A 231,162-nucleotide genomic window follows, 5' to 3' on the forward strand; every position below is an offset into this window, starting at 1 on the left:
ATATGAAAATTCTGAACCGTTACTACTATTGAAGAATAAAATTGCTGTTGTGGTTTTTGCTGTCAATAGTTTATCTTTACCACTATTACATATATTTCCCCTTCCTTCTTAATTGTTAGGTTAATGTGGATGTACATGTTTTTGTTCTGGAAAAAAAAAAACAATTCAACTTGGGATGGTCTGATATGAAAATTCTGAACCGTTACTACTATTGAAGAATAAAATTGCTGTTGTGGTTTTTGCTGTCAATAGTTTATGTTTACTACTATTACATATATTTCCCCTTCCTTTCAAAACCATAAAAAACGATCAGATTGCTGAAATTGCTTCTCTGCTTCAGTTGAAGACCCCACAATCCTGCACCACATTACTATCACTGTCACATGTCCAAACAGATATCACATGGTCAACCCCTAATGTCCCAAAAAGCAAATACAAATGAGGACAGGACAAAGCAACAGTTATCATTAACAGCCCACTTTTACTTACGGGACTGATGCCAATATGTTAAAAAATGACTAACATTAGCCACTAATGATGTTAAACAGAACTTTCACAACAGACTCCGGGTATTTTATTTATTTATTGCAATTTGTCCCAAACATATTAATTCGAAAGAATGTACCTTGTCGTTGTCCATCAGATTAAATGTCTTGGTATTTCAATGTATGTGTTTTTATGATTTATTAAGAAATGTGGTTAAAATGCTCAAATCTCACATTCAATTTTATTGTACTATATTTATTGATGGTTTTACATTACAATCTATTTCATTTTATCGGGGTTTGCCCTTAATGTCTTCTGATATGAGACCAAAACAACTACCAGCAAGCTTCTGTTGGCTCATAATAATTTTGGAGGTTACATAACCACATTTCCTTTACTTGTACTGATTTGGGCTGAAGAATTAACTGTGACACAGTGCTGTCTTTTGTAGACAAACATTCCCCATTATTCCCTGGCATTGAAAAAGAAAAGAAAACCAATCTTACTATGTGCTGCCAAGTCCAAGCCCTCTGACACAGGAGAACATTACAAAAGGGCAGGAGTGGCCAGATGAACACACAGTCATGTGTTTTGACATAATCTGACAATAACAGTAAACAGAAACACAAATACAATATGTGTTGCTCATTTCAAGTTCTAAGCAAAAATACGACAAGACAAAACTAAAGTTAATGTAATTCCTTGTTGCCAATAAGCTATTATAGTGATTTATAATAAAAGTTTTCCTACAAATATAACCAAATGTTTATGCCACTGGGTGGAAACAAATAATATGAAATGTGCTTAGAACGTTATTGAACTGACCATGCACCACTGTTATAGGAGAATATTGCAAATAGGAAAAGGTTGATTTACAAATTAATAAAGAAATAACACAGGAGAAAATAAAAGCAGGGTTCTGAATTAATAGTGAAAGTCTGTGGATTTTTAGATTATGTACTGTTGAATCTGTAAAATATGCAGGTGACACATTATATTTTGTGCAATTAGAACATAATATTAATATAAGCCCATTAAATCTGAGGATTTCCCCCATCCAGTGAAATATAGTTATTTTTCTATAGTAAATAACTTTAGTTATAAATGTACACTCACAGATGTACATTTACAATTACCTTTACTCTACCAAGATTTTTGATTCTGATAAGAAATTTATTTAAATAAATGACAAAATAGAAAAAGTATTAAAACTATTAAAGTATTAAAATAAAATTGATACTCCCTTTGTAATGTTTTATTTAACATTTTTATAAAAATATATGAAATGTTGAAAATTATTTTCTGTCTGTATATTGTTCTATACTGTTGCCCGTTACATGTTAGACAATGGGCCCAAGAGGACACCTTGTCCTCATGACAGGTAAAGAGTCAAAGTTATTCTCAACAATCATGGAAAACTTTGTTGGCAGAAGAAAATTGATGTAAAAGCAAAGAAATTCTTTATGCCATCATTTCAGCTTGCAGCTCAAAAATTAAGTCAATGACATATTCAAGATGATAAAAGTTCACTTTACACTAGAGTATTGAGATTAAAGATTACATTTTAATTTGACCTCAGCTAAAACACTAAAGTCCCACCAGACCTTGGTTCTTAAAACAAGGTGAACAAATATATAATGAATTTTGTTTGATTACCGACATAAAACTGAATGCCCTGAAAAGTATTGATTTGATGCCATTTTCTTGCTTATGAATCAATCAATCAATCAATCAAATTTTATTTGTATAGCACATTTCAGCAGCAAGGCATTTCAAAGTGCTATACATCATATCAAACACAGAAACACAATGTAAGATAGAATCAACAAGTGACTTGGAGAGTCGAACATGCCCATATATTAGCTACGTTATTAGCTTGATTATCAGTGTTATTAGTCTACACTAGGCTGTTTATTTAACAACAGACATGCTAACTCTCTTAAAACTTTGTCTTGAAAACAGTGGTCTGGTTGAATAAAATTTGTTTACAGTTAACTTCATGAGAAGACCAGGTAAAGAAATTTCCCCCCTCAGTCTGCAATTATAAAAAGTTGACCGACATCTCACAGAAACAGGTAGAGGGAGGGGAGTATCTCTCTGAAAAAAAACAAACTCTCCACTTCCTTATTGCTATCATTTGATAAAAGAGGTTTTAAGCCATCAAAATAACATGGTACAGAATTTTACTGGGTCTTTTCAAATAAAACTTATTTGAAACCCTCTAAGTTTCAAATAAAACTTAAAGGGTAGAAATGTCAATTTTGTTTTTAACTATAAAAAAGTAGCTAATGTCTCCAAGTTTAGCATTTCATAAACCAACTGATTATACATTAAATTTGGACAAGCTTAAAATTGACCTGTATGGTTTGGATGAAATCTACACTAAACTTCATCTGTTAAAGAACTGCAAAATTATTAAAAGTACAAAACCTTACTTTGGTTGTTTTGTTCTTCAGTACTGTTTTCTCCTGGCCTATATTTTACTGTACCAGAATGAATCAAGTCCAAACAAACAATTTAAAAAAAAAAAAAGTGTTTTAAATAAATAAATCAAATCAAAACTGTGATTGAAACAATTCATATGTGAAAGCAGAAATGCGTGCAAACAGCTAATTGCTTCAGGCCTCAGGTCCAGAGTCTGACAGTTCGTGGGAGGATCAAAGTTCAGATTTTGAATACACTGCAAAGCAATAGGACAGAATAGAGAGAGGAGACAGGGAAGAACAGATAGACAGACAAAGCAAGGATAATAGTAATGCCCATTAGGGTTTATACAAGCTGAAAAAGTGAGGGTGGGGGATAATTAGAGGAGTTTACCAGTGGAGAGGTGAGAGATGAAAATAGATTATCTTTGTGTAATGAAAGATAAAAGATTTATTCGCCATTAAACCACACTCAAACACACACGCACACACACCCCCATGCACAACTTCTCCACCCGACTCCCGGTTCTCCTTAACAAGGGAAGCAGGATGTCTTTTATCCCATTCGGCTGAAGGATCAAAGCTGAAAGGGCCACTCAGCTGAAACTGACCTCAATTTGCACTGAAGGCACCTTTCTGCACGATCCTATAGCTGCAACACGCCTCTTGCTGAACTTCACATATGCTGTTCCCCTTCCTGTATGCACCACCACCTCATCCACTTAAGATACAGGAAATTTCTCAGTGCCTTTAGGCCATCAATATCACAATTTATGGCCTTCACACATTATCTTCACTATTAATAAAGTATTATGGCAGATATATCAATGTATGGCTGGTTTGGGTGGAATCGTTCATTCTCCACTTCAAAGAGCAGTCTGTTTTTAGTTTCCTCTTTGTGTCTTCTTTCTCACTGTTTTCACTACAAACAGCCTCCCAGCTTCAACTCACCACCCACACATACAGTGTGATGCAAACAGATAATGTATTTATGTATACACACACACACTCTCTCAACCAGGATCTTGTATGCAAAAAGTTACTCAGAAATGTATTTGTTTCAGGTAGGTTGTTGTTTTTGTTTTGCCTTGCCTCTGTTGTTCCTGGGCAGATAATCCTCTCTGTACACTACCTTGCACTTTTTTATATTTTTTTCACACATCAATGTGTTTTCAACTGAATTTGTTATAACTGATTGGCACAAAGTAGTGCACAATTGTAAAACTTATGATTTTTTAAAACGTTTTAATTGTAATAATGCACCCCGAGTAAGTATTTTATATAACCACTTATACCTTTTTCTGTAATTTAATCTTTCTGTTTTTGTCTCTGTCTGCACATCTAGAGACTGAAGTGTTTCCTTTATTTTTTCAAGGAAAATAGCTGAAGTTCAGCCATGTTGGACGGTGAGTCACTATGAACATCAAGCTTAAAATTTTGCCACAAATTCTGAAATTGATTTACTGCTTCTAACACATGATCAGGCTTTGATTTAAATATTGCATCCTAGAATTGCTATACATTTGTGGTCATAGTACTGATGAAAGATGAATCTTCACCCCAGTCTCAGGCCTGTTTCGGCTTACAAGCTGACATGTCAAATGAAAAATTTGCAACTAATTTATAGTTTCTCATTATGATCAACTCCAAACAGTCTATCCAAAAAGCTAGGAATAACAGTGAAGTCAATTTGGATTTATATTTTTTGAGTGATTGTTTATAGCTTCTTATATTTTGTTATACATTTCTTCTTGCAATTATTTGTAAGAATGTCCCCCGACTCTTTTAACATTGTTTTTTTCAGTCACTTTGGTTCAACATTTCAAAGACAATAAGAATGTTGTCATCCTAAACCTCCTTAAATTTCTGACTGTTGGCCCACAAACTGTCATCTATATCACAAGGAATATCTTCTCTTACACTGCAGTGTGTGGAATAATCTTATAAAGTGTCTTATCCAGCCTCTGCTGTGACATCATCACACAATGCACCCATGGTAGCCAGAAGTGTCATGTGTGCATGCAGTTGGTGGTCATACTCTTTACTAAGTGCCAATATGACTTTACACATAAGTTGTACACTTATGACTAATGTACACTAACGCCATTAAATCTTTAACAACAAATATTTAATGGGGTTAAGTATTTTTTAACCCCATTAAAAAGTATTTAATGGGGCTAAGGAAAATAGGGTGAGAGAAACTCCATCAGCATCTTGTTGTGGATTGCAAACCATTGCCTGATGATGTTGGAGTAATGGAAATTGGTATATATCTTCATCCTCTTCAGTCGCTTCCTCTGTTTTGCCTCTTAATGCCTCCTCTACACAGCCTCACTTCTCGTCCTCTTCCTCTCTGTCCCCATCAATATCCTTGTTCTTCCACTGTTAGAAATGTAACATTGTGTTGTGCTTTAGCTATGTAATCTATACTTGTGTTAAAGTTTCAAAAACTTCCGATTTCTGATTAAGGAGATGCTCCAGACATAGGAACATCAGAGCAGGCAGTACAGGATCAAGCTGGAAAATGTAATGTTCTACCTTTCAGATCTTAGTTGCAAACCTACAACTCAGGTGTATGCAACACCTGAGTTGCATACCTCAGGTGTCAAACTCCAGTTTGACACTTGTGTGGCTTAATCACCTCCAAGCAGTGTTTTGTACCTGTGGCACATCTAAAAACTGCAGGAGTGCAGCCCTTGAGGACTGTAGTTTGACACCCCTGCCTTAGAATGTGGTAAAATAAATTAAACATAGTGTATTAGTTCCATAGTAATGTCATGCTTACAGGCAGCATGTTGGGTGTCCTAAATAGAAACTCAATTGATGTATTTTATTATCAACATATATTGCCTGAGCATTGCTCTGAACAATATGAACTTGGGGAGTCATGTTCTCTATGCTGGAGTGTGCTTGTTGTTGTCTGGGGGAGAGGCAGATAAGCTGGTCAGTTATCTGCTGCAGTTCTGTAGGTCGGTCCCAGTTGGTTGTATCTATCTAAACTGCTGAATCACAGCTGACTTTCCTCATTTTTCTGTTCTCTTACAGTACTTGGATAAATACTCATACCCCTCCACAGGCATCTGGGCCCTCCTGTTAAATTATTATTTCTATACCTTAAAACTTGCCAGTTAATGATTTATGTGATTTGCTTTCAAGTTTTTTCATAAAACTGGTTGATCATTGGTTGATTAATACTTAGAACATCTACATACATAAAAAAAAAAAAATCAGAATTCACCTGAGAGAAATTTTCCAATTCAGGACATATTTCGAAAAAACAAGTGGAAATGTATAGAAATATATTATGAGAACTTGTTCAAGCTTTCTGCTGAGGTTGTGGAGTTTCAGGCTGTTCAACAGAGACTCATATAATACAGGTTGATCAACATGAAAATTAAAAATGTTAACACTTCCATGGATGTACGAAAGCATTCGCAACTTGTTGAGAAACAGATTTTTTTATGTGCAAAAGTGACAGAATGATTTGAAGACTGAACACGTAGTTTTGAGCGTTTCAATTCTGTTCTGAGAAATGCACCAAAGCGATTGGTGCTTTGGTGGGAATCGCTTTGGGACCAAAAAAAAACTAAGATTGAGAAAAACTAGGATTGACTATGAAATGTTTTGGTGACAAACAAACATTTGCTTGTCACCAAACAAATGTTTCGTGACAAACTGAGCTGTTTGCAGATTTTTGAGATTCAGGATTTTGTTAGAGGAACAACAGCTCTTGAGGAGCCTAGAATTCAACATGTGTTCCATGTGATTAGGGTGTAAATCAAATAGATAAAATAGGTATTACTTTATTCAATACGCTTATTATTATTATTATTATTATTATTATTATTATTATTATTATTAAAGAATCTATTAATTAATTAATTAATTAATTAATTAATTAACAGCTTCAGGTTAATCTATCTTATATTCAGCTCCACAGCAAAAAACTTTGATCAATATTGTTGTTAATTTGTATTTAGGAGATCTTCAGTCACAAATTCTCCCCATCACAGAGTCCAATATTATGTTTGTCCCAACATCTGCATAAAGATCTTAAATGACATTCTTGGGCGCCCCCTCCTGGCCTTTAATGAGGTTCATTTTTATTTTTATTTTTTAATGGAGAAAATATTCATGCTGCAAAAATATTCAGGACTCAGTCCAGTAAGGACCTGGATCATCGCTGTCACCAATTCACCAACGGAAATGAGAACATTTTATTAAATCATAGGTTTGAGAGCCAATGTGCTTCACAGTAAGTCCAGTTAATGTTCATTGAGTTTCTCCTCAGTGTGTTGAATGTGCTCATGAAAATCCACGGGATAGAAAACTGATGTGTGGCTTTAGAAGGCTCAGGGAAGTTAAGACCTTCTCTTCCTTTCACATGATTTTATTTTATTTTCACTTAATGTCATGCGGTCATTTTAAACTACGAGTTTTATATTAATTCCGCAATGTCCGTTAGTGGGTTCAGCACAATCCAAAATTATAGTTTTCACGTTTTTCAGAAAACACAGCATTTAATGGAACTATAAAGTGTTTGTTTCACTTTGACAGCCTCTTTTATTTAAATCTTAAGAAATGTTTTTTTTATGCAGGAACACTATAAATGTATTTAGAATGAATTATTGAAAGTCGCTTAGGCATTTAAATTACACAATTTATGTCTATTTGCAATCAAAAATATAGTAGGAATAATATAATATCCTAAATAAGAGTGGATTAAATGATACACCAGCAATGCAGATGTGCCCTAAAGGATGTGAAAGAATGGCATCATGATGTTAGTAAACCCAATAAGAAAAGGAAGCAGAGTGCATGACATCACCCTGTCAGTGGCTGTTTTCTTTCCTGCTCTCCTGCTAATTATGACTAGCCTGAACCAAATCCAAAACATAAATAACCTTCCAGTCTAACCACCTCCACCTGTTTATAAACAAAAATAAAGGTCTGAATATTCTCCAGCCTGCCACATCAAATTACGCTTCAGCTTGCCGAGATGCAGGAAATCTGTTTCTTTTCCATTCTAAGGGGGATGAGCAACAAACTCCATCTACATACCATTAAGGAAAAAAAGATACCTAAGAAGCACTAATTCAGAGTCATCTTTATCATGTTTTGTTTGCTTCCTATTTTGCTTGTAAAGCTCCCCCTTTTTTTCCCAGAGAGTGTTTCTCCAAAGCCTCCAGAACTGATCCGGACTGCGCCTCCGGAGACACAGTAGCCTGTTGTCTGGCCTGGGGGGGCTGAGGGAGAGCTGTTATGAGAAGGCAGGGAACATGTTATGGTAACCTGGGTGGTAAAAGCCTGAACATATTTGGGAAAATGCCCCTTTATACCCTTTCTGACCCTCCCATTTTCTTTCTCAAAATCTCTCACATCCCTGCTAAAATTCTCCCAGATCCTTTCAGTCTTTGCTGAACGGCCTGAGACTCCAGTCTGACTTTATTCTGATGTGATTTCTAAAGTTTGGGGTGTAGGTTTGGCAGACAATAATATTTAGATGTGTGTTGTTATTATTAGAAGTCTTTAGCTTTTTGATTATATCTGACATAAAACTGCTTTTAAATGTAACATCTGCATAAACCAACACAGGCAAAATAGCTGTCGGTAATTTTAAGTGTTGCAGCTGCAAAAGGATTATTTTAAAAAGAATATTTGGTAAAATAAAATAAATACCTTGGATATTTTATAGAAATAGTAATAACACCAAATTATTGCTTTTTCTCAATCCATTTCTACATCAGCCAGTGTTATAATTTAAGCACAGCATTATAATAAAAAGCTCAGGTTTTCACTGTGACAACATATTGCCAGCGTTTTATTAAGTCATATTTAAAATTGTATCCAAATTTAATATTGAAAACACAGAACATTGAAATACTGTTCAATACAAACTGAACAACCAAAAGCAAACAACATTTACCTCTGTAGCCATTGTCTGCCAGAGGTGGAGTTTGAAAATTTGGGGCTGATGAGAAATCATGTAAAAAGGGGCACCACTTACATTTTATGTCCATTTTTATTATTATTTTATTAAATTTTTCTATAATTAAAAATTATTTTTGATCAAGTTGTTTATCTCTTTCCAAAATATTTTCTGAATGATTCATTTGATCTTGTTTCAGTTAATTATGGTTGTCGATGTTGTAGGAATAGCATAAAATATGCTCTACTATTTATGATCTAAAAGGTATAGCAATCATAGCAATCAAACTGCACTCATACTTGTAATTAACTCTAACTCTAATTATTATGCAATGAATTGGACATTCACATACTGTATAGTATATACTCAAATTTGACCTTTCACTTAAATTCTGAGGAATATACAGAAAAACTCCCAGTGGTTTTTGGAGGGATAGATCCCCATAGGAAGGTCATCAATTTATCCACCAGATTTATTGGTTATTAAGCCTTTTTATCTAGATCAGTCCCACTTCAGCATTTCTTTTTTTTTTTTTTTGCAATTTTTATTAGGGTGTATATTCACAGTGGTTGTGCTACAAAAAGCTTTTATTTTTACAAGAAATAGCAACATCCTTTTACTTGTCTCCTCTTTCCTGCTCTTCTACATAATGCAGTTTTTCACTTTGCTTAAGTACATAATACTGTTAGCAATCCTGACAGCACATTTGCCTCTGTGGTATTGTATGTTATTCTTGAGGTGTTTTTGGAGGAACCCATTTTGACACTATATATAAGTTCAACATAAACAAGTAACGAATTGAGGCTGTGAAATGATAAGTGACAATGCTGACATAATTCTCCAGGATTTTTCTGATTAGAAGTTGGTGGCTCCCTCACTTACAAATGATCCAGGTCCTGAATGAGTATAGCCGCCTCAGAACATCACATTACCACCACCGTGTTATACTGTTGATAAAATGTTCCTTTTCTCAACGTGCTCTGTTGGTTTTATGTCTGATGTAAAGGGATGCACAGCCACTGTTCAATTTTGGATACTTATCTTTTTACATGAGTCCAAGTAGACTTTGACAAGTTTTTTCCCTTAGTAAATGAAATCACAATTTGAAAGCTACATTTTCTATATTTAGTCAGGTTATCAATGGCTGATTTTACTTTTCATTACCTTAACATGAAACTTGTGCAAAAAAGCAAAACAGAAGACCTCTGTGTCAGGCCACATTGTTTTTCATGGCAATGTGGAAAACAATGTGGGATTTTCAACTCTGAACCAGAATTAGTTTGACTCTTTGTGGTATGGTATTATGAAATATTTTCAGGTTGCTTTTGCTTTTATATAGAAAAAAAAGTACTAGCACTTGGAAAAGCTACTAACCTTCTGAAAAAGTTACACTGTGTTGCAACCAGACTACTTGTCTTAAATTATGATATCTACTAAATATTATTTTAAGGCCATACATGTTCATTGCATTATTCTTCCATTGAGGCAAGCAATGTGCTCACATTCAGTCTGAAAGACTCTGTTCTCCTTAAATCCTGCATTTTGTTCATCTGGGTGATTTTCCAAACTAAGCCTGGCGCAGGCCTGGATTTCCTGAGTCCAGATTCTCCAGGAAAAGAGAGCTACTGCAGATAAAACAGCACTCAGAAACAAAACAAACCTAAATATCAGAGGTTTATTTAAAATCCTCTCGTCTTATATTAACAGCAGCGCTAAGGGGCAAGAGATTAGCCATGCTTGGGTCAGCGTTCCTCAGCTACAGTAAGTCTCCTAGGAATACATTTTTAAAATTTTTGTGGTACACATAAAACAGACAGTGACTGGCTTCATACTGGGCAATTGAAAGAAATAATACATAATTAACGACCAACATGATAGAAAATCTGTACATAATATGACACTGTAATTTTCTTTACCAAGGTTGGGACCCCCCAGGTTAATACAATGTAAACACAGAGCATGTGATCTCCCAGCAGCCATCTTTGACGCTGAAGGACTCCTGCTTGTTTGATGTATTACAGTTGCTATGCCCTGTGCAGGAAGGAAGTGCTCACCCACTGCTCGTCTGTTCCATCTTCAGGACCGGCATGAGGTGGGAGGAGGGATTTCAGTGCAATATTTACAGTGACCTTTTCCTCTCACTGGCCAGGGGCCCATGGGAAAAACTAGAGGAGACAAACAATGAACAATAGGGCTGAGGGATGAGCAACGGTGCCAGCCCAGCATGTGCCATTACGGGACATGGATTAGACAGGGGTGAGGGAGGTCATGGTAACAACTTAAATTGCCATCATTGCCCAATATAGCACCACCTGGACACCTGTCCAGAAAACCTAAGCTGTCTGAAAAACACTAGAACATTAATTCAAATGTTTTCTCTTAAATGGCTGTTTAAAATAAGCAGAAACTGTAAAAGTTGTGTTTATATAAACCATTGAATTGAAGCTTTGGCTATATGTTTAGGGTTGTTGCTTCTAAGATTGCCCTGTGTTGACCTCTACTCACCTTTTTATCAATGTTGATCAGCTTCTCTGTTACTGATGAAAAAAGTCTGCCTCCACCTTGTTTCATTGTGGAGGTGGTATGTTCAAGATGTAAGACAGGGCATTGTTGCTTGTAAGCCAGGAAATTATATTTTTCTCTCATCTGACCAAAGCACAGTTTTCCACAATTTTGATGTCTCCCCTTTTTTGACTTCTAATGACTTTCTTCCAGCAACAGCTGTATTTTTGCCACTCTACCTCCAATCCAAGCTGAAGAATACAAGTCTAATAGTTGTTCTATGAAAACATTCTAACACCTGAGCAGTAAATCTCTGCAGCTCCTGCAAAGTTGTGGAACTTGTGGCTGTTTCACTGATTTACGCTCTTAAGTGAACAGCTTAAGTGAACAATCTAATAGGCTTGGAATTGTTAAATACTATTTCCATTTTTAGACAATGCATTGAACAGTGTGAGGTGTTTGTAACTATGTGTTCTTTGGTCTTCATGATTCTGTTTGTTCAGTAATGATCTCTATTTTAAAAAAAAAACAACCTAGGACGCCTGTTCTGTTCTGACAGAACAGGCGTTTATAAATAAAATGCCAATAAGACCTATCGCAGCCTTTGATTGTAGCAAAATTAGAAGTGGACAAGTTCAATGGGTATAAGTATACAGTAATATAGGCCAACATTAGATTGTTGCCTCACCACAAGATATATGTGATGTACCACTGATGCTCTCATTCACTGGCAATGGCTATACCACTGAGAATAAGATCAAAATCTTCCATCGTCATTGCTGTTAAGTAGATGTTTTTGTAGACAAACAGCCTCTGTGTGACATCAGCATCTGTGCAAGCTCCCAAGTCACAGTTTGATCCCTCAATTATCAGATTACCCCGTGTAATTGGACAATATGGTGTCCTTGGAGACTGGGCCTTGCCTTATCACAGAAAGTCTTTCTGCCCTGCACAATTTGGTGAGATAAATGTAATGGTATCGGTGCTCCAGCGTGAGCCTGGGTGGTCTCTGTTGCATTTCTAATGATGCTGCGACTTTCCCAGAACAAGTGGAAATACCTCAGTGATGCACCGTGAAAAGAGAGACAAGGAAAGAGCAGAGCTCCCACTGCGCTCCAGTGTTCTTGCACGAAGGACGTCAGATTCTCCTGAGAAAAATGCAGGTTGTCTTTATTTGTTGTTGTTGCAAAGAATCTATTCTGACAAGATGCATTACATTTGTCATAAGATTACCTAAAATGGTTTAGTTTAACCATTTGAATGTGTATTTGAGGCAAACAACAAATTTAAAAAATGCTTTCAAATTAATGTGACATTTCACAGAATCTGCAGTCTTTTAAATCTGATGTAAAAAAAAAAAAAATCTTAGTCAACGTATGGCAATAAAACACATCAGCTTCATACCGATGGTAGACCGCAAATTGTGTAATAAAAATGTATTATCTGATCACTTACTTAATCACAGATAAAGGGAATAATAAAGTGAATAAATAGAGATGATTTTAGTCAATTTTGCTGTATATTTGTTTCATTGATTCGTCCAAATGTGTATTACAAAAATAATTCATAATGGTCAAAATATTCCACGTGTTTTATTTTGAAGGCTTTGCCCGGAAGTTGTTACAGAAAACAGGAAGCAGTCTCTGCAGACAACCCTCTTTGAGCTGTGAGTTCCTATTTCTCTGCAATATTTTGTCCTTCTTTTCTTATAATGTGGTGATAATAATTATATCACGCAATTTAGAGTACTGTAAACTTTAGTAGGATTTCAGCCAAGGCGAATAACAGTACTTGACTCTCTTCTTTGACATGGATTTGACCCACTGGCTTCGTTTAGCGGATGTTAGCTTAGGCTAAAGTTAGCTCTCAAATTAATCAACAAAGAGGCTGTTTTTGATGTTTTTAATTTAAAATCGCCCATGAATTATCTTGATATCCTAAACTGAGGTGACTATAACATATCAGTGTTTGTAAGTAATGAAGTTGAAGTAGTTTAACTGTCCTATCGCTAAAAGTTTATGACAGGAGCGTTAGCTATGCCAAACTCTGTTCAAATTCTATCAAATTTTAATGTCCTGGGGCCGTTTCTTTTTTACAGAATATATCGATTGATTCTCACGTTCTGTGGACGATCCATGGTAAATTCGGCGGGGTGCTTGCTAAGTCATTGATAAAAGATTTGTCTTAAAGAAACCGTTTGCTTACAAATATTTAGGCATTTCTAGATTACTGCAACATGGCTGGGCAGATTACAACTCAGCTGACAATCCATAGCACACATAAGCGTCTCACTGGAGTTATCTCATCTGGACGTACTAACACTAGTTTTAGGTGAAACGGTATCCTAACAGTTTCATTATCTATAATTAAACTTTTTGTATTTTACTGTTTATCATAAATGATAAATCTATAGTTTTTGTTAACCTTTAATAGATAAAATAACCTAACATCCATATTTTTGGATATGGATATGGTTTGTCCAGGTACTCTGTCTAGGTACTCTGGAACCTGGACAAACCAATTTATTAAGTCTCTTTATTGTCAATTGTGCATGATAAGATAAAACCATTAAACGTAAATTTAATTTCAGGTCAATTTTATGCGGTACAGCGATTGTTAAAGATTCCTTCATGCTGAATTTTAAAAGTTCTCCCGGCGACTGATTATTTTGGTCATTAATAAATCTGTTTAGTAAATGTCCTACTAAACAGGACTCTTCATATGTGTATACATACTGTATCATAATTTAATCTTTTGTAATTATATAAGCAATTTTTACATTGCGTGGCTTAATCATGCTTATTAAAGTGGAACTTGTGAAAATGTTTACTTTTTGCTACAGAAAAAACTGAATTTAAAGTTTATTGACCATTTTAGAAGCTGCGTAGCAATGCCCTCTTTGGAAAACAGCTATGTTTCTTCTGTGATTTTGCTTCTATGAACTTTTTCGATTAAGTGTCTCTGTTATTGTATATAGTCTTGTCTCTTTTTTCAGGCTCATTAAGTGAAGTGTTTTCAGTCTCAACACGTTTTGCGCTTCTTTAATCCCTTTTTGTGTTGCTTAGTAAAATATTGCTGTAGCATAGGCTCTTAAGTAGGTTTGTCCAGGGAAAACAGTACTTCAGCATGTGTGTTTGCTCAACAGATTGATTGGACTTGAGAGTGAAAGAGAGCAGATGATTGACAAGTTCACAGCAAGCTGGGGTTGTGTCCTACAAATGTCTGTGATTTGTGTTTATATCCATGCTAGTAGGGCCACACTTAGAGCACTTTGTCTCACCTTCTCCTCCACTTCTCCTAAGTCAGAGGGGAGAAGGAGTGAAGGGGGGAAACACAGGGGCAAGGCTACACTGATCCATTTCCTGTCCCCTCCTGGGGCTCTAATTGAAAAATTTGGGTGGCCCTGCTTGTTTGTTTTGGTGGAATGTGGTGGGCTGTATTTTCTGAGGCTTTCCTCAGTGATGCTGCTCCACTGAGGCTGGGGTGAATTGAGTGACGGGGGTCAGGCTAAGCCCTATTTACTAACCAAGCTCACCCTAACCCTTTATCCCCCTGCACTCTTTGCGGTGTGACCCACCTGGTAGCCTCGACCCAGCTAAAAGCCTTACCAGGCCACTGGTCTTCACTCTGTGGTTCCTGTAATACAGTGAACCTTGAATTTACAGACAGAGAAACAGAAGACTGAAACTTAGAAACTTATTCACAACTTAAAAATAAGTTTATATAGTTACTGAAGCATCACAATTTCACCCAACGAAATTTAGTACCCTGTATTTATTTGTGCTTTAAATTGCCAATGCTGTGATTATTGACATCCCTGGTTTAAGCTGCCTCCCTTAGAATCCCACAGAATTTCTGTAGGATTTCTTTCAAGATTCTGCCATATGGTTTGGGTCATTAATCTTAAGACATCCAATAAAAATCCCATCTGATTTTCATTTACAATGTGTGTTGTTTCAAAGAGCTCCTAATGCCATGTGCTCGAACAATATTTCTAGAATGCTTGTGAGAGAAACAGACTCTGAGCATCACAGACCCTCTACTGTATTTCACAATGTCCATCAGGTGTTTTTTCACATTCATCCTGCTTTACACAACTCTCATCTAAAATTGCTGAGCTGCTTAAATTTGTTTAATCTCTTCAAGTATCGCATTCAGTAAAAGTCCAAGTAGAGTTTATAAAACTACACGTTTAAGTCTGTAGCAGTAGGGAAATTAAAACTTCTTCTGGCAAACAACCAGCTGGCATGTTGCTTTAATTTAACAGTTACTATGGAGACTTGGTGACTCTAAGATGCCTCTCTTTGCTGCACTTTTGTTACATCTCTAAAAGTTATGCTACATTCTTTACCTGCTCACTGCACATGATGGGAAGATAAACTGGTCCTATATGGTCCAGGATTTTTCCTGGACCATATAGTTTTTTTTAAATAGGAGATTAATTCACATTTTCTTCTCTAATTTGCTTAGTAGTAAAATAATTTTTGAGACAGTTGCACAAGCAAAGTAAGAAACAAATGTATTTTTGGTACTTTTATTCAATATAAACTTAATTCAGTTTATCTGTAACACCAGTTTGTGACTAAATTTATTCCAGAAAAACAGGAAATTTTATTAAGAATAAATTATTTGAATAATATTCAAGCATTCTTTGAAAAAAAATACTTCTAAATGAGTTAGAGCCCTATCAATAAGAGAAAGTAATAAACCCGTCAATTTAAATATTCATTCTTTTGTTATAATTTATATGTAGTTATGAAGTACAGATTTTTGCTGTAACATATTGCATTTCTGCTCCATTATTAATTACATCGCTTCTGTTTTGACTCTGGATGTTTCTCACGCTTGTATTTTTTTTACATAAACCAACCGGGATAGCAACGTTCCAGCCCGGCTCACCAAGGTTCAGATTGCTCCACTGAGCCTCATCACCAGGCAGAGCCGCCTGTCTCCAGCCTCCTAATCCTCTGAAAACATTTTCTTACAGTTGCAGGCCTATTCTTCATATTTCTGTTTATTGTTTCAAGATTTTTTTTATCTGGGAAATTGGCGACTTCTCTTCATTAAGCCTAACTCAGTGAAGCGCTGGAGACCGACAAACAAACAAACAGATGGCCCCAAACATAACAGAGCCTGTGGGTAAATATGATGCTGGTAGGACGGGGAGCCAGAGACAAACATCTGATCAGTTTGTCTTCCTGAAGAGTCTCCATGAACTTTCAGGCTGGCTGCTCTGCAGAGGAGATGCTGACTCATTGTAGAAACGGTCAGCAGTCACTGGACAAGTTTCCAAACAGACTCTGCACAGTCCGTTTTAATGGAGCCCATTTATATGGAATCTGATACAATTCACACATATTATGGTCAATTTCTGGCTATCTGCTACATTAGGCCGTCCACATCTTAGAGCAGCGTGGTTGTGAGCGAACAGTAAAGAAGATTGTTTAGGGTCGGCCCAGTCATCCTAGACTGGGAGATGTTTGGTTGCCTCTGTGCATTCAGAGGAGTCGAAGGGATCTTTGATGGATTCTAGTGTTTATGTAATGATGGGGAGAGAGCGCAGAGCAAAATGGTGTGTGTGTGTGTGTTTGGTGCTTAGAGGGGGATGGATTGAGGGTGATGAGCTGTTTTAAATGGGTCCCTTTGTGCCCGCTGAACCCATCACACACTCGCTTACACTCACACTCCAGCACAAATTTATGCCAATCATTGCCATATGTGAGTCACCTTTTAGCTCCGAGGGCTAAATGATCCAAAATTTGAACGCCTTATTCATGACATCGTCATGGGGCACTGGGTCATGTGTCTTGCGATTATAGGGGGTCAGCTAGTTTAGATATAGTTGTTTATTTGTGTTGTTACAGTTTTTCATGTTTGGTGTTAGAATAATTCAAATCATTGTCATTTAAGTAAATCCTGAATTTAGCATCAAGAATATTGATGCTTCACTTGCAACAATATTAGTATTCTTTTAGTTGTTGCTAAGAGTTAGTATAACCAGAGGAAAATATGATGCGGTTAGAATTGCATTGAGAGTCTAAAAGAAGAAAAATCCTTATTGTTGGCAGGTTTTACTAAATCTATAATCTAATCCATGCAAGACTTTTATTTGTGCATAATGATTGTTTATGCACATGTTTCTCAATCTAAAAATAATTGAAATGGCAGGGAAAATGCTAAACCCAACTAAAAATATCATCTTATTTCTTTAGTAGCATTTGTATTTTTAATGCAGTGAACGTAGCACATCCTTCACGTTCAAGAACTAAAAGGAGATACACTAATTTTGTCTAATTTTATCTAATTTTATCATGCATCTCGTGGGAAGCAACAGTTTCAGATAATCAAGACAATCTGAGATAATCAAGATAGTTTATTATTCAGAACTTAAATGTGCGCGTGAGAGTAAAAGAAGCAAACAGATGTCAAAACTGGATTCTTGATTTTCCGTTTGCTCTTTTTATCGAATACTCTTCTGATCCTCCCTGCAAATCATTAGGCTTCGTAGCGCTTCTATGAAGAAAAGGTTCTATGGGCCAAAACTACACGATTCAGGCACTTGGTGGCCTTATTTTGTTTGTTTTTTGCAGAGTGACCTGCTGATTCTGATTGTCATTCTAAGGTCTGTAACACAAATAAACTTAATCATTTTAACATTGGAACTAACTAAACATTTAGTTCCAATGTTTAGTTCAAGAAACACTAACCTTAACAGAAATCACTAGCACTTTGGTAGAAATTGTCATTTTGAATTTAATACAAAATAGAGAATGCAATATTTTTTCTTGATTTTGAAGGAAATGCATATTCCTGGCTTTTGTTTGCTTTTTACTTACGGTGAAACAGAATACAAAGAAATATGTGGATTGTTTAGGCATTTCCAAACTGAAAGAAGTGCCAGTTTTTCATTTTGATCTATTTAATGGAAACAAAAAAGTTGGAGCTTTCTAGTTTTTGATCATTAGTTAAAAGCCAATCAACAAAAATCTATTTCTATCTTTGGCTGAATGGTCTGGGCATCGTTGCATCATAAAATACAACAATTAAAAAAAAGATCCAGCAAAAATCTAGTAATTGGCTAATAAGTTGATCTATCTTTTAGATATGGATGCGGATGCACTCTTACAGGTCTGGATTGGTTATGATAAGTCATTTAAATAAAAACTTAGTAAACCTTTCTTTCCTTTCTTTTTTTTGTAATTATGAATTGTTTCAGTCACATTCTTTAAAGCACACTGTGATTCAACAACCTGAGCTGTTACTGATATTTTTTTAAGATTATGTAAAAAAACAAAAGCTCTAAATCCTTTTGTAAAGGGAATCATCAAAAGAATAGTTTTCTTTACAAATGATACGTAGATGAACTTATCTTCAATATTTCAACTCATAGCTTAATTTGGCATTGAATTAATGTACCAATAAAAGAATCAGTTGAGTAAATTTGTAATTTCTTGCCATTATAATTCAGTCGAATCTTTTATCTTATTTTTTATCTAGATGTTCAAAACTTTTATGTTGACCTAACCTCAACAAAAATGATCTGCTTTTTCCATCCTAGATGTAAGTTAAAAAGACGTTACTTCTTTACTCAACAATATGAACAATTTCTATTTAAAAAATATTTTGCATAGTTTTCTCTAACAGCTGCTGTATAATTAGAGGCAACTCTGGTGTTGGTGACCTTCAAAGAAAAGTAAAGAGTGATACATGGGAAAGTGGCAGCATCATGATTCTGAGGGATTCCGGCTGTAGAAAGGAAGCTAAAAACAATCTATGATTAAATTTAGCCAACAAAAAAAGTTGGAGCTTGACACATGTTGGAACAAAGTGGTTTATCATCTTCTAATGCCCCCTAGAGGCTCGCCATTTTATCCCTTTGTAGGAAGATGCTGCCTCCTTAAACGGTTCCATTTGGGGATTCTTTTCCTTTTCATGTTGCTCTATGGCAAGAAAAAAAAAAGAGTTTGCAGTTAAGCGTCCGTTTGAATAAAGTTACAATTTCTCTGACCTTGTTAGCAGGGTATTTGTGGTGATGCATGACATGAGGAGTCCCGTTACTTGCGACTCGGTTCCTTGTGCGAGCGTGCATGATGTTCCACACGTGTGTGTGGGCGTGTGCGTGCTGGATGTTACAGAGAAGGGTCTGGGCAGTGTTCCCGTGTCCATGAGCAGCCCCCAGAGTAAAGTAAACACAGCGGCTCTTTTCTCATCCCAGCCGTCAGCAGGCTCTCCCCAGGCCCGCGCCGGAGACCACACACCCAGACCACACACACATCTACAGATATTCATGCACACACATGCACTGCCCAGAACTCTCTTCAGATTCTTCCTCACGCTCGCATACACACAGACCACACAACACCAGCCCTGGCCCCTCGCACGCAAACCTCGCTGAGCTGTCATTTTGCCCAGTGTATGTCTATGTGTGTGTGTGGGCGTGGGGGTGTGTGTGTTCATGTGTACTATATAGGACAGAAATACTCCTGGAAGTAGAATCTGAATCTCAACCCCCCACCCCCTCTCCTCGCCACTCCCGCTCCAAACATGTGGGATTGATGAAGGATATACCAGGCTCTTGTTTTAGGCCTGTTGACCTCTTATCTTCATCATGTCAGATTCAGAGCCCCTCCATTTCCTCTTAACAAGCAGAGGGCAGCAGCAACAGCGCGAGGTAAATTTCTCTGGAGGTTTGTCTTTAGCTTTGGGATGTTGGTGCGGTCCGAGAGGGAAGGAGCTGTTCCAGAACATTCCTCGGACAGGTTCCTATTCTGCTCAATTTTTGGGTCACTACAGTTTTGCGGACTTTGATGCATATGTGTTTCTGATTGGCTTCTTTTTTTTCAATATTGTTCTTTTAAATGAAAGTGCCATAGAAGCTGCAGTTTGCTCTATTTTTTAATCCTCTCAGTGACCTATGCATAATTTGATACCTTTTTAATAAACTGTGTGCTTGTTTTTTTTTTTTTTGTTTTTGTTTTTTTCTAGTTGAAGTAAATATAAAATTTCTTAATTTTTGTTTAATATCTTAAGTGTATTCAAATATATTTTAATTTCAACATCTTACAAAACATTGTGGTACATCTTCTGTACAGGTTATAAGTCATTTAGGGGAATTTCTTGACACAGATGTCTAGATATGGTCTATATAAACATAAGCTGGTTCTGGGAGATAAAACAGATTCTCACTTTATAAACAGTTGCGATGAATGACAGCTTGAAGTATGTTGTGTTATACTTCTTAAGGATTCATCTAAGTATTATGATTCTGTGTTGTTTTTTTTCAATACTAATCAAATCAATTTTATTTAGATGCACCAATTTAGATATTGAGAAGTATTTAATTTTTTCTTTTTAAGAAATTTCATAATGTAATATTAAACAGAAGTTTGTCTAGCTATCCTTCTATGAATGTAAAGATAAATAATTCTGTGATATGTAATTCAGTATCATTCATAGAAGTTGAAAGCACAAAAGGATAAAACACTGATTTGTTGATACTCATTCCTCTTGATGATGTATCTGCAGAGGTATCTTGTAGTTTCATTTTAAATATCTTTTTCCAACTTTTGAGTTCCATTTGACCTCCTTTTAAATACCCTACTAACACTGAAAAAATAGTGTGTTGCAAGATATTGAGTTATAGATAAAATCATTGCAAAAATCAATAATGGAGTACAAATTCTTGTAAAATTGCGCAGTCAAGATAGAGTCCTTGTTGTTTGCTAATCACCTTCAAACTGAACATTATGTACAGCGTCACTTCTTGGTGCTTAAGTTTGGCACTTCCACCAGATGCTGGTCAAGCATAATAGCTGCCACTTTCAGCCAAATATGTTTTGAAATTAGATAATAGGAAAAATCTGTCTTATTTGCCTACATTTTTCTATCTTTTAAAAGTGGGTGTTTAGGATATGATGATGAATTTAAAACCTATTTTCTCTCAACCGCCTTCCAAGGAGAAACTATGTGCTTTTGAGTCCATTTGTTTTCAACCTTTATGATTGTTTTTCTGCTTCTGCTTCTAACTTTCTTAGTTTTTTTTCTTTTCTCTCATCTTTCTCTGATTTTACAGTAATCTTGATTTATCTTAGAAGCAGCCGTTATCATTGTATTGTCCCTTGTTTTTAATGGAATAATTTAATGGCTTCAATATCTGGATACTGCTGCAGGTCCTGACTCTAAAGCTTGGAAGTTGCCAACACAAGAATCAGTTTTCTGTGTGTATCGGAGTGGAAGTTTTGCTTCTCTTTTCTCTGGTTATTGATGGGCACAGAACAAAAATTGGGAATATGGATATCCTTCTTTTTTCTGAAAATTTCGCTCCTTTAAATTTAGACAAATTTTGTAGAAAATTTCAAATCTGCATTTCTGTGAGCTGTTTGGAACTTCTTATGGATCACTTCAAGCCTCTCACATACAGCCACATTAGTTTTGGACTGTCAGATTTCATATTTCTTGCGTATTCTTAATTTTTGAGTCTGTGCAGAGAGTTACCACCATGGACAAGCTAAGGGTCAGCTCCGTGTGAGCTCCTGCATTGTTTGAGGTGAACGTGTTCTGGCTGCAGAGCGAAAGGGCGGAAGCCCAGCTCGAGTTACTTAACGAAGCTGAGCTTGGTCAGAGACCTGGCAGTAATTTATTAGCAAACATATGCTCAGCTGAAATGCTTCCTTTCATATTTTTGTTTTATTTGAAACCCTTCTCTCTCCCCAACATGAACTGATTTGCATGGTTGCTCCTTCTTTGGTACCAGAATGTGTACAGTATTGTGTGGGCTTATGAGGAATGATTGGGCAGACCAGGTTTATTTATCCTGCGCTGTGAGGTTTACATTCTTCCAATCCTCTCTGCTCTCTGTCTGTTTCATTCTTGGCCGCTTTCTCTGTGTTTGCTAATATCTGAGAGATAACCTTTGCAATGCATACATTGTTTGGAGATGGAAATGAACTTTGAGCCAAATTCTGATCATATTTTGGTAAAAAGGTCTAAATATCTGGCATGAGTACTAGGTAAAAATTCTTGTTGAATTTATAAAATGGTTTGTGTTATTACTGATATCATACATTGTATTGTAATAGTATTAACCTCCTATGATTCCTTATTCGAGTTTTTACAGAACATGGAAAAAATTAAAAAGAAATGAGAATAGTATAAGTTATAAAAGCCTTATTAATTATTCTATTTTCAGAAAAGATAAAACCCATGTGTCTTAATAATATTAAGTATTTTTCCATTGGTTTAATGTTTAAATTATGTTCTTTATCTTATATTATAACATTAAATTTTGGGTTGATTCCATTTTTCATTTACTTTTTTTTGTTGCTGACAGATAACCACAAATAAACCCATTCTTGTTCAAACATTTTAAAAAGGCCTCCAAACTTATTTAGATTAGAGTTTGAAACTGAATCTGTTTTCAAAGTCTGTCCAGATTAGAGATGCCAAGTAAAGAATATACAATTTCAGATTGTTCCTTGTTCCCAATTACTAACAAACTAAAAGATGTGACATTGTAAGAAATAAGACTTTAGTGCAGGGTAGTCCAGTGTAAATTTGAACACACACATTAAAGGTAATGCAACTTTTCAATGGACGTTTGGGAATATATTTGTTAATCTAATGTTTGTATAGAAGCAAAGCATGCAACAAATTCAATTAGTTTTGTTGTTGAGTTCTTTTCTCTAACTTAAATGGACCAACAGGACATTCTGTAATGTTATGTGAGAAGGTTGCATTTCAGATGCCACCCAATTCTTACCATTGTATGTTGTGCTTGTCCAGTTGCTGATTGGTCCAGAGCTGCACTGCGACTCACGTCAAAATGTCACGAGCACGGCCGCCACCACTAGTCACGGGCATCTCACCTAAGGAGGGACCAGCATGGACCAAGGTGACCATTCGTGGAGAGAACCTGGGCACAGGCCCAGCTGATCTCATTGGTAAGACCTTTAAAACTAACTGAACATCTCAGTGCCAGTAGAGTCATAGTTTGTATTTTTGTAAAAAAAAAATCTATATATATTTAATTTTCATTGGAGTTGACTTTTGGAATGTGGAAATGAATGGCCGTTCAGGTATTTTGTCTTATTGTCTCTTGCTGAAATTGACATACATGTTATTTAAATTAAGTAAATATTTGTTCTTAATGGTCTTTAAATTCGGGTATGTGGAGCAGACAAGTTAAAGATATTCAGTCTTGCAACAAATGCAGTGTTCATTCATAGAAGTTGAAAGCACAAAAGGATAAAACACTGATTTGCTGATATTCATTCCTCTTGATGATGTATCTGCAGAGGTATCTTGTAGTTTCCTTTTAAACAGCGTTTTCCAACTTTTGAGTTCCACTTGGCCTCCTTTTAAATACCCTACTAACACCGTCATGTCCAGTCAAGAACATGTAGAGAAAAGTTAGCGCATATTAATAAAAAGTTACTAATAATTTGTGAAACCTGCAAAAATCCACATTTTCAGAAATAACCCAGGAACCACCAGGTCTTAAGCTTCTCATGAACTGGAAACTGCTGGAACACCATTAGAAGCCAGTCCTGAAACCAAACTGTTAAATAGTGGTGGCAGTGTGTGCTTGTTTTAGAGGTTCTGGTCCACTGCACAAAGTGGATGAAGAAGTGAAATATGGTTACCGTCTGATGTTGTATCTTCACCTCACAACATCAACCGGAATGGTGAAACATGGACTCAATGTTTCAGCTGATCTCAAACCTGGAATGACCTTCTGTAAGCCCTCAACTCAATCTTATTGAAACTTGAAAATCGAACCAACCAGTTTAAATGGACTTTGCGAATTCTGCCATTAAGTCAATATCCAGTTAGAATTACACCTTAAGCTTAGTGATGGTTACAAATAGTGCATTGTCAAGGTGTGACTTGCTTGGAGACATTTAGGTAAATATTATTAAGTGTATATGTATAATTTAACCCCTGTGTGGATTAGAGAAAATCCACAATAAAATCAAAACTAAATTTGCTTGTTTAAAAACCACTTTTTTTTATTTCACCCACTAAAAATACCCAAAAAACAATTCAAATAATTATGATCCACCTGCTCACAGGTACTGGATGTATACTCTTTATGTTTAAAGAAAACAATCTTGTAAACACTCAAGACCAGAGTTCACATTTTAACATATTGTAAGACTTTTTCCTATTTATGAACAAAGAAAAACAGAGTTGTCATTTTGCTTAAAAGAAAAAAGTCAAATGACTTTTTTTATAAGCCAAACTTGAGCTTGAAACATCTTGCTCTCATTAGATGATTTTAACATCACACTTTGTCTCTGCCAATATTTTCCGTCATATTTGCCAGTTCCTGTAAAAACTCTGATGGCAGTTCAGAGGACTCACAAACCGCTCTTCATCAGACTGCCAGCTCCCTAGCCAGCAATACAAGTCTATTCCTCACCATCCATGTCCCTGGGGCCTTGACTAGGACAATTAGATATGCACAAATGTGTGTGAGTGCTTATGTATCCAAACAAAGTGGCCTATGGAGAACAGAGGCAGGAAATGGGGCTCTAATGGGCAAATTATTTACGGTTTTATGGGCTATTTGTTGATCGCCTCTTGCTGGATGACACACATGCCAAGCGCTACCAGATCTCCTCTGCTGAAAATGCACAAGTTCTCCCTTCCTCACGAAGGCTTTGCGAGGTACTAAGAAGAGGCTGACAGATGTCGGGGCAGAGGGCACATTGTGCCAGTAATGAGCCACTTAGCACTGAGGAGTCACTCACATTAAGTTTAAGCAATTGAGTGAGTTGGAGGAAGATCAAGGCCACCCACGCCAGCTGTGACCCCAACTTGAGCTTTGACCTCTGGTGACAGTTTGACTAAACTTGCTGATAGACGACAGCGCTGTCTGAGCAAGCTCTTCTACACTGCTCCATATTTGTATTCCTGTGCGTGTGTGCTTGCATTGCAAATGTTTATTTGTTCCCCCTGTGTGTGTGTGTGTTTGTATCTTTCACCCATTTCACCTTTTTCTCTCCGACTCCATCTCAGGTCTGTCCATCTGCGGCCATAACTGCATGCTGACAGCAGAGTGGATGTCGGCCAGCAAAATAGTGTGCCGTGTGGGGCCTGCCAAAGATGACAAGGGAGAAATCATCGTCACCACAAAGTCCGGAGGTCTCGGCACCTCGACCGTCTCATTTAAACTGCTCAGGCCAGAGAGGATTGGTAAGACTCAGAAGGGAAAAGGTCAACGAACCAATGACGTGCCCATGAGCGCTGCAGCTATTGATGATGTATGTATGGCTTGAAGTAATCTTTAAATTTAGTTTCTTCTGGCTATCTTTCAACAATGGCTTGAGCCCAGATTGGTGAATTGCAAGACTAATAGATGACAGATTCTCCCTCCTGAGCTGCCAAACTGTGCAGCTCCTCCTCTCTTAAAACCCTCTGAGACCTTCACAGTTAAACAACATTCAGATTCAAATTAACAAATGATTTTACTTTTAAAGGCAGTTTCTTGGTCTGAGTTTTATTTATTTGTCAGGAGACTGAAAATAAGTAGGTGCAACATTTATAGAGTTTTTGTTAAAAATAAAAAAAAATTATCCTATTTTGTTTTTTTTCCCCTCCAGTTTACAATGATGCACTACTTTGTATTGGTCAGTTGCATAAAAATATAAAATATAATATATAGTAAAATATACTCATGTGACACAATGTGAAATGATTTTAGGCGATAGAAAACCTTTGCAAGGCAGTATCTACTGGTGACATTTTTCATAAAATGTTATTTTTAATATAACCACAATCTAATAAAAATACCACATGTGGTGTTTATTTATTATTTATAATATTAATTAGTATGCTGCCAGATTAGAGTAATTCTATTAAACTGAATTTATTTTATTTGAATTTGACAATGCTTGAATTTAGCAAAATGTTAATGAGTACAAATTGCAGTATAGTTAATAAGATTTTAACAACTTCAAGAAATTAGTTTTTCCTTAAGATTTCAGGGATTTTCTTGCTTTGCCACTCATCGCTTCATATTATTGTTGCAAAGTCCTTTTTATGCTAATTTTTTAAGCTATGTTTAATTAATATAATTCTTGTATTTGGTCTTTTATTGTGCAGTTTCAGTTGCACAAACCGTATAAAAATGCTGCATTTTATTAGGTATCAAAATATAAAAAAAACATAATGAATACATGAACCCACGGTTGATTTATTTACTGTTTGCATGCTTGTAAAATAAATGAGAGCAAGTGTGTTTATGTGTGAGCCCATCTGGGACGTGTTGTGACTGCGTCCCGCCTGTCCTGCAGGTATCCTGGAACAGTCCGCCGTGTGGGTGGACGAGGTGAACTACGACATGAGGACGAATCGCAACAAAGGAATATCCCCCTTCTCTCTGCGTCCCAGCAATCCACTGGGCATCGAGATGGACAAGTACGGATCGAAAACATACAAAAATGCACACATGCCATCTCACTGCCATAAACACAAGGGCTCTCAAGTCACTGAGTCATGGGTTACATCTCTAAACAGACCCAAACTCTCCCCATATGCTGGCATTTGAAGTATTATACCAGCATGGGAGAGGCTGAACTGCTCTGCGCAGGGAGTGGAAACAAAATAATTGTGTATAAAGTAGAGAGGAGGACGATAAAGAGACATTTGGAAAGGACTCTGGGAGAAAACGTCACAGCGCCTCGCAGAGCAGGCAGTGCGCTGATGGCTCCCACGCGTCGGCCAGGGTGGGCAGAGCTTGTAACTTATAGTTTGTCTTGTCAAGTTCTGACATTTCTGGCTCAGTATTTGTTTGACTTAGAGGGTCTGGGGGCAAGTGACCGCTCGTGGCCAGAGACAAGACCCCCATAAACAGGCTGCTCCATTGACTGGCTCCCAGAGATGCATTAAACATTCACCGCAGCTCCTCTCCGTGTTTGACTTTTAGTCAAATTAAAGCTATCTCTGGTTGAGATGTAACATGAAGGCATTCGAAAAGAGTCCGATAGGTTGTTTACATTTTTCTGCAGTGATCTCACTTTTAAAGTTTGCTGCTGTAAGTATTTAGCAGCTTTAAAAAAGACAGGTCACTTGTAACTTCCACTTCTGAGGTGTTGCTTACAAATGCTGTGATCTCTGATAGAAACACTTAATGCACAAAATTTAAACCTGCTTCTGAATTAAGGGTTGAAGCCAAAATATTTATTTAAGATTTAATCACACCTTAAGCTACATTTATATTTTAAATGTTTTTTACCTTATTGCTTTTGTTAAAAATCTTTTATTTGTATCAGAAGCATAATTACAGATCATCTCTTCTTTACATGAAAACGTTGTGTATACTCCACATAACAATGGTAAAAAGAAAGATTAGGGATATTAACAAAAATAAAGCAGAAATAAATTAAAATCTATTTTGACCTTTTAAGAACAGGTGTAAAATTTTTGCTAATCACAGAAATAAAAGTGAATAAACCAAATCACCATAATAAATACAAATATTTAAAATTAAGATGAAGCCAAACTAAACAATAAGACTAAAGATAAATTTACTGTAAGGTAAGAATAGGAATGCATTTGAATTATGCATCTTAATCACTTAAATTAGTAAAATACCAAATGAAAAACACATGGTTTAAGCCTTCTTTTCTCTAATTTTCTTAAGAAAGCTGTCTAACAGGCAAGGACTGTCAATTTTTGCTTAATAATCTTAAATTTTAAATACATCATATTACTTAAAAATACATCAAATCTAAAAGCTCCCACACTTTTCATTTTGTTAAAGTGAATCAACTAACAACATATTCTTCTATATGCTCAGTTTTTTAAGAATATCATAGAGGCCAGGGAGAAATGCTTTGATGTGTGCATTTTCTGTTGGATTCAAAACAACCCCAATTGAAAAAAATCTGCGCTGAGGTTTACTTTTATGCTCAGTGTTTGTTATATTTTAACTGTTGAGTCAAAACAGTTTACACAAATATGTTTCTGTGTGGTATAGTTTCCTAGAGAAAGAATCAAAATCAGCAGGTCAGACTTCAGAGAAAATCCGAAATCTGATGAGTGCATTGCTAAAATCTTCATTATGTCAAACCAAACTTTCCAGAAAGCTAATCTCATTTCAGAAATGTAAAATCTTCTTGCTACATCAGAATTCTAAAGATAGAAACACCATTACATTTGTCCAATTGAAATGTATTATGGATGCTGTTTGCCTGTGTGGCTGTGTATGAAGTCCAGCTGTGAGATTTAAAAACACCATAAAATGTTGATTGATGAGGAACATTGTATGAGGAAAAGCCAGCTCATCTGTTCTGCTTTCTTTTATTCCTTAAAATAGCTTCAATCTGAGTTTGCTTGATGCAAGACATTTTTGTCATAAACATGTACAATTAAACAAATATTCTCTTGGTATCAGTTCCACTGTTTAGGAGTAAAAGAATAAAGAATAAATGCGGCAACATTTCTGATCATTTAAAATTTTACAGACATTTATTATTTTTTGTGAGACTAAGTGCTTCAGAAAGATAAAAATCCAATCTAGAGTAAATATTTTCACTTAGAAGTGTAAATGAGCTGAAAATCAACTGGAAAAATGAAATATATGTTGAGGTGGGAGAAGAGCAGGAACCCTGGCACTCCCATTAACGGGAGGAACCTCTGGTTTTGTATGTATTTGTGCGCAAACATCACCATGGTGATAGATGGTTTTCTTTTTCTTCACATAATTACATAACTCTAATATGAGACGTTTCCTTCTTTATATGCGTGTGTGTTGGCGCGTGCGTGTGTGTGTGTAACTGCAGGGTGGGTGGTGATGCTGGGGATGTTGGTTTGTGTAGCCCACAGGTCATTAGTAGAGATCAAGCTTCCCTAATGAGTACTGGGTCCTCCAGGGGCATCCAGGCGTCACACACTGCACTTCCCACGCCAGGCTCTCCAGGGCCTGTGCTTCCTGGCTACACGTTGCCCCCTGCTGGAAAATAAAGTCACATTAAAAAGATACAGCTTTACAACTAGCATACTTGTAATTCAGTTCTCCTCAACAATACTCAGCTGTTCATACAGTTTTATCTTGCATTTATATGCCTTAATGTTTTTTCTTGTAGGGGCAAAGTCCCACAGAAAGACCTGGAGCAGATATTTCCTGGAATGAGTGGAGACTTCACCAGTGAGAACTTCTCTGCCTCCTGGTACCTTATAGAGAACCACGCAGGCTCCGGGTAGGTCTATTGTTGTGTCTGTTTAAGCATCCATCTCATATAGCGGAAAGACGGTCTCCTCTTACTGGTCATGCACTTGAGGTGTGAGTTTTTCACTGAGACAGAAGTCAAATCTGGATTTTTGCATCCACTGGTTACAACTGTGACGTCTTTTTTTTAATGCTTTTTTTCACCACATAGTGCAAGTAGTCAAAAAATGCATTTTCTCAATTGTTTTTAGATTCAAGTGACAAATGCCACAAGTAACAAAAATACAGAGTATTTAGAGGAGGAAGCGTAATAATTTCTCAGAATCTGGCAGTGTTGCATTTTAACTCTGGGATTTTGCTAATATGTTTTTCGATACACGAGTTTGGATGTCATTACAGAAAAAGCATTAAATTACTGCAATATGCACCTGTGTTATTTATATTAAATAATAAATTATAATTTTACTAAGATCTCACCAAACTCGTGATTCCACAGATGTTCAAAAGAAAGATCATTCTGAAACTATTGTGTTGATTTAGCTACATAAGACACAAATGCGTCTCACAGTTTCCTTCCTCATTTCATATATTTGCAGTTTTAGTTGTTTAATGGATGACTTTTTCCGCTTTCAATGGAAACCATTTCTAATTACAGATTTTGCACAGACTTTCCAAAACTAGTTAAATTAAATGATCTACTCATAGTTATGTGACTCCAGTTTCTACTTTCTACTCAGTTATTTAGTTTTTTATGGTTCCTAATCTGTCATATTTCATAATGGTCAACACGTCCAAATGGAAATCAGAAACCCAATTAATGGAAACTAGATGTTGTATAAAATTGTCAGAGAATGATGTACAGTTAAAAGAGATGGTGCTTGGGAGAAAAGCATTTTCATTATTGCTTATCTTGATAATCCATTAACTATATGGCTTTAAATTTTATTAAGTCTCTCTCTATATATTTTTTATTACAATGTATCATCCACTTTTTTTTTTTACAAGTTTCTGACATTTTGCAGTTAAAATAATAATAAAGAATTATTTAAAAAGGAAGAAACAATTCAATATACTATTGGAAATTATTTCTACATTCACGTACTGACTGGTAAAGAAAATATGCCAGGAATTCCAGCTGAAGAAAACAAAAACATAGTTACATTGTTTTTTTGTGTGTTTTTTTTTTTTTACCAATTCCCTTTGAGTTTCTCCCCACATTGTCATCTGGTTCTTCAGAGATCAGAGCGGCGTGTAGACGAGGTAGCCTGTTGACCCTAAAGGCTGTTAGGGCAGAGGAGAGTTATTTTGGACACTCCTGGCTTCCTCTCCCCTGCTTAGCCTTCCAGTAACCCAGACCCCGAGGATCCAGCATGACCAGGGGCCTCTGTTTGGACCTCACTGGGTGACTGTTTCTTCCTGCAGAGGAAACCTCACTCAGGACACTGACACACAGACACACGTACTCGCACACGTAAAATCTCAAACTATGCGTCCCGAAATAGTGTGTAAGAAATGCAAACAGGCATGAATAAGAAACAAATTCAAGTCATTGTTTGGCTTTTTTGTTTATATCTCGCAATAAACTGATAATTATTAGTTGTTTTTGTGGATTTTTTTGTTGCAGATTTGAGCAGCTGAAGATTGCAGCCAATAACCTGAAGAAGCAAGCAACTAAGAAAAACGAGGGAAGCCTGGCCTACGTGAAAGGAGGCCTCAGCACATTCTTTGAGGCTCAGGACGCTCTGGCAGGTAAAAAAAAGAAATGATCCCCAACATGCACAAACCTTTACTCCCTCACTTCATATTTGGCCTCAGAAATAAGGTCCTAATTTGGGGGTAAATGTACAAGTTGGGCCATTTTAATCCCTCCCCCTCCCCACCACCACATGTTTTTTAGCAGCGGTTGATTAAAGAGGCTCATTTGGACGGTGTGTGAAAACCCTCCTCTCTGTGTTAGAGTTCCAGCAGCCAACCACAACACAGTTAAATCACCTCCATCAAAATGAGATCAGCTCTCACCTGTCAGCCTCACTCGGCTCTGAGAAGTAGTTAGAAAAGCACAAACACGCCTTTCACACTCGCTGACCCTCAGATGCCAAAAAGATTTCAAGGTGGCAGTCGGACCGCTGTCGCTCTGCCAGGTACCTCGAATCAATTGTTCACTTCATCATTCATGCTTTTGTCTGTTTACGCTCTGCTCCCGCCGCAGCCACTCAGTTACTTCCCCTTACTATTTATATGTACACTTTTCTGCCTCCATCTTTATTATTATTGCTTTCCGTATGTTTGTGCTCCGGTTGGAGGAGAGGCAATGTTTTCATTGTTAGTGACTGAATCTAAATAAACGGAGCAGCCCTACACAATGCGAGCCAGAGTATTAGGACTGATAGAGCTGATAACGGAGCCAATATGACCAATGGGAACAATGCAGAGTCATTCTCACGTTCAGACTGAGCGTGGCTACTGTGTGCCCACTGCCCCAATGGGAAGTGTACAGTCTGGAGGGGTTGCAGGAAGCAGCGCACCATGTGTGCACTACATTGACCTGTGGGCCAAATGGACTTACACTCATGGTTAGTAGAATGTATACCCTCTTTCAGCTCTAAGGTTTTATGTATGAGGACATAATAAAAATGATCTGATGTTTGCCAGGTTCTAAAATGATTTAAAGTGAGGTGTAGAAAAGCACAGAACAGATTCCATATTGTCATTTGTTAGTCATTTAATATAAGGCTGAAATGGAAAAGCTGTAGATGGAAAAACAAAATACATCCAACAGCTCAGCTTGTAGAATCACCTTCAGCACCTGTAGCTGTCGGTAGTCATTTCCTGTATGACTTTATCATTTTCCCACATCATTGTGGGGTAATTCCACCGACCTCTTCTTTACAACCTTGTCTCCCTGCTTCCATGGCCCAATTTGGATCAAGCTTCAGTTGTCCAAACCGGACAGGTTGACCTGCCTCACATTTGACTTTGAAATAATTTAATTTCCAGACAACTTCATAGATGACTGCAAAATGAGCTGAAATCATCAGCATTTGCTGATGACATGCTGGTGTTTGGCTTGGTTTTAATTTTATACAGTATGACCAACCGTCAGTTTATTACATTTATAGTTGCACAGATGTTTTCCTTCGGCCCTTCTAAACAAACTGTCTTTGTTCTATCTTTTTCTATTTATGCTTTTATTAACTGTAAAATTTACATTGCTAACTGATATTTTTAAAGATTGGCATGGAGCTTATGGATTTTTTACATTTTTTGCAGACTATTGCATGGTCTGACATTGGGGAGAAGTTGCTGAAACATTCAATCATGAAGGCTGGTGGCCCTCTTAGATGTTTTTCATTATGAATAATCTCAATCTCACTCAGTTTATATAATGGTTTATAACCCTTCTCACGCTGATGGGCAGCAACAGTACCATTCAGACCAAATATCACCAGTAGCAACCACAAATCACTTATTCAAGTCCTCTAACTAGAAAATCAGGGCTGCTGCTTTCACTTTTCAATCTTCTCTAAACTCTAAGAGTGCATTTTGTTTTTCCCACTGCTGTAAGGATTTTAAAATGTATTTACTTAAAAGATGTGTACAAAAATGTAACAATATAGAACATAATAGTCAATCCGTGTGATAGGTGAATGTAGCATAATATAGTTTAACCTCATTTAGGAGTTCCTCAAATTTGAGGAACTTTTTGTCATTTTTACCTATAAGGTAAGAATGAGATGGTTGATGGATAATTTTAGGGTTTAGTGAATTTTTTTTTCTAATTTCCAATAAAACTTAGAAACTAAAAACAGAATCTATTTTTGAGTTAAACATTCTTTTATTTTAAATTCAGCCCTCTTACCTTTTTCAGGTGTGTTAATATAAACACTATATAAGCTGCATTAGGAGAAAGTGTATGACTACTTATAAATGTGTTAATTATTCTGAACAACTCTGAGGGAATTATCTTTAGATTCTCAGCGCTTGTATGCTTTGTCACTATTGAAACTTATTTTGTATTTGTGTTGCCAGTTGCAAGAAACATGCCTTGAAACTGATCATTTTGGAATGTCCACTTGTGTGAATACGTAAAACATTTAAAGCATGTTTTTCTCTCTCTCTAAGCATTTTGCATCAATCAGGTCATAAAAAGGTTTTCACATTATTCTGTTTTTGAACTTTTTCTGCATCCTAACTAAACTTGCTCTCACTTTTTATGTGTTTATTTATTCATCAGCAGCTCCCAACTACAGCAGGACAGAGTAAAGAAGCATTATCTTGACAGCGGTACAGCATCAAACACTGTAGCTCTAAAATCCCTTTCCTAAACTGCTATATTACATCCATGTGTCAAAGGGTTTTATTCTTTTCCCCTCATAAAGATAAACATTGTCTCATATTTGAACCAGCAGCGTGACTTGAAGGTTAATTTTCAAACCTCTAGACCCCATGTCTTCTTGCTGTGACTCATTACTGCCCCGCGGCATCCTTTTCAGGCCAGGGTTCGGTTCTGTGTCTTGAAAAATGAGGCAGCCACACAGAATGGGTAGTTGGGTCAGGGATATATTCTTTACACGGAGTATGGTTGGCCAAACCAACTCACAGAGCACGCAGCCTGTGAGCTAGCCAGTTGGACTCGGCCCCTGCAGTGAACTGCTGCAGGGCTACTAAGAACAGCTGTCTGAGCGACTGTGAATCCCTTCTTTGTGTCTCTGAGGAGCTTGGCACGTCCTTGTTGTTCTGAGCCAGACCAGATGAAGCTTACCTGAGAGGCAGCTTTTGGGATTTTTAGAAATTCTTGCACTTCAGAATGTGCTGCGTTTTAAGTTGCTGCTGTGTCTGCAGACGCTCTCAGTCACCATGTGACATTCTCGTCTCCCCTCTTGTTTACTTTCAGCTCGCACGCTTAGATGTTCATCAAGTTTTATTGATGACTTTAATTGAAGTCTGGGGTTATTTTTAATGCAGCATGCAAGGTGGAAAGAAGGACGAGAAGCCAAACCTGTGTAAAGAAATGAGACGGATGGAAAGAGTTCAGAGCAACAGCGACACTCTGAGGTTTTCTTCTTCTGAACTTTTTTTTTTTAGTTCTCATTTAAGGGCTTTTAGCTGTTTTTCTCTTCAGTTCACTATAGATATTTCTAAAAATTAAAATAGTAATTTATTATAAAATCTGACTTTTGTATTTCAGAAACAAAAAGATCTGCAAAATGCCTTGCTGTTTTGGGATAGTTTGCAAGTACTTTGTTCTATCTAGTTTGTATTTATGTGTATGGAGGATATAAGACATGGAAAACTTTGCATATTTTGAAACCAACATCACGTTTTCATAATGTGTTAAAAATATAAACTGAAATGTCTCATTAAATTAATATATAATGCTGTTTACTAGTACTTGGATAAACTATGTTTTGCTGACATGTTAGAGAAGATATCCTTGATGAACGCTCCTTCACTTTTATATAATTTATGTGGCAGCATTTTGGTGATCTAGCCAGTATGACCTTAGCATTTTTACATAGTACATTGATAAATAGCACTTAATAGCAGCATGTTTTCCAAGATATTAATATTTATTGATGCTCTCATAGACCTACTAGTGGAAAAAGGTAGTCTAAATACCAATCCAAACAAGGCTGCTAGTTTCGGGGTCTGCAGACCTCATTAGGTTTTTTGCTATCACAATAAATAACAATTTGTATCCTGTTAGAGAAGCATCACAATAATGATAAACAATACAATAATAATCTATCCCAAGTTATGAGTTGAAAAAAGGAATGGTGACCAGATACAAACTATTTGTAAAAACTTTTAGAAACCATTACTGCTGCCTGGTAGCAATTTAATGCTATATAACTTTTATTTTATAGAGTCAGGACTGCATTTGATCATCTCTAGTTTAAAATCTAAAGTTTGTTCAAACCTCAACTGGATAGTTCTATACTGAATTCTCTCTAACAGAATTGTATTATGTGAAAACAGAATAAATGGTGATACACCAGTCAGCTGACCTGTGATCGAAGTCTGGCAATTTCCTTTGATTAGCTTTGACTGGTGATCATCCAGTCAGATAGTGAAGAATCGGTTTTGTTTTTTGCAATTCAATAATTAAATAAAAACTAAGAATAATTTTCTAATCTTGTAATTCCTTTTTTTTTTTTGATTGACTCTAAAATACTATGTTTATCAAGAAATCAGCAGTATTATTTTCTTTAAAAAATAAATTAATTGGAAACAGCAGGTAATTCTCTCACTTCTTTAGGAGGTTTCATCTCAAACAAAATGGGAAATCAATATCAGACAGCAAAAGCTCGATTATTGCATCGCTAATTCTATAAAACTATGTTGATTTTTTGCAAAATCTTTCCTCTATTTATGAAAACCAAAATCTGGGTAATGGAGTGTGTTTTAGATTTTTTTACAAAAAAATTTTTAAAAAGAGTTTAAGGGCTATGGAGGAGATAATTTAGGCCTAAATGTGTCTCAGATGATGCACATATAATTTTCAATCAATTTCATCTTTTACTCTGTTAATGTTCTTATATTTTAATGTGATTAATATTTTCACTTAAAGGGAAATGTCTCAGGGTTTTGTGGAGCATTTTATCCCTGCACACTGTTTGATCGCGGAGCCTGAGAGACGAGCTGTGCCGACTCTTCTGAGACATTCTCTCTCTGGCTGATTGAATGAGTGACAGGCTGCGAGGGAGGGGCAGGTTATTTCTGCTAAAATGTTGAAATTTGAGGTTTTTCATTGTTGTGTGAAAAGGAAGTCTCCCAGTGATGCAGGAAACGGAACAGCTACCGTGGTCCAAAAATGAAAGATTCCCAGGGCCTGTTCGCCGCGTCCCCAGCCCCAGCAGGAGTCAAAACATCTCCAGCTTTAGAAACCAGGGACACTGTATTTTTATTTTTATTCTCTTTTTTTCTTTTTTTTCCCCTCCCTGAACGGTTCCAGGAAGCGGAGTAGGAGCTGCGGCTCTTCCTCAGGACCTGCCTTCGTGTGTTCTCCGGATCTTGACCTGATGTTTAGCTTAACTGTAACGTCATCAGGCCTCTCGGTGGGAGAGGACAGGCAGCTGGCACTGGGGCAAAGGGCAGTCTGGAGACATGAAGCAGACCTGCAGTGTGTGTGTCATCCTTTGTTTTTGGCCCTATCAATCCTGCATACACACACCATCTCTGCTTATTTCCGTCCTAACCTGCGTTCAGTCACATTTACTGCTGGCTTGTAGTGACGTCCTTACTGATTATGCACAGTGTGTTTGAACATTGTGTCTCAGTAATGCTTCTGTCTGTCTGATTCGAGCTTATTTATTTATGGGAATCTTCCCTTTCTCCTTCTTTTTTAAAATCAGCTAAAAGCTATTTGGTGTAAATGTTTATTTGTCGTCTTCATTTTTTAGATAGAGTTCTTCTTCACGATGGTGTCGCTGCACAAGTATGCAAGAGATTGTCTTTTAAAGCCTCCCCACCTCTTCGCCACTCTGTCAATAAACTCACCCTCAGCTCTCAGCACCCAGCTGCCCACTACTGAACACCATTTATTTATTCACTGGGGTAGCCCCACCACTCTCTCCCTCCTTTTTCCCCCTTTTTAGTTTTTTTTTCTCTTTCATTCCGCCTTTTTCAAACTCTCTTTCTGGTATGAAGCTCTTCATGCTAAGTGATGGCTACAAGCCATCAGAGGGTTCCTGCCCCCCTTTCACTCTCCTCTGTGCCGCAGTCACTTTTGGCATAAAAGCGTGTTATTTTTTCAAACAAATGAGACGTTTTACATTCATATTTACCCTCTCTTAGTCAAAGGGCTTTAATGTCCCAAAACCACCAAACTGTGCTGTTAATGGCTGTAGTTGGGCGACTTGATCCAGGCCAGTGCGAGGTCACGTCCTGGCAGTGTGGGAACAGTCACTGGTGGGTTCAATAGCAGCATCTGTGAGTGGAGAACCAGTGAGGTTATCTCACATCTACCACTGAGGCAGAGCCTGTTTGTTGTTTTACCTTCAGTTCCTGAAGCTAAAAAGGTCCATATCTTTGGTGATGTGTCCCACTGCAGTTAAGAAAACAGAAATAATTTTCATATGTCTGTTGTAATTATGTTTATAATTTTCAGTCATTAAAATTATTAATACTCTTCCAGCGATCCACCAGAGACTGGAATCAGATGGAACAGAGAAAGTTGAGGGATCGATGACCCAGCGACTGGAAAACATCCTAAATCGTAAGTTTGATTTTAAATTTTGTGGAACGAAACTGATGATGATTGTTTAAAAATTTACACCAGGTACATGGTCTAGATGGTCCAAAGACCATTATTTATTTTTTTAAGTTTTTCTCCAGGTACACATACACATTTTGTTCATTTTTAACCTACTCAGTTGCACATATTTTTTATAGTTACACTTTATTTATGTAGAAATTTTGCCCTTATTGTTCAGTAAATTTATTCTTTTCTGTTTTCAAATTGATGTTTTAAATTTTGCTTATTAATTTTATACATATTCTTAGCCATTTGTATCTATATTCATCTATTTTCATTTAAATGTAAGTATTAGAGCACCACTTAAAAAGGAATTTCTGTTATAGGTAAAGTGACTGGGCAGATTTGTTTTGCCGACAAGAGAGATCAGCAATAATTTAAAAATATAAATATAAAAAATATAAAATCAGTACATACACGCACAAAAGAGATCTTTTAAAGTTACCTTTTGGAACTGACAATGCTTACGTTCTGAATAGAATAGATATGTTAATCTATTCTATTCAGAATCCTTATACAAAATAAAAGTATTTAATAGGAGAATATAACATTATTTTAGTCTATAGTAGAATAGATTTATTCATCTATTTGACTATAGAACAGATTAGATCAGACAAAGGGAACAAAAACGGACTGACTGTGCCAGAAAATTGGAGTGATAAGTGAAAACTGTAACCTGGACATGTGTGTGTTCTTTCAGTGCCCTGTTGGTCTTCCCCACTTTAATAAGCTGATCCCTCATCAAACCCTGTGTCCCACCCTTGTAGGTCATACATGATAATGAGGCCACTCTAATGTGAGGTCAATAAGCTGGCCCTTTTCTCTAAGTGAAGAGTAAATAAATCTCTTAGCCGGACATATCTTTCATCCCTCCGAACCCGGACGTAAAGGCCCATGGCACGGCAGAAATAGAGCTTCGTTCATCCCCCCTCCAAAACCTTGAGCATCAAACACACAGCACCAGTCAGCCAATCACAAATCAGCCTAGTTAAATATCAGTTCCTTAATAAGTGAGACTGGTGAGTGAAAAATGTTAGATATTAGTCTTTACTCAGCCTTTTGCTGTTTTTCCTTCAGGGATTTTGTTGTGGGTGGGGATTTTGTTTTGAATAGAAGAACTTTGTTTTTTTTCTATCTGACGGCCCAGCTGAGGCCACCCACGAAGCCCCTTAGTTCTGCTCAAGTCCCACCAAGTACGCTAAGAGATAGTTGTCACTTTCTTTTGAGCAGTGTAGTTCTTGCTCCTATTCCTCTTTTTTTCTGTCTAAAAACATCCCGAGCAAGAGGAAAACCAGAGACCGGGAATATGAGGGAAATGTGGTGTTTAACATTTATTTATACAGTATCCCAGTTTCTCATTTTCTCCCACCTCCTTCACTCTCGCTCATAGCTTTTTCTCACCCCGTCTTTTTTCGCAGGAGCGAGCGATACTGCAGATACTCTCTTCCAGGAGGTCCTCGGACGGAAAGACAAGGCTGACTCCACACGCAATGCACTCAACGTGCTGCAACGGTTCAAGTTTCTCTTCAACCTGCCGCTCAACATAGAACGTAACATTCAGAAGGTACTTTACACGAGAAATCCCAGCATGTAAACAGAAAGTACCAAATGCAAAATTAAACCCATCTGATCATTGCTTAAACACCAGCGTGTTGATGCTGTCTCCCCTCAGCAAACCTGTTATAGAATATATGAAAACTTTATTCTATTTTCTCTCTTGAGAACAGAGATTAGAGGTTATTAAAATGAATGCTTAAAAAAAAAAAGAAATCGTTAAAATATATTTCATTGCTTTCCAGGATATTGCCTTGTGCATCCTTAGAAAAAAGCCTCCAATATTGGTGCTCATTTCATCTAACATTTTGTTCTAAGTGTCTTCACTGGGAGTGGTGATCCCATTTCTTAAAGGTCTTTCATTCAGATGAGAAACCTGCTTGTTGTTACATCTGCAATTACTAAACAAGGCATAAAAGCCATAAAAGATATGCAAAAACAACTCTTAGCAAAGCCGTCAAGGATGTTTTAAAAAACACTGGGTTCCTGGTAGATCACAGAGGTTCCCAGGAAGGTCTGAACATGTAAAATACTTCCGTAGCATAACTGTGGTGGATTAATGGAAAGATTGCAGAGGATCGGAGTCTGGTGTGGAGCATGAGTGAGTAACACCATTGAGGCCCTGTGCACACCGACATGGCCTGGTTGCCAAGAATTTGAACCAGGGATTAACTACAGTGATTTCATTCAAGATTCTGGAATATTTATCAGCCCAGCGAAATACAAGTTTGCACTGTAAAAATGATTTCTATGTGCCAAATCCATGTTTGTGTTGATAAACAATGTAAAGTTTCATTGAGTCTTTTTTTGTCCATCGGTAGTAAAGTTGACAGGTAAACGGAAACACATCATACTAAACATAGACAATTATTTTTAGATAATAATGATAAAATAAAAACTGAATCACAGGTACTCACTTGAAGGAGATTACCATGTATAGTAACTGTTATTGTGACGACTGTTTTGCCAAACAAGGAAGTGACACTTTTAAATGTTATATTTTCCTCAACAAAGGTTGAATTGTCCCCTACTTATTAGTCTTGCCCTGTTAAGGAAGTTAAAATGTGGTCATATATTTTTTGGCAGATGTTTTGCTCTTGACTCGAAAGAACACAAGGCCTTCAAAAATATTGTGCATTTTCTTTAACATTGGGATTGAAATTTAACATTTTTGCATTGTGATAACTCACATTTAGCATGACACTAGATCATCTTTTTAGTAGATTCTGTAATTTTGCAGAACCTTTTATGAGAACAAAATCTACATAAAGCAGTCAAGGGGGAAGGTGAGATAGCCTGCTAACTACTAAATGCCTTGGGAGCTGGCTTGTCCGTCTGCAATAATTTTAACTCCTAACAGATAACATGCCAAAATGTATGCATTTATTTTTGTGCTGCATTTAAGTTTTTTGTATTTAGTGTTTCCAAAGTCTGTCATAGAGAAATAGAAGCTTCCTCACCCGTTCATTTTTATTTACCACTTTTGTTTGAAGATTGATCCTAAAAGTTTAAAGATTTCCTGGCTTTATTTTAATCCACATTTAGCATAAAACACTCGCCAATAAGACACAGGTTTCAACTCTTTTTCATACAGTTTCGACTCCGTATGTCCTCAGTTTGTCTTGTGTATTTGTTTTGAGGTCCAGCCTGGGTGACTTCAACCAAAGGGTGGAGCTATAGATAGTTTAGCACAGTGGGTGTTGTGATTGATGAGTTATTTGGATCAAAATGCTGCATTATTAACAGATTTTTTTTCTCTCCCAGGGAGATTACGATGTGGTGATCAATGACTACGAGAAAGCCAAATCTCTTTTTGGGAATACTGAAGTTGCAGTTTTCAAAAAAGGTTTTTTCTACATTTTTTCTGCACTTTCTGAGGGGTTTTGCCCCAACAAATAAATGCCACAAAGTAATTTGATGATGTTAAAAAGCTGTTTCCATTTTGTGCTGCAGTTTATGCTGAGGTTGAGACCAGAGTCGAAGCACTGAGAAATCTTCTGTTGGAAAAACTGCTGGAAACGCCGTCAACTCTTCACGACCAAAAGAGATACATCAGGTCTCCTTTCAGTTGTCTAATCCTCGCTGACTGTTCTTCATCATCTGTCTCTCTCTGTGTGTCTGAAACCTTTGATTTCTTTTACACAAAGGCTTTGCCCTTGTGCTTTGAACAGTCATTATTTTGCGTTCAACCTCAAAATATCCAATACAAAGTCATGATAAATCTTTTATATTTTGTTCTTGCTCACATTTTGGTTACTTTTATGTCTGTTTATCTTTGTTTACTAAAACTTCAACCTCTATCCACGTCCAGTTTTTATTTTTTTTGCCTCTCACTTTCCTCTGTTCATGAATCTTGTCATCTTTCTTTTACGTGGTCCTCTTGTTTTTCCTTCTATTTTTCCTTAACTTTTCTGCCTTTCTTTCCCTCCTTTTTTCCCCTCCATCTAACCGTCCGCTCATACTTGCGGTCGGTGCCGATTTATTATTGTTAGTACCAACCTGTCAGGATCACAGAGACCAGCTCCCGACCACATGGTAACATCTTTCATCCTGGTGCATTAGGCACAGCTCCTAACGCCCACTCAGCTCCTGTTTACCCTTCGTGTGCAGAGTGGGAGCTGGGTGCATTTCTTCGTGTGGGTCTCACTCAAACTTTTAAAAAGATGCCACTTAATGAGAAACAAACGAGCAGCTGGTTTTGCCGGATGACGGCACAAGAAATGAGGCCAAATCTCAGAGGTGGAATCAACTGACATCCCAGAGGACGCTTTAGGGACGTCCGGGAAATCAAATCTCCTTGGAGATAAATTAGGATTACCAGGATGGACTGGAGTTCAGATGATCAAAGGAGAGTCTAAATGCCTAATTCATGCATGGCTTTACAAAAACGTCATTTTATTTTAGTCACGGAAAAAATGTTCCTCTTGAATTATTTTTGCTAAATACAAATAGGTCTTTGATTTTTGTTATTTATTTATCTATTTGTAAAAATAGTATCTACTGTGTGATTCTTTGCTTGCTAAGAGTTTTTCATTTTATTATTACAAAGAACTGTTAAACAGATTTGTAGTTATTAAACTTACTTTTTTTCTGTGGTAAGATACATAATTTACCTCATAAGGAAGAAAGATATTTTTACTTTTGCTTAAAATAAAAATTTTGCTTTCAATTTAAGGGGGAGAAAGCAGAAATAATTTTTCTGGCCCTGATCATTTCTATTGCACATCTGTACTGGACATTTCTTTTCCAAAAGCAAGTCTTTTACTCAGTGTTATAATTTTGTGGGCAGACTGCTTGGAGCTAAAATTACTTGTTATGTTTGATGCAACATTGCAAAATTTACTCTGCATATGTAGGAAATCTACAGAAACATCAGGAAATAAAATCATCTCCAGTGAAATCTTTACATATACTTCTAATTGTTTTTCTCTATTTAATATAAAAAATGTCAACTATAATTATATCATATTTTTTCTTATTTTACTTATGGATTAATGTTTACATTTTAGTCATACTTATTTTTTTGCTTGTATTTATACACACTTATTTTACTTTATTTTTTTTCTCATATAAAACTTATATATGCAAGTGTTTTAGTATTTCCTTAAGTTTGTGTTATTACTTTATTTATGTCACTATGTTGAAAACAGAAACTAGTTTAGTTATTTTAATTCTTTGTTTTTTTTCCTTCCCTACTGCGTGACGCAACTAGTTGTTTCGGCATCTGTCATTTTATCGCAGAATTATAAGGGTTTTTACTGGATTTTTATTTGTCTGTATTGTTTAATATGTCTTCACCATAATGCTTATTACAAAACAATGTATTGCTAATTCTCAAGCATAAAAAATAAAGACAACTTTTCCAAATGCTTTTTCTAAAACAAAAAAAAGTTTTTATTTCACACCAAATTCATATATTTATATTTATTATGTGTGTACATTAAGACCAAAGTGGAAACAAAGACACATTCCGTGTTTGTGTGCACAAGCTTGGCAAATAAAACTGATGTGAAGTTATTCTTGCCTTGGTCTAGTTGTAAAATATTTCATTTACATGTAATCAACTTAAATCTCTTATTCTTTTTTTCCATCTACCACTAGGGGTGCTAAGCTTTCAATTTCTTTCCTCTGCAAAGAAATTGAAAGCTTTTTTCTGATTGAATATGTGTTCATGGCAATTTCAGGCCCAACAAAATCAAATTTTGTTTGTATCGCTTAATGTTGTCTATCCCCACTTTAAAGGTTTTAACTCTCTGTAGACTATTTATAAAATCTACATAAAGGCATAAAGACACTTCAAAGGATTGGGTAATCAAACTAGAAAGCCAATAGTGCACCAGCTCTGTTTATCAATTTAATCTGACTTTACCTTATTTTACCATCATTAAAATACATTTCTTTGCTCTTATGTTGAGTACGTGCTGGTAGAACTTTTTAGATTTGGGAGATCTAGGTGGCGATCTATTGAGAGATTAGCACAACAATTCAGCCATAATTCCTTCAGTCAGTTTTATTTTCTATTACTCATTTCCCTGTCTGTTTCTACCCTGTAGGTACCTTTCAGACCTGCATGCCCCAGGGGACCCAGCCTGGCAGTGTATCTATGCTCAACACAAGTGGATCCTGCAGCTGATGCAAAACTGCAGAGATGAGTTCATCAGCGGTGGAAGAGGTGACTAACGGCACATAATATTAGTCTTAGCCTCCTATTTTGCATTTCCAATCATGTCTTTTGAGCCTAGAAGGAGCAGAAGGAAGGGAAATCCAGCTGCGCCTCCGTCACTCCAGCCCTCTGCCCACATTCCCGCTTCATCACTACCCTCCCCACCCCATTCTGTTCATTGCTCGCGTGTTTATTTTTTCACCAGCATATGAATAAGATGAAAGCAAGGCAGCGCTGGCTTCGGATTTGGGTTTCAGGGCCTGATATGTTGCCACACACACACAAACTCTCTCCTTCTGCCTCACACACAGCTTCACAGATGGATTGGAACAATTAACCCCAATTAAGCTGTTCCTCTGTTAAAATCAGCCAGCAGAAAAATGTGGATGTGAAACTGTCCGCTCAGGAAGACCAGCGATTCTCCGACCACACTTCAGACACATACATGCAGAAAAACACTGCTAGAGAGGGGGCTGCTTCACATTGTACAGCTGGAACGTAAACATGTCTAATGCTAAGAGTAACAGAGATTTCCGGGGCTCTGGCTTGATTGATTTGGGGTTTGGTTTATTTTTTTGCCTATTCACCTTAAATGTCATGGCAGACAAAAACGAACATGCAAACTAGAAATTGTGGAGTTTTTCAAAAAATGATTTGAAAAACCTATATCTGACTTTCCCATTTCTACACATTGTGGAATCTTCTTTTTGCTAGCATCTAGCTTATAAATGAGGTTTAACTGAAAGACATTGAAAAAATCTGTAGGTCAATGCACAGTAAGTTCAACTCTGGTTATAACAAACTTTGTTTAGATTTAAAGTCCTTCATCTCTCGACTCTAGAGTAACTGGTTGCTCTTTCTGCAACCAGTTACTAGTGCTAGTGCACTTCATGTTTTTCTTAGGTGCACCAGTACAAAAGTTAGATGCATCCAGATTTTTGATTGCATCGCATTTGCAGTTTCACAGGATCACTCACTTTGTAGACTTTGTCTGATGATCTGATTATTGCCTCCATGTCAGAGCACTGGTGATGATTTTAGGATGGCTGTAATAATGCTTCAGTTCTTAATAATGCTTCTTCATTGCAATATAGATGTGATTTTCAATGTCTTGGTGTTGTCTTTGTCTCGGCTATGTTTTACTCAGTCCTGTCTTGTTCTCTGAAGAACAAGACAGTGAAAAAGATGCAGGATTTTTTAACAGTGCTCTGAACATATTTATTTTTATTCAATCTTTTCACATTTGAAATTCTAGATAAAGGTTTTTATGTTTAATGAAATATTTCAAGATTTTAGTCTTGATTTAGATATTTTTTGTTTTAAGTTGATGAGAATTTGTATTATAACGCTTGAGGTAGTAAGTCCTGTTTCTCTCCTGCTTAACACTACATCTCTTCCCCTCTCTTTCTGTCTCTCACACACATGCGCACCAACACACACCTGGTTATTGTTTACCATCTCCTCTTTTCACTCTTCAACTGTGAGAAACCTCTTGAAACGTCTCTCCACCCAGCCACTGCCTGAGCGGCCATCATCTCAAAACCACATCCCCTGACCCCAGTCTTCCTCCACGCCTCGCTCACCTTGCCACATTCACCCCCCCACCCCCCAAACACACACACACACACACACCGTCCTCAACCCTCTTCTGAGCGGTGCCTCCACCATCCCTTCTGCTGGCTGCTTCCTCTTCCGCCTTGAATGACATTCAATCACACGTGGCGGGGATCATTATTTGTCTTTGATGGGTCAGTTGTAAAGACAGTAGCTGAAATCATTTTCTCCATCTCCTTTGCTTCTTAGTCAAGTTTAGAGACCAAAGGCCGTTCTGGTGTTCATATCGCCCCATTAATCGCTTGCTGAATTGTTCTAAATGCGAGATCCAGCCATCCATCTTTATCAAACCATAAACGGGAACGTTTTCTGACTCGTGAAGAAGCAGAGCAGCACAAGTTGCTTTCATATGACTAAACACTTCCAGCAAACCCCATTGCTGCCATCTGATTCGAGTCGGCCCAAGTCATTTATAAACTGAGCTACTTAAACAACACTTCTGTTCCCAACATCAATACAGCTGATCAGGAATCTTGGCCTGTAGTTTAGTGATGTGTGAGTTTGCTCTGCCAAGATGACAGTTCCCAATCCTTAACGCCTTTTATTGAGATTTTAAGTGACAGACCAGCACCAAGAAGCCATGAAAAGCATCAGTTTCACATGTACTAATTAAAACCTGAAAAGAACTGTGTGTTAATACTCAGACTCTGATAGAGAGTGAAGGGTTGTCAGTCTATCACATTAAAATGCGTCTGATGTTTTTATTAGTTTAATGCCTCCACCCCAGTCTTACATCTTTTTCAGCTTCTAGCAGCTTTTTCTTTCAGGAATATTCTGCATATACCTCCACGAATCTTCCCATCAACCCCAACTAATTCCTTGTCCCTTAGACGAAAAGCATTCACTCTTCCTAGTGTGTTTAGGGTATGCATACTCCAGCCAGCCTTTATAAAAGCCAAGCTTGTGAAGTGCAAAACTATTATTTGTCCTGGCAAAGGTTTCTCTGAAACTCCTCTAGAGTTGCGATCGTGGCCTCTTGGTCTGTCAGTTCCGTCACACAGTCATGTCAGTTCTTTTGTCAGTTTTTAGGGGTATCAAAGTAGATACATATACAAGTCACACTCTGATTTTCATAAAAAAAAACAAAAAACATACAATTTCCTGCTGATTTATAATTGTGCACCTCTTTATGGTGGTCAATAACATATATCGAAGCATTCAACTATGACATTTTAAAATGTAGAAAGGTCTAAGTGATAAAAATATTTTGACACACTTTGAGACGAGTGAGTTCATCATCTGCGATCTCACGCTTCAAACATAAATGGGAAGTATACAAGGCATGCATGCATTATATTTAGCACACACAATTTCTAACCTCTGCATTTTGAGAAGTGACTACACAATATTGTCGTGCAAACACAAATTGAATCCTGCAGACTTCCATGTTTCCTTGTGATCCACAGCCGACACCTGGAACAACAGCAGCTCTCATGCCTGTCAGAAGACAGGGAAAACATGAAAGACAGACTCTGTGCTGCTCCATGTGGGTCGAGTGTGGATTTGCGTGTATGTGTTAGAGATATGTTTACAGATAGTCTGACTCAAATGAGAATTTCCTTACATTTTCTAGGCTGCTGTGTTGTGTGCACAGCCATCTAAACCACAGTTGCTGCTCAGTTTGGGGGATTTCTCAATACTTGCTAACACACTGCAGTCAGTCTCTGAGTCACCGGCGCACTTTTCTCTCTCTATGTGTGTGTCAGACACATGTTTTGGAAATGTGGTCATCCGTCTCCCATCGTTTAGACAAACTCCATGTAGGCGTTCTGCAGCGTTTGCACGAACCTCTCCTGAGTTTCATTTTCACTGCAGCAGCTTTGCTCCCTTCTTGGGTCTGCTGCTCTTTCACTTTCATTCCTGTCCCATAACTTCCACCCCTCCTGCTGTTACTTTTAAGCTTTCTTCCAGATTAATTTCACCAAAGTTATGTCACCTCTGAGGTAGGACCATTTGTCTGCCCTGCAAAGCTGCATCCGTTGTTGCAGTTCCATGGCTCTCTGTTGCCATCTAGTGGATGTCTTCTGCTGGATGTAACTGAGGATATTGTGGACACTTTAAACCCACTTCACCCCTGCACTTGCAGACCCCCATACTCTGGACAGAACTTGGACGCCTCTAAGCTGCGGGTCTGGATCGGAACATAAATAAAGACAAGACAAGGAAGGATTGTTTGGTGTGAAAACCTGCTCAGCTTATCGAGGAATGTGGAATTAGGAATATGGCTCATTTGATTATTTGCTATTTAAAGCATGTGTTGTTTTTTTCTCCTCTCTGCATGGGTCAGTGGGTGCCGGCGCTCTGGATCTGGAGGGGGAAACCCGTCTGGCAGCGCTCGGCAGGCTCGGCCACTCCGCGTCTCTGAAGAGAGGGGGCAGTCTGCGGTCGGTGCGGCCCAGCAGTGAGTGTAAAATCACCCACACACAAAGTGCCGCAGAGGGGCTTCCCTGCCGCTACACTGATGTTTATGTGTGTAACACTTTCTGTCACATACAGTTCTTAGGGGAATCTCCTCTTATCAGCCAGTACAGTAAGGCCACAAACAAAAAATGTTTGTCTTCCAGGAAGGCTTTTGTTGTGTAGTTACCCACATCATGACACAACTTTGAGTTTAGTGAATAATAAGCTTTTCTTTCCTCCAGCGTGGCGCTTTGAAACCCCACAACAGGTGCAGTTTGTGGAGAAACTCTCAGACGTGGTGATCGGTCAGTTGCCAAACTTCTGGAAGCTGTGGATCTCCTATGTCAATGGAAGTCTTTTTAGTGAGGTAAACACTTCAGAGTGAGAAGAGAAAGGATAGTTTAAAAAAAATCAGTTTTGCTTCACTGATGGAGCAAGGCCATTTTCACCTTGGCTCTGGTCCATGATCTGCAGGTCAGATTTAAAAACAAAATAGCACTATTAAGTGCATCAAAATTTCAGTCTTTAAACATCAGTCAACAGTTTCTAAAAAATTTTAACAAATGTTAGCTTAGTGTGTGTCATTTATTTTTTGCTGAATTCAAAACTACTAGTCCTCCAGTTTTCTCTTCTGCATATTTGAATCATCCATCCATTTTCTTACACCCTTATCCCATTGGGGCTGGGAGGGGTGCTGGTGCCTATCTCCAGGGTACACTCTGATCAGGTTGCCAGTCCATCGCAGGACAACGCAGAGACAAACAGAACCATTCACACACATACTCACACCTACAGAGAAAAATATCCTATTCGGAAAAAAAGTAATATGCAGCTTTGCTGGTTAATTTAGAGAAGAAAAATATGCAAGATGTGCCTGGATGTATATGTGCATTAAAAATATCAGACTATTTACAAGAAATTAAAAAAAACTTCAAACAAGTGGGATGTGAAAATAACAGCAGAGTTAAAACTTAAGTCTAGATTTAATAAACTTCTGCTTCTCTTTTGCAAATTTTTCATCCATCTGACCAATTTTCTAGCCCCTGCTAAAGACTTGCTTTCCCACAGGATGGTTCTGCCACCACCATGTTTCATGGTGTGTTCAGGTTGCTGTGTGGTGTTAATCTTCACCCACACAGTGTTAAACCTGTAGATTCTGAGTTTTATGAAGTAAATTTATGACCCCTCTGATGTGAGAATGCTTTGTGTTTCTCCATTGACAGCTGAAGGATGTTGCTAGGGATACATGTCTAGTGATGGGCTTGCCATTTTTTGCAGGGTTTCCAGGAACAATAACATTACCAAGTTTTTCCCCAACCTGAGCCTCAAAGGATGTTTACAAAACTAGACCAGTATAGGCTTTGTGATATCCTTGACAACTCTGTAAGCTGTTCCAGATGCAAAATGATGTAAAACTCTATATTTTCCCATACTGATGAAGCAAACTGAAAATTTGTGTTCCTGTTAGTGGTTATCTTTGTTTTAAAAAAGAAAATGTTTCACCATCTTACAAGTCTCCTCACCTACCTTAGAAAATTATGTTAACTGCTTTTCAAGCTGGACAACTCTTTTTTTTTTTTTTTTTTTTCTTTTCTTTCAGACTGGAGAGAAATCTGGCCAGGTGGAAAAGTCCAAGAAGAACGCCAGACAGAGACAGAATGACTTCAAAGTATGAAGCTTATTTCACTTTGACTTAAGCTTCTTTTGTAAGGTTTGTTATCTGGTTTCTACATGTTTTATTGGTTTGTTTTGTTTTTCATTTTTGTAGAAAATGATTGAGGAGCTGACAAACAGGCTTGTGAAGCTTATTCGCGGCGCTCTGCTCCCCACCACTCTACCGCAAGGAGAGCTTCAGGTTTATGGAGGCTGGGAGGACAAGACAGAGCTGACCGGAGCCTGGTTCACGCAGATCATCCACACTGTCAGGTTCTCACTCCAAGTTTTTTAACATCTGCCTCCTCTCCGCCACTTTGTTAATGACTGGCTTTGGTCATCTGATCTGATGATCTTGGTGCGTCTTGCCCAGGGGTTGTCACGAGGCGCTGTCCACTCTGGAGATCCCGAATGATTTGCTGCAGGTGATCCAGGATCTGCTGCTGGACCTGAGGGTCCACTGCCTGATGGTGACTCTGCTCCACACGTCAGAAGGTGAGACATTGTTTGCTGAGTGGAAGCTGTGGGAAGTGAATGGGGAAGTATTCCCCATTAAACCATCTGCATCTGATCATGTCGACTTCATCTCTGAAAGAGGACAAAGTTTATTTTTATTACACTTTGCAGATTTTTCTGAATTATGGGTTGGCAATTTGCTCTAGTGTTACTTCAGCTGCTGTCCACATGTGCACTTTACTTTAACCACTAAAATAAAACTTTAGAACAGTATTTTTTTTCTTTTTTAGAAAAAACACACACAATTATCACATCATGAAATGTATTATAGCAATAATAATATAATTCTAGATAAATACCTCCAAAAAAAGATGAGAATTGTCTTAATTATTATGCTAATGCTTTTAAGACCAAAATAAAGAAAAGTATTCATGAGTATTCATTTAGGTTTCTACGCGAGTCTAAATTCACAAAGAAGAATATAAAAATAACAATTATTTAAAAAACTACTGCAGGAAACATTGCATGTACAAGACACCTGCCAATTAAGACAAGTCAGATATTTTTGGAGTCCTTCAGCACAGACTTGCAAATCATTTGCAAACAAAACATTAAGATTATAATGGGATTCTTGCATGTTGACTAAGGAATATGCTGAAGTGGTTTAAATACATATATTTAAAAGAGGAATGAAACAAAAACAAGCATGAAAATCAAATTGGCTGACTCAGAGTATGTGATTGAATACTTAGAAATCAAATGTGCAAAACAGCTAATCTGTTAAAAGCAACAGCCATGGATAATGGGTCAGTGATGATCCAGAGTCCTGAAAGAAGAAAATGCTGGAACTTCAACTTGGTTTCATCTCAGTGAACGTTTAGGATGAGAGTGTGGAGAACAAACATCACAGCAAATTTCCTCAGCGATTAATGATTTTTGGGGACACTTATAAGAAAAATGAGCTAGGCATTCTTATCAGTCAATGGAGATGGGATTTCATGAGGATGAAGAGATTTGTCAGAATAATTAATTTAATGTTTTCTTGTGTCTAATGTGTATATGGTGGAAAGTGGGTATCTCATGCTCGATTGGGATTCATCAGTTTGGATGTGATGGTGATGCTCAAACTGCAGAGGGACTGCAGGGCAACAGAGGAAATCAAGTTGTGTTGGTTGATCTAGCATAAAGCTACAGGATGAACACATGTAAAGCACTTTCTGCCCACAGTTCAGTATGGCAGGGGATCTGTGATGCTGCGGGCCTGTTTGTCTTTCAAAGGGAACCTTGTGAGAGAGCCAAACACAAAATGAACCCTACAGGCTATGAATAAAAATCCGGTGGCCTCTGTCTGTAAACTAGTTTGTCAATATTGACTTAGTTTATAACACTGGATGATTTTTCTCCACTAAATGTATTTCAATTATAGTAAAATAAAATAAAGGTTGCACATCTGGGGAAATCACTGTATAAATGCAAACTTTATTGCAAGAAAGTCTTGAAGAAAAACCGATAATTTATTCTCATTTTCATATAACACTTGTGCACAGTAGACCCAAAATACAAGGCAGAATTTAAGGAAGTTACTTAGAAGTGAAGAAAATTACTGTTGATTGATGTAAAGCAGTAAGAGAAATCTCCAAAAACTCTTCAGCATTTATTTTCTAATAAACCATCTGAATTTAACTGCATTGATTTTCTTGCTGGTCAGGATCTTTTTACCTCCTGCAACCTCCAGGGTTATAATGGAGAAAGTGTTATGAGACCAAAACCAGACATGTTCAGTTTCACTTGTGGTTAAGTATGGTCATTTTGAGAAGAGTGACTGGTTTTCGCTGAACTCCTTACACCCGTGTCACATAACACCAAACAATCTGAGGTCTCTACAGAAAGGTAGATTTTCTTTGACATTGCCTGGTTTTGTTTTTTTCAGAAATACACAACATTGTCTCTGTTTATTATCGTTCTTTGTAAATAAGGGATTCTTGTACGGTAAATTGTTCAATGGTTTGAAGTCATTTCTGCATTGCTTCTTCCCCGTTTAGATGTGAAGAGGCTTGCCGAAAAGGAAGATTGGGTTGTAGATAACGAGGGAATCACCAGTCTGGTAAGAATGAGTTACCACACCAAGCAGTGCTCGATCTTACAGAACTAAACGTGATAGATATATTCCTTCCCGCAAACACTTAGATAGAACTAACCCTAATTCAGTACAGTCTTCTTTACTTTATAAACATTACCCTGTTTTTTTGTTTGTTTGTTCTTTAATATTGCTATGTTTTATTTATTCATTATATCTAACAGAATCTAATCTTATCTAAATCAGATCTCATTTCCTTTTAGGATTAGTTCAGGGGCTTTGAATTGAATTGAGTCATTTTGTTACTTGCAAAATCAAAAACAGATTTTATGCAATCATCTTCCAATAAGAATAATACTGTATATCATCCTGTATGTGATTGTCTGAGGGTTAGGGTTAGGGTTAGGGTAGAAGGAATAGGGATAGGGTTAAGGCTTCAGAAATACCTAATTTTATCTCCTATTTTTATAGACTTTATTAAGGTTGATGTCCTAAAGTTTCTACTCTGCTCAAGACAAAATGGCTATCTCTCATTTTTAAGACATGGAAAAAATGTATATAAGTGTTCCAAGTCCATAGTATTTACAGAAATGCAAAAGAAAAAGGAAAAAAATACATAAATCCTTGCCACAGCCATAGGACTTAACAGCATAAGTATCTGCCAGGTGCTTTTTTTCAGCCACAGTACATTGGCACCTTACAGGCCAACGTATCCTAGCGTCAAATCTGACTCTGTAGCATCGTAACTGTCTGAGCATCTACATCACATAGTGTAGAGGAGACAAAATGGTCATGGTTTATCTGTTGTTATGTTGTGAAGCACTTTCAGTGGAAATCACAGATCAAGCTGAAGAAAAGAGAACTGACACCCCCTTACATAATAATGTACTGACTCTTTCATTTTAAAGTGACATGCACCTGCTGCCTGGAAATTAATCTGACTTGCATTTATTCTTCAGCCCACGATTCTAAGTCCTTCTCGCATGTTTTGTCTCATATATTTTTTGCAGCCTTCAAAATTTGAACAGTGCCTGGTCCACATGCTGCAGTCACTGAAAGAGCCGCTGGAAATCAAAGCAGGAGAAATCAATGTAGGTTTTGAAATGAGTGAAAGCGAAGTTTGAAATCCTTCAAAGCAAAAGGTTAAAAATCCCACCTGACAGATTTTTGTCTGTGCTTGACAAATTATAACCACTGATTTAGTTACTTTAAGCTTTATTTCCTGTATCTGTCAGGTTCTGCAGTTAGACCAGGTCCAGGACAAGGCAGCACAGCTCAGCGTGAGCATCATGAAGGTAAAGTGTGATAGAAAACATCTGCAGACCTCAATAATACATGCTTACTTTTATTAGACTCTTTTATTCTATGATTTGAGGAAGTTTCCCAAATAGGAGCCTCAGATCACTGTTTGTACTTTAGCTTAAACCCACTCTAGTTTTCATTATTCTGAATATTCTGGAACAAAATCCACTCATGCCAAAAGCATTTTTGTGTTTTTATTACGTCATGCATGTCCACAGTTGTGCATACATGTATAGATTTACATACATCTGCATGAATCCTTGACATTGTTTCCTTTCTCAAAATATTTATACTGAAGATGTTTTTGTTTTCTTTTTTTCTTTTTTATAAAAAATTTACAAGAAGGAAATTCCCAGTAGACCCAACCTGCAGGTTGCACCCATAAAAAAACCTAGCATGGTTATAAAGTGATAAAAATGGAAAATCTCAACTAAAGTATAAGCTGCTACATGACACCATATTATATTTGCCTTTTCTGCTCGCTTCTGCCAATCACTGCTGAGATGGATGTTTCTCAATCCTTAGCTGTTGACACAGATCAACTTTAGTTGACGGTATTGACCAGTTCCACCTTATGGAATTAATTTGAAATCACAATTGACACAATGGAGACAAAACACATACAATGAAAACAGAACTTTCCTCTGTTTGTTTGTTTTTTCTTCAATGTTTCAGATCTTTTTTTCCACCACTTTTTGGTTTCAAGACAAAGTGGTCGTTTTCATTCATAGTAGCTAATAAGACTGAATTTCACAGCTTTGATGTTTGTGGAAGTGATGTGGATCTCCATGTATTCACCTTAGGTTTTTATAAACTGTTTGGAGCAGCTGAGTATGAAGGCGGATGCAGACTTTGATGTATCTCAGTGAGTATTTTGAAGATTCCTTTTTTCAGTTTTTTAGTTTGTATTGTGGTTTCCTCTGAAAAAGAAATGTCTCCTCTCTGTTCAGCAACGTTTCAGTGGACCTATCCTCTCCTGATCGGTTTTCCAGCATCCAGGAGGGATTCATTCCGACATCTGTAAGCAAATTATTATAGTTTTTACCGAGCATTCTTGATTTAATAACTTCAAGTCCTACAGCCAGCCTGCGCCTGGTAGCGTCACCCAAGCGTGGGCTCGCTATGTAACCCAACTAGACAAACACACGTCTCAGTCACTGGAACCACAAAATGTTATCAGGCTGTTTCCTGGTTGTGGACAAGCAGCAGATACGTCCTTGTTTCCTGTAACTTGGTTGAGTTGTTGGTGGAGGGGTAAAATGCAGGGGAGGCGGCTGGGAGGAAGAGCAGGGTACGGGGTGCTTCTGGTAAAGGGAAATGGAGCAAGGTGCAGAAGGGGTTTCCCCAGCCCGATGTGAGCAGCGGGAGTTTGGCAGCGGAGCTCTGGTGATTGACCAGAGTCGAGACGGATTTCACTCATACAATATTTTGGTGTTTTTGTTTTGAGAACGACTTGCTAAAAAGCATGTGAGGATGTAAACCAGACAGCCATTAATAGATATCAGGTTTCTGTAGCCCACTGTAGGCTCTTATCACTGGAGCATGAAAAACAAACGTGCTGCGAGTGACGCCACATTTCGTGGTTGACACACTACAAGCTTATCACTCAGTCATCTCTCTGTTTCTAAGAACTAGTTTTGGTTATTTAATAAATTTGTATATCCATTTTTACTGTTTTGGAAGGTGAGTTTGTGGAAATTAAAATTAAAAACAAAGTGAGGGAGGGAGATTTTATTGAGTTGATAATCTTGCTTGTTGTATGCAAGATTATTTTGTATAATCTTGCATACAACAAATCTTGTATTATTAAAAAATAAGTACCGATTCATTTCGTCCAGATAGATACATATAGATTGATAGATAGATGAATGAAAAGTGAGTAAAATGTTCCAATTTTAGTGTAAAGTAAATGTTTTTGGCTTCTTTGTAGAACATGGAAGTTAAAATTTGGGATTGTTTTGTGCATAGGAGCAGCGCCTGTTGATCATCCTGAGTAACTGCCAATACCTGGAACGGCACACCTTCCTGAACCTGGCCGACCACTTCGAGAAGCACGGCTTGACAGGGACAGAGAAGATCAATCGGGTCAGTAACCAAAACCGTGGCTCCTTTTTAGGATAGGCATCAACTGCCTCATACATACATTCATGCTGTTATTCTTTTAAGTGGTTTGCTGAGGTGTCTGTAGCAACAAAGCTCTGATCAATGAGGTTCTGTTTCTCAGCAGAGTGATGACTCTTAATCAAAAAAGGTCAATGTCATTGTCTTTAAAGCTCATTTTCACATTTTCACCACTTTTTCTTCACTCACTCAGACACAGTCACACAGTGGCACACAATGACTAATGGCTGAATCACAAAGAAAATAAAAGTTCGGTTGGTTTTCCAGTAAAAACAGTTGATCATTATTTTCTTTGAAAGCTTGAGTTAGAACCTCATTAAGATGTTAAAATGATATGGGTGTTAGACTGCTCTTAAAGGTTAAAATAGCTCTGAAAGTGTTGGTGAAAAAAAAAAAATCCCAACTTGCATCTGGAATAAGATTGTTGCTCTGTGTAGAATTTTATCATCATTAGCATATCTCTGATCAAAAATAACTTAATAAAATGCACAGATCACATATGTAAATTTTGATAGTTTAGCATTAGTCATTAGAAAGCATTTGCAGATAAAATGTTATTTTACTTGTTTCAGAAGTAAAAATTAGGAAGTAACATTAATATAAGTTTCAATTTACAAAACACAACACATTTCACACTGATTAGTTATCAAACAATAAGGCTGAAAAGCAATGGCTGTTTGAAAAACTAAGTACACTTTTATGGCTTCAATGGGATTTAAAATGAAACGGTAGCAGCAAAGTTTTCATCACTTTATCATCATCATTCTGACTTCCACTAACGGGCAGCTTTGGCAGGATGGAAACTTAGGGTGGATAGATATCAGCAATGATGATATCTATCCACCCTAGGTGGGAGTGTAAGGTAAGACACTGTTGTTATGTTGCCACTTCCTACTATTTGAAGTCAAACAGTAAACACTGAGAAGATGGAAAACATTTTAGACATGTGCAAATTGTTTGATTCCAGTAAATCCACCCCAAAGTTAGGCCATGCAGTGCAGACACAAATGACCAAAATATCTCAGACTCTGCAGGACTTGGTTAAATCTTAAATCTCATGATAAAAAAACTAACAAAGAAATTGGAATATTTGAAGGAGAAAATCCATGTTTTCTAAAAAAGAATGTAGTAGGACGACTTTAGTTTGCAAAGATGCATTGAATGAACTGCAGTGTAATGTTTGGAGAAAACCAAACGGCAAACACCTCGTACCACCTGTCAAGCATAGTGGTGAAAAAGAGATGATGTGGGTTTGATTTGCAGTTCTGGGTAAATTGCAGTCATTCAGTCTGTATACCGCAGCATTCCAGCAGTAGTTTGTCCAACAGCTGAAGCTTGGTCCAAACTGGTTAATTATCAGGACAGTGATCTCAATTATAGCAACAAATCTACAACACAATCACTAAAAAGGATCCAGGTGTTGTTTTGGCCCAGTCAAAGTACAGAGCTCAAATCGGCAGGAATGCTGTGTGAGATTTGTTTAGACGCAGACTCCCATTTAAGCTTGGTTTCAGTTTAATGTGTGGTTTTTTTTACACCCGTTTTACAATCTGAAAAACACATATTTTATGTGTACCTACATAAAATAAAGTATAATACTTTATACGTGAAACTTCAGAACAGTGGTTGCCAACCATGATCCTCAGGGACCATTGTCCTGCATGGTTTAGATGTCTTCCTGCTGCTTCAAACTTGATTTAAGTGGGGGATTAACAGGCTTCTGTAGCTCTTGATGGCATTCAGACGAGGTCATGCAATCGTTTGTACCAGGTGTGCTGGAACAGAGACGCATCTGAAACATGCAGGACATCAGTTCCTGAGGAACCACTGCTCTAGAGCAAAAGGAGGGGATGGCTACATTCACAAAGTAGGCAAATGTGACCCATCTGACTTCTTCTCTGAAAGTTCCAATTCTGATCTCTCAATATGAATCAATCACTTCAGTATGTGGTACTAAATCTGATCTATATCTGATTATTTTCAAAGCATCTGCAGTCTGAACTGTCATGTCTCATCATATCATAATTCTGCACCAAAAGAAGCCAACATGATAAATCATAACATACACAATGGCTAAAAATGATCAAATATGAAAATATAAAATAAGTCTTTGTAAAGCGCATCACATCACAGTCACCCAACTTCTGACTCCATCTACACATCCAAATAGACTTCTCTACAGAGATTGCAGTCAATGTTCCATGACAGATCATTGCTATTTGCTGAGCTTTCTTTTGTCTTATGATCTTGTGATAGTACTGTCTACTCCATTGCTGAACTTCAACTTTAAAATTGATCCATAGTCAGTGTGCAGCATGTATTATTACTTCTAGAAACAATGCACAAAGACATCAATGTTCTTCTTCTGCTCATGCAGGTCGCTTTAGGTTTGTAAACCATTCACACAGGAGTCTAATTGCAGTTGCGTCATTCAGTGTTATGAATGACCACACAAAAAAAAATCTGATTTCCACAAAAATATCTGAATTGAGCATCTAGACCTGCTCTGTGAACATAGCCTTGGTTTTTGTTCATTTCCATCTGTCTGTAACCTTGCAGGTGAGTGTAGATGCCGTTCGGGAGTTGGACGGCAAACTTTTTGAAGCTTACATTGAGAGACGAGCCGATCCAATCGCCGGTTCCTTGGAGCCCGGCATGTATGCTGGATACTTCGACTGGAGAGACTGCCAGACACCTTCAGGTATTAGATAAGCTTCTTTGGCTTGATAAACGTCAGGATTAAAAGAGTTGGGAATTCACCCAGAGCAACCACCAACTGACCCAGCATCATTCATGAGCCGCCAAGAGTCATGTAGCATGAGAACTTGTTGTCTGTGCTCTGATCTGTAGATTTGTGGTTCACATGTGTCATGTGTGGAGTACAAGTCTTTGATGGCTTACTGTAAACATCATTCTGCTGCTCTGCCTGAAGCTCTGATGGCCTTTATGTTGGATCTGTGGGTGTTTGCAAAGGTTTACTTTGACATTTCTGTTACCAGATGAGCTCCAAACTCAGGTGGAATGAGAATGTAAAATACGTGGTTTACCTTAAACACAGGATATGACAGCATGAGTCTATTGAATTTTTTAGGTGGGATGCAGGCAGATTATCACACAAAATTTCCTAATGACAAGTTGGGCCCTGCACTGGTTTTTTGCAGCCTCTAAGAGTTTGTATGCCTGGGCCACATGTGAAAGCGGAACATTTTGGACACTAAACCACCGTTCTAGGATATGAGACTTTCACTTGTTGCTCTTTGTGTGGGACTCCTGTAAGCGTGTGGGGTGCTGCAAGGCATTAAAAATCCGGTTTCAGTACTTTCTTTCTGTTGCTGCATTTGGCTGTTTCGCTGTCAGAGTTCACTGGATGTTATATTTTCAACCTACCATATTTGCACATTAACCCCCGGCCCCAAACCGCATTGAATCTTCCTCAAAAAAAAAAAAAAAAATTGGCAATAACACCATTGCAGTTGCAGCTTCTTATGCATTGCTTCTACATATTTGGCTGCTTGTTTTTGCTCCTTTTGGAGAAAAATGAATGCATTCAAAGCTAAATTATCTCAGTTGGTCACGTGTGGACTGGTAATTCAAACGTAAGATTATTTGGATCCACATGTAAACTAAGGTCTTTTTTTATTAACTGTGTGTCAGTACAAACTAATGTACGGTAAGTCAACTGAATACCTGATATTTACAAATCTTCTTTTAAGTACTTTATTAAATGTTTCCAAAACAATTCTGCATGCCTAACCAGAGCAAAACAGTCTAATGTAGGAATGTAGTTAAAACTAGGTAACATACAGGGTATAAACCCTTTTTTCCCCACTTACTGAGGATAAATGAGACTGATCTTTTTGTATTTTAGGTTAGTTTGATTACCAAAATTGTTAGTAATAAGAGAGTAATTTTCCTCAAAGTCAAGAGTCTGCATATACATAGATTACTATGCATTCAAATAGGTTGGGGAAGCCCACATGATGACATCATGGCTTTGTAAACGCATCACCATTTGTGTCCCAGATATGAACGTTTTAGTGTGAAACATATCAACCTCAGAACAAAACCATAAGGCCGTGTGAAGATACTAGCTGAAGTTAAACGGAAAGTCGTTTTCCAAAGTGAAACATGTCTTTCCTCAGCATTAGCTGGAAGGCCACTCGAAGAGGAAGAAACCATTACTGCAAAAGTAACATAAAAAGGTAGATTGACGGTTGCAAATGCTTTTTGGTTAAAGACAGTAATTTATGGAGATATGTCCTCTGCTCTGATCAGAGGAAAATTTAATTGCTTGGCCATTGCTACCTGTGAAGGAAAAAATGAAAGCTTGCAAGTTTCATGTCGTGGGGGGCTTTGCTGCAGAACAGACTGGTACGCCTCACAAAACTGCTGGTGAAAAGCAGCAGATGAGGAAGAAATTAAATAAAATAGGTGTATATCACAACTAAAATCATCATCTCAGTATTTACCAGCATTATCTCCATCGTAAGATTCTATATCGAGTAACTCTACTTTCATTGGCTCTTACTGAAACTGATAACTGTCCTTCTTCAGTAACTACAATCTTTAAAGTGCAATGTGTGTTTTTCTTCTAACTTTTATTCTATTTGTGAATAACAAAGTGGAACATTGCTGTGGGGTTTATATATTAGTATTTTAACCTCAGAGGAGGCCTAGCACAAAAGTTCCAAAACAACTGGTAAAAGCGGTATAAGGGTCTTAGATATTGAGATAGTGCTGATCCTTTCTTTGTTCTTCTTTACTGAGTTACTTTGCTAGAAGATAGTTGTGACAATACCGTCCCTGCAACTTCCTGCAGTGCATAGCTATAAAGAACATTTGCTTAAATAATTTTAAATGATAAAATTCAGTCTCAGTACTTGCTTGGGAAGAATCTGCCAAATACAGAACCTTGCAAAAATAAATCATATTTCTATATGCTTTACACATTTGGTCTCACTACAACGAGTAACTACATTAAAATAAGGATGTATTTTACAGATTTTTTTTAATATGACAATTCAATGCAAAGCAACTCATACATGTGAAGTGAAAGCAAAGGTGTAATACATGGTTTTGGACATAGTTTACAAAAACTATATGAATAACACTTGTAAATGAAATAAGGATGTATTCAACCTTGTTTTCTCTAAAACTACCAAATAAAATGAAATATAATGAAGCCTATAAAACAGATCAATGATGAAGTTGTATAGAAGTTTAAAGTAAGGTTTGGTTATCCTAACAATGACCTAAAGTGATCTGTTTGACTAAAACAAACTTTTGCAAACCTTTCTGTCCTGTGATATTCTGTGGACATTCATTTAAAAATATTCATATTTTTAGATGAATATCATCATCTAAAAACAGAGAATGAAACAACTGTTAACCCAAAAAACACAGGTGTCCATCTGATCTAACAGAATTTGAAAAGAGTGCATTACTCATAGAAGCAGCCAAGAGGCCCATGGAAACTCTGGAGGAGTTCAAGAGATCCACTGTTCAGATGGAATTTTTTGACAATTATTAGTCATGCACAGCATAGATCTGGTATTTAGGTTACAGTAAAACTAATGGTGAAAGGCAGCCAGCCACAAGCCATGTAAGAAACATGCCAAACAAGGATTTATGATTGTGCTTCTGTGTGAAATGCTGTGTTTGGTATAAAATAAAACGGCAAGTCACCCGTCCGACGGGGTGCAGTATTATGATGTGGGATTGCTTTCGTTAAGCAGGACCAAGGTCACTGGTCAAGGTTAATGTCAAGATGGTTGAAGCTAAAATGACGGCAGTCCTGGAAGAAAACCTGATCCTGACTGCTAGAGACTAGACTTTGGTAAAGCTTCACCTTCCAGCAGAATATTGACCCTAAGCATCTAGCTAGTGCTGCAATAAAATGGTTTATATCAGTTTATTTATGTGTTTTAATTCATGTATGTTATTTTCATTTTTGTATTCATTGTTTTTGCAATATTTTGCATAATGTATCCCATTTTCACTTTTCACTGCCTTCTCCCTCAGGTGTAAGGAACTACCTGAAGGAAGCTCTTGTAAACATCATAGCCGTCCACGCTGAGGTACAAACGCTCTTGCCCACACCCACTGGCCCTCCTTCCCCTATACACCACAAACTCTTTTTTTGTCTCCACTTCTTTATGAAACTCAACGTTTTCTGCAACAGGTCTTCACCGTCTCAAAGGACCTGGTTTCCCGGGTTTTGTCAAGAATTGTGGAATCTGTAGCGGACGAGATGTGTCGCCTTATGCAATGTGTGTCATCCTTCAGTAAGAACGGAGCCCTGCAGGTACACACTAAAATATACACACGTTCTCACAAACACAGGTTTAGCTGTTTGTCAGTCATATAGTAAGACCCTGACTCATAAGTCAACACCACATTTGTGGGGGGATCCACCAGTCGTTTCTGATAATGCCACATTTCAGTTCATCTGCTAACTGCTGTCAGTTGGCCATGATGGCTAGATTTCATGTTCGCTGGCTTTTATTGTTCTTTTTTTTTTTTCAAACCTAACCTCTCACCACCATCCTTCACCCCTCCCTGCTTCACATCCAGGCTCGACTCGAGCTCAGCGCCCTGAGAGACGCAGTGGCCGCATATCTAAACCCTGATAGCAAGTGAGTACAGCCCTCAAACATGTATAGCCAGTGATTTATAGCCTTGCATGTCACAGGCATAAATCCTAACAGTCGCACATCCCTCACCTACAATCCCTATTTATGTTAGTTGGTGGGTTCTGGAAAGGAAGTGAAAGTAATCTGGTTCTGTTGTGTGCTTGCTGTGTGGTGTGTCTTGTGTGTTCATGTAAGTAGGTCAGTGTGCATGTCAGGATACATGCATAGACTCGCCCTGAACTGTATTCTCTGGTAATAAAGTTTAAGTAAACTTAACTTTTTTTTATAAAATGTGTTGTTTTTTTTCAGCGCCAGCTTCAAGCAGGCGTTGGACTCGCTCCCTCAGTTGCACAGCGGGGCTGATAAGAAGTGAGTTCAATTCAAACACCGTTTCTGTAAATGCGTAACAGTAACAGACTGATTTCACACATTGTGTGTCTGTTTTGGTCTCCAGGTTACTAGAGGAGCTGCTGAACAAGTTTAAGAGCAGCATGCAGCTCCAGCTCACCTGCTTCCAGCCTTCCAACATCCAGCCCATCAAGAGATAATCTCAGTCCACCTTCTTCTCCACTACCCTGCATCGTCTTGTAATAACCTGTGTGCAGTCATCTAATACTGCAGCTATTATCTGCTCTCTTATAGCTTTATCATTTACTCATATCTGTTTTCTTTTTCTCTGCATCACTTTCAATTTCTGCTTCACTATGATAAACACAAATGTCTGTAAATCTAATCTTGAAGACACTAAATGAGTGGATTTCATTGTTACTGTGCAGGACAGTCCCATCTGTGTTGGTTATGCTAATCATGCCTGACCATAAATGAGTTCATGTGGGGATCTTGAGTGTTTGAGAAAGCACTGGATCATTGTCTGGATGCAGAGTCTCCTCTCAGACCAAACTAGGGTCCAAATCAGGATTTATTTAAAGGATAAAAAGTTGCTGTACTTTATAATGTGCATTAATAAAAGAAACCCACACTCCATAATGGTTTGAAGTTGAACGGTCTGTCAGATAAAAATATTTGTTGAAGGTCGAGTTGCTAGGATTTGACATCTTTATCGCTTTGCCTTTAAACTTTCGCCAACATGAGTCTTTCATATTGTGCAGCTAGAAGTTTACGCATATCACAAGCATAAATAGCATATTAATTTAGATATTTTTAAAAAACTGTTCTAAAACCAAATGGAGGAAGCAAATTATTAAAAACAGCCTTTGAACTAAAGCAAGCTGTTCATCAGCTGTTATTTAAAACCAAAAGAAATAAGTTTTAAAAATGTACTCTGTCGATGATTACATATACATTTGTTTGGTTGATGCGAGTGTCCAGTTGGCTAGAGAGAACACTGCTCCTCCACCGTGTTAGAGGTGGCTTCACAAAGGACATCTATGGTCTACAACTGGTCTCGATCCCCAAAAGTTTCCAGTGGCGATCAGCAGGACATCCAGGATGAAGAATCGGAAGGACAGTATCGTCCTGAAAAACGTCCTTATATGGTAGGTGGTTTAAAAACCGCAGTCATCAATGCACAAACACCTCAAGTCAAAGCAAGTTTATTTGGAAACCACATTTCAGTAACAAGATAATTCGAAGTGCTTTGTATGATGAAAACAAAAAAACATATTGCAGTAACATAAAGGAAAGAAAGTTGGAATACAGACTAAAATTAATGTTTGACTTAATATTAATGGAAAGAAACTCCAAACAAATTGGGTTTTAGTCTTTCTTTCTTTAAAAGAACTCAGGGTTTCAACATTCTTTCTGGAATCTGGCTTTGTTCCAGAATAGTGGAACATAAAAACTGAATGCTGCTTTTCCGTGTTTGGTTCAGATTCTTGGTATTCAGAGTAGATTTGAACCAGAAGAACTGAGTGGTCTGAGCAGCTGGACAAAGACAGATGCCCAGAAGAGAGAACCTCCAGATCATGACTGTGCCGTCTCCACTGTCCTTATAGAAAAGATCTCCAGTAGCATCTCTTTGTGATGCTAGCAATTTTGAAGCAATCGAGATGTCAAAAAAAGTTTTTTTAATTATTTGTAAATCTTTTTGCCACCTTTCAGTTTGAGGCAAGCTGAGCTCTGTGACATGATGTACTATTATGCTGAAATAGCCCTCAGAAGGTAGGTGTGGCGATGAAGGAATAGATTTGGTCACCAACAATATTCAGGTGATACAGTAACAGGCCCAAAGTGTGTAAAGTAAAACAAAAAGAAAAAAAGAAACATACCATCACACCAGTACCATCATTCACAATTGTTGCTACAAGGCAGGATGGACTTATGCTTTATTATGAATGTAACAGCTGAAATTAAGACTTCTTGAATTAGGAGACATGTTTTCAGTCTTTTTTTTCTGTCCCATTTTGGTGAGCTTTAGTGAATTGTAAACTGTTTCCATTTCTTGGTTAGTCTGGTTTTCTGTTATTGTAATTCATATAGTGTTTTAGAAAGTGTTTACAGTATACCTTTGTTAAATTGATTGGTTATTGGAGCTACTGCTGTTTTTATATCATCTCCAGCCTGTTTATTCTCTGTAAACCTGAGAGATGGCTGTGTGTGGGAAAATCCTAGCAGATCAACAGTTGATTAAATACTCAATCCTAGTTTGTCTGATGATGACAACCATGTTTTTTTTAAACTCAATTTCTCTCCCGTTATACTGCTCGGCTAAAGCCTCTGTAAGTCATGTTCACTAAATCGTGATGACTAAACGCATTTCCAGTTAGACTTTAAATTTAACTTCATGTCTAAATGTCACATTCGGTTGAACAACCAGCAGTGAATGCATGGTTGCAGACAGTTGGCTTGTGTGCAAATCTGTTCAAACGATCATCTTTCATTATTCATTTCTGAAGCTCCAGCTCATCACCTTGCACATGCCGTTTCTCATGTCAGCGTCTGGTTCTGAAGGAGGGCGGGAGAGAAGGGTAGGTTCAGGGCGTATGCAGGGTGGGGAAGGTGTGGGCCGTTACTGAGGAGGACCAAACACAGTTATTTAATCCCAGATAAAGATGGTTGTGGGTGTAGGGACTCACGAAGCAAGCATCTCTTTTGCTGAAGTCGTGTAGAGGAGAGAAGAACACGCCTACAGGTCACATGAGGCAGATTGGATGAGAGGGGTTATTTGAGGGCAGAGTGGATGTGCTGCAGAGGTTGACCCATTAAATTTCAACTTCTGAATGTGCAAACCACAAATTGCTCTTCTCAGTCATTTGCTTTCAGATTTCTGTTATCGTCTGCATTCACACACCCCAAACCTTTTTTTTTTTCTGACTTGGTTTCCCCATCTACATATAGGGGAAGGCCATGCAATGCAGACAAGAGTTGTTTTGATCGCCTGTGTTCTAAACTTAGCTCTCTTTCCTCCCACGGATTCATTCACAAAATAGGTTCAAAGCTTAAAACCTTATCCGCTCCTCACTCGGCTATGTTTACAGTAACAAAGGTGAAAAAGGGGAGTTTTTCTGTTTACAATATTTTTTTGTCCTCTGTTCCATTCAGGAGAAAAGATCACAACACCAGATGAAAGAAACAGTTACTTTGACGTGATGTTTTCTTCATAGTGAGTGGGTAAATGAGCAGATGGAGAAATTTATTGCATCAAAGAGGATTTGTTTTGGCTCAACTTGGTTGTGGAGCACATTTGTTACCTGTTTTTCTGGAGCAGATTTGTTTTTTAATGTACGTAAGAAAACTGTTCTCATTGCTGATAAGAAGAAAGAGCAAAGTTTAAATATGTGCTAAAACACAGTCGTTAGCAGAAAGACAACAATTTTCTGTTGTTTGAGTGAAGTTAACTGGTTAGCAAGGTGATTAGTCTTGCCATTTATTGGGTGAGGTTCTGTGGAATATTTATGAGCAATCATTATCTTAGCTATGGCTGCAAGAGCAATCCTACTTTGGAGAATCAGGGACCAATTCTTGTGTTGAAATCAAGCTAGCCTTTACTTAATACATTTCCTAAAATGTTTTCTGTTGCGTATCCGAAAAAAATGAACTGTTTGCACAACTGCGGATGGAAAATACTCCACATGCACAGTAACGCCTGCAGCTGTACGGCTTTACCCACAGTGCTTACCTTGAGATTTTCCTTTAAGTAAAAACCAAAAATGTATTTGATTTTGATAATATCTAAAACTCTTTAATATAAGAGAGAAAGAACATGTCTTTTATGTCAAAACATCTTGTGCATAGCCCACATCTGTGAGAATCTATGGGGCAGGGTCACATTTACGTCCTAAACCTCAGTGTTATTGGTGAGCTAACTTTTGTTTATTTGGCGTCTTGGTGCTCTTTCTGTAAGCTAAATGTGACAATGTAGTGAAGCTAGCTAAAAATGAATAAGCATAGTTTTGACCCTCCCATAGTTTTTAGAGAGGTCCAGTGAACCCCGCCTGGGCTTTTAACCATGTGTGATTCTGGCACGATCGCCTGTTTAACAGCGGGTGCGGTTTTACAAACTGGAGAGCTGACGGGTCACTCGGTTAGCCGAACGTGACATCTACCGTGCGGAAGATGTTAAATCTAGTTGAAACTTTGCCAAAAGAGTTGAAGTTAGGTAAACATAGTTTCTTCATCTCCTCCTCCTATGGAAATCTCAGACACACCACCTGAACCTGGGAATCGCCATCCTCCCCTGGATCACATGGGTAAACTTTGTTTGTCTGTCTTATTTATTACATCTGCTGTTTTTGTGTGCCATGTGTGTTACTCACATGTGGCCAGTATTTGTGTGGTTTTGTCTTGTACTGGTTTTGTGCAACATGCACATGATACATGTTAGAGATGTGGTTGTGCTCTTGTGGGTGAGGTGCAGTGATAGTATTGTGCCTACCCTCAGATAATGTCCTGCAGGCGCCCCTGCACCTGCAGATGACAACTCCAACAGCACTGGGGACGAGGTAGTGCACTTACCAAGCCTGTAGGAGGCAGGTAACCTTTTGTGAACTTTCTGATCCAGTCATGTTTTTCAGAAGTGCACATATGATCTGGCACATGTAATCTATGCCTCTTGAGATCATTTGGCATTAAGCCAAAAGGTGCAGCAGCACAGACAGAACACAGAGGTCCACCATTGCTGTTGTGCTGTGCAGAGGAGAAATCGGGCTTGAGTGCACAAGATGACATGGCCCACATCATTGTTTACAAATATTTTTGGTTTGCATTTACACAGACCTACTTTGTGTTGTGTTTAGGGAAAAAAAGCTGTTTTCTTGAGCCCCATTCAAACTTTTGTGTTTTTGTATGGCAAATGCTCTATTGAATATGCTACAGAACGTTTCCAGTCTACTGTCCTGGCATTGTCATGTAAACAGGGCCTTAGTTGTCACTTATACAAATATCCCAACAAAATGGTGAGTTGTGTCACTTTTGTATTGAATTATTTTCACTGTCTTGTAGTCCATTTGGGATTAGAGCAGATGAATACTTTGTCACAAGTTATGAGTGAAAGGATGCAGGTGGAAGCAGCGCAGATGTGGTTGACAAGAGAAAATAGTTTTATATGAATGCAACAAGGTAGCCTATGCAAAAAAAACTTAGTTTATTAAAATGACAAACAATTTGATTAAGATGGTGGAAATAGAAGTTTTAATGGGTTTTTTTCTTCTTTTTTTGCACGTGTTCACAAAATGTTTAGCTGCAAATGAACATTTTGTGCACATAAAGTGTGTGTACATTATATAACCTACCAAGAAAAAGGTTGAGACTTTTTTCTTGGTAGGTTATAAAATTTTGGTGAAAATAATTTAAGCCGTTTACCTCCTCATGCTTTAGTACAACCACTGGTTTCCAAAGTAACCTGCTCTGACTTGTTTTTGGAACCTAACCTCCTCAACTGATGACAACTTCTTCCCTACTCATCTTCTGAATTATTTTGCGGCTGACAGAAATGTTTTTGTGGTTTCTTTTCGATTGTTTTCCATAAAAGTGGAAACACTTCTGCTAGCAGAAGTCAGGAAGGCTTTCTCTCCACTGCTCTACGCGGAAAGCGCGGCCAACCTCTTCCTCTCTCTCTCCGCCCTTCTTGTTGTCATCATACTGTTTGCGATAACCCGGAGTTTGATTAACCAGCGTCATCCTGCATGTGAACCACACTTCCTGTGCAAACCACGCACAGATAGTACTGACGTTATCCGGAGAACACACACAATTATGAAGAGAGCATGGCCTTTCTCACAGTGTCTTGTTGTTTTTTATTATTGTTTCTTTTTTATATACAAACACAAATTATTCTTGAAGACAAAATACATTCAGATTAAAACAAGCTTTGTTCAGATGTGAAACATTTATGATACAAAATAAAAGTTAAGAAGCTTATCTCCCTTAGCTCCCTGAGTTTCTTATACAAACAGTAGTAATAGTGTCCACTAGCAAAAATATATATATATATGTAGCAAAAATTCCTATTTACAAGAGGTTTGTTAAATAAAATAAAAAACTTGCAGCTTCTTACCGCAGCTGATATTTACAAACAGAATGTATGTTTTTTTCTTATGTAAATAAAATACAAAAGTAAAGCCAGTAAGCTTACTCATAAAAATTGCAACACTGACCTTTTGTAACCAGTAAAAAAATACTTTCCAACTTGTTCAAGGCGTAAAAGTACACAATTAAAATCTTTTTGGGTTCTACGACAAAAAGCGATAATACTCAGTTTCACAATATAATTTCAAAGTGTGAGTTAGATGCAGTTACTAACTAACAGAAATAAAAGTTTGGCCCAACAAGAAAGCAATACTTTTTTTTTGTTCTAACTTAAGAATCAAACATTTGGTAGCTCTTTGGTGGATTTTGCTGGAGTTCTAAGCAGGCTAGACCTTTTTGCTTCCAATTTTACGCTAAGCTAGTCAAGTACTAGTCACGTCATGGATCTCAGGATGGATTTCATACCTTTGAAACCTTACAAAATAAAATGTATGTTTTGCACTATTCTTTTAAGGCACAAAAGTTTTTTTTGTTCGTTAGTACAATCACCTCCGCTGTCAGTTTCAATTTCCTAAAATGAATAATGTATGGTTAAAATAAAACAGCGCAGCAGTTTTTGGTTTTATCACACCAACACATATTCACTCACATGTTAATACACAGAATTGAAAACTAAGTAAACAAAGGCTAACTCAATATTCAGTTTATGTACACAGTTGACCATTTTTGTTTGTCCCTGAGATTTCACGGCCATGTTTTTTTTTTTTGTTTTTTTTTTTTTAAATGCTTCAGTTGCTTCATGAAGTTTTTCACAGTCACTCAAACCGCTCATGGTTCACTCCTGCAGGCTGCTGCTGTGGTGATGCGTGATCGCTCTCGGATAGTCCTCGGTGGCATTTATATGCTCCGTAACTGTGGGATGCTCGTAGCCACGGTAATAGTGCCCACCAGTCTGCTGGGCGTAGAACAGGAACTGCCTGGCGAATAGCGGCTCCACCTGAAACACAGAGGGGAGAAAAGCAGTTCAATATGGCTCCATTTTACACTTTGAGTTTTTATTCTTTTTTATTTGACTAGCACAGCATAAATGTACCATTTTAAACTGGTAAAAGTCTGAGATGAGTTTGTTAATTTGTCAAGGCTAACAAGGAAGTTGCACTTTGTTGCCATTTACGACAGACTTGGTAATTCAATGTCTTTCTTTCTTCTAAAAACACACACAGTCTCATTCCTATATACAACGATCACAGATACAACCTGGTTCCCTGTGCACTGTAACATATATTTCTGCATGTCTATGTTTCTGTCAGTTGCTCACATAAAAGCTGAATTTATGGTGAGAAATACTCAATTATTTAAATACTTGTCAAAGCAAGTTGCTTTTAAATCCTATTATTTTTCTTATTTCTCTGACTAATAAGATTTATCTTGACTGCGTTGCTGTTGAACTTGCTTATAGAAAAGGCGATTGTAGCAAGAAATGTTACAAATTACCAAAAAAGTTGATTAATAGAATAAGAATGGCTAGCCGTGCTAAAAATAGCCTTCCTTGTCATTTTGAGATCTCTGACACCTTATGCTGCTGTAGAAATCAAAGATGTGAGAGGTAATCCTAAAGTCTGGAACCAGATCGATGCTGATTCTTAGCAACTTTTTCTAAATCTAAATTTAGATTTGAAACATGTGCATCTTGACAATGGAGAAGTTCCTGCAGACTTTCAAGTCCTATTTTTGAGTTTTGAAAACAAACTTAAAAGTTCAGCATTACTTTTTTGAAACCTTTCAAAACATAACACTGAAAAATCAAACTAAGATTTTATTTTGATCACAGTGTCTTTCCACAAAGAGCCATTGTAAGATTTCTTAAACATGGAATCTAGCAGTCACCTGGACTGTGAGGGTTCGCCTTTGTCTCTGAGGATCTAGACATTCGTCTCCAAAGCTCAGCAGGACCTGGAAGCGACTTAGCGGCCGACCGTGGAGCCCGTAACTCTGGATCTCTGGGTGATGGGAAAGGGAAACAACGCAGGTTTACATTATTATTAATAGCTCTGTTATCTGGAGTAAGTCTGAGGACTCAAAATGATTTCACCAGAATTTCTCTTGAAGTGGTATGACATTTTGGGGTAAATCAAATGGAAAGTCCTGGTCACACTAAGCATGCAAATACAATTAGTTGTCAGTCACAGCTGGGGCTGTCAGTGCATGTGGGTGGGGAAGATGTGGCTCTGTAAAAAGTCATGTGACTGACAGCTTATCATGAAAAGCTACTTGAAGAAGGTCACCACAATTCTTCTGAGATGCTACTAATGGGCCTTTCCAGTAAATGAGCTGCAAGTTTGGTACTCATGTGATTTCATAATCAAAACTGTCCCTTTAATATGGCTTTTTCTAATTAAAAGCCACAATAGTTTCGGTAATATAGCCTCTTTTGTTCGATTTAAATAGGAAACGGTGTGAATTTCAATGCAGTTTTTTTTTTTTTAACCCCATGTGGGTAAAAACATAAAATAAACTGATACAAAAATGTAACATTTTAAAAGTAACCTCATTATATTCCAAATATTTTTCCCAAATCATTATTAAAAAAATAGAGCATTTGTAATTGAGTTTGATCACGCTTTCTGAAGTCTCACCTGTAAGGTAGTCCTGTGTATGTAGAAGTTTACAGACAATGTCTCTCTCCAACTTGTTGGGCTTGTTTCCGTACATTGAAGGGCCTCCCTGCCAGTACACTCTACTCTGACACATCCTGCGGGCGTAGAGTCCGTCAGCGCCCATCCACAGCAGGACCCCGCTCTCCAGGCCGGACGGCGGACTCGGCGGGCACTCGTCCACCCTCCTCTGGATGTCCACAGGCAGCGGCACCACATCGGGACCACCCGAGAGGTAGGGCTTCTCTGGTGGGCTCGGGGTGATGTGGCAGCCCTCTGGACTGGAGGTGGTCACCTCCCTTACCAGAGTGTCCCGTACATATACCGACACATGGAGGCGGAAGTCTGTTCGAGGAAAGAAAACCGACAGAGGGTCAACAAACCTGACCTGTTTTCAACCTGTTTATGCTTCTGTCACCTATACAGTCAGATTCAAAACTGTAGTTGGATCAAAACAGTTTGAAATATTTGTTGAAAACAATCAGGAACAGCATTTATTTAGGTAGAAGGTCACCTGAAATTGACAAAACTCTGCTTTTTAGGAAACAGGATCTGTGCTGCAAGATTTGTGTCATACTTTAGACCTTAGATTCCCTGTTCTCACATTAATGCCCTGCAAAATGGCATTAAGCCCTTAATTTCAATTTATTATAGTTTGGCCTGATGTGTTTGAGAATTTAACCATTATACCTTTAAATATAGTCAAATTTATGTAGGTGCATCTCTAGCAACTGATTACCGGGATCATATTTTCTTTTAGGGTGTATACTAAGAACATGTTACTTAATTGCTAAAGAAACTTTATTTTCACTTATTACACTGGGGCTGAAAAGATTGCTCACTTCTTGCTGAAATGTCATGTTTTTGGTTACATCTCTGAAAAGCTTTCCTTTGATTGGTGGGAATGATTACATAATGATTATCTGTTTTTATTTTTGGTGCACAAAACAGGCAGGTGACAGGATTTTTGTGCATATAAATCTTTAATACGGCTGGAACAAACTTCTTTTGGCATAATTTAATCTGCACGAAGCATTTTGCCTTATAGCTTCCTGTTTTACAATGACCCAACGATTTCATGGCGTGAGAGGGAAAAAGGTGAAGTGAAAGTGTATCATGTGCACCTGAGAGCGCCTCTGCTGATCTGATGCTGGCGTCCAGTGGGAAGGGCGAGGGTTGACTGTCTGTGGGGCCGTAGGAGTAAATGGAAGCTCTGAGCTGGTATCCTGCGCAGAAAGAGGAACGGAGTCAAGCTTGTCATGTCAAAAAGTGGATGTAAAACGGATAGGTCTCATGCAGCTGTTATAGATAGAAATGACGTACCGTTCTCCATGGATGGGGTCTGCCATGGCAGGCTGCGAGGGGGACAGGGGCACTGAGTAAAGGGCAGGTCGGGCAGGGACGGCTGCTCCGGGCAGTAATCCCTCCAACTGCATTCAGGGCTTGGCATGTACTGTGGTATCTACAAACACATACATCCAGCTTTGTTTATCAAGCATGACTTTACAAGGTTACATTATTAAAATGTTTTGGATTCAACGATCCATTTCGAACATGTTTTTCAAAGAACCAAGTGTTCAAAATTTGCTTTAGCTTATGCATTTTTTTCCTCACTGTTATTTAAAGTACCTTCCCTTTACAAATGTTTGTTCAGCATCATTCAACACATCATAAAGCTGTTGTTTCTCAGTTCATTCATGCACGAACAACATTCCATGGTTCATTCAGCAGACTGTCTGCCGTCTCTCTGAGGCCCCGCCTCGCTCATTTTGTATGCATATGTAAATTACCTGAGTGGGTACGGAAGGGTATGGATGGTGCATCTGATAGCTCACTGGGCTCAGAGGACTGTCCTCCGGTCTGGGCCCTGCGTGCGACACAGAAAAAGATTTAACTTCACCTTTCCCATTTAAACTCATGCAGCTGTTTGATGTATAGGTGGCGTTCGAGTCACTGACTTTTCTTTGCTCCCTCCGGGATGATTCGGTACACTTTGTAAGGGTCAGAGATGTCCAGCTGGCTTCTCTCCACCAGCTCCTCGAAGTCGTTGCTCTTGTTGAGGGCGCAGCGCAGGCGCGTCTTCCAGGTCGGAGGGTCCGGCTTGTCGATCCCCTCCCGAAACTTGCCCTTGAACAGAGCCCATGCCTGCAGACAATTCGCAGGGAGAAAATTGCAAAAAGCAATATATAAGCAGTGGGTCACATCTCACATGGTTGCAGCGCATGAATGTGAGAATGAGTGCGCAATTAGACTCGAAAACTTTATTTATTTAGATTTTCGTAAAATAATGTTTTTTCCTTACATTTACATTAAATTTTAAATAGTATTTTTAATTTTATCTGCTGTTAAAATTACAATGTATACAGTTGATGACTTTTTTTCTGAATTTATTTGATTTTATATTTCGATAGATGAATTAGACTTGTTTGAAATTATAACACTTATTTGTAGTGAATTAAATGTACCTGAACTGAATTGAATTTGGCTCATTTTTATAGTTTGCTGTTTGCATGTTTAGGTCTATACATTCTAAATGAAATAATACATAAAGACTCCGCAGAACAACCGGGCATCAATATTTACACAGGTGCCTAAAAGAGAACTTAAATCTAAATGAACGAACAATAAGTTTAAATTCAGTCTGTAGCTTAAATATTTAAATAAGTTGCCAGTTTTATTCTCATCCATGCCCACTGTCTCTTACCTTGAAAAGCGCGGCATCCTCATCCCGATTGTAGTCCTGCTTCCCGGCGTGTTTCCATGGTATCCTAAAGATGGTCTTCTCGTCGTTCTCCCACACCAGGCCGGGATACTTCCCGCAGTCCACCTGCTCGATGAGCCACTGGCGCAGCTTCCCGTTGCCGCTGCTCCCGGAGCCTCCGTAATCCGCTTCAGAGTTCATCTCTGAGCAAAACACAAAACCAAAACTCCGCTTGTAGGTCCTGTACCCTAATGTGATATAATGTGTAGGCTGTGAAAGCAGCGCAGAATCAAGAGTTGTAAAAGTGAGAAGATCGCTAAACGTGGACTCCCACGCAGACTACAGTTGTGCTCTTGTTTTACGCGCCCCGGGTGCGAATCGAAGCTGTCTTACCTGCGAAACCCGAAACCCGTCAAGTTTTGAAATCTGTCAGTCTCAGAAAGCCCTCACCATTCCGGCGGGCCCGCTTAAATCCTCGCAGCGTGAAACGAGCAGCAAGGAGGGCGGAGTCAAGAGGAGGATGCTGAACAGGAGGAGGAGGAGGAGGAGGAGGAGGACGCACCTGCCACGGCTGCGCCTCCTGCCGCTGCTACTCTGAGCTCCCCTCCTGCGAAGCTTATCAGCGCGCTCACAGCGGCCGATCTCCAGTAAGACACCAGGGGAAACCCTGCCGGCGTCAGCCAGAAGTGTCACACACCCGCACGGGTGGAAAGTCAGAGGACGGAGACGAAAACAATTCTTTGAAATGATAAAGCCTTACGAAAAAGCAGCTGCAGAGTAGTCCTGCAGGAGAAATGATGCGCAGAAAGAAAGAAATGTAGTGTGTTCCTCCTGGAAGATTAAATAAGAACAACCGATATAATTTAGATGAGCTTATTAAATACAGTTAGAGGAATTCGCCTGCTCTGGAGCAAGAGAATAAAAAAGGCCAATAGAAAAATGTAACTGTAGCCTGTTCGAGAATGAAGAAAATGCTTGTGAAACTTGAAAAGGTAAATACGGTTCAACTGAAAAAAAAAAACGATTAATATAATAATAATCACCCCAACCTATTCTTAGAGATATCAAACAATACATTCTAGTTTTTTTAAATGTCTTTTACGTCTTATATTTTAATTTCTACCTTTATCTCATTTTCTATTTGGGGTTTTTATACGAAAACTGTTATAGAAATTTAACTTCATTTTATACTTATTGTCTTACTTTTTCTTCTACAAAATGCATGTCAAGTAGCCACCATTTTACAGTTGGGCCATTTGGGAAAATTAGCATTTGAGTAAGTCAGAGCTAAATGTATATGTATTTGAATAAGCTAGTTTTAAACAACAAAAACAGACGGTGTGTATGTGTGTGTGTGGGTTCTTTGGGAATTTAAAGTTTCTCTAGTTTCCATTTGCAGCATCTCAACTCCTTTATAAATAATATTTTCAAGAATAGAGCGGATTTAAAAGCTCCTGCAGAGGCAATATACCCATCATTGAGCCCTTAAATAAAGAAGTAGAGGTACATGGCATTTGGCACAAAAATAAGTTTTCATAAACATTCAAACTCAGTCTACTGATTCATGACATTTTAAAACAGAAAGTATAACACAATTGTCTAATTACTGTCCTTATAGAACAAATATGTTCTCTAAACCTTCTTTCAACATCCAACAAATATTGGATTAGTCACACTCGCCTGCTGAGTTAATTAGTTTCAGAGGTGGTGATTTAAAATAAAACACAAGATTTACAAAAACAAAATGTTTACATGTTAAATGAGCAATATTTCATGATTTTTAATTCCTCATAAAATACACTACTGACAAAACGTAAGGGATATCTGCCTTTTGAGTAAAATTTATGGAAAACGTGAAAAGTTGGCAGGACACTAATACTTTTATGAAAGTAGGGCATTTAAGTGCAAACATGCAATAGTGGTTTTCTCATCTCAAACAATGAATTGAAACAAAAGCATAAATAGTGCTGTTTATGCCACACCAAAAAATGCTAAATGTTTCAATAACAAATCATGAGCTCTTCAGCATCTATTACAGCTTGACAAGAACGTCTCAAGCTTTTCACAAGTTGACTTATTGTTTGCTTCGGTAACGAATCCCACCCTTCTTCTTCTTCTTCTGTTCACAACAAAGTGAGCATCATGAGATGCAACCTGCTGATGATATTCTGTAACACTTTAAGCTCAGTGGTCACTTTTGTCTGAAAACATCATGCTTGAAGGCAAGGTCAGGTTGATCAGCTGCTTGGTGTTGTCTTGGTCTCATCTGTCAAAATGTGAACAGCAAGCTAAAGGGAATTGTTTAAATACCAATTTTGATTGAACCAGGAAATGTATTGATCCAGTCAGGGATCAAACAAGCTGTTATGAATTTTATCATTAAGCTTAGAGAACAGCAAGTTGTGCGAAAAGCATTGAAACACTGAAAAGTCAAAAATGTGCATTCAAAAGTTTGGAGGAAGTCACATTAGACTTTGGATATGTATTTTTTATAAAAAAAAGTATATTTTTTACTTAAAACTGACACTAGACACGTAATCTGTGAAAAAAATCAAACTCCCCTGTCTTCTCCACGTGCTAATTACAGATTTACACTGCTCAATCAGAAACAACCAATCACAGCCAGGAGGAGGGTCTTAGCACTGTCAATCATGCTTGTGTGCACTGCTCACAGACTCCCCCTTGCTCTCTGCAACACTACAGCTTCTCCCCATCAGTTGAGCCTGAAAAACGGTTTTCCTGGAACTGTGAGTTGTTTCTCCACCATTTACACATTAAGTAGTGTGTATACAGGGTTGATTGACAGCACCATAGCACTCCTCCTGGCTCTGATTGGTTGTTTTTGACCAGGAGTGGTGCATTTCTTCACGATTTAATCTCAGTATGTAAACATCTGTTCTGTGAAGGATTCAGAAGTTCGTTGGAGAATCTATAATGAACAAACATCATGAAGATCAAGAAATGCAGCAGTCAGGTCGGGAATAATATTATGGAGAGTTTAATGCAGAGTAAGATTACAAAACAATATCCCTGGCTTTGAACATCTCGTGGACAGGCTGGGCAAGGGATGGAAAAAATGGCTGGAGTTAATGGGAAGATGGAAAGTGCTAAATATGAGATTATTCTGAAAGAAAGTCTGTTGCAAAACACTTGAGACGGGAGACACGGCCCTATGCAGACAGTCACGGTTACAATGGAATGTTTTACATCAAAGATGAATGAATTGCTAAATGGGCTAGTCAAAGCCTAGAAAAAAAAAAACAAATTCAAAATGACTTGAAAATGTGATGTTCAAATTAGATTCTGATAGGCGATTTCTAAAGAACTATTGGCAATAGTCTCAGTTTAATGTGCAAAATCGTTGAGACATAAAAGATCAGCAAAATGTGGTTCTACAAAGATGAATCAGGAGGGATGGATAATATTTATGCAATTCTTATTTCTAAAAAAATACCTCAAATACGGTTTGATAACTGTGCATGATGTTTCCTTCAACTTCACAATTATGCATTACCATGTGTACGTCCATCACATAAAGTCCCAATAAAAACATTAAAATTATTGGGTGTAACTTAACAAAACATGAAAAGGTTTAGGACATGAATTCTTTAAAAACAAAACAAAAACACTTTTTGGATACATCTTAGATACGAATGTGTCAAAAGCAACATTAGTTAAATTTGTGGAAGTCAAAATAGTTAAAAATAAATGACTCTGTTTGAAATGAACTCATAACTCCCTCAGTGGGTGGGTGAAATTTGACATTAATAAAAATTTACTTCCACAATATACAATTGTTTGTCTTTTTTATGCAGAGGCTACTGTTAGCTGGACATAAGGCAACACAAATAAATTCAAATAATATTAATAATAATGTAAGTAATAAAAAAAAACACATGTTGTGGTATGTTTACTGGGAAACTGTTCTTTAGTTTCCACTCTCTGCATAGAAACTAATACTCATATTTCAAGTTCAAGACACAGCATAACATAACTCATAGAGGGGGAGTGTCCGCTACTAACTGTGTGTTCACACTCAGGACTTTGTGTACATACTTCCTTGGGGTCCCGCTTGGCTGCCCTTGCATGTTGTTTTGACAGTTAGAGGCCAAGACATGACATGACAACAGAGGTATAAAATCCCCCGGCCAATCTGCAAACACGAGATTCAACCAATCATTGATACCAAAGAACTCCTGGATGAACGTTCCTGCTGATGCAATTCCAACAGTCCTCAGATTTGTAGGCCCAGGGTGATGAGAGCAGAATATTTTTTTCATGTGTGACTTGGTCCCAGAACTGGGGGGACGTTGACAGAGCTGCTGCTGCCGACACTGTTATTAGACTTTTTATTGATAAGATTCTGAATTTCCTCATCGTCATTAAAGGAGCTCTTCCCGTACCGCTCCGTCCACCAGGCTCGATACTGAAAAGAGGGGAGAAAGAGTTTTATAGTTGTCTCTTATGAAAAAGTCACAATAATTTCTTCGTATTTTTTTATTCTAATCTTTTCAAGCAGACTTTTTGTGACTTTCTGAAGATCTTTCTTTTAGGTCTTGGAAAAAGATTTAGATCAAGTCACATTATCATTCAATTATAAAACTGTATAGCATGTTTTACAGCCGACTGAATCAAGTAGTTTTAGCTGCAGTAAAACAGCTGAATAACCCTAAATACAAATATTTAATCTGTCATTCTCTGCTTCCCAGCCCCTCTTCATTACATCACAACCATTTCTGAGATGTGGATAGATAGAAACACACAGGTTTGGCTCCTCGCTTAACAAACACACTCAGAAACCAAATAATTTCAGCATCGTCATTGAACAGTGTTATGATATTTAGAAAAAATGTAAATGTAGAATTTGATGCTAATAACAGCATATTTCAAGAAGTTGGCTGAGGCAAGATTTCTATCATGTTACAGCACAATTATCTTTATGCTTTTGTTGGGGAACGCATTGTGTTAAGTGTGGCAGATTCTGGATCTGTTGTCTCTTTCCAAAAATAAGATGTAATGAACAACGTCCAGACAACACTGATATTTCAGAAAATATTATATGCCTAACTTTTGCATTGTATAGTACAGTTTTATACCATTCTTTAAGTGGAGGATTGTGTGTGAAAATCTCCATAGGTTCCGTTTCTGTCTGCAGCAACATCCACGCTGTGTTTAAACACACTCAAATCCCCTTTTCTTCCAAATTCTACACTTTGTTTGAACTTTAGAGAGTCATCTTCACCACCTCTTCATCTCTAAATACATTGATCTTCAACAGATTGATCTTCAACAGGTGTACGTAAGAAAGTGAACTGTGAGTGTGTTGGAGTCTGTAAGTATTTGAGAAAATCCACAATTTTATTGAATTCAAACACCTCAATTTTCACAAGTTAATCTGCCAATCATAAAAATGTTCAGACCAGAGTTAGTTTTACTTTCCATCCTTGACTTTTCTATTATGCTGCCAACAGTTAGGCTGGCTCATGAAACTACTGGAAGCCATTTACTTTTTTCTTTTGTTTGTTAAATAACTGTTCAAACAAACCAATAAATTACAAATATAAAATTATCTGCATTTTTCTAACTTTTCCTGAATAAAAAGCTCTTAAACATACTGTATTTCAATAAAAAATTCATGACAGAAATTTTTGCTGTGGGTAGGCTTCAAATATGGAGCCTGCAAAAAACAAAGGACACGGGGAAGGACTAAAGTAAAGATGCATGGGAGGGAAGGAAAGAAAGAAGTAAGGGAAGGAGGGGAACATGAAAGAAGGAAAGAATGGAGCAAGAGAAATAGGGAGGGAGGAACGATGGATAATTGGATGGGGCATCAACTCATGAAATACACATTTTATTTCCGTTCACCTTATTCTTTTCCATATTTATTAAGACTTAAAAACTACTGAAACTTCTCCAGGCTGAATGGGAACCCTATGGATAATTTCTGATCTCTCAGAGGTTCATTTTAAAAATACACGTTCATATAGCGATATTTTCATACAAATGACTAACCTCTGCCAGTTCCATGTTTTCGAACTCCTCCAGCTGCCGCAGGAAGCCCAGGTTGGGGCCCGCACACGGCCGGGCAGCCCGGACCGCCGCCAGGGACTCCACCCAGCCTCGTCCCGTCACTGTCATGAGGTAAGCCACCACCAAGGTTACGCTGCGGGACACTCCTGCCACGCTGACAAGCACAGACCCTCACAGTTAGTAATCCTTCTCATATGCAGAATCTCAGCTTTAGAGTATAAAAGAAGTGAAACCCACTCCTGACGCTGTGGTTAAATGTCTGCTGTTGCCTGTTTGATATGAGACAAGATGAAAGGTGAGGACATTTTCTATGAAAGTTTTTAACCTACAAGCCTGATAGGTTTTTGGTGTGGCTGAAAATGAGACCTGGGCTAATAAAATTTGAAGATTTTTCAGTCATTCTGAGGTAAATTCTTATTATGACAGGGGAATACAAACTTTTTCTGCTTCTTTCTGATACAGTAACCAGTAAGCTCTGAATTTTCTTTGTCTTTTTCCTCCAAGCAGTCAATTGTTTTATAATCATTCAAAATTATCCAAGCTAACCACAAGTCTTTCAAAGGTTTTACACCTCAGCTTCCTTTTTACCTCAGATGTTATTCGAATTGTTGGGACATGAGAAAAACAGAATCTGAAAGTAAATTTTGTAAAAAATACAAAAAAAACCCAATAAAACACAGACCTGACACAAGACCTGCAGGTGCATCATGCTAAAGTTTCTATAATTTATATTTAATGGCTTTACCTGTTGGGTTCTTCCTCAGATTGGTACTGCACAACATTGTTTTTTAAGATTGAACCAAACATACAAAATAATAATAAATCTCCAATAAGTCATCACTTCATGTATCCATTCTCTTTTCACCTTCTCATCTTTTTTCTGTCTCATCACAGCCGCAAACATCAATGTACTGTATTTTATCAAGATTTTTATGTGACAAACACAAAGTTGTGTATATGTGGGTTTCAAAATTTTTACAAGCACAAATCTAAAAAGTGTGGCATGAATTTCTGTTTTCTTGGGTACGTTACTACAAGCTTTCCACATCTAAAGACAAAACTTGTGCTGCCGACTGTTGTTAAAAATGGATTAAGCACTGTAAGATTGGATGGAGAGGGTTTGTTGAAACAGTCTTTGCAAGTCCAGAAATGTGACTATCCCATTTTAACACATCTATGACTCCTATTTAAACCATTCCATTGTAGGTCTGGCTGTGTGGCTAATGTTGTCGAAATCCTTGAAGGCGAACCTCCACCTTAATCCTAAATCTTTCCCAACCTTTTTAAGGTTTTTTTTTTCTTTTTTAAAAGGACCTCAAAATGAAGGAGGTTGCAAAAATATACAAATGTATATACTACTACTTTCTTAAACTTCACAATTATACATTATGTTGTGTTGGTCTAATAAATTACTCAAAAATAAAAGATTTATGGCACCAAGCTACAAAAAACCAATAAGAGATCAAGTCTAAGAACTGGTCCTCACCAGTGAATGAGGCAGCCCTCTCCTTTCAGCCGGCTCTCATGGATAAACATGATGCTCTCTCTGAAGTACTGAATCCTGGAGGAAGCATCACATCAAGCAGCTTATCATTAAACATAACATTCTAAATATAGAGATGTAAGTATCTAAAGTGGAACGTGTTAGTTACAGATCAAATGTACATATTTCAGTTGAAAGAAAAATTAAGCAAATTGCATTGCACATAAAATGCCAAAATCTGATCTTTTTCAGCACTCACAAGTTTTGCTTTGAGTGGTCAGACGCAGATATACAGAGATAAGTCATGTCCTGCACAGAAGAGGAAACAGATTAAATTAGAGATGTTAAAAAAAAAATTAGGTGCAGTATTTTGTGAACAGAAGTTCCTTTACACTTGCAAAAACAATAATATTAAATATATTAATTGTTCTTTGTATTTCAAGGTCATTTAGATGCAAATGCAGTGGCTATTACACCCTTCCTGTTTTTTCATGATACGTGCCCTGAAACCTTGCAGCCCTTGCCCTGTGAGCGATGTAGATTGTGACATAGCGAAGTGAGGGTGTGAGTTGGGGTGTACGTGTGTGTGTGTGTTTACTCTTCGTTGCACCTGGCAGCTGATGGTACATTAACTGGACAGAAACCACCTCATCGTGCTATGACTGCACTTGTGCAAAAACCCCTGAGTCCTCAGGGACAGCGCAAACTCTGGAAGTGCTCCAGACACTTTTCGTAAGTATTAGTAAAAATATATCCACAATCTCTGCAACCTTTATTTAAATTCTGACCCTCTGGGTCTGGAAGAAGTTGCTGAAAGCACCTCATGTCTTTGCACAAGTTCATCACTATTATTTAATAAAATGAAAACGTGACTGTGAGACTTTATTCCTATGCATGCTCATAACAAAATTCCATTCTTGTACAGAAAAGTGTATTTGTAACAGATTTGATCAAATAGAAATTACTGCATCACTTTATTTTGCAATATGGTAATCACGACCGCATCTTTTCAATGTAAATGTCACATCTTACCACAGAGACTTAGTGGTTGCAAATTTTACCATCCTCTCTCAGGAACCATCACGTCGTCTTCCAAGAAATCAATCAGTCAGCAGTTTGACTGTTGAGTATGCAAATAAACTGTCCCATCTGGCCATTCTGTCTAAACTCGACCTGAGTCATCTTTAGTTACAGACTTTTTAAAAAAGCAGTGTCATGCATTTTTTTACAGAAAAATTCTCATAATTCTCAGATTATGTGTTCTATTAGAAATTAACAAAAGTGTGTGAAGTATGTGTGGGCCAGAACTTTTGAAAAGTTTTGGTGGTTGACCAGTTTAGGTAGTGATACTGTGTAATACAAGTTGCTGTTTCTCTTCAATGTTCAATGAAACATTCTGGCATGGATGGGAGAAAGTGTACAGAAAACTGAGCACTTTTCATGATCGCTTTCAGCAAGGAAAAGATGAAAGTTGTGAAAGCGGACACTGTCTATCAGACAGATTTTCAAAAATGACTCCAATGGATTATTTTCAAACACTTTTTTTGGTTTTGTTCACCTTGTTTCTCATGTTCAATCCAATATGATAAATAAATAAATAAAAACATTCCTCCACTTACCGGCACATCTAAGTGCTGCAGTGAAAACTCAAAAAAGTTGCTTTTTTTTGTCCAGTTTTTTGTTCAAAAGTTTTTGGACCTAAATGTGCAGAACTAAAAGCTTCTTGTGAAGAAAATATAGCATCAAACAGCAGCTGCATCAGCTGACAGATTTTCACACATGGACTGAAATTCCAAACAATACTGAAGTCTCAGTAAACGCTGTGTTTAATGAAACCTGGTGGATTCCATGTCTTATGACTGTCACACAATTGAAAATATGAACATCTGTCTATTTCAGCTGCCTTTGATAACGATTTCATTGAATGCTCTTATCTCACTAATGATCTAAGAAAATGAAAAAATGTTTCAGGAAGTGATTCTTCAATAGGTTGAACACATAAAATAGATAAACCTAAAGGATGATTAGATATATCCTATTGTTATAAACTGTTTTAAGTAAATTCCCTACATACCTTTGTCACACAAAAGTACTCACACACAGCTGTAGGGAGATATTTAACTCTGAAGAGACATAGCAGCTCCGCAGAGATTTAACACTTTCACAATGAGTACTGATCAGTTGGGACACTGGCGGGTAAGTGACTGAGTTAAAAGGACATTAAGTACTCTATAGTTGGATGAAGGTTTGGGTCGTTGGGTCACAAAAGCTCATGTAAAACGCGCAATTTGAAGTTTCCTCACCTCCAGGACAGGTGCAGCTGTGTCATGGATTGAGAGGATGTGGGTGATGTTGTGCTTTGCCAGCAGCTCCCGGTCCTGTGCATCTGTGAATCACAGAAAATCGAGAAATTTTAAATTATTTCTGCATCCAATGACAAATGTCAGCATGAAAGCTGCAACCTAAATAAAGCATTTTCTGCCCAACAACACCCCCCCTCCCTTAAAGTCTTCCAAGCAAATATGGCCGTATGGTTTAAAAGTTTTGCTCTTCTTTTGAACTGAAAGAAAAACCGGAAAACCAGTGTTTCTAAAACAGTCCAACAGCTTGGCCCAAAAGCAAGAAACAGTAATTGTTTTAATCAAATTTTGTTCTTTAAAAGGAAGCCAAATGTTTTCTACGATGGACAGATGTGCTTTAAGCATTTTTTTTCTCATGCTTTGCAAATGTGCAGGATGTTGCTAATGCCACCCCAAAAATGCCTAGAGAAGCCTTCACTAAGCCCCGCTACAATGCAAGTGACAATTAAGCAACCTTAAACTGCAGAGATTATGTTGCAAAAATATGTAATAAATGGTAAAACAATACAAATATGTTTAATTATCAAAGTATTTGTAAGAGAAGTACAATCCTGAGTCACTATCTGTATGTTCCCAGGATATACTTTATGCAACATAAATCATAAATTGAGGGAAGGCTAGTAACTCCCCTAAGGCTCAAAAAGCTAAAGTTAACTTTTATTTTTCATATTTTTTTGCCAAAATCTGACATTTAAGACCAAAATTTATTAAAACTATGCATAGTAATTAAAACTATGCATTTTAATTATCCAAAGATACAAGATGTGATTCATCAGTGTGAACACATGCAGTTTTTGTTGCTTTTACCAAGACTCATATTGGTAATGTAGGCCTCTGTATATCCTTTAGTTTGATAACTAGTAATGCATGTATGATTGGGACTGACTTTTTTTTTTAACCTGGCTAAACTGAAATTAAGACTAGCTGGCACTGTTGTGTATAAGACAGAAAGTCACATATTGGACATATCAATATATTTTAAGACACCCTAAGGGGGGCTCTTTAGCAAGAAATGAATCATTGGAAGTCAAAATTGGAAATAAAAGAAAGTGCCCATTTTCATTTAGAACAAGCACATGCTAGCAGCAGGCACGACGGAGAAATTTCTTCAAATTTATATCCCCCTCTTCATGGAAACAACACGACGAAAAAGATGCCGCTTTAAAGGTGAGGAGTATCGATCTGGCAGTACAGGAAAGTAGAGCCGCTGCACGTAAGCTCGGCGTGAACAAATCCATTGTTCGGCGTTTGAGACGCAGGGCTGCGTCCTTAATGTCAGATTTATTAAGGACGCAGCCCTCTGCTCTGCTGTGTCCTTGTGAAAAACCAAGAGCAACAGAGATACCAGCGGCTTATAGGCCGGTGCGGCTTATATATGTACGTTTCCAGTTTTTTCAAAAAAAAATTGTAGGTGCTGCTTATAGCAAGGTGCACTCTATAGTCCGGAAAATACGGTAACTTCACAGAGAAGCTGTAGTTGTTGACAGCAGGTGTAATCTGTACACTAATCCGTTCTCTGATTAATTTGAAGCTAAAAGGGACTGCAAGAAATATTGCATTGCCTTTAAAATTCAGCTAGACCCACCACATTCCTAATTAGCAAATGATAAAGGACTAAAAGGACTCAATGCAAAAGGCTATGATTGCTTGCTTTGCTCAGTAGAGCAAAGTATGAGCAGCCTTTCACATCTCTATTTTTATCTGCAACCCATGAAGGCATATATTTGTCCAATGGACAGTGTTCACAGACATGTAAAATCTGTTTGAAGGACAAAGATAGTTTAAAATTGTGAATTCAGGCAACAGGCCTTCACAAATAAAGGAAAATAGAAGTGTTTCTAATTATTCTTTCAGTTATTGAGCTGATATATTGAAAATAAAATCTTTTCTGCAATATTCTAATTTACTGAATATGACTGTATACTGTTGAGATTAGCTGCATACTTTGATAACTTTGTTACTTTGAAGAATGCCTGAACTTGACCCCCTATAAAATTCCAAATCATATTAAGCACTGACAATTTAAACATTATCTATATGTAGAAGTAGATTCAATATATGGTTTTATGGTAGTAAGATATTAGTTCTCAAATCCCAATTTCAGAATAGGCAAATTTTACAGAAATGCTGTGAAATATAGAAAGTTAGCAATGGATTTGATTTATTTGATGCAACTTTCATTTTTTCTATTTACTCAGACAAAATACATAAATGAGAGATCCAGTTTGGAAGTGACTACTGGCTTCTGGCCTCATGGTGGACTGCAACTTTCACAACATCCAAATTTATTGACAGTCTAATTTTGCAGTTTGTTTGTGTGGGATGTCCGAGTTTATTTAACATTGAACTGCTTTTTAGAGGTTGGCTTGCCCTTGGATTTGACAGCTTAACTAGATCTTGGTCTTAGAACTACTTGGTTAGATTTAGACTCTTGCTTAGGGTTCAGCTACTATGGAAATCCACCAATTACTGGCCCAGTGAATGTGGTTTTTGGGGGGAATTCCCAATTTCTGAGCCTTTAGTGCAGCATGTAGACATCTGGAAAAGTATAGCAGGTATCCAAATCAAGACTCCATTTTTCTACGAGGTTCATCAAGTGAATTTATTTAGATAAATACTATTGTTAAACCTGAATACATTATGTTTGTAGTTCAGTTTTAGCTGAATAAACTTGAATCTCATCTGAATGTGTTTAAAATAACTTAAATCACAAATGGAAACCTCAAAGGTTTAGTTGTAAAACTCATTGACCTTAAAAAGTATTTTTTTTGGCTAATTCAAACTAAGACAAAAATTGTGATATACACAGTTTGGTGTATATATAGCAGGAGAGGCAGCCTTATAACATTAGACCTTATTATTTCCTTTGTCGTGCACAAATGTCTTTAAATAGCAAGGCGACAAGCATAAAAGAACAAAACATAAAAGGTGTTGCTAAGATGAAAGGTATTATGTTTCCTATTTGACAGCATTTTTCAGAACAGGTCACGTTTAAAAAAAATTCTTCCACATATTTATGCTATTGCCTACGTGTTTATGGTTCACTGTGCGAATTACATATAAAAAGAGCAACCTCATGCTTTGGTTTGCTGTTTTGTGGAAACATTTGGAATGCATCTCATATCAGGGACACCCCCACAGCACGGGGCATCCCCTCCCACGCCAACGCTCATCATATTCACAACATAACATTTATGTTCCCCAGCAGCTGCACACCTCAAACACAAAGGAAAAACTTCAGTAGAGATAAAAACAGTACTGTAAAAGTTTTTTTTTGTCAAAATGTAGTACTCCAGTCGTTCAGCTTCACACTGTGACCTCTCTACTCTATAGAAACCAAGCTCAGTGTAGCAGTTCACCACATGCTCCTCCATATGAGGAACTGAAACGTGTTCTACTATGCTGTCCTGAAAATGATTAAAAAAAGGAATAATTTCTTCACTGACATGAAGGCTTACCTTTAATGTTACCAAGGTACAGATCTGGTAGGATCTAAAAAGAGCAAGGAAACGGAGCTGAATGGACAATGCAAAAAGAGATTTTGGAGATTTAAACCGATTCTTTGTGATACTTTACCTTACTTATTCCATTACCCATCTTTGACAGAATGTCTTAGTTCAAATCTAAGACAACTATATGGTCTTTATCTTCCAATTCAGACTTCGGGGACGAAATCCTGATGCTCTACAGCAGCATTGCTCTCAACGGACATGCTCCGTCTCACCGTCCTCCAACCATCCTTGATAACTTCTTTGGGGTCAACCAAAATATCACAAAATCTTTGACACGTCCACAGCTCATGTCCCGAGAGATCTTTCACTAAGAGCATGTTGATTAGAATTACGTAATGTCACCTTAGTAGTGAAGCACACTGCTTGGGTGTTTATATTTAGACCAAGCTGGTTCACGGGATCGTGCATAGACACATACCAGCCAGACAAAGATGGTCGAGTGCCAGGAGAAACAGGAGAACACATCTAGAGCGGGGTGACGTCTGGTTGTCACCATGTGTTGAGCTGTTCTGCCATACAAGGAGCACTTCTCAATCAGATTCAAATACTTGCAGTAAATCACATTTTTTACTGGTTTTCCTTGACTAAGCAAGCATAGTCCCCCATTTCCCAATAATTGTAACAGTATTTCATCTGATTATTTGTAAAAAAATACTTTCAAATCAATTATATTCTCTGTAAAGGTCCATACAATCAGAGATTGGAATAGTTCATTCAGTAGATGTGATGAACTAAGAGCCCTAACATATTCAATTTATTACAGAAAATTAAGTAAAATCGTCAAATCACAGGCTTGATTACGGGCCTGCTTTTTTCTTGACATTAAGAATTAACCCCGCTTAACTTTAATTTCTTGCTCTCTATTTCATTGAACACACTTCAAGTTTTGCATTTCCAGTAAATCTGGCGACACCTTCAACTCATCGCTCATAGCCAACCAGGGTATTTTTAGCCCGGTTTTTGTGTTGTGTTCCTGTATGTGGTTCAGTTCATGGCACTGCTCACACTCATTAACAAGCATAGGAGTGTGGAGGCGTTTACAAAAACCGGGGACGTCTCAAACAGCTCATCAGGGCTGACGAGTCAGACATAAACAAACCGGCCTTTGTTGAGGTTTATATTAAAAAAGTCTTTCATAAGTTCGTTACAGGAAATATATTTCTGCTTGATTATTTTCACTACCTACTTAAAAGTTCTTTGGCTGTACCTTTTTTATTAAGACATTTCTCCGTCTATGTCAAGGCCACTAGACTCCCGAAGTTTAAGGAGAACATTTTTTAAAGACATAAATATGTGTAATAATTAAACAAGAAAATTAGAAATGCAACCCTCTACATATCTTATGCTAGGTCTTTGTAAACTTTGGTACAAACATATATTCTAAAAAATATGTAATTAATTTATTGTAGCCTTTTACAGATATTTATGTGTGTTTCTTATTTTTAATTTTTTTCCAGAGGAGATTTCCTTGAAATTATAGCATTAACATTAACATCAAATATTGCTGGAAAAACATATTTTACAACCAGATCTTAAAGGTGAATTTTCATTTGCCACACATTATGGTTGGTACAGTCTGTCAAATATTGAATTAAATGTTCACATAATTAGAGTATTTAACTCACAATCAACATAGGCCTTTAAAGGCGACAGTGTGATTTTAGCAAACCAAGGACACTATCTCTGTAGATCAGTGTTACAAAAGATAAGAATATCAGTTTTTCCATTTAAGCTTTGGAGGTTTATCTCAAACCATGAGTTGTGTTTTGCAAAACTGTTGCAGAAGAAAGTATTGTTACTTTTCTTTTTCAAAGGGGTGAAATGGGAGAGTAATCCACAAATCAATGAAAAGCAATATTGCACTTATTAAAGATTAACCTCAGGAGTTTCAAACAAAACTAAAAAGGACTTAATAGGACTGCTGCTGTAGAATAACAGCTAGATGGACAGAAACAGACCTGCCTAATAGAAATGACTGGATATTTTAAGAAGCTAAGGCTTAATTTTCTGCACATATTTCAAGCAGTGAGAAGAGGATGGCATGGCAGCTTTGGCAAATGCGTCACAAAGGTATTAAAAAACCAACTTGTGCATGTGCCGTGGTGGCGTAGTGGTTAGGGCGACCTGTAGGCCTTGAGTCCTCGACGCGGCCGTCGTGGGTTCGACTCCCGGACCTGACGACATTTGCCGCATGTCTTTCCCCGTTTCCTGTCAGCCTACTATCATATAAGGGACACTAGAGCCCACAAAAAGACCCCCTGGTCAACTTGTAGTGTTCCATATCCAAGTAGTACAACATGCTTTGATTCAAATATTTAAGCAATGTTGTAGTTCAGCAACTGAATTATATATTTGTGCAGAGTTCAACATACAGCTGAATGCAACATCATTACCTGTTTAGATCAAATGTAGTCTCTCTACATTTGATCTTGGGTTGACCACTTTGCCCAACTCTGCCATCTTTATGATCTCTGCCCACCATTGATGTATTATTTGCAATTATGGCTGTCATTAACTTTGTGTACTCTGTTTTTCTTTGAAAGTAAACCTGGCCCATTGCTTTTCTGTGTGCCTTTGGTTGTTGTCCTGTCTTCTTAGCTTCTGCTCAATCATGGCAGATGGCTGCTCATGCTGAGCCTGGTTCTGTTGGGGTTTTCCCTATTAAAAGGAAGTAGTTCCTTCCAACTAAGAAATCTTTTTTTAAACAGTTCATTATCTATTTTTAATTTTTTTGTACCACTGCTAGGTTAACCTTTAGTTTCATTTAACACAAACGTTTTATTGTGGTTTGAAATAAAACAGAGGTTTCATTGTCTTGCTATTAATCTTCAACTCTCGCAGATTCTCAATCAGACTTACGTTTTGGCCCAATACCGGTGGGCCACTCAAAAACATTAAATTTACCAATAAAGTATGTATTGGTAAAGATAAATTACTTTAAACTTGAATCTCCTGGGGATATGAATAATTTTGGGTGCAACTGTATACCTGGAAAGTGCCATAAAATTATATGTTTTATAAATCATTATCCCATTTAATAAACTAAATTGAACTCACCTTTCTTTAATCCCCACACAAAAGAAAATACACATTTAAATATGTAATTTCTTAGAGTGATTACTGTACAAAGCCAAACGTAAGAAATGAAACTTTTGAAGTAATGCACTTAAATCAAAGCAAAACATATTTTTCTAGATTGAAAAAAGTAAATTGTACATTCTTGCTCCTTCCCGTACTTTCGCTTTAAATTTCACTAAAGTGAACACGCCCAAACCTCACTCACTCAGCGCTGCTACCCGGACTTCCTTTCAAAACACCCTCATGCAGCTCATGACTGAGACGACTTTGAACAGTCTTAAACCGCTTTAATCCAACCTGCAGTAGCCGACCGTGTGGCTGCAACGCTGATTGACTAAATGGCCTTGCTTTTGTTTGGAAGACGTTTGTTTAAATGCAGCAAAGACGTCGGGAAGATCATGGAGGCATCGCAGCTGTACTGGTAACTGTTAGCAATGCAATGCATTCAGTAGGAGAACGTATAATGTTCAAAGTTCTTCAAGCTGCCTCTAAAACAGATGGGAAGTTCATTCGGACAAGTGTAGTTTTATTGTTAGGTGCGACTGTTTTTACGTCAATATTTGTTTTGTTTTTTTTATATCCACCAGATGGCGCAATTTCCTTAGCTGCACAAAGAATGATGAAAGTCGCCAAAATCACCAGGAAAACACCCAAAACTCCTTTGGAGTTTAACTTGCAATTCACATGTATTTTTCTAATTAAATTATGGTTTTTATGTTATCTTTTTTTTTTTTTTTTTTTTTAGTTTAAGGCTTTAATTTCTGCTTAGGATTTACGTGGTAAATTTTACTCAGTTCTACTTTTAATTTATTTCACTCATATTGTGGACAGCACACTTTTTTAGTCCTTAAAACAGTCTGCTAGAGTTTATTCTAAAATCATTTAAAGATTGTCAGTTTTAGAAAACCTTCTGGCTTGTTTTGTTATTTTGTTGTAAAGCATTATTTAAATAAGATAAAATATTTCTTCCCAAATAGGTGCGTCCGCATGCACATCTCTGGTGACGTCACATGAAGCATATAGCAGTCATTGCAAATTAATTTAGATTTTTCTTGTTTATTTTTTGTCTCATTTAAAGGTGTATGAGACATATGTGAGAACGCTGTTAATTTTAGAAAAAACATAACAGTAACAGTAGGTTGTAAAGAGAATTAGAGCTGATTGGAATAGCTTGATTTCCTTATCAAAGATTTTAAACACTCGTGTGGAGCCAAGCTATTGCAAAAATAATATTGTCAGGTCAATGAATTTCATTATAATGAGTTTCTTTAAACTCCCAGTGTTTCCTGAAGAATTCTGTGGTAATGACTTAGCCAATAGTCTGGCTACAGTCTGGAAGACAGTTTTCAATAAAAAGAAGCAATGGCTGAAAATGTTTACATGGTATTGTATTGCATTAAAAAACAAATTTATGAAACTTGTAAAAATCTTACCCTGCAATGTGTTTTGACCCCATCCTGAGATCATGTTACACTTTTTTTCTCTGCTTCACAAAATAATTCACATTACCGAGTGCGATCATGTATCCTTCAGATCCAAACACGTTTTTAAGCATCTCTTCTAGTGTTTGCCTAGATGCGGTTTTGTTTCTCTGCAGCTCTTCAGCTTCCTCAGGCAAGCGGCGTGTTAACAGCGTTGATCTGTACTACGAGCAAACAGGACAAGGGAAACATGCTGTTCTTCTCCTTCCTGGTGCTCTGGGTAAATACAGACCCACCAATCTGAGGATAAGCTTTAGTATCTTGTGTACAACAGATCTGCCTTTTTTACCACAGGGAGCACAAAGACAGATTTTGGTCCACAGCTGAAGTCTCTTAACAAAGAGTGTTTCACTGTGGTCGGTTGGGATCCCCGTGGGTATGGGCAATCCCGTCCTCCAGATCGAGACTTTCCTTCTGACTTTTTTGAGAGGGATGCAAAGGATGGAGTAGATCTGATGAAGGTGACTTATGACCACACTTAACTGTACAGAACCATTTTCTGTGTTTCGATCCTCTTCCAATAAATACTGCAAAAAAACCCACACTCCATATACAACATAGTTCATGTTCTGATTACTTCTTTCCACAGAATTATGAAACACAGTCAAACACTTGTCTTAAAGGGAAGGAAAACAAGGCTAACAGTCTACATTAGTACTTTAGTGGCTAAAAATCCTAATAAAATCTTTGCTTTGAGTGCCTTCTTTTTGTCAGTACAAAATTTCTGTTGATGTCCAAGTATCACTTCTTTAGATTAGTTGTTCTTTCCAGACATTGTCTCTGTATTGTTTTATCCATGATATATTAGCTATAACAGTGACTCATTTTTCTTCAGTGAGCAAAATGAGGAAGAGTGGGTGACTTTAACTGTTTTAATTATTGAAACACCCCTCATCCTGTACACATGCAACATTAGGTCGAAATGACTTTCTAGGGCTTGTCAACATTGTAATTTTTGTTTTAAAGGTGAGATGTCTCATCTGTCTTAAACTGCTAACATTTGCATATATAAGACTATATAATCACTTATGTGTGTATCACAAAAATGTATACTATTTTTAAAGATTATTATGGAAATATTTGTAAAAGTATTCCTTCATTGGTATTTTGTTCATATTTTTTTTAACAGACTCTAGGTTTTAAGAAATTCTCTTTGCTGGGTTGGAGTGACGGGGGAATCACTGCTATGATTGCAGCTGCAAGGAACCCTGAGCTGATAAATAAGATGGTCGTCTGGGGATCTAATGTCTTCGTTACTGAAGATGACCGCAAGCTTTACAATAGTACTCCAGTTTTTATTGTCCATAATAGCTGCCGGTGCAATAGTAGACATTGTTTTTTATCTACTGATTGTATATTTCTTATTTCTGGGAATATCTAGTGGTCCGTGATGTCTCCAAGTGGAGTGCAAGAATGAGGCAGCCCATGGAGGAAGTGTATGGAGCGGAAGCATTTGCTAAAATATGGGAGAATTGGGTGGATGGCATTGCTCAATTTGCAAAGAGACCAGAAGGTGAGGAAAACCATGTTGTTACAGAAGCATAACAACTGAAATGAAACTAAAATGAGCCCTGTTTTTGCCTATTTTAAAAAACAATACATAAAAGAAATATTTTTGATGTCTTATTTTGTATTTTAGGCTGAAATTATTATTTTTGCATTTTATGTTTAGGAAATATCTGCATGGAACTTCTACCTCTTATCAGTTGTCCCACCCTGATCATACATGGAGAGAAAGACCCTATGGTCCCCAGCTTCCACCCTCATTACCTTCACAAAAACATAAAAGCATCACGGTGAGACCATGTTCCAACCAATAACTTCTAGTTCATTAGATTTATTGTAACAATGAGCAAAAATATTTTTCCCCCCTAAATCTAGGTTGCATTTAATGCCAGAGGGAAAGCATAACCTCCATCTGAAGTATGCGGAGGAATTCAACAAACTAGTCGAAGACTTCCTGAAAGACTGAGGCAGATCATTAGTTGTTTTGTAGCCTGCAAACACTAATCTTCATCTTGGATACGTTTGTTTAATTTTCTCAAATTGTCTTCTTTTTTTTTGACAAATAAAAAAAATTATTAAGTCTCAAGTCCACAGCTTGTAATTCTGTTGAGTGCTTGTTGTTGACTGCAAACTCAACAATGAGATTTTGTCAATCATACAGCAACAACATGGTGTAAAGAGAACAACATTTGCTTCAAAGAATAGTGACCCTCACCATATTAATAATGGTCGCACAAGCATCTGTTATGATTTGGGGGGCCCTTCCCACATTTGACCAGGCTGGACAGCTATGTTCGGTAAACAAAATCTAAAAACTTATTTTTGTTTTGATGATAAAACTAGTTTGACTATCAGAAACATTTAAATGTGACCAAAAATAATATACTTTTATATGTGGAAACATATGGATGGATGGCTGGATGTGGAAACAATTGTCATAGAACTATGAAATCAACTGAGTTGATCTCTTAGCACATGCTTTCCTATCTTGATCTGATATTTATGAAAACAATTATTTCATTGCTTTCAGAATATAACTTTTTTCAAACGAAATTTTTTTTGCCGAAATGTTGGCCTGTTGCTGTTTTTGAAATATAAAATATGTTTTACAATAACAAGACCTTTAGGATAAATTAAGGACCATAAGTTAAATAACTAATATTTTTTTTCTAATTGCCAAAATGTGTAATGTATGCACATTCAACATTTGGTAAACATTTCTTTGTAATATTTTCAAAAAGCAATTATTTTATTTGTTGCAGTTTGTGCCGGTGTTCTGACTATCCGTGCTACCTCGTCAGATTTTCCCAAGGTAGGGCGTTTTAATGGGTAGCGCAGATGGTTAGAACACCGGAGCTAGCCCGTTGCATCTAAGATCGATTGGTTTGGTCTGCCATTTCCCCACTGTAATCAGGAAGTAGCTCCTGTTGTTTCACACGGGTCGACATTTTCCAATGTTAGCGTGACAAAGTGCGTCAAAATGACTGAAATGCTGAACGGTTCGGACTTCGGGGGAATTTTGGTGCATAATTTCTCCGAGAAGATTCTGGAGCAGGTCGTCCACTTCCACGTGATGAAGTTGAACGAAGGCTTTTTCCTTTGGGTCGGTTCGGCTCCTGCTCTATCCAACCTAGCGGTTTCAATGAGCAGCAAATATGTGAGTAAATGGGTTAATTCAGCAGCTGTGTTTCCGCTTCTCATTGATGTTTTCTAAGTTCAGTACATGTTTTTTCTTATGGTTTTCAGGATTCGATGCCGTTATCTACATTGGTGTTGGGAGATCCGTCAAATACTGCAGCAAACTCTTTGGCACAGAGGCTAGGTAATGTATAATATTAATTTAATGTTTTATCACAAGGTTTCTGTACTCGGGTATAATAAGTCTAAGAGTTAAAGCTTGTATTAGGTTAAAGGAGATCTTCATCTACACTGATTTTGTATTTTTCAGCTAGTTTTGGCTGGATGCACAGATTTGGATAATGATACATTTTACTGTGCTTTTTGAATTGTAGAAATTAAACTTGCAGCATTTGATATTTCAAGTTCTTTCGAAACTGAAATGATATTGACATTGATGCTGAAGGAACCTGACGAATAAATACTAGTTTGCCTGTTGTACAACAGCAGTAATAGTACCAGCATTTTGATTTCCATCACACATTACATATAGATAGTGAATATCAAATTTAACACTAAGACATGCAAGTAAGAAAGGTAAATAGTATGAACTAAGTAAGGCATTTTAAACAAATGCATAAAGCATAACAAAAACACTGCAGGTTCTGGTGAGTGATGTAGTAAGGACCCACTATGTTTGCTCTCTTTATATTGCAAAAATTGCACACAGGCATCAAATTAGGTGCACATGTTGACAGCATCGTTACTCATCATTTTGAAGGAGGTATACCCTGTTTAAACCAACTAGTTTGGTGTTTTTCTGACTGTTGAAGTGAGGTCATAAGAGCTGTCTGAGGCCTTCAGAAAAAGGATTCTAACAGCCTATGAGGTTGGTAAAAAAATGTAAAAGAGGTTTCAAAATACTTTTAGATCATTTATTCAGTTGTATGTAAAATAGTCTTAAAGTGGAGGAAAATTCAAAATGACTGCCAGCATGCCCAGGTCTGGTTGTCTAATCAATTTCACCCTGAAAGCAGACCGCAAGACGCTGAGAGAAATTTCCAAACCCTTGCTTGTTAAATTAATAAATTCATATTTTTTGTTTCCTCAAACTTCAGTAACTTTAGCAATCTTTTTTGTGCATCTCACATACTAAGCTCTGCTGCTCAAACTACAAATGCATTTTGCAATAAGCAGGCATTCCAACTGTATAAGATTAATTGCAATAGAAGCAATGTTGCAACAAAGAAATACACAAAATCCCTTGTCTTTAGTAAGATCAACCCTTTGTATGTCATTAATTTTATAGAATATACCTTACTGGCTCAGATTTCTCAAGCTAAATTCCCACCATATTTTTAAGTCATGTTTTTAGTTAGCACAGCTCGAAGCATAAGTCGCTTAAATAAACCCTCTAACTTCCAAATGCTTTATTCCCTCACATACATAGTTCATGTATTATTTTTCAACATTAGCCAGTGAGTTTGTCTAATGAGCCAAGTGAACAAAGATCTTTCTGTTTTTCTTCACAGCAAAGAGGACCAAAAAGCAAGTTTTTGTGAGTTACAGTCTTCCGATGACAAACTCCAGCCTCAGTTTGTTGGTGGAAAACCGGATCAAAAAGGAACTGGAGCTTCACCCTGAGAACTTTTAGAAACATCTCACCCCTTTAAGACATTTACTTTCCTTACATCAGCATCTGCTTATTCTTTTCATTGTCCTGCAACCAAACTTCCAAAACAAAACAGACACACAAGCAATGACATCCACTGTTCTTTTATTGACATAATAAATTAAGTGGTTTATTATCAAAACATGTAGGCCTATGGCTTTTTGTACAAATGCATTTTATTAAAAAAATAACACTTAGAAAACAGCATTAGAGACTGAGTTTTTTTCTGTTTTTCATTGCTTTACCTGTTAAACATACAAACCAGTAAACCCATACAACACTAATATGGTTCGAATCATTGTTTGGATTAGTAGGCTGGTTCATCTAGTTGATGTGCTTCTAAACATGTGAAGATCAAGATCCATACATTATGAATGAATGGCACATGTACGAATCCTACTCAGTATTCACATAGTATAAATGTTCACAGTTACAACTAGGCCAGTTCTACACTGCTGTACTCTAATCTTCACACGTATTTATTTAAAAAAACAGTATTTTATTGTGCTTTCTGCCTAATGTTAAACATAGAAACAGCAGGATTATAACAATACTAAAATACATAGAACGAACAGTGACAATTGGAGCGGAAATATTTGCTAATGAAGGAGGTAATTCAAGCAACAAGTTTGCCCTTGGCATCATTAGAAAATAAATACTGGATTTCTTCAGTTACATCTCATCTCAAATCTGTAAAAAAAAACAACACAGAGCCAATGAGATAAAGCCATTGAAATGCTGAGATACATCATTTAGACATACAGCAGTACACCGCCCTAATATCCACTCAGCTCTCAGATTTGTTTCGTCATCAAGTCTCAAAAGGCTACACGTAAAAGTCTGCCGTGGTCTCCGGCTGTTTGTAACGTTCGACAACCATCATATGTGCCCCTGACAGTGTTAGTCTTTATTTAAAGATCGGTGTCTACGCCGACCGCATCTCAGGATAAAGTGCCACAAATGGACTTCAATTAGTGGACACAAATGAGAAGGGGAGAAAATATACATGTAAAACTATTAAAACCATTTGTCCCCTTTCATGCAAAAAGAAAAAAAATATTTATAGTGGATTAAGCCTGTATTTCCAACATATTGGCTAAAAATTCACGAACACTTGATTGTGTCTTTGACATTTAGTGCAAAATAATGTAAGAAACTCTTTGCCCCCTTTCAGATTTCTTCTGTTTTTGCTTTTGTTTGTCACACTTGTATACTAAAACCATAAAGCAAGTTTTATGTCAAAGATAACCTGAGTAAAACACACTTTTCAAATTATTTCATATATTTAGGGAGCCCCAGTCCCTTTCTTTTTTTAAATGATGACTTCGCTACAATCACTTACGTTTTCTGAAAGTTGAGTTCAATTTCACCAATCTTGATTAGCTTCAGACCAGTAGAATCAAGAAATTACTTTAGGGGAAGTTTAAAAGCATGAAGAATGTTGAATGATCTAAAGAACACACACACATTGAACTGATATAAAGAAATTGATGATCAGATTGACACCTATGGGTTTAGCATGGATGATGAAACCATTTCTAAGGCTTCAGGACACCAAATAACCATATTGTCCACAAATGGAGAAAACAATGAACATCAGTGAACCAGAATCACACAGAGCAGCTCAACCAGGTCACAAAAGAACCCAGAACAACATCTGAAACCACTGCAGACCTTAGTGTTCATCATGCAACATTTAAAAGGAGGCTGGGTAAAAGAGACACTAATGGAAGTGTTCCCACTGGTGAGCAAAAATACCACAAAAACCCATCCCATATTCCCAAAATTAAACATCTTGACTATCCCACAAGACTGAATTGATGGGACCATGAATACTGACATTTAATGTCAGCAGCAGATGTTCAGCCAACACAAATTAAGGTGTTCTACTGGCCTGTTCAAAGTCTAGATTGGGATCTGCCTGAGATTCATTGGTGTGACTTTAAACAGGCCTCTCAAGATTGAAAACTATCCAGTTTTGTTGAACCGAAGCTATTCTGCAGAGAAATGTGGACCAAAATTCCTCCACACCAACATATGTTACATACATGCATCCATCGATTTTCTTTACTCCCATGTCCCTACTGGGGTCAGGAGGGGTGCTGGTGCCTTTCTCTAGCGAATGTTTCGGGCGATAGGCGGGGTCACCCTGGACAGGTCGCCAGTCTGTCGCAAGGCAACACAGAGTTGGGTTTTTCAAGTTGGGTTGATTTACCTTTTTTTTCACTTGCTAAATTAAATTAGTACATGAAAACTACCTTTTTTTTGTATTTGCTTAGGTTATCTTTAAACGTTCACCAAAAACCAAAACCAGAAGTTGAACCATATAGTTTTCCATACGCAAGAACTATTTTGGCCCACTCAAATGATCCACAATTAGCCTGTTTCAACAGGGCAAATCTACAAACACAAAAGTCACAAAGTTAATCTGCCATTGGTTTACTTCCCTGCATTCATTTACTTTAAGCAGTGCAGAAAAATCGCCGTCACATTCTGACTTCAGATAAACCAGGTCCATACAATATTTTTTGGCAACTCCTGAATGAATCATTGTCACTAAACGTTACACAAGCTTGCTATCATTGTCATCATCTCAAACCTCACTACAGTTTAACAGCAGTTCATCTGGTTTGTCCGAACATTTTTGCTCCTTTTCTCCTAAAACATTTGATCACATCTTAGATCTGGTTATCGCTGCATCAGTTATTTGCACAGTAGAAGACTATTGCTGTGATGTTCATACCCCGTTGGCTATGGCACAGTTACCAATCACCTCACCACCGGTTGCAAGGGCATAGGAAGCAGGTACCGCTGCCAGAGCGGTGGCGACTGCCGCCGTAGCGCCCCCTGTGGCTGTGAGATGTAACGGCGTGTCGTGAACACGCGAGTAGTCCCTTTCGTACTTGACGAGGAGGAGATGCTGTTCTCCAGGATGGAGCAGGGTCTGACGGGTGAAAGTTTCTCCGTCGGCGAGGCTCTCTGGCAGCGGTTGTCCCCGCGGCTCTGGCAGCAGCAGCAGGCAGATGATGCACAGCAGCGTGCAGCAGGCGAAGATCACGTGATGCAGGAAGTAGCCCTTTTGGTTGTGCAGCTCCATGATTGGGGCGGTTAGCATCCCGAAGCCTGCACTAGCCAGGACAAGGCCCAGACCTCCACCCCTGTATAAAGCGAAAATCAAACTCACTTACAGTATGTTCTGACAGAACAGCAGACAAAAATGGTATTCACACAAACATAGCTGAAATATTTCTAGTAAAAGAAAATCAGTTATGATGGTCATAATGTGTAAAATAAAGCAGCATCCCAGGTGAGGTGGACTTGACATTTGCATTTACTTTACAAATAGTGCTCATAAAGGAGTATGTAGAAGTTAATATCCATACCTTTTTTTATAATAAATGTGTAAAAGCAATTAGATTATGTTCCAAAGTCTTATTTAAAAGGGTTAAATAAATAGCATGATACGATTGAACTGGTATTTTTATTAAATACTGTGAGCACTTCATTCCTACAAATTACTTTAACACCTTAATGGGCTCCTGTGATGACCATAAAATATGGCTCTGAGATGGGAACTGTTTTTTGAAATCAAAGAAAATTATTCAGATCCCAACCTGACTTACTTGATGAGCAAGAACTGAACATGTGTAATTTATTTTGTTTATGCAACACAATTATTTACTGGGGGAAAAACTCCCATTCATTTGAATATTCTTCTGAGATTATCTTGTCTTCTAAAGCATGTCAAATGTTTACACTTTTTCATATTTACTAATTTTACCTACAAAGTAAAACTGGATGCTGAGGTCAATATCCTTGCAAGGTGTTTTTAAGCCTCATAAATCAAATATCTTGAGGTCACCAAAGATTACTTGCTTCTTGTGACCACAAGAGAGAGCAGTTGCTCTTCATAAAATGTACTGTGATCAGGAGAATGCAATGTAATTTTACTGTTATACTACTTGCAATTAATTTATGTTGTTGGTTTAAACTATAACAGTAAAAACAGCTGCGTTAGGACTCACCTGATGACAGTGGGAGTGATTTCAGCACAAAAGAAAATACTGAGTGTGCTGACAGCATGAGAAGAAAACATGCCGATGATGGAGAAGGCCACTGAGAATTTTCTGTTCAGTGTATCTCGTAGAACTGTCCCAAAATCCCCCCCCAAAAAGCAAGATGAAGTCAGCAAAGTAAAAAGACCTGATGAGGAAAGCGTTTTAGGACAAAATTGAACTGAAGCAGCAGCTGTACCTGTGTCATGGCGGAGGCTGTACTTTCCAATTACTGGAGTCCATTAGTGAGCATTGAAGAATGGAAAAGAAAGGAGAGCAATTCATTAGTAAGCACAAATGGTAGAACAGTGCTGACTCAAAACAACCAAAAAAAAACAGCCCTTAGGAGGACTCTGAACAGGAACAATAAATAATGACTACTGCACAAGTAGGTCAGAAATGCAGAATGATGGTTAAACTGTAGTCTGTGCTGTTTTAATGACTCAGGAACTTCCTGCAAGGTGTGCTGAATAACCAACTTTCTGCCCAACATAAGATTCAATACTTAGATTTATGATTATTCATGCTCATTCAGTTAAGTTACCTTTAACTACAAATTTGCTATGCATCTCAAATTCAATGTGTTTAAGTGATCTAGAAATACAATATGTAATAAAAATTGCCTGTTCAAACAAACAAACAAAAAAGAATTTATGAAGGATCAGTTAAGAGATGTAAATGTCAGCACGTCTGGCTAACTATCTTAATTTAAATTTTGATTTTGCTTGCTCCACAGAATAATGAAATAAAATGGGTAACATACAAGATATTATTAAAAAAAGTTGTTATAGGTAACACCTGGAGGATTTATACTAGCTGCACTGATCATAAACATATTATTTGATAGGAATACACAATAGAGTCATTTGTATTCCACAATTATTTCCCAGAAACTGCAAGGTATTTTCCAAAACTTTCATTGTACTTTCAAAACTAGCCTGTATTACAAATCACGTTGTAACTATCATTATAAGATACATACAAGTTCACAGAAAGCAACTTGTAACTCATTTTCATTCTTGGAAACTAATGCGTGACATCCAGCAAAGTAACTTATATGTTGTGGCAGTGAAACTTGCACATTCCAGGATGGAACTTGCGTATGAAGTGAGCTGTAACTCCCTGCAAAGTAACTTGTAAGTACCAGCAGAATGTTGTACCTTGACTTGTAGGTTCTGTGAAGTAGCCTGTACTTCCACCAAGGTATCTTAGTCAATTCAAAAAGTAACTTGTAAGTTCTGCCAAATGACTGGCTGAGATTTTTTGTGACACCAAATGAGTTCTGGATAAAACTTTTAAAGGCAATAATATAGCTACAATTATTTTAAGCTCAATGGAAATTTCCCCATTAAATATAGCCAGTGCAACTTGAATCTGGTTGCAGATTTATGGCACTTCAAGTCCTCAGCTGTTGGGCAACAGAAGGTGAGTGTAGGAATAACAGGCACTTGGTGCTGCTCTTGTTAAACGTCCACACCAAGATTCATTTTCTATTGAGCATCAATCAGAATTTGACATTTAAATTGGTAAAAATAGAAGACATGCTGTGTAGCATAGCTTCATTTTCAGACAAAACATGCACTTGTTGATTGATGAAATCAGATTTCATCACATTACAGTTGGTTCTGCCTTTTATCTACAAAACAAGTCAATAACCTCAGCACAGTTTCCAAAGCAACTTCAAAGTGCCATGCCTGGGGGTAAGTGTGTACTCACAATTGAGCAGACCCAGCTGCAGTAGTGATGCCAAAGCTGTTATAATCATGAAGGTGAGCAGTCCTCCACGCCGACCCATCAGTCCCACTGCAGGGCAAACAGCCAGGCATGTGGCCACGGCGATGCCAGCCATGGTGTAGTAGTCTGTGTGGCACAAAGCCGTGGGCTGGGCCTCCGGGTCCATCATACTGCGGGCGAAGCAGTGGTGGATCCCATAACCTGTCAGACTGCACAAATACAAAGTGAGAACACAGACATATACAGGAGACATGCGTCCGCCACAGGGCCTGAGAGGATTTAGATTCACATTCTTTGAGTCTGCCTGTGGATGAAGTAATTCATGTTGTCAACGCAATGGATGTTGGCTATGATGAGCAAAAGAAGTATTTAAAGGCAACCACAACACACTTACGAGTTCACACATAGCACCACAATGTTTTTCCACAGGTTCCTGGTGCTCATCATCTTGACAATGCAGCTCCTCTGGGGTTTCTTGTGTAGCTCCTGTTCCAGCTCTGGTAGGAAACATGAAATGTACACCTTGAGATCTATTTTTACTTTCAGGTGATAATAAGAGATCTTTTGCTAAGGGTCCTTTTTAGCACAGAGAAGCTAACATGGGCAGAGAAGCCACGGTTTCTTGATCTATCTTCTTGGTCACTGAGAAAAAATGACAAACACTCATACTAGAGATGAATGTGTGTCTGTTCAAGATCGTTTTCATCATATTATTTGGATAAAATCAATACACTTCACCAGAAATTGTGAAATTAATTGTTACCAGCAGTATAAACTTACAAATCTTGACTATCTGGAAACAAATGTACATCTATTAGTGAGAGCAGCATCACAAGCTGTTGGTGATGGTGTAAAATAACTTGCATAAAGATCTGAGTGAGGCAACCAAAAGTATATTTGGCAGTTAAATGGATTTGAGAGCTTTCATCTGCTAAATTTGTTTTCACCTGCAAGAACTCCACTGGGCTCTGTTGTCATGTCAACCTGGTTTTTCCTGGCGATGCGCAGCATCATGGCTTTGGACCGTTTGTAGTGCTGGGTGGCCAGCAACCAGCGTAGCGATTCGGGGAAAATCCTGCAGATTTAGAAGATGCGGAGTAAAGTTAGAGTCTTTGAAAGGTGTTGATGCAGCTCCTGCCTGAATATCAAAAATGAATGTATCCTGTTATGTTCATTCTTTTGGAATTTATTTAATTCTGGGACTATGAAAGAAAGTACAACTAGCTGTATAATTAAAAAACCTTTTCTGTGGAGTGGGGTGAATAGACGCTCATAGCACAACTTCTTAAATCAGAACAAAGGAAACAACCACAACCAAAAAAAACTCTAAAAATTTGAGTTGGAATTGTTGCGTGTCCTGGAGTTTAACTGATGTTGCTACTTTTAAGTATAACTTATTCAGGCATAAAATTGGATGACATTTCTAAAGCTGTGGGAAGCTGAATCCCAGGGATGAAAAGCTCACTAGAAATTGCAACAGACATAAGGAATCCAACAGAAAATGGTTTTTAATGAGAAAAAAAATCAGGGATAAGAATTTTTAGAAAACTTTAGAAGAAAGTTTGATGCTACCTAACTTCCTACTTTTCAGGAATTAGGAAATGATTTGACCCAAAATAACAGAAGAAAGTAAAACCTGCTAAATAAAGTAAAATATTTGGTGATCTGGGCCTTCCATGGGGAACAATTTTTACATTAAAATGCAATTAATGAATGGAGCTCCAACAATGGCTATTGGCGCAAACGTGTTCTTTTGCCAGAATACAGTTGAGCTCTATGGAAATTATATTTTTGTTTTTTTGCAGATTTTGTAAACATTTGATACCAAAAATCATCACTCTATTTCTGACTAAGCCATGTGTTTTGTTGCTGTTTTTGGACCAGTGCTGAACAGGAATGAAAGAATGATTTATATATGCTCCAAACAGTTATAAATGTCCTCAAGTGCTTTTGCATTTGTACCCTAAGAAAGACAGAAGAGGAGAACAGACCGTGCCGTAAGAGCAAGACAGAAAGAATGAAGAAGAAAACAGCAGGAGAAAGAGAGCTTTGTTTGGGTGTTGACTGCTAAGCACTGTGTAGTGTGTGTACTGTACAAGCCGTTGCCTGGCTCAGTGTGAGAAACCCTGGATAGATGTCTTCAGAGGGTGGGACTCACCAGACGTATGGTAGCATCAGAATAAAAGGGCTGATGATCACGATCTGCAGCACCTGCCAGTCATCCCCATTCGGCCAATGGCGGCACAGAGTGGCCACCCCTGGCATCAGTAGCTGCCCGCCCACCTTCAGAAAACTGGCCACCATGGTCATGGAAAAGCGCCAGCCTGGCAAGCAAAGCTCGATTCCTAAATAAAGAGGCAGAGCAGAAAGAAAGGAAGATTTTATCTCTGAAGATTTAGACTCATTATGTTGTCGCAGCCTGAGAGGAGAGTTAATCAGGTATGAATGGGATGCGATTGAGGATATGTCACTAAAAGCAAAGGATTCAATGGTTTAAAAGAGGAAGATTAGTATTTGTCTAGCAGTGAGCTGGTATTAAGTGTATCTTGTAAATTATTTGACAATTTAATGCCAAAATGAAAGCTTTCTACAAATCTTAGCTCTTCAGTATTCCCATTTCCCCAGAAGAGGCTCAAGTTCCCATTCTTACTGCCTGTAACATCTTACACTCCAGATGGCTGGGTCCATATGGTGACGTCGTTTCTCAAGGTCACCCTTTTGGGTGTGTGAGGATAGAGGAAGGAGGGGCTCTGAGTAACATGTACTGTCTTTGATTATTATTGAAAATATGATTGAAAAATGGGAGGGAAACAAGGAGGGCGGAATGTAAATTAGTTTCCCCGTTATCTCACTTAAAGGTAGTAGTTTTGCAAATGTCTCCAACCTTTTTCAGATTGTCACTAAAATGAGAAGGGAGTGCACCAAAGAACAAGCTGCTTGCTGTCAGAAGAAATGTCAGAAATATAAGTTTTGATGCATTTGATGAACATCTTAGAAACATCAGATTTCTTTTCCAACATTGCTGATTAGGGGTAAAACTCCGATCAATAAATAGCCAGCTTCGATTGCTGGTTGATTGATTGGTGCATTATTTGTTTTGTTTTTTTTGTTGTTGTTTTTTTTATCCAATACTGAAAAACTAAAAGCTTAACATGGGTTAATAACATTTTAAAAAATCTTTAGAAGTGCATATACTGTATCTCTATCATATAAAGCTTAAAGGTCAGATCTCCATTTGGCTCAGAAGGTGGGACCTGAAAATTCAAATAATGTCAAATCCAGCTTTATGTCCAGTGGCAGACCTATACCTACAGAATCTATTCAGACAGAAGAACCAAGAAACAGATTTTAGGTGTGATGAGAAACCTCTATTTGGTAAGACATGTAGAAACAATGATTGTTAGCAAAGACGTAACATTATGGACATCTTGTTAGCTAAGGTCTGTGAAGTCACATTATTTGCAGTTCTAAGAAAAACTATGTATTTCAAATTTTCTAATTTTTTGTCACGTTTCAAAAAACATGTCAGACAAATATAAACTCAGGAAATTGCTTTGCAATCCTTTCAATGCTGATGGTTTCAATAACTTTGTGTCTCTTCTCTTCTTGAATTTAGATCAGTTCATGATGTGAATGCAAGTAATTTCTTGAGCCTTCAGGTCTGACAGTAATCACACCTCGGTTTTGCTGGTAAAACGGAACCGAAGGAATTTGGATAATCCCAGTTAATTCATGATTTATCTAGGGAGTCATTATCTTCTCGCATGGGCAGGATGGTTTAGATATCTTTTTCTCTCATTCTGTAAAATCATCCTTTGAAAGCTGCATTTTTTAGTCACTCAGGTTGTTTGATATTACAATATGTTTGATGATCTCATATAAAAAAAACAAAAGAACAAGATGACATTATTCTCCTTTACACATATCAAGTTTGTAAAACTACATCAGATTAACAATTCGAAAGTTTACCTAAACTTATGTCACGTATCAAATAACTCTAACCACATTAACATCTGAATAATAATACAGTGAGATGGACTTGATGTGTTTGCAATCTTACAAAGACATCAGCAGACCAATTAAGGCGTTGTTGAAAGCCAACATGGCTCCATGTCTATTTGCATATGAATCAGGTAACAAATCTGATAAATGAAGACAGAATTTCAATGGCAGCTGTAAGTGGTCATACTAAGATCTATTCATTTGTATCTAAATAAGCCAGGACACACAATAAAACCAAGTTTAAACAGAACCGTACTGGCAAAACAATGAGCACCATCACTTCTAATGGGTGGAAAAGCAGCAAAACAAAGGATGCTCCCCAGTTCTCTGAGGAGGTGTCGAATCCCGCTGATATGAACACACAAACACGCACAGGTCAGAATCTTTATTTTTGTTAAAGCCGACTGTGAGAACCGTTCTTCTTATGCTGATTATCTCACCACTCCCCCATGAGCCAATCCTCCTTCACTCCCCCTTCCTCCCTCTCCTCTGACGCTCTGAAGTGGCTCTCACTCGCTTAAAAAAAAAAATCTACCATCCCCCATCGCCATCCTCCTCCTTTCACGAAGCAGCTTCTCCTCTGACTTTACATCTGAAACTTGCAGAGGCTTTGCAGAACAACAAACCCAGAGTGAAAAAACATGAGACAAAGAGAAGACATCAAAAACCAAAGACCTATTGACCAGACTTGTCTTTCAAGGCAAACAGCTGAGAGCTTTAACACAGAGCCACATTATGTTGTGCAGCAGCCTCCCTAACCTCGCCCGAGGCTTGATAACAAAGTGAAGGGACCATTGGCTTTCCACTGTGTGGTTTAGTTTGTCTTATGTAGAACAGCTCAGTCACAGAGAAATGTGCACCTAGATTTGCTGCTGGGATGTTCAGTTTAATCAGGCAATAAGTCAAAAATGAAAAACAATAATCTCAAAATTATTTTTTTATTCTGAAGCTTTGGGAGCAACTCTAGGTGCAGAGTTACATAAAGTTTCATGTTCTGCATGCCCAGAATAGAACTACAGACAGGAAATGCTATATAATGGCGAGGGACGTATCCACCATTTCACCTGTATGTGATACAGTAGACAGGTGTTTGATGTAAAAATTAGTTGGATTTCATCTGGAGAAGGTAAAGGAAAAAACAAGCTCTTAAAAGTCCACAAATGAAAACAAGGCAGCCTAAAGTGAAGGTAACTTCATCCTTTGTTCAGATATAAATATAATAACCATGACAAAGTTATTTCTCAAGTCATTAAAATAAGAAAACAGCTTCATCTTTGCAATTAATTATAAAGATGTTCATCATTATTCACTTGCATATCTATTGTCCAAGATCACTCTGAGGTTTTAAGCAAAAGACCCACAATCATTTCTTCAAGAGTCACTGCCGAACAAAACCTCTGGTTTGAGAAATTTAATGTGAGAGAATTCACGCTGTATAGAAAGCTTAATAATAGTAACCTTTTATATAAGATAAACCAGTATAAGGAGAAACCTTCTTCTGAAGCCTCGACAGGGACTTTCGGGAGGAATGGATGGGAAACGTTTGACAATTCGACAAGGGCACAGCATGACAGAAGCATTAAACCCAGCTGAGTCAGCTGAAGTCACACGCCTCAGTTCAATGAAACACAACCTTAGTACATGCTCTACTTTCTTTGCCTTTGTCATAAGCTGCAACACTCCGAGAGGCAAGGACAGAGAGAGCAGATGGACAATTCTTGATTTCTGGACATAAACCTTCATTGTAGACATATGCTATAATTCAGTGTTGAAATTTGTCACCCTCAGAAGCATTTCCTATAATTTCTTTGAGTTAGAACTGTACTTTTGATTTACAGGATGTTGACCCATTTTATGTGTAAAAAGGTCTCTGGAGATGCCTCATGCGGATTAATTATTCCCTCTGTTGTGTGCGAACCAGAACTGCTCTGAATACTTAAAAGAATTATTCTTTATGGACAATTTTTAAGAAAAAGGTACAAGTCAGATCTATATTTGTTTGTAGCCTGAGTTTAGTTTGTTGTTTTGTTAGTTTTTAGTTTTTCCATCACCTGCTTTGTTGCCTTTCACCTGAATGTTATAATGCAGAATCAGTGAGGCAATAAAGCTCGGTCCTTCTGCAGAAAATACCAAAACTTTATTGAATAGATAAGTGGTTTTGCGGTATTCCTAATAATTTTGCTATTGAAAACCAATAATTTTCACCCAATAGCAGGTTCCTGAAAAAAAATGATACATCTTTCAGATTCAACCTCAGGTTTTTGGGATCATATTTTTACATTTTCTAAACATGTAACTTTTGGAAGCAACTCCATCTGCCTTGAATCTTAGAACTCTTTCTGAGAATATTAAAATGGCACAAACAAATTCAAGATACACCAAATTTTCAGCCAACAAAGTAAACAAATTGTAAACAAATTGTTTACTTTGTTACTTTCTAACATACTTTTAGTATGTTAGAACATACTAAAAGAGAGAAAGAACAAGGAGAAGTTTGCAGTAAAAATCCTGATGGAATGCTTGCAATGTCGCAACATTGCAAATATTACATCTGTGCAGAAATGGTTCAATAAGCAAATATACCACAAGCACATATTATTTATTAGAGTAAACTGAGGGTCGGTCTGACTGCTTTAGTGGAGTTCATTATGCAGTGTGTGCTGCAGCGAGATAACCAAACATTGAGATTTAATATGAGTGAGACGTGGGGTGGGGGTAATAAATTGGTACAGGATGAGGAAGAGGAAGGGGGTTAATGAAGAGCAGAGGAGATTTAGAAACAGAAGTTCTGCGCCGAATTTACAGTGGCAGCAGTGGGTGAAAAGAGCGCATGAGGCAAGCAGATATTTCTGCAACATAAATACTCCTCCTTCATCTATAATACAGTAAATCCATCCTACATGTTTATTTCTATATTTTTCTGTGTGACCTCTTTCCAAATTTGTTGCTCAGCAGTATAACAGGCTTTATGTGCCCCTGTTGTGCTTCAGCATCTGCCACAGTGCAGCTTCATGACAGTGAGGCGGTTTTCTTTTAAATCAGCAGCTCAGTGGGATTTAAATTAAACACTATTTTGGGGGATTAAATACAGAATTTAAGATTTAATGCGGGGAATTTTTTCATCTTAAGAGGCTTTATAGATTTGGTACTTTTTTTAATTTTATAGAGTCGTTCTGATGCGCACCATCATCATGACAACATCATGAATCTACAAACGGTTTGTTTGCTCAGGCAGGACAAACGTCATTTGTTGAAGATAAAAATCAAAGCAAAGAAAAACAACTGAAATGTTCAAAAACCAACTAATTGATTATTAGTGATGCTATTTTCAGTCATTAAATCAAGTGAATTTAATGGCCTTGAGGTAAAAAAAAAATCTTAATAGAAGCATAATATTCTCAAATTTATCCATTGCAAAACTAGATTTGATGTGCAGTTGGGATCATTATGGTACATTAAGCAGTGTCCACATCTGACCCAAAATGTCACAGAAAGAAAATACATGGCTGCAGAAAGACCAAATATACTGTATATATATATATATATCTTCAAACATTTGAAGATATATATATCTTCAAATATATATATTTGAAGATATATAGGGAAATATATATATATATTCTAAAGGAAAGTTTTGTACTAAAATGAGACAAAGATTGAGCTGTTGGGACAAATGTTTGAAGATGTCAAAGTGACTTTTTTTGCATGGTCGTGGCAGCATTATGATGTGAGATTGTGGTAATGAAGAAGAAATGTTTCACTACATTTGAAACTAATTACTTGACGGTTGAAACTTTGACAAAGCTGAATGTTCCAACAGGACCATCATCTCAAACTCACCTGGCAGCTTGGTTTTAAAGCGTATTTTAAAGCTCCTGAAGTGGCTAACTAAAAGTATGTTTCCTGTGCTAAAAGTCTGTGTTCAAGCCAAGATTGCAATAGATTCAAACTTGTGTAACAAACTTAAGACAAAAAAAATTACACAAGATGTTTGTGTGCCATTGTTCCATCATGTAGAGATCTGAACTATTAAATAACAATATTGAAGATATTTATAGCTATGATTATTGTAGATGTAGATTTTTAAGTACCGTAGTTCTAACATATTTTCAGGAAATGTACTCAGAAATAGCCACATATTGAATAATATTTTCATTCTGGTACTGATTTGTTTCACTGTGTTAAATTGACACACTAAAATTGGGTTTGACGGTTGGAGAAATATCTTATTTTTATATTATGAATAATGTGTAAACAGAGCTTGTTTTTGTTCCTGCTTCTGTATGCATGTACACCTCATACAGCCTCCAACATCTCATAAACACCTTTTTGTTGCGCTTTAAATTGCATTCACCACACAATCGCGTCTCGCATTCAAGCCGCAAACGTACAGCAAACTCAGATGCTTATCTAAATAGCTCTGAGAACATAGGTGACAAAAATTCAGTTTCTGCCCCACATTTTCATTGTTAATTATCACTGGAAATGTTTCTGTTTTATAATCCGTCTTATTTATCTCACTGATTCTTTCTAAGTCCCATAGCCTTTATCTGTGGACTCCCTCTAAATACCACACACCATTGTTATCAAAGCTTCATTCGCTGATGTTTACATCACAGATTAAATCCCAGTCCTCACAGGTTTCTCCGCAGATGGCTCATTTTGTTTGTTAGCCAGAAGAGGGTCATTTGAAATTTATCAGGGAACCCCGCTGAGGGAGGACAAAACAACACCCCACTGCCCGAGCTCGAGCCTGCCTGAGCTTCCCGCATCATGTGTGACTAATCTCACAGTGGCCTAAAAAGAGAGAAGAGGCCCACAGAGGGTGAGACGGGGGAGGCTGGGAATGCAGGGGACAATGTCTGGGAAAAAAAAACGTCATCCACCAGTTTGGTGTCAGCTTGACGCCCTGAGGAATGCCTTTCACAGAACATCTAAAAGAAAAGGGAAACACTTTAGATAAAAAAAGAGGAAATAACATTTGTCTTATCTTTGTTTTTTCTTGCATATGTTGGAAAACCTCATGAATTCAGTAAGCGATGGAAAAGGACATGGCCATAAAAGTGTAAAGATCCAAAACAAAAATGAAGGGACTGAAACTCCTGTTTTCAAATTAAGCAGCAAGACGGTTCAAGGTGCTTTACATAATAAAAACAGAAAATTACAAAGTTATAAAGAAAACGCTATACAGTCAACAACTGAACAGACATTATGTTTTGATAAGTGCCTTCAACAAAATCGTATATCGAATATGTTGGTCAATGTTTCATTTGTTATGGTTCAAAAGATTTTTTGTTCAACTACCCCAAATCTTTCAATTAAATATACCTTGATGCTGGACAAGATGGCTGAAAAATGTATCACAATGTAAGCATTTCATATCAGTCGATAATCCATCATTATTGGTCAGTTTTTTGTTTTAAATATCCACAATACTGCCACACTGGTGGCGTGACATTTCCTGTTTTATCCACAGTTTTCACTCCCCGCTATTGTTTATTTTTAAGCAGTTATGAGGGACGGTGGTGAAACCTTAAACTGCTGCTGCTGCACAAATTACCCAACAAGTTGTTGCTAGGTAACCACAGAGTAAGTGAATTAGTTGATGCCACTCACCTAGCTCCCAGAGTTAGAAAAAGACCGGCACTGTAAAAACCTAACAGGTGTTTCTTGGGTCTACTGTGTTCACACAGGGAGTCATTCATCACTGAAGTTCCACTGTTAAACTAGTTTGGATACAAACTATTAATGTAGGAAGAAGAGTTTTTAGTCTCTCCCCTTTGTCTCCTTCAGGGTTTCATAGCTGACCAAACCATAAACCGGGACAGAAAAACCGCAAGAGGACAAAAGGCAGACAACAATCACAAGGCGAAAGCTTGTACTTACTGAGCACGTAGAGGGAGAGAGCGAGGCCCGCCAAGCAGAAACCCTCAAAGAAGCGCAAAGTGCTGAACATGGTGACATTTACAGAGAAGGCGACAGACAGGCCGAACACCAGCATGAAAAGCGCCGAGAGAATCAACACCGGGTGTCGGCCAAACCTTGGGAACAGAGAGAGAGAAGCAGCAAAGAATTTAAAAAGTGAGAGACTGCAGAGAAATCAGGTGAAAGAGATAACTGTGTGCACTGGTTCAAAAGGGGCATGAGGTCATTAGGGCAGCAGGTCAGTGCTGCTGCATTGTTTTCATTGTTACTGATCCATTTCCTCCCACGGTCCAGATTAGGTTCTCCCTGAGGTTGCAGACCTGAACCAGCACAGCAACGTCAGTGTGAAACTCAGAGATCTGCTGGTAACTCAGAGAAAAAATGCTGGCTTAGCTTTTCTTCTGAGTTTGTCCTCACTTTAAATTGTTCCAAGTAAGTTATGTGAGGATTACGTGAAGCTTCTGGAAGTGGGCCTAAGAACAGTGAACTCAAACTTTTCTTCAAGGTTAGGTTCTATGGGTTCATTGTGAAATTAAAACTAACTCTGTGGCCTTTTCAGTCAAATAACTTTAATTTATCCAAAGCATTGAGTTAAAGCTAAAAAATAACTGTGCTTTGTTTCTGTGATGAGCTCATGATTACAGGCCTGCTTCCACCTGGACCAGTATCATGTGCATGTGGTCATATCCAGACGAAAACTGGTAAAAATCAGACATAAAGATGTGAAGGTGGTAATATAGAGCTCTGTTTCTGCTGACTAAAGGAAAACACATTTGTAATATCTTCTAGCTGAGTGAGCATTTTTTTTAAAAATCTTTAAATATACTCCAGTGTGCACAGTCAACGTTAAATTCAGGCAACTGACTTTAAAGCAGACATCTTGCAGGATCCGACATGCTCAGCTCTAATGAATCAGGAATATCTCTGAGATACAGGAAGCACCTGGTTTGTGCTTCACTGTTGCTGGAGATTTTTATGTTTTCCACAAACCAAATACATTATGATGTAAGCTGGTGGTTCAGTAGAGATACTCCACAAATGTTCTAACAGATTTACATCAGAATTTTGGCTAGGGCATTCTGAAGTTTGAAAATTTGTCTCCATTAGTCTTCTGTTGTTGATTTTGAGGGGTATTTGGACTGACTATGATTCCCTCTTTATCGTCCGCTTTTTAGCAGACACTTGAAGGTTTTGAGTAAAATTAACTGGCATTTAGAAATGTTTGGTACCTGGTTCCATCAAAACTGAGGTTGAATAAAGTGACAAAAATATATATCTCTTAATATTCTGCCATTTAGCAAACACAGATAATTTTGGTAATCCTAACACAAAATGTTCAGTTTCAGTTCATGTCAGATTGTGAAAAATGTTTTTTTTTTAAAAAAAAACAAAATTGGATGGTCTGCTGCTGTTCTGATTCTTGCTTTCATCTGACCTTTTGCAACATTAGCTGCATGTTTTCTTTTTACAGAGTTGTTCAAATTAATTAATGCAGAGATATAGTTCGAAACCAAGTGTAAATTGAATCACTGCCAACCTGTGAGCAGGAAAACACGTGTAAATCAGGTGTTGCAGCTTGTTTTAGAAAGCCAACTCCCCGAGTTTTATTATGCATTGCAACCTACATTTGTGCAGAAGCATCAGTGCTATAAAAACAAGCTCGTTTCAGGACTAGAAACAACTTGAGAAGTTTGGAGAAAATGAATCCAATTACCTGAAGAAAAAGATTTTTTAAGCTTACCTTTTTGTTTATGACTAAAAATAAAATAATTTGAAAAAAGGAAAGGGGTCCTGAAAATCAAGACATTGATCTTAAAAACTTCTTAATTAAACTGAGAAGGTGGAGCATACCAGTCAGCCATCACACCCATCACCAGGTAGCCAAATATTGAGCCCACCAGCAAGGAAAACTTGGCTATGTGAACCTTCCAGGCCGAGTCGCACACCAGGTGCCACTGAAATACAGACAGAAAACAGAGAGGAGCAGCTTTAGTCAGTTTGAAATCCTCCAGGAAAAGGGAAGTAAACATCAGGACATGCAACACTTCGAGTGTGAACCAAAACTGTCCCTCCCTTATTAAATTTCTCTGTGATTCTGAAATATTCACATTTAAGTCTATAAAATCATGAGAAAACACAAACACGCGTGCGAATGTTAAAAAAAAACAAACAAACACAAAACTAACAAACACATGGGAAAGTCTGAGCGTGTCCTCACTGACAGAAATCAATAGTTTTCCTCTCATGGGTCAGTGAACGCACCACTGCAGCTCTCCCGATCTGAAACACAGCCAAGGACTCAAATGAAGAGGCACAGCTTGTTCTTTATCTGCTTACAACTCTGAAATCAGCAACCCTGTAGTCAGATTGGGCTGTGTGTGGAAAGTGTTTAATAATAATTCAGAAAACTACTTGCTGAGCCGCCACCCTGCGCAAGGGGGGAGAAATGGGACAATTAGTAAGTTTGCATGATTATTTTAGCAATGAGAAAGCCTGTGGTGCAGATATGGAGAACACTTCCAACACGTGTTTTGCTACTTATAGGTTATTAGTTATAATAATATCGGAGGAAATTTATGTTGTTCAGACATGCAAGTCAGAAATCAGTTACATTCGTTATAAATTAAACAAGCATATGTCAGGAATCAAACAATTCCTTATTCTTTTCACTAACTGTAGGTTTTTCTAAACTATAGTTACACTGTAGTTAGCAAAACTGTATACAAATGAAAAGCAATATTTTATTTTTATAAAATAGCCTGTCGTTATAAAGTGGAAGGAACAGACTTGACGGTTTTCAACATCTTTTACATCTGAAAACCGTGGCGTACATTCACCTCCCCTTTACTCTCATGCCGCAAAACGAAATTCAACGCAGATAGTTGCCATCCCATTAACACGATCAACGTCAAATTCCCTGCTGAAAAAAGCAGAATCCTCTCAGCCACATGCTGAGGAGTTCATCCAGGTGATGCGCTGCGTTAGTTTTCCACTTTTCCGTTTAGGTTGAAAAGTTAATTTTTGGTCTCATCTGACCATAACACCTTCTTCCTGATTGTATCTACCATCATATTGTGTTTCTTATAAGTTTCATTCAAAATTAACTTGCTTATTCTTTACTATTCAGTAAAGGCATGTATGACTAATACTTGTCATGTCAACAGATACTCCACCTGAGCTATGGTTTCCTGCAGTTCCTCCAGAGTTACCATGGCCTCCTGTCTGTTCCTCTGAATAATCTACGTCTTGCCTGGCCTGCCAGTTTAGTTGGACCACCACATTTTAGTAGTTTGTCATTTGAGCTATGCTCTTTTTGTTTTCATATGATTCCTTGATCAGAGTTCTGTGAGATGTTGAAAGCTCTCATTGTTTTCTTTACAAATTCAACCTGGGCTTGTCTGGTGTGTCGCTTAACCAATGTTCACTAGAGCTTGGAGGATTTTACAGAACAGCATCACTGAAACAGCTGGATTTACAATAGGAGGAACTGGATTTTATTTAGCTTTATTAGAGTGAAGGGTGTTAAACATGCCTCAATTTTTCAATTTTATCTATAAAAAACTTTAAAAGCATTTATTGTTTCCATTCCACTTCATAACTGTGTGTTGCTTTGTTCTGATTTCTCACAGAAAAAAATAAAATGTGGTGAACTTTGTGGAACAAGATGGAAAGAAAAAAAGTGATGTTTAAATGTTCTGTACATTTCCATAACTACTGCTTGATATCATTCAAAGTAATGGCTCACTAGTTTTGATTTGGTCTTTTTTTTTTTTTTTTTTACCAATCTGCAATATTTATTTAATTAATCGTGCTGCTTGAGTGCTAAAGTCTAACACTCTTAACCTTCAGCTACTGAGTCTCATATTGAGGTCAGTGGGTAAGCTGCCAGTCAGCTGTTTGTTCCACACTCAGCACCGATGTTCGCTGATGGTGAGGGTAATGATGGGGAACAGAAGGTATCTGCTGTACCGTAGATCCATCTGTTACCTTGGTAACCACATTCTGAAGGAGTCCTGTTTGCAGTTCCAGCCTCCGCTCCTCGCAGGCGCACAGCAGCCCGGCGCTATCCCGGGGTTCCTCCGCGGTGCCGTTGGCCCGGAGCTGCAGCGCGGGCGCGCCGCTGGCAAGCAGAGGTGGACCGGTCCAGTTACTGTGGTTACCCGCGGGCAACACGCACGTCCCGTTAGGCTGTGCCAGCAAGAAGTGATCCGAGAACTGGCTGAAGCCGATGAAGAGCGCAGGTATCCATGTCAGGACCACAAGCTGCTTCTGGTGTCTCCCGAAGCCCCCCAGAGATGGCAACACACATCCGTCTATGTGCGGCAGCAGCCGGGGCGCCGGGCGCTCCAGCGGGGTGAAGCCGTTCTCGGGCGGGTGGTCCTGTGCCTCCGGCCGGCTACCCGCCATCACGGCCCGGCCACAAAAACACAGCAGCTGTGCGCAAACGAAGCCCCCCGCTCCGCCACTCCGCCGCCCTTTGCGCACCCTGTGCTAAACCCTTTGACACAAAGGAATCCCAGAGCGCAGGCAAATCCTGTGAGTTACGTACAAGAGCAAGAGCCCGATAAAAGCAGGGTCCACCGAATCACCGAGCAGAGACCCTCATGTCGAGAGGGACCAGGAGAGGCTGTGTCAGGAGGAGAGGGCTGCGGGGAGGCTTCCGGAGAGGGGCGGACTCAGCCAGGCTTTGTATTCCATGAGTACAGCTCCTACAGCAGGATCCATCCATGTGGGGCTCCACCGTGCCAGGCCTGGGGAGATGTGGGGGGGTCGTATGACAGCGTGGTTAAAACATCAGTGTGACCTTCATCTCTGAGCGCCACAGGTCTTACACCTGTCCGAACCTTGCCCTCCTGCAGCTGCGCATCATTCAGGTTCCCAGATATCCAACCGATCCACCGCGTGATCCTCGAAACCCGCCGCTCGGCTCCTCTCCGTGTAAATCAATGGAACTCTGTGCCAAAGCGGGGCTTCTAGCAAATACGGAGGGGGGGAGGCAAACCCCGCCCTCCGTCGGTGGCGCTATTCGCAGCGATTGGAGGGGCTTCAAAGAGCGACTGAACCACTGATGGGCATCTGCAGGCAACAATAGTGCCCTTTGTGCCGCCTATGAGTATTAAGCCTGTTAGGATCACTCAGTCATTCATGTTTCCCAACGAAGCGGGATGATTTAAAGTACTCAAAACCTCTGCTCCAGGTGGTTTTCTTTCTTGCTTGTATGTACTTTTGGATCGGTTCTCCTGCTGCATCCCACGGATTCAAAAATGCGTCACACGCTCCTTTCATAACCTTCATATAAATAGATTAGTAAGTGGTTTGGGGAGACAATAGAAGGATGGCTGTTTTCTGGATGCTGTACTGCCTTTGAGCCACCAGAGGGCGACAGATCATCACACTTAGAATTTTTGCACCAATTTGTCCTACAAAAAATTAGAATTAGTCCCTATTTTTACTTTAGATTATGAAATATGAAATAATTGCACAGAGAAACGCGATTCAAAGGATTTAAGAACAGATACATTTTGTGGTTAGCTGAAACTAAGCTTTAGATTGAGGTGAAAAATTTCCCCACTGTCTTACGGTGGGGTTTGAAGTGGTGAGGTAGACGTGGTTGGACCCAGGTTAAGATGCAAATGATGGTATTTAATGAACAAACGGTACACAAAAATCCAGGCAGCACAGAAGAGCAGCGGCAAAGCTCTGAATCTGGTAGCAACTTGTAAATAATATCAACAACTGACGTAAGACAAATGTCCGAGGATGGTAAACGGGACAATAGAGGAGGACCTGGCAGGGAGAAAGAGACACAGGTGGGTATAAATACACAAAGAAGGTAATCAGGGGAAACGAGGGACAGCTGGGGACAATCAAGGGAAGCCGGGACAACAAGGAGACTCAACTGAAAAACAAATTGGGTCATTCTACGTATATTAGTTGTTGAACTAGTACAAACTAAAAGTAGACCAGATTAATTTTTTCAGCAGTGGAACTGCCATTCAGTCAAGTTTTGAATCAGATACTAACTTCAGCACTGTCTGAAAGGTCACAGTTCAGAGGAATGTGAGAAACTTTGTGTTAGAGAGTGGATCTATTAGAAAACAGCCTAGTCCTCTATGAGCAGCACCAAGCTTATTTTCGGGGCACACCTCAAGGTTCAGCAGAGAGGTGACAGCCTGCTCATCTGACTTCTGTCTCCTGTTTTCTCCTCTTGCCTTGGTGGAGAGGTGGAGACTAATAAACTGTGAACACTGTTTGCTGTTGATGTTAAGCTGTGCCAACCACACCCATCGTAAAGAACATACCTAAATATCTTATGCAACCTCAGGTAACCACATCCAAACCTGCAGATGCAATGAAATGTGGCTCAATTAAAATAAAAAGGTGCAGAAAAATTCCAGAGCTGTAGGCTGCCATATATGGAGATGGGTACCAGCAAATAGCTTTGTTTCAAGGCTTCATGTACACAAGTGACAGTTGAGCTTCTGAAGCTGAATTTTCTTTTTAATATTTTAGATATATTTAAAATATATTTTAGATATGCACTGGGAAAAAAATCAAGAATAGGGAAATCTCCCAAGCATAATATGGAGTGCACAGAATGTTTTGCAATATATGATTAGTGAGTCGCAAAGAGGCAGGGGTCCACTGTACCAAGCAGCTACTAATCAATCACTTTCATATGAAGGCTGAAATGCAGCCATGAAATAAAACAGAACCTACTGTGGAGTCAGTCTGAAACTGGACGAGCAACAGCCAAACTCTAGTGGAGAGGCTGTGGAAGATAGGTTTGTGTCAAAGGTCAAAGACGATAGCACGAGTGAACACAGCAACAAGACACAAGGTACTTTATGCCATTAACAAGGTCACTCTTCAGATAATTATTTCAAGACAGACTGAAGTTTCAAGATGTGTTGTTTAAACTCTTTTGAAGAAGCACAAACACACAGTGGTGATAATCACAGAAATATTGATTGAACAAGAAAACTTAGTGTTTGAGATGAAAACATATCAAGCTAATTCTCCTTGGAAGTCAGAAGATGTCCAGCAGCTAACAACTAGCAGACACCAGGAGGAGCCAGCGACTCCCAGCAACTATTTGGAGGTATCTGACCACCAGTGGATGAACTGCAAACAAAAGTTCACCGGTCCAACAAGGAGACAAACAAACTGAAGCGACTCAACTTTTAACAAAAACAAAAAACTGAGGTTTAAACACCTCAGCTAAGCTCGTTATAGAACAAGCTAATTTGTATCTCATTAGATTAGGGTCTTTGGAGAACATTTATTGAACAGTCATAAATCTTTGTTAGATTTGCTGAAATTCATCAAAATAAAGATCTGTTCCTTTAAGACTTCTAGTCAAAATGATATTGATAGCTGTAGTGAAAGAGTTTCAGTGTTTCAGGAGCATCATCCTGTGACCAGCGACCCAGAAAGGGTCAGGTATCAGAGCTTTGCGCTAGCCACTCCTTTCCATTCACTTCCTGCTCTCTGGCTCTGCCTCTATACCCCTGGAGACGTATCAATGTCACCGACTGCACAAACACACCTCTGTCACAGGATCAGAGGGTGCAACAAGCTTGCAGCTTTTCTGTATGGAGTTTTATACTGTTTTGTAGTAGACCGACAGATAATGGAGTGCTTATGTCTGCATAATCCTTAAAACTGCATCACATTTCACTTTAAACTATAATAGGGTGATTCAAACTCCCTCTGACAACTAATGTATGAATTAAAAGGTTATTATTTTAAATCTCTCCAAAGTCTGTTTTTGTTCCAGCTTCAGTATCTTGTAAAAACTTTGGCAGTGTCTTTAAAATGAAACCGGTTTGCTCCCTGCATTGGCGTGTGTCTGTGAATTTTTTTGGTTTGTGGCTGCTGCTCCACCCAAACCTCCTCCATAGAATCTCTGTCAGGATATTCAAAGTGTGTGCAAACTTGACCTGTACATAAACAAATTACAAGATCATTATAAAGCACAAACACAATGATGATAATATTAACAGTAATGATTGTGAAAAAAAACAATAATTGTTGTAATAACAAGCCATATGAGTAGTCTCTTTTACGCTTTGGTTTTGGTATCCATTACTTTGTTTTTTGTGGTACATTTATTTGACTATTTCTAACACTAAATTACTCTCTAAATAAAGCTTCAAATGAAGAATATTCTCAGCTTTTTAACTTGTGTTCTCCAACATTTTCCAGAATTTGGAGAATCAGATCCTATCATATCCTCATAAGTAAAGCATGTGTAAAAGTTACCATGGTCTCTATTGTGCATTCAAATATCTCCTAGTTTAGAGTTAGCAAAGCTTCTCAGTTCTTTTACACAAAAAATGTTGTTTATATATAGCATATTAAGCTAACCTATGCTACAGTACCCAAAATAATAATAATAAAAAAACAAAATAAAAAAAGTCAAATTGAGTCATGAGGAACTAAATTAAGTTAAATTAAATCAAGATAAAACAAATTAACATTAACTTAGCTTCACCAACATAAGTCAGAAAGAAAAACAAACAAACTTAAAAAACAGTAAAAAAAAAAAAAAAAAGTAAATTGGAAATGAACAAAATAACCAACATTAAATAAGGCAACTAATGTTATGCTAAGCTAACTAGGCTAGCTTAACCAAAATAAAAAAAGACAAAAGCAATTAAAATAAATTAAGCTAAGCTAGAATAAATAATATTGCAAGACAAAAATCAAAAATAACATAAATGAGAATAAAGCAAAAAATATTATAAGTTTAATTAAATAAGTTTATTGAATTTAAATTAAATTAAGTTAGTTCTGATATGCACAGTTGGGCAAAAATAAAATAAAGGATTGGCTAAACTGAGGTAAGTGAATAAAAAAATTAACTAAATTACATAATATGAAATAAAAAGAAGGAATCTAAACAAGTTCAGATTCGTGTCTATGTAGTTTGCTCTCCAGTGGCTTCATTTCCAGGTTTGTTTTCCAGGGATTCAGGCTCCTCCCAGAGTTTTAGATTTCACTACTCCTTTCTCCTAAACTGTAGTCTGTCCCCTTTCTCCAGGCTTCAGATCCCTGCCAGCATTTATTTTGCTTGTTGTGTAACACCACATGTTTCTTCCATTATTTTTTAAAACCTTAAAGAAAAAAAATAATATATATATATATATATTTTTTTTAGATGGTGTTTTATTTTATTTTGTAGAGAATGATGTGTCTTTTAGGTAATTCTAATCAAAGAGGTAATTTTTGGTTGTCCAGTTCTTTTTCTTTTTTTTTTTCTTTTTCGTTTGGATGTAAGAACAACAAATTATCAAAGCTTTTTGGTCATTATGGCATCCATTGCTTGGACACACTTCCTGAAGCGGTTTGTACATTGCACGCAAATATCTCCTGGGCACACATGACATAACAACCTACTGTTCTCTGTTCCCTTCACTTTACTGTCACACTTACGTATCTCTGCCCTGCACCACCTGCTTTTGCAGGTGCAGACAGGGATGTTAGCTTGGCATGCCATGTGCCTTCAGGCTGGAGAGACACTGCAGGACCACACCTCAGTGTTCGTCCAAGAAAGAAGAGCACAGAGGAAGAAGCTTCTGTCATTTTATTAGGTGGCTCAGTTCTATTTGAGAGTGCTGAAGTGTGCATGTCTTTCAATTTCAGATTTCTGCTGCTTAGACACAGCTGAAAAACACTGCACGATAACCTAGGTTGCAGAAACCTAGGATATCTATCAGTTTAGATGTTCAGATAGCTATTATCAGCTAAGCAATGAAATTCATTCATAAATGTAGTTTTACTAAGATTTTTTTTCTCAGTAATAACTCTTGAGAACAATGTCAAGCAAGCAGACACACCCTATTTATCAGCATCTATCACTGTCACTCATCTGTGTTTTTAATTCTTTCTTTTTATGTATAAAAAGTTTCCCTTGGCACACACTCGTTCACTTTCAAGTGCACACAGATGAGGACATGCATAGCTGCAAACGCAGAAGATCTGACAAGATGAGACAGCCCCATCAAACAGTAAAAAAAAAATTAAAAATTCAAGAGAAAATTATTAAAAATGCCCCCCCTCTCACAGAATATGCTGCCTGAACATGCTGTGATGTGTCCTGAATCATTGCGGTGTGTGAAAATTAAGAGCTGATTCTGCATGTGTGTGAGTGGGTGTTGTCCCGGGTGTGGAGGATCAGTTCTTTTAGGAGCTTCCCACAGTTCACCTGTGGGACAATGCCAGGTTGAAAATAACCACAGAGTGTTTTGGTATTATTACAGTTGATCTAAATGATTACACCTCAAAGGGGCTGAGGACACGTTTACTAATTTAAAAACTTATTAGAAGCAAGTTTCAGGGGACTGACCTCAGCAGACCCCAACTTATTTGTTGCTCATAATGATATCAAGCTGAGACACAGTAGATCTGGAGAATTGTTCAAATCCAATTTGTTTTGTGAGGTAAAATAATACGACTATGATAAATAATTTCAAAACATTTGCCACATTCACATAAGAGCACAAACAGCTGTTGATTCAGTGCCAGCATGTAGATTTCAATCATAAGTAATCTAATAAAACTAATATTAAGTTCAAGTGTCTTAATAGTGTTTAGATATTTCCTTGACTGCATCCTGTAGCCAAAGACGTGATCGATAGAAAAGTCACAAAGGATCTAAATAATCTTATTGTACAAAGGTATCAGTCATGAGAAGGTTATAAAATGTCGCGGTTAATACAATCATCAATGAGTGAAGATTTAATTAGTTCATTAAATGGCTGTATTTCTGCCACATTCTCCAATTCTGTCTTTGAATTATTACAAACTTTGTTTATTATCAAAATTCAAAATATATATATTTGGTCTCATTAAGAATGTATCTTGTTTTCTCCTTTCTGAACACAAAGATTGCTCATCCAGCCACCATTATGTCTGAGTTGTTTGAGGGTTTTTTTATTCACTCTCTCTGCTGCCTTTGCTAAATTGATTATCATTTTAATTTTGCATCTATCTTTGCGAACATGCTTGCCCGAATAAATCTGGCGCAATGAGTTTGCAAGCTTTTAAAAACTGAAATATTCATTACGATCAAACACTTCTTATAATTGCTGAGAAGCGTTTTGACCTTTACAACTGATGTCTTGACAGTTTATTTAAGGCCTCCTTCCCTTTAGATCTTGAGATTCCTAAAACAGACAACATGTCTTGTCTGTTTTAGGAATCTCTGACTTCCAGTCATGTTGGTAAAATTAAGAAATTGCATTAAATCTAGATACACCAGGACAATAAATATATTTTTTAAAGAATGCACAACATTCTTTAAATGTTATGCACATTTAAAGAAACCAATATTAGTTATTCAAAATGTTATATACAAATGATTCAGTGGTAGAGAAAGTGCACCATATACAAAGGCTACGGTCCTCATAACTTTCCCAGATTGATTCTATGCATGTGATTTCTCTGTCCCCTTCTTATTAAATGGAAATAAATGAACAAATATAGTCAAACTGAATTCAGAATCAAAGCATAGAAAAGATCCTGAAACACGTGTGCAACTGCAAAGGATGATGATTCTGCTGCTCTGAAAAACTGGATCCAAGATAGAAAGAAATAAGAAATGCTCTTTACTTTAAAACAAATGCAGGTTGCTTTGAAATCCAACACAGAGGAAAAATCAAAACATAATCTTGTGAAGTATATTTTTTAAGCACAAACCTAGGTACATGAAAAGAAATCATGTGAAATATCTCTTTCATTGAATTTTGCATGACTTAAAGTTCCCAAAACATACCTAAACCCCATCAACCAGTTGTTTATTTAATTTCAATGCTCTAACGAATATCATGTCACAACTAAAATAGAATTTTAATGGCCCACAATACTCTGGAAATCTTTGAACCAAATCCTAGTTTACAAGCTGAGTCCTGTCTGCAGAACAAACGTTAATAAAGGAGGGAGGGAAGATTCAAAGCTTTTTCACCACGGAAATACTCCTTGAACTGATATAACTCTACATATGTGCAAAATTCTGTTCGTTTAAACACTTTATATCTCATTTTGTAAAAAAAAAAAAAAAACTGTTTTTTTTCAGAGGATATGTTGAAGATTAAAACTTAACTGATGCAGATTTGGATTTCAGGTGCAAATCTTATTAGTAAATGACATGCAGCTGAGCTTTCAGGGCAGAACATCGGTCCAATTTTAACAGAAAAGAAAATCCGTTGCTGGAATGCTGCCCTAACGAAAGTATGTGTCAGTCGATGTGCAGGCAAAGGCGTGCTCCTGAACGACATATGCCGGGGGGAATAACATGATGGTTATGTGAGACTTACTTTCTTCTTCTCACAGAGGAAAGTACTGGATCAGTTTATTACCTTTGTGAATCACCCACAGAAACTTGGACTCCTGCAAGCTCCAAAAGTTCAAACAGCCACTTTTGTTGCCATATCACAAAAAGGATTCTTCTGCAGTAAGTCATCTCCATAGTCTCTAATTAGACCTAAACACAGGAGAAAACAGAAGGTTGTAGTAAATTGAAATAATTAAAAAAGACTTTCAGTTATCTGTAGGTTTCCATTTCTGCTTCTTAAACTTTCTCCCTTGCATGAGTGCAGACAAACATCACACACACTCACAAACACACACATGCTACATTCCTCATTTGCTGCAGATTTCAATGAAACCAAGGTGCAGGCGAGGTAAAGCAATGGTCAGCGGAGAAAATAAATGAAGGTGCATTAAGGATCATGTTCAGACAAATATAACGTTTCTAAATGGTTTCTGTTTGATTTTGAATCAATTCAAAACTCTTGAATTTTAACCCCTGGATTTTCAAAGTATTTTTAGATCTTTTAGTTGTGCTATTCAATAATAGTATCCTATTTCTGTTTTAACAATAAAGAGAGCATCTAAAGGTGTTTCGGTTCTTTTTTCAGCAATTTCTCCAGAGCTCTGTTCATTGTGTTAAAAGGTTTCTCTCCTCCATGAACATTTTCACAGTTTGTCACATTACAAACCAGAAGTTTCCATGACTCGATAGGAGGATTGCTGCTGCATCTGCAGTGATGATGGCTCTGTGCCCAACTACCGTAGAGGAGAGAGAGCGGAGCCAAAAAAGGCAAAGCTCTTGATTTATCAATTACAGCTACAAGTCTTTGATGGTATGTTTAATCCATATCTACAGACTTAAATTTTTGCCTTCTCTTCTTTGCAAAACACCCCAAATTCAGACTAATTTAATTGAACATCTGTGAAAACAAAATGTCATGCTTTTTCCACTGATCAGATTTACAACCAGCTTCTTTGTCCTTGCTGAAAAAAAACAGCAACCCATACCATGATGCTTCCACCACTTTGTTTCACTGTAGGGGTGGAGAGTTCAGGGTCATGTTCATTTGCATCTCCGCTGAAATGTTTGATCTTGTTCTCAACTAGTCAGAGCTCTTTTATCCCCGTCCTTGTCCTAAATAACTCTTGGCAAACCTGCCAATGAGGCTTTTTGTAAATTTATTTTAATAGTGACAATATTTATGACCATTGCAGTACATGCATTTCCCTTCAACTAATTCCCACACCTGTAAATCTCTGTAACTCATGCAATGTTACAATGGGCCCATTGTTTCAATCTGTCTATTAGGTTAGGTGAACCCGACCGTAATGCTCTGTTACAAAGGTTTGTAGCTTTGATATGTTTTTTCCATTGTCAGATGTGCTCAATGGGATCCTTAATGCTTAGAATATTTTTACCCTAAGCCCTGCTTTAACCTCCTGTAATTTGTTGAACTTTGTGTTTTTATTGTGTGTTTAAGTTTCTTACATTTAAAGTTGTGTTTTTAGTTTCAAATTTTTTTCATTTGTATTTTCCTGTCTCATTCTGGTCAGTCTGACTCTTTCTGTTCTGTGATCCATTGACTTTAATAAGTGTGTGAACTACTATAACACAATAAAGGACTCTGGAGTCTGGTGTTAAACCTGAGTAATGTTTCAGCAATGTGCTTCCCAGAAAGTCTCTATTATATCGGTGCATTTCAGCCTTTTTAGGAGGGTCGGACCACCTGCAGGCATACAATGACTCTACTGTACACCCAATAATGAAGTTAGCCAAAAAAAAAAAAAAAGACACTTTGTCTTTTTCTGAAACTATTTAAAAGGTTCTCCTTATGAAAGAGAGTCTGTGCATAGTCAAAAAAAAAAGCCCAATTCAGAAGAGCATGGGAGGAAAATAGCAGCCTAAATCTGTCCACAAGAGAAAGAGATAGTTCTCTGAGGTCAAACCATATGATTTAAAGCATTTTGGCAAAAGAAAACAGAGCTGTCATTTGTAATTGGCTGTCAAACTTGTTTTTCTGAGAGTTCCTCCTACTGGCTGCAGGCGTTAGTGAGTACATCTATCACACGTCCTTTCAGCAGTTTGCCTTGAAGCTCTGCAAGCATTTCTGCAGTTAATCGGAGCGATTCTGTTTCAGATTACAACGAGAGTCCAGATTTTCAGAAGCTTGCACAAACAGGTGCTTGCCTGTTGTAGTGCAGCAAGAATTTACAGTTTGGATCAAATTGTATGATATATTGCCATCTAATTAATCTTTTTGTTTCAAGGGCTATACATTTTTCAAGATTCATATCTTTAGGTTCTAAGTGCACAGTCCTTAAGAGCCACGAGAGGAAGCCAAGTAGCCAAGTATATTTGAAAATAAATATAACATCTTTACTCATATTTCTAAAAGGTTTGAAAAAAAAAAATGTGTTGCCGTTGTCCTACCATGAACCCTCAGAGGTCCTGGAGTTGTTTGTTTTGAGTGTTGTCATTTAAATTGGAATCTCACTCCTCCTGCTCCTGCAGAAATATTGCTGCTCTGCACACAAAGCTAATAAAACTAATGGTTCTCTGAAAACCCATTGACTTATTAAGTTTCAGTTGCTCAGCAGTGAAAGCATGTTTAATTAGAACATTTATGCAGATTTGTTCATCTGAGGAGAGAAAACTGAATTCCTGAAGACATTCTAACAGACTGTAAATGGTTCAAAAGCCTTAAGATATCACTGCAATAGGAAGATTTACATCTTTATGTCTTTATAGATGCTGTGGTTTAAAATCTATTACAGATAAGGCTAGGGGAAATCTGAACTGTAGACTTTAACTGGAGACCACAGAGAGCTTGGCTGAAATTAAATTTTCTGCAGCAAAACAGCCTTCAGTTTTTCCCTGAAAATCTAAGGATCTACCAACTGGACTGGAATGATTTCTGCACATCTGCATAAATGTTGATGCTCCAACCCCCCCCGTAGCTTTTTTAATTCTCTTCTACTCAGACTGATGTGTATCTGACACTTCATTAATAGCAGAAATGTTTTTTAAACAGCTTTTGTTAGGACTCCAATAATAATTTATCAGAAATATATGACTAACCAGTCTAAGGTGAAAGAAAACCTACATTTCAATGAGCAGTGGAGAAAAATCCATCTGAGTGAAGTGTAATGAGTTCCATCAGCTTGCATCGTTAGTCTTTTTAAATATAAAATTACGTATCAGTTTTTCCACGTAGTTTGTTATAGTTTATACCCTACTCTGTGAGTATAAGTTGACAATCCTGAAAATAAAGAAAGAAAAACGATGAATAAACAAGGCATCTTAAGTTTGTAAAAGCTTCTGTAATTTTTTTTTTTTTTTTTTACATTAACTTCTTTAACTACGTTTGGAAAACAAGTCCTTGCTGTTAAAGCATTTCTCCAAAACGCCTGCTTTACCATTTAGCGGTTAAAATCTATTTTTATAAACTTCTAAACTTAAAATATTACATAGTCAAAGTGGTCCTCATTAAGCTATGAATGTGACAAAACACACAAATTTTCTGCCTCAGTTTTGAAGGGCGTGGCAACGGGGACATGAAAACTTTTGAGGACATTGGAGACACAGAGGTGTGGTCCTCCACCCCCTAAAACGCAGCTCCGCAGCGCGCCGCTCGCAGTGTGCAGCAGAGGGACCGGAGGAGGACAGGTGAAGAAGGCACGGCTCTGCTGTGCGCTGTGTCCGGCTCCCTGGCTGCCGTTTCCAGATCACAATGAGCCTTTACGGGTCAAACCAGGCGCTCAACTCGGGCCGGAGGGCCAGCTCGAAGAGCAACCTCGCTAGCGGGATGACCTACCATTACGCGCGGAGCGATGTGGCGCACGGAGGCGGTAATGGAGTCGAGCCCATAGTGGAAGGATTTAACAGATCGGCGACGTTTTCGAGGGCGACAACGTCGAAGGGTAGCAGGATGATGAGCAACACCATGGGGAGCGCCACGATGGGTGGAATGAGGTACCAACATTCGCTTTATTTATTTATTTATTTTTCCTGGTTGCCCCTGTTGCGCACTTAACTTCTCTCATTACTCAGTATGAAAAGGTAGTAGACATTAAATATTAAAGGTCTTATTGTCTGCCCGCTGCAAACCCTGGACCGAACAAAACTAAAAATGTGTCAGTAATAATTGCTGACAAATCTGAATTTAAAAGATTTTATAATTCAGTGTCAATTTTTTTGATTCTAATGTGAACAATTCTTATACTGGTTCTGTAAGAGTACAGGTCCAACTACTTAAAATGTGAGCAAAACGTAACAAAAAGTTCTCGTAATCATTTCATTTTATATCTGTGTAATTACTCACCCCCCCCCCCCCCCCCCCCCCCCCCTGATAATGAAACAAACCTGCTGCCATAAACTCGTCCTCCCTCTCAAATGTGATCTACTGTCACTTCTAAGTTTTCTCCTTTGCACAACAGCTCCATTGCGCCTCCTGGGACACTTGATTTATGGTCTGTACTGAACTTTTGAGCTCACTCAATTGCAACATTTTCAACATTCTTCATTGAAGACACGTTCAGTTCCACAGTCTCCAAAAACCCTCACAGAGTAAATCTGCCACTGCTGTCACAACATGTCTTTACAAAAAGACAGGTTGTGACTTTTAATGGAAGAGAGCTTTATATAAGAAATGAATGCCTGTTGTTGAAGTTTTTTTTGCTGTTGCAAATTTCAAACTAGCTAGTAAATAAACAGCATTTCACTGTATTAAGTACAGGCAGGAGAAATGTGTATAATTCACATTGTTTTGTGGGAGATCTAAATATGCAAATTTCCTTTGCATATAAAATTATGAATGGCAGGTAACTGATGTGACAGCAGACTATGTAATAAACAGTGTATCTGTAGATTAAGTCATCTGCTTAAGGGACCATCTTCATAAGATTTTATTCTTGGAAATGTTTTATATATTTGAAAATGTATTTACTTTTAATAACTTTTCTACCAATTTTTACTGACATCCAGCAACTGTTTGGATACACCCATAAAAAGAAAGCCTGGCGATTTTTAGAGTTCTTCAGAAGATGTTTCTTCAGAAAACTTTTCAATGGGCTTTGAAAAAAGAAACTTAGTTGCTATGATGTCATGTTTGTTCAAACCATTATCTGTCCCGAATGGTTTGCATGAAAAATGTAAATGCATTTATCAATGTTGAATGTGCTGGTTGGTCTTTAGTCTTATGACGGTTGAAGTTTTTTTTTATATCATTATGGTGCTGTGAAAAAGAGGGCTTGATCAGTAGTTCTTCTGGTTGTTTGGAGACATTTAATGCAACCTGTTATTCATACTGCTCCTTAAAAATAATAAAATAAAAAATAGGCCACTAATTTGACAGCTAAACATTTGTTAATACTGGATCTTTCTGATCTTGATCCAGATCTTTGTTGATTTTTATTTTCAAAATGTCTCTGCTGTTGTAACCATTTGGCTTAAAAGCACTTAGAGGAAAGTTTATGTGAGTCCAATTAACCATATCTACCAGCAAGATGTTCCTTAGACTTAACAGATTTAAATAGAACTTATGTGAAACCTGTATAACATTTAAATTAAATTATATTTGCAATTTGATGGATGTTCAAAATACTCACATATCAAAAGAAATATACTGATGTGAAATGGTTAAGTACATATGCATGGAAAAATTGGGTTACAGACTGAAGAAGAATTGACCCAAAACTGCCTTAAAAGATATCGCTTAAAATTAAGTATATTAACAAAGAGATACAATTTATCTGAAAATTGTTAGGACCTGAAAACAAGTGATAAAGCTTCTATGGTTAAAGAAAACCTGGAGAAATGTCAATCAAAACTACTGCAAAATGTTACAAGAACGTATGGCTGTTCTTAGAAGCAACTTGTGACCAAAGGATAAATAAATCATACATACAAGGCATACTGCTGAGGCTAAAATAATTGATGACCCTGGAAAATTTACATTTAAAAATACTGTCATTCAAACTGAATTAATATTGTAAAAAAATAAAAGAAAAAAGAAAAATGAGAAAAATGTTTACATTAATCTTTTATTTAAAAGGAGCACATTAAACAGTAATTATTCCCACCTCAATAACCAATAAAGAAAGTACAGCAGTTTTGCACCTTTTACAAATGTCTACTAGCTTCTTGCATGTTTTCACTAGTGTTTTAATGATCTATTTTTGGTGATGAGCTCCTTGTCTTTGACGTTGGAAGGCCTCCTTGCCATCTAAAGTGTGGGTTTTATGTGTGGGTTAGCCCATAATTAACCCACATTATTTTATTTTTCTCGAGCTATAAACTATTAGAAATGTCTAACACTTAAAATAGTAAAGAGTGTCTAAATGCAGTTTAAGGTGTCTATTATCAGCTTCTAACTGATCAATAACAAAAAACAAGTTTAGATTACATAGATGCAAACGACAAAATAAAACTTAAAACTGAACAGTTTAAGTATTTCATGCTAAGAAAAGTTTTTAAACGTGTCAGGGGATTATAAGTTGACCAGTTCTATCAGAGGATGTTTAAGTCATGTTGCCTGTATCTGCTTGTAATGCATCTGAAGCTGATTAAATAGATGATCTTTATGAATTTCCTCTGCAGTGGCTTCATGCCCAACCCCTCGAGAGCCGTACAGCTGCAGACTCTCTGCAAGGAGTACCTGCAGAAGGCCGAATACGCCATTCAGGCCGTGAGTGGTAATTTTTCTGCTCTTCACTTGTTCTTTTCCTGCTTAGGTAGGGACAGAAATATTATACTGAGTTTCAGATCTTTTTGAGAATTAGTTTATGAAAGAAGAGAGTGTATAGTTGCAGTATGTTTTCTGTTGGCTTTAAAAAATGACAGAAATGTTTTGTGGTCTAAAATGGAGTTGAACAGAAACTATTCAGGGAATGAAAGCGCTTGTTTTGCTCTCAGCTGGATCTGCCTAACAAGCTCATTCATGAGATAGGATAGAGGATAAACAATTTTGTGTCTAAATTGACTCCATGAAATATCTTTGGTTTTGTTTCAGTAAAAGAAAACATTTTTTTCATGTTAACATCAGCTTTGTGAACTGTAACGTAAAGCATATATATTTTTTACCTTTCATACAGGGCTCTGGTGATGCAGAGGAATACATGGTGATGGCAAAAGATGCTATTGAGAGGTTAAAAGCCTTTGCAATGGAGATGAATCAAATGGGACAACCCACTGACAATGTAGTCAGGAGGTAAAACTATTTCACCTTTAATCACGTCTGGAATGTTCTGTTCAAAGTTCAATCCAAATGCATCGCTGCTTTCTTCTCATTTTGCAGCGTGGAGCACTACCAAGACCAGCTGAGAGGGGTCCACATGGCCATATCTGGCACCTCGATGAGGAGGAGGAGCACCAGAAAGAGCTCTGGAGGCTGGGAAGAGGCTGGAAGGAGTTTCCATGATGCTATTGCTTGGATCCGTCAGCAAAAGGCAGGAACAAATTCAGACACACATAAAGCTTTACAACTGAGCCAAAACCAAAAACCTCAAACCCAACCAAAGTCTCCAGTGCCTGAGAAGGATTAAGTTGTTTACAGAAAGCTTTAATTTTATTTCTTTTTCAGGACTACGTACAACTATTCAAATAAATGGACTATTAAATCCTTATAGATGCTATAGTTTGCAGTACTGGTGCGAAAGCAATACTGCAATGCTTCCACTGAGAAAAAAGGGGTTTTTACACAGAAAGAAAAATAGGGAAAAGGCAAAAATACAACCTTCACCTTGCTTACAAATGTCTTTGTGAGCAGGATTGGTTAAAGCTAAAGTTTAAAGAGACTTATCCAAAAAAATCTTGTCTGCAAGTCATATAATCAGATGTACCTAACTGTACTTAAAACAAACTTGTTTACTAAAGTATGTGCTTCTGAAGCTGGGTTGTAAGCATTTAGAAAAATGGTTATTAAAGATTCAGAGACAGAGGGAGACTGAAGTTTGGGAGTACTACAATTTTGGTGATGATTAGGGGTTTTTTGGTGTTTGCTTTTTGGTGATATGAAGGGCATGCATGAACATCAAACATACTGATGATAAAAAAAAAAAAGCAAGAAAGCAAGGTGGGATTTTTTAAAACAACTAAAACCTTTCTGTGTAGTTAGGCATAGTTCAGGCAGATCATAATTATTTAATAAACATAAAATCACAGCCTCCTGAGTTAAGGAGGCTACACAGCATGTAGCATGCAACCAGAGGGGCGTGGCTTGCAACTTGCAGCATTCATCTGAGCAACGTCTGGGACAAGTCCAAAAGGCTGAGTTCATATTGACGCCTTGCTAAGTCCATTCAATGCTGTAAATGCAAAGTTTTCTTTTGCACTGTTCTTACATTATCTACATAGAATTCTTCTGAGCAACACATTTCTCAGATTAGATGGACTCCTGTCAGACTCGGCTGCTTCTGAAACTCTTTCCTTTGTAGTGTCAATGTGTCACATTCATTCAACAATCCCTTATTACCCCCACACTTCATACATGCTTATTATTTTTAACAGAATAATGTAAAAAAAAATCATTCAACTTAATCCATGAATAAAGATTGGATTTTTTGTAATATAATTTTTCAAAAATAATTTATTTAGTTGACTGAAAATCTAGTTGTTCAGATTAAACTATTAATCAAGTAAATTAGTCAAAACATTAATTTAATAATAGATTAATGGATACACGTACATTTAGATTACCCTATTAATCAAATTTGTTTAATTTAGTCAATTGATGACTTGATAGTTTAAGTAACATTTAAAAGGGTTTCTTTATATGATAGCTTTTTATTCTCTGGAAATGATTTGTTTAAAATTAGATGATAATTTCCCTAATAGATTACTGATTTAACATCGTTTCTCTCCCCATCACATACTTGGAAACATTCAGATAAATAAGTGTAGGTTCAGACATTCAAACAACTTTATTCAAAGTCTGTTATTAATGATTTTTTGAGACTCGTGAGCATGTTTGATTTTCACTCTAAGGTCGCAATAAAATATATTCTTTTCTGTTTCAGCGTTTGATTGAAACAACTGCTTTGGCCGACGACCCTCCATCCATTGAACAGCAGCTCATTCACCACCAGAGGTTTCACGGGTCCCTGCAGGGGTCGCCTGAGATGATCCGAGCCCGCGAAGACCTGGTGAGTTCTGTTCTCTCATTCAGTCACTTAGATGGGGCTCAGATAAAAAGGGATTTTATTATTATTATCATTATTATTATTTATTTTGTTGTAATGACCTGTATAGTTGCTATACAATTCTATGCACACACTCACAGAATATTGTATGCTTGTATACTTTTCAATTTCTATTTGTTGGAAAAAGCTTTTGTGAGGTGCTATGTTAATGAAGCTTAAATGATTTATTGTCATCGCTTAGAAAAAGAGTCGAGACAAAGCCAGCCAGCATGCCCTTGAGCAGGAGTGGGAGAATTTACAGGTGAAAGAATCTAAAAACTTATTAGCTATTATGCATGATTTTTATTTTTTGGGAAAATTATGTTGCGTTTTTTATATACTTATTATCTTCTTCTGTCTTAGAAAATGTCAAATTTGTGGACTGAGCAGCTGCAAGAGCTGATCCAAATACTTCACCAGATAACCAATGAGATTATATGGGTGAACGGTAAAGAGGAAGATGAGCTGATGTTTGATTGGGGGGACAAAAATGTGGAACAGTACATCCCCAAGAAGCAGGAGAGCTACTCGGTTAGTGAAACCATCAACAGCAATATTTTTGTTTCTGTGCTAAAGAACCACAAATTACGAAATTAACATTCTTGGCAAGTTCTATGAGCCTAAACAGCGCCTGATGTTTTTTTATGAGTTTAATTTGCTCTTCATAAGGAAGCAATCATCTCCAGCAGATTAGATTTTGCCATCACTCATTCTTCACTTGAGCAGCAACCACAGAGCTTTTCCCCTATCTGCATCTTGGTGTTTTTCAGTGTGCTTTATGGTGTTAAAACTTCTCCTTATGTAACAGAAACTGATGAGTGCCTTGGAGGTGAAAGAGAAGGAGCTGCATAAACTTAAGGCTAAAGTGAAAACGCTTCTGAACAACAACCACCCAGGATCTGACAAGATTGAGGTCTGGAAACAGGGACCCTCATATAGAAATCACCAAATGACTTTTTTTTTTTAGCATTGATGCAGTTTTTAATATGTTGTTTTTATGATTTGTTTTTTCAGGCTTACATGGACACTTTGCAGACTCAGTGGAGCTGGCTTCTTCAAATAACAAAATGCATTGATACCCATCTGAAGGAGAATGCGGCGTACAGCCAGGTGACTCATACATGCCCTCACTAACATTTTACTGCATCTTTCCAATATCAGGTCTTCACAGTCTAAAAGTTAACAGTTTTCTTCAATACTTTCATCTATAATCAGTGCTCATTAAACAGCATGAATACTAAAATACAAAATCTTGTAAACAAGTTCAACTATTGCAATTAAACTTTCAGCATCTAAAGGCTAGAAAATGCAAATGCTTATGAATGAAGTTGGGTTTTTTTTTAAGAATTTTAAAGTCAATAAGACTCCAAATACCTTGGAAATGCCTTAGCTTCCACCTATCTAATTGTGGCGTGTGATAACTAAAGCTTAGAAAAGTGAAGTCATTTTAAAACTGGTGACAGTAGCTACCTTGGTTATTATGAAATGCTGGCCTCAACATCACCAACTTCACACTTGGTTCCTTGATGGCTCAGGGGTGACAAGCATACTCCACTATTTGTTTTATCACAGATTGTGATTAGATTGTGCTTTCCTGACGCTTATCCATTATCATGTTTTTCAAAAGTTCTTCAGAGAGGCTAATGACACATACAAGAATTTGCAAAAGGAACATGAGACAATCCGAAAGAAGTTCACTTGTGACAGGAACACCCCGCTGGAAGACCTTCAGGAGCTCCTTAAAGGCCTGGAGGTACAGTTATTTTCTACATTTATTTTCTATTGTGTATGAAGCTATATTTAAAGTCGCATAGTTGTGCAATTCAATTTAGAGGAGTTGTAGTCTTCTAGAAGGAGATCAGAGAAATCGCATGATTGTAAAAGGGAATTGCAACTCTGTTTTTCATTCTATTATTGATTTATAATTACTTATTTATTACAGATGGAGAGGAACAACATCATGGACAACAAGCGGCAGGTGAAACACTTGACTGCCAAGTCAAAGAGTATTGTGAGGTTGAAACCCCGAAATCCAGAGGAGAGGAACAGCAGTGGCATCATCGTTAAGGCTCTGACTGACTTCAGAGAAGACCAGGTCACTTTTATGATGCTTGATTTGATAGTATACAAGTGTAACATAGAAAAACCAGAGAGTTTTATGTCAGGACTTTACAAATAGAAGTGATATTTGTGTCTTATTTGTTTATTTTGCACAAAAATTAAAAAAATATGTTTTTTAAGAATATAAGAAATATATTTTTGTTTATTCCTACAGAAAGCTATCCTTAAAGACAACGAGGCCATCCTGAAAGACAACAGTCAGCGCAGTAAATGGCTGGTAACCGGTCCAGGAGGGATCGACATGCTGGTTCCCTCTGTGTGCCTGATTGTACCACCTCCTAATCCACTGAGCATCAGCCTTGCCAACAAGTAAGAAACAGAAATGGTGTGCTCTTTTACAACATTTTTAGACTTTGAAAGAAATGTTCAACATGTTTGCTTTCATTTCTATGTTACGTAAAGGAACGAGCAGTATTTCGATTCCATCATGTCCATCTGGAATCAGCTGTACATCAACGTTAAGAGTCTCATCTCCTGGCACTACTGCCTCAGAGAAATCAATTACATCAACTCCCTCACCATCTCTATGGTAAGAAATATAAGAATATTAAACAATAAAATATGAAGACATTTTCATTCTCTAATATGACATAACTTAAGGTATTAAACTAAATGTAAACAAATACATTAAATAGAACTTATATTCATTAGATTTATGTGCTGATATAACCATGTGTTTTTAATGTTAAATGAACATCTCAACACATTTGTGCTTACAGTTTCAGTTTTGTGTTATTCATTCCAAATACAAGTTGTTACAAACAACAGAGTAAAAAGCCTGTGGGGTCCAAATGACCTTGTCTTGTAAAACAATGGGAGGGTTAAGAACTTGGACGATTTTTGTCCCTTCTTCATTTGGATCTAATTAAAATTTGCACACCATAGTGTTTTAAAAGTTGAAAGTTAGTATGATTTTGGAGGTTATAAAATATTAAACTTTTGCAATTAAGTTTAATTGGCAACACATGTCTAAGTTACCCATCATCCCTGGTGTTTGTTGTTTAGTTGTCCGAGATGCGTCCTGAGGAGTACCGTCAAATCATGAAGAAGCTGGAGACCTTCTATGAGGAGTTCAAAATTAGCAGCCATGGCTCAGAGATGTTTGTTGATGAAGACAAGAAGACCATCGAGAACCAGGTTACTGTGGCCCAGGCCCACTATGACAAGCTAGTGGTAGAGCTGCCCACATACAGTGAGTATCTTAAAAATTGTGTTGTGAAGTCTATTCAATATTGCATTTCTAATGGCAAGAAGACTAAATGACTTTAACTTTGACCAGGAATAATATCTTAAAATGTTCAGATTCATTTTTCTTTTTATTCCAAATGGCAAAACAAATAAATGTTACGTTTCCCCACAGCTGGACATCAGGAACAAATAGAAGTACAGCAAATACCTGAGCAACATGTTCAGCCACAGCTGATCATAATACAACAACAACCCCAACATCAACTGTTACTACTTCAACAACAGGAACAGCAGCGACAGCAACAAGTACTTCTGCTACAACAGCAGCAAGAAAAACAACAGCAACTACTTCTACTACAACAGCAGCAGCAAGAAAAACAGCAACAACTACTACTGCAACAGCAGCAGCAAGAAAAACAGCAACAACTACTACTGCAACAGCAGCAGCAAGAAAAACAGCAACAACTACTACTGCAACAGCAGCAGCAAGAAAAACAGCAACAACTACTACTGCAACAGCAGGAGCAAGAAAAACAGCAACAATTACTACTACAACAGCAACAAGCTGCAGCAGAGGAGGAGGCCAGAAGGCTGGAGGAAGAGAGACGTCAAGCAGAGCTTAAAAGACAGGCAAAGAAAGAAGTGGCAGAGAAGGAGCATGTGATCAAGAAGGATGTGGTGAAAGTAACAAAAACAGAGCAAAGAAGAAAAGTTTCCTCCTCCTCTTCTACATTCGTCTCGGCATCTCGTCTTTTATCTGAGCTGCATGGCCTCAGACTGAGGATGGACACTGCTGAGGGATCACTCAGTCAGTATGTTCACATTTGCTTTGGAGATGACGGGGCTAAAGACTGTGGTCTGAAGATCACTCAGCTAGAGGTAAATACAAATATACAGATATAGGAATTTGGAAGCAGAAAATAATCCCATATACAGTATATTAAAAAAAATTATTTGAGTTTCCTCATATGTCAAAATTTTTGCTTTTGTTTTAGTCAATACAGGACGATGTTTCCTCAATGCGTGAAGAGTATACACATTTAAGAGAGCGTATCTTGAAGGAGATGGAAACCACTAACGATTTAGATAAAGCACAGTTCCTCCGCAATGAGGTCGCAGTGATGAGCCAGAAACTGGGCAATCTGGAGAGCAGCTCATCTGCTTATGTACTAAGGTACCCAACACAAACGCACCTCAAACATCTTACCAAAGCTTATTAGGTGGGACAGGAGGCCTTAAGATTCTTATAAAGATGCTTATAATTGAAACATTTATGTGTTAGACAACCACATCAGCTTCTTTTTCATGCATAATTCATGACATTATGCACTATTCATAACCTAAAATGTTTTTTAGGCTATTGATGGACTACTTTTACTGTTGACATTTATAAGAAGACATATAGGAAATTGTAAAAAGCCTAAAAACACAGGTTGACCTCAGTTGGAAAAAGATATTTTGAACATTGAAATATTAAGGGGCCAATAACTGACTTGAGTGCAATATCTTAGAAAAGTAATGAAAAAAATATATGTCAGGGCTCCAGGTACTTATACAATATTTTGACTTATAAATAGCTAGAAACTTATATTTAGAAAAATCATTTTCATACATTGATTTGTTGGAAATCTTCTAAGGTGAATTGATAGCAGGGAGAATATTATACATAAGGTTCTGGTTAAAATTGCACATTTACATTTTAAAAAGGATTTACATTTTTTCACAGTCACTTCTGTCTCAGAGCCATCCAGTTTGTCGTGAATGACAACACACAAATAGTCACTGGCTTGAACATACTATTGTGGTTCAAATGGGGAGAAAATTCTCTATATGCAGAACTCCACAGTGATTTTAGTGGGACACCTTAAACATTAGTTGGATTTATTAACCAATGTTAATAATAATAATAATAACAGTTCAGCAAATAATGTTTAAAGTAATTACATTTCATGAGAATATCAACCATTTTCTATTAATATTTAATAAACTTAGTCAAACCTTAATACAGTTAAATCATAAAAATATTTCTAATAAGTATTTATGAAGTTTTCTAGTTATTCAAGGTCAGGTATGTACTGAATCCATGTTTTCTGTTTAGCAGAAGACGAAGATTGCGATTAACTAAACATTTCTGGTTTAATTGTCCATATGTATTTCCTGAATTTAATCAAGCAGTTATTTGGGGTCTGCGTTAAGTCTGAAACACTCAGTTGCAATTCAAATTAAGTACATATAAGATGTTGCCATCGAATTAATTGTTTTATTTTGAAGAAAACTATTTTTGCTGCATATCCAAATAAAATATCAAGGGACCAAATATGGATTATTGAGGGACACCTACCACCACAATAAGATAAAGCAAACTCATGAAAGTCATTTAGTTAGATAGATTAATTTTGATCATTTATTTGTAAGACGTAAAGCCCGACTGTTGTAACTATGTGATATTATTTATATTATTACTATAACTAAAGGCGCTTTATTGGTGACATTAAATCATACTTTAATATAAATATTTTTACTGAAATTAGAAACTATAACAACTTACATGAATTTAAATATATATATATATATATATATATATATATATATATATATATATATATATATATATATATATATATATATATATATACTGCTAAAAAAAATAAAGGGAACACTTTAAGTGTTAAACACCTGTTTAAGTGTTCCCTTTATTTTTTTGAGCAGTGTATATATATATATATAATATTTATTTGTGTATATATAAACACAAATAAAAATATATGAAAATAAATTAAAAGCAATAGAAATATTGGTTTATATTAGATACAGACTACCTCCCATATAGATAACTTTAAGACAGGATTTTGAATTTATGGTATGTCATTCTTATTATATGGCTCTCTACCACTTTTTAGGTTGCGGGCTCTAAGGGACATGCTGGAGAGCGTAGCACGAGCTGAAGACATTGTCAAAGTTCATGAAGCAAGACTGACAGAAAAAGAGACCACTTCTCTATCTCCAGCTGAAGTCGGTGAATACATAGAGGCCCTGAAGGTATTCTTGGCAATTCTATATATCCATAGACTTAGAGTAATACACTTTTTTTTTGGCTCTGTGCAGTACAGTTTGTACTGTTTGGGGCGATGTTGGTGATTGTGGCAGGAGTTCATCCTGTAATCTTGGGCAAGACACTTCACACACATTGATTTCTGGTTGTGGTTAGAGGACCTGAAGGGACAGCAGCAACTGTGGCTGTGTGGGTTGAGTAGTCGTCTTGTGATCGGAAGGTTGTAGTTTTGATTCCAGCTTCCTCCTGCCACATGTCGATGTGCCTCTGGGCAAGGAACTTTACCCCAAATTGCCTATCAATCTGCATATCAGTGTATAAATGTGTGCGCCTTCGTAAGTGCGAATGGGTGAATGCGACTGTAGTGTAAAGAGCTTTGAGTGGTCAAAATGACTGCAAAAGCGCTATATAAGTTCAGTCCATTTCCCATTTTTTACCAGCCTCGAATGTTCATCTTATAGAAAGTATTTCAGTAATATTACTGAGTGTGCACCAGGGGAATTCATGAAAGTACTTGTTACAGTCAGGAAAGTCCTGAGAACACAAAGAAGGTGTCTCATTCTACAGAGTCCAGCTCAGGAAGAAATGAGACCAGTGAGTCAGAAAGCAACACTGGTAAAGGAACCGGTAAACAGGTTCCTTTATAGGGAATGTCTAAGTTCCCAGTAAAGTAATGCTGTAGCTGTGTTGTGTAATGCTACTTTGTTGTTTAATTCTTTCAAGTTAGTCATTAGAAATATTTCTTCAGCCAATACAGCCCAGCAATAAGGCTGAAATTTTTGATTTGTCCTGTTATGTTGTCATGTAGAATATGAAAGCAGAGCTGATGCAGAAACAAGATGTTCTGACCTCTATGGAGTCAGAGCTGTCTAAGGCGAGCCACTGGAACAGTCAGATGGGTGGCTCCTTCCACAGGTGTGACCTGATGTTGTCAAAGTTCACAGAGCAGGTGGGCTTGCTCTCCGACCGCTGGAGACGAATCCAGAAACAGATTGACACCAGGTAGAGCTTGTTTCCTTCAGTTTGTACAAAATATAAAAAATACTTTCGACTTAAAAGATCTGGCATTACATATATACATGTTAACAGTTACGTTTTGTTTCATTCTCTTTACTCAGGCTGCAGGATTTGCAGCTGTATTTGCCTCAATTGCAGCAGTACAAGCAAGTCTACACTTCTATCACTGAATGGATAGAGGCAACGCGTAGAAAACAGGATGCACTACAGGCAACCAAGATAGAGAACGTTCAAGCAGTAAAAGACCACATTACCAACCAAAAGGTCTTGCCTTTGCTGCTTTGAATTGACATGTTTTTTTGCAATTAGGGCCCATTTTCACCTAATTTTTATCTGTGATATCTATATTTTGTTGGTTTTTCAAGGTCCTGAACACAGAAATTAAGGCAAAGCGTGAGACACTAGACAGTGTACTGCAAAACATACACACATGTGTGAATACTATCAAGGTAAGCGAGGCGTACCTGCATCCTATCATGAAAGATGTCTGCTTTCTAGTCTTATGTATGAGTTTCTTGCAGGACTATGAAACAGACCTCGCCTCTTACACCTCTGGGTTGGAAACATTGCTCAACGTCCCCATCAAGAGGACAATGCTTCAGTCACCATCGATGGATCTTAACAAAGAGGTGGTCATTTATTCTCATAAGGTTTCGCTCAATGGTGAATAGAGACGTCACTTCTCATTTTTTTCTTTGGTTCCAGGCAATACATCTTCAAACTCGTTACACGGAGCTGCTTATTCTGTCTGGTGACTACTACAAATTCCTGGGGCAGTTGGAAAAAAACATGGAGGAGCTTAAGGTATTGTGGTCTTATTGTACTTGTTGCTATTGCACTGAAATTATGAAAATATTAGCAAAAGTTCCCTTTTAAATGTTTAATGTGTAATTCTTGCTTTGTCGTATTTCCAGATGCGAAACACCCAGATAAATATGCTTGGAGATCAACTTCACTCTCTGAGAGAAGAAATGGAAGCACGCAATGCCAAAAACAAATCACTGGAAGAGGCTGCTGCTCAATTCAAGCTGCAGCTGTCTCAATCGCAAGAGCGGTTGCTGTCAGTGGAAGAGATAAAGCAAAAAACTGTGATGCAGTGCAGTGCCACCAAGGACAGCTTAGATTCCACTCAGGGCGAGCTGGCTAAGCTCAAAAGTGAGGTTCAACGCCTTGAGTACAAACTTGATGACGAGAGAAGGAAGGCAAAACTGGCCGAGGAGGGCTACGACAGGCAGAAAAACGAGTGGGAGTCTGTACTGAACCAGAGGCAGAAAGAGCTGGACACGGTCTGCAGGTCCAAGAAGGATATGGAAGACAGTTTAGCAAATAAGGAACATGAGATTGAGCAGCTGCGCCAGAAGCTGGCTAATGAATCAACAAGGTTGATGGATCTTCAAAAAGAGATGTCAAAGGTAAGGGGCAATTTCAGTATGGAGATCAACAGCTTAAAGCTCAGCTATGAATCCCAGATCCAAATTAGTCGCACAGACATCCAGAGGCTTTCTGCCCAGAGGGATGAGAATACAGCTGAACTACAGATGCAATATGAAAGAATGGAGACAGAGAGGAGAAATCTGGAAGATGAACTCAGGAGGCTTAGAACTTTTATCAGTCAGACTGAAGAGCAGAAGAAGAAGGCTGAGGAGGAATGGTGTAATCAGCGTGCTATGCTGATAGAGGACGGGCACAGGAGGAGAGAGTTAGAAAGTCAAGTGGAGTTGCTAATGAGGCAGAGAGATGAAGAAAGAAATCAATACAGAGAGGAGTTGGCTGAAATCCTAAAGACCCTACAGGAGAAGAATGACCAACTGGTTTATGTTACTCACAGTTTAGAGGAGGAGACTCGTAGGAGGAAGACATCAGAGGAGGGACAGGTGGTTTTTGAGCAGTCTTTAGCTCAGCTACAAATGGAGTTGAACAGTTCTTCAGAGGCTGCAACACAACTGAGGGAGTGCGAGGAGCAGCTTCTTCAAACACGCTTCCAACTGGAAAGAGAGAAAAAGGAGCGGTGTAGGATGGAGCAAAATATGAGCAGTTTGCAGGGACGCATCAAAGACCTGCAGGGGGTGAGAGATAGCCTTGAAAGTCAGGTGGAGAATCTGAGGGAAACACATCAAGAAGAGATAGGCAAGAGAAGGCAGGTAGAAGCAGAATTAGAAAAGACCACTCTGACTATGACTGAGTACACAAACACCATCACTGTACTGCGCCAGAGCCAAGAACAGGCCAGTATATCTGAAACTAGAGGTGAAAAGGAGTGCATTCAGCTAAAAGAAAAGCTTGAGAAAACCTTGAGACTAAACCAGGGCTTCTTAGACCAAAATACTCAGCTACGTGCTGAGGTGAAAACCATAAAGCAGCAACTTCTGGAGGAACAGTCCCAGGCAAAGGAGGCAAGCCTGACAAACGAGAGTCTTTACAAAACTATTGAGGAGAAGAGTATGGCTCTCAGTGAGAACTCAGCTGAGCTAAAAAGACTTAAAGAGTTGATAGAAACACAGAGCAAAGAAGAGCTGAGGATAAAAGAGGAGCTGAGGGCAGTACGACAAGATAAAGAAGAACTCTTGAAATCTAAAAAGGGGATTGACGATGAACTCTCTTCACAAATTACTGCCCTGGAACTACAGCTGCAAGCCAGTGAATGCAGCAATGCCGAACACCGCAACCTGGTGTCAGAACTGTCCTCTGAACGTGAGAAACTGAAGCTGGAGGCTGAGAAAATTCAAAAGCAGGTCGCAGAGGTACATGGAAGCTTGCCTCTTGATCGTGGATTAGACTCATCTTTCCAAGATGAGAATAAGCAGATATTCCTCTGGAATATCTACTTAGAAAGCACTAAGTAGCCTTAGCCTTTGCTTGCATGCAAAATCCATTAGTTCCCGTCAGATGCCAACTGATTTGAACACATACTTCAGTGTGTGTTTAAATATCTTGCATGTAATTTATCTGCATGCAAACAATCTCTGCTGATATCATTTGGTCACTCTCCACATTTTGCAAACATGCATGCTTGTGGTCTTCAATTCTGCTTTCTCAGAATGATCAATTATGTCACATTGCCATTGCAATTCTATGCTTTGCTTCAGCTTTATTATTGTTGATCTTGTCATATGATCTCATCTGCCTAAAATCTTTCCAAACCTGCAAAACAGCAATGACATGCATTTAAAATGTAAATGTTCAAAATATTTCAGACACATTGTCTTGAATGACACCAATCTACTAGTCTTATGTATCAATGCTGGTTTGCAAATTTACAGAGTAGTCAAATTTTCTATAGTTGAGCTTGCTTCGTGTTACAGATTCAATATTGTTTCTTCCTGCATTCTCTTGAAAATAGTCAGTGTGGGACTATTTAGTGAGTGAGTGATTTAAATTTCGTTTCTTATTTTAGCAGAGTAATTTGTAGTATTGCTTTTTTTATTTTGTCATCTTAGGAAGACAACTAAAAATCGCATAAAACACATATATTTGTTGTTTTATTTATTGCATCATTGTTGACTTAGATTTTTTTTAGTTCTAAATTGCAGCCACAAAAAAAATTATTTACAGTGAAAGCAAAAATGTACAATGTGACGTAAAATTTGTTACATTTATTTATGGTACAACCAAAAGTTCAGAGCACAACGTACTGTGCAGTATTTTAAATCTAGGCCTGCATATCTTCTCAATGTACCCATATAATAATAATAATAATAATAATAATAATAATAATAATAATAATAATAATAATAATACACCTTATTAAGACCTTTCAATAAAAGTTAAATACCACTTCGAAACAAAAATAAATATCCAGAAACAGTTAAATGTAAACATAATGTTTAAGTTATGGCCATTAATTTAAAGATAATCAAACCCTAGGCATCCAGAAAACATATGTTACCTCAGGCACAGAAAAAGCCCACATTTAAAACCATTTAAGAAGGATTTGAAAAATTAAAGTGACTTTGTAAATTTGATCTCCTTTAGAAAATTATTCCAATACAAATGTTGCCCTAACTAAAAAAATGGATCCCCTTGTGTTCTTAACTAAAGTTGTGGAATGACCATTAGAACGTTAGCTGAGGAACTCAGGCTACAGCAAGAAATTTATGGTGTAAATGTGTGTATTGTCATTCAAGTCTAGAGCCATCTTGAAAAGACATCAATACAATTTTAAATAATTATAATCAAAGTTTACTGCCAGCTGATGAAGAGAATCTAAAGTGGGGGTAATGTGTTTAATTTATTTCATTTTGCTAAGAAATCTGGCTGCTGCTATAATAGTGGTAATTTGTGTATAAAATGTTTAGTTTAGACAAGGGGTTTACATAGTAATGCAAGCTTTTTGGACTGTCACAGCACTTCAGTGTCCCATATGCTTAAAAGCCTTTAATAGACTTTTATTTGTTGAACTCATCTAATAATCTAAAACATTCCTCTTAAAATGGCCAGGAACAGGACTAAACTAAGTAAAAAGTTGCTAAATTAAAAAAAAGAAAATCAAAAAATACCTTACAGGACAGGAAAGTCAGGCAATGCATAACTCTAGTTGTTTTTTTTTTCCATAGATGAAAAGTGTATGTATATATTTGTCAATATATAAATGTCACTGGGTCAATGACCAAAATGAACAATGTATTTAATCTAATGTAAAATTTATAAATTAACTAATGCTTTGTCATTGTTTCTTCTTTTTATTTTCTGCAGACACAAACATCGTTACAGTCCCTTCAGTCCAAGTACAGTGAGATTGTAAGTGAAAAAGATTCTTTGTCGCTTAAATTGCAACGGTTTGAATTTGACAAAGAGCAAATGCTAAGACTACAGGAAGAAGTGAACCACATGAAACATTCCCACGAGTTAGAGCTTCGGAACAAGCAACGTCTACAAGACGACATTGAGAGAGGCAAGAGAGATTTGAATTTTTGGAAGGATCAATGTGATAGCAAACAAAGTTTGATAAGGCAGTATGATACTGACAAGGATATTCTCGAGAGGGATAAGAAATCCTTAAAAAGTGAGATAGAAAGGTTGATGAAAGAACACAGGGAACTTGAGGAAAAAAATAAGAGTAGACTATCAGTCCTCCAAAAACAACTGCAAGATGGGACAATTGTTAGACAGACCATGGAGACTGAGCTAAAGCAAACTAGAGAGCCTCCAATCCCAGATGCCTCCTCTGTGGTTTTTGATGGAGTCCGCAAGACAGTCACTGCAAAACAATTACTTGACTCTGGAGTTTTAGACAAACCAACATATAACCAGCTTCTGAAGGGACATAAGACAGTTTCAGAAGTGTCTGCTGAGAAAAAAGTCCCTCTTAAAGGCACAGGGCCAATAGCTGGGGTGATAATTGAAAGTCCAAAAGGTCCAGGGTCTAGCAATAAGCCAATTTGCAAACTGACATTTAGTGAAGCCAAAAAAGAAAATCTTCTTCCACCAGATAGCATCGACTTACTTCTTGATGCACAAGCTGCTACAGGGCACATCATTGACCCAAGAACCAATCGGAAGTTAACAGTGAAAGAAGCATATAATCAAGGAGTTATTGATGATGAGGACAAAGAGAGGTTACTTGCAGCAGAAGCGGCAGCTGTTGGATACGCTGGGCCTGGCAAAAACAAACCACTGTCAGTGTTTCAGGCAATGAAACAGGGAGTTATTGACAAAAATACAGCACTGCGTCTGTTACAAGCCCAGGAGTCTGTTGGGGGGATTTTGGATCCTATACTTAGTGTGTTCCTCCCTAGAGACATTGCCACTGAGCGTAACCTCATTGATGAAAGCATGTGTAATGCTCTGAATCAGAGGCCGGAGCTCTATCTAGACCCAGAAACTGAAGAAGGTGTGACTTATATGGCAATGAAAAGGAGATGTAAAATAGAGCCACATACAGGTCTTTGTCTTCTCCCTATTCCTGAGAAAGTGGATCCTTCTAACCTTGTATTTGATGGCGTTCGGAAACCTGTTACTGCCAAGCATCTGTTTGATTGTCATGTTCTTGACAAGCCAACATTTAAAGCTCTTGAAAATGGAAAGAAAACCGTACCTGAGGTTTCTGAAGACAAAACTGTTAATTTAAAGGGCACTGGGCCAATAGCAGGTGTTATAGTAAGCGGTCAGCGTAAAATGTCTCTAACTGAAGCAAAAAAACAAATGCTACTGTCTGATGAATGCGCAGATTTGCTACTTGAAGCACAGGCTGCTACTGGTCACATAATTGACCCAAAGGCCAACAAAAAGTTGACTGTTGAAGAGGCTTATTCAAAAGGAGTAGTGGACATTAATGACCTGGACAGATTATTGGCATCAGAAGCTGCAGCAATTGGTTATAAGGATCCTAATAAACCCAAACCTATTTCAGTTTTTCAGGCCATGACAAAGGGACTTATAGATGAAAAGACTGGAATACGACTTCTGCAGGCTCAAGAGTCAGTTGGAGGAATCCTAGATCCTAATTTTAGTGTCTTCCTACCAAGAGACACAGCTATTAAACGCAATCTTTTAGATAAAAATCTTTGTCAAGCTCTAAACCAGAAACCTGGATATTATGTTGACCCTGAAACAGAGCAACAGGTCAGCTATCAAGCACTGAAAAATAGTTGCAAGATAGAACCACATACAGGTTTGTTACTTTTACCTATCCCTGAAAAGTTAGATCCTTCAAAACTGATCTTTGATGGTGTAAGAAAACCTGTAACAGCAAAGCAGTTATTTGACTGTGGGGTACTGGACAAACCAACTTTGAACAAACTAATGAAGGGAGACAAAACTGTTCCAGAGGTATCTGTGGATAAAAGGATATCCCTAAAAGGAAAAGGATCCATTGCTGGTGTCACAATTGGGTCTTTAGGAAAAATGAATGTTTCAGAGGCAAAGAAACGGATGCTTATGTCCCCAGAGAGTGCAGATTTTATTCTGGAAGCCCAGGCTGCCACAGGTCACATCATTGACCCAATGACCAATCAGAAATTGACAGTAGAAGAGGCTTGTGCAAGGGGAGTGGTGGACAGAAGTGATCAAGACAAACTCTTAGCCGCAGAAGCTGCTGCTGTTGGATTCAAGGATCCTCACACTGGAAAATCTCTATCAGTGTTTGAGGCGATGAAGAAGTCATTAATTGACAAAAAGACAGGAGTACGTTTGCTGCAGGCCCAAGAATCTGCAGGGGGTATTCTTGATCCAAATCTAAGTGTTTTCCTGCCAAAAGACACAGCCATGAAACGCAACCTTTTGGATGAAGAGCTCTGTCATGACCTTAACCAGAATCCCAAGCATTACCTTGATCCAGACACAGAGTGGGATGCTACTTACAGTGATTTAAAGACAAAATGTAAAACAGAGCCACAAACTAATCTGCTGCTTCTGCCACTTACTGAGAGGAAAGATCCCTCCAAACTGATGTTTGATGGTGTTCGCAAACCAGTCTCTGCTCGACAATTGTTGGAATGTGGTGTCCTTGACAAACCAACATTTAACAAGTTGATCAAAGGGGAGAAAACTGTCCCAGAAGTTTCTTTAGATAAAAAGATATCACTAAAAGGAACAGGAGCCATTGCTGGTGTCAAAGTTGGATCTTCAGAAAAAACATCAATTTCAGAAGCAAAGAAACAGATGCTAATGACCCCAGAGAGTGCAGATTTGCTTCTGGAAGCCCAGGCTGCCACAGGTCACATCATTGACCCAATGACCAATCAGAAATTGACAGTAGAAGAGGCTTGTGCAAGGGGAGTGGTGGACAGAAGTGATCAAGACAAACTCTTAGCCGCAGAAGCTGCAGCTGTTGGATATAAGGATCCTTACACTGGAAAATCTCTATCAGTGTTTGAGGCGATGGAGAAGGCAATAATTGACAGAAAGACAGGAGTGCGTTTGTTGCAGGCCCAAGAATCTGCAGGGGGTATTCTTGATCCAAATCTCAGTGTTTTCCTGCCAAAAGACACAGCCAAGATGCGCAACCTTTTGGATGAAGAGCTCTGTCGTGCCCTTAACCTGAACCCCAAGCATTACATTGATCCAGACACAGAGCGGGATGCTACTTACAATGATTTAAAGACAAAATGTAAAACAGAGCCACAAACCGGTCTGCTGCTTCTGCCACTTACTGAGAGGAAAGATCCCTCCAAACTGATGTTTGATGGTGTTCGCAAACCAGTCTCTGCTCGACAATTGTTGGAATGTGATGTTCTTGAAAAACCAACATTTAACAAGTTGATCAAAGGGGAGAAAACTGTCCCAGAGGTTTCTTTAGATAAAAAGATATCTCTAAAGGGAATAGGATCCATTGCTGGTGTCATGGTTGGATCTTCAGAAAAAATGTCTATTTCAGAGGCTAAGAAACGGATGCTAATTAGCCCAGAGAGTGCAGATTTGCTTCTGGAAGCCCAGGCAGCCACAGGTCACATCATTGACCCAATAACCAATCAGAAATTGACAGTAGAAGAGGCTTGTGCAAGGGGAGTGGTGGACAGAAGCGATAAAGACAAACTCTTAGCAGCTGAAGCTGCAGCTGTTGGCTATAAGGATCCTCACACTGGAAAATCTCTATCAGTGTTTGAGGCGATGAAGAAGGCATTAATTGACAAAAAGACAGGAGTGCGTTTGTTGCAGGCCCAGGAATCTGCAGGGGGTATTCTTGATCCAAATTTCAGTGTTTTCCTGCCAAAAGACACAGCCAAGACGCGCAACCTTTTGGACGAAGAGCTCTGTCGTGCCCTTAACCTGAATCCAAAGTATTACCTTGATCCAGACACAGAGCGGGATGCTACTTACAATGACTTAAAGACAAAATGTAAAACAGAGCCACAAACTAATCTGCTGCTTCTGCCACTTACTGAGAGGAAAGATCCCTCCAAACTGATGTTTGATGGTGTTCGCAAGCCAGTCTCTGCACAGCAATTATTAGAATGTGGTGTCCTTGACAAACCAACATTTAACAAGTTGATCAAAGGGGAGAAAACTGTCCCAGAAATTTCTGTAGATAAAAAGATATCTCTAAAAGGAACAGGACCCATTGCTGGTGTCAAAGTTGGATCTTCAGAAAAAATGTCCATTTCTGAGGCAAAGAAACGGATGCTACTGCCCCCAGAGAGTGCAGATTTGCTTCTGGAAGCCCAGGCTGCCACAGGTCACATCATTGACCCAATGACCAATCAGAAATTGACAGTAGAAGAGGCTTGTGCAAGGGGAGTGGTGGACAGAAGTGATCAAGACAAACTCTTAGCAGCAGAAGCTGCAGCTGTTGGATATAAGGATCCTTACACTGGAAAATCTCTATCAGTGTTTGAGGCGATGGAGAAGGCAATAATTGACAGAAAGACAGGAGTGCGTTTGCTGCAGGCCCAAGAATCTGCAGGGGGTATTCTTGATCCAAATCTCAGTGTTTTCCTGCCAAAAGACACAGCCAAGATGCGCAACCTTTTGGATGAAGAGCTCTGTCGTACCCTTAACCTGAACCCCAAGCATTACCTTGATCCAGACACAGAGCGGGATGCTACTTACAATGATTTAAAGACAAAATGTAAAACAGAGCCACAAACCGGTCTGCTGCTTCTGCCACTTACTGAGAGGAAAGATCCCTCCAAACTGATGTTTGATGGTGTTCGCAAACCAATCTCTGCTCGACAATTGTTGGAATGTGATGTTCTTGAAAAACCAACATTTAACAAGTTGATCAAAGGGGAGAAAACTGTCCCAGAGGTTTCTTTAGATAAAAAGATATCTCTAAAGGGAATAGGATCCATTGCTGGTGTCATGGTTGGATCTTCAGAAAAAATGTCTATTTCAGAGGCAAAGAAACGAATGCTAATTAGCCCAGAGAGTGCAGATTTGCTTCTGGAAGCCCAGGCAGCCACAGGTCACATCATTGACCCAATAACCAATCAGAAATTGACAGTAGAAGAGGCTTGTGCAAGGGGAGTGGTGGACAGAAGCGATAAAGACAAACTCTTAGCAGCTGAAGCTGCAGCTGTTGGCTATAAGGATCCTCACACTGGAAAATCTCTATCAGTGTTTGAGGCGATGAAGAAGGCATTAATTGACAAAAAGACAGGAGTGCGTTTGTTGCAGGCCCAGGAATCTGCAGGGGGTATTCTTGATCCAAATCTCAGTGTTTTCCTGCCAAAAGACACAGCCAAGACGCGCAACCTTTTGGACGAAGAGCTCTGTCGTGCCCTTAACCTGAATCCAAAGCAATACATTGATCCAGACACAGAGCGGGATGCTACTTACAATGAATTAAAGACAAAATGTAAAACAGAGCCACAAACTAATCTGCTGCTTCTGCCACTTACTGAGAGGAAAGATCCCTCCAAACTGATGTTCGACGGCGTTCGCAAGCCAGTCTCTGCTCGACAATTATTAGAATGTGGTGTCCTTGACAAACCAATATTTAACAAGTTGATCAAAGGGGAGAAAACTGTCCCAGAAGTTTCTGTAGATAAAAAGATATCTCTAAAAGGAACAGGACCCATTGCTGGTGTTAAAGTTGGATCTACAGAAAAAATGTCCATTTCAGAGGCAAAGAAACGGATGCTACTGCCCCCAGAGAGTGCAGATTTGCTGCTGGAAGCCCAGGCTGCCACAGGTCACATCATTGACCCAATAACCAATCAGAAATTGACAGTAGAAGAGGCTTGTGCAAGGGGAGTGGTGGACCTAAGTATTCGAGATAAACTCTTAGCAGCAGAATCTGCAGCTGTTGGATTCAAGGATCCTTACACTGGAAAATCTCTATCAGTGTTTGAGGCGATGAAGAAGGCATTAATTGACAAAAAGACAGGAGTGCGTTTGTTGCAGGCCCAAGAATCTGCAGGGGGTATTCTTGATCCAAATCTCAGTGTTTTCCTGCCAAAAGACACAGCCAAGACGCGCAACCTTTTGGACGAAGAGCTCTGTCGTGCCCTTTACCTGAATCCAAAGCAATACGTTGATCCAGACACAGAGCGGGATGCTACTTACAGTGATTTAAAGGCAAAATGTAAAACAGAGCCACAAACTAATCTGCTGCTTCTGCCACTTACTGAGAGGAAAGATCCCACCAAACTGATGTTTGATGGCGTTCGCAAGCCAGTCTCTGCACAGCAATTATTAGAATGTGGTGTCCTTGACAAACCAACATTTAACAAGTTGATCAAAGGGGAGAAAACTGTCCCAGAAGTTTCTGTAGATAAAAAGATATCTCTAAAAGGAACAGGACCCATTGCTGGTGTTAAAGTTGGATCTTCAGAAAAAATATCCATTTCAGAGGCAAAGAAACGGATGCTAATTAGCCCAGAGAGTGCAGATTTGCTTCTGGAAGCCCAGGCAGCCACAGGTCACATCATTGACCCAATGACCAATCAGAAATTGACAGTAGAAGAGGCTTGTGCAAGGGGAGTGGTGGACAGACATGATCAAGACAAACTTGTAGCAGCTGAAGCTGCAGCTGTTGGCTATAAGGATCCTCACACTGGAAAATCTCTGTCAGTGTTTGAGGCGATGAAGAAGGCATTAATTGACAAAAAGACAGGAGTGCGTTTGTTGCAGGCCCAGGAGTCTGCAGGGGGTATTCTTGATCCAAATCTAAGTGTTTTCCTGCCAAAAGACACAGCCAAGACACACAACCTTTTGGATGAAGAGCTCTGTCGTGCCCTTAACCTGAATCCGAAGCAATACATTGATCCAGATACAGAGCGGGATGCTACTTACAGTGATTTAAAGACAAAATGTAAAACAGAGCCACAAACTAATCTGCTGCTCCTGCCACTTACTGAGAGTAAAGATCCCTCCAAACTGATGTTTGATGGCGTTCGCAAGCCAGTCTCTGCACAGCAATTATTAGAATGTGGTGTCCTTGACAAACCAACATTTAATAAGTTGATCAAAGGGGAGAAAACTGTCCCAGAGGTTTCTGTGGATAAAAAGATATCTCTAAAAGGAACAGGACCCATTGCTGGTGTTAAAGTTGGATCTTCAGAAAAAATATCCATTTCAGAGGCAAAGAAACGGATGCTACTGCCCCCAGAGAGTGCAGATTTGCTTCTGGAAGCCCAGGCTGCCACAGGTCACATCATTGACCCAATAACCAATCAGAAATTGACAGTAGAAGAGGCTTGTTCAAGGGGAGTGGTGGACCGAAGTATTCGAGATAAACTCTTAGCAGCAGAATCTGCATCTGTTGGATTCAAGGATCCTCACACAGGAAAATCTCTATCAGTGTTTGAGGCGATGAAGAAGGCATTAATTGACAAAAAGACAGGATTGCGTTTGTTGCAGGCCCAGGAATCTGCAGGGGGCATTCTTGATCCAAATCTCAGTGTTTTCCTGTCAAAAGAAACTGCTGTGAAATGCAGCCTTTTGGATCAAGACCTTGTTCATGCACTCACACAGAACCCTCAGTGTTATATTGACCCAGATACAGAGCATAGTGTTAGCTACGGTGCTTTAAAGAAAAAGTGCCTAAGAGAACCTCGAACTGGACTGGTTCTTATTTCTCTTGCTGAGAAGAAAGATCCCTCCAAGCTGTTGTTTGATGGTATTCGCAAGCCAGTCTCTGCGCAGCAATTATTGGAATGTGGCGTCCTTGACAAACCAACATTTGAGAAGTTGATCAAAGGGGAGAAAACTGTTCCAGAGGTTTCTGTAGACAAAAAAGTGTTTCTAAAAGGAACAGGATCCATTGCTGGTGTTACAGTTGGGTGTTTCGGAAAAATGTCAATTTCAGATGCCAAGAAAAAGATGCTGATGCCCCCAAAGAGTGCAAATTTTCTTCTGGAGGCCCAGGCTGCCACAGGTCACATCACTGACATAAAATCCAATCGGAGATTGACAGTAGAAGAGGCTTGTGCAAGGGGAGTGGTGGAAAGAAGTGATAGAGATAAACTCTTAGCAGCAGAAGCTGCTGCTGTTGGCTATAAGGATCCTCACACAGGACAATCTCTATCTGTCTGTGAGGCAATAAAGAAGGGATTAACTGACAAAGAGACTGGGGTTCGATTACTGCAGGCCCAGGAATCTGCAGGGGGAATTCTTGATCCGAATCTCAGTATTTTCCTCCCGAGAGAAACTGCTCTGAAGCGTAACCTTTTGGATGAAGACCTAGTTCATGCACTTAAACAGAACCCTGAGTGCTACATTGACCCTGAAACAGAGTGTGGTGCAAGCTATGGGTCTTTAAAGAAAAAATGCACAATAGAGTCTCAAACTGGTCTGATGCTTCTGCCATTTGCTGAGAAGAAAGATCCCACCAAACTGCTGTTTGATGGCTTACGCAAGCCAGTCTCTGCGCAGCAATTATTGGAATGTGGCGTCCTTGACAAACCAACATTTGAGAAGTTGATCAAAGGGGAGAAAACTGTTCCAGAGGTTTCTGTAGACAAAAAAGTGTTTCTAAAAGGAACAGGATCTATTGCTGGTGTTACAGTTGGGTGTTTCGGAAAAATGTCAATTTCAGATGCCAAGAAAAAGATGCTGATGCCCCCAAAGAGTGCAAATTTTCTTCTGGAGGCCCAGGCTGCCACAGGTCACATCACTGACATAAAATCCAATCGGAGATTGACAGTAGAAGAGGCTTGTGCAAGGGGAGTGGTGGAAAGAAGTGATAGAGATAAACTCTTAGCAGCAGAAGCTGCTGCTGTTGGCTATAAGGATCCTCACACAGGACAATCTCTATCTGTCTGTGAGGCAATAAAGAAGGGATTAACTGACAAAGAGACTGGGGTTCGATTACTGCAGGCCCAGGAATCTGCAGGGGGAATTCTTGATCCGAATCTCAGTATTTTCCTCCCGAGAGAAACTGCTCTGAAGCGTAACCTTTTGGATGAAGACCTAGTTCATGCACTTAAACAGAACCCTGAGTGCTACATTGACCCTGAAACAGAGTGTGGTGCAAGCTATGGGTCTTTAAAGAAAAAATGCACAATAGAGTCTCAAACTGGTCTGATGCTTCTGCCATTTGCTGAGAAGAAAGATCCCACCAAACTGCTGTTTGATGGCTTACGCAAGCCAGTCTCTGCGCAGCAATTATTGGAATGTGGCGTTCTTGACAAACCAACATTTGAGAAGTTGATCAAAGGGGAGAAAACTGTCCCAGAGGTTTCTGCAGACAAAAAACTATTTCTAAAAGGAACAGAGTCTATTGCTGGTGTCACAGTCGGATCTTTAGGGAAAATGTCCATTTCAGAGGCCAAGAAAAAGATGCTAATGCCTCCAGAAAGTGCAGATTTGTTGCTGGAAGCCCAGGCTGCCACAGGTCACATCATTGACCCAATAACCAATCAGAAATTGACAGTAGAAGAAGCTTGTTCAAGGGGAGTGGTGGACAGAAGTATTCGAGATAAACTCTTAGCAGCAGAATCTGCTGCTGTTGGATTCAAGGATCCTCACACAGGAAAATCTCTATCAGCATTTGAGGCAATGAAGAAGGCAATAATTGACAAAAAGACAGGACTACGTTTGCTGCAGGCCCAGGAATCTGCCGGGGGCATTCTTGATCCAAATCTCAGTATTTTCCTCCCTACTGAAACTGCTCTGAAACGCAACCTTTTGGATCAAGAGCTTGTTCATGCACTTAAACAGAATCCTGAATGTTACATTGACCCAGAAACAGAGCGTGGTGCAAGCTATGGGTCTTTAAAGAAAAAATCCCCAACAGAGCCTCGAACTGGTCTGATGCTTCTTTCTCTTGCTGAGAAGAAAGATCCCTCCAAACTGATGTTTGATGGCGTACGCAAGCCAGTCTCAGCACAGCAGTTGTTGGATTGTGGTGTTCTTGACCAAACGACATTTAACATGTTGATCAAAGGAGAGAAAACTATCCCAGAGGTATCTGCATATAAGAAGGTTAATCTTAAAGGGACTGGTTCCATTGCTGGTGTAAGTAGTAGCAGTCAAGGCAACATTTCTTTTTCAGAAGCTAAGAAACTGAAGATCATATCAGAAGACAGTGCAAATTTACTCTTAGAGGCCCAGGCTGCCACGGGTCACATCATTGACCCTAAAACACAGCAGAAATTGACTGTAGAGGTGGCATGTATCAGAGGAGTGGTGGATTTTAAAGACCAAAGTATGTTGTTAGCAGCTGAAAGTGCTGCCATTGGTTTTAAAGATCCTAGTTCAGGAAAGTTAATGTCATTGTTTGAGGCCATGAAAAAAGGTTTGATTGGTGAGACAACTGGCCTACATCTTTTACAGGCCCAAGATTCAGTTGGAGGAATTTTAGACCCCAATCTTAGTGTATTTCTACCTAAAGATGTAGCTTTAAAGCGGAACTTGTTAGATGAAAAACTCATTCATGCTCTTAAACAGAATCCTCCTTGTTATCTAGACCCAGAAACTGAACACAATGTCAGCTATGGGGCTCTGAAGGCAAAATGTAACACAAACACTCATACTGGTTTACATATTTTGCCAGTGTCAGGGAAGCTTGACCCCTCCAAATTATTTTTTGATGGTATACACAAGACAGTCACAGCACAGCAGCTCCTAGATTGTGGAGTTCTGGACAAACAAACATTTGACCAACTAATGAAAGGAAAGAGAACTGTTTCAGAGGTTTCTGTAGATATTAAAATGTTTTTAAAAGGGACAGGATTAATTGCTGGTGTAGCTGCTGGGCCTCTTGGAAAAATGTCCTTCACAGAAGCAAAAAAACAGAAAATCATATCATCTGAGAGTGCTAACAAACTTCTTCTTGCCCAGGCAGCTACAGGTCACATCATTGACCCCAGGACAAATAAGAAATATACAGTAAAAGAAGCATGTGCCAGAGAACTAGTAGACAAAGAAGATGAAACAATATTGTTTTCAGCTGAAACTGCTGCTATTGGGTATCAAGATCCAGATACTGCCAAATTTCTGTCAGCTGGCCAAGCCATGAGAAAGGGAATAATTAACAAAGACACTGCACTACAACTCCTTCAGGCTCAGGACTCTGTTGGTGGAATTTTGGACCCTAGTGTCAGTGTTTTCCTACCCAAAGACATTGCAATGAAACAAGGTCTTATTGATGAGGATCTCTATCAGGCACTGACTAAGTCTCCCAAGTGCTATCTAGACCCAGATACTCAACAACCAACTACATATGCATCACTGAAGACAAAATGCAAATCTGATCCCAGCACTGGACTTTTGCTTCTCCCTAAACCTAAACAATCAACTATAAGGGGACTTCGACACGAGGTGTCTGTCATAGACCTGATTGATGCAAAGTTGCTAAGCAAATCAGATGTGGACCAGCTGAACGCAGGTAAACTTACAACCCAAGACATTGAGGATCGCCTTAGATCATACTTGGGAGGTTCCACTTGCATAGCAGGAGTTTATGATGAAGCCAGTAATAAAGTCCTATCAATCTATCAAGCTATGAAGAATGGACTTCTGCGACCTGGCACTACTCTAGAACTACTTGAAGCCCAAGCTGCATCAGGTTTTATGATTGATCCTGTCAATAATCTCTTTCTGACTGTTGCTGAAGCCTACAATAGAAGGCTTTTTGGGCCAGAATTTAAGGAAAAACTGCTTGCAGCAGAAAAGGCTGTTACCGGTTACAAAATGCCTGTAACAGGTGAGATAATCTCACTCTTTCAGGCCATAGAAAATTGTCTAGTGGAGAAGGGTCATGGCATTCGTTTGCTGGAGGCCCAGATTGCCAGTGGAGGCATCATTGATCCCCAACACAGCCACCGTATTGATGTGAATGTTGCATATCAAAGAGGCTATTTTAATGAAGAAATGAATAAGATCCTGACTGATGAGAGTGATGACACTAAAGGCTTCTTTGATCCAAACACACAGGAAAACCTAACATATCTGGAACTTAAAAAACATTGTATCTCAGATAAGAACACTGGGCTTATTTTGTTGCCAATCATAGATAAGAAGAAGCAGGAGTCAAGCAAAAAGAACACTGTAAGAAAGAGGAGAGTGATAATTGTGGATCCAGAGACTGATAAAGAGATGACAGTACGTGAAGCATACAACAAAGGGTATATTGACTATGACACCTACCTGGAGCTGTCAGAGCAGGAATGTGAGTGGGAAGAGATTACTATCACTGCTCCAGATGGCTCCATACGGTTTGTTATCAATGACAGGTCAACTGGAAGACAATATGACATCACTGACCTGCTAGAAAAGCGAGTCATTGATCAGTCTGTCGTGGAGCAATATCGCTCACAAGCTATCACCATCACTCAATTTGCAGATATCATCAGTAAACAGGCTACACACAAATCATCTTCATCATTATCATCATCATCTGTATCATCATCAAACTTAATCCCAGAACCATCAGGAAGATCATTAGTTACATCATCATCATTGTCATCAATGCTATCCACTTCAGGAACTTCAGCTTCTTTAAGCTCATCTTCAGTAACATCATCAACCTCAAAAACATCAGTAGTCCCTGTTCCATCGATTACGTCATCTTCCTCATCTTCTTCTTCATCAACTGTTGTATCGAGACCGTTATCTCCTACATTCACCAAAACAACTACAACAAAAACTACCACAATCATAGAGAAACGCTCATCATCCAGCATTGTCGCTGAAAAATGTTCAGACTCCCTGAAGCAGGAATCCCATGTATCGATCACTCTGTCCCCTCCTCTTGAACCAGTTGGTGAGGTGGAGCCTGTAGGAGCCATTTTTGATACAGAGGCAGTAGAGAAGGTTTCTATCACAGAGGCTTTAAATCGGGGTCTAGTAGATTCTATCACAGCCCAGAGATTGCTTGAGGCCCAAGCTTGCACTGGAGGAATTGTGAATCCCACAGATGGCAAGAGGGTTAGCATACAAGAGGCTTCCCAAATGGGTTTAATAGCTAATGACATGGTCACTAAACTAAAACCCGCCCAGAAAGCCTATTTTGGTTTTGAGGATATAAAAACCAAAAGGAAGCTATCAGCTGCTCTGGCCATAAAGGAAATGTGGCTACCATATGAGGCAGGGCAGAGATTTCTGGAGTTCCAGGTTGCAACAGGGGGGCTTTATGACCCAGAAAAGGGCTGTAGAAGAAGCATTGAGGATGCTTTGAAAATGGGTTGGCTGGATCTAAGAGCGGCACAAAAGCTCCAAGATGTCAAAAACCATACAAAAAATTTGACATGTCCCAAAAGCAAACTTAGAATTTCTTACAAAGAAGTCCTTGATAACTGTCTAGTTGAAGAGGGTACTGGGGTGAAAATGCTTCAGGCATCATCTGTATCTTCTAGAGGTATCAGCAGTCCATACAATGTTGCTTCAGCCCCAGGATCCAAGACAGGATCCAGAAGTGGTTCACAAAGGGGCTCCCGCAGAAGCAGTTTGGATATGGGTTCATCATTAACACAATATAATTTTACTAGCTTTACCAGCTTTTCCTCTACCAGATAAATCCATAAAATGCAAAGGCCTTTACATTCATCCACTTTTCTTGCAAATTAAGTAATCGTTTTTACAATATTGTCAGTGTGTGGGAATTTTCTAAATATTTTCTCTCTGTGCAGTAGAAATGTTTTTAGTTCTTTTTTTGCATTTGGTTTTACTTTGCCTTTGGAGCTTCAAGTAAAAGATATGAAGAACACACATGGACAGATTTATGACAATCAACAAAAGTATTAACAGCCACCTTAAGGTATTTGGAGAGGAAATAAATGTGATATGGTGATTATTGGTGACCTTAAAATAATTTTTAAAATTATTGCCATATTTGTTTTTGCATGCTCTGTTTCAAAAATGTTATTTTCCAAAGTTTCATGGCTATCCTCTCAATTTGAAATATTCAGCTTTTGTTTCATGAATCATCAAAATATGATCTATGTTTGTTTTATGGGGTATATGTTTGTTAACATTATTGGTTTAATGGTTTTGTTTTACTGAGCAATTTTTTAAAGGATTCTGTTTTCTGATTAGCACTATATGTACTGTTTAATTTGTTACCATCATTTATTAAAGAAGAGTTTGTACTCTTGTGGATTTGAAAGTATCTTTGTGCATGGTTCTTCTTAAACAATAACTCAACACATTGAAGACGTGTATTCTCTTATTTTGTGTGTAATGTACTACTTGTTCCTCAGTTTTGCTGGCACATTCAAAACTTTTCATTAAAGTAAAAAATTAAAACCCAAGCAAATAACCTTAAGCTAATATTAGAAAAAGAATGTTGCGCTTTAGAAAGAGATAACTTTGGCTGTGAATAATTATTAAAACTGCTTATGGTAACTAATAATAAAACTGGCAATTAAATAAAAAAATACTTAGTCCAAGCACCATTTCTAATTATGGAGAAAAAAGTTTAAATATATAGTCAAAGGGTTCAGTCTCAGTTATTATTTATCACTCTTGCCTGATAAGGCCTATGTTTTAAAATAAGAATAGATGAAGGCATAAGTCTAGAACTGATGTTATCTGTGCAGCAGGATGCCACACATGGATATGAACTAAATATAGACAACTTCTCTCAATTATACAAGTGTTTATTAAAAAATTATTTCAACTTCACAGTAAAAACATTTTATTCAACCAACTCACTAAGCAAGTAACACACACAACTAAAACTACTGAGAAAAACAAAAGGATTAAGCTAAAACTACTTGAGGGAAAAAATAGAACCAACAAATTGATGTCATAGTTCTGTATGGCTTGTGAATATAGAGAATCCATATTTATTTCATGAGGAAATTGGAGTGTGTTAATTAGTTTGAACTAATTTAGATTTTGTTTACAACTAAATCTGTTGTTTATTCTTCATACAGCAACAGGAGAAATGTGAGAAATGCTTAAAGACCACGAATTGTATTGAAAAGTTTTGTCAGGTCAATAAGCTCTAAACTAATTTCACAATTATTTTAGATTAATTGCTAAACTTGTTATGTATTCCAAACACCATGTCACAATGCACAAATAAAACATCTTTCCAAGGAAGGAATGTCTTGATTAATTCTGACTGAAATAGGAATCAATCTTTCTTAAAGATAAATTCTTAATCTATTCATCAATTTCTGCATTGAGTATGTTGAATCAATAGTCATACCAGCTTCAAGTCTGTTTCAGTCCGTCATAGTTGAACGTGCAAAATATTCTCCCTTCAGCTTTGAAGAGTGTGATGTACGGTACGGCCATGAGAAGTACAGGTACACTTCCTTTGCCATGTGATCTGGAACAATAAAAGTCACTCGTTCCTGTGGACAGGAAGAAAGTTTAAAGGTTATATTTGTTCAGCGATGGGTACCTGGACAGGTAGGTGAGCCTGGGCAATAATAAATAATACATTTTACATTTCAAACCATGACATCACAGAATTTTCTTCTGAAGCTCCTCCTCCTCCTGTTACTAGAAACTGAGTTAACACAGAGTACATGTTGAATCGATGCTCATACCACCTTTAAAAGTCTCTTTTAGTTCTTCATGGCTGGATGTCCAACAAGAACAAAAAACAAACAACCCATTGTGTGACAAAGCAAACATGACTGAACTAGAACAATTTCATATTGCATCCAAATTAATAACCATCTTGCAATGTTAGTTAGCTTTATTGGAGATGTTTTGCTGAGTGGCCTAAATGTGGTTTTATTTTGTATTATTTAATTTTGTTACATTTGTGTATAGCATATGACATTTCATGTCAGCCTGGTTAATTGCAACTATATACAGTACGTAGTATGTACGTATTGTGGCACAGGCAGTTGTAAATTAGCTGTGAAGACATTACAAGTTATGAAACATCATCCAACATATTCATTAAAAGTTATAATTAGTTCTACTCTATTTGACCTGCTATAAAGTTAGTTATGATAATTGTGTTTTTTCCAAGCAGGTTTTATGCATGCCTCGGTTGCAAGAAATGGGGTACATCCTGGAGAAGCCACCATTGCATTTGTGTTTATTCAAATCACAAATTTAAATAAACAGCAAAATACAGTAGTACGCCATTCTGCCAACATTAACTCACAATGCACTCAGATCTAAACTTGACCTCTGTCTTAAATTTCATTTATGAACAGTAGTATAATCATAGTCCACTCACTGCATGCATGGTGTGTTCAAAATGTGTACTTGCTTGCTCCTGCATAGAACGAAAGCTGCATGCATACCTGGTTGAAGTAGTTGCACCCCCTCACCATGCTGTTAAATTATCCAGCCTAGATGTTATTAGATAACTTTACTGGGCCACTTACCTGAAGATATCGTCTGTGTCCTACTATTTTTTACATTTCAGAAACTCTTGGGCATACTCAAATAGAGTAGAACATAATCAAATTAGCCCTTTTTGTTTGAAAGGAAGAAGGAAGAAAAAAGTTATTGAACTGTGCACAAATTGTTCTTTATATAAAATAGGAACATCTATAAAAATAATTATCTGGCTAGTGACAGTAGTTACTGTACTAATTGTAACCAGGTAAAATTATCTTGGAACACACGAAAGCCTACACGAAGTTGCTAGATATTTTCTCACCCAGATTTTGAATATCCGACACAAATTAAACGCATCATGTCTAACCGAGACCTGCCTCTTCAATTTCGTCACAGACCTTCTAAATAAGAGCTATTTGTGAGATTAAAAAAAAGTTAAAAGCTAAATTTACGTCGCATTCTAGATAATATTTATGATATATATATATTTTACGTGTCTTTTAATGTAAAATAGAAATAAAACTATATTGATTAAATATAAATAATTCACTTAAGGATTTTATTTTGATAGTAGTACCCGGAAGTTGTATTCTATACATCAGTGGCTTGTGCTAATTTTTATTTTAGCATCTGGTACAACAACGTTCAGTTGAATCTAATTCAGTAGCCTAACAGATAATGTAAACACCAAAGAGTAAAAACAAGACATTTCATATTTTGAGCTTTAAAGTGACGTGTTCAGGTTTTCGGTTCCCACAACCAGAGACAACGAATGGAGGATAACTGAGGATAACAACAAACTGGAGACACTGCGAAGTACACAAAGGTGAGACGATTATGTTATCATGTCACGTAGTTTTACATATTGTTTCTCGTTGCCCTTGCACATCAAGAGATTCATAAATCTTTCCCACATTATCTTATTGGCAATGTTTCCGTAAGTTTCAGATCTGGTGAGTTTACTGACCACAGGTTCAACGTTTTGTGTTGGAAAAAAACACATATTATCATCAAATATTGTTTGATTGTTTCTTTTGAAAGTCCACTAATTTTGTTTTTAATTGTGCATATAGATACACCTACTTGGAAATTGAGTCCCAGCGTTGAGCCAACTCTGCACTGCAACACTATTTTGCCTTCCTCAGTATTATACAGTGTTTGTGCTTTCTGGACCCTTCTTGACATCCCAAAGTCTTCTTTACTCCAACTAAGCCTCCCACCTTGACGTACTATATGATGGAGAACACTGTTATTTCAGCTGTAATATTCATAGCAGCAGTTTCCTTTCTCTGCAGACGTTCTGATGCATAGTTGAGTCTGCACGCTTGTGTCTTTGGGGAGAACTACAGCTAACGAAAGAGGATTTCTACATTATCTGTCTTATTTATTTATTTATTTATTTATTTATTTATTTATTTATTTATTTATCAGTTGGATAGTTATTTGATAAAATGATTTCAAGTCAGACTCTGTGCTGATATGACTATACAGACGCACCAATCATAAAAGAGAAACAATGTGGTCCAGGTTTCTTTGCAATAAAAGCCAACTGAAAATTAAAGAATTACAAGATTGTACCCATTTACTCATTAAATCAAATGTCACTGATCTTTATTTGAATTTTAGTACATTCCTAATAGGGCATTAAAGTATGTGTTTGTAAACCAAGAGAGGTAGGACTTATTTATTTTTATGTAATGAAACAATAGGAGGGAAATAATTTTTTTAGTAATGAGCTGATAAAATATTAGAGTCAAGGAAATATTGGCAGATTCTGATCCCTTGCTGATTGATTTTGAGATCTCTGTGTAATTATAACGAAAGGAAGTTTGATAACTATTTTATGTAATAGCAAAAATATAACAAAAGTGATTTCAGTTTTTACTCTAATAATGCTCTTTCCAATGAACCACTCATACGTATTGTTACTCTGCACAATAATCTAAAAAACGTGAATTGTCGTCAATGTAAATTTACAGAACTACTAAAGATGCCTGCTTTTGGATCTGATTGTATAGGTTACATCATGGCTGATGACCCTCAGAGGAACTTTCGTTCTGCGTATTATGAAAAAGTGGGTTTCAGAGGAGTGGAGGAGAAAAAATCACTGGAAATACTTCTCAAGGACAATCCACTGGGTAGGCAACACTTTTAAAACAAAAACATATCAGAAACGCACATGCTAGATGGGGGTTCTTTGGAACATTACTTCCTTACACAGCACTGAAAATTATGGGATTAGTTTTGTATTTTCCCAAGTGTGGCTAAGCTAGATGGGTTTGAAAAAAATAAAAGGTTTTGCAGTTTTACTTCTTCTCCAATTAAACTAAAGGGAGCAAGAAATATGAATTTTAAAAAAACTTCACAACAGATTATGCAGCTCATAAATATTTTGGTTTTAACCAGATTGGATTTAGATGCTAAATAAGTGATTAAAATTCCTTTTTAGATTTCGTGAAATGAATGTTTTGCTGGTTGCAAACTGTGATTTGAAGGATCTGTATTTAATCTAGGCTAATTCTGCTCTGTTTCCAAGTGTTAAAGATTTTAAATGGTCTATGTTTGTCCAAGTAACAAAAAAGTGAAATAGACCTTTACAACTTTTTCTGATTTGCGAGCAGATTCAGCAGCATCTTGTATACATATATCCATAATGTCATAAAAACTGATGAAAATATAAAACTAGAGAACTGAGTATTGAACAGTATGAACATTTGGCATATGGAAAAGAAGCTGTGGTATACTGTTGGAGTAAATATTAAATTTTATTAGTAGATTTTTGTTGTGTTGACCTAAAATATATGTGACACATTTAACTTATGCTGCATCTTCTTGAGACAGTGTTACTTTTAAGGCAATGCTTTGTTGAGGGAAAATCATATTTATTGACAGGTGAACACCAGTTACAGCATCATTTAAACCTTATTATTGCTTAAATGAGTGGATAAAACTGATGAAAAGTTTTTTTTTATTATGGAGTTTGTCTGTAGCACAACTGAAAACAATATACAATAATGATATACGTTGTATTGGTCAGAGATTATTAACTAAGCAAAACAACTGAATAATTTTACTGTCCTGCAGATCTAGAAAAACTGAGCACCTTCAGTCAGAGGTTCCCTCTCCCATCCATGTATAGAATTCATGTTTGGAAGGTGCTGCTGGGTAAGAAACCACACACGCATGCGCACCCCCACACGCACACACACACACATTCACCAAAATATCTGCTTGTGCTTTTTTCAGACTAATACTCAATTTAAAAATTGAAGAAAATAACCAGAAAACATTTAAAACACACAACAATCAATTGTGAAATTTAAATTTGAATTACTACATTGTTGACATGTTTGGCTGCAGTCTGCAGCAAGTATTTCCCTACTGGTTAATTCTACATCATTCTACATGGTAACTGAGTGCTCTCAATGTCATCATCCTACTGTTAAAGCCATGTGACATAGTACATTACTTGGCTTTATGTTATTTACTAAATATTCTAGTCAATTTTATGTCAGAATAATTTAACCACTTACCAACACTTATTTTTTTATGAAATCAGTTATGGGAAAAGTATTTAAGAAGAAAGTAGTTGCCGGATGCTTCTGTTACCGCACATCTGTGTAGGAAAGGATAAAAGTCAATTTCCAAACCATCTAATGTCAATCAATTCTTCAGGGAAAATTCACTTACAAGTGTAAACATTTACAACCTCTACTAATATGCCCAGGAATAGACTTTCCATCAAACTTATCTCAAAGTCAGGCCTTGCAATGTTATGAAAATTACAAAAAAGTCAAAGTGGAGGTGTTTGACCAGAATGAAGAGCATCAACTGTGAAGCATGGTGGTGGAGGAATGATGATCATGGTGACTCTGTCATGGAGTCGACGATGGTGTCTTCTGTAGAAACAGGACAGTGATTACAATGGTCCAGTCCAAGTCCAGGTTTCATCCTGATGGATAGTGCTGTGTGCTACATTAAGAAACCTGTGCAGATGTTAGCAAACCTTAATGAACTGATGTGTTCCAAACATCCTCCATAATGACGTGAGAGACCGATAAAGCCAGTCGCAAAACACCGAATATGAGCTATTGCTGCTTAAAATCATTCTACAAGCTGTCAAATCATGGGGTGCACTTACTTTTTCTCATAGCTATAATTTGGTTTAATTGTCTTCTTGAAGTGTAGTTGTGTAGAAAGGTTATAAACTGACAACATCTCACCTTCCATCTCAGTCTCCGATTGTCACTATTCCTGCAGGTATCCTCCCTCCACACAGTGACTCTCACTCTTTGGTTGGCGGCTACAGGAAGGAGCAGTACCAGGACATTGTGGAAGCTTTGGAGGTGATGAGATACATCAACTCATCTACGCCTTCCACCCACATCTACCTACGGATGTTCCAGCTGGAAAGCCAGGTGCTCCCGCGATGCTCCGAGACCTTACCGCCGGTGAGATGTAACATACTGTGGATCAGCGCTGAACTGAAACTGCATAAACTCTTATCTTCGGGAAATTAGTCCTTGAATCATGGCTCAGTTGTGGTCAAGATTTTATGTAATTAAAGCTGAGATCCATCGCACTTAGAATTTGAAGCTTTTTTTTATTAGCAACATACTGAGTTATAGCCACCAGATATTTCAAAGATTTGTTTGTGAAAGCCATGAAAACATAATTAACCAACTAAATTAAAAGCATTGGTGCCTCTAATTGCAGAAGCAAACCTCACATTCTTGGATTTGTCATGGGAATGACGTTTGATATCCCCCAGCTTGTCACTCCTGATTTTATAGCAGCAGGCCAAAATGTGTTTGAAACAGCAAACCTGTGTCTCAGAGGTAAAGTGTACATATCAATCCCAGAACAAAAGCAAACAGACCTTGCGAAGAAGCTGGTTGAAGCTAGTGAGAGATCATCCCGTGTACCAAGTTCTGTTCCAGCGTGGGTTGAAAAACTACTGAAGGAGGAAGAAAGAACCACTCCAAAACCAACATAAAATGCCATATTATAGTTTGCAAATGTATTCAGGTGCAAAATTAAAATGTTTGATTCTGTGGTCTGATGTCAATAAGTTGCACTGAAAAAAATAGACATGCTTACATACCTGAGAACAACAACCCTCCACGTTGTGAGGATGTTTTACTCCAGGAATGACTGGTGCATTTTACAAAATAGATGGCATCGTGAGGTGAAAACATGTAAATTATGTGAAGATGAAGCTTGGTTACAAATGGGCTTTGCAAATGGAGCCTAAGACTATCAACAAACCTATGAGAAAGTGTCTTTAGGACAATAAATTAAACCATTAAAAAAGCCTTCTTATCTCAGTCTCAGAAAATTTGTGGAAAAAGCTGAAAGGCAAATACTAAAGAAATGTCTGAAAAGTCCAGAATTTGTAAAATTCTCTTAATAATTTCTCACATTATTTTGTCATTAAGCAGATAGAAATAATCTTGGTAATACTAAAGGATGTAAAATGGGAAAAATTTTGTCTGACTTGATAGTAAATTCACACTACTTTACTACAAAACTGGAGACTACTGCACCTACGTATCTAAGGTTCGTTTTGTTAAATATTACTGTGTTTCATTTCCAGAATGATGAGAATGAAGACTTCCTGGCAATCAGCAGAGCCATGGAGGAGATTGTTGATGATTCCATTGACTGCTATTGGCTGATCAAGTGTTTCATAAATCAATTCCACATTAAGTTTGGAGACTCGCTTCCTCACCTCGTAAGTGTTACTTGTGGCTCCGAGAAAAACTAACATGTTTTCAAGCTGAATTAAAATTTTGAATTTGTTTTTAAAACATGAAATAGGTCATTTTACTGCTGGATCCACCTGATTAATTTTTGATGCAATAAATGCATAAAAGCTCAGCAAAGTAACCCTTCCTTACCTTTTTTATTCTTTATTTGTAAATTACAAGATGTACGATGTAGGAGTTTTCCACTGGGGATTTTGGCTACGTCGCCCATTCAGTAGAAAATTGTCTAAGAAGTATCAACTTCTCTTGAATTGACACTATTCATTTCGTATGAATGAGGCCATAAAATTAAGTTCTGCAATAGTTTGCATCAGTGCTAAGTTTTCTTCTTCTTTTTTGGGTTTGCTTTGTTGTAGCCAAAGAGTCTGGAGCATTATCTGAGTCAGGAGGAACCTCGGCTGCTGAACCACCTTAGGAGCATCGGGGCGCTGCCTCAGTTGCCGTACAGCCTGTGGTTCAAGCGCTGCTTCGCCGGCTGCCTGCCTGAATCCAGCCTGCAGAGGTCAGTTTGCAGCCATCACCCTAATCCTACCAAACCGGGACAATACAAGAAAATATGCAGTTTTTTGACAAAAAACAAAGTGGTCTTGCTTCAAACTAAGAAACAACAGGAAATGCAGTTGTTTGGGATTCACTTATACTCATTTATCAATACAATTATTTATTTTTTGATCAATTTAAGTAAAACACTTTTTTTAACTTAAACTGAATACTGAATTATTGAATTCATAATTATTAAATGATTAAAATTGTGAATTTAATCATAATTTTTTTTTTCTTATTAGAAAAGGTTTCATTTTTGTTTACTGGATCACTTGAAGATACCTAGAATAATTCCCTGTGGCACATACTATCCTGTAACTATTTCTGAGACCTTTTAGTGTTTATTTTTCTTTTACAGGGTTTGGGACAAAGTGATCAGTGGCTCCTGTAAGATCCTGGTTTTTGTCGCCCTGGAGATACTGCTCAGCTATAAGATCATTTTAACGGGCAACACCCGGCCAGAGGGTGTGGTTAAGTTCCTATGTAATGTAAGAAAAAAGATATATAGCCTATATATTTTTTCTGAATCTTTCTGTATAAATAAACTTAACTTGCCTCAGTTTAAGATCTTAATCTGTCTCTTCCAGATACCTCAGGAAAACACAGATGCTATCGTGACTAAAGCCATCGATTTGTGGCAGAAATACTGCGGCAACCCGAACCACGCTGTGTAGCCATGCGTACTCAGTACTGCAGCAGAAATCCTGCCTCCTTCTACCAGGAGACCACAGCATTCTGTCTGATGGGATAATTTCTGCCGAACCTAACCCAAAACTCATCAGGAACCTCTTTTGATGAATATTCGAGAACATTTTTCTGGATGTCATCTTCCAACTGAGAACACGACAAACTGTAATGGGACGGACAATGAAATTGGGATGAAGCCTGAAGAACTACCAATTATGGATGTGGATTTCTTTCTAATTAAAATCACAAACACAAACATAAATTGTTTTTATAAGTTTCTTTTTTGTTTGAGAAATGCCATACATCATTGAATACTCACAATAAATTAATATCAACATGCAGTTCTCCGTTTACAAAAAGAACATTTGAAAATTCTTTCGGTTTATGTACATCCTCTTAGAAGTCTGAGAATATTTTTCCTCCCAAAACAGTTTCAAACATACAAGAGGCAGCAGGAACACTGACTCTTATTCACACACAAAAACACACACACAGTTAAATAAATCCCCAGCATCAGAAGTAAAAATTTGTGGATGCAGTTTGAGCTGTAAGGTGGCAGGTTTCTCATGTTTTATTTTAAAAAGGCGGATGGATCCCAGACAGTTCAGTCACTTAGCTGCATCAATAACTAGTATACAATTTTAAATAGTCATTTGGCAATTCAAAAATTATTGTAAACACTACTGTAGGCACAGTGACGCAGCAGATTACTGAACTCTGGCGAGTTAAAATGTCAAATTTCTGGGAGTCGATTTGGGTTTTGATTCTGATTTCAGGATAAGTTAGCTCATGTTTTAGACTAATGTGTTCCCTCCAAACACCAACGAACATGATTATAAAATAAATAAAAAAATCATTGTTCCCGTCCACAAACTTAGCACAGTTTTCCCAACATCAGAAGTGTGGCAAAATTAAATATTTCCTCCGCTTCATCATAAAAATGACAGTTAAAAGCTTTTGAATATCAAGAAGTCATTAAAATTCCCATTGAGGGAAAACAACAGTTCTGAGTTTGTTTCTTTTTCAGCCCCATAACCCTCCAACATCTGAAAGGTTTTGCTCCTACTTCCTGACTCAAACAGGTTGATGCCAATCAGCAATTCGAGGGCAGCAGATACTTTTTTAAGATTAAGGTCTTAAAAAAGCGGCAGCAGAAGTGCAGACTACGGCCGATGAAACCTACAGAGGAGAAAGATAAACAAAAGTGATTTAATTAAAATAAATTCTCAATCTGTTAATGAAATATGTAGAGACTCACAATATTTCCGGGAAAAGAATAAGAATTCTAGCTGCACAGCATCCACACAAAAAGGAATATTTATCAAATGCAACTTTGCAATGTCTAAACCAAGGAAAATGACCAAAAGTTTACTTAAAGAACAGAAGTAACATAACAGAGCAACTCCAACATGCTGCTACCATGAGCAGTGCAATTCTACAGCCATTCCTCTTAAACTCTGTACATTTCCTGCAGCCTCATTTGTGTTGCTGGGTTATGATCAAACAGTAAAGCAGTGGCGTCTCTGCTGCTCCTCTCTGGCAGAAAAAAGTAATTTCGGTTTCAGAAGTTTCCTGATAGGATCTTCCAGTTTGGAAGATGATTGGAATGTTCATGCTTGGCTGCCTTTAATTATGATTTCATAATTAGACACAGAGTCAGCAACTTGAGGCTGACGAAGTGGAACTCAAACTGATAGCTGTGTGTCGTGTAGAACAGCAGGACTTTCTCCGACTACTACAGCGTCATTTAACTGAGTTTTTTTCACAAACCTGGTCAGATGGCGGCTTGACTCGTGCACCTCCATCTCTGTGCTTTTAAACTCATTCAGCTCTTTTCTGATGGCAGCCTGAGGACAAACAGAAATGCAGAAATATATAAAGCCTGATAAATCCAGATTTTATTTTTAAAAAAGTGCTGTGAAATATTTTTCCCCTTAGATTTCTTCAGCATTTTTTTTTGTTGCACTTTAAAGGTTCAAATAAAACTAATTTTATTGCAGACAAACATAAACTGGGTAGACACAAAAAGAGGTTTATTTCTTGGAAGGATTACAAAGCAATTTCTAAGTCTTTGTGTCTCCAGAAATTCACAGTCATTTACAATAAATAGTGAAAAAATGGAGCAGTTTTCCAAGGAACAGCCAAACTACCAAAATTACTTTTTAGTAATTCATCAGTTTGTGAAAATAAACTCAAGTGTGTTTCAGTAATGCAACAATGATTCCAACAAAGCACACTAGCATGCCCACTTCTCAATGGGTTGAAGGAACCTAAATTAAGGTTATGAAGTGGCCTAGTCAAAGTCTGGAGTCTGGAGCTGCCGGATGACAAATACTTTTTTACAGTACTGTGTGCTTCAGTTCTGCTTTGATTTTGTGCTTTAACCAGACCTTATCGGCTGCTGTTAGCCGAGTCCATGGCTTGTCTGCTCTCCTGTCGTAGTCCTGAGCTTCAGCGACTTCAACGTAGTCACTGAATCGGATGAGGATCTTGGCCTCCCTCAGCTCCTCCACTGTGGGCCGATTGCTGAGCTGGATGGTGGAAGAAAAGACAGATGACGAAATATTTTGCAGCAGAAATGAAGTTTCACAACTACGCCCTCATTTCAAGTGAAAGGAAACCACCAAGTTAAAAGAAGCAGTTTAGATGCACATTGTGTGTAAACTTCTCTGTAAAGCTTTTCAGTCTGCTGTTTATTGTGCTGAAGTTGCATGTTTTAAAAGCAACAGGAACTACACTGTCAAGAAAACACTAAATTTGAGTCGTCTCAGCCAGCGCTACATTTCTTTCATCAAATCCTTACATGCTTCAATTTGTAATTTGTCTTTGTCCTTTCTGTGCCTGTCTGTCAAAAAAGGAAGAACCAGTTTATCAGTACGTTTTTCAACACCTGAGTCCAGGGAGCTCTTATGAAAGACAGGTAATTCATGTAGCTTTTGTTGATTCCAGATGTTTGGGGTTGAACGTGCGAAGTTTGGACGGTCAATCATCTCAAGCAAAAAGTATAAAATTAAAATAGGTTAACAGATTGGCTTTTATTCTGAGTGAAAATAAGCAGCAGTCTAAATTCTCATTAAATAGTAAGATAATTTAACTGAACAGTATTTTGGTCTAAATTGGAACAACAGCTGTAATAAATACGCAAGAGTTGATGGACCTCTGACTGTGTTTGATTGTTAAGGTGTTCTTTAAAATCCTAATGAATTTGTCTCAAAACTGATATTAAAATATTATGTGCAGATATTCTATTTTAAGTATCTCCGTCTTAAAACTATTTCAGCTTGAAATACTAAATATATTTTTATTATTTTAAGGCCAGTCTGTTTACTGAACTCCACCGTTTTTTATTACTAACTTTGTACAAAAATGTCCACATCTTAAATATTATGTCACAAAGTATTGAATCGTAAAATGTTGATATTTTTCCACTTTTAACGAGTCGGCCTTTGAAAATCTAAAATCTACTTTAGAAAATCTACACGGCCAAAAAAACCCAGCATAGGTTAAACCAGGTTCATCTAATCAGGTTTGTAGAATACCAATAGTAGTTTTTCAGCCTGTCTTACCTTTTTGGATAAATGTCTCTTGATCTCCCTTTTCTCTTCCTGCTCCTCCAGATCATTTCGAGCTGAAAGCAACACAGAACAAACACGTCCAAACGCAAGCGATAAATAATAGCCTGTCACTGAAATTGCAAAGCCACTTACGTTTCAGAATGTTTCTCTGTTCCAGCTCCTCTGCTGTCGGCCTCTGACTCAACCGCCTGAAAAGGAAGAAAAAGTCTACACTTTAATTTTCACATGCTGGTTTGCAATATCAGAACCACAAGTTCTGATTTCAGAAGGAATATTATAAATTATGGAGGATGAATAAAAAAGAAATGGAAAATAAATTATTAATAAACACTCCTATTATGTTCTTTGATCAAATAGAACATTTACAACACAGCGTAAACTGCTATATAATATTGAAGATGACCAAATGCAGATCACCATGAAACATCAGCAGAGATGAAATCAATCAATCAATCAATCAATCAAATTTTATTTGTATAGCACATTTCAGCAGCAAGGCATTTCAAAGTGCTTTACATCATAACAAACACAGAATCACAATGCAATATAGAATCAATCATTAAGTCAAGTTACATCAATAAATTTGTAATTGATTACATTTCAAATACAATTCTAAACAGGTGGGTTTTCAGTTGAGATTTAAAAGAAGTCAGTGTTTCAGCTGTTTTACAGTTTTCTGGAAGTTTGTTCCAAATTCGTGGTGCATAGATGCTGAAAGCTGCTTCTCCTCGTTTGGTTCTGGTTCTGGGGATGCAGAGCAGACCAGAACCGGAAGACCTGAGAGGTCTGGAAGGTTGATACAATAAAAGCAGATCTTTAATGTATTGTGGTGCTAAGCCGTTCAGTGATTTATAAACTAACAACAGTATTTTAAAGTCTATTCTTTGAGCTACAGGGAGCCAGTGGAGGGACTTTAGAACTGGTGTTATGTGCTCTATCTTCCTGGTTTTAGTGAGAATGCGAGCAGCAGCATTCTGGATCAGCTGCAGCTGTTTGATTGATTTGTTGGACAGACCTGTGAAGACGCTGTTGCAATAATCAATACGACTGAAGATGAACGCATGGATGAGTTTCTCTAGATCTGGCTGAGACATTAGTCCTTTAATCCTGGAAATGTTCTTCAGGTGATAGAAGGCCGACTTTGTAACTGTCTTTATGTGGCTCTGGAGGTTCAGGTCAGAGTCCATCACTACTCCCAGGTTTCGGGCCTGATCGCTGGTTTTCAGTTGTAATAACTGAAGCTGTGCATTGACTCTAGATCGTTCCTCTTTAGGTCCAAAAATAATAACTTCAGTTTTGTTTCTGTTCAGCTGGAGAAAGTTTTGGCACATCCACACATTTATCTGTTCTAAGCATCTGTTCAGTGATTGGATGGGCTCTGAGTTACCTGGTGACATCGTAATGTAGAGCTGTGTGTCATCTGCATAGTTATGGTAGCTAATATTATTTCCTGTTATAACCTGAGCTAGTGGGAGCATATAAATATTGAATAAAAGGGGTCCTAGGATTGAACCTTGGGGTACCCCACATGTGACCTTTGACCTCTTTGATGAAAAGTTTTCAATTGAAACAAAGAAATCCCTGTTCTTTATGTAGGATTCAAACCAGTTAAGCACTGGACCGGAGAGTCCGACCCAACTCTCCAGTCGATTCAGTAATATGTCATGGTCAACAGTGTCAAAAGCTGCACTGAGATCCAACAGAACCAGCACTGTGGTTCTGCCACAGTCCGTATTTATATGGATGTCATTGAACACTTTTACCAGGGCGGTCTCTGTGCTGTGGTGAGCACGAAAACCAGACTGAAAGAAGCAAGAACAGATTAGTTGTTAGTGAAGTACATACTGTGCCATCACTGTAGCTTTGAAGTATGAGGATGTAAGATTAGCTCTATATAAAAAAGACTAATGTATAGATCAGGGGTCTCAAACTCCAGTCCTCAAGGGCCGCTGTCCTGCAGTTTTTAGATGTGCCACAGGTACAAAAAACGCTGGAATGAAATGGCTTAATTACCTCCTCCTTGTGTAGATCAGTTCTCCAGAGCCTTGCTAATGATCTAATTATTCTATTCAGGTGTGGTGCAGCAGACGCAGATCTAAAAGTTGCAGGACAGCGGCCCTCGAGGACTGGAGTTTGAGACCCCTGGTATAGATAGATGTCCTATTACATAAAATATAAAACCATATGAAAAGAATTTGTTTACAAAAATTAATTTTCCATTGATTAATAAAAAATGTATAAATAAACTTTTGCCATGCAATATTTTTGCTAAAAAGTAGAGAAACGCAGAAAAAAAAATATTTATTTCAAATTTAACACCCCTTAGTAATTCTGTTATTTGTTTGTTTCTTAAGAAACCAACTTATTGAATGGAAATAGAATCTAAATCTGTAATTGGCATGAATTGGGCTCAACTGCATGAACGTTAGAAATAGAAGCACACAGTTCAGTGTCGGATGTTACTTAAAAAAATTTGATGTTATGTCAAGCAAAGAACAGACACATACTTTTTTGTTGGATATAGTAAAAGCAGAAAAAAAAAAACAATTAGTATTGCCTACCAGAAAGGAAATAGTTGCTGAATCATTTTTTTTTAGCAGTTTACCTATGGGTATACTTATTTTTCCCTTGTTTAGAAAATGTGGAATCATCTAGTGATGTTGCAACCTCCAACTGGACCACTAGATGTCAGTAACAGCAACACACTGAACCTCTAACTCCACACTGACTCACCTTTTTTCTCCCAACCCTGCACACTGATGTTCACTTTCTATGCTATCAATTTGAGTCATCACTCTCTCTTGTCTTTCAGTAAACACTGATTAAACTCTGAGTCGGAGCCTCACCTGGTCAGTTTGGTGGCGGTTTGTTGCCGGTACTCCAGACGCTCCTGGTCCGACTGCATCGGCAGGATGTTCTTCTCTTGCAGCTCCCTCTTTGACGGACGGTTACTGAGCTTGATGGCCAGAGAGTCTTTCCGTAAAACCTTCATGGCCAGCGTACCTTCAGCAGAAAAAAGTAAGAATGTCACTTAAGAGTGCAGATTCAGACTAGGCGTTTTTTTGTTTTTTTTTCTCCATTGTTAATATTACATGTTCAGGACTAAGATGCAAGATGCTGGAAGCTCAGCTTATTTTTCCTGTTTACATTGTGAAAAGTTTTCGAACAACATTCTAAATTTGTCCTTCATATTTTTTTCCCCTTTGAGAGTTCTTCCTTTGGGTACTTCCCAGTAATATTTTTACTTTTAATAATCTAGTTTATTAAATTAAATGCTGATTATTAGCAAAGCACACAAATCTCTATTTAGAATTCAAGAAGGGTGAAAAGAAAGCGGCTTACTTGTAAGCAGTGTATCGTCATCTTCTTCCTCCTCATCTTCATCATCTTCTTCCTCTTCTTCATCATCATCATCATCATCATCGTCCTCCTCCTCCTCTTCTTCTTCTTCCTCGTCCCTGTACATGCCAGGCAGCTCTTCGTAGTCGGCCTCATTTGGGAGATTTTCTTTATCGTCGTCGCACTCGATCATCATGGCAGGAACAGTGTGCATCATGGAACTGCAATAAAGTGAGTGGGTCAGAAGTCGGAGGTCAGCCAAGTAAATAAATGCTTAAGTAATAATGTGATAACAGCTCAGTCGGAGATTACAGACAAAGTTCATTTATTCAATGAGTTAAACAGAAAATGCAGCAGAAAGTTTCACCCGGATTAAGTTGGATCAAAAGTTACAACAGAGTTTTGAATTAAAAGGAACAAAAAAATTTGGATACAAGCACAAGAAGCTCATGGGTGGATTTGATATTTCTGAGACAAAGTTTATCAAACTGATATAGGAAAGTCTTGAAGGAGAGAAAATTTTCATGCAGTTGAACATTTACAGATTTTTTTTATGGCTACTACGTCCTCACCTCTCAAACCTCTGCATGGTGAGGGCAAGCGTCTTGTTGAGTTCCTCTATGATCCTGCTGGGCGGGTGCAGGGATACCGGCAGCGCCCCATACTGCAGCGAGTGTCCGCCCATCCCAGTGTGGCTGGGTGGGCCGGGGCACTTCTGGAAGGCAAGAGGAGAGGGCTCCATGCTCCCCGCGGGAATGGAGATCAGGAGCTTCTTCGGAGGTAGAGGAGGAGACAGCTTGGCTGACATGCATGGCAACTTCACAGGGGTGCCGTCTGCAAAAGGAGGAGGAAGTAGCAGAAAGAGAAACATGGACGCCAATTCATGCACAGAGAAGAGCTTACCTGTGATGTGATTGGGGAGTCTGCTGAAAGGTTTGGGTGGAAGAGCAGGCGGCTGCTTGTGTAACGTAGGAGGTCTTGAGCGGGGGGATTCTGATCCGTCAGCAGGAAATGCTGCCGAGGCCTTTGTGGGTGGAGTTGGGCTGGAGTTCTGGCCCTGGTCTGGTTGACATGTACCCTCACTTTGCATTTGAAACTCCAAACATCCAGCTGTGAAATAACAACAGCAAGCAGTCAGAGGGCGCTATGTTTGGCAAAAACAAACAGATAACAACGGTAGAGGTTTTGCTTCCTACCTACAGCGGCTGTCGCTCCTTCCATCAGCTCTGGACCTTCAGGTTCAGATGGGATAGAGCTGAGCGCTGGGGAGCGACCGTTCTCCATCTTCACCTCCTCCCTGAGAACTGGAGAGGATGACCCATCTACAGAGGAAAAGACAGAAAATAGTAACCAAAGCTTTAGAAAGGCTGTTTTCATCTCCCAATACACAATTGCTACATTGTGTATTGGGAGATACACAAATTTAAGTTCTCTCTGCTAGTTCACCATGTATTACATTCACATCACTTTACCTGATGAACTTTTAGTTGTGAATATCAAAATTTGAAAATAAAGTTTATTCAAATATAAAGTTTCAATGGAAAAGTTATTAAAAGGAATTCAATAATAGTTCCCCTTATAGGCAGCTCTTTTTTTCTGCGCGTTTTGACATTTTTAACCCAACAAAGACTTATGGCCTGTCATGCCTTTTTAAGCATAATGTAATGAACGCGTTAATAAAATATTGTCAAAATTATGACTGTAAATATAAATGTATGGGAAGTACAAGCTTCATGCTAAAACCAAATATATTATATTTGAAAAAAAGGGAGTTTAATCCCAAGGTAATACCTCAGACATATTACATTGCGTCATGACTGGTATGCAAGTAAAGGTATTTATATTGCAACTATGCAGCTATACAGTAACTCACAAAGAGCTTCACAAAGAAGGAACAAAACATGGGATTAACACGCGATTAAAAAGACAACATAAATCAAATAAGGAAGATAAACACAAACATAAAATTATATTAAAAACAAATCTAAGGGAAAAGAATGTTTCCAATAGAGTGTCTTCAGCTGCTCAATGAGTTCAGACTCTCAAATCAACCTAAGAACACAGGAAGCTTGTTCCACTGAGGTACAACAGCGTGTCGACAGTTGTCCCCTCCAGTTTTATTTCTGTTCACACGCACAGCAAAAACTAAGGCGCTATTTGGAAAACCTAAATGACTTTGTATGTCTGGTTGGTCCATCAACTGGCTGAGTAGCTTCCAGATGTTTCTAAATATTAATATCACTGATAGAAACATTCATCAAGTGGTCATCAGCAAGAATAAACGGTCCTACAGATTTGGCCTTTAACTGATCTGGAATACCTGTGTGGTTTGAAACAATTACCACATCATACCAACAGTCAAGCATGGTGGTGGAGGGTTGATGATGTGGGCTTGTTTTTCAGCTGCCCAATCAACCACAAACTCCTGGTGGAGCCAAAGGAGTTCTAGAGTCAAATATGAGGCTAACAGTCCAGTAGCTGAAGCTTTAGTGGAAAAAGTTTTGACAATCAGATTATTATTAGACAAAATAATACCATAAGTGCTGTTATGTTTATTTAATTTGTTGATGTGGTTAAGAACTAGAATGTTGTTGTAGTCTGATACATAAGAACTCAATTTATTGTAGTTTGTTAAATGCTTAAAAGCACCTAGAAAAAGTTTCACATTCTTACCTTTCTCATAAACCTCCTTCAGGAGTCCTTTCTTGATGAGCTCCTCTCTGCTTTGGCGAGTAGACATTTTCCTCTCCAACACTGAGGAAACAAAACAAACCATCATGTGTAAAATCAACAATCAAACTACAACTGAAAGTGATACTATTGATTATGAGTAAAATCATCAATAGTAAAATAGTAAATCAGAACGGATTTACTGCAGATATAAAGAACATGGTGGACACATCATGCAGCGACCTGTGTGTGCAGATACTGTATGTGTTTAATTAGATGCACTTTCTGTGCTTGGATGCAGAGGAGCAGGTAGATGATAGATGAAAACTGATCTGCAGCGACAACTGGGGAGCAGCTTGACTGCCGTATGTTTGTTTCTCTCAGTGAGAACAGGATGTAAAGCTATTTATCCAGCTGAGAAGCAGCAACAGCGGCTGTTCCTGAATGCAAATCAACCTTTTTGTTTCTCAGGGTGAATATTGTAGCACATATGAATCATTTCCTAGGATGTTATCCTGATATGTTTGGAGATTCCCACATATCAGAGCATTCATCTCATCCCAGCTGTATAGCATAGCACAGTGATGGAGGAGTGATGATATGGGCTTGGTTTTATTGCCCTTTAATTTACAGGTAATTGTGTTACAGTGTTTCATTTTTCAAACTGTGAGTTCTATGCAAGGTTAGACTTTTTTGACAAGTCTTAAGAAATAGAACAGCAGAAAATAAATTTTTTTCAAAACTTCATAAACTTTCAAAGGCTGCCAGAACTCAATGATGGTTTGCTGGTTAAAACAGGTGCCGATAATCGAAACTGACCTGACCTTTGTGCTTCGACAGTTTACATAATCACCATGTCACATCAGCAGAGTTCCTCTACAGCATTAACCTCAAAAACCATTCCACAGAGCTCTGTGGATCTGTTGCTATTAACAACATGAAGATATCCATCATTTGTTAATATACAGAGGGGAGAAAATAAAGCATTTGTGGTTCATTCTGCTTCAGCTCTGACCTGCAGAGGTCTGCTTGAACTTCTCACTCTTCTTCTTCCTCCATTTCCAGGGTTTAAACAGGCGTCCCAGAGTGGCAAACTTGCTCCGCCGGCGGATGGGAGGCGTGTGGGTTCCTGGTACCAGAGAATCAGAGCGCATCGATGCCAGCCGCTCCACTTCCTCTGCTGGAACAGCAAAATGAAAAGATACAGTCAAAGACAAGCTGTTGGACAATAGCTGTTGATTAAACTAAAGCAGGAAAGAAGAGAGGAAGAAAGAAAAGAAAGAAGAAAAAGTTTGGTCAAAAGAAGAAGGTGGAAAGATTTGAGGAAAGGAAGGTTTCCATCAATAGAGGCAGGTAAGATAATTTGTGTTTGTGTAAACATTTTCCAAACATAAAATAAAAACTTTATGTAGACAGCTTTTCTAGTTACATAAATTAACATTTTTCTTTCTGATATTCCTCCCAAAGGTCAGAAAATAAAACTAAACATCAGCCATATAAAAACACACAATCAGTAGATCAGCCTTCAAAATCTCAGGGAGTTTTAGTTTCCTGCTTTAAGACACCTCACACACCATTAAGGTCTTCATCTGCTTTTATAAATCTCAGTAAACTCAGATTATCTGCAGGGGAGTTATATGTAATCACTTTGCTTTCTGTTTTCATTCCAAACATAAAATAAAACTTTCTTTTGGCTGATTATTCCAACAATAACCATTCTTAATACACAATTTGGAAAACCAGATAATCCCAGGTGTTAGCAGACATGGTCTTCATCAGCAGAAACTATTTGTAAGAAGGAAACAGGTCATCAGAGAAAGTCTCAGTTAGCTGGAACCCCTCTGCTCCTCTGGGAAAGAATTTGTATACAGCAGGCAGAGGTTTTCCATTTGAAACGACACATTTCCCATTAGATACAACAGCCTCTGCAGAGAAAGGACATGACCCGGGAGCTGGGAGCGATGGATGGCAGAGGAACGTTTGAGAGGCGAGAGTGGATGTCAGCACACAAAGATGCACACACAAATAAACTCCTGAGAGCTTATATGTTGATACTGATCCATCTTTCTACAGTGACCCTGACCATTCATCAGAGACAAATGAAATTCAAATTGATATTTCCACCCCAAACAGAATAATTATTGCTTTTATCTGTGTACTGGAAATGGATAACTCCCTCTGGGGTTGTGCCAAGATCCACTGAAATGTTTGCAGTGGGATTATTCCTGCTGCCAGCTGTCAGGCAACAATCACTCAAGCATCACTCAAGGCCGTGCATCTGATTTATAAAATAATCAATAACTGGGAAACGAGAGCAGAATTTAAATGCTCTGATCAAATGTTCCTTCCTGAATCCTGAGCTTTTTTTCAACAGATTTATCTTAGATGACAGCTCCAAACAGCAGAACAGCAACTAAAATCTGAACATGATGTGGAAGATGGAAAAACAAAGTTACTGTAAACCAGTAAGCAGCTGCAGAGAAGGCAAAACCCGAGGTGAACTTGAAGCAAGAGGGACGTCAATTCAGATCTGGTTCTGGAGACACGTAGCAAACATCAAGAGAACTTTGACCAATTAACCATTCAGGAGTGAAAAGAATCATAACCAACAGGATCTTTAGGCACAACTTTGTTACTGCTAGTCAGTAAAGACTCAATTTATAAAATTTCTTTGGTTGAAAATACAACTAATGCCCTAATTATTGTGATTAAAATGGTCCAATGTTCCCTCGGTCCGTCTGAGAAGAGATAAGCAACTCAAGTCCAAAAAACATGTCCTTTTACTTTGCTCATTAAAAGAATCAAAATGAAAACCCCCACTTTTTTCTGTCTGTAAAATGCATCAGCATGCTACTTTGGTGCTCACTGTTTTGAGTTTACCACAACTCAGATAATGCTTAAAAAGCTTAATAATACATGTAAAGCTCCAACCATAAAGAAGAACATTAATCAGTATCTGTCAGTAGAAGCCTGACATCACTAATAAATAAATGTTAAAATAATATTTTACATCATCAGATAATCCCTGAAATCCTTCTTAGCTGATCTACAATTGTTTTCTTTCAATATAACAATTGCACTGTTTACCAACATAAGCCAGGATTTCTGGAAAATCCTGTATCTGAATAACTTTAATAGGTAGCAATATTTTAAGCATGTTAAACATTAAATTTGGCAATGCATTTGACTGCTTTCTGTGTATCTCAAAACTGAGATGCTCGCTTATCAAAAGAGAAAAGATGTAAAGAAAAAGTGAACTGAACTGGATGAGAGAACAAGTGGTGGTTGTTTGTCTTCCTCACTAAGTAAACCAACTAAAATCCTAACTAACTTCTATCTGCAACATAGCTTGCAGTACCATAAAAAATATTTTCACTCTTACAGATTATTTTTTGTCACTTATATGATTGTCAAACTAATTGTAACGGTTAGCCAAAGTAAATAAAAAATGCGAGTGGCCACTCTGCCAAAAATGATCAAAACATCTAAAGCACTGCATCCTTCGCTTGAAACTGAAACCACCAGCAAAACATTTCCCTCTAAAATATTCTCATGATCCCCAAAACATTTGAGAAGATATTAATTGGATTGACAAGATAAAGTGGAACTTATTGGAAGGTGTGTTCTTGTTATATGTGATGTATAAAAGGGCTGCACAACAACAATATGGTTTTGCTGAAAAAGTTGCCTATTAACCTATTAACAATAAGATGCTCCCCTATTTTCTGCTGAATTAAACCACAAACATCACCAAATATATTACTGACCTAAACAGACTAGATGTCTGGTACTTATAGAATTTTGACGTCATTATAACCTACACATTTTAATGTGTAGGTTAGTGTAATATAGTTTACTTGTATGTGACATTGTTTTAAAAATGCACACAAAAATAATGGGGAATGACCTCCAAATTAAAATCAAATACAAAACAATAAAATAGCAGATGACTAAAAACAATGTTGATAAAGTAATAGCACCTATAATTTTTCTAGCAGAAAACCTCCCACAGGTCAGTGGACACGTACAGTAAGTCCCAACAGTAAACAGAAGTGCAGCAGATCTAGATGCAATAAAGATTCATACACTGTTCTGCTTTTAGAGGTGGACCAGGGAACAGAAAGTGGGAAGCAAAACTCAACACAAAACCAGAATCTTCGACTAGGTTTTATTGTAATTGCAGATAAACAGGGGAGAAAGATTTGGGGATGGCGGGCTGTAAAGGATAAAACCATACTGATTCAAATACCTCATAGAAAGTTAAAAGCGGTATTTTTCCTCACCATCTACAGGCTCGGCTCCTCTACAGTTGCTGCAGATATGTTTGATTTCTTTACCGATCTGGCATCGGATCATAAACGGAGAGATGTTGTTGTTTACAGCAGCTTCAGTCCGGTCCCCGCAAAGCCTGCGGGGCTTCATTTTGTCCAGGCAGAATGTTCCCATCCTCTCCCTTTGCTTTTGCGTTTCCTCACTGGGATTCGCCGCGCATGAAGTGTCAATCTGCGGACCGAATCGAGACCATAAAGGCATCGCGAAGCCCTCGCAGCCGAAAGGAGTGGAAAGGGATTTCAAACGGTCTGCAGCTTCAACCAACAGTAACAAGTTAACAATCATAAACTGTGATTTCCAGTTAGATGTACTACAAAATAAAAGCACCGGTAGCGGACCACAACACCAACACGACAAGACAAACACAACAACACATAAACAAAATAAATTAAAACTCTGACAATGAAGTAAAAAGATAAAATATTTAAAAGGTTGCCAAAATAAACAAATTTCTTACTGTGTCTTTAGTAAGATAAATCCAAATAATGTATTTTTCCCCGCAATGGTTGTATAGTATTATAACATATATAGACATTGTTGTGATAAATTGTACATTTTCTTAAATTCTAATATAATTTGGGCGTTATTCAGCGTCCTTTGCTTTATTTTGAAAGTCTTTTCTTTCCGTTTTCACTGCAACTTGGCGAGTAATAGCCAATAATTCTCTAGCATCTGAATATTGCTAAAGTTTTAAAACAAAACCTGTTGAAAAGCTAAAGAGAATGTGAACTTTATGTACAGTGGGGTCGGGAGGGGTGCCGGTGCTTATCGAAATGTCTCGCCGGTGTGAGACATTTCGGGCGAGAGGCGGGATACACCCTGGACAGGTCGCCCATCCATCGCAGAACTTTATGTGCATTTTTAGAAAATTAATCTGGGTTATATGCACATGCCTTAGATTTTGAGTCCAATATTCTCATTTCTAACAACACAATACTTTTTTTTTTTATCTTAGTCTTGTACTGTATATTATTTTTGTTGCTGTTCTTATTGACCTTGTTTTAAATATATTGTTTTAACACTTCAATTATTTTTTGTGAACCTTTATATGTGGTTAACCTGAATTTTCCCTTTGCTGGACAGTAAAGCTGTTTTTATTCTATTCTAAATGCTATTAAAGGAAGGTTTTAAGATGTTTGAGGATATAACTTTAAAATCATACGTAGCCACAGAGAAAGGGAAAAGTTTCTTACAGTAAACTTATTTATTTTTTTCTACTCGAAGCAGGTTCTGTCTTTTAGATTGTCCTTCTGTACTTTGGTTGTAGTTATTGCTGCATAAAACCGGAATTAGTGTTTAGGATGTGGCACTACCTATAAATATGGCAAAAATGCTAAAAACAAACTAAATGTAGAAATTCATTTAGTAAAGGTCTGTTAGACATAGTTACAATTTTCTGCCAGCAGGTGGAGCTCAGTTAAAGTAAAGAGGAGAAACTCATTGATTTGTCTGTCAGACTGAGCTGCAGGGTGCAGACTGCAGACAACCTCCAATAATTTCCTATACCTGTCATCTTTCAAACACAATCTGTCATGTACATGAAAAACACACATCACATATATAAGTAATATTGTTTTGTGGCTACGTCATGCTGATTGTTATTTTCTTTGAAAGCTTGCACAGTATGCTTTTTATATTAAAAAGGAAAACCAGTAACATACAATGTATTGCAGCGTGTACAAAAGAATACAGCTACAAGTTGCAATCATCTCAACCATTAAGGCAAAGATAGAAATGCAGAAGGAGGATATTTCTAAGGGAGAAAGACGCTTCAGAGTGCTTGAGTGAAGTAAATGAGGTCTGAATTCATAAGAAACAAAGAGCAATTGCTTGATTGCTTATTCAAAGGTCTCATTTTGAAGCAAAATGCAGCTCCTCCAGTCAAAAGGAGATTGTAAACCAGAGTAACATATCTTATGAGCTTGATCAATAAAGTCTTGGTCTCACCCGCACATCAGCAGGTCTATACACTCTGCAAGGAAAGACTGACAGTACTGTATCTCATGAGAATCACACCTGTGTAAGAGCTATTAGAGCTGCTGGAAATAAATCAGGCAAGTCATCAGAGTAAGACTCTGAAGAGACTTGAGAGACTCTTAGAGATAAGGAGCCATTATGGTTCCTTGTATTTGGTCCTTGTTCCCCATCAAATCAGACCTTGTCCTCACTTTAGCTGAGTACTGTTAAAAGTCTTTCCTGGCACAGAAAGGTTTTAGAGTGACTGTGCTCAAATCAAAGGTTTGCCTGTTATCTTCAAACTCAAGGTTGGACAATTAGAGAAGATTAGTTTTTTACTTTATTTTTATGATTACATGAAAAACGGAAAGAAATCACTTTGATGCAAAAGAGCACTGGCTTTAATGCCAACTACCCCTGGATTACACAACTCACCTACCCTGAAGGGTGCCCACTGCCATGGAGGAAACTAATTCTATCCATTTCCTCTGGAAACTTTTTTTTTTTAGGTATGATCCATGTTTTGATCATTGGTGAGAGTCTGAATGTACAGTAGATAGGCTGGTATGTTCACAGGTCGTGTTGTTAGTTCAGAGCCTTCTTCCTCACAACAGACCAGTGCAGCGTCCACATAACTTTGGATGAGGTCTTAATCCATCTATCCATCTCCTTCTACATCCTACCATTGACCCAGCAAAGGAGATTGGATACTTTTGAGAGAAAGGCTGACATCCAGTCTTGTGGAAGCTGTCCACTGTTTTCTGGCTCTACTTCCTTCTCCCGATGAGGTCTGCTGTGGTCTTGGTTCATTGAGCTTTGAATCACTCTTCTATGATTCCCGCTTCGAGATCAATTCTTCCATTTTTATAGAGGTATTCAAACTTATACTGCCACATAAAGCTAGCAATTCTGCAGAGGAGGGATCCTGCGGCATTGCTTTAATTCAGGTCTCCTTTAACTTACAAAGCCTATATTTTGTAGTCGGCAAGTAGTAACTGATTAGGAAATTTAAAAATATACCTGTTTTTCTACATTTTTCTTTAACTTATTGCATTCTCAAGATTCTCCTTCATGCTCTCTTGGTTTTAGCTGACACTACACAATTTTAACAAAGTTTAAGACTAGGCAGCGAAATGGCCATGAAAGAAGGTTGATTTTGTGATTATACACAATTTTACCAGGGGTCCCATTAAAGATAGTGGACAAGCTTTGCATAGCTAAAGGACATAATTATGTAAAATATAATATATTTTTAAATGAGTGATAAAATGTCCAAAATAAGGGCAAAATTTAAACTGGTCGCTTAGTTAAAACTGCAGGGGCAAAGTATATTTTTTCCTTTGGCTTCATCTAGCTGTTTTTTGTTTTTTTTCTACATAGGAATAGAAATTACTCTCAATTAAGGCAAGAGCTAGTAACTCCAATTACCTGTAAAACATGTCATAGTTTTTCTTTTACTAATTAAATGCAAATATATAATACAGATAACTAAAATATTTACGTGTAAACCTGTTAAATAGAAAAGTACTTCTCATTTACGTTGTAATGATAAATAATCCATTGTCAATGCACTTGAAGTAAGCCACTGCTGTAAATAAGTAGCTCTAATTAAGTTGTACTCCTGCAATGTGAAGTGTGGTAACTGTTGATGTGCATCCTGAGAGAAATATTCCAGTTACAACGCTGTTGAATAATTAAAGTGCCTTCTGTGTTACGGTAGCGGAATGATTTCTTATTTTTATCCATGTCTTCTATTCTTTTTATAATCCTCTTGGTACATCCAGTTTTTGTCCATTTTGGGAAAGCTGAGCTGCAGCATAAAATTGTGTAGGTGCAGTAAATCTGCTTGAGACCTCTAACAGGGCAAAAACCAGAGGGGACTCAAATGTTTGGCAGGTTATAGTTCAATATGCTGCAGACACTCGTGGACACATGAAGAGCTTTTTAATATTTAAGGGGTTCTCAGAACCGTAAGTCTAAGCTCTCTGATCAAAGGTGTTCCTGTCAAAACAAAGCTGTCAGTTAACTTGACGTCTGTAAGACACTGAGCTTGCCACATCTGTCAGGTTGTAAACCATCCCGTCCAATAGCATCTATTCCAGCCCAGAATAGGTTTTCTAACTTTACCAGCAGACAGCATACTTAATCTCCCCTCTGGAACTGCTCACATCTCTGTACTGCATTAGAGATCCACATTAGCCAGATCAATCTCACCTTGACCTGCCTGAACTATGATCTCCATGGAGCTGTGTCAGCCTTGACGACTCCAACAAGACTCGGAGATCAAGGCCTTTTAATGACATCTGAGAACAGAAAGGGTGTAAAAATAGCTCAAAGAATGTCTTATCATCACTGTCACTGACAAGCTGTTGACATGTTAAAATTTTTATGTGGGTTTTGTTTTTAATTATGCTGCCAAGAATAATTGCAATTGTGTCTGAGGTTTTGTTATCTCAGTGTTGTTTCTAGAGTTTTCTTTCTAGGTTTTGTCATGTTTGAACTGAATCTGTCAACATCCTCCTGCTGTGAGAAAACATGAGTCAAACATCCTGAAAGCACTTACTTTACATTTTCTTCCAGTTTCTGGTGTTGATTTGACTTTGTTTCATAAACCATCCTCTTACTATAAATCTAGTTGGTTTGTTACACATTCAATGACTACCACTCTCTGTATGTCACAACTCAGGCAGTTTCATTGATAATGAAATTAAAACAAGAATTATAAGAGCGTTATGCAACCTCAGAAATATGACTTTTTGCATATACACAATTACACACATGCATTTCACTCTTATGACCAAGACTGTTGAAAAGGCAGCAGAAAAGCACAGAGTCTTTGGCGGAAACAGGTTGAGGTTCAAGGGTAGTTTTATGCCGCAATGGAAAAACCTTGGAGACATTTAATGGAAAGTGTGTTGTAAAAGGAAAACAGTCAAAGTAGTTATTGATGAGAAGGCACATGTCTGGCTGTGACAAGCAATGCACTAAAAGCCAAATGAAATTGTCCTGATCAATAGCAGCACTGTTACCAATCAGACTCACTGTGACCCTAAATGCTTTCGGGTCAGATGGTTTAACCGAGGCTTTTAAGGTAAACGCTGCCAGCTGCAAAAGAGTTTAATTCAACTTATTTTTACTGAAATTCAGGTGCAGAGAATTTGATACACATCATTACTGTTGAAAGACTTGCATCATGTTTCACAAAATACACTCAGATTCATTCACCCCTTACTTTTGCTTTACGGCTCAAGACATTTGCAAAGAAATGTTTGCAATAAAACAAACAAAAAAAAACAAGAACAGCAAGGGAATCAAATGTGACACCACAATTTATCTGTTAGCAAGAGTCCGCAGGACCAAATGTCTGACTTACATAGACACCTGGACAATTTAAGTAATAAGAAGTTACAAATGTGTCTATTTAGAATACACTGGCTCACAAAGGTTGATAAACATTAAAGTTGCTTAACAGAAACAAAGTACACCTACAGCTGAGTTAGTCATATTAGTGATTGACAGCTTCATCAAACTGAATACAATTTATAGAAAGTGCAAAATAAATGTACAGCTGCATTTCTATAAATACGTAATGCACAGAAATTGTGGAAATTTGACTCTTGTTTGAAGTATTTGCACAGACAACAACTTCGGTGGATTCCTGCTCTTTTTTACACTGAATCTGGATTTTTTAAAATTTGTTTATTGTTGTCATAATGGAGTTTGTACTTATGACAATCAGGAGTTTTTCTGACAGTGTAACACCAAAACTTTTAGTGTTATTTTCCTGTCATGACCCTTGAAAATAATTTCACCTGCCCTTTCTCCATTGAAAGAATCTCCTGTTTCTAATGATTATTAATGATTACCCTAAATATCTCTGCGTTGTACCAACAGAGCATCTCTCTCTATCAGGCAAAAGAAATTAATCATCCTGCAGCATTTGATGGTACTGCTTCTAATTTTGGGTTTCGATCTGAGCCTAAGATCCTGGCAATGTAAGCAAGATTAATATGCTGCTGTGCCCCAGATGACTGTGAGGTACAGTCCTTCTGACTTTAATCTGCATCACTCTCCCTCTCCCTTTCACCAGCAGTTCCATCCCTGATTAAGATGTTTGCTGGCTGCAGGGCTGCTGAAGTGCTGTCTAGTTAAAACACACATGAACACAACACTGTGGGTGTGCTGTAAGGAAGCCCCTCGATCATAGATGATAGAAGGAGCTTAATGTGTTTTGCAGATAATTGGCTGCACAGCAAGGTAGCCGCTCTATACTGCTTGGCTAAACTTCACAGCTTTATTCTTGTGTAATCCGTTTAGATTCTGTGGTCAGTTTTCAAAAAGTAGGTGGGCAAACAGAAGACAAAAAACTTGAATCAACTCGAAGTTATAATCAGACAAGAATGGGTCATTTTCAGTCAGAATGTATGTCTCTGTGTTGCTCTGTGATGGACTGGAGATCCATCCAGTCTGGACCTCCAACCAATGACTGCTGGTGAAAGACCAACCCCTACACAACCCAGCAGTGATATGTGGGTAAAGACAACAATGGTCTCTCCAATGCATGTTGGGATGTTGCACACTCCTAATACATTAGCAGTAGTTAAAGACAGTTGACTTAAAGGCTAGAAAAGTCTGTTTTTAACTGTTCTTTTAAATTATATTGTAATTCTCTGGGAGAATTATAATATAAGATTATAAAGAAAAGAAAATTATACTTGGGATTGGCTAGAATCTGTATAGGTATAAGACATTTGGTGTGGACTAGAATATAAATAGACTAAACTGAAAAAAGAAAGACTAAACTGTCAGATTGGTTGATTTGTTAAAATATTTTAGGTAACTCCATTCAGGGATTGGTTTGAAACAGTAAAACTGCTGTTTTTTTTAGTTTTCTTGCTTCTGATTTGGTCTCTGCTAGTACAAACATGCAGGCAGCAAACAGCGGGAACAGTCTTAAAGAAGGTGGGATGTGACAGAAAGAACAAGAGAAGTTTGCAAGTTCAAAGGCCACCCAAAGTTCATTGTTTCCTTTTGGTTTACATTTCCTTCATCTTCTCTCTCGCTGCCATTCACCGCTCAACAGCTCTAAACGCCCCTCCTCCCCTCTCTGCTCTGACCTAATACAAAGTGACAGTTCGCCAGGGCCTCTAGGAGAGTGTGTGAGCTTGTCTGTTTATGTGTGAATATCACTATAAAATGTGTGACGACTTGGCATATCGCAGAGGTATGAGTCATCCCCCTCTTCATCCTCTTTGTCTCCTGTATGATTGGTGGCCTTCATGAAAATAGACAAAAAAAAAAGCAGTTGGATGAGTGTTTTTCTTACAGTAGTTCAGTAGGGCTGCACTTCTGTCTGGTACAGGGGGCGGAGATATGAAAAAGAACCGTATAGAGAGGCTGTAGAACAGGAGGAGTTCAACACAGCAGGCAGGCAATGCAGGTTGAAGACCCACAACTGACCTGTCTGAATTCATGACACATCTGGATATGAGGACGCTACCAGGATTCTGTTAAAACATCTGATATTTCTGCCATAGTCTTCTGTAAAGGTTAGTTTATTAGGAGCCCCATTTTCCATTGCCGTGACAATTGCTACGCTTCCTGGTGTCCACATCATAAAAACACATTCATAACAAAAACAGCTACACACACTTAATATAACATTAGTAACATAAAATATTATTTAGTTCAAAGATGCACAATTGCAACAATTTATACAATAAAATTATTAAATGGGGCTCTTTTAAAAGTGCAAGCATTTGTTACATTTAAAAATGGAGAAGGAAAGGAACTCCATGCTCTCGTTCCTCTAAAAAAAACCAGACTTTTGTCCAGCATTGCTGTTGGGAAGAGTAAAACAACCCTTTAAAGCACACCTTGCATTAAAATTATTTAAAGTGTGGCTAAATATCAGTTGATTATACAAAACATATACAAAATATTTAGTATTTATTATAAACATGTAGTACATTTAGTACTACAATATTTCTAAAAAATAAACAAAAAACAAGGCCGTTTTTCACTAATGGCTATCGCAATGCTCCCCTATTTTGGACATATGTAGGTTGATTCTACGTCTTTCTGAAGCTCTACACCACACCATGGGCAGACCTGCAGGTGAGGCAAGACTTAGGGTGGTTTGCTAGTTATCTTTCTCAATCACTAAGCGGTCTTACGGTGAGTCTGGATTGTTAAAAGAGGCCCAAACTAACTCGGTCATCACAGATTACAACACTTTCATTTAAACGATATATTTAAATCAGAGGTGGTTCCTAATTTTTATGGAGGCGAATTCAGTTTTACTGTATAAATACTGTAAAATTTAATTTCATACGGTAAAATTCTGGCAATTTAAAAACTCATACTATATTTATAAATATGGTATGAATTTTACATTTAATTAAACAGTAAAATTCTGGCAACCACACCTGCTGGTATTTTACCGTAAATTAGAGAGATTTTCCTTTAACAGTGTGCCTATTCTGATTTCTTTTCTACGAATTTCAACACATAAACTCATTTATGTATAAACTTTGTTTAAATTCGACAGTTATGTATAACAAACATTGACCATCCATCCATCCATCCATCCATCCATCCATCCATCCATCCATCCATCCATCCATCCATCCATCCATCCATCCATCCATCCATCCATCCATCCATCCATCCATCCATCCATCCATCCATCCATCCATCCATCCATCCATCCATCCATCCATCCATCCATCATGATCAAGACTAAAGGCCTGTCAAAAGTCTACAGAGCAAAGGTTGGCACATGCTTCTGATGTGTGCCAACCTTGTGAGCAACTACGGAAAATTTTTCACTTTCCCATCAAGTTCTAATAGATTGAATATGCATTTTAGTTAGTTCTGTAATACATTTTAATCTTGATATTTGACAAGTTTTTCTGCCTCTACACAACAAAATAAACTACAGAAAAGTACTCTGTTTTACTGTTTCTTTTCAACTCAGTGAGCAAATGTTGCAAAATCACGAGAGGATAAAATGCCTATTTTATCTACTGACATCAAGCTTACTTTTAAATTCAGATGAAGTGGATCATATGCAGCTAATAATTATTGTATAAACTGCAACCTGATAGACACTTACTGATGCCAAGTGAACAGTTGAGCCCATTAATTGTTTATGGGGGATTTATAAAAAATTTGTACCCGCTCGTAAATATAATGAGTCTAAATGCCATTATATAGATGCACATGCTGACAAGAGAAATCCATGAGGATCACGGATGAGAAAACAAGTAGCTGCCTGCAAAAAAGATTTTGGAAACATTATTTTTCTCTGTACTTTGTGACATTGATGAAGTGGTCCTTTTTAACAGCATATAAACTCCAAGTTATTTAGAAGGATTGTAAGTTCCAGGTTCCAGACTATTACATTATTCACATCATCACACCATACCAGGCTGGAATAAGCTTGAATGAAAGATAAAGAAGTCTGGAGAAAGAATCATGCCCTATCATTGAAATACAGTTGAGCATAGCAGCACTGACTGGATATTACTCCAGGGTATTTTCTGTTGTGACACACCTCATTCTTGTTCTTGCACTCTGACATCATCCAGCAGGGAGACATAATTCCCACTGTCTTCAGTAAGAACTCAGCTCTGACTCATTTGCCTTCCCTGGCTCAGGATTTTTCACTCAGCAGAATGGCCGGCTTGTGTGAGCTGAATGGACAGACTCAGAGGAAGAGAGGGAAGGTTTGTCTGTTTGCTAGGAGACACTGCATTGATTTCAAACCTCACAGACTTCTTGTTTGAATTTTTTTTCATCCATCCATCCATCTTCTTCCGCTTATCCGAGGTCGGGTCGCGGGGGTAGCAGCTTCAGAAGGGAGGCCCAGACTTCCCTCTCCCCAGCCACTTCTTCTAGCTCCTCCGGGGGAATCCCGAGGCGTTCCCAGGCCAGCCGAGAGACATAGTCCCTCCAGCGTGTCCTGGGTCTTCCCCGGGGCCTCCTCCCGGTGGGACGTGCCCGGAACACCTCACCAGGGAGGCGTCTAGGAGGCATCCTGACCAGATGCCCGAGCCACCTCAACTGGCTCCTCTCGATGTGAAGGAGCAGCGGCTCTACTCTGAGTCCCTCCCGGATGACTGAGCTTCTCACCCTATCTCTAAGGGAGAGCCCAGCCACCCTACGGAGAAAACCCATTTCGGCCGCTTGTATCCGCGATCTCGTTCTTTCGGTCATGACCCAAAGCTCATGACCATAGATGAGGGTGGGAACGTAGATCGACCGGTAAATCGAGAGCTTCGCTTTTTGGCTCAGCTCTCTCTTCACCACGACGGACCGGTACAGCGCCCGCTTGACAGCAGACGCTGCGCCAATCCGCCTGTCGATCTCCCGCTCCCTTCTTCCCCCATTCGTGAACAAGATCCCGAGATACTTAAACTCCTCCACTTGGGGCAGGACACCCCCCCTGACCCGGAGAAGGCACTCTACCCTTTTCCGGCTCAAGACCATGGCCTCGGATTTGGAGGCACTGATCCTCATCCCGGCCGCGTCACACTCGGCTGCGAACCGCTCCAGCGAGAGCTGCAGATCACGATCTGATGAAGCCAAAAGGACCACATCGTCTGCAAAAAGCAGAGATGAGATCCTAAGGCCACCAAATCGGATCCCCTCAACACCTTGGCTGCGCCTAGAAATTCTGTCCATGAAAGTGATGAACAGAATCGGTGACAAAGGGCAGCCCTGGCGGAGTCCAACTCTCACCGGAAACGAGCCCGACTTACTGCCGGCAATGCGGACCAGACTCTGACACCGGTCATACAGGGACCTGACAGCCCGTATCAAAGGGCCCGGTACCCCATACTCCCGGAGAACCCCCCACAGGGCTCCCCGAGGGACACGGTCGAACGCCTTCTCCAGGTCCACAAAACACATGTAGACTGGTTGGGCGAACTCCCATGCACCCTCCAGGACCCTGCCGAGGGTGTAGAGCTGGTCCAGCGTTCCACGACCAGGACGAAAACCACACTGCTCTTCCTGAATCCGAGGTTCGACTATCCGACGGACCCTCCTCTCCAGGACCCCTGAATAGACCTTGCCAGGGAGGCTTAAGAGTGCGACCCCTCTATAATTGGAGCACACCCTCCGGTCCCCCTTTTTGAACAGGGGGACCACCACCCCAGTCTGCCAATCCAGGGGAACTGCCCCCGATGTCCATGCGACATTGCAGAGTCGCGTCAACCAACACAACCCTACAACATCCAGAGCCTTAAGGAACTCCGGGCGGATCTCATCCACCCCCGGGGCCCTGCCACCGAGGAGCTTTTTAACCACCTCGGCGACCTCGTCCCCAGAGATTGGAGAGCCCAACCCAGAGTCCCCAGGCTCCGCTTCCTCAGTGGAAGGCATGTTGGTGGGATTGAGGAGGTCTTCGAAGTACTCTGCCCACCGGCCCACAACGTCCCGAGTAGAGGTCAGCAGCACACCATCCCCACTATAAACAGTGTTGGTGCTGCACCGCTTCCCCCCCCTGAGACGCCGGATGGTGGACCAGAATCGCCTCGAAGCCGTACGGAAGTCTTTCTCCATGGCCTCTCCAAACTCCTCCCACGCCCGGGTTTTTGCCTCAGCAACCGCCCGAGCCGCATGCCGCTTCGCCCGCCGGTACCCATCAGCTGCTTCCGGAGTCCCACAGGCCAAAAAGGCCCGATAGGACTCCTTCTTCAGCCTGACGGCATCCCTCACCGAAGGTGTCCACCAGCGGGTTCGAGGGTTGCCGCCGCGACAGGCACCGACAACCTTGCGGCCACAGCTCCGATCGGCCGCCTCGACAATGGAGGCACGGAACACGGTCCACTCAGACTCCATGTCCCCCACCTCCCCCGGGACGTGTTCGAAGTTTTGCCGGAGATGGGAGTTAAAGCTCCGTCTCACAGGGGATTCCGCCAGACGTTCCCAGCAGACCCTCACAACACGTTTGGGCCTGCCAGGTCTGACCGGCTTTCGCCCCCACCACCGGAGCCAACTCACCACCAGGTAGTGGTCAGTGGACAGCTCCGCACCTCTCTTCACCCGAGTGTCCAAGACATACGGCCGCAGATCCGATGAAACGATGACAAAGTCGATCATCGAACTGCGGCCTAGGGTGTCCTGGTGCCAAGTGCACATATGGACACCCTTATGCTTGAACATGGTGTTCGTTATGGACAATCCATGGCGAGCACAGAAGTCCAGCAACAGAACACCGCTCGAGTTCAGGTCGGGCGGGCCGTTCCTCCCAACCACGCCCCTCCAGGTCTCACTGTCATTGCCCACGTGAGCGTTGAAGTCCCCCAGCAGAACAAGGGAGTCCCCAGGAGGAGCACTCTCCAGTACCCCCTCTAAGGACTCCAAAAAGGGTGGGTAATCTGAACTGTCGTTCGGCCCGTAAGCACAAACGACAGTCAGAACCCGTCCCCCCACCCGTAGGCGGAGGGATGCTACCCTCTCGTTCACCGGGGTAAACCCCAACGTACAGGCGCCGAGATGGGGAGCAACAAGTATGCCCACTCCTGCCCGACGCCTCTCACCCTGGGCAACTCCAGAGTGGAAGTATGTCCAGCCCCTCTCAAGGAGACTGGTTCCAGAACCAGAGCCGTGCGTCGAGGTGAGACCGACTATTTCTAGCCGGAACCTCTCGACCTCACGCACTAGCTCCGGCTCCTTCCCCACCAGAGAGGTGACATTCCACGTCCCAAGAGCCAGTTTCTGCAACCGAGGATCGGACCGCCAGGGTCCCCTCCCTCTGCTGCCACCCATCCCACACTGCACCCGACCCCTTTGGCCCCTCCCACGGGTGGTGGGCCCATGGGAGGGGGGGCCCATGTTTCCTCTTCGGGCTGAGCCCGGCCGGGCTCCATGGGTAAAAGCCCGGCCACCAGACGCTCGCCATCGTGCCCCCCCTCCAGGCCTGGCTCCAGAGTGGGGCCCCGGTGACCCGCGTCCGGGCGAGGGAACACCAAGTCCAAAGTTTTCCTTCATCATTGGGGTCTTAATTTTTTTTATTATTATTATTTTTGCTTAGGTATCTGTATCTCTGTCTTACTCCAGGACTGACTGATGTTCATAGACAGCTAACAATAGAAGATACAAACCCTGTTCACACAGCGTTCTATGGATGCCAGTCAGCTTGGTCCCTCTTGTTTTTAGTCTGTTGGTATTCAGGGTTTTACAGCATGAAAGGCTTCATCCTTCCTCATCCTCAAAGCCTCTCCCACTCTTCTACCTCCTCTTATTTAAAGACTCTCTGTCTCAGCTCCTCATTCAGGATGGTATTAGCACTCTTTGTGTTTGAGTGAGAGCAGAATAATGCCAGCATCTCTTTTTGAGCTCAAACTGAGATGCCCTGAATTCCCATGGGTTTCTACGTACAATCCATAGTGACCTAATGTGACTGAAATGAGCTGAAATCCTAAAACACCATATTTAAAATATAGAGACCCATATACCGGTGCAGAATGTAATTGTTTTATCAACCAGAAAAATCCTCTATATAAAGTATTAACTAAATATTGATGACCTAGATAGGAGGAATTGGGTATGACTGTGTCTGCGGCTGTAACAAGTGACAGCAGGAACAGAGTATAGAAACATGTTCATATGACACAGAAGTCAGGTAAAAACAGTTCTGAGAGGCAATAGAGACTCGACAGATTTAAAAATTCAGTCACAAGAAGCTTTCCATAACTGAGGAAATTTAAAAATACATATCTATTAAAAACATGCATTAAGTCCCTAAATATCTAGAAAAAAACATGCTTACTAAAAAACAGGTAAACACAGAAGCACAACTAGGCACACATGCAGCTGTTGATTGCGCTGCGCTGGTAGTTATGTGGTTAGTACATTTTTTGTCAATCAGAAAAGTGTGTCTGAAGATGAGAAAAAGTTTTCTCATGTTGCTGCAGTAACAGCAGGGCTGAACTGTTTCCTCCACAAAACTAGTTTGGATGGATATTATTCTGCTGAACATATTACAATGGTCAGAATGTTCAGGATATATACTGTATATTGTCATCAAAACACTTTACATTTATTAACTAATTTGTGTTAGAATATCAGATAAAATCCCAAACACATACATAAAAAATGCAAAAAAATGTTTATTGTGAATAATTTTTAAGGCACAATGCTCTTGAATAGAACATTTATCGGAATAGCAGCACATTATATTGATTAATGTCCATTGTGAGTTCAAACTGTAAAAAGTAACATGATGTCAAAAATCTTCCTTTAATAAACAAATTTGGTTAAAAAAAAAGCCAGATGAAGCAGAAGATGGTTGAACTTAAGGGAGCAACAACAACAAGAAGCCATCTGGTGATAAACTGTTGTTTACTACACTGAATTACTCAGAGATACACCCATCCTCCTACACACAAGACAAGTGTGCAAACAAAGACACACATGCTTGATGAAAATTCATCACATGTGAAGGGTGACACACATCAAAGAGAGAAGTGGGTTGGATTTATGCACATCAGCAGCCAAAAAGCATAACTGGAAATCATGGGAGTGGGTGTGCAGTTGACTCAAGTGATAACAGAACATAAATATGATTAGATTCCAAGAATATTTGAGAAAGAAATAAAAAGGAATGCTCCATGGGGCAGGCATGAAGAGAGGAGGAGAGAGGGCAGTCTTTCCCTGCTTGTTCAGGGCATATTCAATCCTGCGGAATGCCTGACACAGGCATCCAAGGAAAGAAATACGACGCTATTTATATTGTAGAGGCTTGGCTAATCTGCCTGAGAGAAGGTGCTTTTTTAATAGGGCACAAAATGGACAAAGCAGAGGAGATTATAGGCCAAAGAGAGGGCAATTGAGAATGATCCTGGGTATGGATGCATGAACATAAGACAAATGTGCAATGTCTGTAATGATAAAAGCAGAATCAGCCAGAACCCAAAACGCAGCCACAACAAGAGGATGGTTAACCAAAAAGTTTTATTACTAAAGTAAATGGTGTAGAAGGATGTGGTCACACTAGTGGGTCAGGGACGAGGAATCCACAGGGGTCAGGAGTCCAGCCGGGGGAGGGGAGGGTGAATGGACAAGGGGAGATCTGTGGGAGTCTCAGGGGACAAACAGACGACAGGGGCAAAATCCACCAACCAGAGGCTGAGTCGTGAAACGGTCCAGGGTCATGCACGGGAGGGTCTCAGGCAGTGAAAATCCAGAATCCAGAAGGCAGGGTCAGAAACAGGCAGGGTTCAGCAACAGGACTTTCAACAGCAAAAGGATTAGGCAAAAATCTGTGGTCAAAAACAGGCAGGATCAGAAACCAGAAAACACTTTGAAACATGAGACAAGGCTTGAAAGCTGTGACAGGGGCAACAGACGATCTCGCACTGAGCTGGTGACGAGCAGCTGATTAAGTAGGGACCAGCTCAGTGCAGGTGAGGGCAATGAGCAATCAGCACAGCCAAGCCAGAGCTGAAGGGCTGGAATCATGACATCACCTCCCCCTCAAGGGGCGGCTCTTGACGCCCCTCTGGGCTGGTCCGGATGCTGGCAATGGAAATGGCGGATGAGGCCCTTATCCAGGATCAGGCGAGAAGGCACCCAGGACCTCTCCTCAGGACCATAACCCTGCCAGTCGACAAGATATTGGATGCCACGGCCCCAACGTCGGGAACGCAGCAAGCGTCTCACAGTAAAGGCAGGGGCTCCATCAATGAGTCGGGGGGGTGGAGGGGGTCTGGAAGGAGGGCAAAACCTGGATGACCTCACAGGTTTGACCTTGGAGACATGGAAGGTGGGGTGTACACGCATCGAACAGGGCAGATGGAGACGCACCGCTGCTGGGTTAATAACCTTGGCAACAGGAAATGGACCCACAAAACGGGGTGCCAACTTGTGATTCTCTACCTTGATGGGTAGATCCTTAGTGGATAACCACACCTTCTGACCCACCAGGTATCTAGGGGCTTGGGATCTGTGGCGATTGGCATTGCGGGCATAAACAGCAGAGGTCTTGCAGAGAGTCGCTCTGGCCTTTCTCCAGACTCTGAGACAACGTCGTGCTGATAAATGGGCAGCAGGAACCTTGGTAGCCCCTTCCTGAACAGAGAAAATAGGCGGCTGATAGCCAAAAACGACATGAAATGGTGACAGACCTGTGGCACTTGATGGTAATCCATTGATGGCGTACTCAACCCAAGGTAAGTTCTGGGACCAGTGACTGGGAGCATCCATGCAAAGGATGCGCAACTTGGACTCAACCTCCTGATTCATCCTCTCTGTCTGGCCATCTGTCTGAGGGTGAAAACCTGAAGAGAGACTGACGTTAATGCCGAGAAGGGTGCAAAACTCACCCCAAAAACGGGAAATGAATTGCGGCCCTCTATCAGAGACAATGTTGCGGGGGATGCCATGAAGTCTGAACACTTCTCGGGCCATCACTTCAGCGAGATCAGGTGCTGAAGGTAACTTGCGTAGAGGAATGAGGTGGGTCATCTTAGAGAATCTGTCAACCACCGTGAGGAGTACAGTGTTACCTTGAGAGGGAGGCAGGCCAGTGACAAAATCCATAGAGAGGTGGGACCACGGTCGATGTGGAATAGGCAGGGGCCTTAGCAGACCGGCTGGGGGACGTCTGGAGGGCTTTACTCTGGAACACGTGGTGCATGCTGACACAAACTCTCGTGTGTCTTTTCTGAGAGTGGGCCACCAGAATCCTGACTGGACCACTGCTAGAGTCTTGGTTATACCTGGGTGACAGAAAAGTTTAGAGCCATGGCAGAACTGAAGGACTTTAGACACCATCTCTTCAGGAACAAACAGAAGACCCGTAGGACACTGAACTGGAGGTGGATGTTTCTGATGACTCCTCTTGAGCAAGGTCTCAATACTGATAAGAGCTAGCCTGGTCTTGGAGGGAAGGATGTAGTTATGGTCAACAGAATCAGAAAGACAGACAGAAGATTGATGGAGTCTAGAAAGGGCATCTGGTTTGACATTCTTGCTGCCAGGTCGATAGGCCAGGGTGAAGTCAAATCTACTAAAGAATAGTGCCCACCTAGCTTGGCGTGGGTTCAGTCTCTTGGCAGACTTTAGGTATTCCAAGTTCTTATGGTCTGTCCACACAGTAAAAGGATGTGTGGACCCCTCTAGCCAGTGCCTCCATTCCTCTAAGGCTAGCTTGATAGCCAACAGTTCCCTGTCTCCAACGTCATAGTTACTTTCGGAGGCAGAGAGCCGGCGAGAAAAAAAGGCACAAGGATGTAACCTGGCATCATCTGCGAACCATTGAGATAGGACTGCGCCGACCCCAGTGTCGGAAGCATCAACCTCCACCACAAAAGGGTTAGATGGATCAGGAAAACGCAGAATGGGAGCTGAGGTAAAGAGATGCTTAAGCTTACCAAAGGCTTGTTTAGCCTCTGAAGACCACTTGAACTGAGTCTTAGTAGAAGTGAGTTGATGAAGGGGGGCAGCCACTGAACTAAAATCCTTGATAAAACGGCGATAAAAATTGGCAAACCCAAGAAACCGTTGAAGCTCCTTCAAACTGGATGGTTCTGGCCACTCCAAGACTGCTGCCACCTTAGATGGATCCATGTTAATCCTGCCGGGAGCAATAACAAACCCCAGAAAAGATACAGATGACTGGTGGAATGCACACTTCTCAGCCTTAACAAATAGTTTATTTTGGAGCAGCCTGAGAAGAACCTCACGAACATGCTTGATATGGGTAGGAAGATCCTTCGAAAAAATCAAGATGTCATCAAGGTATACAAACACAAATCTGTTAAGCATGTCCCTTAAAACATCGTTAACCAATGCCTGGAAAACGGCTGGAGCATTAGTGAGCCCAAAGGGCATGACCAGGTATTCATAATGCCCTGAAGGGGTATTGAATGCTGTCTTCCATTCGTCTCCTTCTCTTATGCGGACCAAATGGTAAGCATTACGCAGATCCAGTTTAGTGAACACCGTACTACCTTGAAGGAGCTCAAAAGCCGAAGTCATGAGAGGCAGAGGGTACCTGTTCTTGATGGTAATCTCGTTAAGGCCTCGATAATCGATGCATGGTCTAAGAGAGCCATCCTTCTTGCCCACAAAGAAGAATCCTGCTCCTGCTGGGGAAGAAGACTTTCTGATTAGTCCTGCCTTGAGGGCGTCAGAAATGTATTCCTCCATAGCCCCTCTTTCAGGACCAGAAATGGAATACAATCTGCCCCTAGGTGGGGTGGTTCCAGGGCGAAGGTCAATGGTACAGTCGTACTCTCTATGAGGAGGCAGAGAAGTGGCTTTAGACTTATTAAAAACCTCACACAAATCATGATAAACCTTAGGGACCCTAGACAAATCTGGGTAATCATGGTTGATCTCACAGGGAGATGTCATGATGGGAGCTTCCCTCAAACAAGAAGTGGAGCAGGATGGTCCCCAAGACTGAACCTCACCCGTTAACCAATTAATGACTGGACTGTGTTTGATGAGCCAAGGGCGTCCCAGAATCACCGGAATCTCTGGGGACTTGGTCAGCAGAAATGTGATCCTGTCATGGTGGTTTCCTGAAATCAGTACAGAAACAGGCTTAGTGCAGTGAGTTATGGTATCAATGAGATGCCCATCAATGGCAAAAATCTCACGTGATTTCTCTAGAAGTTCCAACTCCAGGGCGAGCTTATGAGCTAGGCTGACATCAATAAAGTCAGCATCAGCCCCAGAATCAATAAAAACAGGAACTTCCCTCCCTTCAGGAGAGTCAGGGAATCTGATGGTGCACTGATTGTGGGAATGGTTCTGATGTCTGAGGATAGGGCTCAGTAAAGACCCCCTGAGCCTTACTGAGCCTGTTCTTTTTGACGGACAGTTAAGAGCTCGATGGTTCCTCTCTCCGCAGTAAAAACACAGGTGATTTCTGAACCTCCTCTCCCTTTCTTCAGCAGAAAGCCGGGTCCTACCCAACGGCATGGGCTCCTCAGTGTCAACAAGGGGGGGCGTGAAGACTTGGGGCAAGCTGCTTGGACTGACCTGAACAGTTGAGACCCTTCTTTGATAATTAGATGGAGACCTCTCCCTCTTACGTTCACGAAGGCGTTGGTCAATCCGCGTGGCAAGCCTTTCTAAGGCCTCGAGGGACACAGGAGGGTCACGGGTAGCAATCTCATCCTTGATATCATCTGACAGGCCCTGGTAAAAAATGTCAAACATAGCTTCATTATTCCAAAGACAACTGGACTTCAAGGCATGGAAATTGATGATATAGTCAGAAACAGGTCGAGAGCCCTGTTTGAGAGAAAACAGTCTCCTGGCAGCCTCTCTCTCGGGACGGATAGGATCAAAAACCCTCTTCATCTCATCAGAAAACTCTAAAAATGAGTCACAGCTGTCAGCAGCACTCTCCCACTCAGATGTTCCCCACAGCTTAGCCTTACCAGATAGTAGAGAGATGGTATAGGCCACCTTGGCCCGTTCAGAAGGGAAGGCTGAGGGCTGGAGTTCAAAATGCAGAGAACACTGGGTTAAAAAAGGTCTGCATTGTTCAGGATCCCCATCAAAACGCTCAGGTGGGGGAATCTTGGGTTCGTTGTTAGCGTTAACCATGGGAGTGGCAGTAAGTGGGAGTGGCCGCATAACTGAGGGCCTAGCTTGGGTTTGGGAATCCCTTAGAGAAGAAAGTCCCTGTAAAAGCTCCTGGACATTTCTTTCTAGGCCGGTAACAGCATCCTCTACTTTAGAACACCAACCGGGATTTGGCTGTGGGTTCATACTGGCGAGATCGTACTGTAATGATAAAAGCAGAATCAGCCAGAACCCAAAACGCAGCCACAACAAGAGGATGGTTAACCAAAAAGTTTTATTACTAAAGTAAATGGTGTAGAAGGATGTGGTCACACTAGTGGGTCAGGGACGAGGAATCCACAGGGGTCAGGAGTCCAGCCGGGGGAGGGGAGGGTGAATGGACAAGGGGAGATCTGTGGGAGTCTCAGGGGACAAACAGACGACAGGGGCAAAATCCACCAACCAGAGGCTGAGTCGTGAAACGGTCCAGGGTCATGCACGGGAGGGTCTCAGGCAGTGAAAATCCAGAATCCAGAAGGCAGGGTCAGAAACAGGCAGGGTTCAGCAACAGGACTTTCAACAGCAAAAGGATTAGGCAAAAATCTGTGGTCAAAAACAGGCAGGATCAGAAACCAGAAAACACTTTGAAACATGAGACAAGGCTTGAAAGCTGTGACAGGGGCAACAGACGATCTCGCACTGAGCTGGTGACGAGCAGCTGATTAAGTAGGGACCAGCTCAGTGCAGGTGAGGGCAATGAGCAATCAGCACAGCCAAGCCAGAGCTGAAGGGCTGGAATCATGACAATGTCTAAGAAAACCAAAAGGGAACAGAACAAGAAATGTATAATTTCGTTGGGATTACTATAAGTATTCCTCTGAATTCTTTTGCTTAAAATCTGTGTATGTTGGAGTGGAAGTGCATGTCTCAGTCAACAGCCAGGAACAGAGAAATTTCCAGAGTTTGGACTGAAATGGAAAGTATGGACTGGGCTTTACACACCATGTGACTGAGAATCGTCTCATCAGCAGCCAGTTTGGGGGGGAAGGGAGTGTTGAACCCAAAATACTGTGGTGCAGCTGGAGAAAAATAACAATATATGTATTGTTGATGATGATCAGTTTCCGAGATGCCGCGGCTGCTCGCTCCATTCGTGGCATTTTCAGCACCGCGGGGCAGTGGACAGCTCCGCTCTGCTGTGTTGTGACATTACAGCCGCCTCCCTCAGCCATGCGTGCTTCCACATGAGGAAGAGGATGAGCAGAAACCAGTATGGAGACGCAGAAGAAAACAGGCGCACCTTATAGTGACCATGGTAACAAAGGAAACAACCACACAAAGGCTAAATCCTCTGTTTTCGCCGAATTCCGGCATAAATTAAAGGCGCGATTTGCAAAATTAACAACCCGTGGCAGCCAAGTTCACCAACATTTCACTGCAGCTAACGATCAAGGCGGAGTCATGCTGGCAGCAGAAACAATCCATCGTCCTCCACGGACAATTGGCTTCCCTGCACATCACATGTAGTTGACTACTGTCAGAATGACAGCGCGGTGCGTGAGCTACTGTGTGCAGCTGCACCGTGGGTACAGTCCACCCTGCACAAAACCCAAAGTCACGCTGCGTCCGTGGGACTCGCCACGAACCAATGAAGCAATTCATCTCCCATCAAAACCGAAGTACTAAGCTGGTAAAACCGCCCAAAGCCGTGAATGCATGGACATGGAGGCTGCCTACCTGTCTCCAGGTGCAGGGAGATCCGCGCCTCATTGATGTAAGGCGTGTCGCTCTTGGACCGGACCCTCCGGATCGGTCTGCGGTCTACCTCCTCCTCCGGCGCCGCCGCCATGTTCGGCCAAGCCGGGCAGCGTCCACAGGCGACCGGCGGGACTAAGAGAAGGAGAGAGGGAGAGGGTCGGCGCCGCAGCAGCAGCAGTCAGCAGTGCGTTCTCCCGGAGAGACGGCTTGGGAGGGGGCGTGAAGAGGGGATAGAGATGAAGAGGAATAAATGAGAGGCTCGATGGGATATTTCTATCTCTGCAGTTCAGCTCAGGTTCCAACAAATCACCACACATTACTGTAGATGGCATGTAGTCCTGTAAACCTTAAAGTGAAGGAATTAATCTTGGACGTAATAAAAATGTTTAAAAGGCAATATGAAAAAATAAATCGAAACTCTATAAAGATTTATAGAGGGACAAAAATACCAATTCATTTTAATTTGTCGAAATCGTATAACTTAACACTATAATTTACTGACAAAATTATTACAGTTAGAGTAATTGTTAAGTGGTAGATTAAAACAGCCTAAGTGATCTTATCATTCTGAATTTATGTATTAGATGTTTTAGATCCTCTTCTTGTTCCTCTTCGTACTACTACTACTACTACTACTACTACTACTACTACTACTAATAATAATAATAAGAAGAAGAATAATATCTAAACGGTTGTGCTTCCTGATATGTATAGATATTAAGCTCTGTTTAGCTGAATCTGGACCATTTCAGGTAGATTGATGATTTAAATTGCATGGGCCATTAAATTGCTAGAAGAAATAATTCAGATTTTATCAACAGATGTTTAAACCAAACACATCCAGCTCTATGACAACAATGGAGCTTTTTTAAGGATGTATGTACATAAATTACACATGTAAGGTATCAAATAGTCTATAATTAACTTTATTTGCAAATGATGCAACATTTATAGAACACTGGTACAGGAATTTAATTATTACAATAGATGGTTTGATTTAAAGAGTTAAACCAAAGACGTAATATTTAGTAATAAACAAATGTAATATAAGAGTCTTATGATGAATTACAATCAAATAGAAAGAGCAGTGCTTGAAAATTGTTCAATATTTTGGCTTGGAATATGCAATTCATGATGAAACTACCACTGTGTTTGAGTATTTATGTTTCTAGAATCTTAACCAATTTTATTTCATCCAGATGCAGGTCAGATCTTTTTCTATATCTTGGTAAATATGTGACACAGCTAAGTAACTTGTGTTTATGTACAATACAGGGAAAATCGACAATCAGCTCCTTTGTTTTGTTCACATTCAAGATGAGATGATTGACATGGTGAGGAAACAATCATCTCACCCTGAATGTGAACAAAACAAAGGAGTTCATTTTAGATTTCAGAAAAATCAAGGTTAGATCAAACCCTTTTTTCCATCTTTGGAGAAGAAGAACTGATTGGGGAATATAACTCAGTATTCGTCTAGACAACATACTGGACTACAGAGTCAACAGTGAAGATGTCTACAAGATCTTTGCTCCTTGAGGAAGCAAAGACCTTCCAAGGTTTGTAAGACGCTACAGACTTTCTATAAGTTTGTTTTGAGACTGTCTTCTCTTCTGTCATCATCTATAGCTGCATCAGAGCCAGGGATATTATTTTAATCAGTGTTATTTTAATCAATATCGTCAAAATCCAAGGCAGTGAATAACAGACATCTGTGTCCAAAAGGCAGCATAAGAAAGGATCCGCAAGTTTCAACAGTGATCAAAGACGAAAATCATTCAAGATTAAAGCGATCAGCAAAAAGTAGACTTCCCCTATGACCCACTCACTAGAGTCACTAGGTGAGCAACAGGTGATCTACAATCACTACATGCAGTTTTAGCAACAACGTACTCCACGTGATCCAGAGCTACGCTTATCCACCAGTGGATATTTGCTTCAAAAGATCATCTTTCAGTCAAAAAGAGATTTCCTAACACAAATCCTTATAATTTTCACTGAGTTTCTTTGTTGGTCAGTCATTGCTTTTAAACATATTCTTATGTTGACAAAAATAAACTACAAAGTGCAGTCCGTTATGATCACTACCGAAAAGTTAATAAAATTATGTGGTTTTATGGTTTTACTCGTATTAATGTCTATGGTTTTACTTCCCTACAAGATGACTACGGACTCAAATTGCTCAGTGAATAAGTTGAGCAATAGTACCCTCTGCTGGTCAGTCATGTCCTCCTCGTTGATCTAATGTAAGAGAAAAAACGCAACGACTTCCTGTTTGAAACGACTGGTTGTCCTGGTTTTGGTCTGAGAGGTAGGTCAGTAACTGTAAACTCCACTTCAGATAAAAAGACATATTTCATCACCAAAAGCCTAGATTCAGCCCACTTTCCTACGCTAGAAGTTTGACTGCTAGTGGTTTCCTTGGTTACGAGTGTTTGTTCTCGTTCAACTCCAAGGTTGTTAGCTTAGCTAGCACAGGTCTGTGTTGCATTTAATGTAGTTAGAAAAGAGAAGTGTTAGACTGGGAATTGCGACAATTTTGGATATATTGCTGTTGTGTGAGGGGAAAAAAATGCTTTTCCGAGATGAAGAATAACAACTCTTCATCGGAAGTTATGTGTTTATTTTAATAAACATATCTAAGACGGACATAAGAAAGCATTGTAACCATGAAAATCAAACAGAAATATTTCACATTACTTTACCGTAATATATGGGATCTGCAAGTGACATAAGAGGCTATCATTCGGGTTAAGACTTTTCAAACTGTTATTCTGTACTTCTGGAGATGTTTACCTAGATTTTTTTCTTTCTCGTTTCAAGATTCTGATTACAAAGTTTCTTTCGAACGCATCATCATTACCTTTTGCTAATAAACAGTTGACAGACCTTTTAGTCATGACGGCACATGGATTGTACTTATCCAAAAGAGGAACAAAAGACGATTGTCCAACAATCTTCCTGTAGAACAAGCACATTCCAGAAGTAGAAAAGCTGCTTTCTACTTCTGGAATTTCTCTATCCCTCTGTGACACGTTCTCTACTGATGCTTATTGCATAATGCATTTCTTAATATAAGCTTATATAAAATGTAATCAATCCTACATCAGATTCCAGCATACATTTTAAAAATATATTTTTTGATTAAAAAGGAAGAAAAATATATATGCAGTGCTATTATAAGTGCCATATAAGTATGGTGGATTAGCAAAGAAATCTACTCTATTTGGAGTGTAATTAGATTTTTTGAATTTGGGTAATATGCTTAAAATATGTATGATACAGAGTTGTTCAAAAAAACAAAAAAAAAAACAGGTTAATCTCCAAACATACATATATAATAGTGATATTAAATTTCAAATTTTCATATAGCTACTGTTGCACTGACTTTAGGCTGTTCAAAATATGTTAACTGATAAAATATTTTAATTTGTCAGCATTGATAAGTGCCATACCCGCCCCTTTTTGCTAATTGTGTCCCTTTAAATTTTAGTTTTTATGTGCTACAAAGTCATTTCTCTTAGCCCTTCTTAAACCCCGGGGAAAAAGTTGGGACTGCTACAGTGCCAAACACATCTTATGCATGTGTTTGGCAGGGGGAAGAAAATAGAGTATGTGGAGAAAACTCATTTGAGCATGTGGAGGACATGCATATTCCACCAAAAAGACCCAGACTGTGGAATGAGAACAGGATCGTCATATTTAGGCAGTGAATATCGTATTGTGTTTCTTTCCAACTAGCTCTTAAACCTGATGATTGTACACCGTTTCACCTGTGGAGTCATAAACACTCACCTGTATGCCCAGCTGAGAAAGACGTGGGGAATCCAGGCCATGGCAAGGCCCAGTTCAGGTAAGCCCAGTGGAATATATTTTATTATTTTTATTTTAAGTATCTATCTCTCGTTTCTACATAGTGTGTCTTTGTCTGTTTATGTTCAGACCTGGCAGCGTTCAGGGAGATTTTCTCCAAATCCAACAACATTGCCATCATCACAGGAGCAGGAGTGAGTGCTGAGAGTGGAGTTCCAACATTCAGAGGAGCAGGAGGGTACTGGAGAAAATGGCAAGCACAGGTGTGCATCTACTGGTATTGGTCTAGGACAGACAACTTCTACTTCCATAGACCTAAATCAAGTTCAATTAACTTTTTATTCTGGATTATGTAGGGTTAGCAATGTCGGTCGATCATCAATTCTATGGTTTTTGATTTGTCATCAGCTTTTTTCGATCAATAGCTTTCCAGGCTTTTTGAAGGTCTTTCAACGTTTTTATTTGTAGTTCTGGTTCTCATTTGACCATGTCGGTGTGCTTAGAATAATAATAATAAAAAATAGCTGTGTATGTATTATGTTTCATGAAATCAATACAATTCCAGTGGTTCAGAAATATATTAACTTATTAGATCCATTTTGAGGGGAACTGTAATTGTTTAACTCAGAAGTTTGATTGTGTTTGGTCTTAATCTAAGGCCATTTTAAAAAACTGCACTGTTGTTTTTTTGGCCAAATTTCAGGAATTGGCCACTCCGACAGCCTTCGCCCACAATCCCTCTCGTGTTTGGGAGTTCTACCACTACCGTCGGGAGGTTATGCTTACCAAGAACCCCAACCCTGCCCACCAGGCCATAGCAGAGTGTGAGGAACGTCTTGGCAAACAGGGCCGAAAAGTTACCGTCATCACGCAGAACATCGACGAACTGCATCGCCGTGCCGGAACAAAAAACCTGCTGGAAATCCATGGTGTGAGGTCTTTTTTTTTTTTTTTTTTAACCATTGTGTTTGTTATATTAGGCACATGTATACTCTCCTTAACACTAGACTAATTCAAACTGAATTCTGCAAATCTTTGAATTGGTGACCTGAAGCTTTACTGTTGTTTTCCCGGTATTAATTAGTCTTTTATTTTCTTTGTGTAAATGCAGGCAGCTTGTTTAAAACACGCTGCATGATGTGTGGTCACGAGGAGGCCAATTACAAGAGCCCCATTTGTTCCGCTCTAGAGGGCAGAGGGTAAGTGCTCATTCTGGTCTGGTTTGGTAATCTCGACTATTTTCCCAAGCGGTGTGAAAATGTGTTTTAAAAGATATCGATCGCAGTCGTTTGAGCTTGAAATGCCAGAGAAAACGAGGCGGTCTCAGTCGGTCGAATGTCAGCCAGCTAAATAACACCCGATGACACAGTGAAAAGGAGAAATTTGACTCAAAACAAATCTCGCTCTGAAAGCCACTTTGTCTCTTATCTGACATTTAAAATGGATGTTTGTGATTGAAAACCAATTTTCTATTGTTAAGATTTCAGCTCACCTGCAGAATTAAACTCTGATGCTACAGTTCATACCAGAACTGTACCAGAGTTGACTTATTTTAGGTCATTTTTGTAGCTGTGGAGTCTGAGCTCCATCGCAGGTTCTACAGGCCTAAATTGGCATGTTGAATGTTAAAACCTGTGACTGAATGAAAGAATGAACAAGTCTGGCTTGTTCACAAGAGCTGAAGAAGAAAGTTTATTTTTGTTAAACAGAAAACGGCAGCATGAGTTTTAAAAAATTCGATCTGAGTCGAGCACAAGACTTCTGGAACAAAGTTCTTTAGATAGATTAGTCTATTAGAGATGTGATGAAGGCAAAAGTTTAAAAAGGAGAAGAAAACTGGTTACGATATTGTCTAAAATGGTTAAATTATGTACATTTCAAAGTTTAGGTGAAAGTTGAGAAGATTTTTTTGTATTCATAAATGTGGATTTTAGGAATGCCATGTACTTCATAAAGTAGCTTCACTCTGAGTAGCACGTACCTGTCTCCTCAGAGCCCCTGACCCTGATGCGGATGATGCCCAGATTCCTGTTGAGGAACTTCCTCGGTACAACACACTCAGACACTTGTACCTCAGTTATTGTTTTCCAACTGAGTTTTGATATAAATTGTGTGTGTTTGTTTTAGATGTGAGCAGAGAGGCTGTAACGGCCTTCTGAGACCGGCTGTGGTTTGGTTTGGCGAGACCCTGGATGCAGACATTCTCTCCGATGCAGAGAAAGTCTTAGACAACTGTGACCTATGTCTTATAGTAAGTGTTTGGGATATTTTGTTGTATAAATAATTTCTGACAAATATTTTTACATCCATTTTAGAGCCTTCTCTTCTAAAGTGAGAAAAAAATATCTTATTCAGCCTCAGTTTTAGCTTAACATCATTTTTTGTGTTATTAAGGAAACCGTAAAGGGACTGGTGTAATAGCGTCCATTTTTAGAGCTTCAAAATTACTTAATGTTCACTTACACTTTTGCTGAATCCGAGATTGAAAAATCAGACTGAAAGAAACTAAGATGCCAACAAAAACAACAAATTATTGAATCACCAGAAAAAATCAATACTTCCATTGTCCATGATGTTATTTTAGTAAATGTATGCGCTTATTGAATGTTATTGTATGGTAAATTGCTGTTAGATTTGGCATAATTTCAGCATTTTTATGTCATCTAAAAATCATCACCTGTGGAGAGGATTAGAAAGTTAGGTATTTAACTCCTGCAAATCCAAGAATATCCTAGTTGTGAAATTTTACTTAAGTTAAAAAAAAAAAAAAAGATTTACACATTGTGAAACTGAGACACAAATAAAATTGACTAGAAAATAACACATCATTACATTACTGTGAAAAATGTGTGTGTTCAGTTTTCATACTATATGTCCGAGAAGTTGGATTTTGTTCTGAATTAATTGGGTTCTTCACCTCTACTGTTAAAATACCTTTTCAGATTCAGTTCCCAGAGTTATCAGTGCTTTTTAGACAATTTTATGGAGTAAATACAAAATATCATTATGAATCTATTTAAAAATGTAAAATTGTCCACAAAGTTTTTTTTTATATGTCGATTCAGTAAATTGTTCCCCCAGGTTGGCACCTCGTCAGTTGTGTATCCAGCAGCCATGTTTGCTCCTCAGGTGGCAGCCAGAGGTGTCCCTGTCGCTGAATTCAACTTGGAGAACACTCCAGCTACTGAGCGCTTCAAGCAAGTTTTTATTTTGACCTTGACACAAATCTCATGCTTTTTGTTCATTCATGTACATCAGTCACAGTGACACCTGTCCGTCCGTAATTTTTCCTTCTGGTTACAGGTTCCACTTTCACGGCTCTTGTGGGAGCACCTTACCCCCTGCGCTGGCACGCCATGAGAGCGAGGCGAACTGAAAGCAGAACTGTGATTTGCCAAAATAGTGAGACTTGTGCCGGTAATGTGAAGGATCTGGAGAAGAGGACAAAAGGGAGACTTGTTAACAGTATGCACACTGAACAGTGATCTTCACTATTGAGCATGGTTTTAATACGGTGATTTCAGCATCTGTGTTGTCAGGGCTGACTTGTGAAATGGATATTTTTTAAAGAATAGCAATTAAAAAGAGAAGTTACTTCTATTGTTGTGACAGCAGGTGTCAGTGTTTAGCTGCTGATAACTTCCAGAGGTTGTGAGACTGCTAACTGGGATGACAAGAGACTGAGCTATGAGTGTTTAAATTTGGATTACGATGTGTTTTGTGTTTTTTAAAAAAATTTTTTTTTTGAGGTACCTAAGAAAGAATATTTAATAAAAACTGCTGAACTCAATGTGGTTGTGTATGTGTGTGTAAACCAACAGCTGAAAAAGAAGTATCTGTAGGTTTAATGCTTCAGTACAAGCTAAGACTTAATCTTGACCCTCTCCCACTACTTTAACTTCTTTAATCTGAGCATGAGCTATACAGTGGGCAAGTCAGGGTGCACTATTGTGCAGCATATACCACAGATGTATATAAAATAATGTGCATATTAAAACAAACTTGCAGCTTATAGGAGGGTACAGGGCATACAATCTTTGTTCCTGTGTTGTGATTCATATTAATTGCTGTGTCAAGATGTTTTTGCTTATGATGGAGACAAGCAGATGAACTCTGTGACATAGCTATCAAACATTCTGGATCTGAATCCAGCTGAAAATTTATAGTGGAAAAAATGTAACTAAATGATCCATCCCACAGAGATGATCTGTCATCGGCAAAATGAGAATGTTGAAACCTCATTAACAAACTATGCTGTTTTTCATTAGTGAAATTGATGCAAAAGTACTAATTGTGGCGTTTTATTTCATTAGAATGTATTTTGTGACTAAGCAAACTGACTAAACATCTTCCACAAGAAATGATTCTATTTTATTGTCGAGAGTTGTATTTGTGCCGAGGGGATTGTATCAGACAGATTCTTGGTTTCTAAGTAAAAATCTGATTATTTGTGACACTCGTGTGCATGGGCACAAACCATGCCACAGAGTTCACTTCCAGTTTCACAATATGAATATGAGCACAAGCTAAACTCAGGCTGAGTCCAGCTCTGACAGACGTTATCCAAATCTGTCTCATCATTACTGTGGTATTCAAGGTAGCGTATAGAACTCGCACTATTTTCTTTTTCTCTGCTTTTACTTGCCCACCTTTCTCAGTGCTGTGTTGCGTCTCATCTGTACATCTGCCAGAATGCTGTGTTTTAGACACCAATCATCCTTCCCTCCCTCCCAAGTTACGCCTCCATCACCTGCTCATTAGATAGAGGATGATGGTCCGATGGTCTCCCATGACTCCGCTCCAAAAATAACAGAGCCAATTTCCCGCCTGTTAGGCGGCGATTTCACACCAATCTGAGATGTACTGCCCAGCACAGCCTTTCGCAGACGAAAAGAAAAAAGGTGCAAAAGTAAAGAAAGCAAGGGCAGACAAAAACATTGGTCATACACAAACAAAGTCTTACTTCTATTAACACGTTGCCTTTGTTGTTAAATTTCCATCAATCATTGCATAACATTCAATACTTCACATGCCAACATTTTAAAAGCCCTCCTTCTACACAGAATGAACAAATACTGTACCTTGGATTAAAAAGACAGAGTCTTGTTTTCATCTCTGACATTAAATCAGACTAAACGTCTCCCTTTTTAGGTCAATTCAGGTCAATTTCTTTAAAATTTTATTTTTCAACTTTCTTCAAATTCAGAAGCTTACATATATTTTTTAGATTATCTGATATAATTCCCTTTTAAACTATGAAATGGATTAAATGTTTTGGTATTCTTCCACAAATCTCATAATAGTTTACTGGAATCATGGCTCATTCCTGCTGATAGAGCTGGTAAGCTGCCTTATTGCACAAACCTTCTTAGCATTGCCTACAAAACATTGTTTTTTTGTCCACCCTGTAACTAATTTGATTGTATTTTTAGGGCCATAGTTCACACAGAGGACCTATGTGACCCAAGGTTGAACTTCCTGGTGGTTGTCTTGAGATATTGCTTCAGTAATTCCAAACATCGTTCAATCTTCTTAATGTCATCTATTATGTAAAGAACACCAGTCTCTCCTTCAGTTGGTTAAAGCTGAAATGCCTTGTTTGACTTCAGCTTGAGGGGAACAAACCACATTAGTGTTAGAAAATATTGCTTGGTGTCTCAAATTAAGAAAGCAGGTGTGCATAGAGCCTTTTCAAATTAATGTGGACTATTTTTGAAGAGATGCCTTTGTTTGCAGCAGTAAATGTAGTAACAAAATGTTTATGAATTTTGTAGAGCAATTTTTAAACTCTAATTTCACACACATGCCATATTTCCTATCATTTGATTTGTGCCACTGATGGTAGCACCATTGGGTTGGGAGACTGTCACATCATAATGCAAAGTTGACCCAATTTTGCAACATAGTGCAAGTAAATGTGGCTGAACTGAAAGAGCCATAGGGTGTATTTGTCTGTTCTGTTGTGCTACTTCTAATTCCAGTTTAATTGTACTGTCACTACATTTAAAGCTAAGCTTAGATGTGTATTTGTACAAACTAGACTTGGAAGAACAGTTCTGCAAGATAAATTTGATTTATGACATAGGAAACAGGCAAAAGTGCTTCTATGTGGGTGTTGTAAAGTAAGCACATTTTAAAATCTGGATTAAGGAGTATTTAGAAGTTTTGTCTTGAGGCTTTGTTTCCATGAAAATTAAAAAATATTTTGTGGACACTCAAATTGATTTAGCAAAAACGTTGATGGAACAAACTGTGAGGCATTAATGACTGTAATGTCAAGTGTTGGGCTGATCTTTGGAGTCTGTTTTTAACTCTGTGCATGGGCGTGTGTGTGTTTAGGTTGTAATTTTGTTTTTATGCTATTAAGGGCCAGTTTAACTCTTCATGGCAGTAAAAGCTTGACATATAATAAATACCAAAATATTTGCTCCTAATTTTTTTTTACATTGTTTTCAAGTAGTCAGAAGGCTTTCTAAAGAGTTTTCAAAAATCATTTTAGACTTTTGCTGCTTTTGCAACTATTGTCCTTCCAACTGATGGTCGGAGTACATTGTGTACTCGTTGCATAAAACACTGTAGAAGGAGCCCAAGGGGAGGACAAAGGCAGAGCCAAGCCTAAACAAAAACTGTCTACAGCAGATCAACAGTATCTGAAATGGGTTATCTTTAAAATGAGTTGCAACCATGTATCATACTGCGCTTTTTAAGTTTTGTTTGGGAATTCAGCTTCCCCAAAAACTGGCAAGACAGTTTTTAATTGGCACTTTGCTCAGTTATATACAGTAGTAGGTGTTTATGTAATATATTCCTAAAACTTGATGCTGCCAAATCCCTGTTTCACTATGGAGATGGTCATACTAATACACTAATACAATTCAGGAGGATTGTATTAGCACAGTGGTGCCCAAAGTCTGTCCTCGAGGACCGGCATCCTGCATGTTTTAATTCTCTCCCTGGAGGTAGTAACACCCTTCTCAGCATGTCAATGTTCTTCTTAGGCCTTCTAATGAGCCATCATTTCATCCAGGTGGGTTAAACCAGGAAGAGAACTAAAACATGCAGGATGCCGGCCCTTGAGGACCAACTTTGGACACCACTGTGCTAGTGTTTTATATGAAGCACAAAAAAATGGTGAAATGTAACCAGAATAATGCACCGTGTCAGAAACTATAAAATACTTTAAGAAAGCCTGGAAAAAAAATGTCTAAGACCGCTTTAAATTTTAACAAAAAAACTCTAGATTTTTTAAACCAAATTATCGGTATCACACAATATTGTATTTATGTTCTTCAAGCAGTCAGAGATAGAAGTTAAAGTCGCTCAGAGCTGACCAAGTGTGGCAGTGAAAAGAAGAATTAAAGCATCCTGTCCTCCCGGGCCAAGGCCGGATCAAGGTTGCGGTAAATATCTACGTCAGTGTCACTGTGTCACCAACCACAGCTCCAGTATGTTTATATTTCTTCCTACTGTAGCCCCTCTTCGAATTCAGTTTTATGAGCTGTGTGCCCACATGTTACCTCTAATGAACACAGTCTTATGTATTTCTGGGTGGCTGTGGGGCTTAAAAGAAGGAAACAGTGTATCTGTTTTCCCTGAGGTTTGTATACTTCATTTTGCACAAACATTTGCAAATAATAAATAACTATTTGTTTAGGATTAGCACCTGTAAACATATGTTTGACTTCCTGTATTCCTGTCGATGAAATGGTAATTAAAACGAGAAAAAATAGGATGCATACTAATTATAGACCAAGAATGAGGTTGCAAAGATATAAAACGCAATTATTAAAGCAAATAACTCTACAAGGATTTTTTTGTGCTATTTTGATCAGTGCAGATCCTGATTTTCTAACATCCCAAAGGACGAAGCTAATGCAAACACCTCGGGTTAACCGAATAGACTAACTAGATTAAATGCACAGTGTCCATGAGTGTGCGTATGAATAATTTGTCTCCGTGTAAATTCTCTGCAAGCCAACAGAAATTCCAATTAGAGAATATGTCAGGATCTGTGTTTTTCCGTGTTTAGTTAGAGTTTTTTGTGTCCTTGAGTCTCTTCGTTGTCCTGTCCTCCCCTTGATTGTTCCCAGGTGTGTCTCGTTCTGTGATTACCCTCCCGTGTATTTAACTCCACCTGTGTTCCTTGTTCCTCGTCGGGTCCTCGTCAATGTTTCGTCAACGTCAATGTCTAGCCTTGTTGTCGTCAGTTTGTCCATGTGCCTGCTGCTCGTTGTTAGACTTATTTATTATTAAAATTCATCATTCATCATACCTGGGTCCGCTGCGTCTGCCTCACCACCAACACCGCACCGTAATTCATGACAGAAGGACCCGACCAGACCGATCGGTGAGGCTGCTAACATGGACCCAGCACTCAGGAGGTTACCTCCTAAAGGGCAGAGCGGCCCGAGGCGGAGGTCCGGCAGGGAGGACAGGGAGCTGGCTGAAGCCCTCGCCGACCTGCAGCGGGAGCTATTCCGGGGGACAAGACTGGTGTTGGCACCCCCCGGATATGGCCCCCGTCGATACCTCCGTCCGGGAAGCCAGCGACCTGAGCCGCCGGTGGAGCCGGCCCCTCGTCGCTTTCCGGAGCCGCCACCTCCGCTGCCCGCTCGGAGACAGCGACGTGAGCCGCCGGCAGACCCGGTCCCTCGTCGCTTTCCGGAGCCGCCACCTCCACGGTCAGCCCGGAGACAGCGACGTGAGCCGCCGGTGGACCCGGCCCCTCGTCGCCTTCCGGATCCGTCACCTCCGCTGCCATATCGGAGACAGCGACGTGAGCCGCCGGTGCACCCGGCCCCTCGTCGCTTTCCGGAGCCGCCACCTCCGCTGCCCGCTCGGAGACAACGACGTGAGCCGCCGGTGCACCCGGCCCCTCGTCGCTTTCCGGACCCGCAGCCGTTTCCCAGGCTTCGCTCCGGCTCACCTCCGCAGCCGTTTCCAAGGCTTCGCTGCGGCTCGCCCCCGCGGCCGGTTCCAAGGCTTCGCTGCGGCTCGCCCCCGCGGCCGGTTCCAAGGCTTCGCTGCGGCTCGCCCCCGCGGCCGGTTCCAAGGCTTCGCTGCGGCTCGCCTCCGCGGCCGGTTCCAAGGCTTCGCTGCGGCTCGCCTCCGCGGCCGGTTCCAAGGCTTCGCTGCGGCTCGCCTCCGCGGCCGGTTCCAAGGCTTCGCTGCGGCTCGCCTCCGCGGCCGGTTCCAAGGCTTCGCTGCGGCGCACCCGAGGCCGAGTCAGCCGGCGTTCCAGCCGGCGCACCCGAGGCCGAGTCAGCCGGCGTTCCAGCCGGCGCACCCGAGGCCGAGTCAGCCGGCGTTCCAGCCGGCGTTCCTTCCGAGACTCCCAGTGTTCCTTCCGAGACTCTCAGTGTTCCTTCCGAGACCCAGACCCCCAGCGCTCCGACTCAGACTCCCTGTGTTCCTCCAGAGACTCCCAGTGTTCCTTCCGAGACCCAGACCCCCAGCGTTCCTTCCGAGACTCCCTGCGTTCCTCCAGAGACTCCCTGCGTTCCGACTTTGACTCCCTGCGTTCCGACCCTGACCTTCTGCGTTCCTTCAGAGACTCCCTGCGTTCCACCCGAGACCGAGACTCCCTGCGTTCCACCCGAGACCGAGACCCCCAGCGTTCCGACCGAGACCCCCTGTGCTCCACCAGAGACCCTGCCTCGGGGGGCTCGTCGTCGCCGTCTGTGGGCGGTCCCCGGGACTCATCGCCACCTCCAGCGCCGCGGACGGCCGCCGGACCGCCTCCGTGGTTCCCGCCTCCAGCGCCGCGGACGGCCGCCGGACCGCCTCCGTGGTTCCCGCCTCCAGCGCCGCGGACGGCCGCCGGACCGCCTCCGTGGTTCCCGCCTCCAGCGCCGCGGACGGCCGCCGGACCGCCTCCGTGGTTCCCGCCTCCAGCGCCGCGGACGGCCGCCGGACTACCTCCGTGGTTCCCGCCTCCGGGGTTCCCGTCTCCGTGGTTCCCGCCTCCAGCGCCGCGGACGGCCGCCGGACCGCCTCCGTGGTTCCCGCCTCCAGCGCCGCGGACGGCCGCCGGACCGCCTCCGTGGTTCCCGCCGCCGCGGACGGCCGCCGGACCGCCTCCGTGGTTCCCGCCGCCGCGGACGACCACCGGACCACCTCCGTGGTTCCTGCCTCCTTTGTCTCCGCCCACCCTGTGGGTAGTTTTTTGTTTGTTTATGGACTCTTGGCCCTTCTTGTGTTTCCGCCCACGATGGTGGGTAGTTTTTTGTTTTTCTGGACTCTGGCCCCCCGTCCAGCGCCCCTCCGCCCACCCTTGTTGTGTTTTTGTTTTTTCTGGACTCTGGCCCCCCATCCGGCGCCCCTCCGCCCACCCTTGTTGTGGTTTTTTTTTTGGGCGTCTGGTAGCCGCCCTTGAGGGGGGGGGTACTGTCAGGATCTGTGTTTTTCCGTGTTTAGTTAGAGTTTTTTGTGTCCTTGAGTCTCTTCGTTGTCCTGTCCTCCCCTTGATTGTTCCCAGGTGTGTCTCGTTCTGTGATTACCCTCCCGTGTATTTAACTCCACCTGTGTTCCTTGTTCCTCGTCGGGTCCTTGTCAATGTTCGTCATTGTCGTCGTCCATGTTAGCTTCTGTGTGGTCAGTGTTTCCTTGTGCCTGCTGCTTGTTCCTGGACTTATTTATAATTAAAAATCATCATATTCATCATACCTGGGTCCGCTGCATCTGCCTCACCAACCCTCACCACACCTCATGACAGAATATTTTCCCTGCAAACTGGAGCATCATGTTTTATTTAGTCATTTGGCAAACTGTGAAAGTGAATTTACTTTGAGCCTGGTGTCCAAACGTGCCCGCCCCATGTTCAGCAAATATACCTGCTGCTCTCAGCGCCATCGATTTTTCATTCACACCCAGAAAAATTTATACTTTATTCATTCTGTGGAGAAAATAAAACTAAAGCAAGACCTTCTATGGTTTTACTGTGCAGGATTTATTTGATACTAGTGTTCACAAAGGAGGAGTTGTTTCCAGGATATTTCTAGAAAGATCTTGTTAAAAAGGAATTAAGTCATAAAGGGGAATAATTCTATGCACTATAAGTGTTGGATTTAATCATGATAAACTTGATCACATCCCCCTACTCTTCTGTTAGTTTAAATCACAACAATCACAACCGCATATTTTATTCCAGAGTTAACCTCATATAAACATGTTTTCTTACATTTTTGTTAAAACTGTCAATCATGATTGTATGACACATGTTGTCACTTCACCTACTCCTTCTCTAGATATCACAGAAACAGGACTTGAGCCTGTGTACTGGCAGGAGGAGAGTTCACTTTAAATAAGTAGGCTTTGTTTTCCTTTGTTTTATTATTCAGTGTAATCTGTAACAAATAGGCTACGAAGGCGTGTGTGTGTGCGCGCGCGCGCGGGCGTGTGTGTATGCAAAGCGTTGGGCCTTGTGTCAGGTGTGTCGTGCAACGTTGCTGTTTCTGTGTGCCATGTGCATCTTGCGCATGTTTTCTGCATTTTTGTGGATCAGGTGTGTCTTGTGCTAATTTTGTGCGCCACGCGCAGGATGCGCACTGGGGAATTTGTTGTGTTCTTGTAGGTCAGGTGCGATGATGACTTTTGTGCGTGCCCTCCGATAGTATCCCCCAGGCGTCCCTGGCCTCACGCATTGCCTCCCCCCTCTCTCTTTCGTTTGTCGCTCTCAATAACGCTTTAGTCTGACTCTTCAACTTGTGCTGTCCTCTTTATCATGCAGCAGCACAGCCATTCGAAACCCGTTGGCAAAACGCCGTGTTCAAAGTATCACCACCGGAAATTACCGTAAGTATTTGCTGTCCTACTATCAAACAAACAAACAAATAAATAAGCATGCAGTTAGCTCAGTTCCATTTGAACTTAAACTGGTGTGCTTTGGTAAAATGAGACAACTGTGTCTGGCATCACAATGGATGAGTTAGTGGTTCATCACAATGATTTATGATGCTGTGACAGATCAGAGAGGCTTTTCAGGCAGAAATCAAGAATATCAATGTACTCTCTATCATAAATTAATACTTTTCACTTTGTTTTCACTTTGTTATCAGAAATGCAATTTTATCTCACTGATTATTATTATCTATTCAGAAAGTTGGAAAAAAGATGTACTGCAACTCAAAAATATAAATTTATGTAAACACTTGACATATGAGTATATCTGAATATAATAGCCGTATCATGTCAGCTATTGAACAAAAATAGTATTTCTTTCCATGCTTTAAGCAGACTACAGTTCCAGACTCGGTTATCTTTTTAAACAATTTTATGTAGAAGGTAATAAGGAAATTATGTTATTTACTGCTGCATTATTTTCTAAAATAGTTGGTTAATAAAAATGTGTATTTGCCTAAAATTATTGATCTACAGTTTTTCAGAATCATAATGAACTAACTGAATTCAATCACTGAGTTTCTTGAAACTCAGCCCACTTTCACTTCTGCAGGTAAGGTATCTGAAGTTGAATCACCAAATTAATCCACACTTAAATTTTTCTTCCCTTTACCTAAGGGGTCATATACTCTTCCTACAATTTCAGTGGGAATCTTGCAATAAAAACTTTATTTGATTTAAGTCTGAGTTAAAAAAAAACCCATTCAGATACAAATAAAGTAAAGACAAATTCAGGCAAATTTAGGACAGTGTTACTTCTTAACAACACAATCTGTAAGATGCCACCTGAATAAGACTCCAAAACACTGTGTGTTGTGACTGCAAAAGTTCAGACTGAAGTCAACAAGTATAATTGCCAGAAATGCTTCAGGGTCTTCAGTCAGACATTACATCAACACATGGAGTTACATTCGGGTTAAATGAAAGAACTGTGCATGTGTCTTTTAGAATCCATGTGCTTTTTCTCTCAACTGGACATTTCTTTCCTTATGTCTCTAGTTCACATGATTTCTTCATTTCCAAGGAGTCAGTGACCGCTGTTGACAGGTCACTTCAGGCTGTGTTATTCCTGTCAGGGAAGATCAACCGTGATTACCGAGTCTGCATTAATGGAGCAGTTTTGGCTTAAAACTTGCTATGCACCCTAATTAACTGTGTTCAAAAAAAATATTTTCGAAACACGTGAATCCAGGGAAGCGCATTATTGTTGCAAGCACTTCTGTCACTGTTTTCACAGGAGGCCAGCACGTCTTGTACAACAGAAGAAAACTTTCAGAACAGTCACTTTTTCTGTGATTTCTAATTGACTGAACAGGAGGGAAAAAATAGAACAAAATAAAGGCATTTTGATTTCATTTCATAACTCTTTACTGCATTTACAGCATAATTGACCAACTCCCGATTTGCGTTGCGTTTGCTGAATTTACAAAGCCAAAAAGGTCAATTTCATTTAAAATTTTTGCACTAGACCCCCTTATATTGGGTATTGCTTGGGAATTCTTTTGCAGCATCCTTGTCCATGTATTTACCAAATTTATACATTACAATTCATTCACAAGTCATTTTCTGCACTGTCAAGAATAGTCCTATTTGTGATTCAGTCACGTCAATTATAATGAGCAGCATGTGTTAGCATGTGTGAGCATAGACATTTTAAAAATTCTTTATTCTGTCATTGTTTAAGAAATTCTAATATGTCCACTGTCTTTCAGGACTAGTTGCACAAAAGTTAATCAGAAAACCGTTGACAAGTAACAAATGAGATTTTCAGTTTAACAAATAATTAGCTTTCACAGTGCAAGTTTTTTTGTCAATTTTTTGTCAATTTTTTGAAATTGCATTCAAATGTAATTTCTAAAAACTCTTCCAATAAACACAGTCCTAACACAGTCCAATTCTCAGATCAATCATTGAAGAGATTGACTTATATATAAAATATAACTGAGTTGAAGTTACAAAACCAGACATTATTGGGGTCTTGATTAGAAAAATCTACCACTATAATTGTATACCTAAAACAGAGCAATGAAAAATAACTGTGAGATTCTCAAACAATAGCATTGTTCATGACATTAAGTATTTTCTTCAAATCATTGCAAAAAACCTTGTCTGTTGTTTCTGTTTTACATTTAAAATTCAAATCTCATGATTGTAGAATATTTTACTTTCATTTATTAGTGAACATAATTTTATCCACATCGTGAGTAAAACTCATTGTTACTCTTGGATCTACAGAAGAATCTCTGTCCCAGCTAGCTGACAGTGAAAAATGTTTTTATATTTCTTTGTGTAACTTTTGTACTCTTGCTTGTTTTTGGTGAAGAATAGTATATAAAAAACCATAACATGACACAAAAAAGGTGAAGGGCCTGTTAGTATTGTATCGTTAAAACTGTTTGAGGATAAGAAGTTGAGAACTATGGATAGATATTGGAGCTGACACCCCTGGCAGAAGAATGTTGTCCCCTGATTTCTGTTTGATAAATAAAACAGCATCAGCAACAGGAAGATTGAAGATTTGCAAATTTTCCGCCATGTTTTAAGATTCACAGCAAGCATTTTACTGATTGGTGCTGAGTAATATGCTGGCAATCAGGCTCTCAGTGGTGTGTTTGCGTTGTCTTTTTCATTCCTATTTCTATTAATATTCTTGTACCTTCTGCCATGGTGCGTGTGTTTATACCTGCTGAATATGTCTGCGTGCAAGCATATATAGATATATGCTATTTCTGTGTGCTCGGCAGGGTTTAACTGAATTAAGATGACTGAGGCTGGTGCTCTTCCCAATCGCCCCAGATTGGGTTTTTGGAGTGAAAATCCTCCAGGGAAGCACTAATCCCTGACTGTCGGGAGCAATTTTTATTCCGTAAGCAAAGCTTTCGCTCTCCATCTCTATCTCTCTCTCTTGCTCGCTTGCTTCCTCTCATGCTCCATCGCTCTATTTATAGCCTTCTTAAGCTGCTCTGCGTTCCACTATTTACATTTAGAACCCCAGTCTTTAGGTTTAGACCTCAGCCCCTGCTTCTCCTCCCCTTAGTCTTACTTATCCTCTGGTTTTTCAGCAAAAAAAAAATATAAAAAGGTATCCCCAGATATGTAAAGAATAACGAATATGGTGATTACATGTATAGGAAGAGGTGAATGGATAGAGGTAAGTGAAAGTGAAAGAAAGTGGAAGAAAGACAAAGACAAGAAAGATGTGAAGTGACAAGCAGATTCGAATGAGTATTCCAGGCAGTCAGGCAAGCTGTCTCTATCAGAAGACAGATTGTAATCGTTTGCATGGGAAAAGGGGTGTAGAAAATGAATGAATTGTGGAAAAACAGGTTTAGTAAGATCCAAATTTCTTTTCTCCCCACCCCCAAGTGACTGAAAAGTTGATTATGCTCTCTGATGCTCCATTCATTTTCTCCACAGACAATTATGATTTAAACTAGCAAGAACTAGTTGTCCCCAACTCAGCGTTTCACATGGGCTGATGTTCTGTAGGTTTCAAATGATTCCTGTTCAGTCTCGTCTGGGTAAAATAACTGCCTCATTAAAAGGCCAAGGAATATTGTTTATATATTTTTTTACTTTCTCCAGAGTTCCTCAAGAGTTAAAAATATAACTGATCTATCTTGCATGATAAAGATTAGCAGCGCTTAAATACTAAAATATGAAATAGAATTTTTTTTTTCATTATAACTTAAAATCCAGTCAATTTTGATCAGTGTCACAGACCTTTATATGAAACAACAGAGCTTTTACGTCATGTTTTTTTTCATTAACATGCAAAAATTCAATTCCTGAAGCTGACAGGTTACTTCTTCCAGGGCTATCTGGAAATGTACTGTAACCTTCTTTCATACTTGTGAGTTACTTTCTCATAATTTACAGAACTTTCTCTGAAGTTTGTACTTTATTCCCACTGGAACTTGTAGGTTACTTTGCGGGAACAAGGTAAATTTCAAGATGGCTTGTGAATTTGGAATAGCAATATGTAAATATTAGGAGGTAATTAGTAAATTCTGGAGGATTTCAGAAACTGACCATGAAGACCTGGATTGTAACTTATAAATTACTGGAATGTTGCCTGTACATTCATGGGGAAATAGATGATCAGTTCCAGGGAGAGTAACCAGTATGTTTCTGTTAGTCTGCTAGTTCCAGACAATTCCAGAAGGTACTGTTAGGTATCTGTACTTTCAGAGAGTACTGGCGCTTAATCTGTAAATTTATACAAAATCAAGGAAATTCTTTGAAATTTCATAATGTTCCAGAAAATATCCTGGAAGTTTGAGAAAAAGTATATTCCGAGTGCTGGATAGTTATGAAAAGTAATTTGCAAGTTATATAAAAATAATTTCAGAAAGCTTCAGAAGATAAACCTTTACATTTCAGTGAAAATAACCTTCAAGTTCTGGAAAGTCCTGCAATGTACCATTCTTCTAGATGATAAGTCCAATTTTTTCCTTATTTTGACTAGTCATGTGATTTAGCCAGGTGTGACTTATGTTTTTTCCACTTCATGATGCATTTTTTTGACCGATGTAACTTATACTCCAGAGCAACTGATAGTTTGGAAAATATAGTAATCCAAAGGTTTTATAAAAGATTTTCCTAAAACTGCCCATTTTTAGTTCTGTACAGTTCTGAAATATAATATTCAAGTTATTTATAGGTATCCACAGAAAGAAAACTTTAAATTCCAGGGACAGAACACCGCAAAGCTGCGCAATGTTTCTCTAAAAGTGACTTGTAAGTTCTCTGAAAAAATCTTTAAATATCCGAAAGGTTCCATAAATTTCTGGGAGACTAACTTGTTACTTTCAGTAGATAATCTAGAATACAACCTCAATGCTCAAATGTTTTTACAGAATGAGAGTATGCTATGCAATTTAAGCAGTTTCATAATATCTGATGTAATTATGTGATTTTCTGAAACATTCACTGGTAGGTTTAGAAGCAGATGCATTGGCATATTCAAATATGCAAGTGACAATACACCCACCAATTTGTGTATTTTAAAATCCAATGGTGTGCTATTTTTATGTGCTGTGATGCTGTATTCTAAATCTAAAAATTAGAAACAGATAACCTGTTCCTTGTTGCACAATATCAGGTCTTGCATGTTTGAACTTGTTGAGATTTGTTCATGGTCCTTTTAAATTAATTTTAAATATCCCCTCAAAAGATGAAGCTAAAAATAGAATACCCCAAAAGAAATGCTCCAGCTTAAACCTGAACATTATATTGTACATTATGTATTTGCTTCTTCCAGTGCATGTATTTTTTTAATTTTTTTTTTCCCTCCTGTGGAGGTCAGCTTGCCCCCTTCAGCCGAGGAGCAGCACTTTGAGGCAGCAGCTAACATTTAGCTCATTATGTAAATGCTAATCATTAGTTGTAGCACAGACCCTGGGGCTTTGGAGGCGCTCAGACATGACCAAGGCTGGCAAAGCAAAGCAGCGAGCAGAATTAACAATTCTAATACATAAACAAACTGATTTAGGAATTGGGATGATCCACATTTCTGAATAGCTTTATTCTTAGAGTGTAGTAAAGCAGCAATGATGTAAACTGGTAATGTCATTGAACGCGATGGAGCAGTCTTGTCCTCTGTGTATTTTTGCTCTCAGCTGAGGCACGTTTCCACTTGTGCTTCCTGCCCGGTGTCAATAACATAATCAGATGTGGTGTTCACAGCTGCTCTACCTGTGAGCCTTTCTCTGTCTGCCTGTGTACATGTGGGGCGGAAAAAACCCCATCAGCATATGGTATTTGAAATAAACCCTTTAATCTTCCAATTGAACTGAGATTATGGATTGCTAAGAATAAGATTGATTAGGATGATTAGGATTCACATAAATCTTATTAATGAGGGTTTATTAATGTTTACTTATTTCCGTATTCTGTCTTTAAAATTAATGTACTTTTAACATGATGTTATTAAACTTATAGATTGCTTTCTGGAAAATTTCTTATCTGAAGAAGTTGCTTTAATTAAAAGTAAGACTTTACCCATTTTTTCAATATTAACCGCTAATCCAATTTTTTTTGTGACTCCATCTAAAATTACAGAAAATTTTAGTTTTTTTTAATGTAACTTTATGTGCAAATTGATTTGTATAAACATATACATAATCTGACATATGTACGCATAAAAATATCTGCTTTATTTGATTGTGATCAGAGTTATGTGCTTTGCCCATACTGTACAGTTGCAGTATATCTGGAGCACCATGTGCGCCCACACATTAGTTCCTCTACTGTGAGCTCTGATCTGCAGCCATTGATTGGGATCAATAATTCACACCACCTCTTTAATATTTGATGAGTGGAGCTACAGACAGTGAAGTATAAGAGCCAATGTTTAGGCCAATGCACAGGAAGCTCCTGCTAATAGTGACTATTTGTAATTTTGTTCATGAATCTATTCTTTTTGGACTGACACTGTTTCACAACACAATCAACTCAATGCTGAATATCTGCTTTACTGCAAAGTATCAGCTCTTCCACAGAATACTTTCTGGAAAGTACCTTCATGAAATTTATATGGTATGTTTTATGAAGTGTACAGGCTCCTTTCCAAACTTATATATTATTATATTAGAAAAAGGATTACTAAAAGCCTCTGCCCCACAGATTAAACTGAATTATGTTTTCCTTTTGTTCATCCCAGATATTTTTTTTTCTTTATGACCAGAAGATATGACAGAGATGAGCAGAGAAGTTGTAGCTACATGCTGTTTTCTCAAACCATCCTGTAGATAAGTAGCCAAACAAATGGGACAGATGCCTTTAATTTACATAATTGAAGATTTTCTCAGATAAAGCAGAATCAAGAGGAGCCATTATGTGTTTGTTGAGCCAGTATACAAATACATACTCAAACAAGTAACTATGTTACATTAAGTTGTCATAAAAATGCTGTATATATCAAACATCACTTAAAAGAAATTAAGAACCTCTTGCTTTTTCCACCACTCCTGCATTCTGTATGTCTTTACAACAAGGTTTCTCCATTATGCCCTTTACAGCTGTTCTTTGGAGTGTTGGACTGGGAAGTAGTTTGTATGATAAGCTCAGCAGACTGGCAGGGAGGTGTTCTCTGTGAGACGGAAACTTGGCTGGAGCTCCAAGGAGGAGCTACAGTGGAAATAGGCGTTGCTTTGTGACAGCAAGTGTTTTGGTGCCTCCGAATGTCTGCCAGGGGAGATTCAATCAAAGGATTCCTCAAACATGCATGAAAAAAATCAAATAAACATTCCAGGTATGTTTTTGATGAGGCAGTACCATTATAACTTGATAAACCTCAAAAAGTTGACATAAGCTCCCCTTATTCCCTTACAAGAGTAAGAGAGTCTAAAGAGACATCAACTGTTTTATTTTCACCATTATGAAGGCCAAGAACATTTGTAATCTCTTGTACTTCAGCATCAACATGTTTTTGCAAATTATATACTCTGTCAGGATTGTCACATCTTCATCTTGAGGGTGGGGGTACATAAAGTCATTAAACATGTGCTGTGGGATGTGATTGAGGCATTTGTGCTTTTCACAGGCTGCACCGTGATGAGGAGTGAGAGCAAAATCAATTTACCTGCCACTTGAGAGAAAACCTAATCCTGCTTTGTAGTCCACAGTGACTTTGCAGACTCCTAAAAGCAACAGGATAATAGAAAGTCATTAGATCGACAGCAGTTACTCCACAGGGAATTAATATTGTCATTCTCTAACTTGTGGTTTGGTATAATTTGGTCAATGTGACTTGGTGATGTCACTGGAGCTAAAGAGTCTCTATTTTACTTAGCATAGAGAAGAACAGATTGTTTTGGATTTTGGTGTACCTTGGTGAATAGATTTTTGTAAACAAAAAGATGAATTGATCTCTAATTATATCACCCTATGATCACATTCAGATCTTCATAATGTAGAACTTCCCTCACAAGCACTTGGAAAAACCAACACAAAATCCACATACAATCCAGGAGACCTTTTTTCAATTTTCAAAGATGCAACGGCTTCAGTATGGAAGGCTCTTGAAACTGTACAAGTGTGCACAAATGTGTATGCCTGCACACAAATAGATGTGTTTGAATTTAAATGATAGCAGTATTGGAAATATTTCAAGCTTCCCTTCAATGTCTCTTGCTAAGGGAGATGAGAGGCGATGACATATAGAATTAAAAATATCTCTCAATAACACTCCCACGCACACACGACAACACAAGAGCCCCCAACCACACACACACACACACACACCCACGCGCACACGCCTGTGTGCACCCCCGCGCGCACACACGCACATGACATACTTTGACTCTGCATTTTCATTTTTCAGAAAGAAAATGCTTCTGAATGCATTTTCTTTCTGTGTTTTTAATCCCCACCCTATGCATCAGAATAAACATGCAATCTTTCAACAGATGTGATGCTTTAAAGAAAGCCCCCAAAAAACTATGAAAGATATATTTTCATAAAAATGTTTTATTCAAACAAACTTTTTTCTGTTTTATTTAAACTCTACTTGTCTCCACTTATACAGATGATAAATGCATTTTGTGTTTCAGAATAATTATGATCACAATAGAGTTAATGAGTTTTTCAGCAGTTTCATTAGCATTTATGCATGTAAGAGGAGGTTTCTGTGTTCATTCGTTTCAGTTCCTCACAGGTGAAGCATGGAGCTAATTGTGTTTGCATGAATGACAGGAAGCAGGTTTATTCATGAATGCAAACAACACCATGACTGCGACAGTAGCTTCCTTAGCTCTGTCGGAGAGCGTCTATTCATGAATGCACTAAAGAGACCAGTTCCCCTTTCTCTTTCTGCCAATTGGCTCACACTGCTCACAAAATCCAAGTTACAGGGTCTATGTGCAGCAAACCACCTAACTGTGATAACTTTGCTGATTAATCAGAGGTGCAGTCTTCATGCCGCATGTTTTGAGACAACCAGTAACGTCAATCGCATGTTTTACATTTCATCAGATTTGTGTTTGAGATTTTCTTCTGTTTAGCTTGTTTTTATCCATTTTGTTTAAAATACACAAAAAATAAACAAAAAAACAGAAAAGTAGAAGAAATGCTCCTATATTCAGAGCAATTCAGCTGAGCTTATTGGTGTAGCACCAATTCACAACAGATATCTTGACAAGGTACCTGACAAGTTCTTTGTGCTGTATAATTTGAATAAAGGACCTTCTTCCTGCAAGGCAACAGTGCTTCCAATTGTGCCACTGTACTGCTACACTGGGGTGTATTTACAAAAGAAAACAAAGCAAAACAAAAACAAACAATAAAACAGTTATTTATTGTGCATGGTAAGTGAGTGAACAAGACAAGTCCAATCTTGTTGTATGAGCCCGCCTGCTGAGTGAAGGTGCTAGGGGTCTGTGTGGTCTGGTCACCTCTGAAGCGTCATCTTCACTTCGCCTTGCGTCATGTCAGAGCCTCAATTTGGAGAAAATGTCAGTGAGCACAATGAGGCAGCAAGGCTGGGCAGTTCCCCCATGTCACTGTGGCACCAAAGAGGGATACAGACACTCATCATCTCCAAAAAAAGAAAAAAAAAATCCACCTGACATGCGAGAGAGGAAAGTGTGTATGGGTGTGTGTGGGTGTGTGGGTGTGTGTGTGTGTGTGTGTGAGAGAGAGAGAGAGAGAGAAAGAGAGAGGCAAAAGTAAAGAGATACCAACAAAGACTGAGAGCTGGGCTGTCAGATTGGGAAACACCTCAGCAGCGTATCAGCCACAACTTACTGCCTCTGTTGCCATGGCAATGGGGGGATTGTCAGGGATCCTGAAGGGAGGGGTGCTCCAAAAAATCTGCATCTGTCACTTTTGTAGTCAAAGAAATGAAGCCAATCTAAAACTTAAAGAGAAACCTATCTGAGGCATATTCACCTACACAGGTAGGGAGGACGCTTTGAAGGGGATGTGGAGAAAAGTGATCTGAAAACAACCCAAACACATTAAAGATCATGGAAGGTCTCATGCCACGATAGTAGCATCTTGTCAAAAGAATGTCTGGTTGTATTTTGTTTGTTTTGATGTTTTTTCTTCTGAACTATTTTTCTATGAAAACAGGATGTATGACTAGGTAATGCGCCAGTTCAATGCTATGAAGCTCACCAGGAATTCAAAAGCTCACCAGAAATCACCTGCGCTGCAAACAAACGTCTCCCACCACGAAGACAGAAGTACCAAGCTGAACGAGATGGCTGTCAATGTTAAGTCAGTTTTCGAATGCATGGCCAATACAGACTAAATGGCTTCATTCATTTCCTTTGCTATCATTGCTAAAACTTCAGGCAGACTACTGTTACAAAATAGCTCAGAAAATCAGAGTTCACAACTCTCTTTTGTTCGCTGATTGGTTGAAGTTCAATCAGAAAAATCGAGTTCAATAGATAAATCCAAGATGGAGCACTGAAGGAAGATGAGAATCGGTCATCAAGAATGGAGCATTTTGGGGTTTTGTTGCCAATGGTTTCCTGACTTCCCCAGGCGGTACTCCAGAATGCTGATGAATAAAAGCAAGAGGTCTTGTGCTTTTTCTTTTGTAATTATGGGCCTGTTCTAGTGAAAAAGCAACTCTGGAATCTACATAGTCAATGCTAGGCAGTACATTGTTAAATTTGTTGCAGGAAACTTCATTAGTTAATTCTTCATGATGATCTCTTGGGGTGTAAAACAAACTCTGCAGCCTCATTTCCATTTCTTCAACCGAATGTCTTAATTATTTGATTGATGTCTAGTTTCCACCCAGTTTAATTTACCTTTTAGCATTAGTAGGACTCTGGCTTCTTGTACTTACCTTCAGTGTAAAACATATTACTTGGCAGTAATACGTTTCTCCACAAACATTTGTTCCAA

General features: G+C 38.8%; 10 protein-coding genes across 19 annotated transcripts; 6 read left to right on the top strand and 4 right to left on the bottom strand.

Annotated features, from left to right (window-relative positions):
* The first annotated feature begins 4,206 nt into the window (after positions 1-4,206).
* On the top strand, positions 4,207-63,225 carry exoc2 (exocyst complex component 2). 2 transcript variants are annotated; one of them, XM_032571550.1, is made up of 28 exons: positions 4,207-4,315; positions 23,122-23,279; positions 25,360-25,536; positions 26,637-26,760; positions 29,430-29,543; positions 31,137-31,261; positions 37,650-37,730; positions 39,188-39,333; positions 41,088-41,169; positions 41,277-41,379; positions 43,877-43,995; positions 47,888-48,001; positions 48,243-48,367; positions 49,601-49,669; positions 49,769-49,926; positions 50,027-50,148; positions 52,152-52,213; positions 53,197-53,277; positions 53,422-53,481; positions 54,292-54,353; positions 54,439-54,508; positions 55,457-55,573; positions 58,169-58,310; positions 61,631-61,686; positions 61,791-61,913; positions 62,183-62,244; positions 62,551-62,610; positions 62,696-63,225. In XM_032571550.1, exons 2-28 carry the CDS (start codon positions 23,162-23,164, stop codon positions 62,787-62,789), a joined length of 2,766 nt encoding a protein of 921 aa, XP_032427441.1. In that variant the 5' UTR covers positions 4,207-4,315; positions 23,122-23,161; the 3' UTR covers positions 62,790-63,225. The 2 variants fall into 2 exon arrangements, with proteins under 2 accessions (XP_032427441.1, XP_032427440.1); XM_032571549.1 differs by lacking the exon at positions 4,207-4,315 and adding an exon at positions 12,944-13,006.
* A 5,183-nt stretch (positions 63,226-68,408) lies between these two features.
* On the bottom strand, positions 68,409-74,519 carry LOC116725479 (interferon regulatory factor 4-like). Its single transcript, XM_032571552.1, has 9 exons — positions 74,416-74,519; positions 74,026-74,225; positions 73,280-73,466; positions 73,112-73,188; positions 72,645-72,783; positions 72,446-72,547; positions 71,304-71,666; positions 70,555-70,667; positions 68,409-69,664 (listed from the first exon to the last, which is right to left on the bottom strand). Exons 2-9 carry the CDS (start codon positions 74,221-74,223, stop codon positions 69,503-69,505), a joined length of 1,341 nt encoding a protein of 446 aa, XP_032427443.1. The 5' UTR covers positions 74,224-74,225; positions 74,416-74,519; the 3' UTR covers positions 68,409-69,502.
* A 2,478-nt stretch (positions 74,520-76,997) lies between these two features.
* LOC116725480 (dual specificity protein phosphatase 22-B) lies at positions 76,998-87,855 on the bottom strand. 4 transcript variants are annotated; one of them, XM_032571553.1, is made up of 7 exons: positions 87,472-87,739; positions 87,354-87,387; positions 83,839-83,921; positions 81,795-81,844; positions 81,539-81,613; positions 80,035-80,206; positions 76,998-78,448 (listed from the first exon to the last, which is right to left on the bottom strand). In XM_032571553.1, exons 1-7 carry the CDS (start codon positions 87,490-87,492, stop codon positions 78,299-78,301), a joined length of 585 nt encoding a protein of 194 aa, XP_032427444.1. In that variant the 5' UTR covers positions 87,493-87,739; the 3' UTR covers positions 76,998-78,298. The 4 variants fall into 4 exon arrangements, with proteins under 4 accessions (XP_032427444.1, XP_032427447.1, XP_032427445.1 ...); XM_032571556.1 differs by having other exon boundaries at positions 78,292-78,448; positions 80,035-80,198; positions 87,472-87,745; XM_032571554.1 differs by lacking the exon at positions 76,998-78,448 and adding an exon at positions 79,352-79,728 and having other exon boundaries at positions 80,035-80,198; positions 87,472-87,855.
* Positions 87,856-90,675: 2,820 nt separating this feature from the next.
* Positions 90,676-94,058, top strand: bphl (biphenyl hydrolase like). Its single transcript, XM_032572057.1, has 7 exons — positions 90,676-90,906; positions 92,083-92,186; positions 92,261-92,427; positions 93,096-93,249; positions 93,348-93,479; positions 93,639-93,762; positions 93,848-94,058. Exons 1-7 carry the CDS (start codon positions 90,824-90,826, stop codon positions 93,936-93,938), a joined length of 855 nt encoding a protein of 284 aa, XP_032427948.1. The 5' UTR covers positions 90,676-90,823; the 3' UTR covers positions 93,939-94,058.
* Positions 94,059-94,219: 161 nt separating this feature from the next.
* On the top strand, positions 94,220-96,968 carry psmg4 (proteasome (prosome, macropain) assembly chaperone 4). Its single transcript, XM_032572059.1, has 3 exons — positions 94,220-95,129; positions 95,219-95,294; positions 96,622-96,968. Exons 1-3 carry the CDS (start codon positions 94,953-94,955, stop codon positions 96,741-96,743), a joined length of 375 nt encoding a protein of 124 aa, XP_032427950.1. The 5' UTR covers positions 94,220-94,952; the 3' UTR covers positions 96,744-96,968.
* Positions 96,850-117,736, bottom strand: slc22a23 (solute carrier family 22 member 23). Of its 2 annotated transcripts, XR_004340460.1 has the most exons (11): positions 116,465-117,736; positions 114,329-114,432; positions 112,439-112,593; positions 104,709-104,895; positions 103,498-103,625; positions 102,945-103,047; positions 102,533-102,759; positions 101,016-101,048; positions 100,787-100,910; positions 98,436-99,919; positions 96,850-98,384 (listed from the first exon to the last, which is right to left on the bottom strand). XR_004340460.1 is itself a non-coding variant. In XM_032572056.1 (10 exons), the coding sequence occupies exons 1-10, from the start codon at positions 116,882-116,884 to the stop codon at positions 99,499-99,501; spliced, it is 1,902 nt and encodes a 633-aa protein (XP_032427947.1). In that variant the 5' UTR covers positions 116,885-117,736; the 3' UTR covers positions 96,850-99,498. The 2 variants fall into 2 exon arrangements, 1 of the variants encoding a protein (XP_032427947.1); XM_032572056.1 differs by having other exon boundaries at positions 96,850-99,919.
* Positions 117,737-128,384: 10,648 nt separating this feature from the next.
* Positions 128,385-158,863, top strand: dspb (desmoplakin b). Its single transcript, XM_032572272.1, has 25 exons — positions 128,385-128,765; positions 131,391-131,478; positions 131,885-132,000; positions 132,088-132,238; positions 133,808-133,933; positions 134,172-134,231; positions 134,333-134,500; positions 134,778-134,882; positions 134,984-135,079; positions 135,597-135,722; positions 135,912-136,064; positions 136,245-136,399; positions 136,493-136,619; positions 137,096-137,282; positions 137,451-138,157; positions 138,274-138,452; positions 140,179-140,317; positions 141,139-141,332; positions 141,449-141,611; positions 141,713-141,832; positions 142,053-142,151; positions 142,262-144,088; positions 157,899-157,995; positions 158,185-158,386; positions 158,596-158,863. Exons 1-25 carry the CDS (start codon positions 128,524-128,526, stop codon positions 158,861-158,863), a joined length of 5,895 nt encoding a protein of 1,964 aa, XP_032428163.1. The 5' UTR covers positions 128,385-128,523.
* Positions 158,864-162,977: 4,114 nt separating this feature from the next.
* Positions 162,978-169,690, top strand: tbc1d7 (TBC1 domain family, member 7). The gene is made up of 8 exons (XM_032571458.1): positions 162,978-163,251; positions 164,444-164,563; positions 165,510-165,590; positions 166,686-166,876; positions 168,022-168,159; positions 168,550-168,695; positions 169,095-169,224; positions 169,324-169,690. The coding sequence occupies exons 2-8, from the start codon at positions 164,452-164,454 to the stop codon at positions 169,408-169,410; spliced, it is 885 nt and encodes a 294-aa protein (XP_032427349.1). The 5' UTR covers positions 162,978-163,251; positions 164,444-164,451; the 3' UTR covers positions 169,411-169,690.
* Positions 169,691-169,694: 4 nt separating this feature from the next.
* phactr1 (phosphatase and actin regulator 1) lies at positions 169,695-204,789 on the bottom strand. 3 transcript variants are annotated; one of them, XM_032571452.1, is made up of 13 exons: positions 204,568-204,789; positions 180,023-180,187; positions 179,011-179,091; positions 177,534-177,659; positions 177,241-177,447; positions 176,910-177,171; positions 176,341-176,558; positions 175,845-176,001; positions 173,131-173,186; positions 172,990-173,051; positions 171,814-171,954; positions 171,194-171,270; positions 169,695-170,602 (listed from the first exon to the last, which is right to left on the bottom strand). In XM_032571452.1, exons 1-13 carry the CDS (start codon positions 204,677-204,679, stop codon positions 170,587-170,589), a joined length of 1,680 nt encoding a protein of 559 aa, XP_032427343.1. In that variant the 5' UTR covers positions 204,680-204,789; the 3' UTR covers positions 169,695-170,586. The 3 variants fall into 3 exon arrangements, with proteins under 3 accessions (XP_032427343.1, XP_032427342.1, XP_032427341.1); XM_032571451.1 differs by lacking the exon at positions 204,568-204,789 and adding an exon at positions 183,291-183,605; XM_032571450.1 differs by lacking the exon at positions 204,568-204,789 and adding an exon at positions 183,291-183,607 and having other exon boundaries at positions 176,910-177,447.
* Positions 204,790-204,835: 46 nt separating this feature from the next.
* On the top strand, positions 204,836-212,678 carry sirt5 (sirtuin 5). Of its 3 annotated transcripts, none has more exons than XM_032571453.1 (9): positions 204,836-204,883; positions 208,330-208,441; positions 208,531-208,664; positions 209,105-209,330; positions 209,513-209,600; positions 210,395-210,448; positions 210,529-210,652; positions 211,483-211,598; positions 211,705-212,678. In XM_032571453.1, exons 1-9 carry the CDS (start codon positions 204,839-204,841, stop codon positions 211,775-211,777), a joined length of 972 nt encoding a protein of 323 aa, XP_032427344.1. In that variant the 5' UTR covers positions 204,836-204,838; the 3' UTR covers positions 211,778-212,678. The 3 variants fall into 3 exon arrangements, with proteins under 3 accessions (XP_032427344.1, XP_032427346.1, XP_032427345.1); XM_032571455.1 differs by lacking the exon at positions 204,836-204,883 and adding an exon at positions 206,791-206,903; XM_032571454.1 differs by lacking the exon at positions 204,836-204,883 and adding an exon at positions 206,803-206,899.
* Positions 212,679-231,162: the final 18,484 nt, after the last annotated feature.

Source organism: Xiphophorus hellerii, chromosome 9 (genome assembly GCF_003331165.1).
Source record: "Xiphophorus hellerii strain 12219 chromosome 9, Xiphophorus_hellerii-4.1, whole genome shotgun sequence".
NCBI classification, from domain to species: Eukaryota; Metazoa; Chordata; class Actinopteri; order Cyprinodontiformes; family Poeciliidae; genus Xiphophorus; species Xiphophorus hellerii.

What these genes read in the sequence shown, in the direction of transcription:
- bphl (XM_032572057.1), top strand. Translation starts at nt 90,824, where the DNA reads ATGGCCTTGCTTTTGTTTGGAAGACGTTTGTTTAAATGCAGCAAAGAC. An exon ending in GAGGCATCGCAGCTGTACTG is followed by an intron (nt 90,907 to 92,082) that starts GTAACTGTTAGC and finishes GTTTCTCTGCAG; the next exon opens with CTCTTCAGCTTCCTCAGGCA. An exon ending in ATGGAGTAGATCTGATGAAG is followed by an intron (nt 92,428 to 93,095) that starts GTGACTTATGAC and finishes TTTTTTTAACAG; the next exon opens with ACTCTAGGTTTTAAGAAATT.
- LOC116725480 (XM_032571553.1), bottom strand. Translation starts at nt 87,492, where the DNA reads ATGGGTAATGGAATAAGTAAG. An exon ending in TGGGTAATGGAATAAGTAAG is followed by an intron (nt 87,388 to 87,471) that starts GTAAAGTATCAC and finishes TGCTCTTTTTAG; the next exon opens with ATCCTACCAGATCTGTACCT. An exon ending in AAAACATGGAACTGGCAGAG is followed by an intron (nt 78,449 to 80,034) that starts GTTAGTCATTTG and finishes CCCTCTTTTCAG; the next exon opens with TATCGAGCCTGGTGGACGGA.
- psmg4 (XM_032572059.1), top strand. Translation starts at nt 94,953, where the DNA reads ATGACTGAAATGCTGAACGGTTCGGACTTCGGGGGAATTTTGGTGCAT. An exon ending in TTTCAATGAGCAGCAAATAT is followed by an intron (nt 95,130 to 95,218) that starts GTGAGTAAATGG and finishes TATGGTTTTCAG; the next exon opens with GATTCGATGCCGTTATCTAC. An exon ending in CTCTTTGGCACAGAGGCTAG is followed by an intron (nt 95,295 to 96,621) that starts GTAATGTATAAT and finishes TTTTCTTCACAG; the next exon opens with CAAAGAGGACCAAAAAGCAA.
- sirt5 (XM_032571453.1), top strand. Translation starts at nt 204,839, where the DNA reads ATGAGAGGCTCGATGGGATATTTCTATCTCTGCAGTTCAGCTCAG. An exon ending in AAACCTGCTGGAAATCCATG is followed by an intron (nt 209,331 to 209,512) that starts GTGTGAGGTCTT and finishes GTGTAAATGCAG; the next exon opens with GCAGCTTGTTTAAAACACGC. An exon ending in ACTGTGACCTATGTCTTATA is followed by an intron (nt 210,653 to 211,482) that starts GTAAGTGTTTGG and finishes TTGTTCCCCCAG; the next exon opens with GTTGGCACCTCGTCAGTTGT.
- LOC116725479 (XM_032571552.1), bottom strand. Translation starts at nt 74,223, where the DNA reads ATGAACTCTGAAGCGGATTACGGAGGCTCCGGGAGCAGCGGCAACGGG. An exon ending in AGGATGCCGCGCTTTTCAAG is followed by an intron (nt 73,467 to 74,025) that starts GTAAGAGACAGT and finishes AATTGTCTGCAG; the next exon opens with GCATGGGCTCTGTTCAAGGG. An exon ending in GACCCCATCCATGGAGAACG is followed by an intron (nt 72,548 to 72,644) that starts GTACGTCATTTC and finishes CTTTCTGCGCAG; the next exon opens with GATACCAGCTCAGAGCTTCC.
- exoc2 (XM_032571550.1), top strand. Translation starts at nt 23,162, where the DNA reads ATGTCACGAGCACGGCCGCCACCACTAGTCACGGGCATCTCACCTAAG. An exon ending in GACCAAAAGAGATACATCAG is followed by an intron (nt 41,380 to 43,876) that starts GTCTCCTTTCAG and finishes TCTACCCTGTAG; the next exon opens with GTACCTTTCAGACCTGCATG. An exon ending in TCAAAGCAGGAGAAATCAAT is followed by an intron (nt 53,278 to 53,421) that starts GTAGGTTTTGAA and finishes TGTATCTGTCAG; the next exon opens with GTTCTGCAGTTAGACCAGGT.
- tbc1d7 (XM_032571458.1), top strand. Translation starts at nt 164,452, where the DNA reads ATGGCTGATGACCCTCAGAGGAACTTTCGTTCTGCGTATTATGAAAAA. An exon ending in TCTCAAGGACAATCCACTGG is followed by an intron (nt 164,564 to 165,509) that starts GTAGGCAACACT and finishes ACTGTCCTGCAG; the next exon opens with ATCTAGAAAAACTGAGCACC. An exon ending in CCTGAATCCAGCCTGCAGAG is followed by an intron (nt 168,696 to 169,094) that starts GTCAGTTTGCAG and finishes TTTCTTTTACAG; the next exon opens with GGTTTGGGACAAAGTGATCA.
- slc22a23 (XM_032572056.1), bottom strand. Translation starts at nt 116,884, where the DNA reads ATGGCGGGTAGCCGGCCGGAGGCACAGGACCACCCGCCCGAGAACGGC. An exon ending in CTGATGCTACCATACGTCTG is followed by an intron (nt 103,626 to 104,708) that starts GTGAGTCCCACC and finishes CTAAATCTGCAG; the next exon opens with GATTTTCCCCGAATCGCTAC. An exon ending in GCCCAGTGGAGTTCTTGCAG is followed by an intron (nt 103,048 to 103,497) that starts GTGAAAACAAAT and finishes GTTTCCTACCAG; the next exon opens with AGCTGGAACAGGAGCTACAC.
- dspb (XM_032572272.1), top strand. Translation starts at nt 128,524, where the DNA reads ATGAGCCTTTACGGGTCAAACCAGGCGCTCAACTCGGGCCGGAGGGCC. An exon ending in AGAATGCGGCGTACAGCCAG is followed by an intron (nt 135,080 to 135,596) that starts GTGACTCATACA and finishes GTTTTTCAAAAG; the next exon opens with TTCTTCAGAGAGGCTAATGA. An exon ending in TGAAGATCACTCAGCTAGAG is followed by an intron (nt 138,158 to 138,273) that starts GTAAATACAAAT and finishes CTTTTGTTTTAG; the next exon opens with TCAATACAGGACGATGTTTC.
- phactr1 (XM_032571450.1), bottom strand. Translation starts at nt 183,540, where the DNA reads ATGCCTTTATGGTCTCGATTCGGTCCGCAGATTGACACTTCATGCGCG. An exon ending in GTTCAAGCAGACCTCTGCAG is followed by an intron (nt 179,092 to 180,022) that starts GTCAGAGCTGAA and finishes TTGTTTCCTCAG; the next exon opens with TGTTGGAGAGGAAAATGTCT. An exon ending in ACCGCCACCAAACTGACCAG is followed by an intron (nt 173,187 to 175,844) that starts GTGAGGCTCCGA and finishes CTTCCTTTTCAG; the next exon opens with GCGGTTGAGTCAGAGGCCGA.